This window comes from Gopherus evgoodei, chromosome 18 (assembly GCF_007399415.2).
Source record: "Gopherus evgoodei ecotype Sinaloan lineage chromosome 18, rGopEvg1_v1.p, whole genome shotgun sequence".
In the NCBI taxonomy this organism is placed as follows: Eukaryota; Metazoa; Chordata; order Testudines; family Testudinidae; genus Gopherus; species Gopherus evgoodei.
In genome coordinates this window covers 11,083,670-11,370,284 of record NC_044339.1, presented here as the reverse complement: position 1 = coordinate 11,370,284, position 286,615 = coordinate 11,083,670, and the positions used below count along the sequence as shown (strand labels likewise).

The 286,615-nt window shown below is 45.7% G+C and overlaps 8 protein-coding genes across 19 annotated transcripts; 3 read left to right on the top strand and 5 right to left on the bottom strand.

Annotated features, from left to right (window-relative positions):
* Positions 1 to 37,678: 37,678 nt before the first annotated feature.
* TARDBP (TAR DNA binding protein) lies at positions 37,679 to 45,595 on the top strand. 3 transcript variants are annotated; one of them, XR_003997076.1, is made up of 7 exons: positions 37,679 to 37,786; positions 38,655 to 38,907; positions 39,384 to 39,547; positions 40,369 to 40,509; positions 41,553 to 41,723; positions 42,189 to 44,361; positions 45,260 to 45,595. XR_003997076.1 is itself a non-coding variant. In XM_030537395.1 (6 exons), exons 2-6 carry the CDS (start codon positions 38,670 to 38,672, stop codon positions 42,717 to 42,719), a joined length of 1,245 nt encoding a protein of 414 aa, XP_030393255.1. In that variant the 5' UTR covers positions 37,679 to 37,767; positions 38,655 to 38,669; the 3' UTR covers positions 42,720 to 45,595. The 3 variants fall into 3 exon arrangements, 2 of the variants coding, with proteins under 2 accessions (XP_030393255.1, XP_030393254.1); XM_030537395.1 differs by having other exon boundaries at positions 37,679 to 37,767; positions 42,189 to 45,595; XM_030537394.1 differs by having other exon boundaries at positions 42,189 to 45,595.
* Positions 45,596 to 46,010: 415 nt separating this feature from the next.
* Positions 46,011 to 65,836, bottom strand: MASP2 (mannan binding lectin serine peptidase 2). Its single transcript, XM_030537393.1, has 10 exons — positions 65,663 to 65,836; positions 63,506 to 63,683; positions 62,416 to 62,547; positions 55,062 to 55,258; positions 54,366 to 54,513; positions 53,270 to 53,388; positions 51,982 to 52,060; positions 50,610 to 50,747; positions 49,779 to 49,853; positions 46,011 to 47,531 (listed from the first exon to the last, which is right to left on the bottom strand). The coding sequence occupies exons 1-10, from the start codon at positions 65,819 to 65,821 to the stop codon at positions 46,762 to 46,764; spliced, it is 1,995 nt and encodes a 664-aa protein (XP_030393253.1). The 5' UTR covers positions 65,822 to 65,836; the 3' UTR covers positions 46,011 to 46,761.
* Positions 65,837 to 89,603: 23,767 nt separating this feature from the next.
* On the bottom strand, positions 89,604 to 93,170 carry LOC115637026 (somatostatin-2-like). Its single transcript, XM_030537839.1, is given in 4 exon segments — positions 89,604 to 89,899; positions 89,902 to 90,003; positions 92,408 to 92,656; positions 93,039 to 93,170. Coding segments are annotated over 4 exon segments (597 nt in total). The 5' UTR covers positions 93,168 to 93,170; the 3' UTR covers positions 89,604 to 89,782.
* A 10,200-nt stretch (positions 93,171 to 103,370) lies between these two features.
* On the bottom strand, positions 103,371 to 111,928 carry SRM (spermidine synthase). Its single transcript, XM_030537654.1, has 8 exons — positions 111,767 to 111,928; positions 111,124 to 111,244; positions 110,649 to 110,741; positions 109,295 to 109,448; positions 107,271 to 107,354; positions 106,479 to 106,624; positions 105,229 to 105,352; positions 103,371 to 104,378 (listed from the first exon to the last, which is right to left on the bottom strand). Exons 1-8 carry the CDS (start codon positions 111,913 to 111,915, stop codon positions 104,368 to 104,370), a joined length of 882 nt encoding a protein of 293 aa, XP_030393514.1. The 5' UTR covers positions 111,916 to 111,928; the 3' UTR covers positions 103,371 to 104,367.
* Positions 111,929 to 117,144: 5,216 nt separating this feature from the next.
* On the bottom strand, positions 117,145 to 139,334 carry EXOSC10 (exosome component 10). 2 transcript variants are annotated; one of them, XM_030537503.1, is made up of 25 exons: positions 139,172 to 139,334; positions 137,250 to 137,386; positions 136,622 to 136,745; positions 134,931 to 135,035; positions 134,400 to 134,562; positions 131,649 to 131,760; positions 131,244 to 131,319; positions 130,969 to 131,079; positions 130,327 to 130,470; positions 129,282 to 129,472; positions 128,182 to 128,338; positions 126,923 to 127,071; positions 126,422 to 126,472; positions 125,456 to 125,567; positions 124,600 to 124,650; positions 123,900 to 123,978; positions 123,573 to 123,694; positions 122,817 to 122,912; positions 122,023 to 122,097; positions 121,469 to 121,556; positions 120,115 to 120,188; positions 119,411 to 119,579; positions 118,846 to 118,907; positions 118,102 to 118,178; positions 117,145 to 117,325 (listed from the first exon to the last, which is right to left on the bottom strand). In XM_030537503.1, the coding sequence occupies exons 1-25, from the start codon at positions 139,322 to 139,324 to the stop codon at positions 117,295 to 117,297; spliced, it is 2,709 nt and encodes a 902-aa protein (XP_030393363.1). In that variant the 5' UTR covers positions 139,325 to 139,334; the 3' UTR covers positions 117,145 to 117,294. The 2 variants fall into 2 exon arrangements, with proteins under 2 accessions (XP_030393363.1, XP_030393364.1); XM_030537504.1 differs by lacking the exon at positions 139,172 to 139,334 and adding an exon at positions 138,672 to 138,967.
* An 879-nt stretch (positions 139,335 to 140,213) lies between these two features.
* MTOR (mechanistic target of rapamycin kinase) lies at positions 140,214 to 245,308 on the bottom strand. 6 transcript variants are annotated; one of them, XM_030537233.1, is made up of 60 exons: positions 245,231 to 245,308; positions 243,615 to 243,777; positions 242,951 to 243,059; positions 242,119 to 242,181; positions 241,420 to 241,652; positions 240,856 to 241,056; positions 239,923 to 240,057; positions 237,968 to 238,243; positions 237,516 to 237,624; positions 236,527 to 236,713; positions 236,206 to 236,334; positions 234,348 to 234,592; positions 233,655 to 233,870; positions 232,755 to 232,960; positions 231,986 to 232,108; positions 231,501 to 231,590; positions 231,315 to 231,407; positions 230,611 to 230,745; positions 230,144 to 230,273; positions 226,224 to 226,474; positions 225,372 to 225,413; positions 224,282 to 224,368; positions 223,525 to 223,692; positions 223,150 to 223,262; positions 222,571 to 222,733; positions 222,150 to 222,242; positions 221,207 to 221,353; positions 219,814 to 219,956; positions 216,890 to 217,052; positions 216,642 to 216,787; positions 184,515 to 184,590; positions 180,260 to 180,399; positions 175,862 to 175,962; positions 173,695 to 173,810; positions 171,631 to 171,708; positions 170,938 to 171,045; positions 167,672 to 167,797; positions 166,606 to 166,737; positions 161,572 to 161,687; positions 159,720 to 159,837; positions 158,879 to 159,085; positions 158,236 to 158,336; positions 157,904 to 158,000; positions 157,074 to 157,172; positions 156,215 to 156,337; positions 155,355 to 155,537; positions 154,096 to 154,242; positions 153,665 to 153,839; positions 152,431 to 152,566; positions 151,481 to 151,628; positions 150,593 to 150,715; positions 150,147 to 150,229; positions 148,503 to 148,575; positions 147,395 to 147,469; positions 146,720 to 146,855; positions 146,196 to 146,261; positions 144,623 to 144,703; positions 144,264 to 144,344; positions 142,518 to 142,623; positions 140,214 to 141,942 (listed from the first exon to the last, which is right to left on the bottom strand). In XM_030537233.1, exons 2-60 carry the CDS (start codon positions 243,732 to 243,734, stop codon positions 141,927 to 141,929), a joined length of 7,683 nt encoding a protein of 2,560 aa, XP_030393093.1. In that variant the 5' UTR covers positions 243,735 to 243,777; positions 245,231 to 245,308; the 3' UTR covers positions 140,214 to 141,926. The 6 variants fall into 6 exon arrangements, with proteins under 6 accessions (XP_030393093.1, XP_030393095.1, XP_030393094.1 ...); XM_030537234.1 differs by having other exon boundaries at positions 140,215 to 141,942; positions 154,108 to 154,242; XM_030537235.1 differs by lacking the exon at positions 225,372 to 225,413.
* On the top strand, positions 202,867 to 215,089 carry ANGPTL7 (angiopoietin like 7). 2 transcript variants are annotated; one of them, XM_030537239.1, is made up of 5 exons: positions 202,867 to 203,625; positions 206,160 to 206,263; positions 206,632 to 206,826; positions 207,786 to 207,984; positions 209,143 to 215,089. In XM_030537239.1, the coding sequence occupies exons 1-5, from the start codon at positions 203,247 to 203,249 to the stop codon at positions 209,310 to 209,312; spliced, it is 1,047 nt and encodes a 348-aa protein (XP_030393099.1). In that variant the 5' UTR covers positions 202,867 to 203,246; the 3' UTR covers positions 209,313 to 215,089. The 2 variants fall into 2 exon arrangements, with proteins under 2 accessions (XP_030393099.1, XP_030393100.1); XM_030537240.1 differs by having other exon boundaries at positions 202,869 to 203,625; positions 206,163 to 206,263; positions 209,143 to 215,087.
* Positions 245,309 to 245,672: 364 nt separating the features above from the next.
* UBIAD1 (UbiA prenyltransferase domain containing 1) lies at positions 245,673 to 251,995 on the top strand. Of its 3 annotated transcripts, none has more exons than XM_030537638.1 (3): positions 245,673 to 245,800; positions 247,022 to 247,587; positions 248,390 to 251,995. In XM_030537638.1, the coding sequence occupies exons 2-3, from the start codon at positions 247,056 to 247,058 to the stop codon at positions 248,875 to 248,877; spliced, it is 1,020 nt and encodes a 339-aa protein (XP_030393498.1). In that variant the 5' UTR covers positions 245,673 to 245,800; positions 247,022 to 247,055; the 3' UTR covers positions 248,878 to 251,995. The 3 variants fall into 3 exon arrangements, with proteins under 3 accessions (XP_030393498.1, XP_030393497.1, XP_030393499.1); XM_030537637.1 differs by lacking the exon at positions 245,673 to 245,800 and adding an exon at positions 246,469 to 246,569; XM_030537639.1 differs by lacking the exon at positions 245,673 to 245,800 and adding an exon at positions 246,580 to 246,665.
* The last annotated feature ends 34,620 nt before the right edge of the window (positions 251,996 to 286,615 follow it).

The window sequence follows — 286,615 nt, the reverse complement described above, 5'->3', positions numbered from 1 at the left end:
GCTTGCCCCTGCCCATAGTGTACCTGGCTCTGGATAGGCCTCACAGCCCCTCGCTTTCATTTGTACCACATTCAGCCCAGATTTAAAGAACTAAAAAACCAGAAAGAGAGAGATGAACCAAATACCCTGTGAAAATCCTATCCTCAAGCCATGGCCCAAAAGATAAACCTCCCCTCCCCACACACCAACTAGTATCTATGACATCTTTCCACTCCAGAAATCTCTGCCTTGATTGCTGGATACACAAGGGCCTGCGAGCCCAGTCACTGAGAGGCAGATCGGGGAAATGGCCCCTTGGGGACTCGGCAAAGAACAATTCCTGAAAAGCCTCCATGTGAAGCAAGAGGCATCTTCTCATCATGGTACAAAGCAAGCAGGGGCCTAATGCTCACTGCTACTGCACGAGGGTTCTTGGCACCATCTAGTGCCAAGAAAGGAGACTGCGGCATCCCTGTCAGCATGGAGAGAGCTGTGAGAGAAATTAGACAAATCCTCTGCTCAGGTGGAACCAGCAGCTCCTCTAGAACAGCAGGGAAGCCCTGCAATAGGAGGGTGGCTTTCCCCATTGCACTCACAGTATAGATACTCTCCTGTAACAGTCTCACTGGTGGGGGGCATCCCACTGGGGAAGGAAAATGGCACCTGAGCAAAGGGTACGGGCTCCTGCCATGCTCTCACTGGTGGTGGTGTCAGCTCCTGGGAGGCTGTGCATGCTACTTCCTTTGCTGCAGAGTTCTCCCACAATTCTCAGTTCCATCTAGCGCAAGGAGGGGTCTCCGCTGACGGCTTCCATGGTTTATACCGACAGTGCAAGACTGTCATGCTCCTCGGCTGCAAGAGAGGCCGCCTGGCCCATAGGAGAAGGAAGGTTCTTTCAGGCATAATGGCAGCATGAAGGAAAAACAAGAAGGTAACATCACCAGTGAGAGAGGGAGACCAAGGCAGCTGGGTTGGGGGAGTGGGATGAAATGAGTGTTGAGACATAGGCAGAGGCTAAGCAGTGACAGAAAGACAGTGAATGGGTCAAGTGGGGTGACATGGTAAGAACAGCAGGAAAGGAAGAGTACCTTAACCATATTGTTTTGGGAAGGCAAATAGGGAGTGAGGGTATGGACAGTCATTGCAGGGCAAGAGAACCAAAGCAGGAACCAGCAGGGGGAAAGAGAGGAAGGATGGGCATTAGGGACATTAAAGGAGGAAGAGGCAGGATTTGACCAAAGCCTCAGAGAACAAAGGACTGAGAGGGACTGAAGAAGACTCCATGTTTGGGAGGCTAGGCGACAGGGAGGCTGGTGGAGGTGACAGTAGGGAACGGGAACAGGGCAGTATCACACTGTGATATTAGGAAGATTGGAGAATTGCACACTCTCCTATATTTCTGGCAACAGGCACTAGCAAAGACCAGTTGACTGCCTTATCCACCATTTGCCCATCTATCCATTCACCATCCAGATCTCATCTTCAGTGTGCTTATCACCATGGAGTTCGGATCCTACCTGCGGTCACTGACTACAGTCTGAGAAAGTGACACAGCTGTCCATGCAAGTGGCATGGAAATAAAATGGTTGATTGGACAAGGAGTAGGGTAAACTGAGTCTGTCCAGCAATCTGCACGTGCATCCCCAGCTCAGGTGCTGCACTAAGGGGACAGGGAATAACGGAGGGAATAGCAAGGATGTGTATTTGGCATGCTTGTGTCCACCCACCTGCATGAGGAGGTAATCATCACCTCAAGAGCAAGGGGAAAGTCATACAGCAGGGCGCATTATTCACCCACTCCCTTCCTTTCCTGTACAGCATGGATTAGTGAGCAGCTGCCCAAACTATCTGATGCAAACAGCGTGTAAATAACACTTCTGGATTTTCAGTTTTTCCTTGAGCGCAGGTGCAATATCCTTCCCTCAGGCCAGGATGTGGGATGGGCAATTGCAACAAGTTACACAGAATCATGACATTGCTGAACCCTGATATAAACAGCTCCCAGGCATTCATCATCTGGGACAGGCTCTTGGCCTTCAGTCTTTGACTGGAGGTTTGGAACACATCAACCTTCTGAGCCAGAGTCATCCCCAGCTGGACTCTATTGAAATCAATGGAGAACCCATAAGGGATCAATTTAGCTCTTTGGAGAGTAACATTCAAAATCAACCAAGTCCTTCACCTTTGCCAGGTAAGTAAGCCAAGGATCTGTTTACTGTGAGGAGCCGGGGAGGCTTGTGTAGGAGACCATAACAGGCGCTAGCCATGCTGTGGACATTGAAGATGCCATGGCAATTCTCCGAAGAGCAGGCATGTGCCTCAGTGTCCTTAGCCAGCATTTACTCTCCTTGCTGTGGTGAGGACCTAGCTATAGATCATCTGGCTGGCACTTGATCTGCAAGGAGGCTACCTCCCTCTGGGATGTGCCATGAAGAAGATGATAATTGCTGATGTGAAGTGTGCTGTGAGCCAGTGAGGTGCCATTTGCCAGGGCCAGGGTTGCTATAGAAGAGATTAGGGGCCTTGTTCTCCCCTGCCTCGCAACCTGCACCATCATTTACACTTGTGCAAAACAAGGGGGGAAGTTTGAACTCTCCACTCACTTACAGTGGAAAGAGTGTTTGATACACCCTTTGCATAGTGCAAGGTGGCAGTGGGGAACCAGGGACTGGGATTGCTGTGTGGATGATCACTGCTCATGGCTGTCACTGACAGGGGATCCATCTATAAGGGTGTGACCTTGACAGTGCTGAGAAAGCAGAGTGCTTGGTGCAGGCAGTGCTCATCCTCACAGGATCAGGCTCTTATCCTGGTCCTATATCTTTCCTATGAAGGCATGAGTGCACAGAGCTCTCCTCAATCTTAACTTGTCCAAAACAGTCTTGCTGAACCTAGTTACCAACAGCCTTTCAAGAGCTTTAAGCAGCTAATTAGGGCATCATTTTTTTCTCTTTTCTCCCCACAAGATAATAATTGCATTATAAAAATGAATATGTAACGAAGCAGAAACCACAGGCGCAGTGCTGGTAGAGAGGGAGATGGAGTGTGCGCCAGTCCTCACTCCCCAGTCGCAGGGGGAAGCCCTCACATCAGAGGGACTAGGGAGCCAGTGCGGTTTCCACAGCTGTGGGGAGGAAAACCTCAAAAAACCACTATGTCATTTAGAGTCACAAGAGTCAGCGGATGGCTTAGTGCTTAAACAATCGATGCGCAGGAAGAGAGAGGATCCATGTGTGTGTGCGCATGTCTGTCTGTGTGTGCGCGTCTGTCTGTGTGTGTACGTGTGTGTGTCCATCTCTCTCTCAGTCTCCTCATATATGAGGAGCAAATGTCAACAGCAATCAGGGTAATTTAGAGAAAAAAGCCAGACTTGGCTTGGCTGCTAGTTGTACATGTGAAGGGAAGTACAAGCACGTGTCAGCTGGGCCCAGGGATATCTGGAAGAGGGCTAGAGTAGGGCCTGGAAGGAGCGTTTGTGGGACGCTGAGAAGCGTCCGAGGGCAGCGTGGCGAGGCCAGCAGCTGAAGGAGAGATGGTATTGAAGAAGCTACAGATTGATGCAGTTCCAGCCTCCTGAACAAGGAGTTAGTGCAGGGTGTGGATTGGGAGCAAGGGCTATTGCTGTTCCTCCCCCCACCCCCGGCTATGGGTATCACTGGAGAGACAGGGGAGAGATGTGGCATGTTCTGGACAGAAACAAGCATCTCTTTTTAAGAGCAAACAGCTGCAGGGATAGTAATTAACGTGCTAGGATTTCGCGGGGGGGGGCCTTTTCCCTCCCACTGCCCATTCGTTACTGCCCCCTGTGGTGCAAAAGCAGCCTCTGCTCTCCTGGCCTGCCCTCCATCTCCAAAGCACAGTTATGAACCCTCCAGCACACACAGTTAATTAGGGAAAATATCCTTTCTAGCAATTTAAATGATTTTGGCATTTTCAGGAGGGCACATGTAATATTCAAATTACTTCCACTCCACACTGCCTTGTCTTGCCTGGCTCATCTTCCCAGGTGAATTTGTAGTCTCTGAAATGCTCTAATTTCCCACACAAGCCATGTCAAATATAATTTTGGTGCAAAGTTGGTAATTATACGTAACATCAGTCTGATGTTAAAAACACTGAAAAATTTAGCAAGAAGAGACGAATGGAGAGGCACAAGTCTGAGACCAGCCAACGAAAGGCGTGCGGCCCCCTTAGTATTTGCGCTCTTTAATTAATAATAGCATGTTTTCAGGAACTGAAAGGATGTGTTTCCCGAACTGACTAGAATTCACTTATGTCCCAATTACGTTGTCTTGGTGAGAACGCAGGTCAGGTCTGCCAAAGAGCCATGGCTGCACCAGAAACAACATCTGGGTCTCCATCTGCAGTCCAGCAGGATCATGAGAGTGTAACCAAGAGCAGAATCTCATTCTTGGGTGTTAATCTGGAGTCTAGACCCCCACCCCTGACACACACACACACACACACTCACTCTTCCCTTCCCTGCACAGCCCCTTTGGAGAAAGCCAAACGGATTTGCATCAATGAGTCATGCAGTAAAATTATGTATTAGAATAGATGGAGTTTTACCTCTGGCCCAAACGTATTGAACAAACATTTTAACGGACTTGGTACTTGGCCCAAAGAGATGAATTAACATGGAGAATGAATTATCCGACACCCCCTCCACCACCAGCAGTTCTTCCCCAAGGATGCTGGGCCTGCTTGTTTCACATATTATTCCAGCCTTCCTTGCTTTCTGACATCGCTGTCCCACAGAGCAGCCTGTCCAGGATGGCGTAGAACTCTCGGAGTTAACCAGGGCCATTCTGAAATGAGTGCCCTTACTTAGACTGTTATGGACTGAACGGTTAAGCCCCTGTAAACCATTGCCCCAGGGATTTTGGAGGAGACAAGCAGAACTCAGGCACATGAAGAGGTTTCTGCCTTTTGCCTCACACAAGTGAGAACTCAGACCAGGCTTTGTAAAGTTTCTCCAGCATATGGGGAGGAGGGGTGTGGTCAGCCATGCTATTGTCACCTCATTCTCCTGGCCACCACCTCCTAAGCAGTCCATGGGTCAGCCAGAAGGTGCTGCTCATGAGCAATATAAGGGCCTTCTTCCCCCAGGCACAGACCTCTATAGTGCTTCCAGCACCAGCCAACAGCAGAGCCAAAATTTGCAAACTATTGCACAACCATTAGAGCAGCCTCGCAGTTAAAGTGCAGGACTGGGGGTGAGAACGCCTGGGTTCGATTCAGATTTCAGCCACTGACACTAGTGACCCTGGACCCATTCCTTAAGCTCTCTGTACCAGAGATTCTTTATCTGGAAAATTGAGACAATGAAACTTACTCAGAGGATTCAATGACTGTTAGTACGGCACTTTGGATGAAAGGCGTTATTGAAATGCAGAGCGGTCCCACCACTTGTATCACTGGTCCCAGCCCTATTGCTAATAACCAATGCACCTAGTAAACTATGAGACGTGACCCACAGCTATGCCTAAGACTATCAGAACCCCAGGGAACATACATGTCACGGCCAGCAGAATCCTCTTATAGTAAGTGATTGTTTTCACAGATCACCACCGCTCTGAATGGAGACTTACTAGAACCCCAATAGCAATGCACCAGAGCAAATCAGGATCTGCCCTCTAGCTTCACTACCTCCAAGTTCACTGCCAGTGAGACCCACTGTAATCTGATCACAGGACTCTGACTATCACAACCAGGACCATCACTGGCCTTAACCTGACACCTGCCACATGTGTAAATCTACCGCATCGAGGTAAGAATCTGGCCCCAAAGAATTAGGGAGCAAGACCCACCCATTAAGAGAGTTCACATTTTAGAGGTATAAATTTTCAAAGATAGGTGCATCCTCAAAATATGCCTGCACCCTTCATGGCATATGTAAACCCCTCATTTACCTCACATTTTGCCTGCGCAAAGCAGATAACCTAGGTATATCAGGTCTACTATGCTTTAGCACAGTGGTCCCCAACGCGGTGCCCAGAGGCACCATAGCGCCCACTGGGACATCTATCTGCACTCTCGTACTGGCCGGCAGACAAGCATCCACCAAAATGCCACCAAAAAGCGGTGACATCAAGAAGCATCGCCACTGAAAAGCATCATCATCAAGAGGTGTCGCCACCGAAACGCCACTGATTTTCGGCAGCATTTCGGCGGTGACACCTCTTGATGTTGCCGCTTCTAGGCAGCATTTCAGCATTTCGGTGGCTCGTCATCCGGTGCCCGCCAGACAAAAAAGGTTGGGGACCACTGCTTTAGCATATCCTGTCCTCCAGTGTCTTCCCCAGAATCCAGCTCAGTAGAAAGAGAAAGCAAGCTCTTTAGAGAGTGATCCTTCTCCAACCTCAAAAATCCTTCCCTTCCACCTCCTGAAAACTAGCTCACTCTTCTCAAGCCCTTACACTCTCTTTGGTTTGTGCTGCTCATTTAACAGTGCCTGGCTGTGTGTAAACAGAAAATCCATCACACGGTGACCGCACAGGCCAAAGAAACCCTAAGAACTTTCACCACAGCTTTGTGGCAAGAGATGAAAAAGAAGGGACTCTTTTCATCCCTGTCTCATTCAGAGCTGGACAATCTCTGGCTCCAAAAGGCAGGTCCACAGTCCTGTTAAAGAGCAGTTTAGGCTTCAGTTAGGGCAAATGGGAATACAGAAGATCCAGCTATTGCTTTTTGCTCCCCCAACCAGTACACAACGGAGAGCATAACAATATCATCCACTACTGGAACTTGCAATACCCCACCTATAAGTGTAGCAGCAGAAGTAGAGGGAAGGGCTGAGAAAAATTTTCTGCCACTCCCACTGGGCTAACTGACAAACTGACTTACCCTACAAGTGTCATCATGGGCTCTTTTAGATCCACTCACATCTCTGCTGACTTCCAGGAGCCTGTTTTTATGGTGTGCCTAAGCACTGCAAAGCACCCACATGGAGCCCTTGCTTGCATTAAACAGAGAAGAGATTCCAAGGCCTCACAGCTGAGAAGCCTTTGAACACAGCACAAATCTGTGCCCTGACTGAATTAGACACAGGTTCAGACTGTAACATTAGTTGCAACAATGTAGCTTTCAGTGGCTGAACTGCAATATAACCCTGTGCAAAGCACATCCAAACCAACTTCTACTGTCCTAAGCATACCTTAGAACCTGCATTTGCGCACACACTAAACAGGTAATTGTGCGAGCAAATGGACACACATGCACAGTTACTCAGGTGTGCAAGCAAAAGCCTATTTGTAGGCACAAATGCAGGTTTCATTCATTTCACAGGTAAAATGTTGTTGCCTGCATTTGAAAATTTGACCCATGACAGTTCTCTTGCCCCTACAATTTAAAAAAAAGGACGTGTGGGTACAGTCATGCCTCACTCAGTACACATAACCAGGCAGGGAAGCCCCAAGTAACACAATTCTCACAAGCTGCACATGTGGCAATTTACACTGGATATTTTCCCATCAGGATTTCAAAGCACATTAAAGACATTAACTAAATAAGCACATGCTGGATGACCCACTGCTCTCGCCCTGTAAATTTATTCCACAGGCTTCAGGTCCCAAACACTTTTGCTACCTCTTTTCCAAATCTTATCTGGGGAAACCAACCAACTAATCAGAAAAATACTCTTGTGTATGGGGGTCGCTGGAAGGGTTTTTGTGCAATAATATGGGACCATATTTTCACCAGTGCCCAGCACTCAGTATACTGAACTCTTATGAAGATCTGGTGGCTGGGGCTAAGGATCCATTTTACCTACATCAGTGGCACACAGAGGGAAAAGGTTTGTCTCACGCCACCGCTTGTCCACCTTGCATTAAAATGCCACCAGTGTGGCCAACTGACTAGCACAGAGCGTTCACAGCCAGGAGACCTGGATTCTAGTCAAGGCTGTTACTGCTTTGCTATATGACTTTTAACCATTTAGCTCCCTTGTCCAATCTGTAAACAGGCAATAGTACTGCCCACCTATCTAGTTATCTGCAGGGCTCAGGAAGGATTTTTTTCCTCTGATGCACAACTGGTTAGGTGTATTCTGCGGTAGTGTTTTTGCCTTCCTCTGAAGCATCAGAGATTATCCACAGCTGGAGAAGGGACACTAGATGGGGTGGCCCAGAGCTCTGAGGTGGTATAGACTAGAATCCTCTTCTTCAGTGCCTTCCTGCTGTATTGCCCACATGCTCAGGGTCATATATTGGTCGCCAGATTGGCAGTCAGGAAGGAACAGGCAGATTGTCAGGGACCTTGGGGTTTTTCACTTTCCTCTGCAGTGTAGGCCATGATTTGCCCACTGAGATCTCGCATCTAATCAATTCCCTGCCATTGCAAGGCCCTCGAGCACTGGCACCTCAGTCTCTCCCTATGGCATACACTTTTGTTTCCTAGGGAATGAAATGCTTTAGTCTGTCTGGTCTCAATATAGGGATATTCGGGAGAAAATTAATGGTCTGTGATACATGATGTCAGATTAGATGACCCAATGGTCCCATGTGATCCTAAACTCTATGAAGTTATTAAACTCTCTCTCAGGCATGCTGTTAGGATTAATTAGTTAATTTTGCAATGGAGTTTGAATATTGAGGGTCCAATTCACTATTGCCATGCTCCTTGTGCAAAATGTGTAAAGTGAGTGTGAAACATTACCACTGCACCGATGTCAATATTTGCATGACTAGTAGGACAATGATGAATCTGGCCCACAAAGCACTATACCTGGTAATAGAGATTAGAGCAGGGGTCTGGGCATCAGGATAGTTCCCAGTTTTGCCATTAATTTTCTGAGCAAATCACTTACACTGCTCTATGCCTCAGTTTCCCCAACGACAATGCTTATTTCCTGGGGATACATGACCAAATCTAGTGCTGGTGTAGCTCCTTTCTATCTCAGGTAGAGCCTGATGGTTATAAAGCACTCCAAGGCCCTTGAATGAAGCAGCTCTATAAGCAGGAAGGATTATTTGGTGAGGCTTTTCCCCTTTCAGTCTGACTAGATAACCTCAGGAAGGGAGAAGAGCCAGAGACAAAGCCATCCGTGACTCTAAAGCCTGCCAGTTCTAAGTGGCTCTGCTTGCCATTTCATATCAAGCCAAGCTTTGTCTCAGACAGAAGACCAGGATGTGGCAAGGTGGCGGGATGAGTAAATAGTTCCTTTGCTGCCATGGCAATGGTGCAAACAGACTGAAGCAAACTCAGAGGGAAATGGCCGTAAATCACTACATTGTCAATTCTGTTAAGTTTCCATGAAGGAGTTTGGTATGGTGGTCGGAAAGTGCCTTGTTGACAAGCCCACTTGCATTTTCTCCAGGAAAGGAGTGTGGTTTCACCCCATTTAATGGGCTATCTGATGCAGGCTTTGCAGGAGAATAGCCAGAAGTTCCAACCCAACATCCTTTTAGCCTTGCACCTTGCTCTGCCTCGCGCTGAGAGGCTGTTCCCAGGTCCATCACTGCCTGTGCAGCCCCAGCTCCCTTTAGCAACTAGCAGGCTGCCAGTGCAGCTTAAACTCTGCCAGGGTAACAGGGGCAATAAGGGCAGGGGGGGTCTCAGAAGTCAGACTACTCCCACCTGTCATTCCATTAATGTCAGAATAGGGCCAGATTCTGGTATCACTGACAATCCTGAGAAGCTCTGCTGACTTGAGGGAACTTATCTGGAAATCTGCTGGTGCGAGGCCAGAATGCAGCGCCAATGTACAGGCTTTTGTGTGTTTTCAGAGAGCTGCTTTCCCTTCCCAACCCGTCTCTCAGCGGGGTTGTGGTCTGGGTGACTCTGCATAAGAGACATAGTGGGATTCCCTGTTAATTCTCTCTCTCACTCAGCAGGATAGTTATTCCAGTTGCAAATCCATGAGATGTTTCCTCTGACTGTCGCCACCACAAACCCCACCTGGGATCTGAACACATCGCTGGGTTCTTTCTGTCTCTTTCATCACCACCAGGAAATAATGATTCTGCACTCACAGCACCGAACAATGATGCACGGGGCAGAATAGAATCCAGCTCATTCGTCTACGCCAGTATCGGCTCTGCAGAGCAATGTCAATAAAGAACCCAGGAGCCCCCTCAGGCTGAAGCTTTGGCAGCATCGACTGGTCCAGTCCAAACCCCGACCTGCCTTGCAAGGTAGCCATTTGGCAACCACCTCCCATGCATTGATATGGGACCGCCTGGGAGGGCCAGCTAACAGAGCTGTTCAGCAAACCTTGGAGAGCCCTGTCAACACCACATTTCAACTGGGTTAATTAAAAACATGTTGGAGGCTAACCGCTCCTCGCCTCCCCCGGGAGGGTTCAGATACGGGTTGTAAAATGTTAGCGTGCTGACAGGGTCTTAGGCAGTGGGCTCCAGTTGTATCATTAGGTCCATATTCATCACATTCCATTCTTGTCCCTTATGGCATCTTACTTTATTTTCAATCCAGACTTAGCCTTCTTCCCCATCCGCACGTTACCACTATTAACCACTGGGCCCGATCCTCCCCTGCTTTGCACCTCGAGTGTCATTTACACCCAGCCTAGGAAAATGTAAAATGCTACTTGATCAGAATGGTGCTGTTTTCATGCTCGCCGGTGCATAGATTGTACAGTAAATGGCGCAAGGCAGGGAAGAATCAGATCTCCTTCCTGCTGCTTCCCTTGGGCTGTTCCTGAATTACCAACCTGCTTAGCTGATTGTGCAGGTACAGGAGGATGAGAATGTTTTCCCAGGCTAGACAGTACCCTGCTGACTGGTTTATTGCTAGCCTGCCACCATCTGAGTTACGAGTCTGATCCAAAGTCTATCTAAATCAATGGAAAGACAATCAGCATCAGTGGGCTTAAGGATCAGGCCCTGTGAGAATACTGAAAAAGCACCAGCTCCAGCCATGAAAGTCCTCATAGTCATTAGCTGATGAGATTCTCTTCTAGTGGGCAGAGGGACCCCACAAGCTGCTTCTCATTTGGAATAATCCATTAGCAAACCGTCCTACCTGAGACAGCACCAAGGATATCAAGAGTTGGGTGAGTCTATGCCTCTCCATCATGCATTACAGCATCACCCTGGGCCTGGCTCAGGTCCAAGGGCACATACAGGGCAGAGTGTGCTGAATGCTTAAATGGGCTCTGAAAGAGTTTAACTGGTTCTGGTTCTGAAATTGTTGATTAGATTAGAAAGGGGGCAAAGGGGTAGAGAAAGAGAGGAGGGATTGGCCTCTGGCAACTTCATTTCAGCATGGTCAACCCTATGTGGGCAAAATTCATGAATCAGGCCCCAAATAATCATGAGATTGGCTTAAAAAACATGACAGTTAAATATGAATAAATGCGGAGTTCCTATACTGACCTTCTGATTCTTAGCCCTTTAGCGGTCACCTTTTTAAGTTTTTCTCTGCAACCAGCAGGTCTAGAAACTGACTTTTTTAAATGAAAGCCAAGATTGTCACCTAATCACTTGACTCCAGGAGTTGAGGCTGTAAGAAAAATACTAAATATTGCATGAGTAGTCAACACCACATTTTAATTTCACTAGCCCTCACCCTTTCCCCAGAGTCTGAAACTGAATTACTACTAGGTAAAGGGGGGTAGGCTCAAACCAAAACCCCAGATCCAAAGAACCCAAGGTTTGGGTGCAGGGATTTGGTCCACAATAGGAGCCATTTTATTATATTTTTAGATTTTGTGTTAATCCAAAGGGAAGGTGGGAAAGAAATTGAGTTGGATGATATTCTGTGGGGCAGGCCAGGTGGAAGAAGAGGGCACTGTGGGTCAGCAGTGACTACAGAGGCAAGTCCACACAAGGGATAACTGCAACTAGCTAGTGGAGCCACTCTTTTAGCTCAAAACAGAGAGGAATGTGCTGGGGTGGGTGTAGGTCTCATTATGATGACCCAGGACACACACCCAAAACCTTGGGAGGCAGCTTGTTATTTCCATTGGAAAACCCTACTGTTGCCTCACTACAGCCTAACTATGACATCCAGCCATTCTGTTACCACTGGGATGACACAATCCAGCAGTGTCTGACAGACTGCTGCGACCACCGTCCTCCCAACACCAGTCGATATGTCAGAGTGAAAGCATCCCTGAGTTTCTCCTCGCCCTGGGGTCACATCTGGTTCAAGTTGGGCCTCCCATTTGGTTCCAATCTGTTGATTTCCTGCTACTGTCCATACTTCCCTTGGGTGTAATGGTCTAATCTCTACCTTGTTGCATACTGTATGGGAGAAGGGGAGATCAGGGCTACTTGGGAGTCAATTTCTCTTCCTTTATGGCAGCAGCCTGTGCTTATGCCATGCACCTTTATTCCTGCCAGGAGCAGCAGCCCTAGACATCCCAGTTCCCTACCCCGCTTCACCGGAGTTCCTCTGGCCTCTTAACTGAATCCTTCCCTGGCTGGGACAGGTTTTCCTCATTACTGAGAAGTCGGCACATGGATCCAATGCTGCTTCCCCCTTCCCCTCCCCTTATGAACCCAGTGCAGGCCCCAGGAGGCTCCTGCGGGTGGGTGACCTCACCAGTGAACCGCTCCCACAGCTACTGTAATGCTACTAATGAGGTCAAGGAGCAGTGAGGCCCCAGACAGGTACAGGGCAGCAGGAGAGAGTTCTCAGTCAAAAGTCTGGCAAGCACCAAGATGCAATTCAATGCTGAATTACAATACCCAACACCTTTAATCTACAGACCTTACTGCATTTCAGAAAGGAGGTCAGTACCACTATCCCCATTTTACAGGTGGGGAAACTGAGGCACAGAGTGGTGAAGTGACTTGTCCAAGGTCACCCAGCAGACAAGTGGCATTGCCAGGAATAGAACCCAGTCCAGTGAGTCCCTGCACTGATAGCCCTAAAAGCCAGCTTCCATTCTGTACAGGACAGCATGAGCAGTGCAAGCTCCTTCACTCCAGCCCAGCCTCACACTCTGACCCCTTCTAGACCCGAAAGGAGTCCATTCCCCACAGTCCATTCAACCCTTGGTCTCTCAATAGTGCCACACTTGGGGCAAGCCTGAGACCCAGCAACCTCACACTGGCCACTCAGAAGCCACCATTTGCAATAGATCATTCTGGTAGGGGTATTGTTGCCATGTTGTCCTTCCCCTTCTTTATAGGGTTGTGAATGTCTTTGGAATTAAACACAGAGCTCCAGGGGTGAAGCTGGGTCAGGCCTGGGGCAGAGCTGACAGCTGTTACTCAGAGCTGCAGTCCACTCACAGACATCTCACCTCAGCTCCACTTGAGAGTTCCAAAAGACTTTGGATATTAATATTGACGAATATTTGCAGCCACCAATGTTGAGAATTCTGGGCAGATTCAGCACCAGGTCTCATGCCTGGGCTCTCTTTGCCAGGACTCCTGGATGGAGATTTCTTTACAAACTGCTGTGGAAATGTTAACCATCAATATATCCAGCAAAAGGCAAGGTAGGAAATATCCACCCAAGCATAACACTTCTCCCCCAAATCCCAAAGACCTAGAACTGTGCTGCCAGGAGAGTCTCTAGTGGAAGAAATATAGAGCAACTTGTCTTGGAGGTCATACCCAGACCCCACCCATGGGAGAGGCTACTTCATTTCATACAGCTTGGTGCTTTATAGCCAGGTGCTAGCATCCAGACTTCACACAGCACTATGTAATGACTAAACTCAGCTCTGTCCCTTCCTGGAAATAGGTCTTTTCAGTTCCAGATAAATCTCCTTTCTCATCATGTCTGTAGGGAGAAGTGGTGTCACATAGCAGTTGCTTAGGTCATTCCCCTGTTTGCATTCCCTATAAAGGGAAACTATCCCAAGTTCTGCTTCCTATAAATGTAAGACTGTGGCTAGTTACATTATTCTTTGGCATTTCCAGCACTAGTCCCTATGGATTTCCCCTGAGAGACACTTTTGGCTATTTTATAGCTAGAGAAAAAAGTCCGGATTCAAGCCCACTTTTAACACTTTGCTCTTAAACTGTATCTTTGAGGCATTCAGAACACTTTTGCAGCAATCAGCAACACCTCAGTGCGTAAACAGAGGCACAAGAGAGGGTGGTTGCGTTGATTTGCCCACAGTTAGTCCATAGCAGAACTGGGAGTAGAACTCAAGAGTCCAAATTCCCAAGTCCCCTGCTCTGACTGCTAGTCCACACTCTCAAACTGCACTAGCTACATCTGGATTTCATCATGGTCTGAATATGATTTAAAAAAAGAACCGTTTGGGGAAGAAAAACCCTCTGATCCAGAGGCTTTTTAGAAGTGTGGGGAATGAGTGGTGGTTTTATTATTATTATTAGACAGGATCTAAAGGCAACAGAACAAGAAGTGGACCTTCCCCTACGGGGCACAAGTATGTTTGTTATGAAATGATTTGGATCCACAGAGGAATTCCATATGTGGCTTCCCCCCACTGGCTAGAGGTTCTCACTTTGGCATCAAACCTGGGCTCCCATGCCTATGGGCTCGGCAGCATGGAAGGGGAGGGTGGATGCTGGAGGAGTAATAGGATTGTCAGCCGCTGAGGCTGATGTTTGGCAAGCCAACAATGTTTGTTTGCACCTCTTTGAAGATGAGAGATGAAAGTGGCGCCCACATGGGCTGCCTTTGATTAGCTTCTTATTTTTAACATTGCAGCTGCGATTATTTTTCTTTTTCTTGAAGCATTTCTTCTACAGTACCAGAAACTCTAAGGTTCCCTTCTCCGGGGAGGTTCGACTTCAAGGAAACATAACAAAGAGAAGTGTGAATATAAAGGAGACTGGACAACTCTGAGCCAAGAGGGACTTATGTCATTTTATTTTTAATTTTACTTCCATTTTTTCCCCAGCCCCAATGGACCTTGGAAAGAAAATATTTGTTTACTTCTGTTTTAATAGGGAAAATAAATGAGTCCTGGGATTGCACAGAGCTGTCATGGAGAGGCAAATGTCTAATGGTTAGAGCAGGGGTCTGGGAATCCAGAGTTTTATCCCCAGATCTGCCATCCTGGGACTTGGGGAAAAGTCAGTTTGACCATATGTAATTGGGGATTGTAAAGTGCTGCCTCCTGGAGGCAAGGGAAAGCATAAGCAGCATCAGTGAGGTGCTTCATAAGCTTTGACAGATGGTGTAATAGCCCTGTAAAGTATTGTCATCAATAGATATTCAGCAGACTATGTGCTATCTAGGTACTTATATGTCCTTCATCACTGCAGCAACTGAGGGTCTCACAGCTACAAATGGATTTTATTCTTACTACTTCCCTATCTTACAGGGAGATTCTCAGGAAACTAAGGTACAGGATAGATTAAGTGATTTGGTCAAGGTCACATGGGGAGTCAATGGCAGAGTCAGTTACTGCTCCTGTATCTCTTCAGTTCCAGTCTGGTACCCTATCCACTGGACCATCCCTCTTTCCCCACTGATTGGGCTTGCAGACAAGAGATGCCCCAGGGAGCCGTCCTGCCTTTTCCATGTGTTAGTCAGTCAATTTAATGCAAACACTCAGGTTGTGCCACTCCTCCTGCAACTGACTGAGCAGGTCTGAAAAAGGGAAGTGCTTTTTGGTGTCCACTAGAATCCAAAATCTGGTTATACCCTGGGCCAAAGTCTCTGTTTTCTCTTCTGTTTACTCTTCTGACAGAGTAATTTTCAGCCAGGAGTCTGATCAGATAATAGGCCAAAATTATCCTTGATATGACTCCACTGACTTTAGTGGTGTGACACCAGGAATTAACTTAGCCACCTGCTCCCCATATTGGGACTGATTTTCAGATGTGATAACCAGCTGTGAGTCCAGCTGATGTCAATGGATGCTTCAGGTGCTCAGCATCTTTGAGAGAGTCCCATAATCTTTTGAGAAGCCCCCACTCCCATCTCAGCACACACCCAACTTCTACCACTGCACATTAAAAGACAACAAGGACAAGGACCCTTTGCTGGGGTGGCAGTTGATGAGTTGTGGCACCACAGAGAAAGGATGAGAGGAAAACTCTATACAGACAAGTAATGCTCAGGATCACAGTGCCCATCTATTAAAATAAATACCACTTTTCTGGTACTCCTGTCTTATGAACAATTTGCCAAGACATTCACCAGTCAAAGAGAAAGGTCTTGGGGAGAGGGTATAATCACACCGTGATGTTTCAAATCCACTTCATCCTGAGAAGAGGATCTTCCAGATAAAATTCCCACCAGATAAAATGCCCACCAAAAGGGCAACCCCAGCCCAATTTGATCTAATCCAGCCTTATCTCAGACAACCCAGAGACAACTTTCCCAGTCTCTCTCTATCTCATGCAGCCCATTTCACAACCTCTCACTCTTATCTCCCCTCATTAGCTCCAGTGCAAAGAGACAATCAGCTGAACCAGCCCCACTAACCATCCATCCCAAACAATCCAAAGTCATTTCTGACCTACTGCCCACATCCCATCCAAACCAGCCCTCTCTAAAAAGATAAGCCATCAGATCCTCTCCAGTGTAATACACAGAGACAATCTGCCCTACTACATTCCATCCCATGCATTCAATGCAGAGAAACAACCCACTCCCACCCAACCCCACAAACCCGCAATAAAAACACCACAAACCCACAATACATCATCTGATCAATATGTCCAGCCAGAGCAAAGAGGAAACCTACACCCAATGTCAGTCAGGGAAGAGGGGCAATCCAGTGCAGTCTTATTCATGTCACTTCTAGGAGATCACCAGAGAGCCCAGACTCAAATGCCAAAAAACTTATACTGGCAAAAATAAAACACAATAAAAATATAACGCTAATAAAGGAAAAACTAATGGTGTTAATTCAAGGGCTGTTATTTTTACACAGGTTTCCATGACCAATCCTACAGTTTAATGACCTAGGTAAGGGAGCATAAATGTGGACAGGTAATTAGGAAAAGGGAAAGCAAATCATTCTAGGCACACACTCCTTTCTGCCGCAGGTGATTCAGAAATCAAGGCACACAGACTCCATAGTGAGATACAGCACTAGCCACTTTGTGGAGCACATCTACATAGCATGACCATTCTATACTCATTGCACTGACCAACCTTCCCAATTCCTGTCCCATCATGCACTGGGCTTAGGATAAAACTTGGGATGGAGTTCTGGAAACAGTCCCTTATTTCGTTGCTCCAAATTCCAGGTGAGGAACATGGAGGGGATTCTTCAAAGGATACCTCTAAAAGGCACTCCTACAAGGATGTTCTCCACTTGAACACGGGTTAATCTCCTGAGTCAGATGGCAGCAGGGCTGGTGAGGAGAATGTGCTGTAGAAAGAGCTTGTGTTGTTGGATGGAGATGAAGGTAATTCACACCGATGAGGTGAACTTTAAAAACAATAACTTGGGATATTTACTAAAGTTATAAACCCGCCTCAGCCCTTTCCTCAATGCTCTTGGCATGCACAGCAAAGATCCTTGATGAAGTAGGTGTCATCTATCCCAATTGCTGGAGAGATGAAAGTTAAAAATCAAATCTCACCTACTTCTGGGGGATGCTCTGAAGCTGAATTCATTTAGATTTGCAAAAGGCCTCAAGAAAAAGTGGTGCAGAAGGGCAAAGTATTATTATTAATATAGAAGATATTTTTAAAGGGACAAGGTTGATCAAAGAGAAAAGCAGCATATGAGAGGCAGTATAGTCTAGTGGCTAGAGCACTGGCCTGGGACTCAAGAGACCTCACTTCTATTCCTGATTCTGCCACTAGCTGGCTGGGTGACCCTGGGTAACTCACTTCCCCAGTGTTTCCCATCACATCCTTTGTGTCGCTTGTCTAGACAAACTTAAAACTCTTCAGGGGAGGAACTATCTCTTGCTGTCCATATGTACAGCACCTAGCACAATGGGGCCATGATCTCAATTGAGGCCTCTAGCTGCTACTGTAACACAAACAATAATAGCCCTGGCTTGGGACTGCAAGTATAAGTTCAAGGAGATGGGAGAGAAAACCACACGAGGAGAGAGTCCATATGCTTATCCCTCCACTGGGAATTCTAGCCCCCACCCTCAGTCCAGTTATTCCAACTGCAGCAACACATCCAACTCCCACAGCAGAGCTGGCTGCCACATTGTGGCCCGTTCCCCTGCACGTCACATCTGGCTGATGTAAAACACATGTTTTGACTGAAGCTTTTTCTTTAAAACGCCAACATTAAAGGAAGGTTTGCTTTGTAAAACTGAAACTGTAAAACTTCTCTGAAACCCAATCTGGGGGATTAAAAGAACCACATGAAAAGGGCTAAATATGACCTGGATATTTACTTCCTGTTCAAAAGTTTGCTGAACATGTGCCTCCCAGCCTTTTAGTAAGAAGTAAGACCTTCAGGAACTTCTCTTCTTTTGTTTCAAGAAAGAAAGGAAGGAAGGAAGGAAGAAAGGAAGTTTGGAAGCTGCTAACTCTGTTTTAGCTCCTGGCTAATTTTAAGGGTTTTGCTTTCTGTTCAGTAGCATCTCACACTTCTTGGAGGCCCAATGAAGTTGCACCACTGGGAATAACCATTTGGCTACTAATGGATAAATTGTCCCTATGTGCACAGTACCAAACAAAAGGACCAATTATGCTATTGTTAGAGGCAGTGGCAAAACTCCCACTGATTTCAGTGGAAACAGGATAAGGACCAGAAATGTTATGGAGGGGCAGGAGCAGGTCGAAAGATTCTATGATGATGCACATGAGGATAGATAGACAGACAGACAGATAGATAATCTTTTTCTTCAGGCAGTCAGAAAGTAGCTCTTTTTCAACACACCACTCCAAAGGATCTTTTTATTAGTAATATCATCAACTCCACACATTCAAAAGTTCATAGATTCATAGCTTTTAAGGCCAGAACGGAATGTTGTGATCTTCTAGTCTGACCCCCTGTATAACACAGGCCATACAACTTCCTTAAAATAATTCCTAGAGCAGATCATTTAGAAAAACATCCCATCTTGATTTTAAAATTGTCAGGGATTTGTAGATATTTAATAGACTATAATCAAATAACCCCTTAGACTTTTCTCTGTTAAGCTAAATAGATCGAGCTCTTTGAGTCTATTAGTATAGGGCACGTTTTCTAATCTATTAATCATTCTTGTGGCTCTTCTCTGAACCCTCTCCAATTTATCAACATCTTTCTTGATGTAAGTCTGGCCTACATTCTTTGTTCCTAGATGTATTAAAACACATATTGTTTGCATGCACCCAATTTACCAAGAGATTCAGATCACTCTGAATCAATGACCTGACCTTCACTATTTATCACGCTAACAATTTTTGTGTCATCTGCAAACTTTATCAGTGATGATTTTATGCTTTCTTCCAAGTCATTTATAAAAATGTTAAATCATTAGTCAAGCCCCTCAAAAAATCATGAAATTAGCTTAAAAATGACATTTTTAAAAGATAATAATTATGGATTCTTTTTACTTGCCTTCAAGATTTTGACCCTTTATGGGTCATTTTTTCCAAATTTTCTCAGCAACCATGAAACTGCTAGAAACATGGGAGGTTTTTAATGAAAGCTGAGAGTCTACCATACTACACCATGACTCCAGGAGCTGGGGCTTTAAGAAAAACAACAATTATTGAAAGATTTGGCAACACTATGGAGTCATTTTTTACCCAGAACAATGTTATTCTGTGCTAAGCGTCCAATATAACTAGTCTGCAGTATAACTGGAATTGTAGGGTTCATTCTTCTGTTACACAAGTGTTGCTTCATCATGATCAGGTTCTCTATGAGCCAATTCTATTGTAACTTGCTTTTAAAGGGAGGCTGGTTGAAAGGCCTTTTTTTCATTGATTTTCACTTAGACAATAATGCCAGAGCATGGCACTGAAAATTACCTGACTGCCCCAGGGTCTACTTGGAGACCACACACTATGGGAACACTCTGTTTCAGCTGCAGATAGCACCAAATCCTACAACTGGAACAATGTGCGCTGCCCCACCCCCATCCTCATGTCCATCCAGTGCAGGGGTTCACCCATGTGGATCCAGGTGCAAGATCCAGCTCACAGTTTGGATCTGGATCCGTGGTTTTGGTTCAGCTCTCTCACCAGTTCAAATATATTTGCTCTTTTTCATTATGATTAATTTCTAATATATTGCCATCTCTATGTGCCCCTCTCCATTTGGGGAGGCTAGTAATAATGCTGGTTGTACACACTCATACATTTCCACACACACATACTTTAATACGTGTTCCCAGAGACCCTCGCATCCTATGTATGGCCTGATTTTGAGGAGTCAAAGTGCATCACCCCATTTGTACATCCTCATTCAGAAGTTATCATTCTCTCATTCTCACTGAAGCACTTCATAACCCCTGGCATCTGGGAGCGCCACTCTGGTAAACTTTTCATTACATCAGTCAAGATCTAGACCAGGCAGGTCACAAGGAAATAAAAAAGCTCTTTCATGAATGAGATGGTTTTTGATTTGCTACAGCTTCGAACATACACACTGAGAAGGAGAAAAGAGCCAGTTGCTGAGCCAGAAACAGGTCAATTTCTTAGCCAAAAAGAAGCCCATTGTCTAGCCCCTTACAAGCCATGGTGTAAGCCAATCAATACTAAAGAGCAGGATGAGACCTATGTGGGTGGCAGATCATCCCACATCTGCTAGTGCAGGGCTCTCTCTCAGTTTCATGGTTGCTGAGAACATTTGGAAAAAATGACCCACAAATCTTGTAGACATACGCATAGAAGCCAGTGTCCAAAGCCAAGAGAGGCAGGTTTCTGAATAATTTCCACCCCAGAAAGAGGCCATTTATGAGCCAAAAGCATCCATTTTCCAAGTCACTCCTGAGCCACAAAGGCTAGTGTCTGAGTCAGTTCCAGAGGGGATATTTGGCACTTCTCCAAGCTTGGGAGTGTTGCTATCACAGCAATTGTTTGGTGATGCCACCCCAATAAAGCTTCATTATGGTGTTCCTCTTTCTATAAACTTCAGTGCTCTCCAGTGTCCCCAGCAATCACTTATCTAATATTAGGATATTAAAAAATATGGAAAAATTTTAAAGAGACTTATTAAAATGCAATTAGTGGCGCTTACAACTTAAGCAGCAAGATTATTTTTAAAAACGACTTGATTGTGTGGAATGCCATACACCTTACAGAGATAATAAAGCTGCCAATCAAGTCCATTTTCAAATTAGGAAATTTTCATTCTTTTTTTACTGCCCCCTAAGTGAATATTAAAACTGATTATTAACCTCAGAGTGCGGCAGCGGCCCCTAAAACCTGCATGCTCAAATAAAAAAAAGAGTTTCGTAATTGTTAGGCTGGGCTTTGTTCCCCATTTGGGCTGAGAGAGCTGTGATCTTTTAAAAGGCCAGTGTCCCCACTTTGAATGAGGTGGTTTAAAAAGCCTGCATTCCCTGGTTGGAAAGGGGCAGCACTCCAGATTTCGCCACTGCAACTTGGGAGGTAGAAGTGAACTGACTGTAATGAACCATCCCCTATATTACACAGCAAAATGAGTTTCACTGCCAACAAACAGCAGATAACACTGCCCCATCATGTCCAAAGTGTGAATCCCACCAGGTCTTTAAAGCCCCTCACAAGTAACCCTGGCTTTGTCTGAGCAAACAGGGACATGCAAAGCAAATTAATGCTAATGTAAGAACACATACCTTTGTCACATTCAGGTAGCAGGTGTGCAGGGCTTCAGTGTACGTTAGTATTTGATTTTCCTATATGTCACGTGTCTTCTCTTTTTTTTTTTTTTTAATTTCTACTGGCAGTCAATTGAGTATGATACTTCCTGGCATTTGATTTGGCTGGCATTTTTATTCCACCCCATAAAATGGATCTTTCTCTGAGAAATAAAGCCACATCATCAGCCTGATATGTTACTTCTTTCACAGCTCTTTATCCACTGTCAAAGTGGATTTATTGATGCTTCCTGGATTTCTCTCCATGAGTCTGCAGCTGGAAATGACGAACGCTCCAGAAAGTAGTAGGCTGGGTCTCGGCTTGGGAGCTTTGTTTTGGGGGACAAATGCAAAGATTTGGGGGCAAGAATTTAGTTCTATGGGCTCAGTCTTCCAAGGTGCTCAGTACTCTGATCCCAACCAGCAAAGCATGCAAACTCATGCTTAACTTGAACCTCCAGGGGACCACTCACATGCTTAAAGTCATGTATGTGCTTCAGTGCTTTGCTAAATCAGGGCCAGATTGCTCAGTACCTTGTAGGATTGGGCCCTTAGAAAATATCTACTCAGGGATAACGTCAAGGTACCTGGAATTTATTTAGGATTCACATGGAAACAATCTATGGCACCATTTTCAAGGAAAATAATCTGCCAGGGCTGGAATAGGGAGGTTAGGAGGCTGACAAATTGGGTTAGCAAAGCAGCACCACAAATCCAGATTTCAAATATGGAGTGAGTCACAGGTGAAGGGTTTAGTGGCCAGGGCCTTACCTTAGTCCTTGGTGGATATTTGACCACGACACTAAATGACCACGTGATCCGGCATAATTCAATACAATTGATAATCCATAATAAAGACACAAAGTCATCACCAGCAGGGGTCTGCAGCAAGTCAAGGTAATGGGGCTTCGGCAGAACTGTAGGGTTGGGTAGGGTAGAGTAGAGTAGGGGTGGAAGATCAGGGGTGCTGTTGAGGAGGACTGAGGAGTATTGACAGAGCTTTGGGAGAGCTGGAAAACCAGGGGGTGCTTTGGGTCAAGACTGAGGTTCATCAGAAGAGCAGTATGGAGGCCTAGGACAGGAATAGCAAGGAGTACCATAGGTGCATTGGTAGAGCTGTGTATGAGAACCATGCTTCAGCCAATTCTAAGATTTTCTCCATGTCGTAAAAATGACAATTTACAGCTAAGCAGAATTTATAGAGACATGAATCACAGGAACAGTATAATGTTGCACGTAATGCATGGAATTAAAGGGCATATAATATCAATATAATCTTTGGGTTCCTGAGATACTGCATATACTGTAACACCAGTACAGTAAATAACTCAGTTATTAACACACTCTCAATAAAAATAACATTCAAAATCAAAGGGACAATTCCTGTCTTGGTGTAAAATTGATCCCAAAAGCTTGAGTGATTGGTGGGATGGATTCCTGGGGCAATTGCAAGCTTAGGGGTTGAACATGAAAATTATGCAGATCATATCCTTGAACCTGCCCTGTGCCCCCAATCATGAACAACTTCAGGAGCAGCCTCTTTGTGGCTCCTGGGAGAGCCAAGGGATGAGGAGGACAAGTTCTACCTGATGCTTCCCCTGCTGGGTCCTGGTTCTCCAAAAGGCAACCCCCAGCAAGCCATTATCCCAGAAAGTTACAGGCCAAGATTACCCACGTAATAAAGCAGCAGCTATAAGAAGCTGGCACATAGGGAGAAATCTGAGATCCAGCTATTCAAAAGCATCAGACTAAAAAAAAATAAATGAGAAACTAACCTTAGATGGTGTGAAACAACTGGTAGGTAGGGATGGGTCCTGGATCCAAACACACTTGAACTGTGAGGGAGCGCAGATCCAGATTGGATGGAGCGTTTGCCTCATCTCAGACTCATCTCTACTCCTGAGAAACAGAGGTGGGAAATCTGGAGTGAAAAGCTTTGTTTCCTTAATGATGGAAAAGAGGGGAAATAATTAGTGCTACTGAAACCTTTATTAGAAAGGGAGGGAGGATCCAAGAAGCTGGTCTTTTCCTTCCCCTTGCAACATTCCCAAAGCTGAGTTTGCATCTTGCATGGACTTTCTGGCTTTCTCATTAAGACCCAGCTAGCTACACCTCAGCAGTTGCCTCCAGGTGTCAGCCTTGCACTTCACATGCAATTTCCTTCCCTCAGCCAACATTGGAGTGAGGCACCTGGCTCAATGCTCAGAGCAGTGTGGATCCTCCTCAAGGAGAGATCAGAGCCCTTAAAATATTACATGGATTCTGTAATCTGATTTCAAGAAAGAAACTGAAATAACACACACACCCTTTGCCACGGCAGAAATGTCTCAATGCCATTGTGTAAAGGGAAAACCTAAATAGGCCCATTAGCTTTCTTCAGGCTACATCTGCCAAGAGAACTACAGACAGAGCTGCAAGGCCAGAAACAATTTAGAAGCCAGGACTTTCACTTGTTTTCTTTATTTAGGATGTAATTGATGTGCCTGTCCTTCTTTCTTTGGCCTTATTTCCCAACAGCTAAAAGCCTCCACTTTCTTCCTCTGCACTTCCATACATAACTCTGGACTGCATTAGTAGTCTTCTCAGTTGGATTTCTCAACCAGTGCAGCTTCACTGGAAGCTGGAATGGAGATGAGGCACGTGCAGGCTCAAGCATTTTTATCACTGCATTGAGGTCACATGTATCACCTGCTCTGAGGTCAGGATCCAGGGCTTTGCCAGAGCTGGATTGGCATGTGTTAGAGTGCAGGTCAGGATGTTGAGGATGAGGCGGCAATTGCCCATTAGCAATACCCTGAGTCATCCATTCGTCCTGTCTTCTGCCTTGATACAGTGTAAACTTCATCATTGTGATGAGGGCTTATCCTGTTTCTCATGAGATCACTCATGGCCAAGATTTTTATAGCTGTTGGGAGGAAGCTTATACAACACCTAACCCAATGGGGCCCTGGTCTGTGACTGGGGCTCCCAAGCACTATGGTAATACAAATAAATAATAATTCAGGCTAAGGACTGGGTGTGAGGAGGCATGGGTCTCTGCTAGAGACTTCCAGTGTGACATTGGGCAAATCACTTTGCTGCTCTGTGACTCAGTTTCCCCATTGGTTGGCTATAATGCTAACTGAATAGCGCCGAAGTGAGTAAATGCAATATAAACACAAGGGTGCTGAGAAGAGTCAGGAGGAGACAGGTGGAGCTCTTACTCTTTTTGTGACTTTGCCTGAATAAGGAGTCCATCGGGTTCTATGCTGCTGGCTGCTTGCTCCCCTCAATCTAAATACTCATCGGTGTCTTGAAGCTGGACCCCACTGTGCAATGTATATTAAGTGCCCTCTCTCTGGAGCTGATCCATTGTCTCACTTTTCCATGACTGCTTCTAGTTCTAAAGTGACCTATATTCCATACCAAATGGTGGCACCTTGCTTTCATTATAGAACATTATTCAAATGAGAAATTAAGACTTACGAAACAGAGAGTACAGAAGAGGTTATTCACGCTAGAAGAATAGTGTTTAAAGTCTCCAGCACTAATAATTTGTGTGTGCGCTCCTCATCTGGGATCTTTGTCACATATTGTGTCCCATATTTGGGCCTTGGCAGATTGAGAGGTCTGAGGATAACTTCCTGCTACTCTTCCCAGTTCATTGATTTAGTCCTTTAGTTACAGAGTTCTCTGGTAAAGGTTCATACCCTGTTATCAGTCCGTGGTGGGGGTTGCAGTACACAAGAAGGTCTCTGACTCCCAGTTCCAATGGACTGTGAAAGGCAGCAAGTTCCACCAGGAACTCCATGTCACCCTCCAACCAAGAATTAAACTCTGGTAACGGACAGGATGAGTCCCTGATGAACACAACCATGGTGACAGTTCTTCCCATACCCTGCTATGGATGACCCTGTAGTTCTGGGGAGGTGGCTTGTGAGCAATTCCAGCTGACCCTGCAAAACAAAATGGGATGAATGTGATCCATGTGCTCTCCTTGCACAAGACGCCAGCATTTGACAGTTGCTTGGCTCTCTCTGAAACAAGCGGGTGGAGATCTCAGAGCCTACATCCCGCTATGCTTTGCCTCCTGATTGCCAGCTCCTATGAGCAAGGCTAATGTATGAAGAGAGACACAGAGAGAGAAACTTACCAGTTTAAATCTTCCAAATATGCTGCAGGCTGCTAGGACTATAGGCCACAGGGAGTGGGACATATTACATAATGTCCAGCCCTGCTAAATATTAATGCCACACCCACCCACTGGCTGGCATTTTTCCAGTGCATGTGCCACTACCTGGGGGGAAAACATTTCCCTAGCCCATTGCACAGAGAGCAGATAAACATTTCTGCCTAAATGCTCCAGAGCTGGCAGTTACTCCAGCAGGAGACTATAACAGCATTGTTTCAGTGCGGCTCTCTGCTCACACATTTGCAAATAAAGAAAACAAGACAGACATTTGCACTTGGGGATTTGCAGTGTCAATAGATACACCAGGAAATGTCTCTCACTCTGCTTTCATGGATCTCTCCTGTTCTCCAAGGCTTATGCACAGCACATAAACAAAGATGGAGGTTGTGAGGTCCAACTGTAGGCAGCAGCTGTGGAGGTCAGGAGTTCCTGGGGCTCAGGACGTCTCCTCTGAATCAGAAGGGATCCTGCATTTTGTGCTGATTTTCCAATTGCCACAGTAGTGTTTTCTTCCCTGACTGAGCTCCCTGCCCAATAGCCCTGCGGATTGTGGCAGGGTTCTGGACAGATGGATGGCTGTGGAAGCACATCAGATCTATGAGTGGTTGAACCCACTCGTACAAAGAAATGCAGCCAGATCAACCCTGCCCTCAGATAATTCCACTGGCTCCCTTGTTTGTTTCTCTGTAACACCAGACAGATAAAGCAGGTGAGGTAATATTTTTTATCGGAACAACTTCTGTTGGTGAAAGAGACACATTTTCAAGCTTACACAGAGCTCTTCTTAAGGTCTGGGAAAGATACTCAGAGTATCACAGCTAAATACAAGATGGAACAGATTGTTTAGCATAAGTAGTTAACAAAATATCAAGGGAATATTCAAGGTGAAGTGGCCAGTTAATCCTCTTCCCAAGAGCTAATCCACCTCCCCAACAGGCGGCAGCTAGGTCGATGGAAGAATTTCTCCATCAATCTAGCGCAGTCTACATTGGGGGTTGGGGCTGGTCTACACTATAAATGCTGCATTGGTGCAGTTGCACTGATGCAGTTGTGCCACTCTAGCATTTTGATGAAGACGCTCTAAGCCGACGGGAGACAGCTCTCCTGCTGGCTTAGTTACTCCACCTCCACAAGAGGCAGTAGAAATGTCACCGTGAGACCATCTCCCACCAACATAACACTGTCTCTACAGGGGGTTACAGTCAGTATAACTATGTTGTTCAGGGGTATGGATTTTTCACACCCCTGACAGATGTAGCTATGCCTATATAAGTTTCCAGTATAGACCAGCCCTGAGATACCTAAAAATCAGGCTTGATCTATACCAGGAAAACAACACTCATGAGCGACACAGTTAAACTGATTTAACCCCCAGGGTAGACAGCACTAGAATTCTCCCATCGACCAAGCTACTGCCTCTTGGGGAGGTGAATCCCTCCCATCGGCAGGTAGTGTCTTCATTGAAGTGCTACATTGCTACAGCTTTAAGTGTAGACAAGCCCTCAGTGGCCACTGAAATTTTTCCCTAACAAAATACTGTAAGCTATCCCAAATGAGGGTATTGAGAGGGGTATAAATATTGGGGCAATAAGACAAATTTTACTGTCAGATACTTTGCATGTGTAGAGTTTGACCAATGTCCTGTACCATTTATTCCCAGGAAGCAAAGTGTTGCTTCACTGCTCTATCATTAATTTACAGAATATGTACCCAGAGCCAAACTGCGCTGAATGAACCAGGTTATCCTACTTACTTCAGTGGTATTACCCAGTGCTGATGAGAAATTGGGCTTCCCACAATTTAAAATAAAAGTTCAGGCAATAAAGAACCCTTAATTGTATCTATTGTAGAGTTTCATATTAGCCCCCATCCTGGTGGTATCTGAAGGCCTTCCTGGTTAATTATATTAGCCTCGGGCTGGATTAGCACCTTGCTATCCAGGCTAAAGAAGGGGCATCACAGAGCAAAACTGATTGTGCTGCATTGTGACTGTGACCCAAAGCTCTGCCCCCTTCCTGCTTGCAAGTTCCTTGGCCAACAGCCTGGGAAGGGGAGTAGCAGCAGGGTTTGGTCATGTGGGTGATCTGTGCAGCAGGGGAGCTCAGCAGTGAGCCCATGGTGAGTCCCTAGTGGGCTTCATGGAACCTTGGGATCTTCTCCTTTCTCTGGATATGGAAAGCTCTGTTAAGGAGAAGGTAAGAAAATGGATAACAAAAAAGCATTGACTTTAATTTTTAAAACATGTATTTTTCAACTTTAGCCAACAGCCAAGAAGCTCTGATGATCTCATCTCCCCAAGGAATAGCACCTCCCTCTCAAAGACATGGCTCCTGGGGCTCTAATCTCTGCATGTAATAGCTCTAACAGCTTTAATCTATAAACACAAATGAATAACTGAACTGCCTCCAGGCTGCTGTTTGTCCCCTTAACTAGTGACACTCAGCGTGTGCTGTACTCAAGGTGTGGGGCAAAGAAGGTTGTGCTGACATATACAAGAGCAGGCATGGGCTCGGCAATTTCACTTGTGATGCAGACTGCTTCCGGATGCAGTCCCAATGGCCCTGCGGCAATGAATGCCTTATTATTACTCTTACAATTATTTCTAATGGGCAGCAGCATAGTGACCCTGATGCTTCTATAATGCCCCCTACAGGCTGTTTTGCAGAGTCCAAAATATGGCTACCCTCCAACGAGCTAAAATGAGGTGGCAAGTTGACTCAGTGACTATTTAGTGTGAAAGGATGACTAATGCAGGTTTAAAAGAAGGTAAGTGGGGATGTGCGTCGAGGAGCGAAGTTTATGAAATATTTACAGACAAAAGGCCTGGTTCTGATCCTAACTACAACAGTATCATTCCATTGAATCCTCCTTCTTTATACTGGCCTAACTGAGATCAGAAACAGGCTGAAATGCTCCGTGTTTTTGAAGTACCCATAGCTAAATTCTTTAGCACAAGGTTATATTTAGATGCCCATAGATGTTCCTTTGCACCTGTGGGCGCTCTTTATGAGGGTCAGCGGCTAATCATTGTACTGAGTTTGCTTGTACCCCTGGGCACACTTAGCCTAGGGCAACAAATAGTTATTATATTGGATTATATTCTGTGCCTGTGGGCACACTTAACTGAACACACACGATGGCTACTATCACTGCATTGCCTTTGTCTACACCCATGGGCATGCTGAACTGCTGGTGTGGAGAAGTCAGTGAATTAAATATCTGCATGCTCACTGGTGTGCAGTTAGCAAATGCTACTGCTAATTGTCTTACTTGAAACTTAATATTAAGCTCAAAGTACAGCAAGGAAAGTGCTGCAAAAATCACAGCTTTCACTGAGAATTAACAGATTGATTTGAAATTGCTTAATTCTGAGCCTGTATGCTGCCAGAACTGAGGAACCAGCTTTGGGAAAAAGTCTTTATTGCAAATAATTGTCCTTTTTCTGACTATTTTACAGCTACAAGACTCTGAATCAAGACAGTTCACTCACCACTCTCTCCAAGCTGCTTACCTGTGTGAAATCTAGTCCACGGTTGGTGCTTACTCTGCTCATTAGTGAAGTTACCACCAGATGCTTTGTTAGCAAGAGGTCACTTTGGCCAAATGCCACAGAAACCTCTTGAAACAGTCTGACTGCTAACCTATACATTTCACTTGACATGGTGCAGTCTGGCAATGCTGACAGCCTGCAATCACAGCTCAGTACTTACAGCATGTACAAACAACACTGTTTGACTCAATGCCAGCTTGGCGCCGTCAAAATGGGATTTAGGATGCACATTGAGCATGGATAGAAAATGTGGGAATCTCAGGATAATGGCAACCTGGAAAGCGAATTCAGTTCTTTAACCTAACTATACAAAACATGGTCCTTTCACAACAGTGTCAGGATATGCCAGTTAACTGATATGGCCAATCCTAATGTTAAATCAACATAGATGGCTCGGTTTTCAGAGGTGCTGAGCACCTATTGCTCCTACTGATTTAAATGGGAGCCATGAGTGCTCAGAACCTCTGAAAAATCAGGCCAAGAGACTGAATCCACTATTCCAAGGAAGCGTTCCCTCTAGAACGGAGATCTAGTGTTGGTTTAGCCCCAGTTTGACTGGCATTAGAAACTGAATCACCCTCTCCCCTCAAGTGAGGCTAGCTTGGGTGGAATAGTGTAGGGAACCCTTGATTTTAGCAAGGCTTTTGACATAGTCCAACATGACATTCTCATAAGCAAACTAGGGAAATGTATGGTCTAGATTATTATAAGGCAGGTGCACAACAGGTTGAAAGAGCAGTTATAAATTGTTCACTGTCAAACTAGGAAGGTATATCTAGTGGGGTCCTGCAGATGTCAGTCCTGGGTCAGGTACTATTCAGTATTTTCACTAATGACTTGGATAACTGGGTGGAGAGTATGCTTATCAACTTTGCAGATGACATCAACCTGGGAGGGGTTGCAAGCACTTTGAAGGCCAGGATTATAATTCAAAATGACCTTGATAAATTGGAGAACTGGTCTGAATTCAACTAGATAAAATTCAATAAAGACAAGTGCAAAGCACTTCACTTAGGAAGGAAAATACACAAACTACAAAATGGGGAATAACTGGCCAGGTGGTAGTACCACTTAAAAGTGTTTGGGATCACAAACTGAATACAAGTCAACAGTGTGATGCAGCTGTGAAAAGGCTAATATCATTCTGGGGTATATTAACAGCAGTGTTGTAGGGAAATCATGAAAAGTAATTGTCCCCCTTTACTCAGCACTGGTGAGGCCTCAGCTGGAGTACTTTGTCCAATTCTGGCTGCCATGCTTCAGGGAAGATGTGGAAAAACTGGAGAGAGTCCAAAGGAGAGCAACAAAAATGATAAAAGGTTTACAAAACGTCATAGGAATAGTTAAACAAAACTGGGCATGTTCAGTCTTGAGAAAAGTAGACTGAAGGGGGACCTGATAATAGTCTTCAATATGTTAAGGGTTGTTATAAAGAGGACGGTGATCAATTGTTCTCTGTGTTCATGGAAGGTAGGACAAGAAGTAATTGGCTTAATCTGCAGCAAGGAAGACTTAAGTTAGATATTTGGAAAAACTTTATGATTCTAAGGGTAGATGAGCTCTGGAATAGGCTTCCAAGGGATGTTGTGGAATCCTCATCATTGAAGGTTAAGAACAGGTTGAAAAAACACCTGTCAGGGATGGTCTAGGTTTAGTTGCTTCTACCAGAACGCAGGGGGCTTCACATGATGACTTCTCAAGGTACCTTCCAGCCCTACATTGCCACAATAAATATAACTATCAAAATGGAACAGCCCATTCTCCCCCAGAATAGGGTGGTACAGCCATCTGTTTTAAGTAATACTGGAGGAATTGCATGGGGAAGATGCACTGAGAGTTCTCTCTCCACTTGTCTTGTAAATAAGACCACAGCCAGAACTATTTGGAGTTCTTACACCCCTCCCACTGCTTGCATTATATGGTTTCCTCTTCATATATATTTGAAGAAAAATCAATTGAGTTACAGATGTCTGTCATACATGACTTTTAACTAATGTAATGTTTTATATGACTGATAAACTCAATAATTGGTGTATCATTTTATTCTGATATTTTTAAATAATAATTTACAGAAATGTTGAAGGGCAATTATCCAGGCATATAAAAAGTGATTGCTTAAAAATGTGGAAAAAGCTATTAATTTATTGTTTTATAGTATCACTGAAAAGTATGAAATGAGAGAGTTTAATGTATCTAGAGGGCTACCCCATGGAAAACAGAACATTGATGTCATTAATGCAGCCATACCAGGTGGGAATAGCAGCATTCTTAACAGCCATTGCTTCTCCCTCTCCATGTGGCTCCTGGAGACTCAAAGTTGTATCATCGGGGAGAGGGAGGACAACACACCACTCAACACTGTCATGCAGTCAGCAGTCCTTTCCACGACTGCAGGAATTAGAATGATCCTGAATGGTTAGGGTAGGCAGCACAGGCTGTGCTAGTGAAGGAGAACTACAGGCTCCCTGTGTGATGGATTTATAGCTACTCTGTCATAATTAAAGCTGTGTGTCTGTCACGGAGGTCATGGATTCTGTGACTTTCCATGACCTCCATGACTTCTGCAGCAGGCAGCCCCATCGCACCGGCTGCTGCTGGGGCAGTCTTGGGGCTCCTGCATCCCCCACAGCAGAGAGCTGCCTGGTCACACCTCTGCCTAGCAGCTGAGCGAGGGGGATATCACCACTTCCATAGCCAGCCTCACCCTGTCCCGTGCCCTCAGTCCCCTGCCCCCTTCCACACCCAAACTCTACTGCTGCTGGGGGGGAGGCACGGAACCAGGTAGGGAGCCTGCCAGCCCCGCCACCTACCCGCCCCCCTCCCCAGCACCAGTGGGGGTGCCAGGCCGTGCACCACCACCCAGTACTTGGGCCCCCCTGCCCCAACACCTGTGTGGCCCCCAGGCAGGCCCCCCAAGTTTTAGTCACGGGTATTTTTAGTAAAAATCATGGACAGGTCATGGACCACAACTTCTTGTTTACTGCCTGTGACTTTTACTAAAAATACCAGTGACTAAAACATAGCCTTAGTCATAATTTATTAATATTCTACGTTGGTCTGGGTAGTGGGGTATTTTCTGTAGGATTCTGTTGGTTTAACTCAACAGGAGGCTGTCTGGAAAAACATGCTAGAAGGAAAAGAATAGCTCAAGGTAGCCACCTCCCAGCAAACAATGATGAGCTGTTACAGGACAATGCCAGAACAATTCGCTTTGATGATTTTGCCTCTTCTCCAGCCTACCTACCCAATGGTTCTGACCAGGACAGGATAAGACCCATGAACACAGGAGAATAAAAACTCTCTCAGAATTAAAAGGGACCCTCTCTAAAAGAGAGGGTGTAGTTGTTCAAGAAGAACCAGATTGAGGCCCAGGACCACGTAGGTCTGAGGAAGATAGGCCTGTCTAGGATTTCCAGCAGGAAGTGGTAAAACTGTGTAGACTGTTTTAAAAACCTATTTTTTTTCCCCTAGAAGCTTTGTTCTTCTTGCTAAAATGCATTACATTGGTTTGGGAAGACTGCCTGGTTGCTGGATACCACCAGTCACAGACTCCAGAAGGGAAGAATCACAGGTGCCCCAACTCAGTCGGATCTGTAGGGTAAGCACAGTGGGTACACGGGATACTCTAGCCCAGGGTCCAGTCTAAGAGTGGATGAATTGCAAGAGTCCTCCCCAGCATAGGTAAAGGCCTGACATGTGAGGGAGTCCACTTGAGAGAGACCAGAGGAGGGACAGACGTGCAGCCTGTCCTGTAATCTGACCATACACATCCAGTAGCCTAAATATCAAATCCCTTCTATGTTCAGTCCTAGTGAGTCCTGTCTCTTCTCTACAAGGGTCACTACAAACACCCTTTGCCACAAAGAGAAATTCATGAAGCAGAACCTCACAAACAACCCTTTGTAGAAAAGACCACAACATCTGAAGGAGTTGTACACCACCAGCAGATACAGTTCTAGCCTCTTCCTATCACTTTGCCCAAAACATAGCAGTATGAAAAAGGGGAATGAGGAAGACAGGTGAATGGGGATTCAATGCTCAAATGAGATTCCTTCTTACTCAGGAATAGAATAGTTTATCTCTCAACCTTGGCAAAGCTCCAGGGAACCACATGCTGCTTGTTCCATGAATATTGCATATTAACCTGTCCAGATTTCAATTAATTTGATTTAGTCAATTCTTTTTTAAATTAAGAGGGAAGGCCACAATAAAATCACAGATAGAGAACAGACCAGAGGAACCCTCCTCACAAGATACAGGAGGCCACATGAGTGACAAAGTGCCTGAGGTTCAAAACCAGCGCTGCTAACATTATAATACAACCTTACAGAAGGTGCTGTCCTGTTATAAGCCTATATACAGCAGTACTAGGTGAATCTCAAAGCCTAAGAGCCGTAGATCTTGCTCAGGGTAAAACAATGGGAGTTCTTGCTTGGGATCTGACAGCATAATGAGGCTATTAGAGGTACTAGGCTTTGGATAAGACATCAAACTAAGCTGATACTGAAGATCCCCAGCATTTTATCTAACGAAAGGGGACACATGCCCTACCTACATTTCCTCTCTCATAAAACAGTATCTAATGTGTATATCTGTCTGCAAGTCATTGCTGAGAAAACAGTTGCCTGGTTTGCCTATACAGTCACCACAATACCAGTAACTACTGCATTCACCTTGAGAATGAAAGATGCTATAAAGAAAACAATTTTTATTCTATGAATGCAGCTTTGTGCAGTGCATTTATCAACCCCAGACTCAAACCTGTCAACCACTATGTAAGAATTATGATGGTTTAAGCAGATTGTCAATCTAACATGTGGGATCTTTCTTTCTTTGGGCTTCAATGAGATGACATATGGAAACATGCATTTAGACAGGGTCCATGTGAGTAGTTTTGGCTCTCTAGAAAGACTCAGACCAAACTCTGAGCTCCTGTCTCATTGCATAAAGTACACCCTGTCATTAAGCTGACATAACATTTGTCACATACACTAACGCTTTGTCTAAAAGTTTTGCACAGTTATCTCACATTTCATTCATCCAAAAAGCCAAACTCCACAAACTTTTTGAGCACTCAGCAAAGGAGCCTGTTATGTTCTGAAAGCTGCATAACTTGTTCACTTTGTTCTTCATTGCATTCCCAGCAAAAGGCCTCATTAGCCTTGTCTCCTTTGATGCATTTAACTCGCCTTTCCCTCCCCCTCACATGCTTTGAGGTCCTGCCAACTTTGTCTGAGACAATGCGCAGGGAAGAAACATGTATTCAATTAAATTACAAAATGAAGGAGCAGTTTGCATGAGCAGGGTGAATGCAGCAAGGCTGTCTAAGCACAAGAGTAGGTTGGGGGTGTGGTGGTAACAGCCTAAGCAGAAGAGCAATGATTTAGAGAGACATATTGTAACCAAATGAATGGCTGGGGAAGACCACCTTTTGGTGGTAATAAGAATAAAACCCTGCAGATCTCTAGCACCTTTCTTGGTCAAAGAACTTTACAGATATTAATGAATTAAGGCTAAAAAATACCTCCGTGTTATGTATTATTCTCCCCATTTTACAGGCAGGCACAGCAATAGGAAGTTAAATAATTTGACTACGGTCATAAAGCAAGTCTGTAGCAGAGATAGGAATAGACCTCAGGAGTCCCAGCAACAAGTCCCCTGCTCTAGCCAACATCCCACAAGGGTTAAAGGGACAATAATGATTTCCCACACTGATTAACAAACTCCAGGCTATAGGTTGTCCCCTTAGGAGCATCACAGGAGTTTAGCAAAAAAACAAAAACAAAAACAAACAAACAAACAAAAAAAACCACGAGGAGTCCTTGTGGCACCTTAGAGACTAACAAATTTATTTGGGCATAAGCTTTCGTGGGCTAGAATCCACTTCATCAGATGTATGAAGTAAAAAATACAGGAGCAGGTATAAGTACATGAAAGGGATGGGGGTGCTTTAGCAAGTGTTAGATCAGTCTAATGAGATAAATCAATGAATAGCAGGATACCAAGAGAGGAAAAATAACTTTTGAAGTGGTGAGAGAGTGGGTAAGCCCTGAATGGAAAGCTCTGCATGACTGAAGATCCCAATTAGCTGGACATCAGACTGTCCCCTTATACCTTCAGAGAATTGGGTTTTACTTGTAATAAACTTTAACACTATAATACTATAGTACCAAGAGAAGTGTTTTCATTGTTTTAAATACAATCAGCATAGGGGAAATGTAACAGAATTGGGCAAATACAGCAGAAAATGTGTTAAGGTATCCTTAATTCAGCCATCACATCCCCATGAAATAACCATACAGTTACGACTGATGTATTCCAGTGTTTGGGGCCCACATCCTCAATAGTATTTAGGCACCTAAATCCTATTGAAATCAGTGGGAGTCAGGGTCCTAAATACCACTGAGCATCTGGGCCTATGATCCAAGATTAAAGTACACTGATTTTTTGTCATTACAGGGAAGAATCATGTTTGTTTGAGTGTCTTACCTCAAATTTAATATGAAAAAAGTGTCTTTAGAAGTCAGTTTAAATTTAACCTGGGACTACAAATATTAATATGGATTGCATCACTATAGGTAGGGCCCTTCATTTTCAGTTTATTTTATTTTATGTTTCCTGGGAATTTATCAGTGTTTATTACCACAACAACAAAAACGGGTGAAAATCTGTGCAAAAATTATTAATTTTTATGGGTAAAATAGGGATTTTGGTGGATGGAAAGACAGGGGGGAAGTATTCAGTAGATTAATGCTTTGAATTCCATTCATCAATGTGGTTTGCTGCAGAACCAAAACAAATCAAAACACGTCACCTTTGAGTTTAAGAAAACAATATATCTCTAATCAAATAAAACTTTTTATTTGAGTAAACAGTTTACTGTTGTAGACTTAGAACTATTAGCCTATAAATATTTATATTTAATAATTGGGTCACACCACTTGTAGCACATATGCTCAACTTCATCCTTTTCTCCTGTTTGTTTTTTCTTTAAACTTTTGAATACTTCCTAGTGTTCTGAAATATATTGATACAGATTTTCATTTTCTTCCCATTTTAGCGTGTCAAATCTTTAAACCTGTTATCTGCTAACAGCTTGGATGTGTACATGAGATTCATCAGTACGTTCAGATGCGCACACTTCAGAGCTTGCATGTGTGCCTGTGTGTATCTTCTAGACTAACACATAGCCTTATTTCAACAGGCAGCTTTACATATACACACAGACTAATGTATTATCATAATACATATATCTCATGCAATGTATTGTATTTTCCTAATAAAACAAGTTATTTGTATATGTTTGAATGATAAAAAAGTACGGTGAAAATCAGAAAAAAAGGAATATTATTTTTTGTAAAAACTAGGAATTTTTTGGTAAAAATTGGTTTAAACTGAAAATGAAGGGGGTTAACTATAGAGAAGAGTTAAAGTGGCTGGGGTGCTTTAAATGTGCTTTTCCATATCAACTCTGAATTTCATGTGCTGTAATGCTTGTTTTGTTACACCATCTCTAATGTTTTTACCCTTAAAATTAAGATTGAGAATTCAGATAAATGTAAGAGGGTTTGCTGGGGGAAAGGAGGGGGGGGGGGGTTTGGTCTGAGAATGTGTGCACACATATGTATGCAAATACTTACCCCATTTTTTAAAAATTAAACATTTTTATGTGCACAAGGAACAAAAAACAGCTGGCCTTCACACTTCACTCCACTGCAACATAAAAGAACATGAGAGTTTCAGCCTTTGATCAGTGCTTGAAACAAGTTTCACACATGTACAGCCAAAAACCCCTTACATTTTCAGTGGCAGCGTTGTCCATGGCACGGTGCCATCCAGAGCTCGGTGGTCTTTTCCGTGCATGCATGAGGCACTGAACTGAGCAGCAGGCGGGCAATGCAAAACACCAGCTGCTGGCCAGCTCCCTTAGCCTTAAACGTGCTTTTGTCTTTAAGGGCAAAAAAGCTAGGGAATTAAATGCAATAACGCCGCGTTAACAGTACAGAGGAAGGCTCCAGACCTACTGCTGGTGGGGTCAGTGCTGAAGCTACCATAAGCGTCGCCTGCCTTCAAGAAGAGTAACGCCAAGGCCAGGGCTAAGGCCCTCCCGCCAATTTCCCATCTCTCCCCCCGGCCCAGCCTTACGCATGCGCGTTTCCGGCGGGACGGATCATACCATTGCTCTGCCGGGGGGGAGGAAGAAATCCCAGCTTTGCTACTGTCCTCGCCCGGAGGCACCGCTCCGCACATCTCGAGCGACGGACACGAAGGCCTGTGTGATCTCTGATCGACGCTGTTCCAAACAGGCTAAGTTCCCGACGTTGGCTCTTTCCAGTCTATTTCCAGCTACCCCCCCCAGGGAGGAATGGTTCGCCCAGAGGCCGGGCTCTGCCTCTGAGGGCCGGGGGCCGCCATTTTGTCAGCAGCGGCTGGAGGAAAGGAAGGTGGAGGCGCCAGGAGCCCCCTCGCCCCGTGTAAGGCCCCCCTGGCCCGGTGAGCAGAGCGCGGCGGGAGAGCTAGAGGCTCAGGCATCTCGGATCCCAACCGCGGCTGGGCCCTGCCTGAGCGGGCCGGGGGGCGCGAGAAGCTAGGCCCAGCCTGGGGCTCGAGAGAGGCGGGGCGGGCACGCGCGGAGGGGCTCGGTGGTGAGGCCTAGCGCGCGGGGGGTTATAAGCTAGGCCTCATTTAGGCACAGCCTGTCAGTTAGGCATGTGGTGTGGTGCTCACGCCCGTCTCCCGGAAATGGTTTGGTCCTGACTCCCTTCTTCCGTTTCCCTTTATGGTCTGACCTCTGCTCCCCTGTTCCCAGACTCCCTCCCCCCGGGGTGAGCTGGACATTCAGCTCCCGCCTTGGAAATGGTTTGGGCCTGGCCCTCACCTGGTCTGAGCTCTGCTCCCCCTTTCCCTCCCCCCCACACTCCAGTATAGTCTGGTCCTTGGCTTCCCCCCTTTTTTCTCCTCCCAGTAATACCAGTTGGTTGGGTTCTTTCCTTACGCCCCGCCCCACACAGGCTTGGCCCTTGCCCCATTCCCTCAGCTGGGGTGATTGGTGAGATCATTGCAGATTGTAAACAAATCCTCTTTCTTTCCTAGTTTTAAATAACTTTGTTCATAACCCCTGCTCTCCAGGCACTACCCATAAATGTCACTTTATATGTCTGTTGTTAGAACATAACACAACAGTTAAAGGCTAGAGAAGATAAAATGCAACATCTCTTGGTAGGTTCTTAGTGCCTAGGAATAAAAGTCTTGTCCGTGTTTTACAGAGAAACAAACTGATTTATTATGAGATTAAAAATGAATAAAATAAGAGGGAGTAAAAAATTGCTGATGCCCCCCCCCCTTTGTTTAAATCCATTAGTAAAATCCAGCAAAGATGTCTGAATACATCCGTGTTACTGAGGATGAGAATGATGAGCCCATTGAGATCCCTTCAGAGGATGATGGCACTGTGCTGCTATCCACAGTTACTGCCCAGTTCCCTGGAGCATGTGGCCTGCGATACAGGAACCCAGTGTCTCAGTGTATGAGAGGAGTCCGGCTAGTGGAAGGAATTCTGCATGCTCCAGATGCTGGCTGGGGAAATCTCGTCTATGTTGTTAATTATCCCAAAGGTTTGTCTTTGTTCCATGAATATTTGGTACAACCATACTTTCTTAGTTATAAGGAATTTTACATCAAGATCTATAGATTCCTTAGTTTTTATGTTTTCCTTTTAACTTACTAATAAACCATAGCAGCAACTGCAAATAAGTCTTTTTCAGTTAAAGTGTGTGCCTGGCCCACAGAGTGAATTTCAGAGAGTTCCCTATTATATAGCACCATAATTGTACAAGGTACTTTACAAATAAGACTTTGTCTTACAGTTTGTAAGGCATTTAACAGTCTAATATAGATACCTTCCAAAGGTCCAATCCTACAATGAGCAATTCGTATGTATCTGGAAGAGTCTCAGTTCTTAGCTTCCACAATACATCCTGCAAAAAAGAATCTAATCCTTGTGCTATGCTGCTTCTGACCAATGGAAGTAGCTATCCTTTCCTTTGATGTATTATGGAGATGAGTTTCTGATGTACATCTTTACATTTAGATAACAAGAGGAAAATGGATGAAACAGATGCCTCATCAGCTGTGAAAGTAAAACGAGCAGTACAAAAGACATCTGATTTAATAGTTTTGGGTCTTCCCTGGAAAACCACTGAACAAGATCTAAAGGAATATTTCAGTACATTTGGAGAAGTTCTCATGGTGCAGGTAAATTTTTGTTGTACTTGATTTACTTGAGTCATGGGCTATGAATTCAGATGAAAGTTTTTCTGCATGAGCCAGTACAAGGCGAAAAGGGCAGTATAAATTTAAGAGCACACATTTAACTGTTGTAACATTACAATTTGCTTTATACTATTTGCTTTGCAGTAAGCTATTTTTTCTTGGAGATGTCTTGGTATATGTTCAGGTCATTGACCCATGTCAAGACTGATTTCTCAAAAGGGGATGATTCTGATGTTACACAAGTTGTAAGCAAGACATTATGTGGCCCACTGTGTGGTGTTTGGTTTTTGTGTTTGCATATTAGTTTATTGGTCTGGGGTAGTTGTAGCATTTGTGAAGACTTTCTTTTTACAGTTCTTGTTTGATTTTGAAACTTAACTTTAACAATAAGTTTGAGTTTAGGTTTAAGGATTTGTTTTATATTGATATTGGATTAGCACTTTGCCAGGATGCATCAAACCCATGCTCTTTTGAACGTTGTTTGCTATAATGGTAATTCACAGCCTGATTTTTATAAGTATGAAACTGTCAAATGCTTTTGTGTATTGTCGTTGATTGTACCAGTGGCCATTTCATGAGGGATATAGAAGCCTGATTAAATTAGGATCAAAACTTTTCACATTGTACTCTTTTCATTATGCTTTGGTAATCCTAGCATTCCTTTTGATCTAGGAAAAGACTACTGATTAGCAGCTAGTTGCAGCTAGTCTAAGAATACCAGTGTATATTACTGCTTCAGTATTTCAGCTATCTAGATTATCTTTTTCACTCCTTTCCCCATCTCCCCGCCCACCCCGCTTTAGGTCAAGAAGGATATTAAGACTGGTCACTCAAAGGGATTTGGTTTTGTTCGATTTACGGAGTATGAAACCCAGGTGAAAGTGATGTCTCAACGACACATGATAGATGGAAGATGGTGTGACTGTAAACTTCCTAATTCTAAGGTATTGTTCCTTAAATTATTTTAGTGTTTGTAGAAACAAAACATGCACTCCTTTAAATAATCCTGTTGAGTGAAGAGGGGATTAGATATATGGGCAAACAAAGGGAGACGGGGACTTTAACGGGATCCTTGAGGCAGGTGAGAAGACAAAAAGAAGGAGTGGAGCCTGGAGGTTAGGTGAAGGAACAGTGGGATGGGGGTTTGAGAAAACTACTAAGCACAGGGGAGAAGATGTCCAGTCTGAAAACTACAGAAACCAGCTGCTGACATCATAAATGTCTAGCAGCCCCTACTTCAGATACTGCCCACATTTTGCAGAAGGGAGGAAAGTGAGGCACAGAGGATAGGTAGGTAACTTGCCCAAGGCCAGACTGGGTCAGTGGCAGAGCTGGGATCAGAATCCAACACTTTTGACTATATATATTTCCTCACTATATGTGTATTCAACTGAAGGATTTAAAGCACAAGGAATGCTCTGCTGCCTACCTAACCAGTCCTCGTTTGCCATCACTTTTCAATTCTCATCTCCTTCCTGCTCTCCATTTTTCACATATATCCCCCTGGCACCACACCTAGGAGACCCCCCTTGAGCAAGACGTTCTAAACAAATCTCTAATTATCAGAAGAGCTTTAGATTATGGGTGGTAGATATGGCTGTGGTCAGTATATACTGGTGTTTCCACCATTGTCAGCACTACTGGAACTGCACCACTACAAGAGCAAAGATAGGAGATTTCCCTACAACTTCTAGTGCAAAGGTCCTAGGGGGTAAGATTGCTTCCATCTACTCAGGAATTCCAAGTTCATCCTTACAGTCTTCCTCTCAGGCGGTACAGTTTTTAATTACATTATCTCGAGTAGAGTGGAGAGCAACTGGAGAGTTGCTTTTCTTTAGATCTTCCTATAGCTGTGATACACCCCCATAACCTGGTTAATAGTTTGTTGTGAAGTTCTCTATCACAGAAGAAACTAAGTTGTATTTGGTATTCAGAAGGATGATTGCAGTGTTTTGGTCAATATTTCTTTTTCTGCGATTCTACTCAGCAAAGTCCTGATGAACCTTTGCGTAGCAGAAAGGTGTTCGTTGGGCGCTGCACCGAGGATATGACTGCAGATGAGCTCCGGCAGTTCTTTTCTCAGTATGGAGAAGTGGTAGATGTCTTCATCCCCAAACCCTTCAGAGCTTTTGCTTTTGTTACATTTGCAGATGATCAGGTATTTCTTTAAAATATTTTAGCCCCTGACATTTAGGAAATGGTTTCCTACATCTTTTCAATATCTCTCTTTACCATTCTGACTATAATGTTGACAAACACTGTCATTTAGCATGTAATTATTGGAATTGATTGTACAGTGCTTGTTTTTGTCATTGCAATTTGAGAATTTCACTTGTACTTTGAATTTCTATTGAATTACATCAATACGCTTACAGTTCATGTCTACAGATTCACACTTTTCAACTGGTACTGTGCATATGGATCTTCACAGTAGACTAAGTAACTGAAGTTTATTCAGTAAAGTTAAAGGATTTTGTTTTTAGTTTGTGTCAAATCTTCACACACTCTTCCTTTACAGTTTACACTTGTATTCAGAATCATGTGGTTTGTCTTGTTATGTTGTAACAAGTACTTTAAAAAATGGTCTAATTCTATATTTATTTACATCCCTTATTTCTTATAGGTTGCCCAGTCTCTTTGTGGAGAGGACTTGATCATTAAAGGAATCAGCGTACATATATCCAATGCTGAACCTAAGCACAATAGCAATAGACAGTTAGAAAGAGGTGGAAGATTTAGTGGTAATCCAGGAGGCTTTGGGAATCAGGGTGGATTTGGTAATAGCAGGGGGGGAGGAGGTGGTTTGGGGAACAACCAGGGCAGTAATATGGGTGGAGGGATGAATTTTGGAGCATTTAGTATCAACCCTGCTATGATGGCAGCAGCCCAGGCAGCATTGCAGAGCAGCTGGGGAATGATGGGCATGTTAGCTAGTCAACAGAACCAGTCTGGGCCATCGGGAAACAACCAACCTCAAGGCAACATGCAAAGGGAGCAGAACCAGGGTTTTAGTTCAGGAAGTAATTCTTACGGAGGATCTAACTCTGGAGCAGCAATAGGTTGGGGGTCAGCATCAAATGCAGGATCAAGCAGTGGGTTTAATGGAGGCTTTGGTTCAAGTATGGATTCCAAATCATCAGGCTGGGGAATGTAGACAGTGGGCTCTGATATACTGACTCTATGGTGGGAAATCAAATTTTTCTAAGCTCATGGTAAGTATATTGTAAATTGCATATATACTAAAATTTTCCTGATCAATTTGTTCAATGTGTAGTATATTCAACAGTATTTTTGACATTTTTCTTTTGTAAAAAGAAAGGTTAAAGGAATTATATAAGTTTTGTTACATAATTTGTTGGAATACTGAATGATTGAAAGTGAACTGCTGTTTGCCTGATGGGTAAACTAACACTACAGTTGAGAGAAAGGGTTTCTCCTGTAATATTTTGTTCCTTGTTTCCTGGTCAGCTGAATTCTTTGCATGTTCAAAAAGGAAACCATTGGTCAAACTACATTCTTTCTTTTCCTCTTGTTTGTTTTAATTTGATCCCCACCATAAGAATCTCTCCAAATGCCCCAGTTGGAGAACACAGCGTTGGTGTTTTTTGTTTGTTTGTTTTCCTTTTAACACTGTCTCCCCTCATATACTAAGTACAATATGAAGGCTTCATTTAATCTCTGCAGTTCATCTCATTTCAAATGTGTATGGAAGAAGCACTTAGTTGAAAGCAGTGCTGTAAATATTCTGCTTTAGGAATACTTCTGTCTACATGCTTTCTCATCCAAGAATACTTCATCACACTGCACATGCTACGTCTTAGACGGTGGGTGTTCCATTTTTATCCGCTACTCTTTATTTCATGGAATCGTATCAACGCTATGAACGCAAGGCTGTGAGATGGAACCAGAAGGCTGTTTGAACTTTTGAAACCTTGTGTGGGATTGATGGTGGTGCCGAGGCATGAGAGGGCTGGTATGTGCGAGAAAAAGGAGAGAGCGCATGCAGAGACCTGGTGGTGCATTATGGGATTTTATTTTACTTGGCGAGATGTCTCTCAATCCTGTGGCTTTGGTGAGAGAGTGTGCAGAGAGCAATGATAGCAAATAAAGTACGAGTGTTTCATGCATTCAAAGGACATCCATATCTGGAAGACTAAATGGGTTTTATACCTAGTTAACCAATTAGTTGAATGTGTTAAGTGAAATGAATATCTGTATTTTTTTTCCCCTTATGTCAACTGCTGTGAATGTTGTATGGTGTGTGTTCTTTTCTGTTAATGATATGTAAGTGTGGTAATGTGAATCGAAGATGATGGGGTTTGTGACGAGAACATTGAGTTTGTGGTGTGCTTTGCGGTAGTTGTAGCAGAGTTCACTAGCGAGCTCAGTGTGCCTCTTAAGGGTGGAAGTTCCACTGTCTATAAGATATCCATAAGAATGCTGTTTGCTGCAGTTCTGTGTTTGGATGCTTTTTATAAGACTTGTCAATGTAGGAAATTCTTAAATAAAACTGATTTAAGTAATATGTGTCTTTGTTTTGCAGCCCCGAATGCAAAGAATTCATAGCAGTTAATTTATTTTGTCCTTTGAGATGAACTTCTGTAAAGTTGTTTTTGCAGTAATTCAGTTTGTTTCAGATAAGCATGCTTTAAAAGTTGACAAGTCAAATGGATCCATCACTCTTCATGCATTGATACCTGACACCCAACTTGTAATCCACTGTCTATTTTTGCATTGTTCTGAGATACATATCTAAAATCCAGTTCTCACAAAGTTGAGTGCTCTCACCTAAAATGGTAAGCCATTCCCTCCAGCTTGCATCCTCACCAAGGAAGCTCCTACTTGTTTTTAGGAATGAGGGTGGATTTTTTTTTTTTGGAGTTGGGGCGGTGGGGAAGTAGCTAACACATATACCTGTTAGTAGACTTGCTGCTCTTAAATGTATTTTCCAAAGCAGCTCCTTTGAGGATGAGAATGTAAAGCAAAATAAATATTGTAGGCTACTTTAAATCAGCCTGCTGGCTGGGAACAAAAGGGAAAATATTCCCACTCTAATTTGAGCACAGGAGAAACTGTAAACTTATGGCTAAAATAAAATATTAGCTCATGATGAAGAATGTCCACCTTAAGAAAGTATTGATGAATTTGAGGCTTCTTATCTCCAAAAGAGAAATGTATCCAGTAGTAACACATCCAGCAAGGTTACTTCCATAAATATTAGATCTTCAGAAATTGATATAGTGGGTGCTTGAAATCCACCACCACACTGATCCTTTTATTACTATATTTCATATTTTGCAGCTTCTGAATATGAAAATTTAAGGCAATTTACTTTAGTTTCTGCTTTGACTTGGATATTTAGGTTCTTAAAGTGGATCTTAATTAGGATGTATCCTATTTATTTGATTCTCAATATGGTTTATCATGAAAAGGAGACTTATCTAATTTTTAGATACTTGCAATGGTATTACTTTAACTCCAGTCCAAGGGGATAGCTGGCAACTAAGTCTCAATCTACATACTTAAAAAAACCAAAAAAAGGGGGGGGGGAGGGGTTTGTGATCTCTCCAGAGATAAATTGTAATTACAAATCTTCACTATTCAGATCCCGTTGCAAAAAGTTGCTTAATTTTTCTGCACCTAAATCAGATACAGTTTCCAAACTCTGTACCATCTGTGAATTTTGCATTTTAGCACTTGCACTATTACCAGCTACTGCTGCTGAGTAACACTTAAAAATGGTATTCTGGGACTTCCAAAGGCTTAATCGGTGGCATCCCTGCAAGGAACCTGATGGTAAGTTTGTCATTAGCATGGCTTTAATTTGTTTAAACTTGTTTAAGTTGAGGATCAGGTATTAACAAGTTGGCAGCACTGGGTAATCTTGACTATGAATTTTAGTCTCCCCTGACCCTCAAAGAAATTCCTGAAAGTTTTATAGCAGATTTCAGACTTTATTGGTCATTTTCTCTATATGCTTTTTATATTCTAGTGTTTTAAGTGAGTTAATAAAAGGTATTTTTGTCACCACCTGCGAGCGTTGTCTTGTTCTTCAACAGTTTTCATTTCAAATATGTATTACAATATCATGATTAAATAGACAAAGGATGTTTATAGAAACAAATAGTTTAATACAATTAAACTATTCTCTTCAGGCTCATTTAGCCATAAAATAAAATAAAAATTGCATTTTAGTATAACAGCTTCTGAGCAAACTTTTTAGGGTAATCTACTAAATCTTTCTTAATCTGACTAGTGGGAAATGTACTGCTAAAACTGATGGGATGTTGACAGTTTCCTGGGTAGTATTGCTTTAAATATGAGTGAATATGGAGACTGGACCACTACATGACTTTATTGAAATGTAATTATGACTGAAATGTGAAAACACCTTCAGAATCTTGGTTGTACTATCTCTCTGCTCTGTCTGTTTGTTTTTGTAGAGCCAGGTTGTTGTTATAAGATCCCTGCAATTGTGACTAAGGGCATTTACTCTATTCTTAGTAATATCTAAACTGGCTCTTAAGAATAGAGCAGAAACGTTCTGTCCATACTTTGCCATCATCTTGCAGAGCTGGCCGGCTGAAGCTGTTGGGATTTTATCAGAGGCAGCAAGTGTCTCAAAGAACTAGTAAAAAATTTTTATTTCAACATTTGTATTCTAATTTGAGGGGAATTATTTATGGCTATGCTAATATAACAAGTGCTAAACTGTCTTTCCCACTGTCTCAAGTATGTTCTTCTATTAACTAGATTGGTTATACTATAGTTTTATTACATGTGTATTTTTTAAAAGGATTGTGATCCACAAAATTGGACACAATTTAATACTAACTTTCAGATGGAAAGTATTTAACACTTAAGATTGAGTTTTCTGTAATACTTTTTTAGTTAATGTAAATAAACTAAACAAGGTCCTGCTAAATGCACAGTTTCCCTTGATCATTTGAGCCTTCCACCTAGCAACAGGTATGGAAAGCAACTTTAAAATAAGATTTGAGTGTAAAACTAATTGATTAGGTTAGTTGGGCAGATAACACCTGAAAGTACTAATTGACAAAATGAAGTCTATTAAATCAACTTTAAAAATATTACAAAACTGGAATCTAATCTGTTAAATGCCTTTATGTACCCAAAGGGAAAATGTTAGTTTTACTCCCTTTTCATTGTTAGTTACTGCACATAAAGTAGACTATTTAAGAATTTTTCATAATGGTGTTTTCAATCCATGAAATGTAGTTAATCACTTTCGTATATACCCCATATTGGCCAGCAACCCCACAGTCTACGCCCCAGGACACAATACCACCAACAAACCATTTCTTAGTCAGATTATCTAAGAAAGTTAATGGTCCCCCACTGTCACCCTGGCAAGAATCTTTTCCCCCTTCCTCCTCCCCAGCACACAACATGTTTTCTGTTACTAGGAGAGATTTTCCAGCTGGCAGCTTTGCAAATGCCTCTTTACACTTTCTGTTGTCAATAACTACCAGTTCAACATACAATAGATGAGGGGAAAGCCTCCTTTTCTCAGTTCTTCCCCAGCCAGCTACAGTTCCCATATCATCTGTTTTCACATGGAATCTTTCTTCTTTTCTTGGCAAGCAAATAGGGGTAATATTTGCATTAAGTGGGACTTTATGTTTCAGTTTAATCAGTGCAATGTCATTGTTATAACTGGCGCCATCGATGTAACCTTCATGTACAAAAATTTCTTCTGCCCAGGCTTGTTGGTAGTGAACTGAATTTTTGTTCAGAAATCCCATTTTGATTGTCAGTGTTGATGGGTCTATTTGACTAATGACGACGTGAGCAGCAGTTAAAACCCAGTTGTCATACAAGAGGGCACCACCACCTCCTTTTCCATCTTCAGCAATTAGCATAACTTGCCAGGGGAACTGTCCAAGCTTTGCTGTTTTCCCTCCAATTATACGTTCCAGAGTTGTCCTGGTTTGTATTCCACAAACTGATAGAGAAGCACATGAAGTGATAAATATTTAGTAAAGATTTGGAATATGGCAAGTGGTTACTAAGTCTCACTCAGCTGAAGTCACCATGTGTAGACTTTGCATCTAACTAGCTAATCAATTTTGGAACACAGAAATCCGTCATCTGTGACCAGCCTGAAAACCTAGACAAGAACACAGTTGTAAACTTAAGTTTGCAAATGGGCTGACATCAAATAATATTGATTTAGAGGGTGATTTTCAATGGTCCTTGTGGTCCTAGCACACTTCTGAAACTCCTACCTTTAATTTCTTGCACTGTGAGCAGAATACACGTAGGGACCATCACTTAAGAAATGAAAAGTAGGATTCTTCAAGAAGAAAGAAAGAGGCTACATATGAAGTATGGGCATAAGGAGAAGATTAGGAGGTTCTTTGTGCTGTGTGGTCCCTATCTGTATTCCACTGTGGTTATGCATGTGCTTGGAGTCAGAGAATTTGAAAGTAGTGTCTGGTCTGTGCATGTGCTCTGGCTCATCTTGTGCCTCTGACGGAGGCAAAAAAGAACAGAATGGAAGCAACGGGGAAGGAGTGCAAGTAGTGGACAGGGGGACTGCACATCTCTAAGAACTCCAGTTATAGGTAAGTAATTTCCTCCTCTTCAAGTGATGGTCCCCATTGTATTCCACTGTGGGTGATTGACAAGCAGTACCTGATGAGGGCAGTAGGGTTGAATGGAAAACCTCCATCCCAAAGGATGCATCAGCAGCTGAGTCCTGTAGCAGAGTGTAATGCTTTGCAAATGTGGATGGAGCTCCATGTGGCTGCTTTACAGATATCTAGGAGCTCACTAAAGATTTCAACCTAGACCATGCAGCAATGAAAAGGAACTGAAGAGGCAATAGGTCCACCCCACCTTGTATCGCCTTGGTTGGAAGTGGGAGGTGAGCAGGGTGCGTGCACAGAGCAGTGGATGCTACTTTCAAAAATTCTCCAACTTTGGGTGCATGGTACATGTGTAATACACACTGGAATACAATAGGGACCATCACTCGAAGAACAGAAGGGAACAAAAACATTTAGTGTAAAACTACAGAGGTGAATGAAAATCAATTTTATTGTAAAGGACGCTTAATATAATACCACGTGAAATTACAGAGTAGCACAAAACAACTTCATGGGTTTTCATGCTCTCTAAATACCAGCTAATTAGGAAATATTACAGAGTCAGTAATTTAATCGCCTAAACATTAAAAATCATGACATTTTGCAGTAAAACTACCTGACAATGGGCTCATTTTCACTCAAGTATTTCTGTTCTAGCCTGATACTCATGCAAACTGGACCAATGTTGAATATACAAACTAAGAAATTCTAATTTTATTGTGAAACTTTTGCCTACTTCTGGTACCAGGCTCAAAAAGGCATCTTCTCTACTGTAAATTGGGTCAGACAGAATCAGATATGAGCTTAAGAGGTCCCGACATAGGCAGCGAGTTAAATGGGCCCATTCTCCACCAATAATTAAGTGGGCCTAGCTCCACCAATGTTTGGGCTTACCATGTTTCAGGGGGACATGGGGTCCAGGATGGCCTGGAGGGTTAGCAGGGGTGTGGGCTGGCACTGGCAGCAGTGAGACTTGGCCCCAGCCCACCCCTGCTCCGCCCCCATTCCATCCTCTTCCCAGCTTCCACCCCCTCCCCTGAGAGATGCTGGGAGCCAGTGAGACAAAGCTGAGCAAGGCAGGCTGGGTTGCTTGCTGCTGCTAGGGCCAGACCCCCTGCTAACCCCCCCGGCTGCCCTAGACCCCACGTGCCCCTGAAGGGCCCCCCCAAAGTACATGGCTCAGGATGGTTGCCCCGGTCCGTCCTATGGCTATTGCGAAAATTTAGACCCATAATGTGTCTCATCATCTTTTTCTGTAATTATATCACGTTCCTCATCCTGTTCAGTCTCAGATTACACCACTTCTAAAGGTATGTCTACGCTGGATGCTTTTTTCGGCAGTATGTAGAGTACCTGCATGGGTAGCTCCACCAGCACCATTATAAATAGCAATACAGATGATGAAGCATGGCTTAGGTGATAGAATACAGGCATACCCTATATGCTGCTGGATCCTTTTATATAACGTAATGAATAATGACCGTGTACTAGTGTAATTTTTGGCAACAGCAAATAGTTCTAAGACAAATTATACTAAACAAATACCATGTTCTTGCTAACCTACATCAATTATAAACTACTGGTATAAATTTATACATTACCTGGCTCACAGATTGGCAGTACTTTTTCTCCCTTAGAGTTCTTCCAGTATCCATCAGCACTACACTGATATCTACCTGAATGTCATAGAAAAGGCAAAAATACAAGAATGCACATGTTAAGTGGCCATCATGTTTTTAAAGCTCTGCATCTATGGAACATGGCTGTATCTGATCATATAAGTACAGAGTTTTTCAGTTCTCAGAGTTCAGGTCCTAATACCCTCTAAGCTTAGCGTTTGTGAATTCCTATGTGAAGGTAGCTCTGTGCATCATCCCTCTCACCAACTGGGCTGTGAGATGTGGGAGGTCAGGGCATTATGCAGCATAAGTATCCTACCTAAGCCTGAAGCCACCACTGTCACTTGTAAAGTGGCACCAGCAGATGTGACTTGAATGTAAATTTCACCCCCTGAAGGATAAGGGAATGTATGAAGTGTTAGGTACATTAATTAAATCCTCTGAAACAGATCTTTTGTCACACTCCAGAGCCAGTCCTCACATAAGGATCGTTTCTTAAAGATACACAATGTTTTTGAGATGAATATTAAACTGATCTTGAATATAATATTTTAGGGCCACGTTCTACTGAGCTAAATGTATTGCCTGTACATGCTACTGCACCATCCTGCATCCACCAGCTGCAGAAGAAGAATTCTGTCTTGAACCTCTCAGTCAAAGTGACTGGCTGAATTTTTTGTGCGCCATGCCTGATTTCTAAATGTTATTGCCTAATGCAGGGCCTGGACCTGGGAGATGCTGAGCACTGATGTCAGGAGTTGCTTGTTTTCAGCATCTGAAGAGCAGGCTCTAAGGAATAATGTCTCCCCTTACCATTATTACTTGCTTTCATAGTGTAGAAGGTGCTCTCGCATTCATACTGAATCTCAGCTTTGTAGGTAGTCACCTCTGGTCCTGTAATGTAAGTAACTGTGCCGTTGTCTATGTCTTCAGGTTGACCACAGTTGACAACTGAAAACAGTTCCGAAAGACAGAATTGTGAAAGGTTCTTCTAATTACCAATGTAAAAATGGTCTGCAACAGTCAAGCCAGGAGGGCAGGAGTTGATCGGCTCCTACCCCTGTCAAGAGTGTGGCATGGGAGGAAGTGTACTGTCTTCATGTCCTACTATATGGTGGCCCTCTGAGACAGGAGATAATCTCTAACTCCTTAGGATGCACTTTGAAAACAACTTAAAGGGAACCTTTTAAAACTAAAGAAAACATTAAAAAAAAAAGTGGCCCTTTTCAGTGTTTGTACATCGACTCTTGAGTGCTGATCTGCAGGGAGGGAACGGTGCAAGACTTGTTTTACCCAAGATTTTTTCTGGGGGTGAGGGAGGAGGTTGAGTGGTGAGTATGAGGGAAAGTCTTGATCAAGTGGAATTATTGGACTATCTTCTGAAGAGTAAATTATAATGAAACCAGACACACACATTTTTATAAAATTAAAGTTAAAGGTAGCATTTTTGGGTGCTGGAAGCAGTTATACCCAGGGCTTACAAGGAAACAGACATGCATTCTAATCTAGACCAGATCTACTATCTAAAGTATGTCATAGTGCATGTTGTTCATATAGGTAATTGTTATGACACACAGCCCAGAAGGAAGTAGGAATAAATCTAGAAGTTCTACTACCAGAGAATTCAATGCTTCTTATAAGGGAAGAGACTATGCCTAATAGTTCTGTTCCCACGTGCTAGTGACTTGCTTTGTGAGCTATACCAAGTCCCTTTTACCTCACTGTGTCTCCATTTGCCCACGTACAAAATGGGCATGTCACTACCTACAGTACCACCTACGTGTTGTGAGGATTTGAACTTACTTAACATAAAGTAGTTGTAATCTGTGGGGGGAGGTATTGAACAATCAGAATAGTTTCCCTCTATGCTAATAGCCCTCATAAGTTTCTGGATACCTTTAGTGTAGTTTCCAAGTAAACTAACTTGGTGTTGCTACCATCATTGCTTTATAAAACATGCTTTTAAGGAATGGTGGAAAAAAATCAAGACAGCTTCTAATTTTTAAATATGAAATACAATTGAAATAATAAGAGGGGCGACTTTTACGCAACTTAAAAAAAAAAACCAAGCCTATATTGCCTCCTACATCTTGGCACTTATGAAGGTAATTTTATATTCTGGGTTTGACAGGAGAATTAAGACACTGGTATACTGTAAAGTTGAAGACAATTAGTGTTGACTTACTGATACACTTTGCCATCGGTTTGTTCCAGGAACCACTCTTCTGACATTCTGCTTTAAAAGACTTCAAAACCAGTTCATTCTGCAAGAGGAAAATAGGAAATGTATTTATTTCTCTAAAATGACTAACTTGGCTTCATTAATAATCATGATGTTGCTTATTGGGAGAACGTGTCAATTAAATATAATGTATAGAGTTTTAGCTCTGATATGAAATGAAAAGTATGCATAAAACAGATGTATATAGGTTTGTGATGCCATTCTCAGATGTCCTACTTTGTTCTTAAACACTACATGTATCATTTTAGTGAGGGGAAAAGGTATTTTCTATACTGCACTCGGATACAAACATAACCTTTCTTACCACGATTTGGTGGAATAAGTGAGGGTAACTTAACACTTCTGGATATTTGTTTTGGAGTGGCAGTTCTACCCACTTATGCCTGCCATGTGCTCCTAATGGTTAACAATGGAGATGGCTAAAGTCATATACAAATATTTCAAGTAAGAGCATGCTGTATCGTCTGGATTTTATCTATTTCAGTACATGAGCACACCCTTTATTGCATCTCATTTTGATTATTAATTTAAACTAACACAGCTCAGATGCATCTAGTTACCCTGGGTCTGTACATGAACAACAATGTCCTCAAATTGTCAAAAGCAGGACAGATTCTAGAATCTTAATGAATGTACAGAAACTGGAGAGAAGACTATTAATGTGGGACTAGTACACTTTTTATATTGATCATGACAATGAGCTTGTGTGAAACAAAAATAATAAAGGCCAAATTGTGATAAGTTTGCTCTTAGTGGGTGCTGTATTTGGAATATCTTCAGAAATTACCTAATAAACACTGAAGTTGAAATGCTATAGGAATGAATATAAAATGTCTTCCAGTGCAGCAATAGAGAGCAAACATCTGCAGAGATGTAGTAACAATTTAAAGAACTTTTTAAAAAAATCATTCCACTCCATTAAGACAACACGGCAAATGTTTTTAAAGTTATTCTCTAGCTCCCAACTCAATTACAGACAAATCTAAGTGATGTCCAGAAAGCTTCTAAATCCCGACACTAAAACTTGTTTGGGAAAGGACAATTTCGGAAGGACCACACCTGCACAATAACTAATGCAAACTGTGTGTGTATAGTTGATGAATCCACAATTACACTAGGAGCAGCACAGAAGTTAGCCACTGTACAAAGTCATTTAACTGCAGAGAAACACATTTAATTCCACAAATTAACCTCCCTAGGGAAACCAGAGAAGGAGCTGTAGTTTACCTACTTCCAACAGCACATATCCAGTATCACAGGATAGAGTATAGTAGTCTTTCAGGATGTATTTTGCTTGCACTGGATTGATGCGACCATGGGGTGGTGCTTTAGGACTGGGGCATGGCAAAGCTGTAGAGGGATGGAAAACAAAAAACATTATCCTTCCTCCTAAAGCAGATTCTAATCTTTGTTTCTAAATCTGATGTTAGGAAACCAAATACCATATTTTCCCCTCACAGCATAACTAAGACCAAAGGGAAACATTTCATAGAGAAATGTGTAAACTTGCTATGTTGTACTCATGACCAATGGCTGGGTCACACAGGACTGACTAGTCTTCCTGAAGCTGTGGAGTGAAGGGCATCTCTATAGCCTGGACATCAATTCATAGTTTACCAAGCTGGGTGCTTGTTTCTTAAAGCCAGAGCCAGGCCAGACTATTCTGACGCTAGACCCAAGGAAAATCTCACCATGCACCGTTGTTCTGGCTCTCCACAAGGGGTTTTACATTGTTAATAAACTAAGTATGAAAGCAATTTAGAATGGTTTGCTTGCTGTGCATGCCTCACTGAAATGAAATCCTGGAAGTGCTCTGCAGCTGAAAATTAAGTAGGGGGAAGTGTCAGAGATGCACTGTGGTAGTGTAACAGCAGTAGCAAACAGCACTGCATCAGTCAGCACTGTGCTGTACACCTTGGTCTTTTGGGACTTCTCACTGATAGAAATTCTCCTGTTCCAGAAGTGCAAGCCCTTACTACTTGAGCTAAAGGAGAATCACTGGTGAGCAGCATCGAGCCTATGAGACGCAGTTGATTCTATCCAGTATAGAGAAGTGGCACACTTACACAATAACCAGTTCATTACATGATCAAGCTTCTGATGCAACAGGAAGTGCAGGTTAGTTTGAAATGAATAGCATAGCAATATTGTCAGTGAAATGGATCTCCCAGAAACCTTACTACTGATCCTAGCCAAAAAGGTGATAGACTGAGAATGTAGCCAGAATTAACATGAGCATAAAGAAGTTTGTCTCTGGAATCAGCATCAGCAGCCCTGTCTCCTACAGAAGAGCTAGATTTACAAATGGCAAGAACTGAGCTACCCACCTGTTGTAGTGTATGAGATCTTCCAACCAGTATGGTCTCCGGAGATATCGGTGGTGAAAGTAATATCCACAATGTTGCTGCCTGTCTCAATTTTTGGAGGTACATTCTGCCCACAGAACGGGCCATATTCCTTTTTGGGTGTTTTAATCTGAAACAGTGAGAAGAGTCAGACAACTATGCTTTGCCCATTCCTGGGTATTCAGATCATCTAAGGAGCATACAACTTGACTTCAATATGACACCCAGGTAGGAACTGTGCAGACCTCTAGCTGTGGCTCTCTTAGGGGATGATAAATTTTGTTAAATGTTCAATAGAAACAAAGCTATTGTTATCTCATTGATGACGTCATCAATAATTGCATATCGAGCATCTTTCATCAAAGCATCTCAAAAGTGCTTTAGAAATATTATGCCTCACAACATCCTCATGAGGTAGATATTATGTCCATTTCACAGGGTGGCAAGCTGGCACAACAAGAGGTTAAGTCACTTGCCTGAAATCACACAGTGAGTTTAGGGCAGAGCTTAGGATAGAAGCTGGGAATCTTGCTTCCCAATCGTTTTATGAAAGTGTGGTGTTCTTGGTGACATTCACAAACAAGAAAACCTTAAAAGGGAAGGGATAAAGGGCACAATTTGAGGAAGGTGAAGCAAGCGACGAAGGCTGTGATGAAAAAACAATGAGACTCAACAGACCTTAAGGGCATCATAGGGACACACTGTTTCCACGTGACTTTCCACGTTAAAGGTTTCCACAAATTCCAGGACGATCATGAAGCCATCTTCCACCCGGATAGTGTAGCTGCAGGTGGAGAGTTTGGGATAAGGCTTGGGATAATTGGGGCTGGTGATCACTCCAGATCTCTTAGTAAAAGCATTGTTTTGACACTGAGCTAGAAGAAGAAAAACAAAAACAGTAACAGTGATAATTTCCCCTAGAGCTGCATCTCCTCACACAGTAGGAATTTTAGGGCTTCTGTTACACTAGGCTCTCTTCTGGAGAAGAATTTTCAAATCATTGCTTAGGACACAAGGGAAACAAATTGTGTCTGTGTGTGTGGGGGGGGGGGTTGCTTACAGATGTCCCTAGTCTGGATTTGTCCCTCTTGCAAAAGTCACTAGATCAGTCAGTGACTTTGGGGCATAGTTAGAGGCCCAGCACCATACAGCAGTTCTGTCTCAGGAATGGTACCTTGACACGGGCAGGGATTGAGTGGGAAGAAGAGGCGGAGCCAGAAACTTAATTGCCAAGGTGTTGCAGGTCAGAATTAAGAGGCCATAGTAGGGCTGTGTCAGTCCAGCAGTGGCTGGCTGGGAAATATTAGAATGTGACTGAGCTGGGAGGCAGACAAGAGTGAAATAGAGAATCTGTACATCAGGTCTGCGATGCTCCAGCAATGCTGTAAACTGCTAAATGCATGGCTTTCCTACTGTAGCCAGACTGTGCATGGTTCTAGCCAAAGCTATCAGTTTCTCACTTCCAGAAGCCTCACAATACATCTCATCCTTCGTCCTTTGCCAGACATTGAAGATATTTTATTCTCTGGGCAAAACCAGCTGTGCCCCTTGAAGCCACAATGCTTCCTGCTGAAGAGAGACAGGGAGGAACAACCACAAGGCTCTCTGCTTGTTGATTGCTGTGAAGTGGTGCTTGGATCAGCTGGGCACCAAGGGTTTATGATGTGCTGCCAAGAGTCAGATGAGCAGCTTCCTTTAATTAATAGGGAATGATGGACCAGTTGCTAAATCTGGCATATTGTTCAGTCTATAGCAGCACTGGTAAAGCTAAATTAATTATAAAAGGGAAAACTGTTTAGCTTTAAAAAAAACACACCCATAGGCCCACAATGCCAATCCCGGTCATCAAAAATGCCATCACAGGCCCCCGCTTCATTACACACACTCAATGTTCTAAAACAGAACTTTCCTATGCATTGCCCATCACATTTGTGTTGTCTAATTAGAGGGCAAGCATCTCAGGGACTGTCTATTGTATGGTGCAGAGCATGTTCGTGCCACTTAAAAAATTCTCAGGTTTCCTATGGTAAAATTGTGGGCTCCTCTTATTTTAGAGAATGAAACCTGTTCTCACCTGACCCTGAGTTATACAACAATCCAGTCTGCTGATGCTCAAATTTACACTGTAAACTTCTTGAGGCAGAGATCATATGTTTGTTATGTGTTTGAACAGTGCCCAGCATACCTGCACTTCCACAATACAAACAGTAACGTGCTCTGGGCTCTGCTTACATTTCTTTTAGAGAGGTAGTATCCTTCCAGAACAAGCTGAAGTTTCAGAACCATCACTCTGACCAGCTCTTCTGGAGCAGCTCTGAGCAACTACATAAACCTATTTATCGCCGTGGTACCTGAGCATCAGAGTGCATTGTATTTCAACCTTGTCACCCAAACATCAGAACAACAACATACAGATTGTTAGGCTTTTTGCTTTAATACCAGGCTCCTCTGTCATGGAATCTGAATACACTCTCAATCTTAACGTCCTGGACGAAGTGCCCGTCCCGCCTGCAGAGTGCAGTTGCTTTTGCCCTGAAGGAGTGACTAAGTTCTTTGGTGCACTAAAGTGCCAGGAGTTTGGCAGCTGATTTTGACTCTGCTCTTGCAGCCCGCTGCTCACTTAATTTGTTTCCTGTAGCTGGTATAAAGGAATCAGTTGAGCTAGGTTAGATGTTGACACCCATTTCTTCCTCCCACTCCACACACACCAGAAGAATAACTGGCAATTGCTTTTTTCTTTAAGTCACTGCCACATTTTTTCCCACTAAATGGATGGCCCTGTAATTCTACGGTCTGTGCCTCAATGTACTGAAGCCTTTGGTGAGTATTAGAAAACTAGGGCCCCACGAGGCTATTAATCTTCTGTGATATGCCTTCCTGAGCCATTGGTGGTGTTGCTTACAGTACTGATTGGGAGACTTTGGGTTCCTTCCTTTGCCCTTAAGAGCTTGGTGGAAAGTAGCATGACCACATCCTCACTTTCATCCATTGCAGGGCCAGAACAAGAAGGAAGTCCTATTCAATACAAAACATTAACTCCTTCCTGGTCACAAACAAGGTAGTGGAAAATTGCTTGCTCTCCAAAAACTACATTTCCCTTGTATCACGAGAGGCTGGGCTAATCCTATCACCCTTATGAGTGGTCATAAAACAGGCAGAAGCCAACGGTACCCTTCTAGTCTGGAGAGAGAGACAGTGCATGTTCAGTACCAAAAAGCCAATACTTTACCTACACAAGCCTTCACCCATGCCTTGCTTCTACTGCATGAATTAGGAATACCCGTGGAAGCGAGAGTGTGGGACAGGGCTATCTCTGTTACAATGACCTCTGTGCTAGGCTACTTGATCTTGGCTTCCATTTATTATACATGGGAAGTTATATACTATAGTTACTGTAATCATCATATTTAAAATACTGGGATTAGTTAGAGAAGAGATTAAAGGGCAACAGGATAGAGAAATCTAAGACAATGAATATTACAGAAGTGGTCAGTTGGGCTCCCATATTTTGTGCATATATTACCTATCACCACAGTATCCAAAGACTACTTACTTTCTCTGATAATACAAGAACAAAGGGAGACCTACATGAAATTAAGGGCCAAGAAATTTAAAATCAGATATAAGGAAATATTGTTTTTAAATGTTGCATATAATTAGGGAGTAGGTAATGGGGTAGATCACTTGATAATTACCTGTTCTGTTCATTCCCTCTGGGGCACCTGACATTGGCAACAAGGGGTTGGACTAGATGATCTACTGAGATTATTAGGGGTGGAAGGGACCTACGATTCTAAGACAGGATCCTGGGCTAGTATGACCATTCTTATGTTCCCTGTGGAACTTGCTGATACATGATGTTAATAAAACTAAGAGTTTATTGGGATAAAAGCAGACTAGACAATTACAACTACACTAACTAGGACCAAAATGTTTAAGGGGGATCTACACAGGACATAAGGCAGCAGCCACCATTTAGGGTTAGGAAGGAACAGCTCACAGAACCGTTCATTCTGAACCGTTCAGAACCATTGATTATGAGAGATTTATATCATTCTCTGAAGCATTTGGAACAGACCATTGTCAGAGACCAGGCACTGAACTAGATGAACCACAGGTCTGATCCAGTAAGGAAATTCCTATGTTCCAGAATTGCCCCAAAAAAGTGTTTATCTCCTAACATAGCACAAACAAGAGGTTTGTGGAAAAGCTCTTTGGGGCAGGAACAGTCTATTTGTACCGTTCAGACAGCGCCTCGCACAATGGGCTCCTGGTCTGTAACTGGAATCCCTCAGTGCTGGCACAATACTAATAAAAAGAGGAAAGTGCAGACAACTCACTAATTCAGAAAATGGGTCCTCAATCTTAACTTTGTGCTGAAGGACTGAGGAAGAGAAAAGATGGAGGCTAATTCATTCTTCATGCTCACTTAAACCTGGCTCCTTTGAGCCATGAGTGTCCATTGCGACTCATTGTGGTTGGTGGTTTTCCAAGACGACAATTTGGGGACATGTGAACAGACACCAATAAACCCTCTTGATCCATAGCCATGAGCAGCGGCAAAAACCAGCTGACCAGACAGGAACAGGCGCCTCATGCCAGACCAAGGGATTTGCAGCTTGAAGATGAAACACTTTAAGACCCTGTTCTACTTTTCTATTCAATAGCTCCTGGATGTGGCCATGGGGAGCTGCCTTTGAAAGGGCTGTATTTTTACTTCACAGATCTGCAAGTGAGAAACTCATAAACTAGCCAGCACAAAAAGAATCAAATAATGTTCAAACAGCGCTCAGCAGGAATGCAGAGCCTGGGTTTCTCAGACCAACCTTTAGAGCTGCCCAGAGAGCACTCAATTATACTTAGTCCATATTTTTCATTCGAATCACAGTGAGCTGTTCGCCAGAGACTTGAACTCTAAAAAATGAGCCCCTCTAAACTTGTGAGCTCAGAGCCACTGGCTCATTAGGTTTCTAACAAAAAGTCAGTCGTAAATCGTGCCATTGGGCCACCAGAAAAATCTCAAGCTGCTATAAGCATGGAAGCCAACAGAACTATTGCGAGCATGAAGCAGCCTTCAAGACAAGATCAAGTACATCAGGACAGAGCCTTCCTACCCATGAAAGAGCTAGTCAGTCTGAGATTGGCACTGTGATCTCTGTCTAGGTTTGAATATAGCCTTCATCACCAGAGTATCTAAGCACTTCGCACTTGTGGTGCATGGGGGGAGTTACCCTCACAACATCCTTGTGAGGTAGGGAAGTGGTGGTGTTCCCATTTTACAGATGGGGAACTGAGGCACAGGGTAGATTAAATGACTTGCCTAATGTCACACAATAAGTCAGTCACTGAGCCGGGACTGAGCCTAGGTCTTCCAAGCCTGTGTCTGATGCTCTACCTATTAGACCATCCTTCCTCCCACTCTTCCCTTGGAACAGGGATTTGGGGTATGCACGAACGGAGCATAGAAAAGTAGAGATTGGAGTAGAGAGAGACAGCTTCTGAGGCTTGTTTTAAGTGTCCTCCTGCCCTGATTTTTTTACTTCAGTGATGAAGAGGCTCCACAGCCATTAAACTATCCTTGGGCTCATGAACTTACTGATCTTTTTAATTTATCTTCAGGTGGATTTTCCTGGAGCCTCTCAGTTCCACTAGTGAATGTCCCACTTGCAGCCAGAAAACAGGGACTGGAACCTGGCCAGTGAACACCCCATTGAGGTTACCTAGCAAGCTCCTGTGTTACCTTGAGACAGGAAGAGAGGCATGGATCAATGCTATGGGGACAGTGGAGACTGCACCCCAGGAGTTCACCTGGCCACTACTGTGCCACTGATAAAGAAGGAACCACACACTGGATGGAGCCACTTATTTAAATCCACCTCTTCACTCTGCTGTATCCAGGATCCTATCTTTGTCAGTGGCAGACAGAGGACACCTGGCAGCATAGGAGACCTCAGCTGAGCTGCCTTGGGGCTACATTTGGAGCTCTGGATCTGTCAGGCAAGAGATGGCGCTTCCCTTCCGCACCCAGTGGAAAGACACACTCCCCCAAAGCTGGCTGCTTTGCTTACACTAACCGCTTCATTCTTTTCTACAGCAAAGCACCAGGAGCCCTTTGCACAGGGCTCACCAGACTGCACCATAAAAACAGGGCTGGGTTTCCAGTGGGAGATGTGGCTAAAGTCATGAAGTTTGGGTCCAGATCCAGATTTTTCCCCACAGTGTCAGCATGCTCAAAACTGGGGCTTTGGGCTTGTCTGAACACAGACACGAGGTTCTCTCTTGGAGTCGAACTTACCGAGTATTCAAACTGGGGGAGGAATTCAGGCCCTGTTCTAATTTAAGCACTTTGATCAGTCAAGCAAGAAAAGCCATGGGCTTAAGACTAGAGGCAGTCCCATCTCTAGGTAGCTTTACTGCCAATAGGACAGCTCTCTCTTATCAGCCTCTGCCTTATCTGCCTTCTCCTTTCCTCAGCAGCACATGGCAATGCAAAGAAATGATGGGGAGGCTGCAGTTGACTTTAGAAACAGAAAAGGCCATTTTATTGTCCGCAGGAGGCAGGTCTGGAAGGAAGGAAACCGAGACATGGACATGCGCAAGTCACTAATAAAGCAAACAAGCAGAGCTGGTGTCCCTGTGACATGCAGCTATGGACAGGTCAGGAAGAAGGATGAGCCAGCTCTTCCCAGTACATCTGTCTTGATCTCTGCCTATGCGAGGAGAAGCTTAATTATCTCACACTGGAAAATAAAGGAGAAAGACAGTAAATGAATAAGAGGGCAGCCAGTCTCAGCCTTCCTGGAGTGGGGCCAAAAACTCAAAGGTGGCAGCTGTCAGCATGTTTCCAAACAGACCTTTGGAGTCTGAAGGCTGGAATGAGCTCAGCGCTTGCCGTTTTAAATCAAGATGGGAGATTTGCTTTAAAAACAACAACAAATCCAGCCCCCCTGCTGTTACAAGCCCTAGTGATGGGAAGAGGAAAAGGGACTGGGGCAGCAGGCAGGAGTTATCAATGCACTAGAGATATGCCTGAGTCGCAGAGTCTGGCTCCCACATCGGGCCCAAACATCCCTCCAATTTGTGCATGTTTGCAATGGGCTGGATTGAAACTCTAGATCCAGAGATCCAGGCTTGAGCTTCAGAGTTTAGATCTAAATCCATAGCGAAGTGGTGGAAAAGCTGGGCCGCCGTGTCATTCCACCCCAGCCTTGACCAAGTACAAAGTAGCCCTGGTTCTCCCCAGGCTCAGGAGCCAGCTCCCGGTCAGCAAACCTGCATGAAGCAGGGAAGAGTCTGGCACCAGGAATCTGCACGTTTTGCTGCAGGCAGAACCAAGCCCAAGGTGTTGATCATTGCACTGATTTCGACAGATATTCACTCCTTATTGTCAGATCATAAAACCTTCCTTCAGCAGCACGTGCAGAGCAGCAGAGACAGCCAGCAGCCATTCTCTGTCGGAACTGGGAATCCACTATCACTCATCGGCAGATTGTTCCTCCTCGAAGCAGCCCCAGGCTCAGGTCCCGAAGTGCCAGAAGACTCAAAAGTATTATCCATCGCAGCACACTCAGAAGGCAGGAGTGCTGGCTGGAGGGGCTGGGCTGACAGCCCTGCAGACTGAAGGTCTCTGATACAAGCAGCCACGGGGCAGGCTTCCTTTCTCCAGCCAACATGCCAAAAACCTGACCTGGAGGGATGATTTCTGGCAGCGTTCTACCTTCTATGTCTAGCCAAGCACTGGCCTCTCTTCTGAGACTGCTGACACTAGGGCTGGTGAATGCCAGGGGCAGGAATCCGGGATGCCTGACTTGCAGGAGCTAGACTGAGGCTCCCCTGCACTCTGCCATCAGCTGAGGAATGGGTGCACTGACTCACACCCTGCAGGGTGACTTCAGCTGGCCTGCAGGGGCCATAAGCCAGCTCTGAACATGGCCACGACGTGGGTTGCTCACTGACCTGTTGTCTCGAGGGGGAGAGGGACTCCTGTTCTGACAGAGAGGGGGCAGCCCACCCTGCACACGGGCAGACTCACCTGCGCAGGTCCTCTTGTTTTCATGGAGGATGTAGCCAACCCTGCAGCTGCAGTAGAAGCCGCCCAAGTAATTATGACAGTGATGGTCACAAAGCGGTTCGTCGTCAATCAGCAGCTCACACTCATCAACATCTAGCAGGTTGAAACACAGCAGCATTAACTTGACTGCAATGTGTTGGGGGAGCTCTGAGCAGGACTGAAATGGGAACTGGGGGGAGGTGGGAACAGATCAGGGACATGTTTTTGGAAAGGGACTCAATACCCTTTAAACATGTGTGTGTGTCTGTTTGGGCCAGGCTGGGTATTTGTTGGTATTCTTTGTAAAACATAAAGGCGGGGCTTTCAGAGGAGTCTAAGCCAGGCAGGGACAGGTTACCCCAGGAAGCGAATGCGCCTGGTGCTTCTGAATCACTCTGGGGCTTTACAAACACACTTCTCCTCCCACTCCTTCCCCTCAGCTTGCAGGAAGATCCCCTGCTCTAGGCACCATATGCAATTCAAAGCCAAACACCCACCACAATCTGACAGCTTGTGAAGGAACATACAGGGGATTCTCCCTTCCTCAGACACTAGCTCCGCCTGACCTGCTCTGACAGTGCCGTCTTGCACAGTGATTACTGATGCCAGCTTTGTATTCTGATCTCACACGGATTCCTGCCGTACTCCCTTGTCCTAGGTAGAATCTACCTCCTAACACTTTGCTCTCCTCCAGCTCTCTCAAATCCTTTACAGGCGTTAATTAACCATCACAGCAGCCCTGGGTGGTAAATGGGAGTCTCCCCATTTTGTCCATGGGGGAAGAGCAGGTTCAGAGACAGGAAGTGACTTGCCCAAGGTCACACAATGAAACAGTGGCAGAGTTGGGGATAGAACCCAGATGTCCTGAGTTGTAGACACCTACTCGAGTCCTACCTGTAACGAATACAGTTGCTCCTAATCCATTCGCTAGTAGCAGCGGGCCGAATCTCCATCCACCTGGGAAGCCCAACCGTCTCCTTCGGCCAGCCCCTGGTGCTAGCAGCCAGAGTCCCTAGCGTAGCTGGGCTGGTTTCTCTACCCATTCCTCCTCACTGCGGGGCCCATCTCTCACCTTCAGCTGCATAGAAGGCCTCGAAGCCAGTGAACAGGTTCTCGTTGGAGTAGTCAGATCGGAACGTCACAGTAAGGGTGTTGTCAATGGAGTGGTACGTTCTGTTGCCCGGAGCCTCCTCGGTGTCTGTGCTCTCGCGTCCACACAGTGTGGCCACTAGCTTCCCGCCGGAGCTGATCTGTGCAGGGGATGGAGGAGTCAGTCAAGTTTACGCTCAGCTACAGCCTCTATTTTCACACCCGCCCCCCACCCAGTGCATGGAGCCCAATCAGGGGGACCAGGAGCAGGTCCTTGTGCAGGGCCACACCCAGCTCCCTCCCTAACCATGGTATGCCCCATTGTCAGCTCTATATAATTATCTCCACCCCTGCCTGCTTCTAGCTTGTCTTGATTCCCCCACCACCCCCTTTAAGCTGTGGCATCTCCCCCTCTGCAGCCTCGGAAGCATGACCAAGCAAGGATAGAGGGACTGGTGATTGCTGGAGAGGCAAGAAAAGGAAGGAAGAACTATGACAGGCACTAGCAAGAGCAGCTTTAACTTGTAGCCAGGGCTCCACAGGACCCTGAATGAATCAGCACATCCACCACGTGCCCTGGCCACGTGCTCTCCACTCTGCTGGCAGAGCTGAGGCCGAAGGTCCCCTGCTCCTGGCGGACTTTCCCCCACCAGGAACTTTGTTCCCCAGTGGCACAATGAGGGGGTTTAGAGGTACAGCATTTGTGATGAAGACCATCCGTCTGGATTTGGTTATACAATCGCGGATATCACATTTCCCCACACCCTGACTTGCCCCCCCCCATTTGCCTCCCCTCCCTTAAATCCTCGGCTGTAAAGTTCATTGCCTGAACCCTCCCTTCCCCCCAACACACACACACACACACACACACACACACAAGTCCAGGTTCTGTTTGCTGTGGGTTTTGTTCCTGTTTGCTTTCCTCTTTGATCCTCTGTGGGAGCAATCCGCTGGGCTATGCCCAGTCACAGGCGAAAGTAGGGATGAGGGTTAAACACAGGTTAAACACACACAGCTTTGAATTTACCGTAAAGCCCTGCTGAGCTGGGTCTCTCCATTCCCACATTCTCTCTGATGCAATGTTTCTTGGTGGGAAACACCCACTGGATTCCCCAAGTGTCCCACTCCCCGGGCCCCATGTCCCTGAACGTTTTGGACGCTGCTACTAAGCCAATTTTGATAAACAGGATTTGTGCTGCCCCTGGGGGTGGGGGAGATGAGAGCTCATGCACACAAGTTCGAGCAGTGGGTAAGAGGCTGAGCAGTCTGACCGACAGGGTGCAGCCTCCGAGAAAGACGTGGTGAAAAGCACTATGGCTTTAGAGCACTGGGTTCCCAAACTAAGAACCCGCGAACCCCTTTCATTAAAATGTCACGTCTGGTGAACTCCTAAAAATGAATATTTCCAGGGATTTTCTCCCTTGCCTCAGCATAAATTATAAAAGCAGTGATCTTGGAAATATAAAATTTGTTTTTATGACATGCTTATAACACACTATTTATTAACTATGATTTATCACAGTATTTTTAATACATTATGAAAATGGCAGCAGTCTTTCAGGATCTCACTTTTGTAGCTTGTATCACTTTTGATTATGCCTCTTATAAGACAAGGCTCCTATCAGAGGCGCCAGTGGAAAAAATGGGTTCCAGGGGCAAAGCCCCTGTGCATGAAAGAAAATTTCAACATGTCCCATCTGCCCAGGGCACAGAAATTCAGCATTTCCATCAACTCCAGTTTTCTTCCAGTGATGCTTCCTGATCCTGTGGGCCTATGTGACTGCATTACTTGCAAATCAGTTGAGCCCAAATATTACAAGGAGATCTGACCATAAGAAAAACTGATTCCTTGAAACTTGCAAACTCAGATGGAGCTGGTTGTGCTATATCTCGGTATCCACATTTCAATCTGAATGTGGAAGAGGATATGCAGCTCTAGGAGACACAGACAATATAAAGCAAACTACCTAGAAAAATGCATGCGTCTCTACAGAAGTGCACATGCACTCCCACAAACATACACATCTCATAGGTCTCGTATACATCCAGCCTTCAACGTGCCCAGACACAAAGTTCTATATTAATACAGATGCCTCACACATGACCACGGATCCCCTCTTTGCCCCGAGGCTCCACGTACCTTCACGTAATCATATTCACACAGGTAGGACAGCTCCATGTTAAAGTGGGTGAAGTAGATCCGGATGGTGTATCCCTTGGGGACACTGATATTCCAGGTTCTCTCCTTGCTGTTGGGGTACACGTTTGGGAAGTCTGGGGATGTGATCCTCCCATACATTTTCTGCAGCTGGATGTTGCTACCCACTCCATGGCAAAGGGCCGCCACGAGGAGGTACAGCCTGCCCCAAATGGAACACAGACAGTAACAAGGGGGGTGAATGTTAGCTCAGAGATCACACTCGCTACACACCAAGGGCACTAGTCAACATCTCTGCACCTGATGCTCCTCTCCTGTGTAAATGCCTTGGGTGTCAAAGGAGTGCTGCTGACATAAGACCCAGGAGAGGAGAACTGGGCTGCATCTCCTTGCATAAAAACAGGACAAAGAGCTAGAGAACCCAGGCTGCCTGAGAAGACCCTCCTTGACTGCACTCACCTCATCCTTCCACAGTCCCTCCGGAGCCTGTAGCAGCTTGTCCTGGTGCGTTTGCCTCTGAGGGTGTTTGCTTTGCTGTGTTTGTCTGGCTCTTGAACTCTGATGTTTATCTCCCTTTCCCCTCTCAAAAGTTGAGTTCTGGGAACAGCAGTTATAACAGAGTGGGCTTGAGCTCAATGCACAGGACCCGAGTCAACCCCGGCTCAAAGTGCAAAGCAGAGCTGAAAGCTCAGCTGGATTCCAAACTTTCCAGCCCACACCTCTCTGGAGGGATGAGCAATGGGCCTGGTATTTGTGCAGAGAAGCCAGGGAAGGGGAGACGATGGGTGGGGGCAGGTACAGGGTGATTCAAGATTGTGTGTGCTAGGGCATGGTCAGGGTGTTTGGGAACATCATCCCCCTGCTACCAGCTGTTCGGTTGCTATTACCCAATAAGCCTGAGTCCATGGAGCCAAGGAGGAACTGGATGGGAACCCAGGTCCCTTTGCTGATCTGTTTTACCAGCAGCTTTGACAAAGGACGATCACAGAACACTTTAGGGCACCAGTCGTACAGAATGCTGTAGCCAGACAGGAGGCGCTTAGGTACTACGGTGATGAGGGCTCTATGAGGACTGGGGTACACAGACCTATGGCTGGGGCACAGAGCCTTTAAGCGCCCAGCTGCTGGTTCTAATCCAGCCCAAATCCAGCCTTTGCCATTTTGCATCCATGCTGGAGCACTGGGCTGATAGGGTTAAAAATCCAGCTGTGGAATGACACCCAGCTGTCCCATGGAGGGTGCCATGCCAAGCGGCAAAGGGAGAGGGAGAGTCAGAGGAAAGATGGAGAGTTGGCCATGAAGAGAGATGCATGGAGGTAGGAGCAGCACAGGAGAAGCTCTCCCCACCACCAGCACACAGATGCAGGAAGCCAGGCAGAGGGAAGTGGTGTGGTAGGGAAGGTGCATAGCAGGAGAATAAAGGGAGTTTCTCCTTGTCCCAATGGGACCCTGCAGTCACCAGCAGCTTGGGGTCCTCTCTTTTCAGTCGACAGATGGTGCAGGCAGGGCCAATCCCTGCTCACTCATAGCACCAGCCAAGGCACAGATTTCCACACACTTTACAAGCACTATGCATTCAGCTGCACAAAAGCCTGCGGTGCTGGGGGGAAATCCCAGTCCATATATAACAGTCTCCACTGAACCAAACGGATGATGTCAGCTATGGTGCATGTCAGCGTGGCTCTGTCAATGTCTCGCCAGCTGAGGATCTGGCTCATAGGTCAGATCCTGGTTTCCCTTGAAGTCAATGGCAAGATTCACATTGAAGTCCCCAGGACAAGGATTTGGGCCATTAACTCCCAACACAGGGCCAGATTCTGGAGCTATTCGGGCTGTACTGGAGATCAGAAGTGGGGCCCTCCTTAGATTTTTTAAGTGAAAGATTTTCTAGAAACATCCCTACCCCAGCTCCCCTGTGTACAGGCCACAGCAGACAAGCATCAAAGAGCAGTGAGTGAGCTCCATATAGATTGCATAGGTACTGTCTCTCTCCCACACCCATCACCCAGAAGGGAAGGCGACAAGGGAAGCTGACTTGCAGGGAGAAGCACAGGTTCCTCTGTGGTCTGTGAAGAGGAGCTGTGCCAGGACATCCTATTATCCTCTCCCGGCACAGCTCCTGTTCACAGACCACAGAGGAACCTGTGCTTCTCCCAGGGGTCTGCTTCTCCAGCCAGCAAAGCTGCCAGTCACCTGCAGTCTACCTGTGCATTTTCCACCACATAAAACCAAAGCCAGGGAGTGACCCCTACCAAACTGCAACCAGAATATGCCATTTCACAGAGGGGTAGGGGCAGTCAACACCAGTCCATGCAACAGCAGTAGTAAATGAGATTAATGAGCTAGACCACACAGGAGCTAGAGAGGACTAGATGTTTTCAGGGCCCACTGATTGCTAAACAGCCCCCACTGAGCTCTCACAGATCATAGACTTTACACAGGCCACAGACAGAAAACTTTGGGAAATCAATAAGTGCCAAGCTGAATGCTGGCTGTTTGCTCAGCAATGTCACCGCTTGTGATCTCAGCTATGTTTGTGTCTAGGAACACACATGGGTCTTGAGTGTGTGCGTGTATATACAGTCGTCAGGTGACTGTTCATGTGGGGAGAGCGAGTGTGTACCTGTACGTACAGCGATCAGGCAATTGTTTGTACATGTCTGGATTAAGCAATCAGATCCCAGGGTGCAAATCTGTTTTGGTTAATTTCCATGTCCCACTGCCAGTATTTCTCCTGTCCTGCAATGTGCCCTCTCTGTGATTGGACATGAATTATTCTATCGTCATCCAACACCAAACTGTCTCCCTGCAACTGCAGGCTGCTCTTTTCCTTTGCATTACCAGAGCACCTCAGAGCCCCAGTCACGGACCAAGACCCCATTGTGGGAGTCACTGCACAAACACAGAACACAACAGCCCCTGCTCTTGCACGTTTTAGCAGCATTGGGTCCCAAGCTGCAAGGGTCAGTCCCAGAATGAAAGTATCAGCTCTAAGGTTGTTGTGAAACGTCTCCAGTGTATTGAGAGTTTGACCAAGCCCTTCCATCCCCGTCAGCCCCAGGTCCTCCTGTTTGATGCTTGGATTCTAACCTGTCACAGGGCCCACAGCTAGCCCTCAGAATGGCTATGCATCAGAACATGGAAGCTGATCTGGCAAGAGACCAGGGAAGGTGCTGAATTCTTGGTGCAAATGCAAGGCTCCCACCTCCATGGCCTTTGAAGAAGCCAGGCTGCTAGCTGGAGCTGGGGAAAAGCTTTTAGAATTAAGTGCCTGGAATGAAATCCTCACCCACTGTTTTGCCTGTTTCCTTGCAAAAAGCCCTTCTCATTTCAGCACGTCTTGCTGCATCAGCCAGTCATTTGCAGCCCTAGCTTAACAGCATCATGCTGAGTAACAACAGGCCCTACAAAATGACTCCTAACATCCATCCTCCTCCTCCTCCACCCAGCCCCAAGCAAGCCTGAAGGCTGGGTGCACCCACCCCGTCCCTGTAAGATGCAGCTATTTGCCAGTTGCCTAATTACTGACCTAGTTAAGGAAGGTTTGGGTTATTCTATCTGACAGGAACCCATTGTGAATTCTGCCCAGCTGTCTCTCCACTCCCAGCCCCGTCCACGCTTGAGGGACCAAGGTAGCCCAGAGAGAAGTCGCTTTCAAGAGGAAAGTATGTGTGAAAGCCAAGGTCCAGGGAAGGGGCTCTGCCTTCGAATCCGTGTCTCCACAGCGGCAGACATGGTCTGACGTGAGAATGCCTGAGAGACCCCATGTGGGGAGTGCAACAAACATCTGCCCCAGATCCCCCCTTAGTTCGCTTTCCTGTTCTCCCTACCTCCCACTGCAGCATGGCCTGTCAAGGAAAGGTCTCAGATTCCCTCTGAGGCAGCAGCTCGGATGCAGGCAGCTGAGCCAGGCCCATCAGTAAGTCAGTGCAAGCAGAGTGGTTCAGTTGGGGCCCAGCAAACGTGGCTTGCCAGTCAGGACATCTACCAGCCAAAGGCCCCATCAGGAGTATCCCAGGAAGGTCAAGAAGCAGGGCATGGGAGGAAGGTGGTGCTGGAGAGCAGAGACAAGGCTGTGCTGAAGGGAACTGAGTGGGGGATGCACGGGAAACACACTCAGAGGGCTGTAGGTTTGACTTGCTGAGGTCTGCATGTTCCCTAAGTTCTGCCCCCTGCTGATTTGGGGGGCACCCGCTTTCCCCAAATATAAACCTCTTCTCCCATTTCCACAGGCCCCAAGCTTCTCCTTGCTCCAAGGTGAGGTGAGCAAACAGGGTAAATCGATGTTATGCTTCAAGACGGTTTCTCTCTTCTATTAGTATTTGCCTCCCCTTCGCCTTCACCCACCAGGTCACTATTTTCCATGGCTAGCCTTCCAACTAATGCAGGATGCTACAGTGTGTCTCTGCAGCAACACTTCCTACCATGAGAGCATGTCACACCAGTTGTCTGCTCCCTACACCAGCTTCCACAGATAGAAAAGCAAGCTAAGTTCAAGGTCTCAGCTTGATTTTCTAGGCACTCTGTGGCCTGGGCCCAGGTGTGAAGACCGTGGTAAACCACTCTGCCCCAGTGGAACTCTCTGCAACAAGTGTAAAGCTCTTCTGTGGAGGAGACAGAACTTTCCTTCTGGGCTGGTTCGAGACCATGGAATGAACTACCCCCAAGAACCAAGGACTATCACTTTCACTCCAAGTGCCAGGCACATTTCTTTGACTTGCCTTCTCTAACAAACCTACACAGACACACACGTGCACACTCTAAAACAGAACACTCCACTGCTCACGCTTCTCCTGCAGAGGAGAGAACAAACATGACAGATGGCAGTCATGTTGCTGAAAGCACCGCTGGAAGGCACTCAGATGTACTGCTCGCATTGCTGTAAGAACCCATACAGAATAGAATCTCTTTTCTGCTGTCTGTCTTCCCTCTCCTGTTTCTGTTCACCTGTCTCTCAAAGAAGGAAATCACTCACACGGCCTCACGCCCTGGGTACACGCCCTACACTGTGTCTGCCATATTGGCTTGGAGTCTGCCACTGCAGTGGAAAAGCTGTTTCTCTCTGCAGAGAGAGTTTAGTTCGAGTTCAGATAAAGTAGGAGCCAGGCCTATGTTGTAATACTGTCCTCTGCCTTCGTCTCTCAGATCAGAGGAGATATGCATGTTACAGGCACAAACAGCCTGTTTCCTAGATAATTATGGCTCAAAGCAACAGACGGGAACTAAGGAAAAGTTCATGTTACTCATACTCCCAGGACAAAATCCTAGAACAGTGAAAGGAAAACGTGGTTAATGATACGGGGGAGTGACCAGGGCAGGACACAGCTCCATTACTAGTCTCCAGTTCTTTTGCTAATAGAAAAGGGGCTGCAACAGTGATTCCTCACCACACCAGCCTCATTTGGATCAGCACGTTGGTGCTGTTACAAGGTCACCACAGTCTTGTTTAACACGCAACCTGAACAAGCCAAGTCATTCTGCTCCTGGAACGGCCCCCAGGAACCAGGAGCATCTCCTTCTGCAACAGTGGTTCAGGTCTGTACACCTTCCATGGTGACCAGGTGAGCCGGAAGATGGCCTGCCTGCAGCATGCTTAAGCCTCCAGTGAAAGACCCCCCATCTCCTGTGAAGCAGCATCTCTCCCCATGGACGCTGGTGTCTCGGGGATAACAGATGAACAGCTTTGCAACAGGGCTCAAATCCCTCCCCCATCCAAGGTTTCATTTCTCTGCCCCTGCTCCAGTCCTCTTTAGATAAGGCTCTGTTCCTGTCCATATGAGCCATACTTCCTACCCATCTTCAACCCCATCCAAAGCTCTGCAGAGTGCAGCTATAACACCTTCTAGCTTACAGGTTCGAGTTGCCCTTGGGTGGAAACACATGAATTACTGATCTCTGTTGCATCTTGTCCGTTGAAAACATAGCAAAGGGACCTAGAACCTGCCGAGATTGTGGGTCAATCTAGGAATATGGCTGCAGATCTCCAGCTCCTTCCACTTCCATCCGTTCTTCCCGATCTTTTAAACTTCATCACTTCTCTCCCTCCACAGAAAAGTAAACACTCTGCAAAGTACCTTGTTCCCCTTCCAAATGAATTGCTGGCTAGCTACAGATCAGAGGAGATGCAGAATTAACTGGATACTCTCCTCTATTCAGTGAGTAGCAACTCTTGCTGAAAAGCTACCATATTCCAAAAACCTATTGACCTCCAGCCTGCACCGGACTTCCTTATAACTGTGTGCAGCCAAATGCATTGCTCCCACACCTTGGCCCAACACCCAAAGGCCTTCCTCACCACTCCTCTTCCTCCAGAACTGGCCATGATCCTTCCTGTGTTGTGCAAAAGAGAAGTTGTTAGCCCACTGATCCAGCCTAAAGTGCTTCCAAAACTATGACTCAAATACTGTAATAATGGGAGCTACAGAAAAGTCCATCGGGTGGCAACACAGACACTTCCCTATGGCTGAATACCCTTACTGAATATCTGTAGTTCAGTTCCTGTTGCAGGCAAAGTGGATTAAAGATGGTACCATAACCACTGGCAGCATGAACCAAAATCTGCAGCATTCTAGAAAGAATTTATCTACCAGGCAGCCAGCCAGCCGTGGAAAGAATAATGGAGAGAAAATGCATCTCCAACCCACACCCAATGTGCAATATATTACACTTCCTGGCAAATCCAAACATACAGTCTTAGCAGTAGAGAGATTCAACAAATAAAAAACAAGAGCCCCATAATGGGGCTCAGTAGAATGTGACTTAATCAGAAGCATTTTGAGTGAGGAGTGGACTTCTGTATTCAGGTATTCTTCACCACTTGCCCTAAACTGTTTAACCGCACACAGTAACGTTACATAGCTGCTGCATTCCTTCTGAGAGATGGCTGCATTTCAGGGATGGGAGAAGTAATCCTGCCAAATAGGGCCACATTTTCAGATGTTGCTTACGTGCTCACTAGATTCACATGCACAAAAGCAGATCTGCATGTGGGATTGGCACATGCAGTTGGTGCATCCACACACATTTTGCTAGTGCCGTTGTGGCCTCATTTGAAATCTGGCTGACAATTTGTCGAGGCTACATCTGGAAGTGCTAGGATCCTTATTGACAAAACACTACTGCAGATTGTTGACTTATCCTGGAGTCTTTATGTCCCTCGGCACAGGCAGAGAGTCTGGTGGATGTAATATAGGCACTCAAGCCATATAATTCTGAATGAGGCATGGAGTCTGTTAGAATCTATCCCAAAGTGCTCCTGGTGAAACTATCTTCTAAGGACAGGTGCTGGCAGTGTCAGACGGTCATGCCAGCCTAGCCTGCTACAGTAAAGCCAAACCTTTCTGGAAGAGAGAACAATTTGGCCTATTCGAGAGAGTGATTGGAGAAATGAACTTGGCTCCCGACTCAGAATTCAGATCTAGGCTTTTGATAGGGGCTCTGTCTCCAGCAATGCAAAACAGAATGCATAGTATCAAACTGCTCCCAAGCCCTGGTCTGAAATCCCAGGGTACTGGAAGGGCTTCATGCAAAACTGATTCACCCAACTCTTGGGGGACTGCTGCCTACAGGCAGGACACTGGAACATTTGGTAGGTCAAAATACAAAGTGTGGTACCAATATACCATGTTAGCCAATACACATATGTTAGGTATAGTATACACTGCTAGGTATTATGCATACGGTGTGTATATATGTATTGGGGAGTTACGTCAGCTGAAAGTATTATGATCTTCCCCCAATTCAGTTCACCCGCATCAAGTATTCCACAACACTCTGCAAAGATGAAGCCAGCCTTGGCATTAGAAAATAGGAAACCTGTCAAAGACAAGTCATGTTAATATTGTGCCCTGGGTACAAGCTTAGGAGGTGCCTTCATGCCTGTTAGTACCTGGAATGCTGTGTCCAAAACAAAAGGTAAGAGGGGGTACACCGTGGTACCAAAAGAACAAGTTGAAATGGATGGGTGGAATCTTAGATGACATACAGAGGGTCTTAGCTTGTGTACAATGTCATCATAAATAGAGGTAGTTTTGGGGAGTGCGCCTTCTGCATTAGGTGACCTGAACACACTGCGAGAACCCACCTCCCGGAAGGATTGGTGCTGAATTAACACTCTCTCTCTCCCCGTACCATACTGTTTTGTCTGCAACAATACATTGGCTGAGCTTCGTTATTTGCTCTCAAACATTTTTAACACAGAACTGCAAATGGAGTCAAAATCCACTGGCTATGCAAAAAGCAAAACAGAGGGCATAAGAATTCCGCTTCTTCCCTTCCTTGAGGAAGGCTATGGAGAAGAAACAATTCAAACATCCCCTGAAGAACTGGTTCTAGCTCCAGGTTGTGGGCTTCTTAGCTCATAGTGTAGGTGCATCACCATGGGATTGGAAGGAAGAGGAATATTTAACGCTATTCAGGTCCTTATATTGCATGAGTTCATTTGGAGTAGCATGGACGAGAGACCCCCAGAAGCTAGTAAACGATAAGATCTCATTGAAACATTTAAATGATGCAGTAAGATCTCCAAGGCAAGGGCCAGCAAGAAGAATCTGGGGGCAGGGGGAAAGGGAAGGGGAAGGTAGGAGGCTGTTTCATTGACTCTACATTAGCGAGGATGAGAGGGAGCCAGAGTGATAGAAGGGATGGAAAAATCACTCTTGCTGAAGTCAGATTAATCTCTCTCACTTGCCTGTTAGCCTCTGCTTAGCAGCATTGTAATGACCTGAAATTGCAACTGATAAATCGGTGCTGAGGGTTTGTCTCATCGTGGCTGCCACACGAGGATGGGCCATTATTCTTTCAATTTAGGTCTCTGATGCCTGTTAACATATATTAGGCTTTTCCATATGGTGCTTTTTAGCCTGGTGCCCAGGGCAGCTGCCCCGGTCTCTTCCCCCACCCACGCTCTCAGGCCCTGCCTAATGAGAATGGATGACAGCCCCGGCTCAGTAATGGGACACAGATGGTACAAATGGCTTTTCACTTTTCTACTTTGAAACATATTTTCCATCTTAGAAATTCTCATACAAAAATAAACTCTCCTAATCTTTGGCACTGTAATTTTGTGTTTTCTAAATTGGCAAGGGACTCGTCGGAGAGGGCAAAATCTTTGAGAGGGCTGCAGACTTTTTATTAGAACAGATCAGGCACTGAACTGAGTCAGGAGACCTGGGGGTCTAGTCCCAGTTCTGCTGCTGGGTGGCTTTGGGCAAGTCACTCCCACTCTCTGTGCTTCCATTTTCTTTCCCACTCTTCGTCAGTCTTGCCTACTGTAAACTCTTCAGGGCCGGGGCTGTCATTTACTAGGGCTTTGTACAGCCTCTAGTCCAATTATTAGTGTTATTTATAGCTCCATAGCACCTAGGAGCCCTCATCACAGCCCAGAATCCCATTGTGATAGATACTGTACAAACACAATGACTCCCCCTCCACCGTGGCCTCTAGACACTACCACAATACAAATAATAATGAATTAAACAACTGGATCACTGGAATTAAAGTCTGGTGCAGGTAGGACAAAAGGGGAGCCCTGAAAGAAGACAACCTCGCAGCTCCATGTAGTAGTGAGTGACCAAGGGGTCTAAACAGCAGGTTTGGCATAGCTAGGCTCTGCGGCATGACACGTTCAAACCCCAGCAGGGTTAACACAGACTCTTTATCCTATGAATTATTTGTATTCCAAGAGGAGCTATAACTGCACTAGGCACTGTCCAAACACATAGGAAGAGGAAGATCCATCTGCTTCCCTGTCATTTTCCATGTGCATTCAGTCGTACACTTGCCCAGGCTGCTTTACCAGTGTACTTGTATCGCGGCTCATCCTCTCCTCTCCCTTATTAAAAACTATGATGCATAGACAGCCAGTTTCTGCACAAGCGGGCAAGTTCAAATGAGAGGAGAAGAGGCATCTCATATGCTTACCATGCAGACCAGATAAATCGGAGCCTTATACACATCCAGCATCTTTGGGTAGAAGATGGTTCCTGGCACACTTCCTGAGCAACTCTAGAATTTACAGCAGCACAGGAGGGAGTTAGTCTTAAAAGGGAGATGTATTGAACCATCCTCTGGCAGAGAAACCTAAGGGCATGGCTGGGGTTTTTCTCATTGCTACCTTGTGCTCCCCTTGTCCGTCTGTCTGTATCCACGTGTCTTATCATTAGAGTGTAAACTAGGGGTGGGCAAATTACAGCCCACAGGCCGTGTCCAGCCCGTCACAACTTTTAATCCAGCCCTCGAGCTCCCACCAGGGAGCAGGAGCGGGGGCTTGCCCTGCTCCGGCGCTCCAGCTGGGGAGCGGGGTCGGGGGCTTTCTGCGCGGCTCCTGGAAGCAGCAGCATGTCCCGCCTCCGGCTCCTATGCATAAGGGCAGCCAGAGGGCTCTACACACTGCCCCTGCTCCAAGTGCCACCCCCGCAGCACCATTGGCCAATGGGAGCTGCAGGGGCGCCGCCCGCGGACAGAGCAGTGCACAGAGCCAACTGGCTGCACAGGAGCTGGAGGGGGCATGCTGCTGTTCCAGGGGTGGCACCTGCAGACGGGGCAGCGCGCAGAGCTGCCTGGTCGCCCAGGAGCTGGAGGGGGGACATGCTGCTGCTTCTGGGAGCTGCTTGAGGCAAGCACCGGCCAGAGCCTGCACCCCAACCCCCCGCCCCAGCCCTGATCCCCTTCCAGCCCTCCAAATCCCTCAGTCCCAGCCCGAAGCACCCTCCTACACCCCAAACCCCTCATCCCCAGCCCCACCCCAGAGCCTGTATCTCCAGCTGGAGCCCTCAACGCCCGCCCTGTGCCCCAGCCTCCTGCCCCAACCCTGATCCCCCTCCCACCCTCCGAACCCCACAGTGTCAGCCTGGACCACCCTCCTGTACCCCAAATCCCTCATCCACAGCCTCACCCCAGAGCCTGCACCCCTAGCTGGAGCCTTCAACCCCACCCTGTGCCCCAGCCCCGATCCCCCTCCCACCCTACGAACCTCACAGTCTCAGCCTGGAGCATCCTCCTGCACCCCAAATCCCTCATCTCCAGTCCCACCCCAGAGCCCGCTCCCCTAGCCGGAGCCCTCACCCTCCCACACACCCCAATCCACAATTTTGTGAGCATTCATGGGCTGCCGTACAATTTCTATACCCAGATATGGCCCTCAGCCAAAACATTTGCACAACCCTGATGTAAACTCTTCGGGGAAGGGACTTTCTGTTCTGAGTTTGTTCAGTGCCTGGCACTATAGGGTTCTGGTCCATGCCTGCAGCTCTTGGGTGTTACCACAATCTTACTGCTACATTTGAAAGAAGGATGTACCAGACATGTCTTGGAAGATGCTCCCGTCTCTTCAAAGTGCTGGCGGCTCTTTGTATTTATGGAATCCAGCTTTGCATTAAACCTTAAAATACGGAAACCATCATTTCGCTGTTCACCAACGGGGCCCACCAGAGGCCTAAAAAAGAGTATGGAGTTAAGAGTCTCATTAGGAGCCAGAATCAGGGTTGCCTTGCTTCTGTCTGTGACATCTCATTTACTAGGAAGTCTCCCCTCCTGAAGGTGCACAGTGGTAATTGTATATGCCTCTGACTGATGGAGGCAAGAGACTCAGGAAAACAATTCCTCTCGAATCCTTCAGCTTTCATCACTGTTCTCCTTAAAAACGCCAGCTCTGATTTACAGCCCGTGAGGGCCTGCAGTCAGATCTCACCAGCTGCCAAAGCAGGACTGGCAGAAGCATGAAACTTATTAACCCACCCTTCAATCTTTCCAGATCCTGGAGGCTGAAAGAGATCCTGGAGCTGGGCTGCTCCATACATGAGCAGACAATTGCGATGTAGGCACTTGCTGGTTGTGCGGGTGTTTAAATCTGAGCTGCCCTGTCTCTGTCTGAAGACTGCAAACGGGCAGTAACTTACAGGCAGTCTTGCCTTGTGCTCAGAGCAGGGGACAAGGCACCAAGACTTCTCAGGCCCTATTCCTGAACATAACCACTCCATGGCTGTGTGATCTTGGATAAGCCACTTCACCTCTCTCATGCAGTTTGGCCAGCTGTAAAATGGGGATAATCAAATTTGCTTGCCACACAGGGGCACCGCAAGTCTGAATTAATCAAAGTCTATAGCACTCCCCCAAGATCACTGCATGAAAGCCGCTATTCATGCTGCAGAAGTGAAAACAGATTGTTATAATTCCTATCCTATAAAACAAGAGAGACACACATCTGATAATCCCCAGGCCCTCTCCAAGCAGTCACACGCCACAACACACACACGCAGAGTAACCTCACAGTGTACTATACCCTGTGGATGTCTACACTGCAATCGGAGATGTGACTGCAGCCCATGTAGACATGCCCTAGTCGGTGTGTAACAATCAAAGATCAAACCTAGTTCAAGTAACAATTGCAATGAAGTTGCGATAGCAGGAGGCGTGGGCTGCTTGAGTATGTACCCAGGGTCCCAAGCAGACAGAGCTGGCTTGATCTACAGCAAAACTAGCTTGTGTATGCCTACAGGTGCTGCAATCACACCTCAATTGCAGTGTGAACATATCCCCAGTGACAGTGATAAATGACCTGTGTAAGGGGATGTGTGTGTATGCCTGGGAATGAAGAGCTCTGGGATGCTGCTCCACTCTCACCTTCCCTTGCTGTACCTACGCATTGCCGTGCACATCTATGGGTCACGTCCCATTCAGATTCCTTGACAATAGAGTGACACTCCCCTCTCCTCTCCAGAAAGGAGATGGCACTGCTGGCCTTTCTCCTACAGCCCCGCACACCCTCACTCTACAGCAAACTACGCCGCTCACCAGCACTGAACAGATTTGTTATCCTTTCCGGAAGAGCAATCAGGAGGCACTTTCCAGCCTGCTGGCTCCCAGCAGTGGGCGAATTCTTCATTTCACAGACCGAGCCAAATATGACCTGGAAGCAGCGATTTCAAACCAAGAGATAGACACTCACTCCCTGCAGTGTTGGGCCACTAATGTGTGTGCCCATGCCCTTTCAGCAGCTGCAGCTTCCCGCATGCACACCTGCATTGAAGCTTCTGGCTGGCTAGCTTTCACCCCGGAGCTGATTTACCTCCACAAATAGATTAGCAGCAGCAGAACAGGGAAGAGGGAAAGTTTTCTTAGCACCGCACGCTCGCTCGTGGGTGTTTCTTTGCCCTGGTGGTTTTCTCAGGGACGCCCTGTGCAGAAACTTGTTCTGCAAAGGGGTGGGTGTGTGCGCAACTTACACTACAAAGGAAACAACATGCTAGCCCCTCTTCCTCCCCTTTCCATTCCATCACCCAACAGCTGCCTTTAACCTCTGCCAGATCCATCAGCAAGTGCAGACTGAGGTATTCAAAGCCACCTAGGGAATTTGGACCTTCAGCTCCCATTAAAATTTAAAATCTCAGCCACAGCTAAACCTACCACCCCTGCTATCCTCATGTAACCTATGGGCCCCACCCTGCCAAAACAGTAGAGACCAGTGCCCAGAAAAACAAGTTCTAAACCTCTCCTTCAGGCAACCAAGAAGCTCCCAGACCACATCTAGATATCATGTGCCAGGAACAGTCAGTTTCATAGCCACTCATCCTTAGCCTCTCTCTTGGTCAGGCCTGCCTATTAGTACCAGTTGAGAGGACCTTTGTAATTCAGACGTCCATTTACTGAGCTGGATTGAGACCAACAAATTTATTCCATACAATGGCCATCTTTTATGCCACCACCACCCTGAGCAGGGTTGGAACTAGTCGTCTCCAAGTGAAGAGTATCCTGTTTCAATACCAAGCCCCTGGGCCAGCTAGTCCATCTGCCTCTCCCCACCATCATCATGTTCGTAAGCAACCACTGTACCGGGACTAGAAGCAAGAAGGCATTGACCCCTTAGATTCTCTTTCCTGAGCTTGCCACTTTCAGAGCCAAAATCCCTTGTCACAAGAGGAACGAAGAATGATTCATCTCAAGTTTGGGTCCAAGACCTCAACCACCCCACACTGCAGAGCAAAGGGGTAAGTTTGCAATCAAATATTTCATGTGTTTGTGTACAAGGTTGGGGGATTATTTAAGTAAATAAATACAGTGAGAACTGTCTCTATTTCTGTCAGTTCCTAAGTGGCTTCGTCTCCCTGGGTCAAGTCACGTGAGTCTGAAATGTTCTGTTGGCCTCAAACACAGTTTTAAGAAGCAGGAGGAGAACACGTTTGAAGATATTCATCCACATAGGCGTCTGTAAAGCTCCCATTCTTGGACAACCCAGCACCCTTTCAAGGCTGTGAAAGGAGATATGAATGGGAAACCAGACCCAAGGCAGCTCCAGTGCTGTGGGAGCCTGTAGAGGGGAAAGCAGAAATAATATGCAGCTGGCAAACAGGACTTGCCTCTAGCTAAGTTTCAGGTGACACAAGCAACCCTTTAGGAACGCACAGGTCTGCCCGTGAAAGGGTTGCATGATTTAGTGGGCTAAGTCCCCAGAGATCTGGGTTCTATTCCCCATCTCTGCTACTAAGGGTGTGTCTACCTAGGGAAACTGACTGAAACAGCCAATGTAGGAAAGCTCCCCAAGTGGACACTTTATTCTGGAATAATTACTCCACTTTGGAAGCATGCCCTTCCAGAAAAAATCCAGAAAAAAATCATGTGTATTCTAGAATAGCATGTCCACATATGAAGCTAGTCCAGAAAAGATATTCCAGTTAATTTCCCCATGTAGACAAACCCTAACTTGGTGTGTGAACCTGTGCGAGTCATTTCACCTCTCTGTGCTCTTATTATCTATCCCTTTCTTAATGATTCCCAATATTCTGTCAAAAAAGCAAACAGAATGTTCGGCATCATTAAGAAAGGGATAGATAATAAGACAGAAAATACTATATTGCCTCTATATAAATCCATGGCGCACCCACATCTTGAATACTGCATGCAGATATGGCTGCCCCATCTTAAAAAATATATATTGGAAATGGAAAAGGTTCAGAAAAGGGCAACAAAAATTATTAGGAGTATGGAACAGCAGCCATATGAGGAGAAATTAATAAGACTAAGACTTTTCAGCCTGGAAAAGAGATAAGTAAGGGGAGAGACGATTGAAGTCTATAAAATTATGGCTGGTGTGGAGAAAGTAAATAAGGAAGTGTTATTTACTCCTTCTCATAACATAAGAACTAGGGGTCACCAAATGAAATCAATAGGCAGCAGTTTTAAAACAAACAAAAGGAATTTTTTTCACACAATGCACAGTCAACTTGTGGAACTCCTTGCCAGAGGATGCTGTGAAGGCCAAGACTATAGCAGAGTTCAAAAAAGAACTAGATAAATTTATGGAGGATAGGTCCATCAATGGTTATTAGCCAGGAGGGGCAGGGACGGTGTCCCTAGCCTCTGTTTGCCAGAAGCTGGGAATGGGAGACAAGGAATGGATCACTTGATGATTACCTGTTCTATTCATTCCCTCTGGGGCACCTGGCATTGGCCACTGTCGGAAGACAGGATACTGGGCTAAATGGACCTTTTGTCTGACCCGGTATGGACATTCTCATGCGCTCAAGCGTCCCCACGCATGGAATGGAGAATAAGAAGCTATGTCCATCTCTGTAAAGTTCTTTGAGATGCTAGAGCCGTGCAGAGCCCTGTTATTGTTCCTCCTCTCTCAAGTGCCTGCAGCGTATAGCATTTCAAATGGCAGTTTAACTGAAAGCACAGTACGCTCTTTCTGCCCATGCTTCAAAAGCAAACCTACCTGTGCTACAATGTCTCATCAATTCTCCCCCCACCCTGGCCCACTTACAACCCTGAGAGTTTTATCAGGGCTAGGCGAGGCTGTGGAGAAGCTATTGTTTCAGATGTTATTTGAAGATGCCAAAGAGTCTCCTCTGCTGTAGGCTTCTTGCCTGAAGCTGCTGTGTCACCTTTATAGTCAAGACAATATATTTCTTTCATTGAAAGCCCTCTGTCGGGTATAAGGATATATTCACAGCCTGCTGTTGCTGGGGGTCTGGTGAATGAAGTTGTTCAGAGGAGTAAGTGAAGACACAGCTTAGGAGCCCACTTCACAAATGAAAGCCTTCGCAGCTCAGATATGAGGTCAGGGAACTGAGAAACTCAACACTATCTATCTAGCTAAAGTGAGTAATAGAGTGAACAAATGGGTTGTTTGACCGTGTTACATTTCCACTTAAATGAGACTGAGTGAGGCAGAAAATTCACTAAGGTCATGTGCAGAAACAAACACAGCCTCGTGGTTAGAGCAGGATATGTGGGAGAACTTGTGGGATTTATTGCCAGCTCCGCCAATAACGAGCCTTGTGACTTTAGGCAAGTCACTCCATCTCTAAGATCAATGAAATAGGGACAATGGTACAAATGTATCACGGGATGTTGTGAAGCTAAATTCATTAGTGCCCTGAAATCCTCAGATGAAGGGTGCCAGATGCAGGTGTCTCATTAATAAATCCAGTCGGTGAGTGCGATCCAAAGACTTCTTGATGCCAACTGGAAGAGGGCACAGGTAGCCCAGGGGTTATTGCAAAGTCTCTAATAAAAGCCTGTGTCATATTGATTCTCTTGACCATTGTGAGATGTAGGTACAGATGATATTTAAGGAGTTATGTATCTGCACAAAAAAGATCTTCTTAAGGTGTGTATCCAGGGACTGGTCGGCAGCAAAGGTGAAAAGCGGCAAGGAAGAAATGTTTAACTATCTGTTTACATGTAAATGAAGTACCCTGGTTCACAATGGGCATCCACTCACAAGTCTGAGCCAAATGCTAATGAAGGATTGTGAAATCTTCAGAGAGTGGAAATTAACAGGAAGAAGTAAATAGCAGGAATTATCCTGGGCAGGGGTAAGACAATGAACTTTTGAAACAACATTTGGGGTAAAGATGAACCCGTAGGTATTCCTTCGATCTGTGAAGATAAGCTGTCAGCAGGCTTGCTCTTATGAGAAGAGTCTCAACCAAACTGGCTGAAAAGGCTGAGGAAAGACCTGGGGGGAAGCATCCTGTCAGAGACAGGGGAATATTTGATTAGTTATGGTAAGTTTAGTCTCTAAAAAGCATGTTCTAATGTTGTTTTATTTGTAACTATGTGTCTCCAATATTCTCACTCACTATCACTTGACTCTCTGTTCTTTGAAAATAAATGTATTCGTGTTTTCGCTGTATATATACCTAAGTGCCATGCGTTCACTGAAGCTGCGTTCTACAGTATTACTAGTAAGATGCAGCATACTGTGCCTTTGGGAACAGCAGACCCAGTAATTCTGTGAGCCCTCAGTGGATAAAGGGTTGGACACGACAGGGAACACTCCAAGGACTCGGATGTCAGGGGACTGGCTATCACCAACCTGTGCAGAGAGAGTGAGGCCTGAGGTGGGCTCATTAATATACTTGGCACTTCTATGGCACTTTCCATTCATGATTCTCAAGGAGCTGTGTCACCACTGATTAATTTAGATCTACAGCCCACTGTAAAAGCATCAGTTTTCAAGAGTGGCCATTGATTTTGGTGAGCAGCCTGAGAAACTTTTGGGTTTGCTTTTCAGAGGGAATGAGCACCCACAGCTCTCATTGGAATCACTGGGAGCTGCAGGTGCTGAGCACCTTTGGTAATGGGGGTACGGGATGGGGAAAAATACACAGTGGCCACTTCTGAAAAGATGTGCCTAAGTGACTTGCCCAAGGTCAAATGCGCATATCTGTGGTAGATTCAGGAGCAAACACCAGAACTCTGACCTGTAGTTGAGGCATTGGACTAGAAGGCACTCGCTTGGCTCCACTAGACTTTTTTTTCCTGGAATTAATTGATTACAAAGGTGCTAACTATCTTTAGTTAATTGGCAAAGGTTAGTCTGGACATGCCTCAAACCTTGGTGCCCAGGTACGGATTGTATGTAGTTTAGCATAGACTCCCTGCTACCGTTCACCGAAGCCAGCGAACATGTAAAAAGAATGACTTATCCTTCCGATACCAGCACCTTATCTTCACTGCTAAACAATGGTATATTTTTTACCTCAGGGAAATTAATGTCCATGAGCTAGCCCAAGATAAAAACAAACAAACAAACAAACAAAAAAACACAGTGAAGACAAGGCTCTCTTGTTTTACCTCACAGTAAACTAGGCAAAGTCAACCCCAGGCCGGGGTATAGAGCTGCCTAATTCGCCTCACGGTAAAACTTAAAAAAAAAAAAAAAAAAAAATCCACACAGTGAAGACGAGGCACTTTAGTTTTACCGTGAGACGACCGAGCAGCTCTATAACCCTGCCTGGGGTTGACCTTGCCTCGTTTACTCTGAGGTAAAACAAGAGAGCCTTGTCTTCACTGTGGTTTTTACCTCAGGGTAGCTCATGCACTTCAGTTACCCTGAGGTAAAAATACACCTTTAGCAGTGAAGACAAGATCTGTGGCTATAAACGTGGTCACTACCATGTTTTCAAGACATCTTTTTCCCCTAGGGGTAGACATACCCACAGAAGGCTCCCAGTGCCCGTCTAGAAGTCTGGGCTCTTTTCACTTAAAAAACAAATGCCAATCAGCCACATAGACAACATTCACAATAAAAACCCACTTAGAACCACTCACAGACGTCCCTGTTCATTGATAAGCAGCACATATCACCCCCACCATCTCCACCTGGGACCCAAGGCCACTGCCCCTCCCCAATCTCTCCACTTACCCTGAGGAAAATGCAAGAATAAACACAACAGCCATACTGCAAGCACAGATTTCAGTGCTAGTGAGAGGTGCTGGCTTCAAAGACCTGGAAAGAAAGCCTGTAGCCAGCGGTTCTCAACCCGCGGCCTAATCAGCACACAGCTGCAGCCCAGGTAAGGTGACATCCTCAGGGCCATACAGGCAGTATATGGACTGTGTGGACGTGGCCCACATAAAAACACAAAAAGCTGCACATGTGACCCACAATAATTGAGAACCACTTCTAGCCACAGCTGAGGCAGTGGAAGCTTCCTCCTCAGCGCTCAGCCAGAGTGCCTCAACCCAGCCCAGAAAGGCCCATCAGCAGGAGAGAGAGAGGGAGCTTAGCCTCCTGTCCTCAGCTCCATTACAGGATTAGGCTGTGTGACCGATAAACATATTAACCTATAGGCCACTGAACAGTCATGTGTTGTAGGGCTTGAGACAATTGCTATTAGGGGTTAGAATGAGTCAGATTCTCCCAAATCTGCCGGTCGGCTTCTTGCTCCATCCTTTAAAGCACCACTGCCAGAAAGAAGATTCTGTGATTACACCTTTTGGCCCCTACTAAGTTGGGCTGGACTTATACTGGTAAGCAAGGGTAGGAAGGCTCCAGATCCCATTGCTGAATTCCCTAGCATGGATCTGATTTTTTCTTTAGGGAGTAAGGAATAAAACAAGCTCCAAGATTCCAACTGCTTCCAAAAGACAGACAATGAGAGCCAGAAACTTCCATGGCAAACGAGGTGGAAAATGCAGCCTGACAGAGAGCGAAATGGCAGAGATGAGCCTGCCCATCTGGGTGCCAGAGTGGCTGTATCACTCATTACGCTGGGAGAGCGGGGGAGTTGGAAGCATTACCTCAGCTGGAAGAAGAAAACAGGCCGGGGGCTGATTTGACTGAAACGCTGCTGAGAGCAGAAACCTCAGTGCCACTCACATTCAAAAACCAAAGCAAAGATTCTTATTGAAACCAACCCTCTTAATTCAGTGCTTCCTGGCTTCCAACGATGGCCCCTCCGACTTGGGTGCTATCACCTCCCAGGGCTTGGTTCTCTCGGTCCCATCATTCAGACCTATGCAAAAAGGGTGTGAAGTTCTACCACCAGACAGGCAGTGCGGCCTAGTGAAATGGGAATCAGGAGACCTGGGCACTATTTCTGTCTCTGCCACTGACTTGCTATGGGACCTTGGGCAAGTCACTTCCCCTCTTTCGGTCTCTATTCCCTTTCCCACACATTGTGCGTCTCATATATTTATCCTGTTAGTTCTTTGAGGCTGGGACTGTCACTGGGCATTCATGCACCATCTAGCACAGGGCAGCTCTACTCTCAGTTGGGATCGCTAAGCTTTCCCTTAATGCTACTACTGAGAATAACGGCAAATCTGAGCAACAGCATTTTATAGCCATTCTGCACCTGTGTCAGTTATTGTCCAGGTAGAAGGCAGGAGAGAATCAGGTTCCCACCATCTGCTTTAGAGACCAGCATCCATGCTGGACTTAGTTCCGCCACTAGGCCCTAACCACTATTAAGCTGCATACATTGCCTAACCCACCTTCTAATCGCAAGGGGAAGGATCAAAGCTAAACCAGCTCCTCGGCAGGCGATCATGAGCCCAGGCAGCAGGCCTCGCTGGTCTCAGCCTGGCGAACTAGCACAGTGGCCCAGAACAGGAGCAGGAGGCTATCTGGTTAGCCAGCACATGGGCCGCTCACAGAGCGCAAAGAGGCTCTGGAGAGAGCTAGAGCAGGGCCAGAGGTGTAGGATCCTGACCCAAACTTCCCTGAGTTTTGTTTCAGCTTCTTACAGAGATGGAGCCAAATGTGATATTTGGCTTCTGACCTGTGTGAGTGTCTGGATCTGAAGGCTGAAGGTCAAACTGAATGCAGCTCCCATTGTAGCATGGGGCTGGCTCTCTGTACAGGAGTAGAGAACTCTTTGTGGCCTGTTACAACAATCTACCGTGTACATTGGCCAGACTGGACACGGTCTCTACATAAAAGAATAAATGGACACAAATCAGACGTCAAGAATTATAACATTTAAAAACCAGTCGGAGAACACTTCAGTCTCCCTGGTCACTCGATTACAGACCTATAAAAGTTGCAATATTACAACAACAAAAATTCAAAAACAGACTCCAGCAAGAGACTGCTGAATTGGAATTAATTTGCAAAATGGACACCATTAAATTAGGTTTGAATAAAGACTGGGAGGGGATGGGCCATTATACAAAGTAAAACTATTTCCCCATGTTTAGTCCCCCGCAAACTGTTCCTCACACCTTCTTGTCAACTGCTGCAAATGGACCATTTTCATTACCACTACAAAAAGTATTTTCTCTCCTGCTGGTAATAGCTCACATTAACTGATCACTCTCCTTCGAGTGTGTATGGCAACACCCATTGTTTCATGGGTGGGTGGATGTGTCTTCCTACTCTATTTTCCACTGCATGCATCTGATGAAGTGGGCTGTAGCCCACAAAAACTTATGCTCAAATAAATTTGTTAGTCTTCAAGGTGCCACAAGTACTCCTGTTCTTTTTACAACAATCTGTAACCCACTCACCCCCACTTTTTTTCCCTATGGCTGCAGAGGTGAATGGGTCGCTCTACCTTGAATGGTTTCTTACAACAGGGGTAGTCAATGGGCAGCCTGAGGGACAAATCCAGACCACCATAAGCTTTTGAACAGACCCCAACATCTTCTTATTTATTTATCATCATCATCATCATTTTTTCTTTAATTATTTTCTCTGGAGTCTGGACCTGGACTGTATCTTGACCAAGAAATTTGGACCTTAACAAAAATAACTGATTACCCCGCCTTACAATATGCGTTAACTACATATGCCAAACAATTAGTTCCACTTTGCATTTTGCTGCAATGATGGGAGTACCCTTCCCAGAGCAGAAGAAGAGCTCTGAGTGGCTTGTCTCTCACCAACAGAAGTTGGTCCAGTAAAGGTCTTACCTCACCCAATACCCTGGGACCTACACCGCTACAACCACACTGCACATAGCTCCCTCCTTGGATATTCCTCCTGCGAGGTTACAGTCATTTCTCCCCACACACACCCAAATGCACTCTGGGTTCATCAGGAGAGTATGAGGGGTAGGCAATTCTGCCCAGGTGTCAGAGCACAGAGTGGGGAGAAAGAAATGGGAAAAATCGCTCTGCTAAGCTAGTCGCTTTGCTCCTGGATCAAGGCAACTGGAGACAGCAGGGCTAACTGCAGGTCCTGCCCTTACCCCTGGAGGCATCATCTTTACCAAGCACACAAGGCACGGAGGGGCAGGATACCCTTCTGAACTGATACACTGGCTGCTACCCCCAGCTCACGACTGGGGTGCGTGAATCTCTAACATCAACAGATCATTCCCCCAGTTCCCAATTATAAACGGGAACTCTCGACACTGTGGCATAACACCCATCGTGCCCCAGGGGCATGGCAAAAGGCAGGGGAAAGAAGCATAGAGTCTAGGCCTCCCCCCAGCTACTCCCCCCACCCCACCAGTCCTGGCTTGGGGAGGAATGGCTAGACCCTCTGGCCTCCTCCAGGACAAAGCCTCAGCGACCCCACCTGATGCTGTAGTGGGGCTATTGTGATGCCCTTAGGAGAGATGACAGTACTTGTGTTTCCTGCAGCCACCTGGGCTGCAGAGGGAATTTTCCATTTTCTGGGCCAACCCTCAAGGTCTGGTCCCACAGAGGTCAGGGAGAGAGTTAGCCAGCTGGGCTCTCCCTCCCATCCCAGCTTCCCTTCCTCAACAGGGCCAGATCTACTGAGTCTCACTAATGGGGCAATTAGTCATGCCCTTCTGGCTTCCCCATTATAACGTAATTAGCCTCCTACCTTGGTATTTCCACTCTCCTTTCCCTTGCTCCAGATGCTCCAAGGCAGCCAGGCTGGGGGCAGTGCCAACTCTGGGACTAGCAGGGTAAATGCCCATCTGGGCAGGGCCTGGATGAGTCTGGTCACAGCTGTGTCCCATTAGTGCCTCCTTAGGGCAGCAGCACCATGTGCTTCCTCGCACTCCCTTCCAGCAACCGGGCACTCCGACATGCAGCAAACCACCCCCAGCTGCCCAGCCCACTTGTGCCTCTGCACTGCACATGGCCAGCACTGAGCAGAGTAACCCTGCCCCTGCGTCCACTGGGCTCAATGTAAAACTTGGCACGGAGTCTCTCAGGAGAAGCCTGTCTCTGGTTGCTCCCAAATCGTGGTTAGGAGCACGGAGGGGATTTCCCTAGCCCATTTCCCCTCAGCACACTGTCTTGCCTGAACTGGCTTTCGCCCAGCCAGGCCTGCAGCAGGCTGAGCTCTGGGCTTCCTTATGTGTGAAACACCTGTTATCTTTTATGCCTGTTGATAAATTGTATAGTCAGTTGTTCGAGCACACTTTGGTTTGTTACGAACCATACTCAAGAGACCAACCCATCAAAGTCAGTACAGTTTATTACTATGATGCAGGAAAAAGGTTTTATATGATACTAGTCTCTGAAGAGCAAGTCCTGTTCAGCCATGTGACATGCACCTTACACGAAAGGCATGCTCCCTGAAGTATATCCCTTTTCCTATCAGTAAAAGGTACTATATATGGCATCTAAAACTGGACTCAAGTAATCAGGTTTTTACCTTGTTAGTTGCTGGTACCCTGATATACCCCTTTATCTTCTGTGATGAACCCAGTTCATGATGCAACCTTCCTCTTTGTTCTCAGCACTCCAGGTACTAAAGGCCTGGAGCCATCCCCTGGTCTTCTACCAGGGTAAATAAGTTTGTGAGGAGGGTAAATCCCTTTCTGTTGCCTGTTAGAAACATGTATATCTCCTGATATTGACAGTTTTCCTATCTACTTAAGCCAAAGTTTACTTCTTCTAATGCAAGGTGTTATGGGATACTTAGCACAACTCAACAGGATTATAATAAAAGTATAGGCCAGTATATAATTGCTATATTAATGCTTAATAATAAGTATACTTAAGTGCTTGGAATATGTATTGTGGGTAGTATTATCAGCATAACACATGTGTATGCTAGCCTATGTATATTAGTCAGCATGTCCTTTTCCCCCAAACACCTTCCAGGCCAGCCCCTGACCTTTGCCCAGCACCACTGAGTGTGTCAGAAGGCCAGATGTGTGTGTGTGTGTGTGTGTGTGTGTGTGTGTGTGTGTGTGTGTGTGTGTGTGCGCGCATTTAGCTGCAGCAGGCACAAACAAGCAGACACATGTTCCCAAGGTGCCTCTCAGCCATGCTTTATTGTGAAATGGAGTAATAAACCAACAGAGCTCAAATCATTTGAGGAAACAGAAACCACTGACATGTGGATGCTATATACAATGCAGGATACAGTTCTTGTGTTCTAAAGTGGACAGGGAAAATCTGAGGGGGCCTGGATCCAGGGCTGGTAGTGGGGCCGGGGGGTTAACAGGAAGTGAACGTTTTCCAGAAGAAGTTTTTACAGGGGGCTTTGCGGTCTCGCTGTGATAGCTGGGCTAACTGCCCCAAAGCCAGCCGCTCCTCCTCCAATTTGCTCTCCAGGGCTCTTCAAAGTCAGTGGAAGCTGCCTCGCGCCCCGTGTCCATCCCATCCAGGAGACCCACCAGCATCTTCAGGATCATTTCCTTCCGGGCCTTGGTCTGCTCCTGCAAGTGGGAAGCACAAGAGAGGTGATGCCATCTCCTTAGGTCACTCTTCAGGTACTGGCCTAATGCTCTCCATTCCTCATCACAGAGCCCAGCTCTAACCCTTAGGACACCGGGCAATCCTCTGCAGTGCTAATCACCTCAGAATGGCCAGTTTCATAGTGCTGGATGGGAGTCACTGTCCCCATTGCCTGGCAGTCTCAGCACCCACTTGGGAAGGGCTATGGAGCAGCAATGTGTTGAGAAATATTATTAACATGGGGAAACTTTATGCTGAGACTCCTCTGGCCAACCATTGCCAGGAGGTCAGAGTTAAGGGTGAAGGAAGGAGGCAGCTGTGGGGGCAAGCAGGGGAGAAGCGTAGCCCCAATGGCTGGAACGCTACTTGGACCAAGGAGATATGAAACAACCCACATCGCCTGCTTTCAACTAGCCTCAGGCCAGATTCTGATCTCAGTCACACCAGCCCTGGTCCAGAGAAACTCGGCTCAGTTTCTTCGTTACCCCCAGAAGAATCTCCCCCCCTTCGGATCAGCCTTTGCTCCCCGCCGATGCTGGGCTAGGCTGTCCCCGGCCACAAACCCCTGGCCTAGGCTCTTCCCAGGGAGTCGCCACATAATCCCTCTGATTCTTGAAGGAAACCTTTGTGGGTATTGGTTGGGCTCTAATTATTTGCCCTTTAGACAGACGGGGAAACTGAGGCACACAGCTGCCTGCGGCCGTGGCAAGTGCAGAAGCCTCACAGGGTGTGTGTGGGGGGCTGATTTCCCAATCCCTGCCTCCTCTGGCAACACCTGGATCGCCGCTCCCTCCAGCCCTGAGCTGGGAAGCAGCGCTCCAGCCGCCTGCTGGGTGTCCCTGCTACCTGGGCACGGGCTGCCTGCCCTGTTCGCCTACCCGTGAGCCGGGCGGGCGAGACAAAGCCCGGGCTCCAGTCCCTGGGAACCAGCGGAACCAGGCGACCACTGGCCCCAGCGAGCCACCGGTGCCAGGGGGAAGGGGCCACAGAGAGCCGCCTTGCTCCCTCCACCCCCGTGCGCTCGCCCCTCGCTCCCACCGCTGGGTCGCGGCCGACCTCCGGGATGTCCCGCTGGAGAGCTCCGAGGCGCTAGAGCTGGTTACTGTTTGCGCCCTGAGTCTTACGGCTGCTGGCTTCTCTGCGCCGCTTCCACCGGGACATGGGGATACCCGGCCGGTGCTTTCCTGTGCATTTGGGGGTGTATTTCATAACTGCTTATGTCTCAACCCCGGGAGTGCTTAGCCTGAGAAAGGGACCCCGCGTCTCTCTCCTCCAGCCACCAATCCACCCTCCTACCGCTATCTGCTCTCCACGGGACTTTGGAAAGTGTATCTCCCCTCCCAGCAGCGGCATGGGACCTGCCACTGAGAATCGTTCCTTGCACTCTGTGTCTGTCTCTTGTTCCGTCTCCTCGTTCGCTACTCGTGGGACGCGCGCCCCCCTCCAAAGCGCCCCAGAGCCCCTCTCCAGAGCATGAACATCGGACCACTGATGGGGAACCACCTCTGAGGCTGAAAAAGCAACCCCGGGAACTAGAGACGGGCGCAAGCGGAGTTGGTGCCTTTACGGGGTACCCCGGGTCCCTTCCGTTCCCTTTCTTGCTGCCCCCGGTTCCCAGGCTGGGAGGTGAGTCTGCGAGCCGCGCTGCGGGGATGGACGCACACTGGAGTGAGAGCTGCGCAGCTAAAGGCGCAGGAGCCGCTCCGGAGGGCGCACAGGTGCTGGCTGGCGGAGCGCAGGGCGCGGGGCAGAGCTGTGGACACAGGCTGGGAGCACAGGGCAGAGGTTGTGTCGCGGTGAAGTGCCCCCTCCCATTGGCTGTACCTCCTGGGGTTTATCTAGCGGAGGGAACACACCGACAGAGGACTAGCGGTACCATTACACTGCTCCAGCTATGCTGGCGTATCTCCCATGTGGACACTCTATTCTGGATCAGAGTGACTTTATTCTGGTGTGATTATTCCGCGTCTTATTTCTCGGTACCTTCCTTCTCTCCTATAGCACCGGGTCCTTCCAGCACATTTCCGCCCTCTCGGGTCCTTCCTGGAGCTGGGACAGGACCCCCCCTCTAGCCTTCTGTTCTCCTACACGCCCCTTCTTTTCCTGCCCGGCTCCTTCTCGCCAGACTCCCCCAGCCATCTGCGTTTCTCCTCCCCGCCTTCCCCTCTCTCCCCTTCTTCACCGTGCCAGTTTGCGCCTAGCGCGGACTCTGCTTTCGCGGCCCCCTCTGCAGTCTGCCTTGACCCCCTCCCACCTAACCAGGTGCCCAGCCGTCTCCAGCCCCCCGCGCCGCAGCTCCGGCGGATCCAGCAGCAGGAGCGCCCACCCGGGTGCCCCGGCGGTCCCCTCTGCCCTGCCTCCCGCCCCGAGGTGCGCGATCCTCACCCTGCTGTTCGCCACGGCGGCTCTCTCCTCGCCGGGCAAGGCGCTGGCTCTCACGCCCCACACCAACAGCAGCACGGACACCATGGCTGGCCAACAGCTGCATGATGGATCGGCGGGGACTGCAGCGAGGGATCGGGCACGGCTGGGCGGGGGGAGCTGCCTCTGGCTCTGTTCTGCCACAGACAATGGCTGCAGCCCCCTTTTATAGCCCTCTCCCGAGCCCCGCAGGTGACGCAAACAATCCAGTCCCTATCAAAGGCAAATTAGACTTTGGAGGGGTGTCAACACTTGGCTGCTGGAGCGGGGCCCTTCAGCGCCCGGGGCTTTCCAGGTGCCCCTGCTGCAAAGGCCTCTTCGGGGGGAGGGGGAGCAGGGGGCTGGGACCAAAGTAACCCACCATCCCACACCCGCAGGTGCTAGGCACTGGCTGCAGCTGCCACATCTAGATGAGCTGCTTCTGTCGTCCTAGACACTGCCTGCCAGAGCAGGCCAATGGCCCCTCCAGTCCTGGAGCCTTTGACCAATGCAGGATGCTGCAGAGGAAGGGGTCAAGCCCTCCCCCATAGTTACAGATGGCCTGGACCCGAATTCGAGTTCTTGAGATGTTAGGGTCCGGATCGCTGCCACTCACCGGGGAATGCCGAGCTGCTCCCCACTCCCATTCTAGCGCCTTTGGGTTCCAGGAGTCTGGAGACATCCTCCAGTTCCAGACTGTAGCTTGGCAGAACGGATCCCAGCCCCACTGGTGCTTGGGTTTCATGGCGCTAAAGAGAAAAGCAGAGGCATAGCTGGGTTGGGCAGACATGGAGCAGCTGTGCCCAGCAAGGCTTGCTCATGGCATGATGACACCTGCGTTAGGTTCTGTGCCCCCCTTTCTCCCCATCTCTGCCCTGCACAGCCCCTTTTCAAGCAGCTCTTCAGAAGGTTCCTCCTGCCCAGACTGATGTCCCTGTAGTAACAGGCTGTGGCCCAGGAGAAGGTTCTGTAAGGACACTGCAGCTACCCCCCATTCTCCTGTCACTATGGTGTCATCTGGGCCCTGCCTCTGGATCTGAGGACTCAAAGTTCACATCTCTTCTCAATCCTTGAAACCCACTGCCCCTCTCCCTGAGAACACTCCTAAGGGGAGGCCCAGCGCTGTAGCTCAGGTCTTTTCCTCCTTCCAGCACCCCCTGTAGAGCAGGTAAGTTCTCACTTTCCAGATGTGGAGGCACAGAGAAGTGATGTGGACAAGGGGACACAATGACTAAATGGCAGAGATGAGGATAGAACCCAGAACTCTGTCCCCACCCCACCCTCTCTAACCACTAACAGCCCAAGCACCTCCACTGTTGTTTGAATGAACAGACCCAGACGAAAGGGCAGTGAAGCCTTCCCCTAGTACCTGATGCCCAAATATCAACACACAAGTGCTAGAAGAAACCTTTGATTCCCTCGCTGAAAGGCACAAAGGAAAGGAACTATTCTGCGTTAAACAGATTCTCCTGGGATTCCTAGGTCTGATTCTAGTCAGGAAATACAGCACACTAACAGGTGTGCTGGAGCAATTCATATGGGGGGGGGGTGCTGCTGAGAGCCACTGAACCAAACTGTAAACCCTGTATATAATGGAAACCACTTAAAGCCAGGGGGGTGCTGCAGCACCCCTAGTTCCAGCATCTATGTGCCCTGACTGCCTTTCCCACCATGCCCTGGATAGCTGGGGAGTTAAGGTCACTGCCAGCTCGTGCACCCTGATCCAGGATGAAACGTCCCCTTCTCCCTTCAGGAACAATTGCACCGATTTATCCGAACCCACCCTGCTGCCCTCCCTAATGCAGTCCATCAAACTCCTCCAGCCCAGTGAGCTGCTGGGGCGCAGGGTGCACTGATCTGCTGGCCCAGTTACAGAGCATGGCATGGGGACTTGGCCAGCTGACCCAGGGCTGAACTGCTTGGCGGTGGAGCAAAACCAGGGGATTGCAAATGGGGCCTCAAGAGGAACACAGGGCCTCATCCCATTCCAGTCTGAGATAACAGACAGGCAGGAGGTGAATCCAAGACAGTCACTTACAAGACAGGACTAACCCAAAGGGCACATTAGCCCAAATGCTAGATAGCCAGCAGTGGAGGCAGACAGCCAGCACAGCTGGGTCTCCACGCTGGGGGCTGTCTAGGCGAACCAGACTGCTTGTTTGCATGGATTCAGCTCTGTGCAGTGCTATGTCTTACATATGGGCTGTTCCCTGAGACACCACAACAGAGTGAATGGAGTCAAAATCTGGCAGCAAAGGGAGAGGTGAGGGGGATAAGCGATGATGTCAGAAAGGAGCTGGAGAGGCAGGAGGATGCCCAGGGAGGCAGGAGCTGTGGAGATGGCTTTTCCACCACCAAGGGCCAGATGATGACCAGCATGGAGGGCTGCCTGAAATGTTGAGCAGGACTTTCTCAGGCTGCAGCAAGACCAGCAACAGAGGCTTAAGGTACAGGAATGCCAGGAAGGAATATTACCCTCCTCAGGGAGCAGGCCCCAGGAGACAGCGTCTGCCCAGACACGACAGCAGAGTCCCTGTCCCCACTCCCAACTGCCAGGCAGGCTCCAGCCGGAACATTCCACGATGCTTCTCCCAAGAGCTGAGCTTGGTGTCCCTGCTGCTGTGTGCACTGAGGGGATGTGGCCAACGGACGCCCGCAGGTGGGATGGGTTCAAGACCACGTGGCCCTGGCTCTGAATGGTTCATACAGGCAGCTGCTGTGGGCCACGCAAGAAGTGATGGAATTAGCTGCTGGTACTAAAGCTGATGCCTTTTCTCTTAGGCTCCCCAAGAGCTGGTGAGCCTGGCTGGGCAGCAGGATCCAAGCTGGCTGCCTCAGAGGTGGTGATGGGCCACACTACAGCTTCCTTTGCCTGCAGAGATGCCCCTCCCACATTATCCAGCAGCTTCCTTCCTTTCTCCACCGGGACTCCCCAGCCAACTCCTCCTCTGCCCTCTGCAAGAAATAACCCTGTAGGGTTCAGTCTCATTAACTCTGAGGTGGGGATTTGCCCACGAGCCCAGGCTAGTTGCCAGCTCAGACCTGTGAGCTGTGATCTTGCTGTCCCCTTCATAAAGACCAGCTGACCTCTGAGGCACTCCCTCCTCCTAGCCCCCTAAGCACCTGTACAGGGAAAGTCAAGAACTTTTCTGACTGTGAGGGATTAACATAGCCCCTCCATTTTGCCCTGTCACTTCACCTTCCACAGCCCTGACCTCATTGGCTTCTCAAATCCCTAACTTGGCTTCCCCACTGGAGTCACATCGAGGTAAAGCTTCTCCACAGCTTCTGAGTTCTGCATGGCTCCAGTCCCTAGCAACCCCCACCCCTTCACTGGGGTCTCTCTTCTCTGCTTTCACCATCTCCTCCTTCTATTCCCTAGCTGTGGTACTGCTTATCCTCCCAGTGAGGCTGTATCTCCTTGTGCTCCTCTTGCTGTCTCCTCAGGACTCAACTCCTCTGGAAGCCTGTCGGTGGTAGCACCTCCATAACACTGCTATCTGTCTTGCTGGTGCCTCCAACTGACCGTCTCAAGGCAGGGGCTGTTCCTTGGCTGGCATGTAGCTCGCAGCCCCTGGTGCTCACCTCCACTTCTCATTTAGGGTTAAAGTACATAATCAATTAAGACTGTGACCACTGTTGGACGTGGGGCTAGTATGGATGGCCCCACTCTGGACTGGGACTCAGGAGATTGGCTTTGGGTTCCTGCCTGTGGCAGAGGCTCTGTGTGTGACCTTGGGAAAGTCACTTCATGGCTCTGTACCTCAGCTTCCCATTCTGTAAAGGGGGATAATGAGCCTTCCTTTGTCTATTTAGCCTGTACGCTCTCTGAGGCAGGGACTCTCTTCCTATGGTTATGTGCAGCATCTTACACAGCAGACCCCCCCTAAGTGCTGCTATAAAAATAATAGAGCACTGTGGAGGTATATCATCATGTTAAGGGGTTGGGATGTCCCTCCCAGCTGCTTTACTCTATTGAATGGATATGCATGGTCTCCTGCCTATTTCTTGCCTGGCCTTAGACCAGAACACAGTATTTTCTTGCTGCACAAAATGGAATTGGTCTGGATCCCAGAGGCCAGAAACTAAGTTGCATCTGAAGGGTTCAAAGGCCCTATCTTTCCTTGGTAGCCAGATGCCTCCCCAACATCTCCACAGGGATCTGAGTGCCAAAGAGCAACACAATAAACAAAGCAACAGTCAGCTGATGGCAGCAATCCTCCTTGAGAGGGGGAAAAACTGGTAATTGCTCACAGGCCTGAAATTGTAACTCATTTATCAAGGCAGCCTCAGAACAGTCCTGTAACACCAGCAGTCCCATCCCTGAGGCACCTTGGTGCAGCATGGCTACACACCAGATGGATGGTTCAGTCACAGCTTTCATTAGCACTAATATAACAAGCCAAGGAAGAGAGAGTATCTGAGTGTGGCTTGGAGACTGAAGTCTCTGCTCATCTCTGAGCCAAGTTTCAAAGCAGGTGCACGGAGAGGAAGGAATATCACCAGAACGTGGATGCCACGAATTACTGAGTCTTCTGTAGTTCTCCAGGGAGGTTGAGCTGGGAGACAGGTCCTACCTCCTCTGGCCACTGCTCCATAAACCCAGCTGGGATTGAGAGAGGCTGAATAGGGTGTGTGTGTGGGGCTGCTTGCAGAGGAACATTCTAAAACATCACAACATTTCATTTCAATGGTGTCATAACCTCAGCGATATCCGTACAGTGCGTTGTGGGGGAGTGGGCACCTGCCCACTGTTGCAGCTGCATCAGTTTGCCATTTCAGAGTAATGATGTGTCCAGTTCTAAGTCTTTTGTTCAATTATGAGGTAAAAGTCCAAGTAAAAACAAAACATTTCAAAAACTTTTCCATAGAAAATGTCACCATGAAACAATTTCTATTTCAACTACACAGCATCTGCCTGTGGAAACTCACTGAATTTTAATTAGGAAGCAGTTTGTACTGGGAAACAGTGTGAAGAGGCCTGGGGCTTGGCAATCTGAACTGACTCTCACTGGAGCTGAGACCGCCAGACTCATCTCAGAGATGGCCAGAGACGCTGGGGAATGACCTCTTGTACCATGAGATTTGTGAGCGTCTCTTTCATACAGCAGATCACGGTACCCACAGCCCCTTAGTTAAGTTTAATCCCAGAGATCAGACTAGTTGTATCAGCACAAGAGCCCATGAGCCCAAGGACCCTTCCCTAATGAGTTCACAGTTTGCTCCCAGGGAGAGTCCATCTCACGCCTCTGGCTGCTCTCTTGGAGTTGAAGGGAGTTAAGAACAGGGACACGTGCAGCGGTGCTGTACCCCCATGTCTACAGACAGAGTTATAGCCTTGTTCAGCAAATCTCACATAAAGGAGTCCCCCAGAAGATAAATCTGCGGCTTCTGTGTACAAATCACACAGAGCCTTTCAGTACCATGGAGAGGGCAGCCCCGCTCTTGTCCAGGAAGTCTGCTGCTGGAGGGAAGCGAGTGCTTATCATTTGCAATAGCAAGAGGCTATTAAAATTCTATTAGGCGTGCAGTTGGCAGCCTTGAAAGATGGGCCACCTACTTCCATAGCATTTGTGATCATTCATTCCTCCCCCCACTTTATCTGCTTCACACATCACTGTCCTATAACTGAGGTCCCGGTTTCTAATTCCCCACCTTTTGCATATTTTAAAAGCATTTAACTCCCTCCTATGCAGACAGTCAGAAAAGAGCTTCACCCAAAGTGCCCGACGTTTAACTCTGGGAAATTTCTCATTTTACTTTTTAATGACATTTTGCCTGAGTTTCTTTGTCTGGGCCCTGGCTGATTCCTCAGACTTTCCCCTCCTTTCCCTCATCCTTGCAAAGGAAACTGCTTTCCCCAGCACCTTGGGGGCAGTTGTTATCACTTGTAGATTGTTTGCCTGTGGAGGCGCCTGTTCTCTGACAAAATTGTCCTCAGCTTGGCAGTCTCGCGCTCTGGCTGGGCTCCATCAATAATCTAGCCAGGCCGTGAGAACATTAGCACTGGCTGAATGAGGTATTCCTGCCAATTAAGTGGCTGAAAGGACATGGGCAAGATATTTTTCATAATGAGTTTTTTTTCCTCCCCCTAAAAACTTATGAAACTTTTGGGGACCTGACGAAGTTTAACTGGCAAAGTACAGGGGTAGGAGTCAGCCCCAAGCTAGCAGACTTGACAACAGGCCTCTAGGGCACTGAGGCTGGTGCCTACCAATACCCTCTCACTGTGTTCCTCTGTCCATCTCCACCTGTTGTTTCCTGTCATATTCTTACACTGTGAGCTGTTTGGGGCAGGGCCTGGTTTTTTGTTGTGTTCATACAGCATACCTAGCACAATGGGGGTCCAGTTTTAAGACTGTGATGGGCCCGGGTGGTACTGCAATACAAATGGAGAACACCAATAGACTCCATTCTTGACTCTGCCAACTTCCCTAACCTTGTGCAAATCACTGAGTTTGGCTGGCCAAGGTTATCCCAAGTGACTACTGATTTTCAGGGCCCCGCTGGAGGCACGTGAAGCCGGCCCAGTTTTCAGATGACAGCAGACGCTCAGCACTTTAAAGCTTCTTAAGTTTAGCAGCCGAAATCACTTGTCACTTTTGGAAACCTTGATCTCTTGTACCTGTGTTTCCCAAGCTGTAGATCAGGGAAAACAGCTGCAGCCCCAGGTGTGGAAGGGAAAATCATAGATCAAATTAATGTGCAGCAGCCTAGTTGAAACTCTATACACCATGTAAGTCCCATTGTATGGGCTTGAGTAGTGCACAGAACCTGTAAGCCCTCGACGCAGGGGTGACTTTCACCCTAACAGTCAAAGTGCTTGGAGCTGCTCAGATGGCACTAGCTGCTCTTGTGCAAACTATCCTTCCATTCCCTGGCTGCATTGTTCATGAATACCGGATTCAGGCAGTGAGCTGTCTCTCTCATTGCAGAGCACTGAAGCTTTTAAACTGCCTATAAAGAACAACTGTCTGGCCATTACTGCGGAGTTGTGTAGGGCTCTACCAGCAGATCATGGGTAGCTTTGATTGTAGATACCACCGTGGCAGGGTAGGGCTAACGGACTTGTAAATTAGGCCACTCTAGTGAGATTAAATCTTTGCAGAGCTAAGGAAAAAGGCAATCAAGGCGAGCTGTATGGAGGAGCCTGGAGCCTTTCATCTCTAGGGCACGCTGCATAGGGGGCAGTAATCTTACACATCAAACGGTAGCTGCTCCTCCTGACTGAGGTGGCAGGCTCAGTCCTCTTCTCCATATATAGGAAAAGCCTCATTGGCATTCTCAGCAGGATTGAATAGGTTATAGGGATTGAACCATCTTCTGCCATGGGGGAAGCTTGCATTGCCCCTTGCCCAGTCTGTACCTGATCTGTGGACAAAGGGATTTGCAGAGATGTCAATCCAGCACCAACTTAGACTGTAAGCTCCTGGGGGAAGGGCCTGGCTTTGGGTTCTGTTTGCACAGCACCCAGGGTCCCTGAGTAGGGCTCCTGGATCCTACAGCAATACAAATAATCAACAGGTGGGAAGAGCTTTCCAAAGGTGGGTCAGCATGAAGGGCTGTGCCCTGGAGCCCTTTAAACAGGGCAGAGGGGTAAAGCTTCAAAAGGTGAATAGAGAAGCTTTTAAAATAAGAGAAAATTCAACAAGAACCACAAGAGCATGCAGGAGGCGAAATTACAGCACTGGAAATCACCTCCCCCAGTACTTCGCATATCACCTGCGTGCAAAGGCCTGGGATTCTGCTGACACCAGGGAATGCAGCTCCCTGCTGGGCTTTAGGAGGATGTTATCAACAGAGGGAGGAGGAACAGACCCCACAGCCCTAGGCTTAGCAGGTACAAAACATCTTTATAGCTCTCCCTTCCCCCAAACCTTATCCATTCCCTTTTAGTGATCGTCTCCCCAGCCTCCCCCTGGAGGCGTTGACACAGGATTACTTCTTCCCTCACTCGCCCATCATGCTGCTTTTGTACTCATGACTGCTGCCCTCCTAGAGAGACTGGGCCCAAAGTGCTTTGGTAGCCTTACTGAGACACCACGAGGGAAGAGAACAACCCACCTGCACCAGGGATGCAAAGATGGCTTTGGGCCAAAATCAATCCAGAATGCCAGGGGCCTGATTTCCCACTAGCAACTCCATTTCCACCAAGAGAACTACAGGCAGCAAAGTGCACAGAACTCTGGTCAGCTGCCCCAGGGAAGGAAGGGATGAGTTGGGATCAGCTCCTGTGCAGTAAACGAGCTTGTCTACATCGCTCACAGGCATGGTGGTGCCAATGTCCCTCGCACGGGAGACCTCTGCGACATCGCGGTCATCACGCACACCTTCCGCCTCCTGACGTGCCCGGATGCCATGGTAAAGAACGTGGCAATGACCGCCCTGCGCGCCGCCACCGCGAAGCGAATAGGCAGAGCTCCTTCCGATCAAGATGTAGCCACCTTCCTGAGCGGATCCCTGGACGGCGAATTCGCCTGGGGCAGGGGCGACATGGCCTCGCTGTGGACCCGCGCCCGCAACGCCACGCGCCGACTGGGAAAGCGACTGGGCTGCCGCTGGGTGTGGAGCGAGGAACGGCGGGAGCTGGGAGTCCTGGTACCGCGGATCGAGACAGAGGGCAACACCATCGTCAGCCCCGGAGCTAGAGGCTTGCTGGAGAAGTCCCTGAAGGCTGCTGTCCACGCGCTCTATGTGGACACCCTGAAGAAAAAACCGGACCAGGGCAAGGCCTTCGAGGTCACCAGCAAGTGGGACTCCAGCAACCACTTCCTCCCTGCGGGCAGCTGCACCCGATTCGCCGACTGGCGCTTCATACACTGCGCCCGACTGAACTGCGTCCCGCTCAATGGAGCCATCCGCAATGGGAACCCGGACAAGCGCTGCAGGAAGTGTGGGTACGCCATGGAGACCCTCCCCCACGTCCTGTGTAGCTGCAGGCCCCATGCCAGAGCCCGGCAGCTGCGCCACAACACCGTCCAGGACCGCCTAGTGAAGGCCATCACCCCGCACCTGGGAGAGATCGCTGTCAACTGCACCATCCCTGACACTGACAGCCCACTGCGCCCGGACATCGTCGTCACGGACGAGGATCGGAAAAAGATCATCCTCGATGTGACAATCCCGTTCGAGAACAGGACCTAGGCTTTCCGTAAAGCCCGAGCCCGCAAACTTGAGAAATACGCTCCCTTGGCGGACGCCCTGCGGACGAAAGGCTACGAGGTCTACACCGACGCTCTGATCGTTGGGGCCCTGGGTGCCTGGGACCCCTGTAATGAACGCGTACTTCGCACCTGTGGGGTGGGCCGTCGCTACGCGCGGCTCATGAGACGCCTAATGGTCTCAGACACTATTCGATGGTCTAGAGACATTTACACAGAGCACATCACTGGCCACCGCCAATACCGAGTGGGAGCCGGTGTGACTCTGTGAACCCAGGAGGGGGAGGAAACTTGTGGACCTCCCCTGCTGGACTTTATCCCCTGAGCCCTGAACCCACCAAACCGAACTCCACCATGTGAAGGTCATCCTATCCCCATTACCCAGCCCGCTTATCTTTACCCATGACTGTCTGTAACCTGTATGTATGAGCGATGTACCCCCACTGCTTCCTAACTGTATCTTGATCTCACCCACCGTACACCCCGCATTGGGGACATGGCAGACTGTATATGTTATGTGCCGTTCAATACCAAACTACTAGCATCCCCCTATACTCTGCATGCTACCCTCGATGATCAATAACTGACTTTTCAAACTCTCTGTATCGTTTACTTTGAAACATTTTTCTAATAAACTTTTATATCTGGGGGGTGGGGAGGGAGGAAAGGGCATCAAACCAGAGTGTAAGGCACTAGGGCGACCCCTAGGGGATAAGAAAAGGTTCTGTTCTGGGGACCGCCCTAAGACAACAGCTGGGGTGGGAAGAACATGTATATAGGGCAACAGGACAAACTCTTGGAGGGGTAGATGAAACAAGGCCCGGACCCTAAGCAAAGGGAAGGACACAAAGTTGTCACACCCACTTAAACAGCTAGTTCAAGCCCAGACACCAGGGTGAAATCTGGCCAGCCTGCCCGACAGGCTCCACTTCTGCACTGGAGCATTGCTTTGCAATGCCTCAGGCCAGCGAAGGAGCTGTGCTGATGGGAATCTGAGGAGTGGGGCTGCCACGCTGAGGCAATAGCTAGAGATAAAGCAGAAGGGGAGACTCCAGCAGAAGAGGCAGACATGACAGACAGTCGCTGGCTACATGAGCTGCAGGCACTGTTGGCAGGGCGTGACACAGCCTAGTCCCAACAGGAGCAAAACATTGCTCTCCTCTACCGTGACAGAGCCCGCAGGGAACGTTCTTCCTTGGCAGCGCAAGCCCTTTGATTTGGGTTCTCGAGATGTCCCCTAGTGGGCATTCAAGGTTTGTACAACTAGAGCCCACTGCAGGATTGAAGAGCAGTCAGCCTTAGGGACCAGTAGCGGTTTTGCAGAGGACAATAAGAAGAAACAATGTCTAGCTGGGAGGAGTCAGCGATTTAAGCCAGGGAGATGGGGCTTCCTTAGTTTGACAAGTAAGCAGAGGGGAGCAGCCAGGAGCCTCTTGTTTGGACTAGAGAGTAGCTGAGGCCAAGGGGTGCTGACTTGTGCAGCGCACATGGGATAGCAGGGGGGGCCAGAGCTCTTCGTGGGTGGAGGCTGCAATGCAGAGGCATGCACCAGGTCACAGTTTACATATATGCCTTTATATGTCCTGCAGGGCGGGGGGGGAGGAGGAGTAGGAGCCAGGCTGACTGGATGGTGCCCCGAGACCCTTCAGTAAGAGGCAGTAGGATGAACACCCCTCCCTATCAAGGAAATGCACCGACTCCAGCGTCACCTTAACCACCAGAACAGATTGTTTGCTTGGGAGTGACAGCTGCAGGGGGCTGCACTGAGAGAGGACACCAACAGCCCAGAGGCAGCATGGAGTTCTTTTAATGAGTAATGGAGAGATGGAGTCTGAGACTCAGAACCCAGTACACACTGAGAACAAATTATACATCCATTGATCTTGGGAGCAAGAATACAAATCATGATACGCCTCCCACAGGCCAGCCAATACTGGGCCTGAGTGTTCTACTTACGGCTAAAAGGCGGAGGCCTTCAGGAGACACTAGCTCCCCTGACATCCATCCTCGCTGCTATCCACCAGGCAACAGGTGGATATAAAGCACCGACCTCTGCATTGGGGAACATGCCTTGGAACCGATCCGAAAGCAAGGATTAAAAAAACAGGAGTTACCCTGTTAGTGCCCCAGCACTTTGTTTCCAACCAATTTAAAAACAAAACAACACACCAAACTACTAGACTTTGCTGCCAGGCGATGAGCTGGCCCTGTAACACCGCTGCTCGCTCCAGTGAGACTAGAGACCTATTGTGAATGGCAACAGAGGATATGAATTGTGACCTCTCCAAGGAAACAGTGGAGCTGGGGTTCAGGCTTGTTACCAGTTACAACAGCTCAGCAGCAGGGAGCTCTCTGGGGAGGAGAACAGGCTACCTCCCTGCACACTATTCCCTTCCCTGTGTTTAAGACCGAGTTAATGAACCTTCTGGACACGTCCCAAGTTCCAGAAGATTGATACGCAGACATATGTCAGTTATAAATACACCAAGGGAGCTGGGGCCAGGAGAAGGGAGGGAGAAAAGGAAGAAAGGAGAAAGATATCTTACATTCCCAATACTGGAAAGAACAGTTTTGACCCCAAGCAACAAGGGGCTTGGAGAGTCTCATCTGGCTTATGCTCTGCCATCTTTAAAGCGGTATCAGACGGAATGTTGGCTGGCAAAGGGTCAAATCCCCAGCCAGGAGGAAGAGTTGGCAGCCTGCTGAGAGAGTCCCCATGCTGCAGCGCTGAAGATCTCAGGGTCCAACTCATGGGGGAAAAGCAGCTTCTCAGGCTCTCACATATCACTCAAGGCCTGGAGACACCCAAGAGAGAGGAATTCTGTTAATTGTCTAGAGAAACGACAAACCTGCTTACACAGGGGCTGGGAAGTGTATTTCTGGGCATGCACTGACAATGCCACTAGCTTGGGCAATTCCTCTAGCACGCTGAGCAGGTCTCCTTTCTGCTGCTGCACCCTTCACAGCCGGGGCTGAGGCCTGACTGGAACAGGGATGGTTTGAAGGGGGTGATGTAAAACATGGACAAATCCTTCAGCAATGCACAATGAACTCCACGCCCACTGTAGACCGCCACCCTGCCATTCTCTAGTCCTCAGGATCCACAGCCCACGCCTGCATACCCAGGCCCTTTGTGGGACTTCTCTAATGAGAACTGGTCTATTCCAGTGACTCTCAGGGCCCACGGGTGGATCTAAAGCCTGTTCGGGGTTTGATTCAGGTTAGTTCTCCGTAGTAGTGCTCCTCCTATACACGTGTTATACTGACAAGCCGTGTGTTCTATAAGCTCCTGCGTCGCCAGGGCTATTGGCCTGCACTGGCTTCACCACGCCTCACCCAGAGCAGCCAGCACAATCTCCATGCTGGTTAGCTCTGCAGACCTTACAATCCCACACCAACTCCCGCTCCCTGGAATTAATCAGGACAGTCCTTGGCTCAAGGTCAAGGGTCCCATAAGCTGGATCTGAGCATTCCCTGCCCAAGAAGGAGCTTTGTACTTCTAATGAAGGCATGGCATCAACAGCAGTTACAGAACAGTGAGGCCCCCAAGTGGAAACCCTCGGTCCCAAGATCAGTGGTTCCACTCACAGAAGGTTGGGTTCTCACCAGCCTTTGTGGGGAAAGAGGGGCTGCAGCCTCACTTACCTTCCGTTGCAAACTCAGGCAGGATGAAAGCTGCCCGATGGATGTCAGAGTTGTAGTATTTCAGGTTCATCTTTTCCACTTGCTGTTGCGAGAGCTGCTGCACAGGCTCCCGAAAATTTGTGCTCTGCGAGAAACATACATGCACTCAGTGTTTGCATAATTGTCTAGAGGGGTCCTGCGTCCTGGCTGCTGGGAGCAGACAGTGAGAACACACACACCAACGGGCCTTTTTTATGGCATTTTCCCACCCTGGGATCACAAGCCCTGCACAACAGCTTCTTAGGGTCTGGAGTCTGCAAACCCCGGATCACATGACTAGCCCTTATTCCCAGGCTGAAGTCAGTGAGATTAACTTGCACAACCAGGGACTGTTTGCGTGAGCCCTGTGCCAACCAAAGCTTTCATGCCGTGACTGAGTGCCTGAAGATCAAACCCCTCAACTCAGGGCAGAATCCGCATCTGTATTCAGTGCAGCAGGGACTACACTGCCAGAGCCCTGGCAGAGAAATGCAGCTGGCATTCTGACCCAGCGGGAGAGCCCAGCCGTGCGCTGCGACAGGCCTGAAAGGGGGGAGTCAGGGGACAGGAGGCCATATGCAGAGTCTTTCACTTCAGAGCACTGCTCCAAAGTCAGTCCCAGTTATTAACAGCCAGTGACTGTTTTGGGGCCCTGCATGCAATGAGTTTGGTGGGTCTCAACCCGGTTCCCAGTGGATAGCCACCCACATCTCAGAAACAGAACCGCAAGAGGCTGTTGAAACTGACTGTCTCCCTCATTCCTTGCGGTGGCCCCCAGGGTCAGGGCTGGGGCTCTTTGATGGGGAGCCTGCACTGCTGCTGAGCCTCCTCAGTGGAACCACACCCTGCCTCTCACACATGTGCACAGCAGGCATCAGGACATATGGTTACAGTAGCCAGCCAGTTCTGTCCCAATGACACATGGGCTAGGCAAGCGGACCGTGGCTTCTAGACCCTGACTAGGCATGGCTGAGCACAGCACGGACCCAGAGGGGGCCCTGATTCCTGGGAAGATGGGTTTAGGTGCCACATGTAGATCCTTCTGAGTTTGCCTCTGTGCTGTGCCCCTGGATGACTGCATAAGAGCGGGCTTCCTGGCCTTTCAGAAACTAAGAAGTGGCTGATGCTGCTAACTGAGCCAAGCCTGTTCCATGTCTTCCTCCTCCTCCTCCATCCCCAGCGCCCCTACAGGCTGCAGGGAGAGGGCAGCTGCTGGGACACCCAACACTCACTGGGTTCTTACTGCACAGCATGAAGCCGATCTGCCCGCTGGGATACGTAGGGATGGTGCAGTAAGCGTATTCCACCACAGGGAACAGAGACTTGCAAAACTGACGCATCTCCTTAATGAGATCCAGGTGCAGCCACTGGCATTCACCTGTGCAGGTAACAGGGATAGAAAGGTTAGAATAGACAATGCCACATTTAGCACTCTAAAGTTAAGCAGAGAGGTTTCTGAGCAGAGAGGTTTCAGGTTAAGGCTGGTTTTAAATCCGAAGACTAAGGCCTGGTCTACACCTAAGTCTTACCGGCACAGCTACATCGGGATGGGCTGGGATTTTTAACACTGAGATAGCTTTGCTGGTAAAAGCCCTAGTGTAGACGCAGTGTGAAGATTACTGGAAACGCACAGGAAGACTAAGGCCAGACTCAGACAGCTCTGGGAAGTGAGATTTTTGAACAGTAGATATTATATCACGGATCCCAAGTTTGGCTTTTTGCTGCCTCGGATATTTGTGCCTGGTGATTACAACATTACAGGAAATCCACAGCAGCAGGCACACGGGGAGAAGATCCTCAGACCCACGTTACCTGTTTGTTATAACCCTCTGTTACAATAGGACCCTGGTATTCCCAGCCTCACCTACCTGAACTTCCCTATTTACATAGTTACCTTCAACTCTAGCCTGGGACTTGGGACACCTGGGCTCAATTCCCTGCTTCATCAGACTTCCTGTGATCTTGGGCAAGTCACTTCGCCTCTCTGTGCCTCAGTTGCCCAACTGTACCCTGTCTGGTCTCACCTTGGCAGCAGAGAATCCCATCCTCTCGCAGAGCCGTCTTCATCAGCTGGTAGTAGGATTCTTTGAACAAGCTCTCCGCGGGACCTAGGGGGAGGATGTCACAGAGATGGCTCAGAATCCATGAAAATCCCTTTGTGCATCTAGGGCATGGCTTCACCAGGCTCTGGAAGAGACCAGAGCTTTGCTCCACCTGGGGGTCTAGATACTCAGATCTGATACTAGGTGAATTCAATTGTTTTAGAAAAGAAGGTTCTGAATCACTTTTTAATGAATTGTAAACGACGACTAGAGGTGATCTGGGACTGTGCAGTCTGCGGTGTTTGGATCTGGGGTTCCAGTTTGCCCCACCTCCAGCACAGCAGAGCCACCCTAATTCTCTCTTTGGTACTCAGCAAACAATACAAATCTCCTGATCTCACCCCACTGCTCGGCAGATTAAAGGGAAGAAGATAACATCAGCAAGGGCACTGGGGTTAGGCTAGTTTGTCTATCAAGATCAGACAGTAGTAGCTGAAGGAACCTTCTGCTATGGGAATCAGGAGAGCAGAACATCCCCTGAGGCATGTATTCTCCACCTCTCTACCCCCGCTCAAAAGCATGGTAGTGTTGCAAACGGGAGCAGAAAACAATTAAATGGTAAAACCTGAGGCAGCATTATATACTCGGTCGAAGAGAGGAAAGGTGGTTGAGGACCTAGGGTGCCAGCTTCGGACCCAGGTTCAATTCTGCCATGAACTCCCCATGTGCCTTCAGCAAGTCACCCTGGGGCCAGTTTATTAGAATGATTTAGGTGCTTAATTCCCACTGATTTCCAGGGCAGCTAGATGCCCAAATACTTTTAAAAATCTGGCCCTTCGTGACTGCGTCTTGGTTACGCATCTGTAAAACGGGGACAGGATCATTTCCCTGCCTCCCACGGTTGTTGGGCAGCTAATACATTAAAGACCATGCGGCTCTCAGCTACTATGGTAATGGGCCAGTGAGTATATAAAGAAGGTAGCCAGCTCCCTTCACGCCTCGCCACCCCCTCGAGATGCTGACAGCAGCTCACTACAGGTAGGAAGACTGAGAACTCTTACATCACTATAGCTGTCTCCGAGGAGCATGACAAATCCACACTCCTGAGAGATGTGGCTATTCCAACGTAACCCCGGTGCACTCTCTTTTAGGTTCTTTCTGATGGAAGAACTCTTCCATCGAGTTGGCTACCACCTCTTGGGAAGGTGGATTACCTATGCTGACAGGAGAACCCCTCCTGGTGGCGTAGATAGTGTCTACACGACAGACCGATGTTGATGCGAGGCAGGGAAGCACTCTCACTAGGGAAGCATCTACATTAAAATTTTGCTCCCTCCGATGTAACTTCCCCGCTCTGCCGAGTTGACTCCACCTCCATAAGAGTCAACATCAACGGAGTTAGGCCGACACAAGGAGCGAAGGTGGACACGCAAAGGTGATTTAATGACTGCAGTGGCTAGATGCTGACGTAACTTAGGTTAATACAATTTTGTCGTGTAGACATGTCCTTAAATGGCCACAGACATGCAGCTGCATCTGTAGCAGTTTACATGTAGACACAGGCTGAGTAGGCAGGGAGGGCTGGCAATTAGAAGTTCTTTTCAGACTCCAGGATCAACTAGTTATTAGAAGCGGTAATTAGAGCACCTCCGAGGACTGGGGCACAGAGCCTCGAAAAAGGAAGCAAGAGGGCTGGCTGGCGGCCTTGCTCCTAGTTGGCAAAGAAACAATTTTCAGATGCAGTTTCACCCCCCATTGCTCAAGGGGCCAAAGAGACAAGGAAGAAGTAGTTCCAGCAGCTCCATGATTTGCATCTGGAGCCCCACCCAGATCACTCCCCATCAAAGGAACTGAAGTGAAAGGGAGGGAGAAGATTCTCTCTTTATTCTTCAAAAGAGCCCTGGCCAGCTGTGCACTGCCTCAGTGAGGTGTTTAGAATGGAGAGGATGGGAGGGGAGAGCGTGGATGGGACCAACACCACTCTCCCCTCTCCTTTGGGTTCTCACCCATGGGGTCGGAGGAGTCTGTGATAATCACATCAAAGGCTTCTTGGTTCTGTTTCATGAACTCAAAGCCGTCCCCAACGTGCAGGGTCAGCTTGGGGCTGGAATAGCCCACCGCCATCCCCGGGAGGTACTTCTTCGATACCAGGATCACATCCTGTAACAGACAGCACAAGCAGGTCAGTACACAGAGCGCCATGCAGCCAAGCTGATCAATGTCTGAGTCATTTCCTTCTACACCCTCAGCTCAGACCCACCTCACCAGCCATTCCAGAGCAGTCTATTTCCAGCATCTTAAGCTAAAACACAAGGCTCATCCCTTTGCTATGGCCTGAGTTCAGCAACACTCTTGCACAATAAATGCCAAACCCAAAGAGCTCTCAATTTCCAAAGGTGCCTGGAAGAACTGGGGAGACCATCTGCAGAGGCAGATCCCAACCAACATGGTGATTTTCTTTTAAACCCTGAAAATCGCCAATGTGGTTTTCAATGAAAGATATCCCCATCCCTGCCCTCAGCCTTCCTTTCCCTTTGCAAACTTCCTTGTCCAGGTGAGGAGAACACCTTGTCCCTAGTAGAGGGGCACTTTCTTCCGGGTGAGAAATCACAGTGTATTCCCTAAACACTAGAATCCTTACGGCTTGCAGAGATGTGAGAAGACACTAGTGTCAGCTGTTCTGAGGCACTCTTTGTGCTCAATGGCTGTCACAGCCCTATTCACGTCAAGGCACACTCAACCAGCAGCATTGCTTGATTTAGTAGAGAGATTAGGAATGGACTCTGGGCTTAGTTCTCATTCCTCACACAGCTCCTATTTCCCAGCACAATGGCAAGCGTTTCTGAAACTAACACCAGTATGAACTGACCAGTGGAGGAAGGACAGACCCACCTACCAGCAGAAGGCCCTGTAGGAAGAGATCCAGTTCCTGCATTCAGCAGTAGAACACCAACTCAGCAATGACCTAACAGAGGGACAAGGTCCCTTCGTTGGAGGATGCATGCTGTCCCCATTAGGGGAAGAAAAGAGGCCCTTCCCAAAGCCAGAACAATGTCTCTTCTCTGGAGCTCAGCCTTCAGATCGTGCACCTGGACTGGATTAGCCCCAGTTGTGCATGTGGAAGAGGCTATGGGAAAGAATCAGGCTGCTGCTATGAGGGCTGCGGAGATAAGGCGGTCACTGCCATGCCAACATGGCAAGGAATGAAAGCACTGTCTGTAGGGTCAGTAGCAGCGGACGAAGTAGCTGATATTTTGAAGCAGCTCTCCCATTTACTTTGAGCTGCTCTTCCACTCACCCTGCAACCTCACAGCCCACTGAAACCAAGGACACAGCAGCCTCACCTCCTGCAGTACGTACCTCATCAATTTCACACTGCACCACAGAATCCACGGATCGGTGCTTGACCACTTCTCTTAACACTCCCCCATCGCCACCACCAATAATTAGCACCTGAGACAGGAGAGAGGCCGACAACAGAAGAGAGTCAGCTTGGTCCGGCCAAGCTGGAAGGGTCATAGCAAAGTCTGGATCAAGAAAGTTAGCCCTGCAAATCCAGTCAGGGGACTTCCACAGCTTTGTCACGGACACAGTCCCCTCCTGTAAGGCAGGGATATTAGTATCTCCCAAGCTCTAAGGCCTGCTTGCGAGGTGCTCTGCAAGCCCGAGGTGAAAGCGCTACCCAAGTGTAGCGTGCTGGATTTGCATGGATAGACCACATACTTGGTGTCTGGGTTCAATATGTCAAAATGCAAATTAGATCAATAGTCATGTAAGCACAACTCCGAAAACCGTAGGCACAAGCGACCCGGCCATCAGCCAAGAGGCCACGTACCTTGCGGGGATTTGGGTGGCTGCAGAGAGGTAGGTTGGCAATCATCTCCTGGTAGGAGAACTCATCTCTCTCGGTGCACTGGATCACCCCATCCAGCACCAGCACGTTGCCGTAGGTCTTACTGCGAAGACAAAAGAAATAAGGGTCCTCAGGGCACTGCCCTCCAGGAAGAGGCTTGCGGCACCAGGTCTCGCTCTGCTGGGCAGGCCCCACTCTGGTGCCTGGGAAAGGTATCAAGAATCACCCCCTCCCGGGGCGCATAGGCCTCAGGGCTGTGAGCCACCTGCCAGCACCCAGGACTGGACCTCAGCCAGGCATCCCGGGAGCAGTGCGGGGAAGCCGGCCACGGTCCACCCTGCTCAGGCACCGAGGGGGGGGGGGGCAAGCTGCCCGGTGAGCCCCGGGACCGCTGATCCCTCCGGCGGAGAGGAAGCGGAGCCGGGTCCCCGAGGGGCAGCGGCTGTTGCACTGCGGTGACAGCCGGTAGGGCCCTGCCCCGCCACCTCACCGCCCCACCCCCGGATCCGGATCCCGTCCCGGGAGCGCCAGCCCCAGCCCCAGCCCCAGCCCGGCCCGCTCCGCTCCCTGGCCCCTGCCCAGCCCAGCCCAGCCCAGCCCAGCCCGCTCGGCTCCCGCCCGGCACCTCCGGAAGACCAGGATCTCCTGGTAGCGGGAGCGCTGCTGGTGCAGCAGCTCCTCCACCTGCAGGGACAGCGCCTGGCCGGGCCACAGGCTGCAGGTCTCCCGGAACCAGCCCTCGCGGATGGCCCCGGCCGCCGCCCCGGGCTCCATCCCGCCCGGGCCCCACAGGCCGCGCCAGCCACAGCCGCGCGGGCACCTGCCGCCAGCACACCGCCGCCTCCTCCATCACCCTAACCTGATAGCGCGGGGGGGGCGGGCACGGCTGGCCCTACAGTAGCCAATCGGAACCAAGCGCCCGCCCCGTCCGTGACATTGGAGGTTGCTATTGGTTCGCTCTCTCAGCGCTCAGCCTCTATTGGCGGCTCTAGCGACTGTATCTTGCGGTACAGCGCATTCAGCTAGCAGGTTAGTGTGGCCGGCTCCATGGGAGCCACGTGGGGGGTTAAGGATAGGAAAGAGACCCTGACCCTGCACTGCAGGAGATGGGGGAGGGGAGGGGATGGGGAAGGCCAAACCCCCGCGCCGTGTGTGTATCGGGGGAAAGCGACCCCCCCTCAGGGTGTGCGTGTGTGAAGTGATTCCCCCCCCGCTGGGTGTATGGGGAACCGGGACCCCCCCCCCGCTGGGTGTGGTGTGAAATGATTCCCCCCGCTGGGTGTGTGGGGAACGACCCCCCCAGTGTGTGTGTGAAGTGATTCCCCCCCGCTGGGTGTGTGGGGAAGCGACCCCTCCAGTGTGTGTGTGAAGTGATTCTCCCCCCCCCGCTCAGTGTGTGGGGAAGCGACCCTCCCTCAGGGTGTGTGTGCTGTGTGAAGTGATCCCCCTGCTGGGTGTGTGGGGAAGCGACCCCCCCTTCAGGGTTTGTGTGTGTGAAGTGATTCCCCCCCCCGCTGGGTGTGTGGGAAAGTGACCCTCCCTCAGGGTGTGTGTGAAGTGACCCCCCCCGCTGGGTGTGTGGGAAGTGACCCTCCCTCGGGGGTGTGGGTGTGTGAAGTGAATCCCCCCCCCCACGCTGGGTGCATGGGAAGCGACTCCCCTCAGCATGTGTGTGAAGTGATTCCCCTCCCCCGCTGGATGTGTGGGGAAGCGACCCCCCCCCCGTGTGTGTGTGCGTGTGGTGGTCTGAAGTGATTCCCTGCTGCTGGGGTGGGGGAAGCAACCCTCACTCAGGGTGTGTGAAGTGATTTCACCCCCCCAGCATGTGTGTGTGAAGTGATCCCCCCCCCCGCTGGATGCATGGGAAGCGACCCCCCCTCAGGGTGTGTGTGTGTGTGAAGTGATCCCCACCCCCGCTGGGTATGTGGGAAAGCAAACCCCCGCTGGGTGTGTGTGAAGTGATTCCTCCCCTAACCACTGGGTGTGTGAGGAAGCGACCCCCCTCAGTGTGTGTGTGATCTCTCTGCCCCACTGGGTCTGTGGGGGCACAGTGGATGTGGAATTGCCGCCAGCTATGTGTGTGTGGGGAGGTTGACCGCGCTGGATGGACAGATGTGTGATGCTCCCATCTCACTCTAGGGCTGTGGCTAGCGGGTGGGGTAGATGGGGATGTGACCTAGTCTGCTTTATGTGCAACTAGGGGGCAGTTGGGCTTGTGACAGATGGGCCAATGGGGTGTATGCACCTCTGGGGATGGGGGTGCATTACTGCTCCCTGCTGAAAAAGAAACTGAAGTTTTGAACATGTGACCTCCTTTCCCCCAGCTAGTGAAGTAAAGGTAGAAAGCCAGGGTTGATTTCATCTTTTCTCCCTGCAGGTTAGGGGAGCTCCTTGGAGCAGAGTTCATATCTCCCCTTTCTATTTTCTAATTCAAACAAAATAGTAATAAGTGAGGAGGGAAAAAAGACATGAGGCCAGGGAAAGGACATATGGCTAGTAGCTCCCTGGATGATGCCCCTCTTGAATGAGAGGAATTGCAAGTCATTTGTATTCCATTTTTATTGATTTTTAGCACTATATACCAAATGTAAAATATTGACAAATACTGTCAAACTTGTACACAGAGATATTAACATTTAGGTGTACAACAGAAATATCAGTGAGTGAGTCTGGGGTGGTTGCATTAGTGAAGATGAGATTCATACAAAGTAAGAGCTGATAAAATCCTATCCCTGCACAACTTTGCATAGTCTGTACCTGGCGTGGTACAGATATACTATTTTAGGAATGTTGTGGTTTTAAAAAGATTAGGGGGACATTTTCTTTCGCCTAGTATCTGTGAAAGAAGGCACCTGGTTCCACAGGAGTGCATCGATGTAGCAGGCAGGAGGAAAAAATATAACTCCCTTTCCAATAAACTTTTCTAGACCTAAAATGTCATGATTTTAAAAGCTGGAATCTCTTGGCAAGAATAGAAGCTTTTACTAGATTCCACTGGGAATAAGCATTCTCCCTTTCCTAATGGTGTAGAGTTCCCGTTGTAGCCCTGCAGGATACTGGAAAAGAGTGGAACTTAAACCTAAGACAGTTTTAGATCTGGAAAAGTTACTACTTGCTCAGGCCTGACTATTGCTCACCTTTGGCCACTGGCCTTTCAGAGGCATAGGGATGTATTACTTAAGAGTCAAGATGAAATGAAGTATGTTACATCTTCAGAAGAATGGTTAAATAACATCAGTTGCAAAAGTGAGTATAACCCACTCTATATTCCCCCTGATTAGAGCCATACGATGAACATGAAAGCTCCACAGTCCAAGTTGGCTACTTAAATAGGTAGTCTGTAGGAGTTCTGTTCATATCCACTAAACACATCACTGATCTCTCTACCTTCTCTGAGGCATGGGTGGAAATACGACTCGAACTACAATACTGCTAATTAAAATATTTAACTAACTGCAAGGCAAGAATAACTCCAAGATGTTTAACATCCTGCTACATGGTTAGTTTGAGATCTCAGGGTACAGTTAGTTCAACTGTACAATCCACACTCTAGGATTAGAATTGATAGCGAAAGAGTTTTTGATGTATACATGATATCCAGAATGCCTCCCTTACAAATACTTTAAAATAGAGGACTCAGTTTGGCAACTGTTACTTACACTGAGTAGTACTTATTCCTGTGAGCAGTCCTATTAAAAAAAAAAAAAAAAAAAAAGTCTACTCATGTAAGTGCTATTCAATGTGAGAAGGATTGCAGAATCAGATTCTTTAATCAAGAATACTGTACCTGAGGGCAAAACCACTAAGGGACAATGCAAACACCGACTTCCATACAATAATATTTACAGTTACTGGTGTATGTTTATTTTCTAGTTCTTTCTGTAAAGAAATTAGATATGATTGTAAATTGCTTTACTAAAATAATTCAATATGAAAAATGATGGGCATATTACAGATCTGAGGTGCAGAATTATCCAAGGGCCAACCCCAGGTACATTAAAGGATGTCAGTTCTCTTTACAAAAGTACCAAGTAACTTCTAAGCAGCCAAGCATTTACACTTTGATATTAGTCCATTACTGTACTAATATAATTAGTAATTAATATATGGATTAAGATACTAATAACCAACAAGTGATTTTGGGTGTCTATCTACACACATCTGAAAGGGGGCTGAGTTTCAGAAAGTGCTCAGCACCTACCCTCTGAAAATTGGGTCTGTGAAGGTGTGAACCCCAAGAACTGAGGCAACCCAAAAATCACTGGTCACTTCTGAAAAATCTTAGCTGGATTTTTAAAAAAACAAACAATTAGATGCTATGGGAGTGTATTATTGTGCCTGGGGATACATCCAGACACATGGCACATATTTTCAGGAGCAGACCTTAGTATAATTCTTAGGAAAAAAACCCACAAGAAGTTATCAAAAATGATTTTTAAGCAAAAAAGAAAAAAAAAAGTTGCTTGGCTGTTGGTAGAAAAAGATATCCCAGCAACATAAAAGTATAGCATGAGGACTGCATCTGAATTATAGCTATCATCTCACTTAGGTGGATAAGACATGCATAAATTTGCCAGTCATATTCATTAAGGACATTTTAAAAACCTATGACAAACCTCAATTCAAAAAATGGGGAAAAAAAAATCAAGATGAAGATTAAGCCCAACCTTTGAAAATGTTACATTGCACATACTTCTAAAATGAGGAAAAGGTGCCTATAGAAGCCAGAAGATTATTTAATCCCCATAGCCAATAGGTCTTTCAATAGATTCACTGATACATCCATTAAAAAAAGTAGCAGAGGTGGCAAAGCTGAAAGGGAATTGCAGTTGGCAGCAAATGTGGAGTGGGCTGTGGAATGGCACATGTTCACAAAGAAAACTGCTGTTCAATTGCATCCCTTCAAAGACATGCAGGTGTAATATTCAGCCGTGCAAATAGCTTTCATGAGCAGGAACGGGCCCAGCTCTGCCACTCTTCAGATGTAATTTGCCTGACACTATTCATGGAAAAACTCCTAAATGAACAAAACCCACCATGCACGTCACTAATTTTTTTGTGAAATAAAGTTCTCAGATTGGAAGCCTCCAAAAACAGAAAAGACCTTTTTGCATTCGCTCACCTGCTGCTTGTCACCAGGCTTAGATTAACATTTAGAGATTAGGCTCAAACAGGAGGATTAAAAAACAGAGCAGCATTATGCAGTGATGCAGGTTTGAGAAAAAAAAAAGGACAAGGCCAATAGGAAAGGCAGCAGCTCCCAGGGGTCAGAGCAGACAACCAGGAGTCCAGAGTTCTAGTATCTGCTCTGCCACTAACTCAGTGTATGACTCTGCCAACTCACGTCAATTTGGTGCTTCTTCAGCTGTAAAATGGGGATACTGCTTACCTGCCTCACGGGGGCATTAACAAGCCTTCATTTGTAGACACATGGAACAAGCTTTGAGATTCTTAGACATTAAAGTACAGACTAGCAGAGGAGTGAGCAATGTCAAGGAGATCCCATCAGTCGTCTCCAGTTGTGTTTTAACCTTCAACCTATTTGCATGGCTTTCAGTCCCTGTGTTCATTTCTGTAACAGTCAAGCAAAGCAGTAACTGTTGGTTTTCATTCAATTCAGAAGTACCTGCGCTCTTCCCTTCTAAGTACTGAAATTATTACTGCTTGGGGACAAATGCATTTTTTACATTACTGTGGCTTGCAGTAAAACAGGCAGTTTGGCGTCATAGGGACAGCCTGGCTCTAGTTCCTTTGCTGTTATATTTGTATAGGATTTGTTCCCCTATATCTAGTTCAAGTCACAAATATTTGCACATTTGCTGAATCTCTTGATTATTTCTGTGCTGGCTTTGGCAATACGAACCAGGTTAATCCCACATCCAACTGACATGTCGAATTCTGCTCTTCCGGACAGCGGAAGGTGGCAACAGGTTCAAGCCCGACAAATACATTTTCCAACCACTTCTGAAAATGTAAATATAATAAAGGCCAAAGACAAAACAATTAAAATTGGTTTTCCCCTTTGGAAAAAGCATTTTAATTATTTTAAAAAGATTTCTGTACAAAAACTGCAGCAGTGATTGATATTTGCCTCTCCACAGCTCGACAGAGACGTTTGTTCATTGGCAGTTCCCACAGGATCTCTTACAAACACTATCTTTTTGGCCAGCTGTGCTTGGAGCCCCTGCAAAAACAGTTACAGAAAGAATTTAAAATAGCTTTGTTTCAAAGTTCACTTGAGCTTTAAAGCCTATGAAACGTTAGCAAGGCTGTACTGAGACGATGGTGAAACTAGCTCTCTGGCTATCCCCACCTCAGTGAGAGTCAAAGTAATGTTGCTCTTCTGCAGCTGCAGGGGATTTATGGGCCACAATGCTGCCCCTCTGGTTACCTCCCCATAAGAGTTATGCCTGGGAACTGCAAACTAAATATCTTGGGTATTAGCCTCTGTGGAATTTTCATGTGAGCCAACACCATTGCTTTCCTTTCTAACTCCCTGGTTAGACGTGCTCCCTCCGTACAGCCGGATGTTTGCTCCAGGGCTGCATCTCCCATAAGACTAGCACCACTGTGACCTCAGGATTTCATATCATAGAATCATAGATTATTAGGGTTGGAAGGGACCTCAGGAGGTCATCTAGTCCAACCCCCTGCTCAAAGCAGGACCAATCCCCAAATGGCCCCCTCAAGGATTGAACTCGCAACCCTGGGTTTAGCAGCCCAATGCTCAAAACTACTGAGCTATCCCTCCTCTGCCAGGGTTATCTTTTTTCACATTAATCTTGGACTAGATTTCTGAGGCTGATGTCAATGAACACCAGTAGGCGTTGTGCAGCTCTCATGCTAAGCATGTCCAGATATTGCTGTGTGAACTAGTATAACAGTGGCTTTGCCTATGACTCCAGGGCACTTGAGTGGGGAACACTCCATCACTTTGCAGAGAACCATTCAACAACATACCGATCACTTTTCCCTGCCAGGTAGGACATGCTTTTACTTCCAGCTGGGAGTTGACGTTTGTTGGCTCCAGAGAATTTCTATATGAAAGGAAAAATGACCCACCAGTAAATTAACTAACAAAATATATTTCACATGATACTTCTATTCGCATCCAACCCTGTCTTGTCCATCATACCTTCAAGGAACACTTCCTGCTCATTTAAGTTGTGAGTTTTGGAATACAACATATTCTCTCATTCACCGGAAATGAGCTTTCCTGACTAGGAGCTTCTGCTTGACATTTCTGTCTACAGATTCCATGGAGATGAAATTTCTATGATTAGAGAGGTTAGTACAGAGGGATCCTGAACAGGACCCTATCCCCTTTTTTTCTCCCTGATTCATCCGCACCCCTGTGCTTCATTTTATTCTACATCTCATCTCTCTCTGTGGAATGAGTTTGGACTGATGTTGAAGTGACTACACAGGAAACTGCATTTCCCACAGTATCACATGTAAACTGATCACTTGTTAAACTCTACACATAGTTGTAATGATCTGAAAGAAAAGCTTGTGGATACCATCTGCACATCAGTCAGAGTGGCAGGAAGAGGGTGAACATGGAAAGAGGGCTTGTAACAAGCCTTATGGATTAGTGATTGAAAGCTTGCATCTCAGCATCAAGTGGCTATTAGGGGAGGTTTGGCTCTACAGACACACCGTATCACCTTTATTTCTGTTCCTCATTTCAGAGTGTTCCCTTACCTTGCCTGTGTGGGCCTGCTTGGCTGGATCAAACTGGGATGACTGCTTGGATTTGCTGTTTCCTGAGACAGACACAGAGTGGAGAATAATTGCTATTAGAAAGGTTCTTTTAAATGAACAGTAAATTCACACCAATAGCAAGGCTTTTTGGCTGTAATGAAATATACAGGGCTGTCTTTCCCTCACTATGAAACAGAGTATACTGCTAAGGAGAGAATAAGCTTTTAAATGGATCCTCATTACACCTGATTCAAGTCTCTCCTATTTTCTACTGCTGCAGGGTTTAATGAAATACATTACTCTATTGTGCAGAAAAAAGAGCCAGTGCCTTTGGTAATTCCAAGAACATTTAAACTGGTTTTGTAATTACACGGACGGATGGTCAGCAATCCACTTCAACCAGGCTGATTTCTTTAAACCATTCCCAATTCTTCCATTAATACATGGCAAAGACATTACAGTTTAGATGTCACAGAGTTCTACACACCCACACAGCCTTTCAAGGCTCAGCCAGGCAATGGTCTCCACAACCTGCAGCCTCGGAGGTGGGGAATCCAGCTCTTACCAGCGAACACTTTGAAGTTAGACTTGCTGTAATCAAAGGGGGTGAACTGCTTTGGCATTTCCTTCTCCTCTGGCTGCTGGGAGGCTTTTGGCCGTTTCTTCTCTTGTTTTGGGGTATCTGTTCCTGGTTCACTGGTGACTCTCTCCCTCTTCTTGCTGGCCTGTTCCTGCTGTAAAAGCAACACACCCAAGGAAGGAAATGCGATAACCTCTCTGCCCGGTCACACTGGGCTCAGATGGCAGTTGCCATGGATACCATAATGGGGGTTGGGGGAAACATCATTTCTGTACTGGGATCCAAAGTTTAAGATGCCTTGCTCCCAGAGCAGAGGCTTCTCAGATTAGAAATACTGCTGACAATCATAATAGTAGAGGCCTGGATCGGTTGTCGCTCTATGTACACATTTGGGGGGGGGGGGGAACCAAGGAAGACAAAGAAGAGGCCATGGCAAGTATTCTCTAGGATAGAGGAGAGTTGAAACTGGAGTAGGGTGAGGCCCAGCACAGATTCACTGAGGTCTGAAATGAGGCCTGTTGCTGTGTACAGGGTCAGAAGCCCAGGAAAGGTTCAATCCATAGATTCAGAGGGCCTGAGAGATGTTAAGTGCCCTGGATCGAGGGCCCAGAGTTTATATTTGTGAAGGCTAAAGGAGTAGCTTTAGAGATACTTGTTTTGTCCTTCATACTCAAAACACTTGTACGTACCGCTGCTTGCTGACGGACTGAGACAATATTCTCTGCTGCTGCTTTGCACTCCTTCTGCATCTGTTCACGGGCAGCTGTGAAAAGAACAGAGATTCAGCCAAGAGACATGCAGGAAAGCAGGACTGCATTAGCAAAGATCGCTCTCAAGGAAGAACGAGGAACTTGCTTTGCAATGGCAATCCTCTTACCCCAGATACCACACAGAGATAATCTTCATGATGTGAATCTCATTCATCAGAAAACTTGTGATCTAAAAGGGGTTATGTTCCCCAGACTATGGCAGGACAGGAGCATACAATATCTAGATTATGGGGAAGCCAGCTGGCCGATTCCTCAGTAGTCTGTTGGGCGGTGGGGAATGGTTTATCTCAAAATCTCACTCCTACTTAGCTCTCAGTTCCCCTAACTCACTCTGACCACCTCTTCCTGAAACACTCCTACCTGCTGAATAATTGAGGGCATCAATTACCAAACTAAGGCACCCCGGTGGGCTGGCTCCCTAGAAAAGATTTTGGGTGTCCCCAAGACAACTGACTAATCGCTGTTCTGCCAAAATCTTAAGCACCTTCTCTACCTGAGGAACAACAAAAATGTAAACCATTAAGGGTTTTTGGTAATAACCGTGCAGATTAACGTGCCAACCTTCAAACACTGGATACCTGCATTCTATGTGGAACGGGTTATAGAGGAAGTGAATTTAGAGGAGTCAGCCTGGAATACATATAATTAAGCACTATTTGCAGTCTCTTGTCAGTGAATGGCTAATACGCAAACAAAAGGGATACTACATGTTAGCACAGAAACACTGCAAGAGCTGCGTGTGTGGAAGTTTGCAAAGCACTAGTTTACACTGGGCCTTGTTCTACGGACTGTATCAATCTCCCAGTTTCAAACAGCAGTATGTTTTAGCCCCTTAACAAATATACAAGGATTAGAAAGAGGAAAGAGGTGGCCTGCCAGGCTGAAAGGAGACTTTCTAGTTAAAAACTATGGGTTACGATGATGGTAATTTTAATGCAAGCACTCTGGACTACCAAACAATCAGATCTGCATTTGATTTCCAGTCCTGACCTTCTGCGCCCCGTAAAGGTAAGAAGTACTATGGATGTATTGCTGGGAAGGAAGGAGAGGAGGACCTGATGTCATTCACTGCTAACCACCCAAATCACCTAAAATTGGTTGTGACTGGTTCTGAAAGGACTCTTGCTCAGAGTGTCTTGGTTGAAAAGACTGTAGTTAAGATGCAGGGCCTGGACAGTAGTGTGACAAGGAAAGGGACATTCAGGGGTTTGGAAGATCCACCTTCCCTCCCCCAGCCCTCTCCTCCATCTCAGTCCAAAAAAGCGAGTGTTACCTCTCTGCTGCACTGCTTTCTTTTTGGCTTCTTCCTTTGCCTCTTTCTGCAGTTGTGCCTGACTCATCAACTTCCACCGATTGCTGATCTACATCAAAAGAAAATTATCCAGGATCACTCACTCTGAAATCAGACAGAACGGGGGAGGAGTTTACAGACCTGCACCAGCATTCATTTTGGAGTACAGAACACCAAATTTGACTACACTGTTGCATGAACCATGGTTAAAATATGACTTTTTTTATTTTGTAAAGAGTCCTAAGCCACATGAATTAGCACCAAAGGATCCATGTCAAGTATGGTGCCTAGTTGTAATTCAATGTTTTGCAATGTGGGAGATATGAGCTGAAGTTTCCCTTGTTCTTTGCTGTAGAAGTCTGAAAAACGTCTCCCCTTTTCTGAGGTGAAAGAGAAGCAAAAAGGAAAAAAATAAACCCAAGTAATCTCATGTCCCTCAGAAACTTCCAAAGGAGACTTGGAACTCATTGGTTGTCACCTGGTTCTTTCACAGGGAGCTGAGCAGTTTTCAGGAAATGCGGCAAGTAGACACTCACTTCATAAATTTTTGATGATGGGTCAAACTTTGCTGATTGTGAGATGTGAGCAGGATTCTGTTCTGAAGGCAGATACTAGGAAAAGGAAAAAAACATTTTTTAAACACAGCATGCAGGTTGCAGACAGCATACATGTCAGGGGAAGTCACTGATGGCTGAGATGCACACTTACTATGTGCTAACTGAAAAAAAAGGTCAAATTTAACATCAATTCTACAGGAAGTTAATGGTTCAAAAGAATGTCAGTTCACCCCTGTCCAAAATTACAAAGCTTGAGGCCAACAGAAATATTTCTTTTGAAAGTAAATCCAATGGAAACACTTTTTGATAACATTATCCTCCACTTTGCAAGTCCAAACGTACTGGCAAAATACATTTTAGAACACGGCAAACCAGAAATGAAATAGATTCATATCAAGAGAGGACTGACTAGTTTATTTTCACCATCAAGCTGAGAGATGTAAAATATGGTCAAAGATGAAAAACTAGATCAAAAAAATGGTTTTAATTAAAAAAGTATCTAACGAAAGTTTAAGTTTTTTAAAAATTGATTTTTTTAACCTGTTGAAGTGTCTCCTTAATATCCATTTCTCTACAAGTTTCAAAACCAAATCCCATTGTTTTCCTTGCAAAATACATCTAGCATATAACTTTGTGATTCCAGTAAATGAGCAGTGGCTGATTTCATGCTAGGCTCTACTAACCCTGCCTTGTGAAAATTCCTTCTCTTATGGGACCCACTACATTGCTCAGTTTACCAGCTGTCACTACAAAGTATATACAGTGCCCTTTACCATTCTAAACGGATTTTCAAAGGACTCCATTATGCGCTGAGCCTTCTGCTGTGCGATTGTTAAGTTCTTCTCATTCCCTTCATCCACATCAGGCTCCTTAAGGAATGCAGAAAATCAATTAGCATATAAAATACATAAGTTACTTACAGATTGTATATAGACAATGAGTCCAGCATTGTTTGAAACACAGGATATGTGACCTGAGGCTTTTAAGGTTAGTAGAGTTAGTAAAAGCCAGATATTTAGGAGATCCCCTAGTGCCAAAAACTGAACAGCATCAACTAGGTTTTGCTTGGGAGGAGGGGGCGGGGGGATAGGAGAGGGGCAGGAAATGGAGGGAAATGAGATGGGGAACTGAGGCAGTACTGAATTGTACTTCGATACTTGACAAGCCTAGAAAGTTCTGTTCTGTAACAGTGCCCATTTCACACCTGCTGCTTGTTTTAGTAGTAGGTGAATTTTTAGTTGTATTTTTTGGGCTCCTCAGGTTATCACCGTATTATTTCCTAATCCACCTAAAGCCCCAGTGTGGGCAGTGACCCTGGGACTGTAAGAGGAGCTAATCCACTTGCCAGCTTCCTACTTGCTGAACTTGGTTATGCTGCACACCTGACAGGGAGCACAGCAGTATCTCCATGAATACCCTATTCCTCGGCAGCTACCTTCTGTGCAGCATTACTAGAACTCTTCACCAGTTTATCAAACCTTCCTTTTCTAAAATTTAAATGGAGACCCCTTCATATTACTGGAGCTTACACTGAATATACTGATGATGGCTGTAGCAATAAGACATGTGGAATTGGGTAATATCCTTGTGCCGTCCATCTCCCCCTCGCTGTCTGAAAAGAGGCTCCCACATTCCAGAGCTGGTGCAGGTTCTGCAGAGAAAGGAAAACAAAGTTTCTGGTTTTGAATACTCCATTCCTATTGGGTTTCTGTTCTGCTATGATCTCCCTGGCTCTGCAAATGAGCTTCCACTGAAGGTGAAATGCTTATTTTAAGGTGTCAAAGAAAAAAAAATCTACTTGAATTTTTTCTATATTAGCAGAAGTCAGAGGCTGTCTCCCATCCTTCCCAAATTACCTAAGGCTGAGGGGTTCTGAATATCATCCAGAGGAACATGAGAATTGTCATGAGGTCCAAACAAATGATTCTCCAGCCTCTGCAAACAAATTCAAATTACACATGTGATCAATACAGAACCTTGCTCTGAGATGCTTTAGGGGAATTTACAGAGTGGAAAATGACAGGCTAATCACAATTGAAATGTATGGGTGATGTTCTGAGGCTAAGTATTTCTAATATAGCTCATCTGCAATTGCACAGAGAATCTGACACTAAAAGGATGGCTGTGCAAATGGCTATTGGCTAGCAAGAATGCTTTGTTTCATAGACACAAGGCAGATAACTGGGACAGCTGCAGTAACTCATCTGAAATTTTCCTTCTTAAAATCAGTCATATAGATTATAACAAACATACACAAAACTTTGTCCAGCAACTGTAGTGTTTACTGATGGAAGACTTATTTACTATAGTCTTGTTTGGAGATTTAAACTATTGACTCATGACTGGTAGTTTTACAAGCATTATAGCACACAAGGATAAAACTGGGTTAACAGAGGGACATGTTCGTCAAATGGAAAAAACTAGTCAGTGGATTTAGTGTAACTAGCTAGAATAAAATTACAGTCTTCATGCTTCATGATATTGAGCTCTGCGATAGCAGTTTCTATGAGTTTATGGTTTAAGACATTAGCCTGTCTAGCATGACACAGACAGTACCTCTGGGTTGGGCACAGACCCTTTCTTCTTTACCACCGTTGCAGTTTCAGACTAAGGGGAGAGAAAAAATAAGAAAATTACTAATGGTTAACTTTGAAGCATCTAGCCCAGCAGGCACAAGCTTCCCCCTACCAATATTTTCAACACAGCTAGCAGAAGAACAGTTCTACATTTCCCTTCCCAGGGTGTGTGTCTGTGTGAGGATAGCTAAAATGACAAAGCTGTTCACATAGCAAGGCTGTGTTTGTGCTCAGGAATGGCTTAAATTCCCTGTAGGAGGATGCACTCCACTGTAGTAACAGATCTGTGCTGACCTTTATTAAGCTTCATTCCAAGCGTCTAGGTTACGTGTCTGTTTCTGCTTTGCCAGTCGTGTGGGCTTTGTCATTGGTGATATCTTATGTGCATCCAACAAGCTCTTATTCCCTTTGTAGGTAAATGTGATGTGTGCATAAAGGCAGATTAGGGGTTATGCCCCAGAAACCTCACAGATGATTGCTTTGCTCAAGAGTATTTCTACCCTGTTACTCCCCTGGTTCCCTTAAGGGCCTGAACTGCATGGAAGTCTGCAGTGAGATTTCATTGGGGGAGTAGGAAGAAATGCCTACAAGAAGTGCTTCTGTGTGCACTATAGCATACAGTACTGTACTCAGGCTTCAAAGTGAGGTTACTGTCTCAGACGCAAATGGCAATCCCCAGCAGCAGCCTTGCACTATAGCCTTGCATGTAGACTATTTCTAGATTTCAATACCCATGAGATCATTAGGAACCTCTGGAGGACAAGGTGCAAGAGATATTCCACAATAAAGTCCACATCTTTTGAGTTTTGTTATGTGTTGATAGAAGATCTTTGTACCTTTAGCAGAGGCATCTCTCGGGCCTGTTGGATGAGGAGATACATTTCATTGATCTGTTGGCGGACTAGTGGTGGGATCGGATTGCAGCAAGCAATGATGCCCTGGGGTTCTCTAAAGACATAATGAATTAAACCAAGTTTACTATATTCTCAGCTGATAAATCAAACCTTCACATGCAAAGGAGAGTAAACCAGAGGTAATCAGATGCCTCGCTTCACCGAGTAAGGCAAATCAGATTTGTAGTTGTACTAGATAAACAGTGATGACTAATGTGTCAATACCATGTTTGGGCACATAAGGAAAACCCATTAGCTCAGCTCCCCCCCGCCCCACGTTCTTTCTGCATCCAGCTTTAATTTCTCTCCTTGTTCAATATCTATTTTTCTTACAGAGGGAGTGTGGCGTGTTTTGAAATCATAGATGCAGTTTTATCTCCTTTCAAGTGTGGATGGTAAATTGTGAATACCAAACCCTCCAAAAAACAAACAAAAAAAAATCTTGTTTACAGGAGGTCATGGGGGACATGAGAGGGGTCTGGCACCTACACATTTTCCTTTCCAAACTGAATCAACACCTAGGTGTATACTCCTATAGAGTACTGGTGGAGAGCTCAAAAGAGAAGGGAGATGCAATGACTGGCAGCAGTGTGACCATGTTTTGCATTAGCAGACTCTGTATTCCTGACATAAAGACATGTATTTCATAGCCATCTGGCTTATGCTAGAAGAGCTTAGCATCTTCATTTTTTTGTGTACGGAATTTCTCTGCTTTGAAGAACTAAAGGCAGAAGCAATGCTAATTACTGGGAACAACAAGCTAACCAGAGAAGTAAAAACAAAACAAGGGAAGAGGAAAATCCGGCTGACTGATGGACCTGGGATCAACTGGGACCTGGGACAAGCAAAGGACATTCAGAGTTGTACAAAAACAGAGGAAAAAAACCCCAAAAAGGCACCAATACATACTTGGGTAGTTCCTCTGCTATCTTCATTAGCATATGGTTTGGTAGCACATACCTGCAACATAAAGAGCAGTAGCACTGATATCACGGTAACTGTGTTAATGTTAGACTTGTTTACAGAGAAATGTAATGGGGAAAAAAAACAAAACACCTCATGTATCATTCTGCACTGGGTCCAAGTTCTTAAGCATTGGGGTCAGTTACGGAGAAATAAATCATGATTGATCTAGAAAACTATAGAGGCAACTCCCCAATGCCCCCCAATGATATTTCTGATCTGGGGGCTAGGGGGTCAGAGGAACAGATGGGAGGAAGTGGTGCAACTAAAGTACGGCGCCTTTCACTGGATAGTGTCTTAGATACACAGGAAGCACACAAATCAACCATTCTTAGCAGATCCAGGATTTCTTTCGATGAGCTGCACCACCCTGCAGAGATCCATTCAACGAGCTGTACTGCTCTGCAGAGATCCATTTAAAACTGTCTCTAATGAACGATTTCCTACCCTGTACTCTCATCCTCTTGGCGTGCCATCTTGTCCCTCCAGGCAAAGAGCAATTTAAAAGCTGTTAGCTGCTGTGTGTTGAGATGCTTTTTCTGCCTCCTGTAGAGCTCAAGGTAGGAGTCCTCTGAGAAGATGGGTTTGATGTATTTCTGAACAGGAAGAATGAGAGAGATTGGTGGTACATGACTCTGATATTGAGCAACTCTCTTCGGGCTAGAGAGAAACCACCCTGGGAAGTGCCAGACAATCAAGCACACTAGAGAGGACTGGATGGTTTGCAACAATGACTCAGGAATTCAGGACTGAGGAGCCACTTGAGGTTTTTACCTTAAGCATTTACGCCTCGCAACTATTTGTGTTTTAGTTCCAGCCACGCTCATTTTTTCATTTTAATTTGGATACATGAGGCAAGAAAGTTTTCAAATCCAAAAGCATCCATAGACATAACAGATCTTTAAGTCTTGGTCAATTAGAGAACTACCCACCTCTTGTTCTCACTAGTTTTCACTTGGCAGTGTATATTTATCATATAGTTACTGTGTGCTCCAATATCTGAGGCTTTTATTAGGGATGTCCAGAGAAGTGTGAGAAAATATTGACTCACTTGAAAAGTTTCAGCCTCTTGACACCTGCAGGCTGATGTGGATCAGCAGCAGCGGTTTTGAAGACAACAAAAAGGTCTAGAACATCTAGAATAGGGGTTCTCAACCTTTTTTCTTTCTGACCCCCCCCCCAATGCTATAAAAAACTCCATGGCCCACTTGTGCCACAATAACTGGTTTTCTGCATATAAAAGCCAGGGCTGGCATTAGGGGGTAGCAAGCAGGGCAATTGCTTGGGGCCCCATATCACACGGGCCCCCACGAAGCTACTTTGCTCAGGCTTTGGCTTCAGCCTGGGTGTTGGGCCTCAGGGCCCCAGGCTTCAGCCTCATGCTTCATCTTTCTGCCCTGGACTCTAGCGAGTTTAACACTGGCCCTACTTAGTGGACCCCTGAAACCTGCTCGCAGCCCCCTACGGGACCCCGGACCGCTGGGAGAACCTCTGATTTAGAGGTCCCTTAGCTAGTGGAACAGCGGAGCCCACACGAGGTGGGAATGGAGAGAGAGTAAGGCTGTAAGACTATTTCCAGATATACATACTGAAAATTAGGGATTCTGCCAGAAGGTAGGGAATGGGCCAGGCCCAACCTTGGGTGCTTCCCATCCTAGACAGTCTGTATTCTGACCCAGATAATTGGTCCCTAGGTGAAGATTTACCTTCAGGCAGATGTCCTTGCTGCGCTGCCACACCACCTGCAGCTGAGTGGGCTGTCCATTTCCTCTCTCCCACAGTGCCTCTCTCACTTTATCATAAATGTAGAGCAGGTAGTGAGTGTCATCTCGGGCGTACTGGATCATTTCCTCTGGCAAAGGGCTGGAAGCAGAGAACTATCAGTGGTGCACAAATGTGTTTTAGTAGCCCATCCATCATCCTTGCAGTGCCCTCTGCCACAGCACGTAAAGATAAGCTACATCTGGGTCCACCCCCCAAGAACGAATCCAGGAATTCTATGGATTCCTCTCCCCAGAGTCTCATTTGTGGGCACCATTACAATGATTTTCTCCATCTGACCTCTTGCCTATATCTGGGAGACCAGGATCCCCAGGGGAGCCATTCAATCAGATGGCAGGGGTATCCTGTATAGTAATGTGGCTAGCACTGTGCACCTGCACAGCCTACGTACCACACCTGTGCTCTTCGTGAGCCAGGGGAGAGCGCGCTGCAGAGATCATTCTCAAGCTAGAACCCATCATTCAGTCCCTATACTGCTTTGCACTGCATTTTTGTCTGGAAGTTAGAATTTTTTAGTGGTGCATCTGTCACAACAGAATTGCAATTTTAGAATGCCAGGCTGAGCAATGCAGAGAAGGTGGCAGCAATTACTTCTTCAAGGAGGTGCCAGCTTTTGTCATAACATTACACTGTAGTTATGCACTGCTCTTATTGCGTTGTCAGCTTCCAGAAGTCTTTTGTTTCACTGATTTTAAAAAATACACATACTACAGCATTTGGCGAGAACTTAGTGCTCATCAAAGTAAGGGGCTGAAATAGACAGCCAAGCAGAGTGTTCCGTAGGCAGATGCTGTACCTACTAATCTCAACCCCATTCCACAAATCTGCTAAGGCATTTCAGCTCTGTTTTGAAGCCTGTCCCTTTTATTCCAGTTCTTCACCACCACAGTCCTAACCAACGATCCCAGTGAGCTATGTGGTTTGGGGGTCGGCTGAAAAGTGAAACAGTCATCCATTAACATGCAAACAGATCCCGAATTTGACTCTTCACTCTAATGGCAACACATCAGGATAAAACTCTTACCGAATCCTCCAGTCAGCCAGCTGATACCGCTTGTCAGTTTCCACGTGGCAATAGAGTTTTAGCAAGTGGTCCAGGGAGTGCCTGCCAAGGTGGAGGAGACGGGCAGCCTGGTGAGTATCAAACATGTTCACTAAGTACAGACCAAAATCTTTCTGTAGCCACTCCACATCTGAGTCGGCACCATGAAGGACCTGTAAGGCAACACAATCAAATGCTTCAGAAACAAGGACGTGAGAGGGTGGAATAGCACTTGGGATGAGAGGATAACCAATTCCACTTAGGGGCCAGAAGCACCAGAGTTAGAAAGTTAGGTTTCTAAACCAAGACCTCTTTGCCAGCATTTCTTCTTCCACTGCTAGTGGCATAACAGCAAGTACTTGGTTTCACCCAGACCATGTTTCCACACTCAGCCCTCTCAACAGACAACTGGTAAACCACTGAAAATTTATTTCTCCTCAGTTCCTCCCACACCAACCCCCAAATAGATAGGAAAACCTAAGAGCTATGGAGCTGAGAAGATGCCTGCTAACTGTTCAGTCACATTTCTTATGGCGCTCCCCATCCATTCCTCCCATGTTTATACGTTTTTATGCAGTGGGCAAGCTCTTTGGGGCAGGGACCGTGTCTTCATACTTGTCAGTAAAGCACCTACAATCAAGAACAAAAATGGTACCTGGTTTGTGTTCAGTACAGTCTGATGGATACAGACCTGCCTAAGACCTCCTGATAGGTCGTCAGATCCATTTTTGGGCCATTACCAACCAAGCAGTGCTCACTCTCACAACAGTGACTCAGATGTTACTAGCATCTTAAGGCCTGAGGTAATACAGGCTGATTCAGTGCTCACTGAAGTCAAGGGGAATCTTTCCAATGATTTAAATGGGTATTGGATCAGGCCCATACCATGGCTCTCCCACTTGTGCCAACCTTTCCCAGGAAGGAGGAAGTGGCTAGGGCAGGAGGATAAAGCATGGTTTCAGACCGAATTAATCCAAAAATAAGTTATCCAAGCATAATTCTGAATAGGTTGGAAGCGTCTACTGACCTTTACAATAGCAGGGTCTGTGAAGGCCTCATTCAAAATATACATGTCACTACGTAGCTCCAGGGTGTCAATAATAAAATCTTCCATCCGGGTGGAAATCTGCATCAGACATGTCAAGCCCAGGAAACTCCTATAGGAATGGTGCTACCAGACAAAGGACAGAAGTTAACTCAGAGCCCCTGCAGGAGTGGTACTATGAAACACAGAATGACCAAAAGCAGAGGAAAAGATGACAATAAATGAATGAAGAATTCGTCTAGGCAAAAGTTAATGACATGAACAGATTTCAGGTCTTTGCAATCATTGCTACTGTTTTAATAATACATCATCCGAATTAATTTTGAAGTTGGTCCTTTCCATGGATCTCAATATAACCCAGGGGGATCATAGGAAAAATTCAACAACAGACTAAATTCAGTATAAAGCTTATTACAATAGAATAAAGTTTGAGAAGTTAAAATGGCAGCCAAAATCCCATGCAGGCTTCCCACATCAGACCTGGGACATATCACCTAACTCAACATAAAAAGGATATGATACCCAAAGCAAAAGATGATGAAAATTAGAAGGATAATAGTATAATGTAACCTGCTAAGTGCTAACTCAACATATGTAATTTAAAACAAAGAGCAACACACTTACCTCCAAATCCACAGCAAATTCTTTGCAGCTTACAAGCTTTTCGTTCAGTTCTACCAACTCATCCAAGGTGGAGATGAAATGGCAGGTTGTGTCTTCAACAGGCCTGTACATCTGACATATAGCCAAAAGTTTCTGAATTAAAGACCACTCTCCCAGGCTGTAACTGCTCCCCCCGAATCATAACTAGGCTACAACCAGGGCCTACTGCAAACTGATTATCTACTTCTTCCAACATTGTTTCTAGATTCAAATGCTAATTTAACCTGGGCACTAACCTGAAGTTGTGGTTTCTCAAGAGCTTCATCCGGTGGAACAAAGTGCTCCAGTTCATACTGGTAAGGATGAGCAAACCTGCACAAGAAACAAGAAGGGAATCTGCGTCATTCCAATCAACTTCACCAAGCCAAAGGAAGTGGTTACCAAGAGATACTCTTTGTGAGCCACCGCTGTTTGCCTAGAATTGACCAGAAATCTTAGCACAGGGCAGATTTGTTATGCATAGGTATACAAAAAATTATGAACATATATGGGGGCAGCTACAAGTGAAGAACCGTGCACAGACACAGAGAAGAGCCACATGAGGCGCTGCATATGACAGGTACATGCATAAAAGGATTGCATACAAAATGCATATAAATCTAGTGTATTTCCAGCATCCTGTTGCCTATTTAATTTCTTACATGTCTTGTTCAGTCTGCTGAGTTCTCTGTTGATGGAGGAAATCGGCCAGAGCAGCTGGTACGTCCAAGTCTTCAGGACGCTCCTTTCGCTCCCGCCTGCTTTTTGCGAGTGCTGAATGACCAAGAAGAAAAAATTAGACAACGCTGTACAAATAACGTGTATTCCTAACTCAAGATTCTCTCCCCAGTGCCTAACCTGAAACTCATTAAAATAATTAAGTATTATAAAACCCTGAACACTCCTAAATACAAGATTTCTATCTGTGCCTTGTTTCACATCTCAGTAATAGGTATGACAAGAACATATGTCACTCTGCAAAGACTAAATAAGATGAGCAATACTAATATAACAAGAAATTTCTTTAAATTTAATCACATGGTGCAAGCATCCCAAAGATTAATAATTCTGGCAGCCAAACACTGCTCTGCAACGGAAAGGCAACTAGCAGCTCTACCTCCATTATATATGCTATTAGAAAGTGATGAAAAATAATAAAACGAAAGTCAAATCAACTGTTAGTAGCTAGAACTGCAATTGCATTTTAATGGAGAAATGTTGATTCAACAACAACCAAATGACAGACCACAAAGACTTGGAATGTTATGGGGTGGGAGGTAGGGGGAAGTACTACTGAAGCTTTTAGTTGCTTTGTGTCAACTATTTGGCTAAGGAAGCGAAAGCAAAAATTCACATCTAATCTTTTTTCCACTATACTAATAAAAAAATCCATTATTTCTTCTAAGGTCAAGTGCATTTACGCAGGACCTGGTACTTCCTGGCATCAATAAGAGCCTGATCCCTGACTTTAGCAGGAGCAGGATTAGCTCCAAAATACATTCTGTGTTACAGATTGTTACATGTGCATCCACAGCAAGACATTTTATACAGACTTGACTGTAATAAGAATGTCACCATCATAATGGGATGCTTACTACTTCCAAAGGGTTTTTGTCTCCTTCTGAGGTACACATTCTTTAGATTCAATGACTTCTTGTGGCTTGGTTTCTGTTTGATGTTCATTATAAAAATAATAATTAGGGCAGTTGATTAATCGCAGTTAACTCACGCGATTAACGCAAAAAAATTAATTGCAATTAAAAAAAATAATCACGATAAAGCGCAGTTTTAATCTCACTGTTAAGCAATAGAATACCAATTGAAATTTACTAAATATTTTGGATGTTTTTCTACATTTTCATATATTGTATTCTGTGTTTTAATTTAAATTGAAGTGTATATTCTTCATTACAAATATTTTCACTGTAAAAATGATAATATTATTTCTCAATTCACCTCATACAAGTACTGTAGTACAATCTCTTTGTTGTGAAAGTACAACTTACAAATGTAGATTTTTTTTGTACACAACTGCACTCAAAAATGAAACAATGTAACACTTCAGAGTTTACAAGTCCACTTAGTCCTACTTCTTGTTCAGTCAATGGCTAAGACAAACAAGTTTGTTTACATTTACAGGAGATAATGCTGCCCTCTTATTTACGTCACCAGAAAGTGAGAACAGGCATTTGTGTGGCACTTTTGTAGCCAGTATTGCAAGGTATTTACATGACAGATATGATAAACATTTGTATGCCCCTTCATGCTTCGGCCACCATTCCAGAAGACATGCTTCCACACTAATGACGCTCGATAAAAAAATAATGCGTTAATTAAATTAGTGACAGGAGAGAATTGTATGTCCCCTGCTCTGTTTTACCCTCATTCTGCCATGTATTTCATGTTACAGAAGTCTTGGATGATGACCCAGCACATGTTGTTCATTTTAAGAACACTTTCACTGCAGATTTCACAAAACACAAAGAAAGGACCAACGTGAGATTTCTAAAGATAGGTACAGTACTCGACCCAAGGTTTAAGAATTTGAAGTGCCTTTCAGAATCTGAGAGGGACGAGGTGTGGAGCATGCTTTCAGAAATCTTAAAAGAGCAACACTCTGATGCGGAAACTACAGAACCTGAACCACCAAAAAAAGAAAATCAATCTTCTGCTGGTGACAATTGATTCAGAGGATGAAAATGAAGAAGTGTCGAGCCGCACTGCTTTGGATTGTTATCGAGCAGAATCTGTCATCAGCATAGATGCATGTCCCCTGGAATGGTGGCAGCAGCATGAAGGGACATATGAATCTTTAGTGCATCAGGCACGTAAATATCTCGCGATGCCAGCTACAAAAGTGCCACGAAAATGCCTGTTCTCACTTTCAGGTGACAGTGTAAACATGAAGCGGGGAGCATTATCTCCTGCAAATGTAAACATACCTGTGTGTCTGAGCGACTGGCTGAACAAGAAGTAGGACTGAATGGACTTGCAGGCTCTAAAATTTTACATTGTTTTATTTTTTACTGCAGTTTTCTTGTACATAATTCTACATCTATAAGTTCAACTTTCATGATAAAGAGATTGCACTATAGTATTGTATTAGGTGAACTGAGAAATCCCATTTCTTTTGTTTTTTTACAGTGCAAATACTTGTAATAAAAAATAAATGTAAAGCGAGCAATGTACACTTTGTATTCTGTGTTGTAACTGAAATCAATATATTTGAAAGTGTAGAAAACATCCAAAAATATTAAAATAAATAGCATTCTATTGTTTAGCAGCACGATTAATCGTGATTTTTTTAATTGCGCGATTAATTTTTAAAATCACTTGACAGCCCTAATAATAATACCACCTATTATTATATGCTACCCAAGGCAAATGAAGCCGTCTCACCCTGGCCTTCTTACCTTCAGGCAGCGGTTTCAGAGCGTTGGGTTTGACAAAAAGCTTAGGTACAAAAGGAGTGTTGGAATTGTCAATCTTCTCTCGAAATTTGAGCTGTGGTCGAGTGATATTCTTGGCATGTAACAACCGGAAGGTTTCAGACTTTGTTCTGTGGGATTCTCCACTCTGTTTAAAAAACATATATGAACAGACTCTCTCAAAATCCATTAAGACTCACCCTATATGCATTTGAATATTAAACTCCAGACACAATAATGAAAAACTCCCTGAAATTAGAGCACTGTATCCAAGGTCAATACAACAACATGTAAATTAGGTGCCCAGGGGCCCTGAATTCAGATTAGAGAGAGATCTGTGTGCATAAAATCTAGATCAGAAACCCAGGGATCCTGAATCTGGAGTGAAGGGAGGGGAAGCACAACAAGAAATCTAAAGGAACTTTGGGTTATTGAACCCCCAACCACCATCAGTACAACTCAAGCCTAAGCAAAAAGTTCAAATTAATTCAAATCAGCTGACTGTAGAAGTCTCACCTTACGGTTCCAGCTGGAAACAATTGTCTTTGGGAGTTGCATTCCTGCAGGGAGGATAGGCTGCTGGTTCTTGTTCACTCCTGCTGCTTCATCCAGTAAAATGCCCTGAAATTTGGGAAAAGAAGCTTAAGCAAAACTGTATGAAACATTCTGTATTTGGCAGTCCAGCCTGACTGAAAGAGAAATGTGCAGCTGCCTCCATGCTCATCAACTCTGAATTTTGTAAAGGGCAAGAGTGTCCAAAGGCTAGGTATGGAATTCTAATGTTAGGGATTAGGAGATGCAACTGCCAAGGAATCAAAGGGGAGTTCCTTCAGAGATATTCATGTGCTGATCATCCTAGTCCCACACTCTCCTCTCATTCTTTTCCTCCACTCTGCCCAGTTTTGAGATGGGCCAAGACAGAGTTAGTCTTGCATCTAATTTGCTTGATAAAGCACGATAAGTAAACAACTCTTAGCCATGCTGAGAAATGAACCATTGTATAGAAGTGGCATTGTCTTCTAGTGCTGAAGCACTGGCCTAGGAATCAGAACTTTTTTTTTTGGGGGGGGGGGGGGGGCAGGGGGGAAGGACATTATGGCACTATCTAGAGACCCCAACTGAGATCAGGGACATATGCTAGGCACACTACAGGCAAATAGTAAGAGACAGTCCCTGACCCAAAGGGATGACAGTGTAAATAGACAAAGGTTTGGAAGGAAAATGGAGGCCCAGAGAGGTAATGTGACTTGCTCGAGGTGACACTACAGGTCAACGGCAGAGCCAGGAATAGAACATGGAGCTCCAGATTCTCAGCCCCAGATCACATGGCCCTTCTTAGGCTTCTTTCATACTCACTTTGCACAAGTGTAAATGACTGCATGAGGTTCCAGATAGCAGAGAATAAAACTGTGGGAGGCTACAGCACCAAAGCCCAATGTGCCATTACTGGGGCCTGGGAAGCACTGATTTAAATGACTGGTTTAAGAGACTTTATTTTTGAATGTAAGTGGTACTGAGGTCTCTGCTCTCAGCTGCATGTCAGTTTAATCAGCTGCCAGCCTGTTCTGTTCTTTATGGCTGGGGTAATTATTCCAGCTCCCTTGCTCTCCTGGGGTAGTATATGATACATCCACTCTGGCACCCACACAGGCAGCCTTCTCTTCCTCGTTTGCAATGGAAAGGTTTGATTGACTGTCTCTGGTTTTCAGGAACAGTTGGAGCCCTGGTTTCTATTCCTTCTGCTGTGTGACCTAGGGCAAATCATGTCACCTTTCTGTGTCTCTGCTTTCCCTTCCGCCCTTTGTCTGTTCTATTTAGATTGCAAGCTCTTCAGCCAAGGGACAGCTGGTGTGTATGCACAGCACCTAATACAATGGGTCCCAATCTCAGTTGGAGCCCTTAGGTGCTGTTGTCATAAAAGTAATCACTCTCATCCTTACAGGCTCAGTTCTAACCTACTGCTGTGATTTGAAATACAGAAAAGTGACAGACAGCTCAAAAAAATAGCCTCTCATTGGGCTGTAAAAAACAAAAACAAAAAACAAGAGATACCTAAGAAATAGTGATTATCAGAGAATAAATGTTTAAAATGAAAGATCTAAGAGCTAGGAACAAAGTAATTGCTAAATATTGCCATTTCAATTTCTGTGGAAAGAGTGATCTGCTGAATGGTTACAAGACAAAAAACACAGGGAAAGTTTACCCACCACTCTTTCAAGAATTACATCATTGGAGTCAACCAGCAAATCAAATTTATCTTCCAGCTCTGTTGCTTTGCTGCGATCCTTGATGTGACTGCGACAGCCATGATACTGCATCACCTTGCTCATACTAATAAGAGAATAGTTCAGTTACTCTTTAAATGACATTAAAAGCAGGTTACTAAATAATGGAGCAATTTATTAAGATCCTTCCTGAGCTCTGGCTACTCTGAGGTTTGCAAAATCAAATACAGATCCTTTAGATACTGTTGTAAGAGCTTTGAACATGAGAAGCTCTGAGAAAGTGCTAAGTACTGCTATTCAAGTCCACTAGGTCTACAGAACTTAGAAGTCACTTTTCCATCAGCCCCCATCTGCTCAGTTCTTCACCTAAATTGTTACAGCTACTTTACAGTGGTAAACTGAATGACTAATTTTTTATCATTACCGTTTAAATTTCATGCATCAGAAAAGCAGTTGACACATTTTTAAATACAGCTGAAATATACGTAATAAAAAATGCTCATATATTGTTTTATTTTGAAATTTGCAAAGAAGAGAATTCTCTGCCCATCACTCTGTTCCCTATAGCTAGGTTTTCACCACTGACACAAGAAAGCCAAAATGTCCTTACCAGTGAAGCAGCCTGTCACCTTGTGTTTCACAGTATGCCCGGAATCCAGGAAAACTGCGATAGAAGTCATATTCATCTCCAGGCTGAGGAAGCCCATTAGATGCCTTAGTAGCAGCCACCACAGTGCCAAGTGCATGCTGTCAAAAAGCAAACATCATTAAAATATAATTCCACAATGTATCTTCATTTTAATATGACCCTGCCAGATGAACACACAGTAATCCCATTCCTCGCATTATATTACTATTCCTAAACCAAGACACAACTAGGCCTTTTTAAACAAGAGAGTTTACAACCATTTCTTTCTGAGTTAATGAAACTAATACTAAAAAGAAAAGAAAAACCTTAAACTGAACATGTTTTGGTTTAATGGAAATATTATGGGTATACTAGCTCCAACTTCAGAACTAGGAAATGCTCTCTCTCTAGGGCCATGTCTACACTATAAAATTAAGTCGACCTAATTTACATCGGCATGCAATTACTGCAGTGGTTGTATCGCCTACACTTTGCTCTTTGCATCACTGGTGCGTGTCCTCACCAGCAGTGCTTGTATCGATTTTATTGTAGGGCATTGTGGGAAGCTTCCTGAAAGCCAGTAATCATCTGTGCAAGCAATGATGTGTCTACACTGACACTGCATCGACCTACCTACGTTGATTTTGATTCTATGCCGCTCATGAAGGTGGAGTTATTAAGATGACATAGTGGGGCAATTAAGTTGGCAGGAGCAAAATTTTAAGAGTAGACACTTACATCATTAGGTCGATGCAAGGCAGTTTACATCAATCTAACTCAGTGGTGTAGACCAGGCCTACGAAAAAGGTCCCTGGGTGAGGGAATGGGTAGGAACTAAGTTTGTAATGATGGAGATGGCAATGCTGTGGTTCGTAAATCAGTTTGTAGAATCCTTTGTCATGCTTGGATTAACAGTCCCATATAATATCCACCTATATCCAAAAATCAAGACCTAGCTGCTAAATGCATATTGAAAACCCTTCTTGCTGTAGGGAGAGCATTACAAAGGAGGCTGCCTCTCTTGCACCTACCCTGGTGAAAATTTAAGAATACAGAGAATCCCACCACTCCAGTGTTGCCAAATCTGGGGGTTTCCTATGAATTTTTTTCTGGTTAAGACACAGATAACTAAATGTAGGGCCGCTTTTGGCACCAGGGCCCACGGATGAGCTAGTACCGGCTATTTAGGTTCAATTTATCTCACCACCATGATTCTAGTTCTCCAGACTCCACTGCAGGGAATGCCCTAACTAATCTGAGGGTCATGCTGACAATTTGCCAGCAATAGGAAGACTGCATGAAATTAGGAAAAAGGGAGACTGCCTCCAGCGCCCACGGAGACAACAGGCCCGAGTCCCGTGGCCGACATCTCTCCATTTAACAGAGCTGCAAAAACGGACTCACTTCACGGCAGTAGGATGCAGCTTGTGCCCCTACTCTGCCCGGGCTGTCACTGGAGAGCGCTGGCTACCCGGGCTGTGCGGGGAGGGGGGCAGAGAGGTTGTATGGGGGGGGCAGCACCCCCCCCCGCTCGGGCTGCCCAGCTCACTCAAACTCCACCCAGCCCGTGCCGGCCAGTCCTGTGCTGACAGGGCGGGTGGTGCAGGCCCCGGCCGCAGCAGCAGGAGATGGGCCCAGGGTCACTGCTCCAAGGCCCCGCTTCCCCACCTTACAGCGAGGGCCCTGGGCAAAAGCGGGCGCGAGGCCCATACTACAACGCCCGGCATGCAACACTTCGCCTCGATCTCGGCCGCGGAGAATGCTGGGAAATACAATGTAGAGCGCATCCCCATAGGTCTCAGCTCGTGCCGCGAGCAGGAACTACAGTCCCCAGCATGCCACGCTGCGGGGCTGCGTCGCAGAGCACGCCGGGAGTAGTAGTCTGTGGCGGCTCCCTTACGTACCTTGACGAAGGAGTCGGCATCCCTGAACCCCGGGAGCACGGTGTCTGAAGAGCCTCCCGGCGGCTCCTCCGCGGAGCCACCGCTCCCCGTGTCCATTATCCGGCCCGTCTTAACTGCTGCGCTACAGCTCCCCCGTCCGCCGGCAGCCGCCATCTTCCACTGAACCACGTGACGCGACAATAGCTTAGTCTCGCGCGATAACAGCACCGGGAGGGAGGGGAAGGCGCACGCGCTGTGAGTTGACGGGGAGAGCGAGGGCTGCCCTCTTATTACCTCAGAGAGGCCGGGCGGGCGGAGCGATCTCCTCCTCCGCCTTAGGGGCCCGGCGCCGCGGCCGCGGGCCGCTCAGCCCAGCACTGACCCTCCCCATCCCGGCCCAAAGCCTCCTGCTGGTGCCCCTGGGAGTGGGGCCATCTCCCTGCCAAGGTCCAGGGCCCAATGCTGCCCCCCCCCCCGCCGTAGGGTCCGGGATGCTGCCCCCGCTGGACGAGGGCCGGGAGCCTGAGGGGCCCCCCTGAAACTCCGCACTCGGGTCAGGGCCTTGACTGCAGCCGAGGGGAGGTTAGTCCCTGCTGCCCAGTCAGATGCCGGGAGTGTTTGATTCAGCCACTTTTGTAAATGGACATTTCCCAGGAGAGTCCCGTCTAATCTTGACTAGACAACAGCCTGAGATAACAGGGCACGTGTGCTGGCTAGCTTTGATTTTTGGAGTTTTTCCTACACCAGTTCAGAGCCTTGTGGCATAAATTTCAATCTGCCAGCAGAGGGAGACTACCCCTCAAGTTCGTACGGATGACATTCCTCTTCCAGTATAGAGTCTGGGGGAGTTGATTAGTTCTGCTTTGAACTAATCAAAATCAAACAGCTAAAACCTTTCTTCCCGTCCCAGCCACTTTCAATTTCCTGTATGTTTCTATGGCCTATGTTATAATGGGCCCTTCTAACCTTAACATCTTTGAATCTATATCAATACAAATAATTTGCCAGGAAAAAACATCTTCTAAACCATCATCCCTCCAAATACACAGCACAGCAATCAGATTAAAATTATATTTCTTCAGTCTCACAGAATCAGTTTCTTGTGCTAAGAGAAGAAAAATGCCCAAAAATCTGGAATAAAGAAAGTTCATGTTCTTACCCAGTTGCGGCCCACTTAAGGATATAGTTGCAATTGCTGGAAACTAAAAAAAGATTTATAAACAGGCAAACTCCTTTAATACAGGTAGTCAATTTTAACTGTTTTTCTCCATCTGCTGTCATGAAGGAGCTACTGTATTTCCCAACCATCTGGACTGGTACAGAAGACAGTCAAACCCATAACAAAAAAAAAAAAGTGTCTTAGAGATATCCAATCCACTACCAACAGTGTTTGTGCCTTCTGTGGGTTTCTGCCAGGGGTTCTTAAACTTCATTGCATTGTGACCCCCTTCGGACAATGAAAGTTACTACACAACCCCAAAGCCTGAGTCCCGCTGCTCGGGTGAGTAGGCCAAAGATGAAGCCCAAGGGCTTCAGCCCCAGATAGGATGCCTGTAACCAGATCCCTACCACCCAGGGTTGAAGTCCTTAGGCTTTGGCCCCGGGCAGTGAGTCTCAGGGTTTGGTCCCAGCAAGTCTTAACGCCAGCCCTGGCAACCCCATTAAAAAGGGTTTGGGACCCACTCTGGGGTCCCGACCCATAGTTCCGCTGTGCTAGTGTAACGCTGCTGTGCCTCAATTCTGCTCTCCATAAGGAGCGCTTTGGAATAAATATGAATCCAGTCAAAATCTTTTTACATTTTTGTGTAATTTATTGGCACAAAAATATTCAAATACAACATGGCATCTAAACATGGCTACACTTTGTATTTTGTGCATTTTGTTTTATTAATAAATCATAGCTTTATTTACCTTCACCCTCCTGTTGAATATCCATTACTCTCCATTTCCAGGTATGCTCAGTTCTCCTCCCTTCTGCTTTTTGTGCTGAGTATTCAGTTTTCCCTAATTATTTCCCAATACTGCTCTTAAGTCCGCCAGTGTGGGAAGCTCCCAAGTGGTATTCTGAGTTTACCTTGCATCCTCCTTGCCACACATCAACCCTCTTTGAGCCAACCTGCTTTGACTGACTTAGAGTCTTCGATCCTGGATCTACCCCTATATCCAGATCTAGTCTGAAATGTGCTGGTTATATCACCACTGGGGTCAGATACAAACCTTTCAACTACAATCCCTCCCTCTGATTTTGGGTGAGTGTACAGAGTTTTGGGATAGGTGAGATAATGGGGTAATACAGACAGAAAAACTCTGCTTCCTTCCTCTTGCTCTCTACCCTCCAACTTTGTCCCCACACTTAAATGAGGATTCTTGCATGAGTGCACGGAGTTCACTGCAGCCACACCAACAGGACTGACGAGGGCAATGATTCATCTGCAAATATTGTAGTATAGTTACATTGTAAGTTAAGTCAAAACCCGTATTTTGTTATTTGTAATAGGTCACCAGTTCCCCAAAGACCAAGTGAACCATATATTTGTGGCTTGGTCAGTCTTCATTGTTCTGGAAACCCAAATCAAGTCTTATGTTTCAGACAACTCGTGTTTTTCAACAGCAGCTATGAATTGGCTTAAACCAATTTTTAATATACAATAACTCTTAATTTACATTTCAAAATATTTGACAGGCTGTATTTCAGTTCAAGATTTCAGTTTGTAGAAGAATATATCTGGAGCGCAAAAGCCTCCAATAAAGGCTGCGGATACTGTGGAATCTTCTGTTACCAAAAAGGACACCTAAAGATGGCAAAAACAATACTTTAATAGTGCAATCTTACCCATTGCTTCATAAAAACAGACTATGTTAAGAAGGACCGAGGTCTCCTAATGTCCAGAAGCCTTTCCATAATTACAAGGACACTGAGGATGCGAAAGACCCATGCCTGAGCCTACTTCTTGATCACTGATCAACACTCCTAATGTCTGAAACCCCCCAAATCCTCTGGTTCTGCGAATACAGCTACAGTTAAGAAACCTTAGAAAGATGAAGGCATCATAAAAGTGTACTTGATGACATTAGCGTATGTAATTTCCCTACTATAACTAGCAGTTGGTGATATACATACAATTGGAACATCTTATTTCAAATGGGTAAAACCTCTGAGTTGATTTAAATAATCCCCTTTTCTATTTATAACAGATTGCATGCTTATAGGGCAGTGCCTAAGGTAACCTAACAAAATGGTCACAAAAGTTTACAAGCTTAGACACAATGTCTACTCAGTCATCCTCAGCATGATTACTGAGATAAGAGTAATGATATTTTACTTGATTGTTCTCCATTTGGAAGGCTAGTTTAAAGACAAACTCACCATCCAATGTAGCACTGGCAGAGATTCTCATGGGAAGTAGCTTGCTTAATAAGCAATTCTACTTGTGTGGGTACATCCAGAGTTTCATCATGAGAGAAGTCTCGACCTTTACAATTAAAGTGAAAGAAACATTAAGGAAGGCTGTAAGCCAAATTACATAGCTTGGTTTGGTCGGCAAGTTGTGGAGCAATGTAAAGATGACTTTCTCTCCTCTTATAATATATATTTGGCACAGAACTGTTCAAAGACAAAACCTCAAATGCCTCATTGAGTCTATTTTGAATCCTTTGGAACACAAGTGTTTTCCATGACCCATCAGCATTTTCTCTATCCCCGCCCTCTTCTTCAAACAACAGACAAAAGTAATGTACTTATTAAAAATTCCTGGTAGAAGGAATCCACTGCTGTCATAAACAGATAGTTAAGGGTTAATGTCTCTTTCACCTGTAAAGGGTTAACAAACAGGGGACCAATCAGGAGACAAGATACTTTCAAATCTTGGTGGAGGGAAGTCTTTGTTTGTGTTTTTTGGGTTTTGCTTTGTTCTCTCTGGGCTCTGAGAGTGACCACATGTACCTACAGGCTCTCTAATCTTCTATTTCAATTTTGTAAGTACAAAAGTAGAAAGGCGGTATAGTCTTTTTATTTGTTTTCCTTTATTTGCAAATGTGTATTTTGCTGGAAGTATTTTAAATTGTATTTTGCTGGAGGGGGAGGCTTCTTTCTAGTTTCTATAAGCTGACAGACCCTGTAACTTTTTACCATCTAAATTGCAGAGATAGAAAAAAAGGTAAAAGTTTTTCTTTTTATTAAAAGCTTTGCTTTAAGACCTGTCTGATTTTTTTCTCCTAGTTAAGGCTCAAAGGAACTGAGTCTGTGTACACCAGGGAATTGGTGGGGAGAAGGGAAAGAGCAGGGGGAAGAAGGGAAAAGTGAATTTCCTCTTTGTTTTAGATTCACGGAGTTTGAATCTGGATTGCCTCTGGGTGAAGGGAAAAGAGGAGGGAGGAAGGTATCATTCCTCTCTGTTGGTGATTCAAGGAGTTTGAATCACGGTGATCTCCTAGTTTACCAGGGCGGAAAGGAGCTGGGAGGAAGAAAGGAGAGGGAAGGGAAATGGTTTATTCCCCTTTGTTGTGAGACTCAAGGAATTTGGGTCTTGGGGTCCCCAGGGAAGGGTTTGGGGGAGACCAGAGTTTATCAGGCACTCTACTCTAAGTCCTGATTGGTGGCAGCACTACAGGATCTAAGCTGGTAATTATGCTTAGGGGAATTCATGCTAGTACCCATATTTTGGATGCTAAGGTTCAGAATTGGGAATTATATTATGACAACTGCCTAGCTACATTGAGTACCTAATTCTAGTGGTTCTTATATACATAATTAAAAGTCTAAAATGTCACATCTACATTTTTCCAGTTGCAAAGCCAGTAAAAGGAAAGCCGGTTGCTGGAGATTTGATTTAGAATCATCACCTAAAAGATGAACTGGTCAGATCTGATACACATTAACTAAAATTACCTCTACATTTTCCAAACAAGATTGTCATTTGTATTCTGGAAAACAAAGCCCAAATATATTAAATGGCTCTGCCCAATTAAGAAACAGAATAATCTGAAATAAAATTGATGAAGAACTAGCACAAAACTGAAATATGATAGCGCCAGGCAAGCACTTAAATCTGAACATAATTCTAATGTCTGTATTACTTTTATGATATTTTATTTTAGAAAAGTATACACTTACCAGTGAGTTTATCTCGAACCCTGTTAATAATTTGAATAGCCTTCTTATTGAGAGCCTCTGGCTTCACTAACCCATCCCCTACTAGAAGACAGAAGTGAAAACAATGTTTAGACTTTATTTGGACACCAATGATCAAAACAATTTGTGTTGCAGTTACTTTTTTGCCATGAGTAGTTGACACACACACCGCTGTAAGCTGCTGGGTTTAATCAGAAAAGAGCAGACAGTTACAAGTTCTTACCTATGGTCACAGAGAACCCCTTTTTGCCCCACCGTGGCTAGCGTCATCTGTACAGCCTGCTGATTTATGAGCTAGTTGCCCATAATGTAAAATGTATTATGTTTGCACAGGAACTTACTGAAGGAATGGATGGATTCAGGCACTGTGGTCCCAGTTTTCTTATGGGCTGTCTCACCCAGCTCCACATTATCCAACATTTCTAATGAGAGACGAGAGAATCTCAGTACAGTCATCAAATATAAAAAAGATTGGCATTTGGTGGCTTTTCAGGAGATTCTCCTGCACAGCACTTTGAACAGTGTAAAAACTTTGATTTTAAAGGAAATTATGGCAGTATAGATATGAAGCCCAAAGGCAGATAAAGTAACACTTTTTAAGGTTCAGTTTGTAGCTCAAAAACACCTTACACTCAAGCTCAAGTATGTTGTGTAAAACTTCTGGTTTACATGCAGTTTTTACCACCATGAAGTTATGGGATGGGCAACTGAACATTTAATTTTTTTTTTTATGCCTGGTCACTGCTACATTTGCAGAAAACAGCACTCCAGCTGGTCTACACGGTACAAAAGAAAGAAATTCTCTGACAGCATCTAAGATTACAGAAAATAAATTCTTCAATTCCCAACGTTCAAGTGAATTTATTTAAAGCACGTGTGTGTGTGTGTGTGTGTGTGTGTGTGTGTGTGTGTGTGTGTGTGTGTGTGTGTGTGTGTGTGTGTGTGTGTTTGAATGAGAACTAGGAGCATCATGAGATTAAATAGAACATCTTGAGCAAAATGCCTTTTTAGGACTATGCTAAAATATTTATGTTGTCATTAAAACTGACACATAGGGAAATGGAGCATTAAACTGGCCAATGTATTTCAGTATTGCATGAGGCTCAGAATATCATATTCTATATAGCATTTACCAGTAACCCTCCCTCCCCCGCAGTCTTACTGGTGACTTGGATTGACTGACTTGTTTTTGAGAAGCTTGCTGAATTGTGGCTAAGTGTGCTGAATGCCCCCATTGCTCTGATTAAAGGGATTCTAACTCAGGATTGAAACATTCTTTGTATGTTATGTGCTGAAAGCCGCAGTTAACCTTAAAGGATCCTTCAGTACATTTTGCTAGTTAAAAGATGTTTTAAAAAGACACACAATTAACTTAAAATAGTCAAGTAACTGAAGTTATTGAAACCCTACTATTAAACATTATAGTAAATGCTTTCCTTTGACATTTCTCATACAAGTCCATTAGCAACCAGCTGCTAGGATTTTGTGTAACATATTTATCACTATGTTGCTATGTGAAACTTTACCGAGCTTACAGCAGCATTACTATGCAAAACCGAGCAAGTACAGTACATATCACAGGTCATAATTACTCTGTGGGTTGCACCAACTTTTAGGAACGCCACAAAAATCCTGATGCCACATTACAATGTGAATATAACTGCAAAGCAGTGGCCGCTATTCAAGCTGAAGTAGCTCAGCAGTTGATTATATATATGTGTAATTATGAGATTAACAGGCACCAGTCAAAACCAGATACTTGGTGCCTTGAAACCTAGTTTCAATACGTGCTTTTTCCATTGTGCTTTTGAAGAAAAAAAAAAAAAAAGACTAGAAAAATATTTTTCAAAATTATGCTCCAATTAAAAAGGACCCAAATGAATTAAATGAAATACAATAAAACATTATACACACCTACTGACTGACTAGCTGAATAGGAGTCTGTCCTTGTTCGTGATCGTTTATTGCCTTTTGTATTTGCTGCAAAGAAAATAAAATGCTTAAGTGTTTTTATCTTTGAACTACAGACTTTGGAAATACCAGCTTCTCAAACTGAATCAGACTTCCTCTGAATGGCACAAGGTTAAGTGTCCTGTTGCTTCAGGCAAACTAACAACTGCAGATAATGTGTGTGGGGGGCGGCTTTTCAAAATAAAGATGTTGACAAATCATTCAAAAGCACTCCAGTAATTTTGTTTTTAATTTAGTTTCACCTCTCCCTTTAAGGGCAAATGGGATTTCATCTCTTTGTTTCTTTATTTTAGGACTCTTGAACACAGTCTTGTTAACCTTAATGTCTGTGCATAGACTGCAGATTTAAACCACCAAGGCCTGAGTTTGAAGACATTTGATTTTGTGCTACTGAATGTCTTACATTTATACAGTTTACTCTGATTTACTTCTCTCCCCTGCTCTGACTGTTTCCCCAAATAACTTACTGTCCATCAGCCTCCAGTTCAGTAAGGGGTCATAGACAAAGGCCTCTAGCACAGCCATGACACTGTCTTTATGTTCTCGCAGGACTTCCATCACGGTGTGACAGGTGATTCTGTAGTTACCATCTAGGCCAGTCACCTTCAGAACAGAAAGCACTGACTCAACGATGGTGCTCCTTTTACCTTCTGACACCAGCCCTAATCATTCCCATGGCAGGACATGCCTGTGACTTGACCAGAATCCCCTTACACCATGTTCCATTTATTAAAAGAAGCTATAGGTTCATTACAAGTTTAAGAGGCCCCATTATTCTGATTTACTGCCCACTGGTGACATGGAAATGAGGTCCAGGTGACACTCATCTTGAAGCCCTGTGCTACTGGCCTGTGTTTGGTTCATGGCCAATATTTGGGATGAGGAAATATGGAGAGGCCTGGGAAATTGCAGGACTGTGTTTCCTTTTAATCAATGAAGAGTTGTTTTCATATTGTAAAGGTCACATGGGAAATTTATTTAAAGGAAAATGCAGCTGAAATATTAGCGTCTCGGCTCCTTATGGAATTGGGGAGAGTCAACTACAGTACAACACATATGAATATCTGGGGAAGTGCTGATACCTTCTTAGGAACAGTCCCCTTTCTGTCCTATTAGAATGGTGGCTGCTAATTCCCACCTACCTCCATAGCATTTGTCAACATCCTTGTAAGTCTAAATGGAATTTTCTCAGGGAACTTCTCTCTTGTCATTGCAACCTGAATACACAATAGAAGAGAATCAGTTAACTAATACACTAACTTTGCAGATATTCCTTGAAAAAGCAGTTTGTTAATAAGTAACGGCCTGGCTTGCCTGCTAGAACTCTGAATGTTGTGGTTATAAAAAGGAAAGAAATGTGTGCAGAGGAACCAAAACGATAAAAGGTTTAGAAAGCCTGACCTATGAGAAAAGGTTAAAAAAACTGGCTAAGTTTAGTTTTGAGAAAAGGCAACTGAGAGGGACCTGATAACAGTCTTCAAATATGTGAAGGGTTGTTATAAAGATGACTGTGATCGATTGTTCTCCGTATCATCTGAAGGTAGGACAAGACATTAATGTGCTTAATCTGCCAGCAGGGAGATTTAGGTTAGCTATTAGGAAAAACTTTCTAGCCATAAGGATAGTTAGTGCTAGAATAGGCTTCCAAGGGAGGTTGTGGAATCTCAATCTTTGGAGGTTTCTAAGAACAGGTTGGACAAATACCTGGCAGGTATGGTCTAGGTTTATTTGATCCTGTCTCTGTGCAGGGAGCTGGACTTGATGACTTCTCAAGATCTCTTCCAGCCCTACTTTTCTATGATTCCCTAGTTATTGGAATTTTTTTTGAGCGAAGCTGTAAACATGACTAGATAAAGAACGTAAGAATCAAACTAAGAGTCTGTGCCCGTGCTGTTGGTACAGAGTAATGTACTCCATATTTCAATCACAAATTGGTGTAAGAATTTATGTGAAAACCACTACTGATACTTAGCACTCAATGTTTGTAAAACAATTATATAACTAATCTCAACATTGCGGTGAGGTAGGTGTGCATTCTCTCCATTTTACTGACAGGTAAAGTGAGGCACAGAGTAGTTAAGTGACGTGCCACAAGACCACACTGCAAGTCAGTGTCAAAGCTAAAATAAGAACTCAGGAGTTCCTGGATCCTAGTTCTGCCTTTGCTATATTAGATAACAGGGTCTTTCTAAATATAAAAATAAACACTTTTAAAAACAACAACAACATATTTTTTGTACAAAAGCTCACCTCAAAACAGTCTCCAAAGTCAATATGCAGGATCTTTCCACTCAGCCTGTCTAGCATCAGGTTGGAAGGGTGTCTTTGTGGAAGGAACAGGAGAGAAGCCAGAGTGACAGATCATTAGAGAGTTATAGAAAAATGTATCAAAAAGTTAATCATGGCTTTGGGTCTAGGATGACATTGATCTTTGCAAGTCAGAAGGCAGCCAATGATTGGAGACCTCTGATCGGGAAGCTATCTCATGATAAATAGCTTTCCTGAAGCACTTCCCTCATGGTGTGATTAGATTCTGTAATTACAACTCAGGAGTTATCAAAAATCCTCTTGTTTTTGAAGATAAATGTCCTATTAGACCAGACGCATCATTATATTTCTGGATATGCACATTTTGTGTTATATTCCTTTTATATTTAGGGTTGATATTCCACTAATTCTATAATGACTTTACATTTTTACAGCATAGGGAAATTTAACGAGCATATTGCAAGTAAAGAGAGGAAATCAGGCTGTTATCACAGGCAGTCAGACTAGAAAGACGCTACGTGATACAGTACTGTCTTTCATGCTGTTGTATTTCAGTTTTTATTTTAGCCCCCAAGTTTCACAGGCTTATAACTTAATTATCAAAAGTTCTAATCTCAAAAGCAAATGATTTTATTACAAAAAAGTTGCAGAAAGGTTTAGTTGTTATGTTACAGATCTCTAGTATAAAAATACCTGTTTCAGATGGATTTTCAAAGGAGTTATTAGGGCCTATGGGGACCGTAATCCACATACTAAATCCAAAGTTTAGATCGTCTTTGACTGGTTCATTGTAGTCTTCCATTGACATACATATTTAACTGATATACCAATATGCATTTGAACAACAGACTAGTATGAGGAAAATAATGTATGTTTTAAATATTATCTACATATTTAATCATATACTTCCTAGGTAATCTTTATGGACAAGAAAATCAGAATTAAGTGATACAAAGGAAACTGTATTAAAGACCTCACTAAAAACCCATTAATATCAAGCTCCTGTTTTTTACCCAGATAAGATGCCCCGAGTGAAAGAGACTGATGATGTTGTGTGAAAGTTGTGATAGCAGCAGTGAGCTGCACTTCCTGTAGAAGTTGTGATACAAGATATACTTAGGTTACCTCGTTAAAAAGGAAATATTGAGTGCTGTCAGTATGAATGCTCGCTATCTACCAAGCACCGCACAAACAGTCATTTATCCTCCCAGAGTAACAACACTGGGAGGCTACCTCTTTCTGCCAGATGGGGTACCAGGTTAAGTGATTTATTCAAGGCCACTCAGTGAGTGAGTGGTAGGTCTGGAATTCGAACTCTCAGCTCCTTAGTTCTGCGCTTTTTCCTCTCAGCCACACTGCCTCTTGTAAGAGAAGACACTCATGTCATGCAATCAAGAGACATACAAACCCTAGGGCCTGATCCTGGAGCACTGACGTTAACTGGAGTAGTGGCAGGCTCTGAAAGATGATATCATTTAGAGTTTGGAATAGCCAAGATGAAAGTAGTTGTCACAACAGAATATCCAGGGAACGAGCTGATGGGAGCATGACAACTATTTCAGAATGGAATCTATAAATCCTTGTTAGCTGCACTTATTTCAAAGAAACTATTCCAATTTCACTTACCTGTCCCCAAGGCCCAAAATGTACCCAACCATTGACATCACAGCTAGTGAGCGGGTGTAATTAGTTCTTCTGTCAAACCACACCTGAAAAATAAGAGATGAAAGGAAACAGTTCTGTTTAAACTGGGTGTGCCTCAAACAAATTCAGAAAATGCATACAGGGCACAGGCACTGAAGCAGGTTATATATGCTAATTCAGTTTACATTTCACCATTTTAATTTCTCTAACAGTAAATTAAATCTTAAGTCTTTCATCCATGAATTCTTTATCATCGTATACAAAATACATCATATGCAGCTCTTGGGGATCAAGGGAATAATCTTCATTCAGTTGTGTACCTATAAACACAGACATGCATTTACATGCTTCGAACACTCCATTCACAGAGAGGGCACCATATTGAGCTGTCTGCAAGAGTCATTAGAAGAGACTGAAGGTGAATGTACCTCGGAGCTGGGACTTTTTAGCCACAGCAGTTTGGCAAGATCATCACCGGCAGTATTATTGACAGCATGTTCAAACACCTCCACTTTCTGCATCAAAGTCAGGTGGTCGTAGTCTGGAGCCATCTGAAATAGAGAAATGTCGTTCAGCAGCCACCAAATTTTTCATAACAATTCTGAAACAGCTGCAAGATGAGGAATGTGTCAATCTCTACTAGTTTACAGAGTAAAACTATGAGAAAATGATTAAATTAATCGCTCTGCAGCACAAACCAATTTATTTTCAGCAAACTCAGCCAAAAGAACGGGTCTGAAATGCAATACCCCATGGTGTGGCCACCAACATTCCAACAGCTACTTTTATTGTTTAAAAAAGAGCCGAGAGAGAATTTTAGTTCTGGAGTAAGATTTAGTCTTCTGGGTTATGATACCCACTCTGTTTACTGACAGAAACAGCAGTACAAGCTTCCCTATACTTCCCCCACCAATGTGCAATTTTTGTAGCTCATTAAATTTTTGGGCTCTGCTTATACTAGTAAATATCAGCTGCTGTGGCACTCTTCGTGATATGGACACATCTGCTAGGAGCCAGACTGATCTCTACCAACCTCATTTTAGCTGTAAGATGGTAAGAACTTGTGGTCACTATCAACATGGCAAGTGAGAGGTGAATAGCTCCACCACCTATCACTAATTTATGAGTGCTTTGGGATATTCTCGCATTTTTATTTTATATTAGTGCACAGTTATTAAAGTAATTTTAATACAAAAAGGGATGAAAAGACAGGTAAATAAATGGGAAGAAGAGAGCCTGTCCCATTGCTTTCATTACTCAGAGGGATATTAGAGATCTAACAGAACAGTTAATTGTATGCCAGTCTCGCCCTTTACCCGCAGCATGATGCGATGTTCGATATTGAGAAGGATCTTTTTCTTCTCCCTGTAGTCTCGGATGAGCGCGTGCAGAGTGTCACAGTGGGGAACCCAGCCAATCAGGCCAGAGTTTGTAGACAATGGAATAACGGCGTATCTCTGGATGCTAGGGAGAGAGAGAGGAAAAAAACATCACAGCTCAAATTGCTGGACATTAGGAATTGGTGTATTTTCATGATGTTCAAAATCTACCGGTTTAGACCAACCCACCACCTAAATCTGGGGAATGTGATGTATCCAATTAATTACTTTATCACCCAGTCTTTTTTCAAATTAACTGGAGAACCCTTCTTGATAGAGTACTACTGTTTACTCTTAAGAATTATTTTAAGTGTTTATGTTAAGCTCATTGACTGCTCACTTTCTGAAGCTTTGGGGTAAGTGACCCATAACATTCTACTAACTGCAGATGGCATTCTGCTTGATGCTCACAAGGGTGCAGAAATACAGTCAGTGGCTACTTAAAATGAGCACCAGTGAGAGTATGCAGTGGCTATTTTAAAATTTTCTTGTCAAGAATTCACCATTTCACAAGATTATATGTACTTCCCAAAGTAGGATTATAAACTACATTACAATTCAGCAAAACAGTCACTGGACTCTAGTAAGCCAGCAAGGTTATTAATGCTCTAAGGCTCCAGAACCAACAACAGAAATGCCTTGAATTGCAATCATCTTGAAGATGATGAAACGCCAATGAAAGGGGTTTATTTAAAACAAAAACAAACATAACCCCCACCCCCTCCTTCTTTTGACATTCATTATCTCCAGCTATTAGTTCCATAAATGTTGCATTTTGTGTCCTGTGTTATTGGATTTTCTATTTCTTCATCAGCTAGCAGAAAGTATAGTGGCATTAAGTGCATCAGCATTAATGCATTAGAAGATCCTATATTTGCTCCAAATACCTGAGGTTTTTACGCAGAGATGTCGGGTCATTGGCCAGCAGAGTGTTGACTAGTCCAAAGAGCTGCATCACTCTTTCATCCTGGCGAAGGTCCTCATGGCCCTTCAGAAGGAATACAAACTCATGCCCGTTGCTTCCTGTAAAAAAAGATACGGAGCGTGGTGAGGTGGAGTGCAATATCTTACATGAACAATCAGATGAAGTCTGAATCACATTAAATAGGACAGAATGACAGCAAGATTCAGAATATTAGGTAGATATATTTTATAAATAACTTCCTTCTGAGGGTAGAAATTCACTTGTTAAGGAATAATGCAACAAAACAAGTCCTGATTTCTTGAATAAATGGTTGGTATTCATTAAAGAAAGATCACAAAGACTCCACTCTTCAGAAGGAGATGCAATACTAAGATAAATAAGACAACAGGACACTGAGATGACAAAATGCACAAAAGCTCTACTGCTTTCTTGCAGTTGTGAATTGTGTTGTCACTTTTGGCATCTCTCTCCACACTCACGCACTCTCAAGCTCCCCAGCACTGTGTTCGGCCCTTCATATACACTGTAAATCTAATCCTACTCCAGACCTCCACCCGCTTTCTTGGTCTGTGTATCCCTCTTCCTTTAGTTCCTTCTGCTCTTCCAAACTGTGTAGCCAAAGGAACTAAACTGGTAGCCTAAACATCAGCCTTATAACATTTCTCTCTGCAGCCATGGATTTGACTCCTGTCAAAGTCGATATAGCCTTTCACTCTGCTGGGTTAGAGGAGTTGAATACAATGCATTTTACTAAATGTTTTTTTCAGACAGAACATAGAAATCCAACAGCCTGTTTGCTCTGAACATAAAATCAAAGATATTATGCTGATTATATAATTTCCCTTCCTTTCCACTATTGTGTAGCATGCCATGGGCCAGTTGGCTGACAGCCTCCATCCCAAAGATGGCTACAGGTCAGTGTTACTTTAGCTATGTAGCTGAAGGACTCTGGGATGCAAGACACTCTATACAAGTATTTCTCTTATCCTCCAGTTCCATGCTTGTTTCTTGATGAGGAGCTAGGGAGAGACTACATATTGATATTTCCAGGAATAGGAAAGTAGGGTAATCTGAGCAGCTGGCCTGTCCTGAAAATCATTTACAGAAAATGAAAAAGCCACTTTCTAAAGGGACTAGAGTGAAGACTTTCCTGAAAAAGTATACAGTCTGAGCTAAACTCAACTTGCACTTCTCACCCATTAATGTCAATTTCCTGGGCCTCTGCTTGGACGTGATGACCTGAAGTGATGGTGCAATGGATTGAATGCGGATGATCGGCTGGTTGGGATCATACGTTCCTGGCACTGCTAATTCCAAATCCCGGCACATGAGGAGTTTTGGTGACACATACTGTAGTTCTAAGGACGTGAGCTGCCAGCAAGAAACAAACAAAACCAAACCAGAGTTTTATATACTTCTGTGTGTCTATTTAATAGCACTGAAATAAAATAAATTGATGTTATGGAGGGCATAGAACAGTTCAGTCAACCTTCAGTACTTCAGTTACTTGCAAAAAGCACTGCATAAGGTGCAAGCCAGCAGCAGGTATTTCTGGAATACCCTTGTTGAGTATTTTGGATAAACACATGGGTTTTGACAGCTTACACTGTAAGACCCGGAACTGTACCTCTCCCCCCACCTGAGGCAGCTGCTTAGAGATCCGCCTGAACACATGGTAATAGAGATCCCAGGCCTGGGTGAGGTCCTTGACATTTCCCGATTTCATGTACTTCCTGCACCATTCCTGAGCCTCCATTAAGTCTCTGCCATATGCCTGGGGAGGAAAAAGAAAAATTAACTCTTACTACAGTGGAACAAATGAGGTGTAAATAGTTCTCACTTACAAAGAGCTTCACGTATGTTATTTCAAAATTCTGTACAAACACTAACTGTTCCCAAGGTTACAAGGTAAATCAGCGGCAGGACCAAGATTAGATCGCAGGTATTTCTGGCTGTGTTGACACTATTAGACAAAGCTGCCCCCACACAGATTTCACCCCCAAAAGAAACCAAAGAAGGCAGAAATACCCTTTAATGGTGTAGTTGTGGGGCTAAAGCAACAGTCACAAGGTCATATAAACTTCTATGCTGACTAGGGAGGAGTCATCTCCATCACCTGGACTGGTGACAGCATTGATGCTGACCATGAAGCAATGTGACCATGAGGCAGAGGAAGTTACTTCAAAGGAGGAAGCATTTACTCTCATGGACTGCTTTGGTGGGTATTTTTTACAAAGGCCACATAATGTCTGTCAGACACTAGACTCCAAGTGCCATTTGTTTGATCAGATTATGCCCAGGTAGAATTAGAGTCCCCAAAGATCAAGAATGCAGAAATAAGTGTCATGGCTAAGTGATGCTTGAAGCTTGTATAAACTATCTCAAAAGCCTCACCCTTAGCTCAATTGGTGGAATAACCCCCCACCTCTGTTTTAGAGTCTAGAACTGGGTTTGAAGCATGTTCACTCCCTGAAGCACTCTTCATTCTCAACATGCTCCTCAATCTGATTGAAAGGATGCAAACAGTGAGACTGTCAAAACTCCCCTCAGGGGCCTCGAATTGGGACTCTTTGGAGGTAGGCTTTACTCTACAGGAGGGAAGTCACTCTGTCGAGCTTCCACAATGGAAAACCAGAGTTCTAAGAAGATTGAGAGAGAGAGAGCTACACACACACACACACACACACACACACACACACACACACACACACACACACACACACACACACACACACGCGCCACCCACAGCAGCCCTCCATCCAATAATAAAAAAATCCATTGCCTTTTTTTACTACCTTGATAAAAGGTGCTGGGAATGTTTTTGAGGCAGGGTGTTCTGTTTTTTGGGGCGACAGGAAGCTCAGACTGCACTCTACTAGCAGATACCTGATTGAAAGACGTTTCCTTGAGGGTCTGGGGCCCACGTTCCATCATAGCATGAAGAGGCTCCAGCACCTCAAACATTCCCTTCACATTCCTCTCTCCAAAGTACAGACGGGATGCCTCTTCCAGCCCTTCATGCCACATCTCATGCCAGAGGATGGCTACACGGATCAGCTCTTCACTCACCTGGATTAGGAGAGGGAAGATAATAAATTCCTATGGGGGAAAAAAATCGCATGGACGCAGAGAGGCTTAAAAGTATGAGACTACTTTCACCTTGATTTCACCTACTCCCTGCTGGTGGCTACAGGATGCCACGCAAACTTTTCCCAATTGTCTACTTGATAAACTTTCTCCTGTGAGTACCCTCCTGGACTACTATAAACCGATTTGCTCACCTGCCAGTATGTTTGCAATCACATGAAGTTTTCCTGGTAATATATTCCTGTCTTTCAGTTATTCATCAAGAATTTAGCAATCAAGATAAACTGACCCTTCCCCAGAAACAAGTCAGACTTGGGATGTTCTGTTTCCCTTTCTCATTAAATTAACATTTCTCTTTATGGGGCCAATGATTCCCTTTCCCCATTCACCTCACCTCCCAGGTTCATCTGTGACAAACATCATAATCCCAATATTTAAAGTTTATGATCCCATCACACTAGAAAGTCTCCTGGAGACTGTGTACTCTAACACTATCATTCCTTCCCCATGAATTAATCATACTCAGAATCAACTAACCGGCATTTTTCTTTGGTTTAATGAGAGAGAAAATTGCTACAAGAACAGACCAAAAAACTTTAATATGGCTGGTGCATCGGTCCCTGGAATGATTCTTTATCGCCCATACACACAGCACTCACCATCATTGCCTGCTGTACCAGAGTGTTACTGTGCTCACACATGTTTTTCAGGATCTTATTGGCAGCATTGTGGCGTGCAGTTGTGGTGGATTTAGAGGCTACAGTCAAGGGGTAGATCAAAGCCTATGACAGACATCACACAGTAATAAACAGGGGCTGCACAGATCAAGAGACTAACAAGACTAAAACAAAATAAAATAAGTCCAAGCATGTAGAAACCAAGCGACAAACCTGCTTCAATACTAGTCTACTCAGAATTTTGCGGCCGAAAAAGTAACTCCCTTATTGAAATGGATAACTGAAGGATTAACACATTTGTTTTTCCACCAGAAAGTCCCACTATCTGAAATGCTTGGATTTTCACTGATCGGGTAGCAGGATAATTCCAGTGGTGATGAACTAGTGCCAAACTGATAAGAGGAACAGAAAATTCTTCTCCCCAGCATGCTGGGACAGATTCTCTACACCAAGGTAGGAAATGCAGCTAGAGTTTTAGCAGCTACTGTCCAATAACAATTACTTAATGGAGTTAAATTTAAGGAATCAATTTTCACCATCAGGTGTCCCAACAGACAGAGAGGACTTTAAATTCTGTCTGGTCTCAATGCTGCATGTTTCATCTGTCCCTCATTTCTATCTTTCCTGTGAGGGGGCTGAGGGAAAAAATCTTTCAGGGAAATGAGTAAAGCTATTCAGGAGAAGTAGCAGTAATAAAGCTTGTCTGATATAAACTATAACCAGTCCTGTGCCAGCATCTGACCTTCACTCCCTAGTCACCTTCATTATAGACATCTAATAGAATAAGAAAGCTTTGTTTGACCAAGAATCTACTGAGAATCTTCCTCAGGCCATAGCTTACCTGCGGGTGATATCTTCCAATATCTGTGAGGAGCTGGTGAATAAGGCGCCCCACTAAAGGCCGCGGGGTATCGATTCTTGCAATGAGCTGAGGGATCACCTGATAGCAAAGGTGAGAAAATAAAGATCCCAGTCACACTCGCATGTATAGTTCACAAGCTGCTCAATCCATCCACTCTCATCAGAGACCTCAAAGGCTCTGTTTATCCACCGCAAAGTAGCCAGAGATCCCAGCATGCCTTCTACAAACTAGACAGAGAATACAGAGATCCAAATGGTGATGTCAGAGGTACAGAACAACTATGTGACTATCATGTGCAACCAGTCCCTTGTGGTAGATGTTAATTCCTGCACACAGTGGTGGATGATACTCCCCATACAAACTGTTGCAGGCTTCTCCCACATCTTGAACAACGGTAAATGTAAAGCAAATAAAAAGTGGAGTCTCTTGTATGAAGTATAGTCTATACAGCCATCCTGAAACGGACTGAGAGTCTGGATTACAGAAGAGTAGCACAGCAGGGTTTCACATCCCATCGCCATTACTGCATGTTATCTCTAACTTTAAAATCTCTCCTCCTTTCTCCTTCTCTGGCACTAATCAGATCAGACAGGCATCCAGGCATGCTGCTTCAGTATTTGTCCAAGGTGCTTATTAAAAGATTTACAATTCCTACTGTGAGCAAGCACCCTGCTCTCATCAGGTCACGTACAGAGGTTCCATTTGCAGGGTGCCATTTGGAATATTACAGTAATTGAAATTCCAAAGGGCTAGGTAAGAACAAAGTTAGGTAAGAAGTGGAATCTACCCCAGCCCCTCCAACTCCATACCTGCAGCCAGGTGTCTATTTGGATTGCCTTGACCCCTTCAACCAGAGCTTCATTGACATCAGGCCAGTGACCATAGTCAAACCATAGAGTAAGAACTCTGAAGAAAGAAAAACAGGACATTCCGTTGTCTTGTTTTCAGAACCAACAGCAGTCCCTTCTTCCCCACAACCAAGAACATGTGGTTATAAACAAGCTTGGACTGAATGTTCAGTCTTTGATTTGTTTAGCTGTACGTGAAGAGAGCAGGAACACGTTACAGGGAGTCCCAAAGTAAGTGAGTTCTGTATATCACTAGCAGCTTGATTTTGTTTGGTGTGTGCTTTAGTAGGTACCTGAGAGTGTCTTGTAGATTGTTGCCTCGAGACAGAGAGATAGAGCGGAAGAAACCCTGGACAGCAGGGACTGTATACAGCAAGAGGGTCCTGGACAAATCCTGTGGGAATGAAAAGAGTGCCTTAGTTCTACAAAAGCATCTGAGGTGAAGGATGTAGTATCAGTGGGAAGGCTGTAGGAAATGGAGTGCAAGCTGAACATGTGTCTCTCAGCCTGCAGGCTGCCCTCATGAATTCTGAGCAGAGGGGAGGGAACAAATATATGCAGGCATGCATATGATTCACACCAACCCTGTCTCTAGCCCTCACTCCCACTGGACATATTCATGTACTCCAGCACCCAGTACTCTATACTTAAGCCCACACCTACTTCCCACCCTTGCAGCGAATACATAGGTACCCCCTGTTCTTTCCTCACTGCCTCCCCTGCAGTGCAACAGCTGCTAAGGTTCTTATTATACTTGAATTTATGGGCAAAAATCATAAAACACTAAGATCTACTAAAACTTTTTGCTTCAAATTATACCTCCTATAATATGTGTCATTAGACACTTCTCAGAAAGGAAAGTTGTATGATATGCCTTTGAATCACTTCACCCACCAAGCGGCGTCACTCATCCCCAGCAGGCAGGGAGGGCCGTACCTCAGTGACTTTCTTTTGCACAGGAGATGGAATGGGACTGTTCTCTGTGCTCTCTGCCTCGCTGTCGCTGTTGCTGCCCTCTGTGTTGGCGCTGGTGATGCTGGCTCCACTGGCATGACGCAGTTTCTTCTTCTCATCTCTGGCCTGGTTCTGATGTTTGTAGTGAAGCACAGCCTCAAAGTTCATCACTGCCCAGGCGTGCCAGGCCTGCCGATGGGGGAGCAGAATATCAACAGGAATCCGAGGAACGATGAAGCTTCTACACCGCCCCCACTTTCTAGTGATTAAAGGATCCCTGCTGCAGCAGAATTAAATTAGACTCCTCTCTCCACATCTAGTTCATCGAAGGACGAGAGGAAATGAAATACAAGGAGAGGACAATGAGGGAGAGACAGAAGGGTATGTGGTGAGGAGCAGGCTCCCCAAGGGGATATCTGGTCTCAAATGTGTAGGAACACTTTTAGTTCTCAAAGGAGCTTCAGGCTTCAAAGTGGAAATCCTATAGAATTACAAGACATAGTGGAGCAAGTTTAAACACTTCCTCAGAGATTAATTTCCCCCCTTCCCCCCAGCAGCCATAATTAACCCACAAGAGAGAAGATCTCAAATGTGACAGCACGGGTTGAACTGCAGTCCTGTTCCACTGGTCAGCATACATCAGCGGTTGCATTTTGACCTGAGCTGCAGGGTCACTTCCGCTGAGGTCAGTGATATACCAGTGTCTAACCTAGTTTAAGAGGGCAGAAGGTTATATGGGCCACACAAGGCTGTGTTGTATTTTGGGATACAGGACTCCTTGTATTGCCTCCACGGGTTAGTACTGAGTTCTCTCCTCGTCTACCTTGTACCAGTTGCCATCGTGCTCGGTTGAGGCACTGTAGTACTGCAGGACTTTGGGGATAGTGCTCTCATTGATGCCTTGCAGATTAAGCTGCCACTCGCCCAGTTTCAGGAAACACCTGAAAAAGCCAGGGAAATTAACAACCCAAAAACAGAACAAGCACTTCAAAATCAGACTGTCGGTTTTAAATGCAGAATTCTTGTCCAAGCTCTGAAAAGAATGATCTGGAAACCCATTCAATAAGCCACCTTTAAACACAGATGGAGAAGAGCTACTCTGTCGTTAAAGTAGCTCACGAGGGTCAAGACTCCAAAAGTTCTGTTTGTAAACTTTGCTGCTAACTTGCTTTGATTCTGGGCAAGTCACAAACTCTCTGCGCCTCAGTATACCCAATTATAAGATGAGGATAATAAGTGTCCCACAGGGGCATCGGGAGACTTAATTAATGTTCATAAAATGTTCTGAAATCCTCATATGAAAATCACAATACAGGGGACACTGTCACTGTATGAGGTACCTGACATAACGTACTGAGTGGCCACAGATAAAAGCATCACATAACCCACTCACCGCCAGCAGACCCTGAGGGAATGCACTATGAAAACCAGTCGCTAGGGTGCATGGAGACTAGTCTTGGCCAGAGCTAAGAATCATTGTTCACTCCTGCCCCGAAGACAGGAAATAAAATATGTTCATTGCAACAGGAGGGATGCTCTGAGAGGTTTAATGCTTAGTTCCCTCAGGAAGCTTTAAGTGCCACAATAATGCAGCCCAGTCCTTTCTACCTGTTTCAATTTTCAATGAGTGTTACAAAGGAAAAATTAAGTGCTGAACTCATCAGCACTTGCCTTTCAAGCTGGATCACTACAGGTGGCCTGGGAAGAGAATGGCTGTTATAAAACTCTCATTCTGGAAATAATATACAGTTAAGAAAAAATAAAGGTCCTTTTTAAAGTTCCATTCAGCAGTAAAACATCATCATCTTTTGATCATTCAGTTTCTTACTCGAACAGGAAATGATAAAATCTTCAGGCCCCAAGAACTCAGAAGGGAACCTGACATTTTTACTAAAGGTATTTTTAACGTAACACTATTTTTTAAGAGGCTACCTCAAGCTGGGCACCCGGTTGCCAGAAACACAGCTGCATCAGGTGCCTGAGCTGCCAGAAGCCTGGATGCACCAGGCTGAGCTACCCACGTGGAAGTGTTTCTTTACTGCTGACTAGAACCCTCCAAAAACAAAGAATTAGTCATGCTGGGATCTCTGGCTTCTTCAATCAATCAGCCACACAGCAGGAAAAATACAACCAGCTGCCTGAGACAAACACAAGCTTGCTTAAATGATGTCTCAGTGTCATTAACCAATGTCATTCAGCATTCTGAATTTGCAGAAGGTTTAGCTGCTGAAATTACACACTGGACAGGCATGTAGGGCCGGCTCCAGGGTTTTTGCCGCCCCAAGCAGCAAAAAGAAAAAAAAAGAAAATAGTCACGATCACTAATCTATAGCTCTACCGCTGTTGCATCAGTCTTCGGCGGCAATTCGGCAGCTGGTCCTTCGCTCCGAGAGGGAGTGAGGGACCCGCCACCGAATTGCCGCTGAAGACCCAGATGTGCCACCCCTCACCGTTGGCTGCCCCAAGCAGCTGCTTGCTGGGCTGGTGCCTGAAGCTGGCCCTGCAGGCATGTGACATAACACAACCAGACTCTATCAGCAAAAGGAAGACAACTCTGGCCCTCCCCATTCTAAGTGGAATTACTGTTCATGTATTTTCTGTAAGGATTCTGCAACCTCAGAATCTGCGTTGGTGGCAATAACCAGGCACTGAACTTCAAAGGACACCGTACTAACCGTGCCATGAGTTTGTGAAGTTCCTGCTTGTGCTGCTGGTCTTCAGTTGCGATGGCATGCTGTGCTTGTTCCTGCATTGTCTGCACAAAGTGCTGCATATGCTGGAAGGCATCGATCTGCAATCAGATGTCGACAGTGTGAATGTACAGGTTAAGTACAGCTTCACAAGGGAGAAGGCGATCTATTGGAAATACAGGTATTCCTGGAAGCCAGAGCAGATCTTCATTTTCCCCTCAAGGCCCTCTAACCATTTACACCCATATGGAGTAACTCTGCTTTATATGATGGATGTATAAATGGATTTATTCTATGTTCTTTCATGGCACCTATCAGTCTTTACCATGCATGAATCTTGAATCACCACCTCACAAATCTGGCAACTGAACTGCTACTCAGGACTTATCTTCAGTGGACTTACCTTCATCTCATACGTTCAGCCAAAAGCCTGGCTGTAGAGACATGCCCTAGCACTATGCTCTTCATGTCAACAAAACCTGGCTCTGGCGACTTGACAAAGTCAACTCTACAAATGAGAACCTTCGACTAAGAAGGGTCTACTGCTGGGCCTGGAAAACGTGATCCTAGGAATCGAACAAAAATCTCTCAGCTGATTTGCCATAGGACATAGAGGCAGGTCTCAGATTATCCAGGACTTCAATGAATGTAACCAGCACCCTGAACTTCACTTGGAAGCAAAGAGGTGGCAAATGTAGAGCACGCATTCTTACATAATCTGGTGGCCCACCAAATTTAGGAGGGACTTTGTCATCTGTAAATATGTCAAAATGGCAAGCAGATTGATGGTACCAGAGATTACGGGAAGCCCATCTATAACACACTCTGCAGGAGAACACTGGTTTGAGGAACAACTGCCTAAGGAAACTTGCAGCTTCTCGGGCTTCCCTCTTCTCCCCTCAGACTCTAGGCCTGGCCCATAGCGCCAGTCCTGAAGTATTTTAGATCTTTTACTAGTTGAAAGGTCCAGATTTGTCTGCAGTTATTTTGGAAGCCTCATGGAACAGCACATGGCTCTTTTTCTGATGGGTTAGAGAGAGTTAATTGTGGAAGCAGCTCCTGATAGCAAGATTTGGGAAAAAATACTTTCAACTCAATGAAAAAAAATTAAAAGCAAGAAAAATTGAAGTTAAATGTCAAAAGAGGTGTCTGCGCTCCACTGGAAGCGATTAAAGCTAAAGCCCTTGAAATTTAAAAGGTCACTTCAGGTCAGGAACTGCACAATGTGCTATTAAGAGGCCAATTTGTTTCTCTTCTGTCAATGGGAATGAGCATTTTTCTCATTAACGGAGCTATTTAAGAGGGTGAGACAGGAGATACCTGAATTGCAACGACTCATCAGCTCAGTGCAAATGTCAACCTTACTTTTCAGCATGCTGAATTCAATCAACCATCAGGGGAAAAAAGAGTTTTAACCGAGAGGCAGAACATGGAAAATTGTCATGCTGGTAATCCGAACACAGGGATAGCACAGGAATCTTTATGTGGCTAATAAGATACCCATCCCCATTAAGTATGTGCCAGTAAACTGGTAGTACTCTTCCGCTGAATGTAACTAAGGTTTATCTAGAATGGGTGAAGATATACTTTTAAAAACCTGATGCTCCCACCTCCCATTCCTACCCATGCCTGGCAATCTGCTTCCTCATGTCACTATACAGAATAAAACTCTTCTGCTTCAATTGACATGAATTCTAAGGCAATGTACTCCAGAGTATCAAAGTGGGCAGTTTATTTAAACAAGTGGATTTATAAATCAATGTGCAGTTTTGCAGTGGGAGGAATCGCTTTGGCCTGCAGTGGTTGGCAAAAGTCTTTGTTTGGAGAGGCTCTGTGGGGTTTATTCTCTCCCTACACCACATCTATGAGAAAGTCTAATATTAGTCAATAGGTTCAGAGTGGAAGCTCACCATCTAGACCTCATTTTGTCTTTCAGTGGATTTGGGAGTTGTCAAGTTAGAAGTAGATAATTAACAACAGAGCAAGTTTCAGGCAAGTTATGACTTATTCCAAACCTGAGCGTACCAGGAGAAAACTCAGTCTTCCACAACTACAGATCTGCACTAAAAGTCATACAGGGTCCCACATCGAGGTTACATGCCTGGCCACATAACATTCTACAACCAGCCATATGTCTGTGATTTTATTTCACAGATACATAAATAAAAAAACCCAACCACCATTCGATCACGTAGTCCATCCTCCAGCAATATAAGAATGTTCCCACATTTTTAATGTTTTGTCCAGATAGGCGCAGGCATCCAAATTTTCTAGATTGCAGTCCCTGTCACATTGTAACCTGGCTTCTGCTATGACAGTGCTGCAGCTCTAGCCTGCATTTCAAAAATCAAGCACTTACATTTAAAAGGTGTGCAAAGAACCTATTTAATAGTCATGGGTCCGTGTCTCCAAGCAGAACAGAGCTCACAAGCAATGCTGAACCTTACATGCAGTTCGAATACTATCCTTGGGATGAGGTATTGCTTAAACAGCACTGTAAATATGCACAGAGCTTCATAAACTAGAAACAGAGAGGCATAGCCCCTGCACCAAAGAGGCTATATAATGCAATAAAGAGAGAGAACAGCTCAGGTATTGGAGGGGATGTGTCTGATCCTGTCCTCCCTCTCCTTCAATCTTCACAGTCTTCTGTTGTGTCATACTGAAGAGCCTTGCTCTCATGACCCTGCATAATCTTGTCTCAGCTTCCTCCTGTGCTCTCATGCCCCTTTTTCCTCTTTCATATGCTATACAACCCTTTCTCCAGGTGCTTCTTACTCTGTGCACACCTTCTTCATGATGCTCTCTACAACTGTCCCTCACATCTTGCCTACCAAGCATCCTCTTTCTCCATCACAGATTAAGTAGAAGACTTGAAAGCATTAATCAGAGGTCCCCCTTCCCTTACATAGGCAGTCAGTGGAGAAGAGATATACCTGGAGGTATGACAGAGAATGATACCATGGAGATACCTCATGGCATTTATTGAATAGAGTAGGAGACTACTCTGGTGCAAAAGTGAGTTGCACTTTGTTCTACACATAGGCAGCTCCTTCTGCTTTTTACATTTAATGGAAGAGGGGTAGGCTAAGTGCTTGCAAATGGCACGGTCCCAGAGCTGGCAAGCCCAAAGACAGAAAAAACTGAGAAAGATGTGGTAGAACCCAGGGTTGTGAGTTCAATCCTTGAGGGGGTCAGTTGGGGATTGGTCCTGCTTTGAGCAGGGGGTTGGACTAGATGATCTCCTGAGGTCCCTTCCAACCCTAATCTATGATTCTATGAAAAATGCTACATTTCAACATTTGAGAATAAACAGAGGTTTTAATATATATTAAAAAAAGCTAAGTCACCCAGTTTAGAGCTTACTCGATTTGAGTATGTAAACTCTCTCTGTGTTGCAATGTTAGAACCTTCATCCCAGGCTCCTCACAACCAAGTTGTTCTCTCTACAAAGCCCTAGGTACTTTCCAGATGCCTCTTGGTTGGATGTTTTCATCCGTTGAATGTTTTCATCCATGCCCATCACAAAAATCTATTTTGCCTTTTCTTTATTGAGGTTGCAACTAGTTTTCTTCTTTTTTTTTTACTGGCCATCACCGTGAGGTACATGTGTGACTGTCAGACTATAATTCCGGGGCACCTTGTGGTGATGTGTCATAAACAGATAGCTAAGGGTTAATGTCTCTTTCACCTGAAGCACCTGACCAGAGGACCAATCAGGAAACCGAATTTTTTTCAACTCTGGGTGGAGGGAAGTTTGTGTCTGAGTTTTTTTTTTCCTGTCTGCCTGCTTTCTCTGAGCTTTGGAGAAGTAGTTTCTGCTTTCTAGTCTTCTGTTTCTAAGTGTAAGGACAAAGAGAACAGATAGTAAGTTATATGGTTTCTTTTGTTTGGTATTTGCATGAATATAAGTGCTGGAGTGCTTTGATTTGTATTCTTTTTGAATAAGGCTGTTTATTCAATATTTCTTCTAAGCAATTGACCCTGTATTTTGTCACCTTAATACAGAGAGACCATTTGTATGTATTTTCTTTCTTTTTATATAAAGCTTTCTTTCTGAGACCTGTTGGGAGTTTTCTTTTCTGGGAAATTTCAGGGAAATTGAGTCTGTACTCACCAGGGAATTGGTGGGAGGAAGAAATCAGGGGGAGATCTGTGTGTGTTGGATTTGCTAGCCTGATTTTGCATTCCCTCTGGGTGAAGAGGAAAGTGCTTTTGTTTCCAGGACTGGAAACGGAGAGGGAGAGTCACTCTGTTTGGATTCACAGAGCTTGTGTCTGTGTATCTCTCCAGGAGCACCTGGAGGGGGGAAGGGAAAAAGGATTATTTCCCTTTGTTGTGAGACTCAAGGGATTTGGGTCTTGGGGTCCCCAGGGAAGGTTTTTCAGGGGGACCAGAGTGCCCCAAAACACTCTAATTTTTTGGGTGGTGGCAGCAAGTACCAGGTCCAAGCTGGTAACTAAGCTTGGAGGTTTTCATGCTAACCCCCATATTTTGGACGCTAAGGTCCAAATCTGGGACTAAAGTTATGACATGATGATAAGCCCCTTCGCTCTGTCAGCCTACAGCCCTGATCAGGGGATAGCCAGGTGGGCACAAATGGGCATGATTTGGGAGATGGCAGTTTTGGTAACCTTGTGATGGGGTGGCTGGGAGCACACCATACATCAGCAAGTAGGTAAAAACCCTGGCAAGGGCATCACACCTACCTCTGATGCTTCTTTGCACCTCTCAGGAAACTGCTGCTGATTTATTTTGAGCACTTGAAATCAAAAGAAAGCAAATTGGGTTTAGATCCTCTGTGCTCCTTTAGGATTTTTAATAAGTCTTGAAAACGATTTTCCCAAATTAAAATAAAATTATTTATTTGCCTTTTTTTGGGTAAGATCATTATCATCATCAGCTGCAGCCTGGTTTGGTTCCTTGGGGACTAGAGAGCTAGTAGCTATGAGACCGCAAGAAACTGAAAACGGAGCAACTGAGAGTGGAAAGGATTCTGAGGTTTTAAACAACATGTACCTTGCGGGCACTCTTCCACATGTGTTTCATATAGGCATAGGTCACTTGGGGATGAACAGTTGGCAATGGGTGATCCAGCTGTCGAGATGGATCTACTCCCAGGAGTAGTACAAGTGTCTTGTGGGCCAAAGCCTTGAAAGAATGGCAAAGAAAAAAACAGGTTATAACACGCTTACTCTCACCTCTACAGTCCCTTCTTCCTAACAGTCTTGTAAAGCGACATTGCTTCTCTGTACTAAGGCGGACATAGGCATTTCATGTCATGCAGAAAGGGCAGCTGTGCACTGGAACACGTGCACTTCCACTGTATGCCCATGTGAGTTTCATATATAATGTCTGATTTAACAATTCTGCATGGTCACTGTGGAGAAGTAGCCCCAGGTCACACAGTCTCTCCGCGTACCTTGTGTTAGTATTTCATCATTTACACTGACATTCTCAGCATAGAACCCAGTTCACAATAGCTGCCAAACTAGAGGTTATGGATTGAGGCAGAGAACAGTGGCTCTGGTGCAATTTAGAACAAGCTTCTGCGCTCAAAGGCCAGCTGGGACATGGAACAAGTTGTCAGAAAGCAGTAAGCAACTGTATCAATACACAGGGGAGAGGGATGTGATGTGGTAAAACTTAAGAGTGAACTGTTACCGCTGTTATCTGTATTGAGGGTTATGGAGAGATACATACTCCAGCAGCCTGATTACTATTTTCTGTATTTACAAGGACAGCCGCCCCCTCCCCACAACAGACCATATGTTTTCTCCTGGCCCTAGATGTTATGTTTTCACATCAGTAGCCAATAAAGAGTGGGAATTCTTTGTGGTTTATGTATCTTGTTGGTAATAAATATTATTGAGGTTATTACCCAAACTAGGAGCATAACAATGATACTAACATAACTATCTAGATACAAAGGAAAGTTCAAAGTAAGAGCCAAGTATTAATAATACTAACACTATTACACTGAAGTTTTCAGACCCAGCATGGGAACAGGACTCGGCTGTAAGTCTCTCTTAGGATGACTATTTGTCCCCTGGTGACAGTGGTTTCCCACAATCCTCCGACTCACCAGTCTTCCACTCTTGCCACATAGGCTGGCGTATTTGAGCCAAGTTCTCATGTCCTCGTGGGGGTTGACAACAAGAGACCGGACCATAAGTATTCTCTGCCAGTCCTCTACAATCCGCTGGCAGCCCTGGGAAGAGAAGTGTAGACAGAATCTATTAATGTTTCTTTTCCACTGGGACCATTCCTCCGTTCCCTCCACAACCAAAGAGCCTCTCCCCAAGATTAGAATGACTGCTGTTCCCATACTTCACAGCAGAGAGAGACAGGGCACTAACTGGCTGCATTCTTAACATTACTATGTGTGAATGAGGGTAAGTCCCTGAGCCTCATACTCAATAGTCAGAACTTTATTAGATGTCAGCTGGTTACTCCAAGTCTAATGACATTCTCTAATGGAAAAAAGGGAGAGACCTTTTACAGCAGAAGCAGATCCAAAAGCAGAGCAGTTACTTCTGCACTGTCAAAACAACAACACAAGGGTTTCACAACGTTTCCGAACCCAGCTTCGAACTTTATTTTTGGTTTGAACAGTGACTAGTTCCAATATCAGAAGGTACAAAAACAAAAAAGTTCTGAAAGTGGCCAAGAGATGTTTTTGTTATTGGCCTTTTCCTTCCCCTCCTTGTTGCTGGTTTTTACAGACACTGAAGTGATTTAGTTGACACTCTGCCCGAAATTGAACTGCCAGCTGCTAAGCTGCTAGAGCAGGCATGTCTGGTTACTGTCTACCTGTGCTGAGTGCCACAACAGCTTCAAGTCCAACAGAGCAGATGGGACAGGATCTGGCCCTGAAGCTGGAGGGTGCGTCCAGAGAGTTGGGTCTTGTCCATGCTACCAAATTAGGTGAAGTACAGCCACCGCAGTAATTACTGCAGTGTTTCATGTCCACAGTATGCCCCCCCGTCAGCTCACAGTTGGAGCCTTCTTGCCCTGGGGCTGCCAGGCTCTAGCTTTGAGCCCCAGGATGGTGAGAAGGGGACCTCCAGTTGTGAGCCCCGAGCAAGGCTGACAGCCACCAGGTGATGTAAATAACGCAGTGTGTCGCACTAACTACATCGACCTACACACTACGCCTCTTCGGCGGGGGAGTTATAAGGTTGGCATAGCGGGTGACTTACATTGGTGGGAGCAATTTTGCAGTGTAGACACAGAGTTCGGTAGACATAAGCTGCCTTACACCGACCTAATTCTATAGTGTAGACCAAGACTCAGATGCAAAAATGTGGGCGGTGGTGCACATATCTGAATGCTACTGGCCACCCACTGAGGCTTGGGCTGACTGGGCTGATCAAGTTCTTCAAGGGTGGGATAAATAAGTCTTTAAGAGGCCTCTTAACTTTAGGTGTATGCAGGACTGTCTTAGACCTAATCCATCCCAGAGATCTATGGTAGACTGTGCCCACTGGAGACTAGCACAGCTTTGTGACAGCAAGGGATTCTATCTGGAAGCAGCAACATAAATCTGCTTCTTTGCAGGCAAGTCAAATGCTCAATCAGCACGTGATCTTGAAGGGAAAATCTCATACGAAGGGAAAAAAGAAGGTTGTCTAATCTCTGATTAAATAGCTAAGTACCCCCTGACTTTTCAAAACTGGGTGCACGCAAATTGGACAGAAAAGCCTGTTCCATGCAGCCCTCCCTAATGCTCAAATCAACCTTCCACCAAATCATCTAACAGGCATTTTATAATTATTATTAAGACACTATAAAATGTACAAGAACTGTATGTACTGTTTTCAGGACCATAAACAGCTGTACTCATAAGCATTACTCTCTCCATCTCACTCAGCCTCTCCTCTCCAGAGGAATGTTCTCAGCTTTTCCAGACAAGAATGCAGTTTGGAAGCAAAAAGCATTGTCACAGCTCCCTAAATAGCTGAAATATTCACAGTAGCAACAGGTAAACACCCTTCAGTGTGGGGGACCATACAGCAGTGAGAGAATTCTCTCTCCAGATGGAACACTGAAGTCCAATGCAGTTTATACACTCCATTCTGACTATAATTTCCCGCCCTGCAAGGAACGCCTCTCTGGACAGTGCTAGAAGGCACTGCATATGTTACTTCATGTACAGGCCATCCCTCTCACAGAAAAGCTCCCTCCAGAAAGGATACCCGCTCAAAATATTTAGGTGGTCTAAAGCCCTGAGACGTGTCTTGGGCTTATGCTCTCTAGGCAAAAGATGCATTAGCTTTCCAGTGGAATTGGTGAAAGCTCCATTGCATGGGGCACTTAAAAAAGTGGATAGGACAAATCAATGGAGAATAGTAGGGGAACAATCTTGCACCGCCCAGGTGGGGTGGATAAGGTGACAGCAAGGGATTCTATCTGGAAGCAGCAACATAAATCTGCTTCTTTGCAGGCAAGTCAAATGCTCAATCAGCACGTGATCTTGAAGGGAAAATCTCATACGAAGGGAAAAAAGAAGGTTGTCTCATCTCTGATTAAATAGCTAAGTACCCCCTGACTTTTCAAAACTGGGTGCATGCAAATTAGACAGAAAAGCCTGTTCCATGCAGCCCTCCCTAATGCTCAAATCAACCTTCCACCAAATCATCTAACAGGCGTTTTATAATTATTATTAAGACACTATAAGGTGACCTAAAATGCTAGGAAATTTCTATTAGAGAGACAAGGTGAGTGAGGTAATAACCCAGCAATGGATATTACCTCATTCACCTTGTCTATCTAATATACTGCGACCAACATGGCTGCAACACCACTACATACAGGACATTTCTATGACTCTTTGCACACTGATGCAGCGTCCTGTTTTTCAGTATTACTCATTCCAATCATTCCATCATGAATATTCATTTATATTTAACATGCAGACATGCAAATGAAAGAAGAGGAGCTGAGAAGTGTAGTTCCCTCGCACCCACAAGCTAGACAGAACATTTGGACAAGTGGCCCTGCAGGTTTCACTAAAACCTCTACTGCACTCAGATCTCTTTAGAACCTGCTTTGGAGTAGGCAAATTTGAAAGATCCTGTGTTAGGCTTTAAAATGAGCACGTACGCCATTGGGGTGGACCACAGGCATTAAATACATGTTGAGAACTTGCGTAAGACACTTCTGTAAAGAAGAGAGAAAGCAGGTTGTTGTGCACGCTCCAATGGGGGAGGAGGGACGGAGACAGGGCCTGACTGTCAGAAGCACTGAGCACTCACAACTCTAACAGACATCAATGGGAGCTGTGAGTGCGCACTGCAGGCACGTCCATGCCACTGGCAGAAGGTATACAGAGGTTTATAGCAGATTTACCTGCAGTCGCTCCCACCATATCTGGCGGATGATCTCGCGTCGTTCTGGAACAAGTTTATATTGGATAACTTCTTCCAGCTCTGATAGCATCTGGCAGGATACCATAGCCTGAATGAAACAATCACATTCCATCCCAATCAATGCACAGTGAGTCCATGACTAAAGATCAGCGCTTGGCCTCAAAACCGTGGGTTTATCTACTGACCAAAAGGGAAAAAACAGGCAGTTGCCTTTCAGGTATCTTGATAATCCACTGTCTTCTAGGTTTCCTCAAACTGCTGCAACAAAACCCCCAATTCTGATTTGTGAAGGGAACCGCAGGGAATTTCATCTCCATCTTCACTTGAGCCTTAGCCTCCCACACAATGCTTCTAAACTCTGATCTTAAGGATGACTTTCCACTGGGGTATGAAGAAGTGAAAGCTGAGCTTTTCCCCACGGAGACCGGACTAACCACAAAACTTGACCGGAGCAGAGGTAAGGGTTGGCAGTGGGGTACTGAGTCAGACACATTTTGCTCACTCTGCTTTGCAACGGATTCAGACCCTTTTCTAAAAAGCCACAATCCCCACATACAAAAGCCACTTAGTTTGTGGGTCCATGTGGCCTGCACAGGCCTTTATGTTTGACATACAAATATAGTTAGGTATAAATAACCTAAACTAACATGGAGGCTGCAGGTCAGATACTCACCCCATAGGCCCGACTGTAACTCTCTCCTGCCATGGCTGTCAGCTCAGCGTCTAGCAGGTCTCTGGCCTTGTCAATGCACTGAAACACAAGTTGAGATTTCAGTGTTGTGCCTTGTCCAAAGACAGTGACAGTTCACACTAACACTCAACTGTCCACTCTCAATTCTCCCACAAGGGAGGTTGGAGCCACCCCGAACTCCGCCAGGCACCAGAAAAGGAGAGTCACCTATAGGGAGAATTAGCTCTAAAATGGAAACTAACAGAAAACTGGAGAATGCAATGGTGAGCATGGGGAAAAAATTGGGACTTGCATTTATAGTCTAAACGTGGGTCCTATCCATGGAAGTCTGGATTTGCTAAAGTCCCTCATACATAGATTGTGTCACCAATGTTTGCCGTGCTTTGAGCCCAGCGTCCTTGCAAAGCCCAACTGTAACACTGAGTAAGGGACGGAGGAGTTGGCATTTTGGTAATAACTGTGAAACAACCAGTTACAGAAAAGCCTCAGGAGCTTTGGCTCTTTGATAACACGCAGTTACTAAGGCCACGTCTACATTTACAAGCTTACAGTGGCACAGCTGTACCACCGTAACAACACTTGTGTAGCCACATTCTGCTGACAGGAGAGAGCTCTCCCAGTGACACCATAAAGCCAGCTCAACAAGCGGCAGTAGCTATGTTGGGAGAACATCTCCTGCCGACAGCAATGTGCATACAAGTGCTTATGGCAGCAAAACTTGTCTCACTCAGGGAGGTGGTTTTTTCGCACTCCTGAGCAACAAAAGTTTTGTTGACATAAGTGCAAGTGTAGATATGACCTTAGATGGATTTCACAGTTTTACATGCCCCCGTAACTTCTTACAACTATTATAGACCCTGCAAACCCCATGTCTCGCAGTACAAATAAGACACTCTGAATGCATGAAACAAGGTCCTGCTCTGGTGCCATTCATTATATAATCTCTCATCTGTAACTTTCCCCTTTCAAAATGTTAAAGGTTAATTACAAACCCTAGTCCATTAACACTCAGCTCATTTTCTTGTGCCTATCACTCAAGATATGCACGTGTTCTACCAGGGCAGACTGGATCACTCCTTTATCTAATTCTGCAAGTCAGCACAGAATTCTGAGAAATCCTACAAAAGTAATCGACATGTTTCACACCTGCAAAGGGATGACGTTCCCCGTGAATTATGTCAGACAAAGATGCACTCAGACCAACAGGGCTCTATTCAGCAGACTCTTTCCTTCCCTTTATGCCTAGTCTCTAAGGATACAGCTATGCTACAATCAGAGTTGCGGCTGCAGGATGTGTAGACATAGCCAAGCTAGCTTTGATCTAACTAGCTCAAACAATAATAGCAGAGAAGTCACAGCAGCACGGTGGCAGAATGGGTTGTTTAACCCCACCCAGGTCGTGCTGCCAGTTTCACTGGTATTGTTATTGGACCTAGCTAGGTCAAAACTAGATTATGTATGTCTCCACTTGCTGCAGTCCCACCTCATATTGCAGTGTAGATGTACCCTCGGGATTACACAGACTCCTCACTGCTGCAAGGAAGATTGGGTACAGGAGATGCACCAGAAGGTAAAGATGGGCCATGCACCTAAACCAAAAAGTATGCATCAGTTGCAGCATCTGGCATTCATTAACATTACTCTGAAAAGACTTGGCAAACCCAAGAATGCACAGACTGACAAGGAGATACTGTTATTCATGTCTCTAGCCATCAGTGCCCTTCACTGAATGCTGTCTTTTGCAGAATAATTTCCCAGACAGGATGTGTCCCATGACTTCCCTCCACCCGCCAAGAGGACACAATAGAACAGAAACCTGAGTACAACTAAGACAACTCTTGGGCTAACGTGTCTCTACACAGCGAGTGCGGTATTCATGGAAACACACAACAAACTGAGCCGTGAGGGATAAGAGTTTCAATTTGAGAGACGTTATTAGCAGTTTCATGAGTTATGACTAACCGCTTTCAAACCGGCTCCATTGCTGCATGGAAGGACACACAATCCTTTATTTATAGAAGCAAAGTCACGAAGGAAGATACTCACTTGTTGAGCCAATGAGAAGAGGTCTTGATGCAGTGCCAGCACAGCCCTGTAGAAGGCACCGTCATGGGTGTCCCTTGGGATCATGCAAGTATATTCCTCCATGCTATCCCACTGGCCTGCAGAGACACGGACACACTGGCTGATGCCATAGCCCTCTCTGACACAGTGCTAGAACTAGACTCCAGTGTTAAGCATGGACTACAGTGGTTAGATTCACAGTGCTATTGGATCCCGGCCAAATGACTTATTTAGAGTCCAAAAGCACCATGTGAGGTTTCATATACTGCTCTTTAAAAGAAGCTGCCTTGGGATGGCTGAAAGAATTACAGAAAAACCTGTTATCTGAAATCCCACATTATCCAAAACTCACTTATATTTCCTCTACCCCCACGTAGCATTTGCATTGAAAACTTGATGTTCCCCTTTTATATAGATGAAGAGGATTCTACTCCAATGAGTGGCACAGAGCAGGCCAGGTGGGCACTCTTCTCTACCCTAGCCCATAACACCAGAAAAAAATAGTTCAGGAAATTAAAAAGGTAACAAATCTAAAAGATTAAAAGGATTTTTTTACTGCACCATGCAATTAATCTGAGGAATCTGCTACTCCAGGATACTGTGGATCAGCCTAGCAAACTTTTTAATGTATTCATGTATATGAATAAGAGTACCATCTACATTATACCAACAAGGAAAAATTACAAGAGCTATCAGCTACGCTTCAAGGAATGAATTGATCAGAAGCTATTTCTCCCACTGTGTAGCATTACACAAACAGAGATATCACAGGGATTCTAAGACTTCCTCCGAAGCATCTGGCATTGGTTACAACTGGAGACAGGCCACTGGATTAGATGGGCCACCAGGCTCTTCCACGAAGGCAGTATTTATGTTGAGAGCTAGAGGTATGACTGCTTTAGGGGCTTCGCATTAATGAAATAGAGGACCCATTTGTGGCACAATGCTCCATGTATTTTTCTATACGGGCATCAAGTAGTGCAGTTGCTTCAAATGGATAATTTTTCACTTCTCTCTCAGTGAAAACACCAACATCAAAGCAAGCACTACAGTAATCTGTCTTCAGAAGGGACAACCGACTTCATTAACAGGTTCAGCAAACTAACGTGGGTGGTTTTATAAGGCAAGGTCTCATTTTGGTAGGCAAAGTTCTCGTATTCTTTGTGATAAAACAGTTGCAACATTAACACTGGGCTCTTGCAGAGGAAATATTTTCGGGAACCTCAGGCTGCATTTTGGGGTTTCACAAAAGACGAAGATTACTCTCATTGGATGGAGCTAGGCAGACAGCAGGCATGTGCTATGCAAGCTATCCCCACCTCTTTCCACTGACGCATCTCAAACAGGACCTATTTACGGAACTGTTCCACTCAGGGGCTTCTCGTGCGATAACATCCTGTCAAAATAGTTAAGGAATGGATGGCTTTGCAGTTTGTGAACAACAGAAAAACTAGTGAAATCACATCATGCTCATTTCATGTACAAACTACATTAGATTTGGCACTTACAAACCTAAGAACATAAGAATGGCCATACTGGGTCAGACTCAGTAGCCTGTCTTCTGACAGGTGCTCCAGAGGGAATGAACAGAACAGGCAATCATCAAGTGATCCATCGCCTGTTGCTCATTCCCAGTTTCTTGCAAACAGAGGCTAGGGACATGATCCCTGCCCATCCTGGCTAAGCACCATTGATGGACCTATCCTCCATGAATTTATCTAGTTCTTTTTTGAACCGTGTTAGAGTCAGCAGAGGTCAAAGGGTACTATATTAATTCATCTGTTTATTATTATTCCGCCCTCAAAAGGTACCTCTTCATTACCTAAGAGTGCATTGGCAGCTTTTGCATAGAAGGTTTCGTTGTGGGCCTGAACATTAAATGACCTTCATTATTCATATGCATCTGATGAAGTGGGTTCTAGCCCACGAAAGCTTATGCCCAAATAAATGTGTTAGTCTCTAAGGTGCCATAAGGACTCCTCGTTTTTATTATTTCATGTAACCCTATTAATAAGCTTGCCCCCGCTCTATATGTTTTCTCTTATTTTGTGATTCAGACTTCATAAAAGATGTAAATTACACCCCTGAACTCATTCCTGAATTGCTATCTTACACCATCTCTCAAGCACAGCTGGAAGGTGTACATTACCTAAGCCCCAAGCAGCAGCAGCAGCCATCCTAGCCATCTTGGCTTGAGTTTCATCGTTTACCAGCGTCCACTTTTCACAGCACTGCTGATGAAGCTGCCCCCTGGGAGGAATAATTCATAGTTTCAGGTTAGTGAAAACCTCCTCAATGGGGTTTGCTTTGTGAGACAGCCACCCTCCAAGGTGTCCCTTGTACTGAGGTTTCAGAGAAGTTCTAAAAATGCCCCTTGTTTTAAGCAGGCGGGTCATGTTTTCTGGATTTAATGTAATACCCTGTTCTGGGATCACGCTGACAGTTCAGTTTTTAAAATGTTTTAAAAGCTTCTAGGGAATAAGAACAATCTTACACCTAGAGTTCTAACTGGCCTACCCCATCAATCCTCTTTTACATAGAGAAGAAGTGGGTTTACCGCTTCCCTTTTGGCAAGTCCACAGACTTAATGTGGTTTGATCAATGAGGAGTTATTTAGCCTCAGAACAGCTCAAGAACATCTAATCTAAACCAGTGAAAAATTATTTTAAAAAAATGGAGCTGCCAGTTTCATCCTAGAACAGGGTATTACATTAAATCCAGAATTCATAACCCACCTGCTTAAAATAATGTACATTTAGCACTTCTTTGGAAACCTCAGTAAAAAGGACACCTATGATGAATGGGTTCTGCCCAGTTCCTGCCTCCCAGCTTTGTTAAACACACTTTGGATAAACACACTATGGGGTTCGCATGCTTCAAAAAGTGCAGCTACCCAATCACAGTTACAGCAAATAAGGATGAGGACTTGTCTCGATGGGTTCTTAAAGGGGACTCTCTAATCTTCACCTCTAGTAGATGGGAACCTCCAAGATGCTTTCATCGACCTTGGATGTGTTGTTGATCACACCAATTATTCTGGGTGTTGCAAGTTCAGTATTTCTCAGCCTGGAAAGTCTGTAGTAGTAAAGCAGCTGTTAACTATGAGGGAGACCAACTTGCCTTCTCATTGCTAGTCCCTAGTCCTAGTGAGGAAGATGAATCAGTCAACACAAAAAATGGATGAGTTGCCACAGGCAAGACAGTCATACTGACAGCTTAATGGTCCAGGAAAAAACAGCAGCAGCAGTGAATCAGTATCCAATATGAGCTAATACAAAAGCGTGGCTCTTGCAGACATAATTATACCAGGAGACAAGCGGCTAGGCCTGCCTTGGCTGCACTTTCAAACGTTCACTGCACAGCATGCTGAGAACGACAGCATGGTGCAGCATCAATTCCAGAGGAACCGTGAGTTACTGTCAAGCAGAAACAAGCAGCACAAATAGTTCAGCACTACACCAGAAGACAGACAGCAGCTCAAGTTGACTAAGGCACTAAATTCTCAACCTTGGGATTGTGACATTATAGTCAGTGGGAAGGAGGTGGCCGCACGACTGTGGCACTGCTGGGTTATATGAAATATTTACTTTGTTTGATAGCGACATAAGTGCGTTTTATGTAGAGAGAGCGCTAACTTCATTCATGGATACGGGAGCATTCTTTTCAGGTAATTAGGAGCATAATTCTTAAGGTGACCAGATGTCCCGATTTTATAGGGACGGTCCTGATTTTTGGGTCTTTTTCTTATATAGGCTCCTATTACCCCCCACCCCATCCCAATTTTTCACATTTGCTGTCTGGTCACCCTAGTAATTCTGCAGTGGCATACGCTGCCAACCTTGTGAAACCAACTCCTGGATATTTTGCCACAGGAAAAAAGTCTGTTTACTTTTTTCTTTGCCATAAGACCATTAACTTCTGGATTCTGACTGCATTCAGATTCAGACCTTAGTGTTGTACTGATGCAGGGTTTTGCTTTTAAAGATGTAAATGTATAAGCTACAGCTATATTTACATTTCAAGTCAGATACAGAAAGAGTCAATTCAATTTCAACTTTCCATCTGAGTTCTGGAGTTGGTGTCTATCCTGCATAGGTTCATTTATCACAAATATCTGACATCAAGAAAGGCAGAAAAATGCTCCCTACTGTGTTAATTATTTTATTTCAACAAAAAAAAACAACAACCCCAAACATCCCCAGGTTGTTGCTAAGTCCTTAGACCACCTCTTGTCCTGCAGATCAGCTTTGTGTGTATCCCTCAGATAGATGGCTACGGTCACATGTCTAGGTAGGAAAGAAGATGGCTATGGAGAGACATGATATATAGTATCCATTTGGAAGATTAGCCCTCCAAACTCCTTGGTCTCTTCCCTGCTCCATCTGCTGGAGTCTCTCTAAAGGAAGCCCTATCAGGAGAAGAAGGATAAAAGCTCCCTCTTTGATGCAGAAATAGTGCCCTGCTGCTTCCTTCCCAGCAGACCTTGTGAAGTTAAAAGAAACTTAGCTGCAAGCTGCACTGTTTAGGAGAAATCTTACGAAACAGAACCAGAAGTGTACAGCCAGGAAAGAAGAAGATGGGCATTAGGAGCTGTTCTAAATTGTGAACAGGAACACACTGTTCTTTGGTAAGGAAATACAACAAAGCAGTGAGCTGTTAAACTCAGACAGCCAAAGGCAATCACATGACGTGCCTCAACTTCTCTAGACTTTTATCTGATACTAAAAAACTACCAACTGTGGAGGTGTTGCAATATCTCTCTGCATCTTGCTTCAATGTAGCCAGTTACACAGGAAAGAATCATTTTTGATTCCGGAGACCTAGATCATGGAATGACCTGGCTCTTCCTCTTACATCCTCTCCAGGAACACTGTTTCCTCCCATCTCTCTCCAGCACTAAAGTCTTCAAATATTGGATCTGACTTCCTTCCCGCACCCCCTTGCCAAAACAGCAACAGTAAGGGGAGCATTACTGAAGCAGCCATGTGAAATGTAACCATAGCACAGAATGGCTGGGATTCCAGTAACACGGCCTGCATATCAAATAGGCTGCAGGGCATTTCCTGTGCTGTCAGGACATCCAGTACACATATCAAACATTATCTGGACAGAGGGTTGGTCTCTTGTACATTAGGAAAGGGTTGAATGCAAGTCAGAACGCTGGGATTACCTCCCTTCCTGCAGAATATGCCAACAGACACAGGGGTTTATAGCTCCTATAGAAAAACAAAATATTTCATAATAAATCTCTCCCAAATGTAGGGAAGCAGATGATTAATCAGAAAGGATGATTTCTACAGGAGGGAGAAATCCCATCAACCCTTGGTGGGAACTGCCTACTCCTTGCAAGGACAAATAAGAGACTGTCCACCGGGAAGCTCCATTCTTCCTGCTGCAAAAACTCAGGAAGCAGGAGGAGGTAGAAAAATGCTGTTTGGATTTTGGACTTTTCGGGCAGCCCAGCCCAGTTTCCAGGCAGCTCAGTTTATGCAGCAGTACCATGCCCTCAATGGAGAGGAATCTTCTTCCTGTGTGCCGTCACATAGGGTGCCTGTCAGGACCCATCAGCACACAGGCCCAGTGACATGAGAAGCTCAACAGAGAGGCAAGATGTGCACATATTTGCTGTGCCTGGAGGCAGAACTGCACACTACAGTGAACAGGACCTGTCTTCTCTTATTAGCCTCTTGATTCAAGGTGAGCATGGGGAACACCACAATCTGCAAGTTCTAAATCATTAATGGGTCTCTCCCTGGTGGAAACAAACTCCGATGTCATGATCTATGTGCCAAAGACATGGACGTCATGTGGTTTCCATCAGCGAATGCCAAAAGAGACAAAAACTAATAAAATGCTAACAACAGTCAAGATAAGAAACTCAGACATCTGCAGCAGACTTGGTGAAAGGGGTTTAAAATGAAGGATTTATCTGGCATATTCTCATTCAGATTGCTACCGGGAAGTAGGCAACATTGTTGACACTTGCACAAAAAAGTCCACGCATTCCAGACAGGCATGTGAATAACGCTGAATAGGTCAAGTAAAGCTAAATGAGTCATCATGGGAGGATCTCATTTTTTGGTGGTAGTTTTGAACCATGCTGCCTACTTATGTGTTCCCAGAACTTCTCTCTATTAATATTATCTCTCACTACTAAAAGCGGAACAGAACTGATCAGCTGCACGTCCCCTTTCAGGTGGAACTTTGCTTATCAGATGGCTCCACCCTAAAAGGCTCAGACAGGGATGTCCAACACTTGCAACAAGGTGCTGCCTTGATGTGTAGGGTGAGCAGCAACTTGATATCTTCTAAATGTTAGGAAAGTACAAATAAATGGTAATTCAAGGAATTCACCTGATGGGTAGCACGAATGGCATAATTCACCAGGCAGATAGTAAGCAGATTTCAGAAATAACTTGCCACATTTCTGGAGCAAAATGAAACAGAGAAATAGCAAAACAGGAGGAGGCTGGGTCTGATATCAACTGAAACAGGAAAAACTGTTTGAGCTCAATAGACTTTTCTGGATTCTCAATTCTCCTCTTACCATTCTCCGAGTGCTTCCAGGCAACGCATACGTCCCAGCATCAGCTCGGGATCATCCTTGTTTGTGTCCATCTTCTTGTCATAGGCCACAAGGGCATCCTCCCACTCATGGAGCTTCTCATACCAGGTAGCTTGGATTTCCTGTAGGGTGGCGATAGATAAGAAGAAGAAACAGTGCTCTCTCTCTCACCCGCCCCCCTCCGATGACAGCTACTGTAGCTTTTTCTGGAACAGGGCTCTTTTGGGTAATGTTGATCGCCAATTTGGCTCCTGAACCACTGAGGTCTGAGTATCACTGATTTAGATGCATGATTATACAGGAGAGTTTCCATCTCCCAGTTAGTTGGACTGAACCTCTTTTACATACATAATTGAAATTACGTGCCATTATGTTTATTGCGGTTGGTAAATTGAGATCCAATTTCTTACTTGCTGGGAAAAGGCAAGAAGTGCAGATACTGAATATATACTCAGCAGCAGCAGTCCCAGATAGCTGAGAATTTTGCATACACAGGAGCCCACTATGATGTCTGCACATCCACTATCTCACTGTGGCTAGCCCAGATTTGCTAACAGTACCAGGAGGAACTGGATACAGGATATTTATCAGCAAACCTAGCCGCAGGGATCTAAATAGGCATGTCTGTGGGTGGTTAAAGTGCTTACAGAGAATTCCTAACAAGACCACCAAAGACATTCAGTCTCTGGTTTGCAGGTTCCAACTTAAAATGTTTCCTCTGCCCTTAAAGATTCAAGATTGCTAATTCTCAGAGAAGTCGAATTAGTTGTTTCTCCAGTTCTGCTCGTTACACCCAGCCTTTTGTCCATGTTGAATATCAGCACAAACTCTGCTCTGACAGATGGAAGCTCACTTTGTGCTAGTGAGAAAGCTGTAATCCTGTATACCTGACAAACATGCAAGACAGGAGCTAAATGCATTAGGTATGTCACAGGGATGAATTCCAGATTTTCATCCCATTGATTTCTACTGAATACTAATATGAATAGTTTGGGGAGTGGGCAGAGGGGATCTATACCTCAAAGATACCCATCTGTCATTATTCCGCATGGATGAATTTAAGCAAGAAGAGCAGCACTGTACAAGAATGAGACAGCTAACCACAAAATCTACAACTGTGCAGAATGAGTTGGTGCTGGGGAAGATTCTTGAGTGATGGTCTGGTCCTAACCCCTACCTTAAGGGGAAAGATTGTGGTATGCAGCACAGGCTGTAGAAATAAACCAACTGGTGATCATTATCTACTGCACAAACCTTTCTTCAACCTCTTGTTTCTTTATGGATTTTAATTTTCAGGAAATAGAAGTCTGCTTTGAATTCCTTGTGATTATTTCCACACCGGATTCCCTGCCAATGTTCTTTTCTGCTCAGCCCTTGGCAGCTCTTGTTCTGGCATACGCCAAAAATTGATTTTATTTTATTTTATTTTTTTTTACATCCATGTGGGCTGTTGGTAGGATAAACTAGACACTGCACTTCAGTGCCCTCCACGTGAGACACTAATGACTGTGCCTTGCCCTAGTTCACTGTGGGTCTGCAGCTCGCAACCGACTGCTTCAAAACCCATTAAAGAGCAAGAGGGAACCTTTTCTCTAGATTTATATGTTTAAAGTGAGCTCATCTGAAATGTCCTCTTCACTCTCTCCCACCCCTAATCTTGAGCACTCAGGCCCACTCAATTCTTTCTAGAGATTTCGGCTACAATGACATAATAGAATGAGGCAACCTGAGGGGGAGGTATAGCTCAGTGGTTTGAGCATTGGCCTGCTAAACCCAGGGTTGTGAGTTCAATCCTTGAGGGGGCCATTTAGGAAAGTGGGGATTGGTCCTGCTTTGAGCAGAGGGTTGGACTAGATGATCTCCTGAGGTCCCTTCCAACCCTAATAATCTGTGATTCTGTGACTCTGCACCCTCCACAAAGCAGATACTTCAGGAAGCAACAACAGCTGTTGGGACATTCTAAAATCAGTTCTCTTCCTATACAGGGCCCCTTTTCCAATCTAGGGCCAAACTTTACATAGCGTTCGACCTGAATCAATCCCATCACTGCTGTGCTTACACCTGACCTGTATCCACATTCCCAATGGTCCCCACTAGAAGGTCCTGTTTAAAAAGGGAACATTGTCCATTGCATTTCTGCTGCACCTCCCCTTTGTCAAGAAAGTTGCCTTTCAGACTCCTTCCTCTGTACCAGATCAGAATGGGTGGAGGGGAGATTCCTGAATGCAAGTGAAGAGGAGTGTGTGTGTGTGTGTGTGTGTGTGTGTGTGTGTGTATCAGTCAAACTGACTGATTGAGCTGCCATTTTGAAGGGCCATTACCAAGATGTACCAGCTATCGGGTAAGCTCTAGTGCTCACTTGCGTGATGGGAGGGTTAGAGATACAACCCTTATTAAAATCTATCTAGGTACATATGGGGCCCTGCCACTGCAGTAGCTGAGTGCCTACCAAAAATGTAACAATAGGAACAACAATAATATATCTATCTATCTCCATTCCGTCAAAGGAACAGACATCCAAATAAAATGGCTTGTTACTCAGAGTTCCTGAGTATCCACAATTCCCACAGATGTCAATGGTACCTCTTGGTAATGGCCCTTCAAAATGGCAGCTCAATCAGTCAGTCACTTTGACTCACACACACACACACACTCTCTCTCTCTCTCTCCACTTCACTTGCATTCAGGAATCTCCCCTCCACCCATTCTGATCTGGTACAGAGGAAGGAGTCTGAAAGATGAGTTCTTCTAAAAGTCAAGTCATTTATGTAGGTGCCTACGTGTGGATTTAAGTGCCTAATTTTAGGCACACAAGCTTGACCATTTTGGCTTTAGCCCCCACCCTGTAGGTTAGCAGTCTTGAATTTAGCCATTAGATCAAGCTCACCTACAGAGACTTGGGGGATTAGTTCAGAAGGGGGTTTCCTCTGCTGCCTTTGCCTAGGTAAGTACTTTCATTGGTACCTGGCCAGGCAGCTGAGTCCACAGCACCCGCACCCACAAGCATCACCTGAATCACCTATACTTCCACAGCCGTGAAAAAACTTTGAATGCTGTAAATGCGGCTAGGAGAGTGAATCCCTTCTCTGTGGGACGTGCATACTCCCACTGTTCTTTTTATGAGGAGCATTTAAAAAAAAAAAAAAGTGCGCCAGAATAGGCCAGTATTTCTTTCCAAGAGCTTCACAGTGAGATTGTACTGCACTAATTCAGTACACTAGACAGCAGCTAACTCTCCCTTCCTCTCCCTCTGTGCTGAACAATCATGTCTGCAGTCAACCTGGCAAATAGCCTCTGTTTTCTACTCCATCGCTTCTGGCATTTCATTAAAACATGTCAGGACAAGCAGAGAGAGCGAGAACCTCAGGCTGCTCTTCAGAGGTTCATTATGCTTTAAAGCACAACTCATGAGAGCTGAAGGACTGTTCTCCTGCCCACACCCCCTCCTCAGCAACGAAAGAGTGAGCAGCACTGTTCAGAGTAGTCACGACAGGCAAGACTCTATGTTGGTTATAAAACATGTGGAAAAGTGAATGTGATGCTTTTATCATAGCACCCTTCAAACAGTGATTTACTTGTAGGGAAGCAGCCAAGGAAATTCTCCCTGTAAACATTCCATAGTTCCCAACGACAAGTAGGTTACCAGCCTAACCTTCCAGGTTGTTGTAACTTTCTGGAGCTTGCCTTATCCTTTGATAAATATATTACAATCACATTATTTACCTTGGTCTGGAGCTTTGAGACTTACACATGGCTTCCATTGCTCTAAGAATTTCACAGATTCATACAGTTTAAGGCCAGAGGGATCATTAGATCATCTAGTCTGACTTCCTGTATAATACAGGCCATTCAATTTCACCCAGTTACCCTTGCATTGAGCCCAATCAATCATTTTCACAAACATACTGCTGCATCCTAACAGTTCCAAAGTGCTTGGCATGTTATAAGCAGGTTTTAACAAAACGGTATCACTTTGCCTGCCACTGAAATATAGCCACCTTTGGAGTGGAACACAACAGCTGATTAACAAGGTGTGGCAGCACTAAATGAGTATTTAGGACAGGAAGGGAATTGAAATTGCACATTGAAGCAGTCACATTTACAGGGACATGAGCTAAAGATATTTTACAGTGAAGAGAAGAAATATGACAGAACGGGTGTATACCCACAGGGGAAACACTGAAAACATCGGGACGCCTTGGAACAGGACGAGCCAAGCATCTAGACAGAGACTCACCAGCTCCCCAAAGTGCTTCATGGCATACTCAAGCACCCCAGCAGCTGCCTCGGGCTGCTGCAGCTTATTGTTAATGCTAGAAAGGAAAAGGAGAGAAAAAAACCCTTTAGCATAGTCACTGATGTTTGAGGACCAGCATAAAATGTTCCCCAACTCTGAGAACAAACAGTATCAGTTACAACTATTGATGAAACACCACCCCTGCTTTTTTTTTTTATTCAAAAGCTTCTTGAGTTGCTGAAAATAACACATATTGGACTGTGCAAGAGACATATTAACACCACATACACAAGCCAGACAACAGCTCAAACAATATACACAGTCTCAAGGTCCCTTATGGAAGTGGTGATTGCATAACACTGCTGATTCTAAAGAGCAGCCTACATAGAGGGGAGGAGGACAGTTGGCAACTGTTGATGAGCTAACATTTTCGCCTGTATTCTTGAAGTACATCCTCTCAAGACTCAGAAATGCATATAGCTCTACAGAATTCAAACTCTGCTCACACAATGGGGCTGCGCTGATTGAGAATGGCTGCAAGAATTCCATCATTCCCTCCTTTCTCTGCAAAAGTTCCATTCTCTCGTTTCTCCATGCAACTCGTAGGCTGAGACCCCATCTCCCACTCCAGCAGCAGGCCAGGAGAAGAGGAGACTAACTGCTCCCCTTCCTCAAGTAAGAATGGAAGCTGAATCAACTCATGACCCCAGTGCTTCCACATCACCTAGGAGCTTAAGACTGGTCCTGGATTGCAGAGCTCTGAATTACATTGATTACATGCAAGGTATTGGCAGTTCTCAGCAGGCCAGATGGCATCTATGAACCCCAATGAATAAGACTGTGACTTGCTGGTTTAAGTCTCCATGGCTACCTTCACTAGAGCCATTTGTGGAACTGTCACATAAGTAACGATGAGCCACCGTTTTGGCTTGTAAAGGTCAAGAGATTGTAGCGAGCAGTGTTTAAAAAATTTATTTTGACATTTTTAATTAATTTCTCTGTAATGGATATGAGGCCTGACTAAAATAGGGAAAACCAGCTAAAAACAAATGGACAGGAAATACCTAAAGATTCACATGGCACTACCTGAAAACATGCTGGTGACCTCTGGGATGGCTGGTATGCACAACAGCTTACTGTAGGGGGTTGATCAGAGGACATCTCAGTGAAGGCTTTTTTAGCTATAACTATGCATTTGTGGTTGTAACTAACCTTCTGGAATCAGTGTAGGAAAAGACCCAGATCACAGAAATCCCACATTGTTGCATACCTTCTTGCATTTTCAAATTACAGTTAGAGAATCCCAGAAGCATACGCGTCCCCAGCAGTGTTGGTAATATCAGAGTGTAACTGACTATAACTACATGGCGATTGTGCCATAAAATGCACTGCAATAAAATTGGAATTAGCAGATTATAGCAACCACGGGAGGGAGGAAGGGGAGCGGAGGGGAAAAACAGATTTTCCAGTATCTGTTGCTGCCTATATTCAGAACCGGGAAGTGTATTTAAAATGACTTGTCCTCCCCCATTGTCCAAGGTAACTGCCCACATTTTAAATTCTAGTGCTGTCTTTTTAGCTACCGATTGCCCAGTTTTCCATGGTAGAGGAAGTTGATGGAAGCCAGAAACAAAAGGAAAGCCTGCAGAGACCTAACGCCAGTACTAGTGTTCACAGCTGCCGCTTCCATGTAGGACGCTGGATGAAGACACAGCTGCTCAACTGCAGTGTTTTCACTAATGGTGAAACTCAACCAAACCCCTATTCAATGAACAAAAGGAGACAGAAGCGCAAGGAATATACTTGTGTGCATTTTGTATATAAAAAATAAATTTGCAAATCAATGTGGCTTTGGCTTGGTGTTGCAAGGCTAGGATATTGCTGAGTGAATGTGATTACAAATGCACCGGTGGAGGACCGCCTGCTCCATCTGTAAAGAATCACTGCTATGAATGCTGGAAAGGATTTGTTTTTTTGCTTCATTTAGCTCCTAGGCCACCAGTTTTCCCTCTGTTGGCACTAGATTTAGGGATTCAAATAAGATTTAGTGTAGTGATCAGCAAGAGACTTAAGCATTAACTCATGTTTCTGCTTGCGTATTCCATTTCTTCATTTTAATTTCCTCTGATTTACTCTGTCTTAAGCTAAGACTTCCTCTCTGGCCCTTTTCCTCTCATCTTCCTTCACATATGCAAGACCCTGGTGCCATCAAGCACCAGCTGCAGACATTCAGAGCTCCCAAGAGACTGATGACTTTAAAACAGGCAAACAAACAAACAAAAAAAACAGGACCACCAATCCCTTTGAAGAACTGGATTAGAGATATGTACCAAATAATAATTTGCTCCATGGGAACAGAGAAGAAATAATGTTATCATGTATGCACCCTAACTTACGGGTTTGGTGCTAGCCTGTCAAATAGGCTCTTGCCACTGCAAATATGCCCACCCTATTTTCAACTCCATGGCTTCTGTAAGCCCTTGTCTGTCTTCTTTTCATTCACAGACTTTCAAGAGTTCCCACAGGAGTGGTTCTCTTGCAAGCCATGGAAACTGCAAAGTCTCAGCACTCAGCGAGATCAGGCTTGGGGAGAAGAACATAATACCTACTTTGAGCATAATTTACATTCAAGCTTCCTCCAGCCCTGTCACTTAAACACTACAGTAAACAAGCTAGTCAATGCAAAACTGCCTTAGCCCTTCCTTGTGTGTGGCAAGAACAGCACTGGCCCTAAATAAGCCAAGCCAGTGACCACTTGGAGTTTCTTCTCTTTTGGAGCCCTGTTATCCACAGTCTGCAGTTCAGGGGCTGTCCTTCCTCCTCTGGCTGTCGGATTGGAAGGAAAAGCAACTCCACTCACATCTGTTTTGGGGATGGACTGGGGCCCCAGGCTTGCTAGGAACCCTACAAATCATAAATCGTACCCATGGCTCCTCATGACATCGAACTAACTGAAGGGGAAGAAAGGAAACAGCCCAAGTCAGATTCTGGTCATTCAACCGACAGCTAATCCTGGCAGCTAGAATTCATCATGCTTAAACCTTTACCAGCGAACACTCATCTCACCAACATGGTCACAGAACTTCCATAATGGAGGTGGTTGGAAATGACTAGAATTGCCAATTCAGAGTAAAGATGGCTCCAAGTAGTACAGTGTCATACACATTTATGCAGTGCTTTTAAAGTCAGTGTCCAAGCCCGTTAGAAGCATTAATTCTCACCATGTGCCATCAGGTACCGAGGTGGCATACCCATTTTACAGATCAGGAAATAGCGGCACAGACACAACATATTTTTCTCTCTTTTACCAACAGAAGAACTAATTTCAAAGACCAAAGCCATCGCCAGCCTCTCTCAGTGCTTCATGTCTCTCCCACTGATGATTGTTTTTTCCCTTCAATTACAACATCTCTGGAAATACAGATGTATAATGAGAATACCAAGAGAGCCGTCAGCTGAAGTGGCATTGTTCACACTAGCTGAGCTAAGGAGGCATGGGGTGACAAAGAAATGTTTCAGTAGCCTTCTTAGTGGTATAATAAATTTATTCTCAAAATTTCTTTTGTGGGGAATGATGGGCTTGTGACTAAACCACCGGGCTCAGAATCTGGAGGTCTGGTTTCCAGCTCTGCTTTTCCTGGCTTCATCTATAACCCTGGATCCTACATAATCTAGCCTCAGTCTTTTTGCCACTGAAATCAAACCAATGCATCTATTTTGTACATAAATGCTGCCAGAGAAGTCCAGGATCAAAACACAGGTGCCCTGCAGTCAGATCGGATGAGTTCCTTTATTGTATTTTATTATTGAAGTCCAGGTGTTCCCAATGGCTCTTTAGTAGTGAATATCCATGTTTTCCCAGGTCTATGTACAATTTAGAGTTTCATTGTCCATGCATGTAGCCTACTTACATCACAACCCTTAATCTGGCTGCATCATGTACATCATCTTGTTTCCTACACAATGAGAACTCTGTGCACCCTATGGAGCACACGGAACCCATCTATAAGGATACATGGGACTCTCTTCAGCCAGGCCAGACTGTTCATGCCACAGTCTAGCCTTGTAATGCTGACTCAGGAACACTACAAGAGCTGTGAAAAAGACAGGGCCTGGATCGTTTTGCGCTGTTGCATACTCGAGATAGGAAGAACCCTTTTCCTAATCCCTACATTTCCAAAACGCCACTAATGGGCACCAGAGAGGAACAGGTGCCAACTTAATTCATGCTGCTCAACAGAGACCCAGCTCTGTGCCTCAGAGATAACCAATAGTGGTGCTTTATCCCCTGCCCTAGCACAGAAAGAAGCCAGAAAATCAGCAGGCTGGCTCCTGGTTTGTTCGTTTGTTTTAAATCCACTACAAAGCCGTCTCCTGTGGGGCTTCTGGATGCCTAAATGGTCCAAGACCCTCCCTTCCTGCTACAGTGATTTGAAAGGGAAACATGCAACGTAAAGCACTTGAGACAGACATTCTGGTACCAGACTGTCACCCACAACTTGTCCCTTACCCATTTAAGTCAGTGCAAGGCAAGGGATGGGAGATATAATCCTATACTTCAGAGAATTCAGAGAGGCACAAATATCTGGGAAAGGACTCCCGGGTTCTTTTCTTGACAGTCAGTGACTTCCACTGTGGCCCAGGACAAGTCAGCCTGTGTCCGTTAAGCTAACTGTAAAAATGGAGATCATGAGACTTAACCTACCTCATGGGTGTGTCGTGACGCTTACTGAACGAATGGCTGTGAAATGCTCCGGGTGCTTTACAAAAAGACACCAGCAGAAGTGTGAAATATTAGTATAACGTTGTCACAGGCTCCTGATTTAGTTCTCTCACCCTGAACTCTTTCCAGCCTGGTTAAGTTAGACCAAGCTTCCTCAATGCATTTCAGATATCACCAGATGGAGTAAAATGCACACCGGCCTAGTGAAGATGAGCTCAAAATTCACTAAGGTGAATCAGACACTACTGGGCTCTGTATGCACAGCCAACCACACATCCCAAAATTAGTCACCCAGGCAGGACAGGTTAGGAATATACCCGCGTCTCAGTGGTGACAATCAAAGAACATACTGCCTCCACAGGTCCCAAGCAGGAGCTAGGCAGTGCTGCATCATAAAAGTGATAAATGTCTGTCACATTTCATAGCCTGATGATTTAGAGAGCCATTGGCAGACACATCACTCCCAGTACCTAAGACAGTTAATTACTTCCAACTTTATCTTTCTTGTCAACGCTTGCTAACAAATTGGCCATTATCTTTTATTCTTCAGCAATTAGCATAGCTCCTTCCTTGACAGAGCCTGGTACTTTTTTTTTTTTTTTTTTATGTGCATGCTTCCCCTTTGCTGTGCAGAGTAGAATGAAATGTTCTGCATTCCAGACAAGCCTTAACAAGGCACAATTTGTTGTTAGCCTGAGAGGTGGGGGAGGGAGGGAGGGAGACAGGAATGACCTTGATTTAGAAGGGAAGCTGCTGTGTCTATAGCTTGGCAGCTGTCCGTCAGGAATATTTTCTCTGGCATGACAAAAATTCTGGCCCAGGTACTAAACAAGGGCTAAAATGGTGGTCTTTAGAAGTGAATCTGTCAGTCAACCCAGATTACTCCTTTCTATTCATCCTCCAGGGAGGTTCTGGAACGCACTGTGGAAGGTGCTCAGGCCTGCAAGTCTACATTGGAGGTTCATTTGGCAGGAATAAAGAGAGAGGTGACCCCATGTGTCCTTCTCCCACAACTGCCCACATGTAGACCACCTCCCTCTCCCCCATCCACCAGGTGAGACCTTCCTATGGACACAGTACAGGATGAAGTTCTACCTGAAAAGGCTCTAAGAGTGAATACTCTCAGTGCGGAATCCAGATTACTGGCATGGGCAGCCCAGGAGCATTAGCAGTGAAGTAAAAACATAAAGCCTATGATTAAAACTAGAGGTTCATATGGGGAGAGTTTCTATGTGCTCTCTCTTTTTGTTATCCAATGCAGAAGAGAGGGTTTTCTTAAATTTAAGAGGTGACATCTCCTCTTCAGCCTCCAAAAAAGGAAATATTTCATTATTTGTTTGGTTTTTTTAATCAAGCATTTTTTCCTATAAGAATTAGCGTGATGAGAATTCCCTAAATCCAACCTGTGCACTCAGTTGGCAAAAGCTACTAAACAAAATGTTCTCTTTTCTAGAGCAGCCGACAATATTCTTGTTATTTGCAATGACACCTGTTGTCACAGGATCTGGCCATCTTACATTTGTTCAAAAACAAAGACAGACCCAATTCTGATTATTTTGGATGAACACGCAGGAAAATAAGACAGAGGAATGAATGGTTCAGTTTCCAAAAATACCTTCAACTATTAGCCATTTGGGAAGGAAAAAAAGTCAAAAATAAAATTTTTTAATTTTAATTTTTATTTGAACGATTCACAGGAGAACAAAACAGGAACTCAGAGTCTATTAAGTACAAATCAATTCTGGGCATTAAATAGAAGCGTCAAATATTACTTTGTAAAATGTCCTTGAAATAATCCCAAAAGAGGAACCTAGCTCAGCTGTTTATTTATAAGACTGTAGTGCCCAGAAGACCCAATCAGGATTAAGGTTCTGTAGTGCTAGGTGACATACAGATACAGTCCCTACCCCAGAGAGATATTGACAAGCAACCAAAAAGCAGGCGAAAGGGAGGCAGTCAAACAAACAGAGATACAATTTTTATATACACATAAATATGATAGTTATGAAATTACATCCTTTCCAAAAATATCAACGTACCCATCTGACTCTCAGCCTAGCCAGCAAAAGTTTGCTCATATCTTGTAGGAATTACAACAGAAGTGGGTCTTTGGCAGGAACCCACCGGCCAAGCATGCATTGGTAGGGCCCTACCAAATTCATGGTCCATTATGGTCAATTTCACAGCCATAGGATTTGAAAACTGGCAAATTTCACATTTTCAGATGCTTACATCTGAAATTTCACAGTGTTGTAACTCTGGGGGTCCCGACCCAAAAGAAGATGGGAGGAGGGGCGTTGCAAACCTGTTGTAATGAGGTAATGGGATTGCCACCCTCACTTCTGTTCTGCCTTCAGAGCTGGACAGTGTGGGGAAGGGGGTGCGGACTGATCTGCAGCCAGGAGAGATACCCAAGAGCAGCCTTTCAGGGAAAGAGCAAGTCTTGTCCTGCCCCAGCCCTGCCTAGACTAGCAGCTTGCTGGGGCGCTCCCAGCTGCACAGGTAAGATAAGATTCAACTACACAAGCCTCCTCCATCTGCAGAACTTCTGGGGCTGCTGCCCAATACCAGAGTGTTCTGCAGCAGGGGGAGGCACCCGGAGGTGGGTCTGGTCCCCTTGCCCCCAGTGACTGTGCAGGGGATGGACAAGTCCTGTACCTCCCCAGCCCAGCTGGAGCTAGAAACCCCTTTTGCTGAAGTGCTCCTAGGGACAAGGGGACACTGGATTTCATGGGGAAGGGCTTATTTCATGGTCCATGATGTGTTTTTCACAGCCGTTATATTGGTAGTGCACTGGACAGAACAAATGTCGATAGCTTAGTGGGGAGGCTGGGTTGTATTGCTGGTGATGTGGGCTTCACCAAGAGCTGCTGTCTGGCTCTTAGGATACAGTGTCTCTTGGGAATAAAATGGTCTCTGCACTGCTGTCTGGCAGTATCACAAAGGGAGGACAATGCTGGACTGAAGGAATGACCAAAGAAAAACAGGAATAGAACCAAGAGAGGACAGAGTCACATAAGCCAAGGGAGGACAGAATCTTAAAGCAGGTGTCACTGAGTATCAAAATCAGCAGAGGGTTCAAGAAAGTTGAGCATGTAGTAAAGGTCTTGAGACTTATCCAGGAAAAGGTAACTGGTAAAGCTCAGTGAGATAGCAGCTTCGGTGGAGCAAAGGGGGGGTTCCAAGATGAAGATGGTGGATAGGAACCTGAAGAACAGTTGAAAATGGTATGTCTGATGGATTCAGAGGTGCAGGCCTGAAGGAAAAGGGATGGGTAGCTGTCAAGGCAGGTTGGGTTTAAGTCCAAGTTTGCTGAGGACTGGGGAGAGCAGAATATCTTTGTATTTTGAGGGGAACAGCTGCGCCAGGATTGATGGGGCAGGTTTGCAGTAAAAGTGACAGACAAAAGAGGCATCCAGAGGGTTGGAGAAATACGCTAGCTATATAAATGTACTGATGATTTTATCACAATAGTGTCCGGAGGTCCAGTCAGGATCAGGACTCCATTGTGGAAGATGCCATATAGACATATGAACACAGTGGCCACTGTCCCAAAGAGACTACAATAGAAGATGACAAGTGACTTGTGAAGGGTAGGATAGAGGGATACAATTTTTATAGAAATAGAGATGCAAAATTTTAATTGTTAGATAAATAAGAGTGCAGCTTGGCCTCGTTCGCCTCCCGACCCATCACCATCAATTTCTTGCAGATTATATGGAAAAGGCGGGTCTCGGGGAGAGAGTTGAAGGGCTAGCTACTTATGGATAAATGCAGAAAGGATGAACCAAGTTAGCGGGCAGCATGGAAGAAGGCGCAAAGGTATTTCTTTGAGAAGCTGATTGAGCAGACATTCTCCACTGCATGCTTCCACCATTTTTCTTCCGAGGACAGCTCCTGAAACTGCCACACACTTAATGTGTTACTGACTTTCTGTTAAATGTTACTTAAGTATAAATAGAGGTTTCTTTAACCACAAAAACCTCCAGTGAGGCAGGAAAAACTCACATTAATGACTGGGGGAGGGAGGGTAGGTGGATCCATGGCGGCATTTCTGAGCAGTGCAAGTTTGCATACTGTTCTCATGTTTGCATGCAATAGGGGATTATATGCACTGGCAGACAAATGGAGTTGATGATTCCCATTGATCTTTTTCATCCCTACTATGTATGATAAAGAGTAAAACAAATCCCCACAAAGCTCAGTTCATGAATCACTGTGCACCCTTCATTAATCTGACAGGTGTTGTTTGAGTGATACAGGTTATAGTTCATATTATACTGCAGAGCATTCAATATGCTGTTTCTAAAGAGTAATGAACTCTAAGCACGCTGCTATTAAATCTTACGTAGGTGAGTGCAAAATGCTGGGGGTGTGTGTCTGTGTCGGGGCGGGGGGGTTCGGCCCTACCCTGTTTGAGTCCGAGTTTCTTGTTTATTAGCTGGATTTCTGCCTTCTCTCCTCCCTTGGAGTCATCTTTTCACTCACTGATTATTGAAGGCATATTGACAGCTCATTAAATCACCATTACCATAGCTGACTGGAATGTATTTTCAAAGGGAAACGAGTCATTTAAAAACTGACTCACACCTCTTTGGAGACTAATTCTTTTGAGGCTGGGGGGGACAGACTGTGCTTTTCCTGGAAGCCACACAGTAACATGACAAGCAGTAGTGTCAACACCTTCAAAACATATGCTTAAAATTAATACCAATGGAGTATTTTCTCCCCCCTCAGATTTCAAAGACTCACTGCTCTCACCCTTTTTCAGGCAGGTCGAAGGTCTGAGATACTTGCCATTAATGCATTGTTCAGACACAATCTTCTAAAATTCTATTACATTCTTAAGGACTTACAAGACTGTTTTCCAGTTATCGCTGCCTGGGACTGGACAGAGAACGAACAGCGCTAAAGCATTCAGGCACACACAGAATCCCGAGGGACTAATGTTCCAGTCAGGCAGAGCCATCAGTAGTTTTTAGTCAGTGTTGTGACTGGGATTCATAGCAATTTACTGGACTAGAATCGGGAGGATATTTTCCTCTTAGTTTCCAGAGAAAGACGATCTGCAAAATCTTCCAGGATAAAAAGGTGGGGAAACATCCCCAAGGCAGAATTGGCTTTGCTGGCCAACCACAGCATAAAGTGAGTCCTCCATATAGCCCTCCCCTCAACAGGTGGCACTGTCAAACGAAAACATAATACCACTATAGAAATCCATGGCACACCCACACTTTGAATACTGCGTGCAGTTCTGATTGCCCCATCTCAAAAAAAAAAATGATTAGGGGTATGGAATAGCTTCCACAGGACAGATTAAAAAGTATGGGACTATGCAGTTTACAGAACAGATGACTGAGGGAGGGAGGTTATGATAGAAGTCTATAAAATCATGAATGGTGTGGAGAAAAAGTGTAGTTTACCCCCTCTACTTAACACAAGAACTAGGTCACCCAGAGAAATTAATAGGGCAGCAGGTTTAAAACAAACATAAGGAAATATTTCTTCACACAGTGCAGTCAACCTGTGGAACTTGTTGCCATGGAAAGGCCAAAAGTATAACTAGGTTAAAAAAAAAGAATTAGATAACTTCATGGAGGATAGCTATTAGCCTAGACGCCTAGGGATGCAACCTCATGCTCTGGGTGTCCCTAAACCTCTGACTGCCCGAAGCTGGGACTGGACGACAGCAGAAGGATCACTCCACTGCCCTGTTCTGTTCATTCCTTCTGAAGCATCTGGCGCTGACCAGTGTGAGAAGACAGGATAATGGGCTATGGACCATTGGTCTGGCCCAGTATGGTCGTTCTTATGTCTTCATGCTGGGAAAAAAAGGTATGTTTTCAATGCAAGATGTTTTCAGTAGGATTTCAACTTGAAGTAGGTAAGACCGTCTGTCTTTTTCCCCACAAGTGAGCAGGCAGACACACCGTTTTTCATAGAAGTTCATGTTAACTTTGCCTATACTCGCACACTCAGTGGTACATTCAATATGGGCAAAAGATGAGTGCCTTATACTCATTGCTTGTCAAGGTAAAACACTTTGCAAATAGATCTCTGAAATAAAGAGAATCCACCAGGGGCTGGTGCTGGTTCACTCAAATTACAGAGAAAATGCCATCGGCCTGCTGAACTCAAGTGAAACCTACTTTTCTTTCCTCCCTAACTTCTTCTGTATTGCAGGAGTTGTTTTGCTTTCAAAGTGCCAATTAATCAGTTAAGTTAATAACTAACACCTGCAATGCATTTTACCAACTTCTAGTTACCAAATGTAAATTATTTTTATTTTCAGAAGAGTTTGGCCACCATTTTATATCTTCTTGAGATTTTCTCTGAAAAAGGATGTCAAGGTCCAAATTATCTTTTTTGTGTGAGGGTTTCGATTGCTTGATCCAAAGTGAAGAGCAAGACAAAATACTTCCTATTTATATTTTTAATCCTATACAATTGTTTTTTTAAAACAAAGAAGGAGCTAGCTGCATTGTCAGCTGATTACAAGCATCATGGGGGAAGATCAAAGCTGCAGTCAAACATGGGGAGCAGAAGGAAATTTCTACAGCTTTTTTAAGGTAAGTTCTGTATTTTGTTTTAGTGTGAACATCTATGGAATTCTTCTATTTCTTACCTTAAAAGAGCTCTGGAAATCACCCACTGTTCTCTCTCTCTAGTAGCACTGCTGTCTTCCTGTGTGGATACCCATCATTAAAATGGCAGCCCCCAGCAAGAACACAACTTGGCAGCTGTGTCCAGTTTTGGGTCCCGCACTATAAGAAGGATGTGGTAAAAATGGAAAGAATCCAGCAGAGGGCAACAAGAATTATTAGGGAGCCGGTGCATATGACTTGTGAGGAGAGGCTGAGGGAACTGGGATTATTTAGCCTGCAGAAGAGAAGAATGAGGGAGGGGATTTGATAGCTGCTTTCCACTACCTGAAAGAGGGTTCCAAAGAGGATGGATCTAGACAGTTCTCAGTCGTATCAGATGACAGAACAAGGAGTAATGGTCTCAAGTTGCAGTGGGGGAGGTTTAGGTTGGATATTAGGAAAAACTTTTTCACTAAGAGGGTGGTGAAGCACTGGAATGGGTTACCTAGGGAGGTGGTGGAATCTCCTTTCTTAGAGGTTTTTAAGGTCAGGCTTGACAAAGCCCTGGTTGGGATGATTTAGTTGGGGATTGGTTCTGCTTTGGAGGGTGTGGGGGTGGACTAGATGACCTCCTGAGGTCCCTTCCAACCCTGATATTCTATGATTTCATAGCAATGGAAGGGATTTGATATACGTTATTTTAAAATAATGCTCTGATTTCTCTAATTTCCACAGTCTGATTTCATAATTTATGTGGAAATCTAAAGCAGCAGTAAAAACCACAGCTTTTTAAAATGCAGACCAGTCAGGTTGCAGCACTGGAAGAGTGTTTCAGTCACCGCGGTTCAGAACAATTTAGATCCATTTGTGGCACAGGCTATAATCACAGAAAAGAATGAAAACTGAGGCTAATAAGAGTCATCAAAAGGTGATTTCCACCTATGTGGTCTGCATACATAATCCTTAGCAACCAGGTAAGGGCAACGAGTTTGGTAAAGATAGCCTGGCAAAGAAAATCACGGATGAGTCACTGCACATTTTGATAAAATCTAGGTTTTAATCCATGTTTCTGATTTCACCTTGATTGTGATTGTGCAAACTCCTTCCCTTCACCCCAGTCCTGCTTGGCCAGGCATCCTAGAAAGCAATTCCCTTTCTTCACACTCATGCATGGTAGCAAGGATGGTTATTACAAGAGGTGACCAGCTAATGTAACAAGACAAAGGTTATTGGGGTGGGGAGGAAATCAGTAGTCTCAAAAACTGATGCCCAGGACAAACTCATCGTCCTAATGAGCAAGGACTAAATACTCAAGTCTTCAGCAAATTGTTTTAGTGTTGCTTAAAAGATAATGCAACTAATGTTAAGTTATGAATGCATCAAACAGGCACCGAATAAGAAAGAGACTTCTGTACTGTAAAGGCTTTAAAAAAAAAAAAATCAGACAAGGATTGAGGGTGAAAAAAACAAACCTATCAACCGAGCTGCTACCACCAGAAGGAAAAGAACTCATATGCTGGGCTTTCTTCTCTCCTTAGGTTCTCCTGCATATCTAATAATAGAAAAATTCTCTCTCAGATGCCCCTGGTTGCTTTCCAGTGCTCCTTGCTCTCTGAAGGTCACCAACAATATTGTCTGTTATTTAAAATTTGTAAGATATTTGAGAACTGAGAAGGTAAATGAAAACAGACTGGATCCCTCTTTAACAGACATCTTTCAGGCGGCCCCAAAATTAATCTTCCCCCAGTGAGTGGAGAACACACACTTGCCATCTTGCATGAGCCAGAAAAGGTTTCAAAAGCTTGGTAGGAAAGGCAGATTTCTGCATTAATGCAGATGCACAGAGGCTATGCAAGATTAGGGAGTCAAACTGAGGGTATGTCTACATCTAAAATTTTGCAGCGCTGGTTGTTACAGCTGTATTAATACAGCTGTATAGGGCCAGCGCTGCAGAGTGGCCACACTTACAGCAACCAGCGCTGCAAGTGGTGTTAGATGTGGTCATACTGCAGCGCTGTTGGGCGGCTTCAAGGGGGGTTCGGGGAACGCGAGTGCAAACCGGGGAAGGAGACCAGCTTCGCCGCGGTTTGCTCTCGCGTTCCCCGAACCCCCCTGCAAACCGCAGGGAAGGAGACCTGCTTGCACGGGGATTCGGGGAACGCGAGAGCAAACCGCAGGGAAGGAGACCTGCTTGCACGGAGGTTCAGGGAACGCGAGAGCAAACCGGGGAAGGAGACCAGCTTCGCCGCGGTTTGCTCTCGCGTTCCCCGAACCTCCCTGCAAACCGCAGGGAAGGAGACCTGCTTGTTCGGGGAACGCGAGAGCAAACAAGGGAAGGAGACCAGCTTCACCGCGGTTTGCTCTCGCGTTCCCCGAACCACCCTGCAAACCGCAGGGAAGGAGACCTGCTTGCTCGGGGTTCGGGGAACGCGAGAGCAAACCGGGGAAGGAGACCAGCTTCCCCGCGGTTTGCTCTCGCGTTCCCCGAACCACCCTGCAAACCGCAGGGAAGGAGACCTGCTTGCTCGGGGTTCGGGGAACGCGAGAGCAAACCGGGGAAGGAGACCAGCTTGATTACCAGAGGCTTCCTCAGGTATGCTGGGATACCTGCTTATTCCACGGAGGTCAAGAAAAGCGCTGGTAAGTGTCTACACTTGATTACCAGCGCTGGATCACCAGCGCTGGATCCTCTACACCCGAGACAAAACGGGAGTACGGCCAGCGCTGCAAACAGGGAGTTGCAGCGCTGGTGATGCCCTGCAGATGTGTACACCTCCTAAGTTGCAGCGCTGTAACCCCCTCACCAGCGCTGCAACTTTGTGATGTAGACAAGCCCTGAGGTCAAAACCCTCTTCTCTTCTCCTCACCCACTGAAAGACTCCCTTTCCCATTGTTCTGAAAGTGTCACCCATCCAAATCAAGTTTATTTTTCCCTGTGCAGAAGTGTGGGGGTCTCTCCTCTGGGATTAGAAGCTGAGGCTTTTTGGAAGCTTTGGAGAACACATAATCTTCTGGCACAGGGAGTTGCCTTTGCTGGCCAGTTTCTCCAATTCTACAGTTTATTTGTGTTCAGGCATCCCTGGAGTCCTTGATTCAACAAACTTTTGAAAAAAAAGAAAAACTCACCACAAAATATCTCCATCAAGCTACTAAACATTATTCCCATGCTTGGGAACTAATGTTTTGGGAAACCAATGTCAGCAAAGAGTTGTTTTCAATAACCATTGCAGTGATAGACTGTTCAGAGGCCACGCCAATCCCCCTTCATCTTTCCAGTGAAGTCTCACCACATCACTTACAGGCCCTGAAGTTGGCTAGATTCCCAGTGTTGATATAAAAGCCTGCACACAGCTCCCTGCTGATGTAGGGAGAGGCAGTGAAAACCATAATAGAATTCTCAGCCAACCCTGTTGGACATGCTGCAGAAAGTCTCCCTCTTGCTATCTCCTGCCCTTTAATAAGTGAGATTTAATGAAGGTAGTGAAAGAAAATAGCAAGGGAAAACATTTAGGGGAAAAAGGAAAGACCAGAAACAGAGTGTCTTTTGGCATCAGATATGCAAGGTAAGAACACTGCCAAGGTAGTATAAATATCACATGTCGTTCCAGGAGTTATACCAATGATGTTTTAAAAATCAGGTCACTTCATTTCCTCTATCTTCCCTCAGATACTTTAGTAATTAAAGCTAATAAAAGCAGTAAGTCTTTCTACATCTCTCAGTTTTTATTCTTAGGAACTGCATTTCTATTGTGCTTCTTTGTTTTTGCAACCATAATAATGGAATATATTTACTGACTGCAGCAACAAAGACAGTAGAGGTATTTGTCCTTACTCATCCTCAGTAAAATCAGGATGTGGCAATGGGAATAGATTTGTATCTCCCGGAAATAATTCTTCCATCAGATTTGTGCCTCCAGCCTGGAAGCCTGCAGTATTCTATTCTCTCCTCTCGTATATTCGATACATTCTCTATTACTGGTTACATAACCAAATCACTCAGACAGTCAACAATTCTATTTGACGTTAATAAGAAATCATTTACTAATTGTGAGCTGCCGAGTTAAAAACAATGAACATGAGCATTATTAAAATAGCCAACGCTTAAACTACACATACATTTATTACACATCTGGAGGAAATACACACATCCCTAAGGATCTTTTGCTAGGGGTAGATTTCCTGGAATTTGCCAGCAGTGAAGAATCTAATAAGCACCTTGTCAATCACAGTAGGCAACAACGGTGGGTTATGTCCCCAAAAGCATTTACTAGCTGCATGTCATGTGCTCTGCAATGACCGACTACCAAGTAGTCAGTTTGCCTTCTAGTCTTAGCTTCACCCACTTTGAATTCGTGCACCTGCTGGGACAGCTCCCAGAGGAAGGAGTAACTTAAGCCCAACACTGATTTAATCTATCCCGCCAGGTCTAGGAGATAGCTACTTCTAATTAGAAAACACTAATATACTCCTAATTATGTAACACCAGCTAGTGATACAAGCCCTGTTTGCTTAGGGAATGGCACGAAGCCAGATATTACCATATTCAGAATCAATTGTGGGTTACAGGATTGCACAGAACAAGGAAAATAAAGTTGTCCACACTTCCAATATACAAGTTTGCTTGGTTTCCTAGGTTTGCCCTCTTCTCTGTTCTTGTCTACCAAGGCTCGTTCCTTGTTAGCTGTTGGACAGCATAGACACCAAAGTACTTTAGCAAACGGAGTATCATCCCCATTCTAAAGACAGGGAAACTGAGTCAGAGAGAGGTGAAGTAACTTGTCTCAGAGGAAACAGCCCTGGGGCAGGACCAGAAATAAAATCTAAGTCTCCTGTCTTCCAGTTTAATGCCTTCACCACTGGACCAGTTTCTCCTCTGTATTAGAACTCCTGACTGAAGGCAAGAATTTGTCTAAACATTGGGTCCTTTCATTACTTCAATGCTGAAAGCAGGAGGATGTATTTCAGTGTCCCTTGGGGACTGCAAGTGCCCCTCCACTGCCTATACCCTGTCCCCAATTTTTGAGATTCATATAGTATGGTGGTTATAAAGATGTAGTCAGGAGCTAAGAGCATTTGAAAATGAAAATGAGTTTCAGGGAGGTAGAACAGCAGCAAAGGTTGGCCATGTCCCTTTGTCGGAGGGTAGCACATCACTGACAGGCTTCACTTCTATTTTAGGACTGAGCACCGCTGATCAGCTTTCAAAACTGCTTAGAAGAAATAAAGGAGGCTGTTAGAATTTCAAAAGAACGCCAAGGATTTGACCACAGCAGTGACACAAGTGGGAGTATGCTTTTTTGGGGGGGGAGAGAGAAACAAGAACCCAGCTTAGTCCACTATTGGTCTCTGTTTTTGACAAAAACATGTTTCTTGTCACATGCAACCCGACAAGAATTTGCCCCCAGGGAAAGTCAGAAACTCTGGCTAGAAGAGGGCTCAGACAGGATTACATGCAGAACAAAAAGATCAGGCTTCTGGTCTGCGTGTGGGGAACATGCTGGTTTGTGGTATAAAACACAATTTTGCTATGGAAGGTTCTTGAAATGCCAGCAACAGAAAATAAGCAACAGGAGAGGGAGCTGCTGTACTTTCAAACCAAAACACCTGTCACTACTGACTGATGGAGTCTGGTGGCATCTCAGGTCACTGGAAACATGTGGGAGCTTTGCCTGCTAACGCCTCAGATGGCAGGGGTGTGCCCTGAGCACAGCACACAGGAGGGGTCAGCCACCAATACACCCGTGCTACATGCTCAGAGATCTCTGCCCCTGCTCTCGTCTCTCCCCTGGGAAATACAGTGTCTGAAGCAATGTGTCACCATGCTTCATCTTTGCAAATGCTCTGATGCTTTCATCTTCCCACTTTTCTGAACCCTGCCAGGACACCACAGCTGCTCTGCTGAAAGGTTACTAGCTGGCTGGCATGTTCATCCATCCCTACAAACAAAACATCTAGCAGTAAGTTTAACAAGGCTGAGGGAGGAGTAAAAGCTGAGTGCTGGAGCAAGTTACGTTTCCTTAGGTTCAAGATGCATCAGGGACTAGTAAATCAATTAACCTAATTAAAACCTTATCACCATGTATCCTAGTTCCTTTTTAGACCAATGAGTGACTTCCATGTGGAACAAGGTGGCTCAATTGTATCTTTCGCCCTTTCTTCCTACCAGGCACAAACGAGATTAACTGATTTTTTTTTTAAAAAATAGGCATCCATGACATTTACCATCGGAGCAGCCAGACTGAATAAAGCCCTTGCTCCATCTATTTCCTTATCCTGCCTCCAACAGCAGCCAGGACAGAAGCTTCAGAGGAAGGCAGAACAATCCTTGTGGATGACAGTTACAGAATAATCTGCCATAAGGAAAGTTTCTCCTGGTTTATGTCCTGAACTATGAGGGTTTAATACGATTATTTTTAATCCTATATTATATATAAAACTGTGGATGCTCTAATTATCCACATAAATGTCTACTTCTTTTTCAAAAGCCTGTTAGACTTCTGGCCTCAGTATCAGCTCACCGGGTTAATTATATGTTGGGTAATAAAATGCATTTCCTTTTGTCAGTGTTAAAATTTGCTGCTTTTCGATGTTACAGAATGTCCCATGTTCTTGTATTATGAGAAAGGGTAAAAAGAGGCACATGATTTACCTGCTCTATAGTTACCATTCTATACTCCCTCTTAGTCGTCTCCTCTCTAAAGTGAACAGTTCCAAATCCTACAAGACACATACTCCAGGAACAACAGATCCTCTAGAGAGAGGAGGATTAGCTGTTTATGGGATGAAATGGCTAAAATAGTCTCTGCACCAAATCAAAACGGAAAAGCACCCAAGAGATACAGCTCATGTGGAATACTTTAAATAGGACTGTCAAAGCTAGGAGCATTCCCCACAGAAGTCACTTTGTTCAAATTGCTACAAAATCATCCCTGTTAGAGAACCTTCATGTCCTGGGCCTCCAAAGCTGCTATGTTCTCTGACGTGCCAGACTAAGTCACCAAAAGGGCTAAAATCCAAATGGAAACTCCCGACAGGGCACAGGTGAGTGGAGGGAAGTCTCCTCCCCACCCTTTTTTTGGCCTAAGTCTGTGTTGATTTCAGCCCGTGGGCACTTGATATGAACAGATTAGCTGGGAGGGGCCAGAATGCTGTGTACGGCTGCAGGGGGGTGGAGGTACACAGGAGAAAAGATATTTAAGATGCTGAGAGACAGAGACTTCCAGAGTGCACAGACTCCTACAAGAAAGTGCTGCAGAAGTCCCCTTTAGACTCCACCTTCGCTGAGCAAGAGGGGGAGAGAAACAGTTAGGGCACCAGCGTGCTGTAGCACTTTCAGAAGAGTTTCACACGTGCCCCTGCTGTGCTCACAGCATCTGCAGTGGACTCAGTCAGAGAACTCAGGAGTTCTCACTGCTGAGAGTGAAAATGCCAGTGAAAGTCTCTATGCAATTGGCATGGCTCTGTGTTATCACCTTGTCCTTGGCCATCTACCCAGCGTGGCTGCAGAAGCCTCCCAAGAGGAGAATGACCAGCGGGAACACCCAGCTCAAACTGATGGGCTGCTGCGATGAGATGAAAGACCTCAAGCTGCAGATAGCCAACCTGAGCACCATGCTGGGGACGCTGAGCAAGAAGCAGGAAGACGACTGGATGAATGTGGTTACGCAGATGATGGAGCTGGAAGGGAGCACCAAGCAGATGGAGTCCCGGCTCATCGATGCTGAGAGCAAGTACTCTGAAATTAACAGCCAGATAGACATCATGCAGCTGCAGGCAGCCCAGACGGTCACACAAACCTCAGCTGGTAAGGACGGAGCCTCCAAGCTCCCAGATGCGCCTCTTAATGCAGAACCCCAACTAACCACCAACTTTTAACCTATGCTAGCATGTCCCATTAACACAGCTGGTGACTGTGCCTACTGAATACCAGTCTACCCAGCGCACTTCTGCAGACACAACAGTGCAAAAAGCTGCCAGGTTTATTTGGCCAGAAATCCACAGATCCAGTTAGCAGTTTACTATCAGATACGCTCTCTGTTAAGGGTTGGGGGAGCAGAACAGATGCTGCAATTGCAGTGAGATGGACTCATTTAATACCCACCTCCCTGTGCCCTAAAGTACTAGGATCCCAATCTGAATAAAGAGGCAGTCAGTTTGTGGGGGAAAACCTCTAGCAATAATATGCTCGTATCATCCAGAACACTGATAGGGGACCAAGGTTTAGTTAAACAATTGGAGGCACTTCTAACCACCATTGCAGATGCAACACCATCTTTATGCCTGTCTGATCCAGAATGAAATAAAAAAAGGACATCTTTTGAATAATAGTTCTCAGAAATCCAAGCGTGTAGATTATGCAAAATCCCTGATATAACACACACACACATTTCAATAGTTTAAAATTCTCCCTCTTTCCCTGGTATAGTGTTGCAGGAAAGTTTCGCAGCACATTTGCTTTGGATATGCTGAGGAAAGTCTACTCCAAAGGGAACCCATTCCAACAAGGTTAAACTTCCTTCTAAAGACTACTATTGCCTGGGGTGGTTGTATGTGCTAAACACCTTAATTCTGGGTCTGTTTTACAATGGGAAAAAAAAAAATCTCAAACCACTAGTGTTTACTAAGTTCTGCTTAAGGAAAAGGTTTAACGTCATTAGTTTGGAAACACTGCTCACTATTTATAGCTCTTAAATAAACAGAAATGTTTTATTGTAATGAGTCTCATCAGGGGTATAGTAACACCACAATGTGGTTTTGTAAAATAAAGCAGCACACAGAGAAAGCCAGCCAAATAGGGACTTCAGCAGCCAGATGCAGGGAATTCATGCCACCAGGTGAAAGTCATTCACCCTGCAATATGCTGAAAAAACCATCAGGAGGGATAAATCCTCACCCCAGTTGGCTTCTCTCCCCTCCCGTAAAAGCAGCCGTGTGCACCACCTATCGTCAATCAATTTCTATCCAGAGAGGAAGGGGGGCTGGCAAGGCTGAGATTCAGATGAGCTAAATGCCATCCCCACCATCACAAACTGTGATACAGAAACTATCGCGCAATGTGTTTTATTCACAAACTCAGCTAATCTGCCCAACTGCATGATCAGCACAGGCAGCTGATCTTGCCTTTCTGTCACGCAGGGACCTGTGTATAAAGGGACATTTTATTCGTGCTGGTAATTTTAATACAAAACAGAAATGGCTGTGAAGGCTGGAGCTTTGCGCACTACAGTAAGAGGTTAGGAGGCTATAAAGGTAACAGACAATGGATGCCGTTCTGATTCTGCTACCTACACATACAAGGCATTTGTTTCCTAGTATAGCACAGCATCTCTGTCCTTTCCTCCCCAGATCCAGAATAGAGCTCTTCAGAGCTACCCCATTTTAGTCTCCCTCACCCTACCATCATCTGCACCCCGAGACTGTGGCCATCACACAAGGGCTTCAGGCACAAGGAACCCCCCACAGATTCACTTCAGAGCAGGCCAGAGGGGTCGCTATTGAGCACCTGGCACTTCCTCCCTCTCAAAAGTGCTGCTTTCAAAGTACCCCCACCTCCTGATGGGTGGGAGAAGAGAGACAAGACTGCATGCTGTAAAGTGCTAAGGCAGCCCTCCGCCAGAGCCAAGCACAAAGCCACTTCCTTGTACATTTTATAACCAAGCCAGAGATGACTATAAAACGACATTCAGCATTCTTTCCTGTGTGCTAGAATTTTAATGCCATCGTATTGTGCTAAGCAGCCACAGAAAGGGTTAAAATCTTCATTTGTGTAATGGAAAGATATTTTAAAGCGCACAAAAGTATTTCCTCCAGTTGTACTAATGGATTATCTCAGCATCTGCAAATACTGTACCTAGACATGCAGTGGGGCTTTGCAATTTGCTTCAAGGCTCATAACCACCCATCCAGCACCAGCCTGATCATCACTCTCATTTTTAACAAGTGCCATCTCATTTTGTGGGCTTTCCAGTTCCTATGAGGAGTATTTTCTGTTTGGGGCCTGAAGACAAAAGGCTTAGAAATCCCACATCCCACAGAAAGCACCTCATGTTCCAATGCTGCCACCTCTCTCTCTCTCTCTCTCTCACCTGCAAACCTGACCAGCACCAATACTGCTGCCACACAGCTCATCTAGAGCTGAGCAGCCCCAGGCACTGTTCCATGCACACATCACACCCCAGGCAGATTTTTCTCCACTCTTTCGCACTTCACTAGAGATGCAACAAAACGGCCCCTCTGAATGTTTATTTCAAGAACCGTGTTAAAGCCTTGGAGGACACACATCCGCGATAGGTGGTCCTTTCTCCTGCTCAGCATCTTACTTCTTGTGTTTGATTCAAGTAGATGCTGTCTATGACTGCTCATCTCTTTACCAGAAGAATTACAAAATCTCCGGTGTTTACAAGCTGCCTCCAGATGAATTCTTGGGGAGCCCTGACCTAGAGGTAAGAATGCTGTGCATACACAGTGCATGCCTTTGGTTCTAGCAGAGCTTCTTCAATACGGTACAACTGGAAAACACTTAGAGCGAAGTCCAGTTTTTACAGTGCTGGAGGGAGGGAGATGGCATATTAGATTTAAAATCCCTACAGAATCTTATATAGTAGGGATGGAAAGGGTATATTGGAGAGAGAAAAGCTCAGGGCAAATCAGGTTTTCGTGCCTCTTTGCACAAACCAACAAACTCCCTTGATAGATGAGGTTTGGTGCAGAGAGTGTCCTGCCCTGCTTCCTGATCTTGTATGCAATGAAATCGGAAGTGGGACCCTGTAACCCTGCTGACTGGTTAGCACTGCATCCTCTCTTGCTACAGGTGTATTGTGACATGGAGACAGATGGTGGTGGCTGGACCATCATCCAGAGGCGCAAAGTTGGCCTGATCTCTTTCAAAAGAGATTGGAAACAATACAAGGAAGGATTTGGCAATATCCGGGGAGATTTCTGGCTAGGGAATGAAAATATCTATCGGCTCTCCAGACGCCCGACCCTGCTGCGAGTAGAGCTGGAGGTAATTCACAGGTTCTTGCTTCCAGCAGCAAAAGCTTCTAGTGCACAGTGGTTCTTTGGTAGAAAGTGCAATCTCCTAACAGCGATGGAGGGCTAAAAGACTCGCATATTTAGATTCGAGAGACTAATGCGAGAGAGACCTGGCAGCAACATTAGGGGCACGACAGAAGCATATTCCCCAGTGTTTACTATCGGTGTAACAGAACCTTCACGTGGCTACAGATTGGATCTTGGGTGAGCCACAGACTCAAAAGGATTCTCAGGTGAATTTTGCCCATCACTGAGGTGAACAAGATCATAGCCCAGGGATTATGCTGCTGACCATATTTTAGGGATTTAAAGATCCACAGGGATACCCAACTACAGATTGGAGGGACTCAAGCTCACTCCTTTGGGGAGGAGTGCTGCAGAGACAGCATGCGGGGAGGAAGGAGTGCTTTGCATTGCCCAGCAGCAACTTCTCCAGTCTATTAATGGCTGGCGAGTTATTAATCAGTCCAGGTCCTGACTGGAAGAATGGTAGCTGTAAGTGTAGGGCCTTGAGAGATGGGCATGGGGTAATGGACAAAATGGTGGTTTGTGGGGCTTCCAGAGAATCTAAATGCCACTCCCTGAAAAATCAACTTGAGTTAGTCCACATTTAAGATAAGGCAGTTGGATGGAAGGGAAACGTACCAGATTTCTGCGTATAGAACTTAATGTCAACGTAGACCACCTAGTAAACATGATGCCTTGGTAATTCACCAGCCTGCTAAGCTAAGTGAAAATTTGTTCATCCTAGTTTGCCATAATGGAGTTCCTGCAGTCTAGTCTGTAGTCTCTATTTCAAAAGAGAAATTACTATTGAAAACTCAGCTAACGTGCATCCCAGGTAAACACAGCTGCCAAAGTCTGCCCAGTACTTTTATTTTATTTAAAAACAGAATCTGTTTCCTCTTCACCCCTCTCATCCTGTGGCAGGACTGGGAAGGCAACATCCGCTATGCACAATATAACCAGTTCACCCTGAGCAACGAGTTTAATAGCTACCGCCTTTTCCTGGGGAACTACACCGGCAACACAGGGCATGACTCCCTGAGGTACCACAACAACACAGCCTTCAGCACCAAGGACAAGGACAACGACAAGTGCGTGGATGACTGTGCCGCGTTACGTAAAGGTAAGACACACAGATTCCTCCTCTGCAAGTGTTTGAATGAACCACGCTATGCAACATATGGATGGCATCACGGTTACAGAGTGAGACTAATCAATTGTTTTAAGTTGTTAACATGCTGATGGCAGATCAGTGAACTGATGAGTGTTTCTGAAATATGCATATGTCAGTTCTCTGGACAATCTAAGAATTGAAACGGGATCTACTCAGAGCCATAATGTGTGTTATAGACATTAGTGATACCATTGCGCTTTCCACACGAGTGCAATGGGATCACTACACAGGTAAGTGTACTGTGCATCAACTATCTGCTTGGCTATTCCAGATGTGGGTGAGATTATCCCTGTGTTTTTTTTATATTCAGTTATAGATGGAAGGTACTAAATAGATGTAAGATTATATACAAAATATGGGCTGCAGTGACTTGTAGAATTATTTTCATCGGGGGGTTCATGCACGTTGAGCTCTGCTCTATTCATGTTGTACTGAGAGCTTCTGGATGGAATATTCTATTCAGCTTTTTATACTGTGCTCATCACCAAGATAACTGAGTGCTTTTGAACTCACTCTTTTATTTTAAATTTCTTAATACAGCCCCAATATGTAGAGGGATAAGCTTCACCTCTGTAGGCTTTATGGTGAAGCAATTATAGCCTCCAAGGGAAAAGTTTCTGAATTCAGTTGTTCTACTTTACTGTTGCCTTAGTTGCAAGGTAAACCCTCGGACAAATTGCCTTCAGATGCATACTAGAGCCAACCAGCTAAGAACACTAAACAGTGTCCTCTGCTGACCTTTTGTTTTCAAAGAGGGAGAGAGGGAAGAAATGGAGATGAAACTTTCAAAGGTGCATCAAGTGCCTCAGACAAGAACTTTAACAAAGAGACACTGGGCTTATTTGGCTACATCATCTTGGTGATTTGCCCTGTTCACTGCATCTCTGAACTCTTCAAAGAAGGGCTCACCAGACAGTGTGTCTTGAATTTAGCTCCTGTCCCAATGTAATGACAGCTGCCAAGGTCACAGGCTCCCAGAATGAATTCTGCACCCTAGCCCCTCTCCCACTCTTTCCGTGCAGAAGGAAAACTGTTCACCTCATGAACACAGAATGTCAGTGTTAACTAAATGGTAGACAAAGGCTTTCTCTGTTTGTTTCCTGCAAGGTGGATACTGGTACAGCTGCTGCACAGATTCCAACCTGAATGGGGTTTACTACCGCAAAGGGGAACACACCAAAAACATGGATGGAATCACCTGGTACGGCTGGCATGGCTCAACCTACTCTCTGAAAAGAGTCGAGATGAAGATCCGCCCAGAGGATTTCAAACTCTAGGGGGAAGCAACACTCAATTGTAAAGCTACGGTGACACTGCTGCACTGAGGGGAAACAGCCTGGAATCTCATAATCAGCCACTGAAATGGTTTAACTTCATCTAGAAAGTGTGCGAACACAAGGGCTACATACACTGACTATGCATCACACATTAGTTCTGAGGCAGACTCGGGAGAGAGGAAAGGTACCAACATTACTATGGCTCAGCCCAGTTCTCTTCTCTTAAGGCACTCTCCCCCCAACAGGATACATACTATGTTAGAACAGACACATCCTGCAGGAGCAGCATCTTCAGGAAGGATATGTTGTGGTTACACTAGCACTGGGATTTACAGGGTTGCCTTATTGTTTGACCAGTTAGAGTTAAGGAAAAATGCAGCCTTTACCCTCCTTTTTGCCATCTCCGTAGTGTTTAGATTCATTGAGGGTGAACACAAATCTTGCCAAGGAAGAGAGTTTCTACCAAGACCCAAGAAACAGAGGAACAGGGCTTTTATTTCAAATTCTTCAAACATCTTAGAAATATCCACAATGAGATGTTCCTCCAGTGCATGTTAATTGGCCCATTCTCCCCATGTAGGAAAAGCTAGGTTGAAACTTTAGGTAACTGCATGTTGCACCTGCTCTTTCCTGAAGTCTCATCTCCACCTTCCAGCCACTAGTCACAGGAAAACACCCATGCAAGACTATATTCCCAGGGACGTTGCTTTCTGAGAGAGACCTCAAGTCCCATCTGCTCTAAGCTATGTGGAGGTGGGAGATCTATACTAGAAAGCACATGAGGGACTGGGATGCAACTCTCTGAGCTACAATGAACTGATTTGCAACGTTACTAGTGTTCCTCTTGGAACACAGAAGGGCCATTTTGTGCCACCTCATCATACTATCAGCAAGATCAGGAGCGAACAGGGAACAAACACCCAGAAGCCTTTTACCATTGACACTGTATTCCAAAAACACAAGGGGTGGGGTGCGGGGCTTTTAATGTTTAATTGGAAAAAGGCAGGTTAATGGAAGTGCTAGTAAACAAGGGATCAAATAATATAGAGATGATATGTGGCTCTTATACAGCAAAGGATCCTGGATAATATTACGCACTAAGAGAAGCAATCTTGAGTGGTTTTGTTGTCACTGGAACCCAAGTTGTATTTAAAGCTTTATTCCATCGAATCTCTATTTTATGAGGCTTGATCCTGAACTTCCACCTGCTTTTAACTTTCTGTTTTTACTTAAAAGAGAATCCAGATGTGGGAAATATTTAACACTCTGCTTTATGGTTTACAAGCACAGGCTTATTCACCTTGTATCAGACCTCTGGTCCACGAAGAAAACTCTATTGCCACCAGCTGTGACCAGTATTCGATGCTTTAGAGAAAGGCAAAATACAGGCACCTAGTAAATTTCGCCGTGCTGCCCACATGTCAGGGGTGGGGTGGGAGAAAAGGAGCATGCTATTCCTTTCATTACAGTATTGAAAGTTCAAAGCAATGCATCTGGGAGCAGAGCTTTAACGGAAGCCAGAGAATCCTCCAGTGCCAAGAGAAATTAGAAACGTACAAAAATCCTCCCTTGCTGGTGGGATGCCATACCCGGGAATTTCCAGGTTTGTTTTGGAGGGTTATTTTTTGTAAGCTCTGCCTAAAAGTTCCACACTGAAAACCAGCACATTCCATTTCCTTACCTAAGAGAGTCTTGAAAAAGATTGTTAAAAAGGGCAGCCACACTGTTGCTTGAATATGTAGAAAAAGACAGTTATAGTTAATATATCTATTTTTATTCACTTTACAAAAACAAAGCTTGAGCCTAATTTAAAATTTTCTGTCTTATGCGGAACGGGAGATAAAGGTTTCCTGGGAAATGCCTTATATATGTTGACTATTCATACTGTACATTGGAACAGTGTTGTATACAAATATGCAGTCTGTGCAATGGATTTTTTTTTTTTAATACCAAACTTTTCCATTTCTGTAATAAATTCTCTCATTTTTAAGCCTGTTTTCTTCAAGTCTTGTTCCTTACCCTGCTGTTTGATACAAACACTCACACAGACAGAGGGATTAAGGTCAGGAAAGGGGAATACAGCAAGTTCTGAAGCATCCCAGGGGATGCAACAGAGGCGAAGGGATGAAAGCATATTGCAGAGAAGGCAAAACAGCACAGCATGCTGCACAGAAGAAAATATCTGTAAAGTAAACAAAAGGTGAAAGCATAAATCTAAAAGCAAGCATCTTCAGAGAGCTTAAAAATCCATCGTATAAAGACCAAAGCAACTTGTTCGAGAGGCTGTGCCCTTCCTCACACCACAGAGAACTTCGTACAATGATTCAAGAGGGAGAGAGGCTGCATATACCAATTCAAAGGGAAACATTTCTCCTAGTCCAAGCCAATGTGGAATTCTAACATACAGGACTCAAAGCTACAGATTCCTTGCTATTCTTTATCATTCTGATTACAGTAGCATTCACAATGTGCTATATATTGCTCGCCAAAATAGGAAAACTCTTTTTAATCAGTGAATGCAAGCTCCCTCCCTGCCTGCCTGGCTCACTGAAATCCATAACTAATTTATTCACTTGCTTCCTATTCTTTGTGCTGAGGCTGAGTCCTACAACTGGAGTCTTGGTGTTAGAGACTCCGGCACTCGTGTAGAGCAGCATCTGCCTTTGCAACCGTGTTCAGGTCATTGTCTGAAACAAGGAGCTGAGCACTTCTATTCCCTGGGAAGAATCAGAGACAAGGACACACACATGAGCAAGTTTCTTACTGAACTCTGTTAAATCTGCCTTCAAGAAATCACTGGGGTCGGGAGATGAGGGAAATAGATTGTTGAAGGCCTTTAGGTGGGACAGAAGAGTATCAGGCTGCAATATGCTATTAAACAATTATTCATTTAAAGGAACTTATTGTTATGTATCCCTGGGGAAAGATCCTTTCACAGGAACATCCACATCTCAAATTGAAATGACTGTTTGGCTGGTTGGGAGCAGTACACTTGACAAGTTTAGTAATTTGAATCTCTCAACTGCTGAATCAAGCTCATACACAAGCTAGGAAGGAAAAATAAGGCAGCAAATAGACAGCAGGACATGCTGCTAAGTTGTGACTCAAATCCTGGCCATTCTCTGGGAAGTAACTTATAGCAGCACACAAGGCCAGGTGTACACAGCAGGTAGGGAGGCTGAAAGGCTCGTTTCCCACTACTTCGCTATTGGGAACAGAAGGCTGGTGCAAATCGTTTTGCATTATGCCTATTCTACTTTGCCTTCCATTTTGAGGCAAGGCACAAAACCTTCAGTTTGCAACCTGAGCCCCGAGAGTTGCTGAATCACGCTGCACACCCTAATCTGCCACAACAGCATTTTCCACCTAAAGGACAAGAGCCATGATGCTCACCCCAAAGCTGCACCTCCAAGCCTGGTCCAACTCTGGTTATTTCTTCACCAAAAGAGCCTTGACTTCTGAAATGTTCAGGAAGTCTTCACCCTCCCACTCCCAAAGCAGCACTCAAGGCACTGGACAGATAGTTCAAATACAATGAACACCCAGAACAGACATATTAGAAGGCCAAGCAAAGTCACATTAACAACAAACAAGGAGGGGGTCGGAATGCAGGAGCAGACACCGATCACGCTAACATCTCTAAGAGTGGAGAGGGATAAACTGAGTGGACATGCAAGGGGAAATCTTTGCTGCTTCAGGAACGGTTTTGAAAGGCACAAAGAAACTGGGGTTTTTGTGTGACCTCCTCTTGGATGTGCCATGACCACCACCGCAGAGCAAGATGGCCACAACACCTGCAAACCTGGTGCAGCAAGGGCACTGACTAATTTGCCTTTGAAAGAATTTGCACCAGCTTTCCACCTGTCCCTCTTTTCCCTTACAGCTCTATCAGAGACAACTCCATAGTATTCACTACTATAGTATTGCTATTTCTTCCCTACTCATCACAAAGGGCCTGCCATTGGCACCTCACTAAATTTTGCTCAAGAGCCATAAATCCCTAGGCGTTTTATAACCACCTATAGTTATAGTGCCTTTGAGCCTGAATGTTCCCAAAGTACTTCACTAGCTATATTCAAACAGCACTGCAGAAACACAGCCATCTGTGGAAGGTGGCACCAACCAGTGAACAGCACACAGTACAGCAATTTTCTGGGAGGTGAGAACAGAGTTTGGCCTCCAAATTATACCACTTACAAATAGTGCCATGGGACTTTTAATACTCCTGCAGTGCAGACAAGAGGTCTGTTTGCAAGATTTTGTCTAAGGGACTCTCCATCTGCCCTACCCAATTAACTTATCCCCCTCATAAGGCAGATGGACCAAGTTAACCCATCTAGGATCTGAAGCTGTGATTTCAGGGAGTTTGTTTCAAGCAAGGTGTGTCAATCTTTGGTTACAGAGCCAGGACACATGCTACAGCAGGCTTGGTGGTACACAAGGGGGAGAAGTGGTGCTTATTTGGAGAATTCCACACATCTCCCCTCTGTATTTATCTAGGGCCCTGAAACTTCAGTTTCAAACTTTTTAAAAAAAAAGCCATGGTTAACCATGTCAGGAATTTCAGACAGCTTGGAGGGTGTGACCTGAGAGTGAATAACACTTCATTTGACCTCTCTCTGTACCCAGTCCTCCGGAGTCAGCCTTTAGAGTCCTAATGGAGAAAGACCTGTCCGTGCTCTGAGAATGCAAATCACAGACAGTCAGGGCTGCACACTGCCCACTGCAGAGCCTTCCTGCTACAGCAATAAAAGCTGCAGCCTCTCTGGTTTTGTCACTAGCATTTTAGATGTTTCATTTCTGATAGTTTTCAAGCTGATAATTTGTCACCAGCTGGCAATGACTGAACTATAGCTAGTACAAAACTGGACCCAGAATGGCGAGGGACAAAAGGCTTCACCCCACCCCAATTCCAGCACATAAAGCAAGCCAGGTAGTTATAAATTAGACAACCGATCCTAGGCATAATGGCAAAATCTACTAAAAAATACGTCAATCATGAGACACTAACAGGACCTTGGGGAACAAAAGCATTTGACAATATTACCTAGAAGTTATTGCTGTCTGGGCTGATATGAAATGAGAAAAAAATCAGGGAGGTGCTTTCTAGAGCTGTGCATTTTCAAGACAACAGTTCAAAGGCAGCCTGGCCCTGCTAAGCTAACATACTTTAGCCAGAGCTCTCATGAAATTTTACGAGCCTAGACACAAAATCTTTTCTGCCACCCTTGTGATGTGACATTTTATTTGCCCATCCAAAAAACAGAAGTTATTTGTGCTGAACAAGCAGAATTTTGAAACGCTGAGCCAAGTCCAGGCAGTGAATAGAAATGCAGCCCTGCTCAGCTGAGCACACCCTGGGTCTGCAGCCTGAAACTGCCCTTTGCAGCCAAAGGGTCAAAAGCCTCTAATATTTTTGCTCAAATATAAATATAATCTAATTCACCAGTTCAAATCCAGCTCAAGTCAGCTATAAACAAAAGCACCCGGTTTCCAGTCTTCTGCTCACCATGAGAGTATGCACCTCTTTAATAGGCCATCTGTGTTGGCCTAGCATTCAGTTAGCTTTACTGCAGCATTTCCTAAATGTAGGATACAAAATACCACAGGAAGGTCAAGTCATACAGCAAAGTACAGGTGACTGCTAAATGCTCTTTTCATTGGCTGCCTCTAGAACAGCAGAACGAATGCCATAAACAATGGCTTTTTAAAGTAATGCAGCAGCGGCAGATTCCTCCCCCCCCCACTAACGAATGCATGCTCTGAAAAATTCCTCACCAACCAACAGTTTAAACAGTACCTCTAATTATTCAGGCTTAAGAGTGCAGAAGAAAAATTCACCAGAGTATGTTCTGTTACAGCAGCAGCTTTGGATGAGATATGAGCAAAACCAGCAAGTCTGTGGTGAACTTTGGCAAGTTCTGTGGAATTTACATTGTACTTGAGCTCAGGCATTTCAACAGCAGATGATATTTTAAGATGCAAGGAGGGTCAGTTACAAAGACATTTATTAGCTTGTTATACTGAAATGTCTTTTGCTGCTACAACCAGTCCAAGTTATACAGAAAATTTGCTAATCCCAAACACACTACTGCGGTCCATGCAGTTCATAAATGGCCATTTACTTTCCTCCTAATCAGTATTTTCAAAAACATGTGCTAAGGTATCATGTTCCAGTATAAAGAATATTCTATTAACTGTTTGCAAATATACCTACATTATTTAGGCGGAGCCTTTCTTTCAAGTGAATGGGAGGTTTGGGTGAAGCACGTGCATCTAGTCTAGAGAGAAACTTTTGCATCATGGCATTTTGATGCTTCCACCATGATGATGCTGCCGTGGCATGTTCCCACAGCGTGGCCGTTACATCATCACAAAACAACAGGATGTCACACACGGACTCCACAAGCTAGGCTTGCAGGGCATGATCCTGGAAAACAGAAGGTGCAGCAACACTACACCAGCCACACTGCAAAATGCACTGGTTGGTTATTCCAGTAGGACAATCACAAATGAAATTGTGAATGTTGGCATTTAAGTAACAATATTAAGAGCACAAAAGGTACCATTCATTGTGATGGCTGGACAAACTGGTGGGAATTCAGACTTTTCTGTGGCGTATTTCCCTTTGACTGGCTGCAGACTCGCCCAGCAGTGCTCGATTTCATGATCAAAAAACTCTTCAGAATCAGACAGGTTGAAAATCCCTTGTTGTGGGGGAGGTGGAGTGGGGGGACACACACCATAATTTGTGGCTTTTCCTTAAACCCAGTAATTCCTGCCATTTCACTGATAAACACCAGCTTAGCTCAATCTGAAATACTCAGCTGCAACAACAGATACAAAAAAAGGCCAAGTTCATTTCCCAAAAGCTTTCTGCTCAGCTGCTGAGCTTCAGATTCACAGACGGTATTTCCTTTAAGGTGCAGAAACACCTTTCATTTACATTTCAGCCACTCCCTGGGGACTCACACCTAACCAGGGAACATCAGAGGACTCTGTCTGATCTGCTTCTGTAACTGTGACCTGCAAAACTTCAGTAAGTTACAGCTCATTGAGAGAGGGAAATTTCAAATCAGAATTTTTACTGCACAGAAAGAGAAATGAACTCGACAGGTGTGAATGTGCACAGTGTGCAAGCTACAAATGCCCCCCTGAAAGCAAACAATCTGCTAATCTACACATTGGACCCCATGGCCGACACTCTAAGTCATCAAAGGGCTCTTTTTGCTGCCTGAGAGTGGAGTGGGTCTACTGTAAATGACAACAGAGCACAGGAGAAGTTTGGTGGAAATCAGGAACAACCAGAACTGATGAGCCTCACGCTACCTGATGAGCGACTCCAGAATAGCTGGGGTGGGGCCCTTCTGAAACTCCAGCTCTTTGTAGTGCAGGGCCTTAGCATAGGCACGGCATTTAGCAGCTCTTTCCCCCAACAGGACAATGCCATTATCATCTCTTAACGGCAACGGACCCTGGAGAGGAACAGGTCAGAATCAGAAATCGAGTGGGTGTACAGGGAGGACAGCATGTAAGGATAATCACCCCCCATCAAGCAACGAGGGGCTCTCTTTTACCTTGTCACTGTGCTCCATGAATTCTGCCAAGTTCAGCAGGGTCTGAGTCACCTCTGCAATATCCTGAGAAGTGAGGGCCAACTCAATGCTTCGGATCAGCTCATCCTGTTGGTCTTCATTCAGCTCAGACCAGCAGGAAACGAAGGCAGCATTGAAGAGATCTCTGAGGGTAGAGGGAAAACAGGATTAGAGGAAGGGATTAACCATTCACTGTAAAACCAGCTTCTGTTCTTCTGCTGTGGCCTTACTTCCTGTGTTCAGCTCAGGGCCACCCTTGAGTTATGCGAAAGCCAACACGACAACAAAACTGAGGTCCTGGTCACTTGTGGTCACTGAAGATGTCCTGGATTTTTTTAAAATAAGAGATTTTAACCCTCCCAAATTCTAAACACAGATAACTGCACTATGCCTCTTTCGATTCCCTTTGAATTTTGACAGATATGGAATTCTTCACTGCCTTTCCTAAGCCATTGTGTAGTACTGCCATGCCCTAAACATCTACTCTGTTCCATCCCAGATGTAATGACATTCCAGTAGTACCCTCAGTGATTTCCGTACTGCATATAGGTTGAGTGATCTTTCTGTAATGCACTTTAAGAACCATCTGGGTGAGAGATACTGTACAAATATAAGGTCATTTGGTGACAGGATTTCAGTCTAACTAGTACTCAGAACACAAGACTGGGCTGCAGGAGCTCCTGAGTTCTAATATCAGCCCTGACAGTTTCTCTCCATGGCCTTGACAAGTCACCTCTGCCTCAGTCTCCCTTCCCAAGAGGGAGGTAGGATGCTCATATGTGCTCCTGGGATATATTTGGAGACTATTATTATTATTAGTGGACCAGAATATTTTAAGTAATTTTACTTTTGTCTTTAGATGGGGAGTGAAAGTTAGCGTGGAGTTCTTTCTAGTCCAGTGGATTGACCGTCAGGCTGTGGCCCGACAAGAGGTTTTACAAACCCTTTGCACTATCCTCGGACAGAGTTCTACATAAAATTGGTGCTTCAATATGAGGCTTATCACTTGCTGCCTCAGCATTCTGCCTGCTGCTGAAACTATTTAAGGGATTCTGTAGAGAATCAAAGTATTTATTGGATCATTATGAAGCTTAACAGCTAGAAGAATCTTGCTGAGGTACTAGAAATCAGAATCCAGACTCACAAGAGAGCAGATGATTAAAGCCCTGACAAATGCAACCTCAGCCTTCTCTTCTGTAGTTGATTTTAAGTGCGAGGTTATGTGGGGACACACTACAAGAACATATTAAACCTCAACTAAAAGACTAAAATGCATCACTGGGGAGGCTCTTGCTTTCACTGTCTTAGTACCCTTCTCTCAATGAGCTGCTTTATTCATTTTTAATGCAGAGAAAATAGGATATGAAATGAATATAAATAATGCTCTCTTGAAATTACTTGTATTGTCTATATTAAATATTACCTTACATTTACACAGTGCCTTTCAGCACAAAGGTTTCCGACCTGCTTTACGAACCACATGTAGAAAAATCATTGCAGTCATCGCTGGGGGTGAAGGACAGTAGCTGGCCGACAGCTCCTATGCAGCCTGCTGCATAACAGTGCAGGGGAGGGAGATTTTTGGCAAAAGGGATGGATCCTGATCTTTGAAAAAGCACGACAGGATGTCTGATACACAGAATCTCTGCTTTGAAGATCTAACTCAAGAGGCTCATGCACAAGTTGCAGAGAACTTAGTTTACGTACCTGACTAGGACAAAGGACTGAACGAATGCAGCCAGGATTAAAACATATGGTTGCAAGGAGTCTTGTTATTCCAAACACTAGGCTTAGACCACAGGACTGCAAGAGATCTTAGCGGCTTAAGCACTGGTTTTGAAACACTTTATGTTCCTTCTGTGCAAAGCCCTGCAATTCATTCTGGTATGCACAGAAATGAGAAATTCCTGTGTTTATTTCTTCAGCACAAAATGCCCAACAAGATTAAAATTTAAAAATAAAATCTTTTAAAGCAGTATGATGATGGTGGACTGGAACAGCAGGGAGCATGTCTGTCTTTTCTGCTCTGAATACTGTATCTGGGTTCCAGCCTGAACTAGTGGGGCAGGGAGAATGTCCCTTCGTATTTTTACTGGACATGTGTTGACATCACAAAGTTATCACATGGCCTGCGCTCACTACAGAGTAGAACTGGGGTTTAGCAGGAGTTGTTGCAGAGAGGATTAAGTGCATGGGCAGGGCTCTGTGCGCACATGCGCTGGAGGGAAGATGAGGGCACTCTGGGAGTGGGGCTAGAATAGCAGGGAAATACTAAAGGACAGAACTGAGATGCATTTGCAGAGCTGTAAAGGACACTTGCACCATATCTGCCCACACAGCAAGCCCCAAACTTTTGCCAATCTATCAGCCTTTCCATTGTACGCGTGCTACAATTCACTTCTATCAAAAAATCAAAACTAGAAACGAGCGGCTCTCTTGAGACAACAGTAAAGTCAGGTTCCCGCCCACTGAAGTGACAATTATGTGCCACAGGGAAGAGATGAACAAGCAGCTGCTCACAAAAACCAAGTCGTCCTAGACCTACTGGTTACAATGATATTAAATCAGAGCAGTTTATTCCACCCAGAGGAATCTTATCTGAGATGCAAGGTTCTACAAATGATTTTTTACTTTCCTGTTTTTTCAGCTTCACTTTCATTTGCCTTCTATTATTCTAGAAAGAGCAGTAGACAGAATTATCTTGAAAATTCTCCCACTCAACAATGTACCTCGAGGAGCTGCCAATCAGTAATGCCAACCGTTTTATTCCCTGCCCAAGCAACAGGTAACTGTATGTAAAATTCCACACTTTTATGTGAGTTTCCATTTCCTTACCATTTGTTTTTGGCGTGTGCCTGCCGCTGCAAGCACATTAAGGAGCGGCAGAAAATACAGAATGACTGTACCTGGCCATAGGATTATAGGCCTGAGCCAAGGCCCAGCAAGAGCGCAGGGATGGCGACGAGGAATCTTTCAGTAACTCCAAGCTCAATCGCCGCAGCCATTCCAACCAGTCATCTTTGGAGACTCTTCTTGCTGCTCCCCAGGCCTGAAACAGAAAGCAAGACAGCTCAGCTGCTGAGTGCAGTGCCAACACGTGAGCCCAAAGTAGAGGATAAGAGGCTTCAGCAAGAGAGGTTTCTACATCTCATCTGGTACGATCTATTCTTCTATTCCCTGCTGGAGTTCTCCTTCCACAGGGCCATTTGCAACAATCCAGCCTCATTTCTAAGCAACCCACCCAAGGCATGTTCCCATCACGCAGCAGAAATGTTTAACAAGCAAGACCTGCAGCCCTTCTCTCTCCTTTGCAAAACACACCCAATGTCACACGTCAATGTTAAGCACCAGCTTTGAAATACCTAATAGCGTGCGTCTAGAATTAGAACTGCAGGGTCAACTCAGCCCCCCATCCTGCTGAGGAGAGAGAGTGCCACACATACACCCTTTGAATCTAGTCTATGGTCAAACAGTGCTCACATGACCAATCAGAACTGTGCTATTGCCCTCCTAAGAGCAGATGGAGAACATCCAGAGGCCAGCCAAAGTGCTCCAATGCCTCCTGTTGGGAAGAGGGGCCAAGGATAAGCACTGCAATTAGTGGAACGGTAGCCATGAACTTGTCTTAAGTAGAACCCAGTTCCTTCATTGCACTTACCACTTAAAGCAAAGGGCTACATATCAAAGTCATTATTGTCATTCTGGGTCAATACTTTTCCTGCTGTTTCCCTCTGAGCCAAGTCACTATTTGTCTGTGGTTTAAATAGTCTCACACGTACCAATACCTAGATATGCGTCCACGCACAGAACTGTAAAGCACCACAGGGAGTTCATCCGAACATTAACTCTCCAACATGGAACAGAGGGCACTTTACACAGCTGCTTTAACAATGGGCTATTCTGGGGGACAGTGAGGGTAGAAAAAACATTCCAATGGAGCTGAAGCAGTTAAATCCAGAAGTAAGTGATAGACCATTCCAAGGTTCACTCCTCAGAATCAATGAGTCTTGCGAACACGTTCAGACATGGGGAAAGAGCCTTTCAGTGTTACTACGAGGCCCCTTTCAATCCAGCACCTGAACTGCTCACAAGACATCCTCTAAAACCAAGAGAACCTCAAAGTTGCTTAGAATTCTAAAGGAAGCCCCCTGACACCAGACAAGTCTGCTCTTGGGGCTGACAGCTGGCGATGGAAGAGAGCCCTGAAATGTTCAGATGCTCCAGACATAACTCTTCGATCAAGGTACCAATAGCCCCCCGCCTTCTGTAGCAAGCTACTGCAGGAAATCCGTAACTCACCTTCTGCAGGTTGATGGTGCTGACGTGTAATTTCTTCATAGGTCCTGTTTCCACAGGGCCACTGGTCAGCATCTCTCCCTGGTTGCTTCTCAGCATTCGGTGCTGATAAATCAGGGGATCCTCCTCTTCGTCAGCAAGGGTGTAGCCCTGCAATCAATGGCTCAGAGTGAAGGCCAGGTGTGCCACTATTAAGACTTTCTTTAATGTCCCTACGTCTCCCCTCCCACTTTCTGCTCAAGGCTACCTGTCTGGGTGAAAGGAAATGCAAGTAGTTTTCAACTGTTAAGATCAATTTGGGGCATGGGGATGATCTTTCACAACAACATATTACATCTTTGGCATCTCTGAGCTCAGGTCATCCCATTCCCATCAGAACTAGCTGCCAAGAAACCTTGGCTCCCAACACTGGAGGATGGAGAAGCTAAACTCAGTCATACCACTGTGGAATAATACGTCACAAATCAGTGTCCATTTGTCTCAGTGAGAGCTGCAGAAAGACATTACGCTAGTGACCAGGAGAGGACATAACAATGGAATTATGTTGGGAAATATGGGGCAGTTCCTGACTTATGAACTATGGGACCTGCTGCAGTACACTGGGCTTGAGCAGGGGAATCCTTCCTTGGCCCTAGGGTGGAAATGGTGAAGAAGATACATGAGAGAGAAGGAAAGACACAAACTACTATTATAGATTCCTCCTAGACAGTTTAGAGACTTTTCTATGGGGAGCCCAAGTTTTACAAGGCAAATAAGTTTTCCAGTTTCAGTCTCAAAATACCCAACTATATTATTTCTACTACTCAGAACATGGAAACAGTTACTCTGCATGCAACAGCGAGAAGCCTACCTTAGTCGTCTGCTGCAGTAGCTTCAGTACAGAACCGATTCTATACAGAGCACAATTATTCTACACACCTGGCTGCATTCATACAAGCCAACTCACCTTCACAATCCTGCAGATGAGAACATCATACCGCTGGTGGTTTATTCGATGACGCATCAGGACCTTGTTCACCATTGGGATAAAAATCTGATACTGTATGGGAGAAGGAGTCAAAAGCCAGTTTCACCAAGACTAAAATATACCCACCGATTCCATCTTCAGTTCACAGACCAGCTAGAAGCAGAATCTGAAAGAGCTTGATCTGAAAAACACATGCTACCAAAAGCCATTTGGGGGGAGGGCAGGGGAGACATTGTAAGGGCAAACCCACTAAAACACACAATTGTAGACTGGAAAGACTGCAAAACTGGGCATTGTCTCTCTAAAATCCAGGCTGACTACATGTTAAACACTCCCATTTTAAAGCCATGAAGGAAATTCCCTCCTCTCTGGGGGCTGTTGCACTTAAGAAGGAAATTACCTTCTTCCCTAGCTGGAAAACCAGAGAGGACAACGTATCCATGGCAGTTGGCCGTAGCTCAGGGCTCAGATCTAGTGTCCGCACAATGGGGTGAATAATCCGTGAAGCATAATCAGTGAAATCCAGCGATTCTGTCAGGCGGTCCACAGTCTCCAGAGCAGCTCTGAAACCAGAGCAGAAAGAGGGGAGGACTCTCTCATTGATGGGACAGAATAGGAGGAGAAGGTTGATTATAAAGATACAAGCGATTTATGCACATATGTCTCAGCCATTAGCAATAACAGAAATAGACATGGCAGTTTAGTGGGCTTTTGATGACAACAACACTTGCAAGACTGCTTGAATATGGCAGTGACTAAGACAATGGCAGGTGAAAGCTAGGATTTATTAGTGCAGCTGAGAAACACAGAGCACTAGGGCTGAGGCATTCAAGTAACAAGTACTCTGTGCATCTGATTATCAAACACCTAGAGGGACTAATCAGAAATCTATGCCATGTAGGACCACAGCAGCCTCTGAGGGAACACAGATGAATGGAAGCAGAGTGGAGAAGAGAGTACAGAGTTGGCAGATACTTACTTGCGAGCCACCAGTGGGACGTCTGGGGCATCAAACAGCTTTACAATGGGAGGTAGTAACAAATGTAGGTAGTCATCCAAGTTAGCTCCAAACAGCTGGATCGCATTTAACAGCTGGAGGGAAAGATGATCCAATGCCACCCAGCTTAATAAAGTCATGAAACAGCTATGTTTTAAAGTAACCCTATCTCCATTTGGAAGCTGCTCTGGCAGAGTGCATTCACCTGAGCACTGAGTGAACCACTTTATCCTGTGCTATTATGGCAGTAGGGCTATTCCACCCCTCTTGCTTCAGTGTAGCCAGACGTGGGCCCATGGGACTAGGCTCCTGGACAGGCAGTACCCAATATATCACCTCGTAGGCTGAATCACTCACCTTGACAGAGACGTTGCGTCCTGGGCTACTGTCATGCATGAAGACCCGTAACATGTGAGGAATAAGCTGAGGCAGATAGAGCTTGAACTCGCCCCCAAGAGCCACCACAATTTGCTCAATAAGTAGGATAATTGTGCTCTGTATAGAATTGTTCATGACCCAGAAGTCCTGGAGGAGAAAGATTAAAAAAAGGTTCTCTATAGCTGAGCTGCATTCAGTACTGGACCAGGAGACAGCATAAGGCTAACACTAGGGAGAACTTTCTCCTCCATTAGGCAATCCCCTGATTTAAGCAATTTAAGAAAAAACAAAACACCCAAGCCACCTATTTAACACTGCATATTACACCAGCTTTAGGGCAGACGAATCATTGGTTACAATCACAATGCTTCAGCTTCCATCCCACGCTGTTCAGCAGTAGTTAGCAAAGCCCAGGTTCAATTCTAACAAAGAGAGAATGGCACATACCCTCAGCTGGAGTAACAGTTCTGAGACTGGATTAGAAGAAGAAACTATTATTGTAATATTAAGTGATATTTTATTAATCAATATTTTTCTCCCATTATTAATAATTTCCCTGCCTTCCGCAGCTGCAGAGGTTTGTTAATCTCTCCGGATCTCTCTTTCTGGATTGGGCACGTACTGTGACTGTGATATTCCCTCAAGAATGACCCCACCTGCTCAATAAGAGAAAGCGTAATTAACCACCTTCCACTATTTCCAGGATACTGGGGTTCAGACTAAGGGTTGTACTCACTCTCATAAGGGTGACAATTTCATCCATATAGGGTCGAATATGGCTCCTCACAAAAGACACCAACATTCCTAGCTGCTGGAACAGGAACTGAAAGGAAGAGAGAGGTAAGTGCTCAATGCTGCTATCCAAATTCCTGCGCAATTCAGGGCAAAACTGATTTGAAAGACTAATCGCAAGCACCTTTAAAAACTAAACAACATGCACAACTGTAAATGCTGGAAGTCTGGGGCCAAATTCTCTCTCTCAGCCTCAACCCAGAATTGGTATTTTTATCCACTGCTGTGAGTATATAGAACTTTGGATATGCATGCACCAAAAGGGATTCTACACATGCAAATTGATTAGGTATTTAAACAACAGACTCGCAAGCCTGAACCCAGAGTTTGAAATACCACATCACTTTACAAATCCAGCCCTGGAGGCTGCTTGTGAAAATGTAGCCCCGATCTCTTGCAGCTGGCCAAACTCACCCAGATTTTAAGATACTTTGTTTTATATTCTTTCCCTCTCCCCACCAAGGCATATTGATGGACTATTACAGGGACAGACTGCAGTACTTGCCAGGTTAACGGTTCATTAGAAAGATGGCTAATTGTACCCTGGGAGTAGTGTGACCTAGACCATTTGCTGTGTTAGGTTCATGATTCACTTTGATCAAGCAAAACAAAATCATGTGCAACTATCCACTGTAGTGATTTTATGTTTGTGTTTGGTGTGAAATAATATAACAATTTGGGTGAGCATCCCTGGTCCACAAATGCTTGTTTAAAACCAAAAAACAAAAAAACCCCAACACCATTTGTATCATTTTCTATTAAATTTAACAGTTTTCATGCAAAACTTGTGGTGTAGATTGTAATTGGTGTTCATAGCAAATACAGGCCAATGTGTTCCAATTTACAAGTGGAGCTCAGAAGAATAGATTATGGGGTTTCATGAAAATCAGGTAAATGGACAAGGGATAAAAAGCAGCCTCTTTGGCTAGGGCAACATATACATGTTTACTGAAAAATAACTCAGTTCTTGTGGAGTTGCAAGAGGAGGTTTACATACAGTGCAGGGAACTGCCTGGTTTGCGCTTTATACCCACCTCAGCTCTTCTCCCCAGTACACTTTCACCATCTTCTTTTACCTGAAAATTTTTAAAGAGAGTGTGCAAAATTGCAGAGCTTTCAAGCAAGTTAGGTCAGTCATGTCTAGGCACCCAGCAAACCCAGAGTGCCAGGGTTTTTCATTCCAATCTGAGCAGTAATTCAGTCTGGTAGAGGATTGCCAGTGGTGACTGTGGTTCTAAAGCAGGAATGGGGGTAATTCTGTTGCTCCCATCCGACATGTAAAACACAATTCCAGTAACTCATGCGAATTCCCTATTACATACACTCTTGAGGAAGAGGTTCTGCTACAACCAGCCATCTTAGGCCAGATGCAGCTGAGGCCCATTCTTCTGATGCAATTTTACATTTAAGTGAAAACTGTTAGTTAAATGAGAAAGAAGTGAGGTGCTGTGGAATCATTGTCCACTCAGCTGTGAATGCCAGCTGACTGCAGCAAGTCAAATTTCCTGCACAGGAGGATGAAAGCAGACTGCTTTGCTAGACGTTTAAGACTCTACATGTAAAGACACACGGTGCAACAGAGCATAAACTGCAGAGGCCATTGAAAGCTGTGGGACGTGCACAGGATGGCTTAAGGAGGAAGCAGAACTGAGAACTGACCATTTAGGGGGATACTTGGGAGCAACTGTTTCAGTGGAGAGGCAGAAAAATTGGAGCCACTTGACGTTCTGATCAACGCCCAGAGGAGAGAGAAAGCAAAGCTGGTACTTCACTTTTGCAGCATGCTTGGCAGCAGCACCCAGTGCAGGAGCACCCAAAGACAGTTGTATTCGCTTTACAAGGGATTCTTGTTTTGGGGACAGGGAGCAAATTCCTAGCACACTCACCTCTCGGATGGCACCATCGCAAACCCGAATTACATTGAGAAACGTTGGCATGACCTGGGGCAGGAACTGCACACACTTCAGCCCGAGGGATTTGAAAATAAAGGTGATGGCTTGGACTACCATAGTGTGATGGTGGGACAAGGATTGGTCTCGGAAGATTCTCATCAGTGCTACCATGGAGACTGCAGGGTAGAACTCATCCAGAGGGAGGTTTCCCATGTTCACTAACATCTCACTGGTACTGTAATCAGCTGGGGAAAGGGAAGGAAGTGTCACTTACATGTGTACACACAATGCACACCAACACTGCACTTCAGACACAGCTGGCTAAGGGGGGAGGAAGAGAAGAGGAATTTACATTAACAACATGCTCAGAGGAGATGACCAGTCCATGGGAACTTAAACCAAAGCCTTGAGACCCTGAAAGTTGTATTCCTAAATTTAAGGGACAGAAAAGAACGTGGCTGCACGAATCTCTCAATTTTTGCACAAAATAAATACAAATAGGGGAGTAGCATCTATAAGGCATTGTGCCCCAACCTGCCCACAGCAGGTGCCTCTTTGAGTTCAGAAGCTTTCAAAGTAGGAATGGGTGGAAGAGGGGAGGTATGATCTCTAGAGTATTGGCCCCTATAGAGCCTGGACACTTCTATAAGAACATCCAGGCACAGGGTAACGTTGCTAAACAGTCATAGAGGGACCCAGGCAATGGTACTGCAGCAGTGCTACTGAGGAAGACAGAATAGCATAGCAGCACAGTCTTGGCTCACTGCAGAAGAGATCTCCAGGATTCTCCCATGTCACTAGGATTTATGGGGTTGGGTAGAGGCACAGCTTCAAGATTAACAGACCCCTCTCAGCAAAATGTCTTCTGTCACAAGAGGTTGTGGGAAACAGATGAAACGTGGAGGGTTTTCTTGCTCCCCTCCCATGTTCTTCGTACAGGAGAGGGGAGTCTGCCCACAGAAAACTAAAAGCTATCACTAACAATACAGTTTTAACTCTAGCTACTGGTCATCTTTCTCAGCTGCAGTTCTTCGACACAACAGCAAGAGCTAAGCCGAGGGTGTCTCAACAATAACACGATCTGCCCTTTGATTGCACGTGACACCTGCTGCTCATCCCTGGTGGCCATCTGGGAGGAAAATTCATAATCTCACTCTGCTTTTGTAAAAATAAATAAATAAATAAAAAATGGAGGGGATAACCCTGCCATTCTGGCCAATGTTCCTCTCTTAGGGACACACTTACTCATGTCCAAAAGTGTGAGAGTGCCAGAGCCTAGCACATCACCTGAGACGTTTGCCTCCATGGCTAGATGCACTGCAGTGACCGACTGACTTTGTAAAGCACTTTTAGGTAGTTGGAGCATGACAGACACAGTCTCTCACATCCCATTTATATAATATTCTGCAATACAAACCTCTCCTGGGAATAAGCTACATCTGATTGATTGCCTCTTCCTCTCTCTTTCTAAAGATGAAATATCCCCTTCCTTCTTTTCCCATCTAATCAGATATTTTAAATGGGGTAATCAGTATGCTAATTTGTAGCTATCGGGTGACATTTTCTCAAGTGCCTCAGTGCCATTTTCAAATGTGGCATTGACATTCAGAGGGATTTAGGCTCCTAAGTCATTTGGGACTTGTCTACACTTGGAAATTTACCAAGATAACTATTCCAGAACATGAGTGTATCCACAAAGAGTTACTTTGGAATAAGTACTCTGGTAAATTTCCAAGTGTAGACAAACCCTAAGGGCCTTTTGAAAATTTACTCAAACTTCTGTATCACCATATATTGCTCTACTACTCCGAGACCACATTCCTTTTGCACTCTCAACCCTGTCTGTTTGTATTAGTGTTTGGAAACCAATTGAAATGGTACTTTTTATTCCATATCTAGACTTCATGTACACTGATGGAAATTCAGCAGACTCCACTGAATTCTTTGGATTTCACAAAAGAAAACCTTGCCAATGGCCGAGTGGACACGTCAGTATAACTATTTCCACTGTAGGTGTTTACAGTAAGTTACGATTAAACGATAAAGTCACTTATAGTGAATTCCACATCTGGACATGCTCATAATCTGGCTACTTATTTTTGTTCTGTTCTCTTATTTTGCATACAGTGAAATTCATGCACACATACACAATCAGTCTCACAGCTGAACCCAGGGGGCTTTTTACTGCCTTACAGCATGCTATCTTGAAATGCTTAGAAATCTATTTGAATTCAGGGACAGTTTATCACGTTCCATCTGGTATTATATTTTTTTATTTTAACAGTTGAAAGTGCTAATAAAAATTCCTGCCAAAACCAAAATCCTGTGATGCCAGTTTGATGGTTTTATTTAAGCAAACACCTGGCAAACAGCTGCCCGTCTACGTCCCGACACCATCGCCAAGCAATTCAGCATTATTGCTCTCTGGTCAGGAAATGGGTATACAACATGGGTAACTGCAGACAGGGAGTGAGGGACGAGAGAGCAGAACTTTGTGCTGAAGCAACCACATGAACTTCTACTTACATTAGCACCAAAATTCAATGATAAAAGTAAAGGGGCAAAACTATTGATACCCTCAGTTGTATGAGTTTGACATACCCCATGGACTCCTACTTGGGAAGTGTTTTTGTTAGATGGTTTCAGCATTCTACTTCGATAACAAGCTCCGCAGAGCAGAGGCCTGTGTAATTTGTCTGTTGAACACCACACATTCCTAGGACGCTACAGAAATAATGGCCTAAAGCACTGAACGGTGCAATGGACAGTAAAGCCTATGCTCCTGAAACATAGCTCATTCTAGTGCCAGAATATGTAATGGAACAGGTTAGAAGGCACTCAGAGAGAAAAACTCAGTTTATGTTAGTAATTGTTTAAAAAAATTCTGGTTGATCTTCATTCTCAGAATAAAACCACTGTATTCTGCACTCCCATGGAAGAGGGAGAAGGGGCTAGGGCAGGGAAAAATTTCAAAGGAGTCATACAGTTCTCAGGGAGTGGTGCTGTGACCTTGTAGACAAGCAGTACTAAGTAAGCCCTGTCAACTAAATGTAACATTTTTAAGGGGACACCATCAGCTTAAACAATTCCCCGCACATTTGCCTGCAATTTATGGACTATTGCTGCAAGTAACACCCAAGATCATTACAGATAAAAAATTAGAGAAGATATTTCTCTAGTGGTCATTTTATTGCACATTTGACCACATCATGTGTATTCAGATTTCCCCTATGTCGGCAGTCTCCCATTTCCATTAGCCTTTCACACAGCAACAGGGAAGAGAAAGACATTTTATAAAACAGGAAGGTGCAATTGCAAAATTTGGCAGGGAGACCTGTGAGAGGTGGAGAACATGAAATGACTTTCACCTCTAGTTCTAGTTAACAGGAACCCTCTAATGTCAACAACAGTTAAAAAATGGAACTTGGCATGGAACCCTCAAAGTATTTTCTCTTTTGTGCATTCTAGCGCTAATGCTGTGCGTTTTCCATCCATAGATCTCTACGCATGTCACAAACACAGGTCAGTATCATTAGCTCTTTTTTAACAAATGATGAAACAGGTATTGAGATGTGACTCACCTGAAGTCTCAGAGGCAGAGCTGGGGGAAAAACTCAGGTCTCTTGACACCCTGTCCTATGCCCTAGCTACAGATAATTTTGCCTTTCTGTAGCTTAAGTCATTTCACTTCGGAGGGAAAATACTGGTTGTGTGTAAAGCCCATAGAGTTTTTGGGAAACACTCTTGGTTAGGCTCCATCTAGCCCACCTCTCAGTACTGACTGAGGAAACAACCCAGATGCTGCATTACATCGTTTTCATCTTTAGTTCCTGTGCTGGAATGTAAAGACCAAGGCCCCTTTAAAACTAAACAGTGCAGGGTGCACATTCTTTCCCCAATCTCCCTCTGCTTACAAGAATCCTGGCTGGATTTAGACTCCGACAGGCTGACAGCCGAAGCGTCTCGCGACTGGTCAATCATGCCAATATTCACTTTGTGCTTGTAAGGGTCCAAAGCCCCCAACAATCCCAGCACACGGATAGCCTAGCAAGGAGGGGAAAAAAAAAATCAAAACAGAGAAGGCATGTCAAGGCGTATCACCCAGGCTAAGGCCAACACATTAAATGAAGCCTGAACTCAGGGCTCTGGGTAGTTGGTGGAGGGAAGGGGAAGAAGATTGCATGGTGGGGGAGATAGCCCCATCGTATTCCAAATAGAGTGTATTGATTCTCCTTTGGAGTCCTGCCCATTATGCCAAACTATCCTTCAATCAGCCCCGACGACAGATCAGTCGTTCGTTCAGAAGGTTAGCAGGACTGACCTCGCCCTCTCATGCAAGTACGCGGAAGCTGCTGCTGGGGAATGAGCTTTGCGTTCCTACCTCTCTCCGAGTGCCCTGGTTCTGCTCAGTCTTCAAGAAGTTCAGCAGCACATCCAGCAAAGTTGGGTATTTCCTGTACGGCTCCACCACATAACCCGTGCTGGCCACCAGCTGTCCCAGTGTCCACAGAGCCACCTGGAATGAATAGAGCCCCGAAGGATTAGTTATGATCAGGCCAAGCAGCAAGTTACTATTTGTCTTGTCCTACCAGAGCCATTTTTATTCTTTTAAAACATCTCAATGTCTGATTGACTTCCACAGGCCATGACACCGGAAGCCTCCACAAACAGGGTCTCTTTGTTAAGGGAAGGTGAAAAGTCAAGTAACACATGGCAATGTACAAACCTCAGGCTTATACAACACACACACACCACACCACACCACTCTGAGATAGGACCTTTTTCTCCATCTCCTTCAGTTGGTTTTGGAAACGTCTCTGCAGCACTGAGCCTGATCCCAGCGTCTTCCACAAAAACCACTGACCTAAGCTGGGTTCTCTAGCCACGTGGCAGAACATCCTGATCACAAGACTGAGTGGCGCTACAACTTCCATCTTGGCAGACAAGAATGGACTCTGCATTCCATGAGAGACTGACATTCTGAGCTAACGTTTTTTAGTAGCTTTCATAGCGTACAGTGACATTTTACTGTATGCTTCTGGTCACAGAGGACAGCATGGTTTAGGGCAGGTGTCATATACGCACCTGTCTTTTTGCCAGCAAGGAGGAGTCCTGGAGCATGTCCATGATTATGATGAAGAGCTCGTCCACCCACTTCCTCATCTCCAGCCCACTGACCTATAGACAGAGGAAGGAAGGGCTCTCATCTAGAACTGTTACAGACTTAGGCAGCAATGATAATGCCTCCGCATAAAGCTGCAAGACACTTACCTGTGCCAGCTCCCCTATGGTAGCCAAGACATTATTAATCACCCCTGGATTTGGATCTGGGTCAGGATCTTTCAGTTTCACAATCAATGCCTGTTTGATGACATAGGAAAAAGTTAGACTCCTCTGAGAAACTTCTCCCCCCAACCCCCGACTCCTTCATTGAGCAATCTCTTCCCCAATTCCTGCACTGGAAATACCAGTAAGACAGAGCCCCTAACAGATGCTCATAGGTGCCAACGTATGTTTCAAAGATTTACAACATATTTCTATCATATCTTTAGGGATTTTGCGCATCCAACGTCTATCCAGGTCAAGAAGTTGCACACACTCAGGGTTGTCGTAGGTACCACACTCCAGTCTGGTTATTATGCCATTACAGAGCAATGAAAATGATGTAGCTCATGGTCCCAGTTATTGTGTGATCCACCTGTGAGCCAGAAGATCTCCCCCACCTAAAGTCAGCAGGAATTCTAAGAAGGCCCTACCTTAAGGATAGGCTCCATGTATGGACGAATGAGTCGTGGGGCATTGGAAACCAAGTGACCCAACATCCTGGCGCTCTGCTCCTTTATTCTGCCAACACCACTGTGTTCCAGCTCCGTCAGGATCTGCACAAAGGGCAAACCAGATGCATTAAAGCAGAGCAAAAGCTGGAAGGCCAGCGTTCTCCACGTAAGGCAGCAAACGATAGAAGAGAGCAAAATAACGAGACTGAGCCTATCCTCCTCTGCAACTCACCACTCAAGTGTCAAAAGAGAAAGCAATCTCAGAAGCTGTATACGTGGCATCAGCCAAGGGTGCCCAAACAAGGCCATGGCTAATCTGTAAAAAATGGAATGGAGTGCAACCAGATCCATCCCTAATGGAGGGGGAAAGCCTATGGGATTATACTCTCGGGCATGGGATACTCCACCTCAGCCCGAGCAGAAGGCCCCTCCACTCTAGGCAAAAAGTGTTGCACATGTTGGGACCTGAAGTTACTACTCTTCTCTCCACCCTACCATGGAAGTTGGTGACTGAAAACCTCATAGAATTCTGAGGGACCCTGGTGCAAATAAATAAAATGAAACCGTCAACACTCATTAGGAAAGCATTGTCTAAGACGTATCAAGCTGAGTTATAAACAGCCTTCCAGAAAGGGAGTCCTACATTGCCCTGCAGCTATTCTAGCACAGTCTGACTTCCTTAATGCCACCATCCCCACCTCAGTTAGTAAGGACTCCAGCCTCATCCTTACCACCCTTTCTCCGTTACCTGTATTAACATCTTGCGCAGGAAAGGCATGACAAAGGCAGGGTTCATGCTGCTCAGCCGGCCCACGGTGCAGATAGCCAGTTCTCGGATTTCAAACACCTGATCGTTCAGGGCCACAAAGAGAGCCTGCAGATTTTCTGCCTGGGCAAGATGGGCATCAAACCTCTCGTCCAATGAGGCCAACACACAGTAACGGATATCGGGGTCTGCAAGAGCATGGTCACTTGTCTTTGCTCATGTTCAACTGCTGTTCTTACACAATCTTGACACACTAAATAACATACCACCCTTCTTTCACCAGAGAGCTACTATCAATGAACAACCCTGCCAAAACCTTGGAGCAAGTGGATGAGGACCCCAATGAGTGAGAGAGACCTGAAGAATCTACCCAATGGCGTCTTGCTATTGCTCTGTGCTGCCAAACAAGACACCTGGGTTTCACGTCCAGGACAATCTGTTGCTCCTAAAGCTAGTGTGACTGGAAGCACCACAGAGAAAAGGCAAACCAGCCCCAGGTGACCACTCAGCCCCAGGTGACCACTCAGCCATAACAGACTCCACCCAGCAAAAGGGGGAAAAGAGAGCGAGGTTCAACAAAAGGAGCTGGTCCCTCCTGAGCCGTAACAACTGAGACTGTGATGTGAGACAGGCTCATACAACAAGGCAAGAGGCGGGGAGTGAAATTCTGAGGCCTCCACCTAGAATAGAGAATTCCTGGGGTTACATCACTCTGCACTTGCTCTCTGCTAATATGCCCAAATCTGGGGATAGATTCAGAGGTGTGAAATCCATTTTATTTAGAAAGAGTGATTCCCTGGGTTATCAGAAAACAAGCCTGAACAGTACCACAACCCTCGGTCCAAGCACAGACAGTTGTATGGTGGCAAACCCAACAATTACCTGGGTCTGTTATCCCAACCACTAGCAGTTTGCTGAGAACGTCTGCCACCACCTGCACTGCGGTCTGGCTGACCACATGGGCATGACCACTGATCAAGTGGATGGAGGGCGTGAGAAGGCGAGAGCAGGTGCGGGCCGCCTCCATCCGGATCTCCTTGTGCTCACTGTTCAGGAAGTGATCCGCACAGTGCCGGACAAACTGGGTCAGAGAATGGCCTGGATGGGAGTGGGGAAAAGAGAGATTGGTTCTCACACAGGTTTACACTTCAGCGATAGAAGACTTTCCAGTGAGACAAACACGGAGCTGCAGACTGAATGTGAGGGACACCGTTACTGTTTGGTTTAAAGTCTCTCCTCCTGTAACAGAAGCAGCTGTGTAGACGGGGTCAGTCTGAGCATGAGCTATGTCAGCTCTTCTCTTCTGTGCCAGCCAAGGAAAAGGCAAGCCCTTCCTTAGATGCTTTTAAACCTATTTCTGGATTGTAATTCTAATGACAGTATATAAACGTTTGTGTTACTGTGCACCCACAATGGGTGACGCTTTCCAGAAGGCTCCCAAAACTCTGCAGTGAATTCAGCCATGGGAACACACACAGGCAAGGATATTGTTGTGCAGCCTTAATGACAGTGTACACAACCTGCACTGACAATACGGACATGCACAACCACCCTGCTGCTGGCTTCACACCTTACCTTCGAACTCGAAGCTGCCCAGCGTGCGCAGGGCGAGGGTGATGCTGCCCACATCGCTGGCCTCGGGGATGTTGGTGAGGCTGGGAGAGGCCAGCTGATGGGCAAGGCCCTTGGGCATGCCTGGGTGCCGGAGAGGTTTGTGCATTAGAACAAGAGAAAGCATTTTCAGCAGCCCGTCCTGGATGTCCTTCTTCAGCTGGGGGATCTGACGACTCAAGTCATAGAGCACAGCGGTCAGAGCAGGGCTGAAGGCAACAAGTAGGCAGATCCTCATTAGGGCAGGAACAAGAACAGTTACATGTTTTGGCTTCTCATTCATGACTGTAACTTTGCCCATGAAAACATTACCTGAGGTGTTTCTAATGTCACAGCAACACCTGCTATCACAGCACAGCTGCCTTTGTGCAAACTCCAGAGCTAACAAACAAACTGCTTGGATTCTAGCCCACGCTGCTGTGTTAGGCGCTACCAGGAATTATCTGCATGGCGGAACTCTAGAGGAGAGCGGTGCAAGGCACTCTGCATCAGGCTACCTTTGAACACTGCTCTGATGTTTCACAGGGAGCAGAATGCAGCTGCAGGCTTATTTTAGTGGCACCTGCTGTGTTGGATGCCTCATTCCTATAATCTGTAGGCAAAGGCTATCAATCCACATCCAGGAGTATGAAGCACTGTGCAATCTGGGAGCAAGCTGTTTGAAAGACTGCCTTCATCCATATCCACCATCCTGGCAGAGGAGATAAGCTGGGACACGTGAGTTAGAAGTCCCCAGATATGAACTCTGAAGGTGAGGGAAGGCAAGACGTAGGACAGTCCGACCTCGAATTCACTTCCCCTGTTGGTCTGACACAGATGGAGTGCACTGACCTTCAGGGTTTTCCTGTTTGCCCAAGTTTTTGCCTAAAAGGAGTGTCTGAGTGCTGGGAAGCAGGGGACTCTGCTCTTGACTTCACTGGGATTAGTTATTTTATAGAGCAATTCTTTAAACAGTGACACCTGCTCAGAACCCAAGAGACATCTCACACTGAAGACAAATTGCTGCTTGTTGCCTTCTCAGAGAAGTAACCTCCCTCCAGCAGGATGTATACGCACTCACAGTGCTGGAGGAGTCTAGCTGACAGCACCAGGCGTGGAATGGAAAGCTCAGCACAGAAATGCACCCACATACTGAATTTAAAATACTGGTCCTGACTTCCAGACGTGGGAGCCATGATAACTCACCTAAGTGCTGAGCTTGAATAACCAGAGCAGCAGAAAGGCACGAGTATCCTTTTCACACACCTAAGTGTAACCAGGGTTGGATTTGGTCACGGGATACAATTGCCCGTGTTTGAAAATCGTGTGTTTTCTGGTATGTTTCACTTTTAAGAGGAGTTTGTGAATTGGCTGACTCGAATGCACACCCTCACTCTGGCTGCCATCCCAATAGCTGAAGGATTCCTTCTCAAGAAAAGGGAATAGCTTCTGGAGTATTTCTCTTCGAAAGGAATTTGGTTTTTTGGCTCTTTGAATCTAAAGATTAGTTCTCATCCCTTCTCTCAAAAAGAATTAGTTTAGTAACACCATACTGTTATTTTCATCCTGGTATTTGGCTTCTCAGTGGCATGTCTTAGGAATTTCCCTAAAGCAGGACACTCAGTGCACTATTTCCTCCAACTCGGGAAGACAGAAAACAATATAATCTCTGAGTGTTTGTGAAGGGAAAGCATTTGACAGGCTTTTCTCTAAGGCTGATTAAGAAGTCTGCTTGCTGGAGTTTCATAACTCACTTTTATACATACAGTGATCACCCTTGCTCATGGCCAACAATGCCACCCAGTGGCTAATGGAAGAACTTGCTAACATATCTTGTACCTACCTCAGTCCCACAGCCAACATGGGTTCCAGAAGCTCTTTGATGTCCTGCTGGATGCAGGGTCCCATAGCTCGTGCCAGCATGCTGATGCAGGTGAAGACTGTGGCATCCACCTGCATGGACTTCTGCCTCCTGAAAACAGACACCATAAGAGCTGTTTACCTCAGAGTGCAATCCTGCATATCTCTTTACCCCCCTCACTTATCAACGTCTCATGCGAACACCTATCAGTTTAATAAGCTGTCATACCCCACTGTCACACCAAAAAAATGGCATGATCAGCAAGTGTCTGTCCAAGAGCCTCTCTAACCTTCACACACTCACTTGTGGGCGAAATCTTTTGGTGGGAGTGCTGCTTTGATGATTTCAAGGACCTTGGGCAAGTAGGCCTGGAACTCAGACCTCACGGCCACAGAAAGCAATCCCAAGGCTTGGAAGGCTGCTGTTCGCTCCTTCTCCTTCTTCACACAGCTCAGGATGTGGTTCATTGTGTCTGGAAGGTACTGATCAGCTGATCACAAGAGCAGAACAAGACAATCAATGAGTTCATTTGGCCTGACAGAGTGGACGCAAAGTTTTTATGAGATTATGAGAAACCAACTTCCTATTGGTCTGTGTGGCTAAAAGCCCAGTGGTCCCTTTCATATGGCCTCCACTACAGAAACAGTGTAAGGGAGAACCTGGCAATAGTAGTTAAAAGACGTTTCCTGTAAGCAAGATGCCAAGCAGTTTATTGCTTGTTACTGCAGTGACCGACTGGGATTTGGTGGTGAGGAGAGACAATAGTAAAGCTTTAAGGTAAATCCAGTTAGAGCCATATTGACAGTGCTCCTCTGAACTCCAACTACTTTGGCTGTTCTCAGCACTTTGAGTGATTCAACTTTTGAAAGGCCAGCTGGGGTTTTCTTTCATCCACAAAAGGGAAATCCGGATCAGACATTGCTGATAACTGGGATATAAAAGTGCAGGGAGTAAGAGGGTACAGCTCAGCACTGAACATGGTATGCTCAGGGAGCATGAAAATGAGGTCCTGTTTTTATTAAGGCACTGAACACGGACTCCAGGCAAGGGCTTTCACTCTGCCAGCTTTACAAAGCAGCGAGCTCCCATCAGATGTCAAGGAGACCATCCAGAGGACAGTAATTCCCACTACTTAAAGCAGAAATCAAAGTGCCAGTTAGTACAATGCCAAGCACCAGGATTTCTGCTGCTGCATTACCTGTACATAGGTCAATGGGACCACATGAGCTAGAACCTCCCCAACTCACCTTCAGCTGCAGCCCCAGCCAAAACCCAGCTGCAAGACCCCTCACCTGTGAATGCAGAAGGCCGGAAAGCAGCTAGCCGTGGCAGTAAGTTGAGGATTGTCATCTGGATCAGAGAGTTCTTGCTGGTTCTGCACTTCAAAACCCAGAGGCACACCTGGAACCAGAGGGGTTGGGCTTTAAAGGGTGCTCTGCCATCCTTGCCTTGTGGGGATCGCAAGGTTTTCCACTGTCATTCTGCTGCATCACCCCTCAGGAAGGGTTATAATTATACCTGTGCCACAGAGGGCTAAACTGAGGTACAGAGAAGTTAGGTAGCTCACTCCAGGATACACAGGAAACAAGCATCAGAGTCAGAGACACAGTTAATGGATTGCAACCGTGATCCAACTATTGGGCCATATTGCCTCCCAGCAAAGGACATGGAAGGAAGTCACACTAAGAGTCTGGTCTCTGCGCAGGGGATTTTGGGAGTCGCAAGAGAAAAGCCCACAGCTCACCTGATCAAACTTCTCCTCCATCAGATCCCGACAACATCGACTCTCGACCAACGCTGACTTTGCTGGGATAGGCGAGGCTCCAAACCCCATGATTCCTTGATGTGGGCTGTACCCCAGGAGCCCCACCAAGGCGTTCGACTGCGGGGGCTGTACAGACTGGAAGCTGGTGAAAGGGGTGATGTGGCGAGGCTTTGTACCAAAGCCCAGCAGGTCTTTGCAGTATTTGTCATGCACCATCTGCTGCTGCGTGATCTCCTCCATCTCCTCTCTAAGGCGCTGGGCACAGAAAAAAAACACTTTCAAAGGCAGTTAAACAGAAGAGGACACATACAACTAACAGACTCACGGACCACAGGCACCCACACCAAGAGGGCTGTATGGCACGGACTGAACTGCAAACCAGACTTGACATCCAGGTGCCTTACATGCAATAGATTTTCCTGCCAAGTGACCAGCAGTGAGACAGCACAGGCAAAGAATTCTCCCTTTTTGGCCTCAGAGTGGGAAAGAATCAGGATCAACCAGTGAAATTCACTGAACAAGATAGACTAGGTATAGCAGTGGCCCTAACTCTCGCGGGAAATGCTGTTCCAACCCTGCACCCACTGCCCCCTCAACCAAAGGGAAGTGGGGGGGATGGCCTAGATGATGTCTCAAGGTCCCTTCCAGCTCTACATTTCTATAATTCTGTGAATTCACAGTCTAGCACAGTGGTTCCCAAACTAGGGGCGCCGCTTGTTCAGGGAAAGCCCCTGGCAGGCTGGGCCGGTTTGTTTACCTGCTGCGTCCGCAGGTTCGGCCGATGGCGGCTCCCACTGGCCGCGGTTCGCCGTTCTTGGCCAATGGGAGCTGCAGAAAGCAGCACAGGCCGAGGTACGTGCTGGCCACCGCTTCCCGCAGCCCCCACTGGCCAAGAATGGCGAACTGCGGCCAGTGGGAGCCATGATCAGCCAAACCTGCGGATGCGGCAGGTAAACAAACCGGCCTGGCCCGTCAGGGGTTTTCCCTGAACAAGTGGCGCCCCTAGTTTGGGAACCACTGGTCTAGCAGGACTCTCAGAGCATGCTGAGTTTCACATGATTAAACAGTTCTGGGCACTAAGCTGACCGTAGCGTCCAACACATTCAACAACTTCCTATGAACCCACCAGCCCCTACGAACACACCTTCAGTTCAAATTTAATTGGTGCCAAGTTGCTCCTTAAATTAAACACGTATCCATATAAGGTTAGAACCTATCAAGCGACCATCCTATATCACACACATTGAACAGACAGTGACGTATCTGTCCTACTACATACGGTCACGGGGGACAGCATAATGCAAGAAAGGTTTGAAGCTACAACTGGGAAAAGATTGTGGAGGAGTAATTGAAACTAAAGAGGGAGAGAGATCTGCTCAATCACATTGTCCGTCCCAAGGGACGGAGGCAGAATTGTTCCCTGAAGGACATTCACTAGTGCTTTTTCTAATCTAATTTTAAAAGTCCTAAGCAATTGGGTTTTCATCCTTTCCCTTCCCTTGGGAGGCTGCCCAGCACCTCATTTAATCACTGCGAGAAAGTGTTCTCACCTCCTCTGGCTATATCCTCCTATAACACCCTGCACAATTCCTCTCCTTCCTTTGTGTTTATATCCCACAAATATCTGTACTTGCTGCCCCATACATCCAGTTGTCACTTAAAGCTATTTAATGTCACTTTCCATCATGAATGAACCCTCCTGTCCCTACACATTTGGTACTGTTCTACTAATTCCCTTCACTTTGCCACTGTGTCTGCGACAATTAAATGCCCTAGACCCCAGTTGCTTGTGAACTTCTCCAGCTCAATCAACCTATTTCCAACCCAAATGGATTAATCACATGTGCCCCATTTTATTAAACTGAACGAGGAGACACCTCCATTCGGCCAATCATAGCACCAAACACTGGTTGCCATCCTGATAAGTCACTCACCTCTCCCTCCATGCTGCTGATTCTCACTAATTCATTGAGGATCAGTAAGGCACCGTGGATTCGGTCATCACGATTCATACCCTTCTCCTTGGCCAAAGTCTCATCAAAACCTTTCTCTGCCTCTTCGTATGTGTGCTGAATAAAGATAATAGCAACCTTAACAGAGACCAAGTCCCCTCAATGTAGAACAAGGGAATATAGCAAGTCAGTAGTTACTGGGAGCCCGTAAGTTCCAGAAACAGCTACAAACCTCAGCTGATCAACACTAGAACAGAGCACTGAATAGTTCTGACCCAGTCTACTCTGGCAGCCAAACTGTTTTCAACAGAAAGAGTGAAGAAAGAGACCTGTGTCCCCCATCTTCTCTCAAGAACACACCATTATCATAGCATACATAGGGATTATGTGAAATGTGTGTTGAGGCCTTTCATTTCTTGGCACCCTGGTCATGTTGCCAGTATGACATGTGCTCAGGTCTCACAGTGTCAAATTAGTTTGATTGCATTGTTCAAGCCTAACATGTGGATTCAGAACTCATTGTCAAAAAAGTACAATCCCTGGCTGCAGCACTGTAACCTTGCCATTGCTGACTGGCTCTTTGATCACTGATGCTGAAGAGACCTTGAGGTAGCTGAACCCATAAAATCTGCACATGTCCCTTACTACTGAGCACTCTGTTCTACTGTTGGCAACAAGTTACAGAATGTACAGTAGAGCCCTGGTGGAATGGAGTGTCTCACATGCTTTTGTAGAGGGCAGTGTAAACAGTTTGGTTCAGCCTATTCTAGAGGCCAAACCATTTTCAAGCCTGATTGAGAGAGGCCAACACCTATTGACATATGAGGATCAGTCTCTTGGCTTTTGATGCTGACACTGAGGCTTTTCTGAACTCTAGAGGAAAGCTGTTACAAGATTAAGGGATTATTTCCTTACTCTGTACCACTGTGGCTTCTGCATCTCTTTTGGTTCCCGCTGGGTGGTGAGGATAAGGCAGGCTCGTAAGGCAGACACGGCTCCCTCGCGGATGGCCTGTTTGGGATCCCACACAGCAACAAAGATGTTATCGAAGAACGGCTGCACTTGCTGGAAGAAGAAGGTGGGCACGCTGATCGCCAGCTCACGCAGGACCAGAACCTGGAGAGAGGAAGAGAGACAGTGGTGTTAGGGACAGATTGGAATTCAGAGACCGACCCCTTCCCTGTGTCTGTCCAGACTGTAAACTTTTTGGGGGCAAGGACCTTCTATCTGCTCTACATCTACACAATGCGTAGTAAAACAGGTCCTCATTCTTCGCTGGTCCCAAGAGACTATGATAATGAACATGATTAATGGCAGCCCAGCTAGCCAGCATCACAACTTCTCAGATATGCAATGGTAGCCATTCCAATCCCTGACAGCTCTCATTCGCTGCATCCACCCATCTATATACATAGCTCCCATCAGCACTACTCATGAGCAGCCAGCCCTTTCCCAGGAAGGCTGAAGAGGAGTACATACAGCTGCGTGTCTTCGACCTTCATTCCTATCAGCTCCCAGCCACTCCAGAGCCCGTTTCACCTCGAACTCCACATATTCCGCTGTGAAGGTATCACCTGCCAGAGCAAGGCGCCCGATGGCCTTGGACGCCATCTCCATGACGACAGGGTCATTGGACGGGAGGAGGTTCCGAAGGTAATTGGCAAACCTGCCGATGCGGGTGGCATTGCCTCCCTCAACGCCGATAAGGCTTGCTGGGGAGAAGGAGAACAGGAGTGAAAGCTCTGCCACTGAGTCAGCTTGCCAGACAGTAGGGTAGTCCCTGGAGAAGAGTTAGTATTCCCTATCCATTCTTTAGAGACTCCCATTATCTCTTCCTAAACCAGAAATCCACCAGAGAAATCAAGCAACAGGAAAGGATCACCAGCCTTTTAAAGTCAGAATTTGTTTAGTAAACAGGGAAGCTTATCAAGTCCTTTCCACAGGTCACAGATTTTCCACCCTGGGATTGTGGACTCATTCCCAATTGACAGGCATCCACATGCAACCACTACAACTGGCCCCCTTCTTGACAGTCTCAGTAGAGGCGCCAAGGACTGAATGGACTAAGGAGACTGAATGCTCCCTCACCCCTAGAGATGGTCCCTCCAGGTCAAAGTTGAGGCACACTGACAGGGGGCAGTGTGGCTGAAGTTTGCACTGCCGGTGCCTGGGTTGTACCTGCTCTGTAGATAAAGAGGCCATCAGTGTCCAGGGTTGTCAATCCAGCACCTTTCAAGAGCACTAAATTCACAGAAACAATTTTAAAATGATACTGTCAGCTTTGAAATCTGATGTGGTGAACAAAGATTTCTTTTCCTAAGTTACTTCCACCACCTCAAGATACCTTGGGTTGGTTTGGTTATGGTTCATGAAATCAACCCACAAGCAATTTCTATGTAGTTAACAAAAGGCAAATGCTAAGAATACAGAGAGTGTTTTCATACAAGTTACCTGCATCCTTGTGTGTCACAGGATTTGGGCAGCTTTGCCATGTAAGAATGAAAGCACAACAGGGCAACTGAGGGAGACACTAAACAAAATGAAGGCAAAAGCCATTTAGATCCCTCCACAGGGATGGGGGCTGCTGCCCTTAAGCAGGTGACTTTAAACAAAAAAGAATGAATGTTCTCAGGCAACAGGGAGTCCGGAGTCTTCGCCTCTTGTGACCACCAATAAAACTGGACATTATGAGAAGTATTTTCAGAAGAACTCAGGGCCAGATTTTCAAGTGCTCAGCACCTACATTGGGGTCAGGTTTTCAAGTGCTCAGTTTCCAAGGAGGCACCAAAAGGGCCAGATTTTCAGAAGTGCTCAGCATTCAGCAGCTCCCATTGTGACATTTATGGTCAGATTTTCAAAAGAGCTCTACATTCTATACGCACCCAGTGCACCGAACTCTCTTAAGTATACTGGGCATCTCTTGTGGTGTGGAGTTCTCTTGACAATCTGTCCTGATAGAATAACAATTTGAAGGGAAAGTTCACCAGAGGCTCTGAAGTCCTTCACTCACCTATAGCCAGAATGCCTCCTTTCCTCTCATTTGCATCAGAGCTAGAGACCAGTTCAAATATGTGGTGATTCAGCTGATCGTAGAAGCGGGTAGATTCCTCCTGGCTCATCTGCACAGGAAAGGAATTCAGATCAATTTACAAACTTTCCTCCATTACACATGTCCCAGATAAAGGGTATGTCTACACTACCCACGATCAATCCCTGAACGCGCTCCCCTTCGACTCTGGAACTCCACCAGGCCGAGAGGCAGAAGCGGAGTCAACGGGGGAGCAGCAGCTGTCGATCCCGCGCCCCGAGGACACGAAGTAAGTCAATCTAAGATATCTCAACTTCAGCTATACTATTCTCGTAGCTGAAGTTGCGTATCTTAGATCAATCCCCCCATTGTAGACCAGGCCAAAGAAGGGCAACACCACTTTTCAGGGCTCCCAAACTCAAAAGCAGTAAATTAACTGTGGGATTCAAACATCTAGAAGAAGCACTTATATCTCCTGCCTGTGCCCCTGCCCTGTTAACCCAGCCTGTTTTGGAGCCTTACTTACCTCAGTATCCCAAATCTCTACCACCCCAAGCATCCAAGCGACACACCTCACTCCCTAGCCAAATAGTACAAACATGTCTCCTCAGCTAAATGCTGCCGTTCCCATATCTACAGCACTCACCTCACGTAGCTCCATGGTGACATAATGCTGCAAGTCCTTGGCAGCTTTTGCCCTGATTTCTTCATTACGACTCTTCAGGCCGCTGGCAAATTGCTGAAGGATGGACACGGTGCTCGACATGACGGCGGCAAGTTGGGACTTGGGGTATCAAGTCCAGTGGATCCTTTAGACAGAAAACCTGTTTATTGCTTTTGGCTAATATAGAAACTAATCACAGCTCCCTCCACCACACTGCTCCTATTTACTGCTCCCAAACACACATCTCATGAGAAACAGAGGGCTTTCAGATGGCATGGTAGCTACAGAGCCCTGACAGATATATGACAGGGGTACAGGCTCCTTGGATTCCGCGCTAGGTCCTTCAGCACACCCTAAACAAACCGGACCCAGCTCAGCCTCAGCACAAATTGTTCTTGGGTACAGGTGACATGCCCATATCAATTACATGCCCAAATACCAAGACAGGGTTGTGTTTCAGAGTCGTTCTCAATCACGCAAAGTTACAAGGAGGATAAGGACCGCTTGGTGCGTACGTTGATATCATTACTTTAGTTTGCTCCTCTACAACCCCTTTCATCCAAGAACCTCAAAGTTCTTTACAAGCCTCAAGACTCCCAGGGTAAGCGTTATAATCTCCAATGTACATTCATGGGCTGAGAGTCTATTCATGCCAGCAACAGTCATTGTAATGGGATGTTTAACGTTGTGCATGTGTAGAAACCATCTTGATGGGTGCATTTTTTTTAAAAGTTGAAAAAGAAACGTTTTAGAAAGGAGGAAACTGACAAACAGGTCTTCAAGTACTTTGCTGCAAGCAAACAGCAGGTGAGTTGGGGAACTAGGATCCGAACCCTAATAGTCCTGGGTTCCTATTCCTCACTAGCCACGGGACAACTCTGCCTCACTAAAATCCCTGGGTACTGCAGATGCCACTGAGGAATCAGGAGATAGTGTGGGATCTTTCCTGCTATCAGCATTGCCCGAGAAGCCATGATCAGCTCCCAGCATGGGAAGAGTCGCCTAAATAGGCCTCCTCTTCCCTGGTGAGGGAAATGCCTTAGCAGCTCTCCAACGAGCGGTGTTTTCCGGGGCAAAGGGGTGAATGCAGTGTGTCTAGCTGGGGCAAGCAAGGCCTACGAGCCTGCGCACACAGCCAAGGGCAGACTCCTCGCTTGCATTAGGGGCGGGCACGGATGCCCCGCGTTGGGAAAGCCGGCGCAGACCCAAGGCCACGGTCCAGACCGGCGCAGGGCGGGGAGGTCCCGGGGGTAGAGCGGCGGCCGCCGGCCTGGCTGACAGCTCCGGGCACGGCTCCGCCTGGGGCACGGGGGGGGAGTCGGGCACCTCCCGTGCTGCGGGCGCGGCCGGCCGGGGAAGGGAGGGAGGGACCCGCGGGCGGCCCCCTGCCAGCGCGGCTCCGCTCACCCGGCAGGCCCCCAGGGCAGCGCCCCATCCCGGCTGCCGGGGGGCCTGGGCCCGCCCGGCCGGCGAAGGGATGGGGAGGGGGAGAGGGAGGGAGGCAGCCCCCCCCCATAGGTCCCGTATGGGAGAGCCAGGCCGGGGTGTCCCGACAGCGGGGGATCACTTCCCAGCCCCGGATCGGGCCCCGCACTCACCGCCTCCGGCCGGGCCGGCCCAGCCGCGCCGGTCCCCTTGCGACCGGTTCCCCAGCTTGGGCCCCGGGGTTTCCTCCCCCGCTGCTGCAGCCGGGCCGGCGAAGAACCGGCAACCAATCAGCGCTGAGTGGAATGTGACCAGCGGGTGGAGCAGCCAATAGTTTTACTGGTGAGGAGGGGTTACTAGGGGATCGTGTTTCCACCCCCAAATAACTGCCGGAGGCGGGTGCAGTCGCCAATGGCCAATCAAAGGACATATGGTGATATACTGACACTTAAGTGAACCAATGAGAAGTTGGGTGCAGCCTGATTGGTTAAAATTCAGAGCTTGGCCCTCCTTTGGAAAGCAACATTGCTTCCGCCCTCTTCGAAGCCACAGGCATTGTGCGCATGCGGGAAGGGGACGAGTCGATTTTTTTTTTTAAATCATTGATACGGTAGGACGCTTCCGCCGTGTGAACACTTGGTCCTTCTATTTCCTCCCGCTTCTCTACTGCTCTGGGTGCAGCCTGCCCTGAAGAGCACGGGGGCAGAAGAAAGGCTCTGTTACCGTAATGTTACGTATAGCAGGTACTCGCTTCTGTGACACCTAATTTGCCTAACAGTGGAGAACAGCTAATAGCTATAATAATCAATACGAATTGTTTAACATCCGTGATTTACCGCTAATCTTAATGGTTAAGGGTTCATACAACAGACTTGTTATTGATACTAATGATTAGATGTTAATGTTCAGTAATAGTTAAATATTAACTGATAATTGAATAACAGTGACTCGGAATTAACTTCTAGGCTTTCCCTGTGCCACTTATTACCAGATTATTCCAGTCGCTCCCACATATTAATCCCTGTGGGTTGTTATCCCCATTTTGCAGGTTGGGGAAAACGGAGGCTCAGAGAGGTTCAGGCTCTGATCTTGCAAGCCGGAGTCTACGGGGCTGCGTGTGCATGCAGCACCCCGAGCACCAGTGTGCAGGGGCAGGGGAGTCTGTTCTCTGTGGTTAAAGAAGGGGGATGGGGCTCGGGAAGACTCCCGGGGTCAATGCACAGCTCTGCCACGGACTGGCTGAGTGACCCCGAGTATGAAGTTTAACCTCCCGCTGCGGGAAGATCCCGGCCCCGCTCCCGTATTCCTAGTATTGCGGGGCTCTTCCCCATCCCTCCGGCCCAGGGCTCCCCTCAGGGCAAGCGGAACTTGGGCGATCGGAGCCCTTGTTTCCGGAGGGGGCGGCCCGGGCTGGGGCCCACGCGGGCAAGATGGCGGCAGCGCGAGCTGGTTGCCATGGTCCTGAGTGCCCGGCTCGCGCGTGAACGGAGCTGGACCCCGGCTCCGCGGCAGGTGAGGGGCCTTCGGAGCCGCCCCAGGAGACGGGAGAGCAGAGTCAGCCCCGCCCCCTGCCCGCGGGATTCCGAGGTCGGGGGCGCTGAGGCCAAGGTGACCAGACAGCAAGTGTGAAAAATCGGGGTAGGGGGTAATAGGAGCCTATATAAGAAAAAAACCCCAAAATCGGGACGGTCCCTCTAAAATCGGGACATCTGGTCACCCTAGCTGAGGCGCCCCATGGGGAGGAGGAAGCGGGGAAGGACCCCGCTTCTCCCTTGTGGTGCCCCGCATGGGAAGGGGCCGCCCCTGGCTCTCCGTCCTGTGGGTCCTTCGCTGGGCGGTGGCAGCTGCAGAGGTTCACGTTGCGGGGCTGGCGGCTCTCCCCTGGGCTGAGTATGTCACCGGTGAGACACTGGCGAGGCCTGGGGGTTTCCCTTTCCTGATGCAAACTGCCTCTCCTTTCCCAGGTCTCTCTCCAGCACCTTCTGCTGAGGCAGCTGCATGAAGAGCATGGAGGCTGAGGATCAGACCGAGAAGATTAGCATCAGCGCTGAGAGCCCCAGAGGAGGTGACGTGGGGGAGCTGGGCATCGGGCTGCTCAGCTCTGCGAAGAGCCGCCCAGGCACCTGGAGGCAGAAGTGTGCAGCCTACGTTCTGGCCCTGCGGCCCTGGAGCTTCAGCGCCTCTTTGACCCCAGTAGCCCTGGGCAGTGCCCTAGCCTATCGGTCCCATGGATCCCTAGACCCAGGGCTGCTAGTGGGCAGTGCAGTGGCTGTCCTGGCTGTGCATGGAGCAGGTAACTTGGTTAATACCTACTATGACTTCTCCAAGGGCATTGACCACAAGAAGAGTGATGACCGAACATTGGTGGACCAGATCTTGGAGCCTCAGGATGTGGTCTGGTTTGGGGTCTTCCTCTATACCCTGGGCTGTATCTGTGCTGCCTGCCTCTACTGTCTCTCCACTCTCAAGTTGGAGCACCTAGCCCTGATCTACTTTGGGGGACTTTCCAGCTCCTTCCTTTATACTGGAGGTAAGGACTGTATTCAGTACTCTGAGTCTGTGGCAGGAATTGTGTGTGAAATGTATATCTGGTGTATGTCAACTGGTTTGGTTCATTATCTGTGTTCTCTTCTCCAGGGATGGAGCTCAGTTTGTATTATCTGAACAGTTTTTCATTTGTTATTAGCCAGATCTAGTTTCAAATGAAAAGTAAACTTAAGACGTGCTTTAAGAAATGCACCCAAGATTAATGAGTAACACTAATGTAGAGTAGGAACATGAATTTTTTGGTGGAGCTTATCAAGATAAAAATGTCTTTTGCCTCTTCAGTTCTGCAGCTGGGTGGTTGAAGAGACACCCAGTGTTTTGCTATAGATAAGATTAAGCAGTTTCTAGGATTCGGAGGATATCATTTGAAAGATGTAGCAGCTGTTAGTCTAACCTGATGGTTGCGTCTGTTCAGGACCAGATTCGAATATCTTTACTCACGTTGTGTAGCACCTTTCTGTATGTGTAATCCCGTTGACTTCAGTGTGACTGCTTGTGGAACAAGTATTCCAGGTGGTAACTGGAATCTGCCTCATAATCTTTGCTCAGTGGGTGAGACTGGAGAATTGCAGATGTTGTATTTTCTTTGTCATCTTTGGAAAGGGAGAATAATACTCAGTTCTGGGGCAATAAAAGAGCATCTGTAGCCCTGTCCTAGTTGCATTTGTGTTGGCTGTTTTACCACATTTTGTAGGAGCTGCTGTGCTGTTTGAGTAACATCTATTATCCTCCATAAAGTGAATTTCACCTGGTAACACTTGTTTTCCGCTTATTTCTTGCCACAGGAGTTGGATTTAAATATGTTGCACTTGGCGACTTGGTGATCCTCATCACATTTGGGCCCCTGGCTGTCATGTTTGCCCATGCAGTGCAGGTTGGTTATCTGTCTGTCTCACCGCTGCTCTATGCTGTCCCACTAGCCCTCAGCACTGAGGCCATCCTGCACAGCAACAACACACGGGACATGGAATCTGACCAGCAGGCAGGCATTGTCACCCTGGCTATCCTCATTGGCCCCACGTTTTCCTACATGCTCTACAACACGCTGCTCTTCCTGCCATACCTGATTTTCTGCATCTTGGCCACACGTTACACCATCAGCATGGCGCTGCCACTACTTACCATTCCTATGGCCTTTTCACTGGAGAGGCAGTTCCGGAGCCAGAGCTTCAGCAAAATTCCCCAGCGGACAGCCAAGCTCAACCTCCTGCTGGGGCTCTTCTATGTTTTTGGTATTATACTGGCACCAGCAGGCACGCTGCCCAAACTGTAATGGCGAGAGCTGCTGTAGCCCCATGACTTCAGTGTTAATGCCAGAGCTCGGGGTGCAAGTGGGAGGTTTGTTGTTGATGGGGCCAGAGCAAGAAGGCTGGCTCGAACTGGTGACTCCATGTGAATTTTATGGGCTTTGATCTTGTTGAGATAAGCAGTTTCTCTTGTACAAGAGACTTCCGATGGTGTCTTAGGAACTTCTTCTCTGGGAAGAGGGTTGAATTGACTGTGCAATAAGCACCAAGAGAAAGCCAGAGACAATTCACCATGTGAGCAGACAGACATTTCAAGGACTTGATGCTACTGCCACTGATTTCAAAGGGACTTTCACTATTAACTTCAGTAAGAGCAGAGTTGAGCCTTAAATGTGAACTGTCCCTTCCCCGATCTGTGAATCATCCCCGTACAACATGAAGGGGATTCTGCAGCTCCACCCCTATGCTGTAACACAGGAAGTCGCCACTGAATGTTTTATTTTTGTCAGCATCACGGTAAAGCAGATGGTGCTACTTCACTCCTCTTGATAAACTTCATCCTCACCACCTGGTCTGTTTTGGCTCTCACTCATATTTTCCCATGGTCACTGAACCCTGTTCTTCATTGGGAAATATTTTTGTTCCCTGTGCGAAATTTTTGTTCGACTGTTTGATGTAAGGGCTCTTTGCAGGACTCCCTTGAAATGTCCCGATTGACTTGATCTAGATCTTGTTTTAGAACTCCAACTGCCAGGAGCACAGTGTTCCTGAGCCCCAGGGGAAGGTATTAACCAGGACACAAGGAGCCTTTTAGTTGCGATCAGTAAAGTCCAGCAGGGTGTGCAGTGTGGCATATCCACCTTGGGCATGTTATGACAATGAGAGGTTACTCACCCGAAAGGAGTGATTGCTGTTCAGTGCTGCATGTAATGGAGGAGTTATGACAACTATAAAATGGAACTGGCACCGAGGTGTTATATAGGTGGCATCAAAGTGTTCAAATGGTTTCTGGTGACTTAGCTGCCAGTTGTGATTGCTTCACAGCTGGACACCGTTACTCGGGAGCAATCTTAGCAGGCAGGTGACAGCTTTCACCAGCCTCAGATTCAGTTATTAAAATAGGGCGATGCCTGGATCAGACTTTCACTCCAGGCTGCCCAGGGAAAACAGCCAGGCAAGACTGGTTTAAGCAGCCAGTCTGCTGCTTTGTACAGTAGAGAACCTGGCTTTGGTTAGAAATCCAGTCAGAAGGGGTTGATCGCAGCTGGAGGGAGAGAGGCATCTAGCAATACTTGGCAGTGATTTTCTGGGAAAATGTACACTTCCTATTTTCAGTGCTGGCTTAAAGCTCCAGTGGGCTGGTGATGAGCATTTGTCAAAGAACCAACTCTGCCTTCTGCCAAGCACATTCTGTCTCACAGACTGAGGAGTGGAAGTGATGGCGAAATCAACCCTGGTGGTAGAGAGAGCTATTTCCTAATAGAACCCATTCTGCAAGATGGAGTGGGTTGATCCGGTTAATCCCAGGGTTGTATTGTTTGTAGGTCTCTCAGCAGATACATCCTGTGCCCGGTTCTTCCTTGTTATATGATGATATGTCTAGCTCTTGCATAGTTATAGTTTAATGGGGATTGATGTGGCAATTTTTTATGCATGTTCCCTAAGCCATGTTGCTTCTGCAGGCAGAATGTGAATAAGAAATTTGAGAGCTGTAGCTCTTATGGTGAATAGTCTAGGAAATGGCCCACAGTGGAACAGCAACACGTAACACTATGGTTGATCTCTTCCTTACAAAAAGGGAAAAGACTCCTGGTTAGAAAGTCTGTCTGCTAGTGGGAAAGACCAGTGCTATTGCCGGAGAGCTGGAATGAGAGGTGACCCATTTCATGCGTTTGTGGCGCCATTTTCTTGGGCATTCAAAGTGATTTTCAGATGCAGAGATTAGAAGGAAACGTGTGCAGACTGCTTCCATTCATAAGCAGCAGCATACATAGCAGACTTTGGAAGTCTTAGCGGTGTGGGGTGAACTGTGAATGGTAAGGGAGCTGGAAATGCCTGGATTTGAATCCTAACCATCTCATTTGTTTCCCCCCAGTGGCCTTGGGCAAGCCACTTAATTTCTCTGTGCCTTGGTTTTTCCATCTGTAAAATGGAGCTTACTGTTGCCTACCTCACTGGGTGTTATGGGGTTAATGTCATTTGATAAAGAACTTTGAAAGTAAGAAGTGCTATATCTATGCTGGGTATTTTCTTAGGCATTCTGCTTCTCAAGCCTTACTTATATGGGAAGATCTTTTTGGTATAACATAAGGTGGTGAATTTAAACCAGTAAAGTTGTACCAGTATTACACCATGCATATGCTCTTATTCTGGTATGAGAAGCCCCTTTTTGGTTTAATTTATGTTGCTTGGGACAGGATTTAAGCTAAACAAAAGCCAGGCTTGTATGTCCACATGGGGATTATATTAGCATCACTGGTAAAACTTTCCATATAGACAAACCCTAAGGCAACTGGTCTTATGTTACAGCATCTGAACTGAGGATATTGGATGTCCAGCACCTCTTCTGATCATAGGCCTTTTCAGCCTCTTGTAATAAGCTGTATTGCTGCATGCTGAGTCTCTGCTGGTACCCGAGCAGATCTGTAGCACATCTGTCCATCATATGTATTAAATGGCCTCCTGACCTCTCCTCTCGCCCAGGCAGAGGTTCAGTGAGGTGTGTAAATGTTTCATTTTTAACAGGCCATGGTTAATTATTTTAAACGGCTCTGTGTTACATTTCTGGGTTCGGATCTTCTGGGAGAACGTTTCCTATGGACACTCCTCTGTAAAGCTTTGAAGTAGAAGCACTGGAAAGCACACACCCTAGGTACGCATGAGGTAGGTGCCTTTGACCATAAGAGCCCCCTTGTGAACCAGGCAGCCCTGTCCTTGTATGTCAAGGGATAATCAGTTCAACTGAAAGGGCAAACATATGTTTGAGGGCAGATGTTAATAGGTTTTGGTGATCTGATCTATCAACAGAGTCCACTTTGGTATACAGCTTTCTATGCAGGGCACTGTTGAGCCTGAGCATTTGTAATACTGAGACAGACTTCAATTGAACTTTGTCTTTTTAATAAAGATAAACTTGCTTATCAACACCTGCGTGTTCTCCTGCTCTTCCTGTATCAAAGTCCCCACTCCTGACTTCCTTGCAATTTTTTAGGTGGTCGCATTTGCCCCTCAGGCCTTTGGCAGCATGCTGCCCCCACCAGTCTCCCATCTGGGCCACAAACCAGGGTAAAGGATTATTGGGAAGCTTTCTGGAGTAGGTGTGGTCACTAATGCCTGCCCAGGACACAGGACACGTCAGTGTCATTCTGCCACTAAAATCATGTTTCTCCTGCCTGGTTTCCTTGCTCTTTCTTTCATACAAGCTGTTGGGATGCTTTGGGGCAGAGACCTTTAAGCTGTGTTAATGGCTGGTGTGTAAGGTTTGCGTGTTTGAATGCAGGGCTTTGGCCAGAACAGGAGGTCTGTGGGAATTTGTTCATTTATATTTTTCCTTTTGTTGATTCTGGTTTAAAGTGCCCCCGAGTTCCATCCTGCGTTACATGTATCTGCAGCAGAGCCCAGGAGCTATAAACCCTTGTGGCAGGGAAAACTGCCTCGAGGGACATATGTTTTTATGTGCAGCATAATGCTGCTGTCGTTAGATGCTTTGGCGTGATTCACGGTCTAACTTCACAGCCCACAAATAACTGTTTTAGCAGATTATAAAAGGAGTGGGGCTAATCCCTTATTTATGTCTCAAGAGGCAGCGTGGTGTAGAAGAAGGAGTTTGGGATTAAGAGTAAGAACTCTAGTGCTGATTTGCTGTGTAATTCTAGGCACAACTCTTTGCCATTGCTTCCCTTAGATATGAAAAGGGACTAATCTGCCTGATGTCCTTCTAAGGGCTGTTTGGAGGCTTGCTCTGTGAACAGGACTATGAAGATGCAAAGCACTATTAGTGCTAAGCTTTACTGTTGCCTGTGTCATTGGGAGGGATTATGAAGTGCTTTGTGGATGCTGGGCCAAATGAAAAGGTGATGTAAACAGTGGGGATCAGGGTGTAACTTACTTGCCTGGGGCAGAAAGCAGATTTGTAGCTGGGGTGGAGACTGCTTTTTCTCCTGTTGGCTACTGTTTCTACTTCACCCCGATCTCGAGCCCTCTTAGCCTGGTGACAGTGCCATGGTATCACACTCACTTTCGCTAGCTCAGTTAAAGTTCCACCCATGTACACTAATTTATCTCTGACACCATTTAATCTGCCTCAGGATTCACCCTTTTCCGGGTCTTTAATGATCACATGTGGGCAAGCTTAATTTTTACAAGACGGTTGCGGCATCGTACCCTTCTCAGCCTATGCTGGGGCCTGCAGCTCAGCTGTCTTGGAGGAAATAGTACTTCCTGTGGGCAGGTCTACACTTAAAATGCTGCATTGGTGCAGCCGTGCCACAGTAACACGGAAGTGAAGATGTTCCTACACCGATGGGAGATCTTCTGTTGGTGGAGTTAATCCACCTCCCCAAAAGGCAGTAGCTATGTCAACAGGAGAAGCACTGTCTATATGATGGGGTTAGGTTGGTATAACTTGCTCATGGGTGGTGGTTAACTGATACAGGTCTGTAATGTAGGCCTGACCTATGGAATCATTAAGCAGGTAGAGGAAGGCTCTTCCTAAATTCTTTGTTTTTAATAAAGTGCTGACTGAGTTCCTGCCCCCGCCTCCCTGCAAGTTTATTCAATCCTCTAATGGCCTTGAAATGATACTGCTCTGCTCTGTAATAAAGAACTGTCAGAGACATTCCTCCATGAGTGGTGCCTTGTCATCCTTCTCATTAGAAGCTCTTCTCTCCTAAGGCAGATGTGACAATGTGCCTGAGGTTGAACTCGATGAAGTCTCAGCCTGTGACATTTTACACGTTTCTAAGCTTAGGGGCTGGATTTTTGTCCACTTTGCGCCTAAGTTAGCAAAAAATATGTGCGTGCCTTATCTGTTAGGCTTGGCAGATTTTTATTTTTTTTATCATTTTGACTGAGGAGATCCATGTTTATTTTAAGCATTTTTTTCTATTTTTAGCATTTACATTTGTACAGTTGTGCAAAATTATGGCTTTTAAGCACTTTTTAATTTCTACTGATTGAAATGTTCACAGTTGCAGGAAATTATGGGGAGGTCAGATAGTGAGGGAGCTGGACAATAATTATTTAATGATAGCAGACAATGAAATTCAAAAAGTTAAAGATTGATAACCAGTAAAACACAAATTGTCAACATCCCATGTAAAATATACAGCCCACATACCCCTCAAGTTCTCCAACAGCATTTTTCTTTCTTTGCCTATCTGTAAATTTAGACGATTTATGGACATACGTATTGTCGGTTTGTATGTATGGTGAAATCAACTTTTACCAACATTTACTGATGATAATCTAATTCTTCCAAGTTTACTTATTTGTCCACCCACCTGCATGTGAATATGGGCCCGATCCTGCTGTCTTGAAAGTTAGAGTTTTGTCACTGACTAAGGCCTTGTCTACATTACAGACTTGCATTGGTTTAGTTAAACTGGAGGCTTACTACAATTCGGCTTAAACCCATTCCTAATCGATTTAAGATTAACTGAAAAAATTCTGGTTTAAACGGAAGACTGTGTACACAGCCTCTTGCACAGGGTTTAAAATCACACCTTTGTTAAACTAGTAAACTGCATCATACAGACAAGCCCTTTCATTGGGGTAAGGATTGGGACCTTTCTGCTGCTGCTCTCTCACAAGTGACTTCGCTGTTTTCCAGAGAAGGGTTGGTGAATGGCCAAGTTTAATGGAACTTCTGCTGTAATACCATTTACACAATACCTTCGTACTGTATTACATCCCTGTATGTGCAATACAATAATTCTTGTCGGAGGAGGTTTAAATGACATATAAAACAGAACCTTACTAGGCCCAAGACTAGTGGAAAGCAGGCAGAGAGCATATTTGGTTCCTTTCTCCTTGAACTGTCTAGGTGACTATTTGGCCACATCGCCACAGTAGCTGGATTCTGCACCAGTCATTGCTGTTATAACTAGGTCAGCTACAGAATGCAAGAGGTGAGTTTGGATGTTATACAAAGTGAAAGGAATGGAGATAGGAAGCATTTTTAAAAAACAATGTTAGTGGCTTTAATCTTATTCATTTCATGGGCATCTGAAGAAACAGCCCCCATAAAGGCATGATTTAAATATTGGGAGGGGCCAGAAAAATCACATGTGCCACTGGAGGGACTGTAACCATGCAATGGCTGTAAGGAGATGAGTGAAGAGAACAGGAATTAAGGAATAGGGTTTGCACTACTTTTTCTACTAGGGATTCATTTACACTAAAGTCTTTCAAACTTGAGTTCACTGGCCAGTGAACTCAAGTGAGCTACCACGTTTGTATGTGCTTGTGGAGTCCAGACTAGCATGTACAAACACATTGGCTAACTCGAGTTAACTGGCTATCAGTTAACCTGCGCTAAAACCCTCTAGCATAGATAAACTCTTGACTTACAATTTGCTGTGCCCGTAAGGGTCAAATGAAGTGTGGATGGACTCTACTTGTGAAGTGTTAAGTAAAAGTCAGCTGTAATGTAGACCCACTTCTACTCGAGGAGGGCTTTGCTGATCTAGCTGTATGGGTGTGATATACTGGCCAAAAGCTCCTAGTGCAGATGCAGTTGTGCTTTTAGTAGTATAAATTATTCCAGCAAGCAAAAGGACATCCTTGCTGGTCTAATCTCATCTACACTCACTGTGCCTTTTGCCGATACAGCAGATCATGCCTCAAATGTTTGCAGGATAGATCTGCCTGTAGAAGGGCTCGGCTGAGGCTCGGCCCACCGCCTCGCAATAGTTTGCTCTGGGCCCAAGCCCTGGGTCAGGGCTGGCCAGTAAACAAACAGTCAGGAGCTCGGGCCCTTAGGCAGGGTCTGAGCCAATAGTTCAGTACAAGCCCAGGCCCTAGGTCAGGGCGGGGCAGCAAACGCACAGTCAGGAGCTCAGGCTTCTGAGCATCTGGTGCGAGGGGGAGACTGCCACCCGTGAGTGGGGTAGCAGGGGGGATGCAGGCTCATCCGCTCCATTGCGTCCCAGCCCAGGGCCCTAGCAGCAACAGACTTGCTGCTGCATCAGTAGGGATCCTGACCACAATACACTGACATTGGTTCTGGCCCTGCTGCGGCCAGGCCAGGGTCGGCTGCCTCCGGGCTACTTCTGGACTCCCCCTCGTAAGGTACCTGGGTTTGGCTGGTGTCCTCGGCGGTTTCCAGCACCATTGGTTCCTCTGGGTAACTAGCGAAGGGTAGGCTCGGCTGCTCCTTGGGGTAGCTGGCGAGGGGTAGGCTTGGCTGCTCCTCGGGGTAGCTGGCGAGGGGTAGGTTTGGCTGGCCCGGCCAGTCTCGGGTTGCCAGCGTTCCCCAAACCGGAGCTAGGCCACAGGCATCTGGCCTTTCCGGCGGCTGGCTTTCAACTGAGTTTTGCAGCGGGGCTTTTCTACTTCCTGTCCTATGCCGTGACCTCTGGGGGGCGGGCGCAGGACCCACTGGCTCTGCCCATGTTAGTGCTAGGGGAGGCTCGTCGCTCCGTGTAGCTGTGGGGTATCCCACCGCCTCGCGACACTGCCCAAACTCTAAATAAATCTTGGGAAGCTGTTAGCTGCTGGTGGTTTGAAGAGATGCATCTCAGTGTATTTGAACAGGTGTCAGATGTTTTCCCCTTTATTTTGAACAGATCACAGAATCTCAATTAATTTGAAGGGTCTGATGCCTGCACCCAAACTCCATGCTAACTGCTCAAGCTGCCAGTTCTGCCAGTGCTGATTCCTGTTGGCACCTCTGCACTGAGATCTGGGGGATGCTTTTGCACATTGTATGAGCTACACGAGCTAGGCTTATTCAAGTGAGTTCAGGGAGGAATTTAAGCCTTAACTCCAAGACTCTTGCATCTGAAGTTGATGCTTTGTGTCCTTGCAGCAGTGTTTCGGTTAACGTGTCTCCAGGACAGGAGAGTATTGAGCTACTGAAGCATGGTAAATGCCTGCCACCCTTTCTGTAATGCGTATCTTAAGTCAAGCCCCACATCTTAGACATTTGAGATTAGTTTGTGTTCTCCTCCAAAATGTAACAGCCAGGTGTGGCCGAGCTGAACTCAGAACTGTCCCAGTGACGAGGAAACCTGAACAAAAGTCTCTCATGAGAGTGCAGAGCCTGGTTTGCTGAGCATCCTAACTGGTGAAGGAGAACTCAGCAGACTCTCCCAGCACAGGTAGCAGTTTGGGCCTTTTGCTTATGTGCCTGTCATTGTCCTGTGCTGACTCAGCAACTCCTGGTCCACTCCAGCTTCTGCCTGCTGGAGCAGAGGGTGAGACACATGATCCAGCTTTTTCCTCTCCTCTCCAGTATCTTGGGACCCTGCAGCTTCCTAGATTGTAAATTACAGCCAAAAATTTGCAATTATTCAACAAAAAACCTACAAAAACAGACTCCAATGAGAAACTGCAGAACTGGATTTAATTTGCAAACTGGACACCATTAAATTAGACTTGAATAAAGACTGGGAGTGGAGGAGTCATTACACAAACTAAAAACCTATTCCCCCATGTTAATTTTCCCCCTATTGTTACTCACACTTCCTTGTCAACTGTTTGAAATGGGCCATCCTGATTATCACTACGAACGTTTTTTTTTTCTCCTGCTGATAATAGCTCATCTTAATCAATTAGTCTCATTAGAGTTGGTATGGCAACACCCATTTTTTCATGGGGTGTGTGTGCGTGTTTGTGTATCTTCCTACTGTATTTTCCACTGCATCCCATCTGATGAAGTGGGCTGTAGCCCACGAAAGCTTATGCTCAAATAAATTTGTTAGTCTCTAAGATGCCATAAGGACTCTTCATGCTTTTTTCTAGATTGTGCCATTGTGTTCAGGTTTTCAGCCTGGATAGGGGCTGCATTTCTGCAAATTGCCTGAAGCTGGCAGTGTTGTACTGTAATCACTAGAGTAGGGTAGAATAACTCTATTCTATGGCTGTGATACTCAGACCTCAATGGTTCAGGAGCCAAATTAGCGATCAGCATTACCTAAAAGAGTCTCAGCAGTGTGAATCCATCGTTTCACTTACTATAGTACTATATGTTCATACTGAAGCAACATGGCAGGGGAAATATTTAGTGTGTGTGTATGTATATACTGTAATATAAAAACTTTCCCAGCAAAATGACTGACCAAGTATTATTTTATCAACTACAATTGGATCATAACAAAGTAAAAGCATCCTGATTGGCTAATAACTTAGAATGGTTAATAATTTAAATCACCCAGTGTTTTAATATCATGTGCTGCAAAGAGCCACTTGCAGCTTGTGAACCGCACTGTATCACTGTTGTATGGTAACGGGGGCCATATAAGTACCAAAGACATCTAAATGATACAGTATTATCCTGCCAGCTGTGATCTCCATGCACAAAATGAACCGGACAGAGTTCTCTCTGAATTATCCTTTACAGTTCATTCTACAGAGGGCAGAGACGGGGATATCTGGAGAAGCTGCTCTTCTCCCCAGTGAACTGGTTCCGTTCAGCACCAGAATGGCTGCTCTTTCCGATCTGGATTGACCATGCCAGTTCACCGCTGCCTAGAGTGGCGTCACTTGAGAAGGCGTCCTGGACTCCTAGCCCAGCTGAACCTGCTTTTGTCACCTTCATTGCGAGAATTTCTCTGTAGGTTGGAGAGAGGTGAGAATGCTCAGCGGATCGTACGTACATTGCATTTTGGAAACTTCTTTCTTGGATAATGGTGGTAAAGTTGCCTGTAACTGAAAAGCCTTAATGACATTGGTGTATTGAGGGAAAACCGCTGGCTCAGGAGTGCCAAGAGCAGAACCCACCCCCTCCTCCATCTGCTCAAGCTCAAGGGGAAGGGAAACGGATACAGACTAGTGGGGTGTCCCCAGTTAACCAGAACATAGGCCTCCTAGTCTAAAATCTGGAAGACCAGGCTGAGCTGCTCCTGTACCGTTACAATCAGGGGAGCCGGAATGGAGTGTAGCCTGGTGTTACATATAGGGGATGAGATGACCCAGACCAAAATAGGAAGACTGGGAAGGTTCAGAATCCTCCTATATCTTTCTCCCAGGCAGACCCAGAATCTCAGCTCCAAACACCCTGCACAGTGTTGCTGTATGTGAGATCTGGATCCAGATGAGAACTGTGGGGCTTGGGAAACAAACTCTGGATGCAGGGAAGCTGCTCGTGTAGAAGCCACCAACTGTTTGTAAGGCTTGCTGGGCCCCGTTGCTTTCACCCGGAGGGGGAGAGAACATGACAGAGCAGCTAATCCACAGCTAATGCTCCCAAGATGGCCTTGTGCGTGGCAGGAGGATCATTTTCAAATTGGGAATGTGGATCTGCAGGTGCAAAGGGACTACCACGGTCATGCAGCTTGGGTGCTTCTGGACAGTAGCAGGTCTCTTTGTGGAATCCTCCAATGCATCATTCACACAGTGTTGTCACCTTATTTAAAGCGCTTCGCAAAACCCTGCAAGTTAGGGCCAAGACTTCATGATGTTTACTACATATGCCCATGTGAGGACTTTGTGGAGAGCCCCACTGGGGTCTTTGTGTGGATCAGGATTGGGGCCTCAGGTGAGGACACACACACGGACTGTGCCATTGGGAAGACTCATGAAAGGCAAGGCCTTATGTGCTCCACGCAAATGCAGGACAAATTCTACAACAAGATTCCTGCATCTGGCGGCAACCCTAGCATGGCAGCGCTGGATATCTTGTTGCAGAGTTGGCTGAATTAACTGATTTTTAATGAAATTAAATGAGAGTGAATAATACAATCAGCACGGTGTATCCCCCTCGTTGTGTAACAGGATATACTGTTTAGTTTAACTTTAATGGCCCCATAGCATTTAATTTTCAGTATGCTGCAGACCTTGGTGTTGGAAATGCAGGGCTGAATCGCAGAGGTGGTCCAGGAGGGAGCTGGAGGCTTTGGCCTTTGAGGAGGGGACAGCTGGGGTTGTGGGCACCTGGAAAGGGGTGGAAGGAAGTTTGGGCTTGTGGGACAGAGATATTAGTTGGGTGTTCAGTGATCAACAACGTCATAGTTACCAGTTCTGACACATCAGTCTTCAGACGTCACTTGCTGCTGAGATAATATTTTAATAAGAATTCCTCGGTCTTATACAGCACTTTTCATCAATAGACCTCAGAGTGCTTTGCAAAGCTGGTCTGTCTGCATCGTCGTCAGACGAATGAGGCGGTTCACTCCTCTCAGAGCCATTGCTTCAGGCTCTCTGCAGACTAAGCTCAGTGCCTCCGTTTGCTTTCCCTTCAAATTGGGAAGGTTCTCTTTGCAGCTGGAAAATAAAAGCTTGAATTCTGGAGCACAGTTCTGCAACCAACGGATGCAGGGCCCTGGTGGCTGGAGACATATGCACACGCTTTAGCATGGCTGTGCTGTCTTTTTGTCTTCAAAGAAATTCAGCCTCTAAGAGTGAGAGGTCAGAAAACAGCTGCTGATTTGAGCCTTGTCTGAATGACGGAAGCCGTGAGTCTCCTCTGGGGTAAACAAGTGATGCAGCTAAATGACTGCAGATTAATTTCCAATGTAAGGATTAAGTAGTGACAGACGTGCCCTGGCAGGCGATGGTGGAAATGTACCTTTGAAGAGAGCCATTCAGCCCCACCTTGCATTCTTAAAGCTTTTGGCACGGTTGGCTTAATAAGCTTTTTCAGGTCAGACTGAGGAATAAGCTTACAAAGGAGTGTGAGCAAGCGATGCGTCATGGGTGATACACAAATATCCGCCTGTGCGAAAAAAATGTGCAGTATCTGCACAGGTTTTGTGTAGGTGCCGTAAAATGAGTTTGTGTTTATACAGCTGCCTTAACCCTCAGATCTCAAAGCACCCTTCCAATATCAGTTAACTCTGACAGTGCTCCTTGGAGCTTAGTCTGTGTTGTCCCCATTTCATGGTTGCGTAAACTGAGCCGCTGTCCCTTCATCACAGTTACACAGGAGCATGTGTGCAGTAGGGGATCAAAACACAAGAAGCCTGCTTGCCAGTCTGTTGTTTTAATCACTAGCCTTCCTGGTAGTTTGCCTTCAGATCACTTTTAATTCACTCACCTTTGGCCGCTTTGTTCTTGGAGTTTTGCTTCAGCTGCAATTACGTATTTAAGGGATGAAATGCTACTCTGACTTTGAGATTTTTCATTTTAAGGTGGAGCTAAATATCTACCCAGGTTAAAATCTATAGCTCCCAGATCTGCTAAAAAATTCATAAGGCTTAATAAAACTGTGGTACAGCTGGCTTATTGCGGCTGTATGTCTGAAGGAAACACAGAGATCAGCTCTGCCTAGAGTAACGGCTGTGCTTTACTGTCTGAAATAAGCCTTTTGCTCCTGTATGTAACTGAGTAAGATCCAAAGTGAACCTGTTTGTTGGGTTTTCTTTCAAATCTTCTTCCAGTGCAATCTCTAAAAACTGGTGCTGCTCCTCCTTTGTCTATACTTGCCTCTCCTGCCTTCTAAATCATATGACTGTCCATGTCGTAATCCAGATATTTCAGCAACTAACTGGGTGCTCTCTGATGGAGAAGTGTTTAGGGTGTGATCCAAAACCCCACTGAAGTCAGTTGAAAAGGTCCCATTGTCTTCAAAAGACATTGGATCAGGTCTTGAGAGGAGGGTAGAGAGGGCTTCTGAGCCTTTGGATATATAGAGCTTCTGAATTTTTGAACCTGGAATCCTCTGAGGAAGCATGGCTGGCCTCCAGCACTGAAGGATTGTTAAATAGCAAACACAAAGCCAGTTACAAACCAAGTTCCTCTGTTCCCTTGGAAACAGCCCTGCATGTGGAAATCTGTCCTGGATTCCAGGCTGTCGTTAGCCCCTGGGGCAAAAGATCAGCAGAGGTTTCCAAAGGGAAGTTTGCAGCCTTTGCTCGGACCCAAACATTTTCACTTTAAAAAAAAAAACAAACCCAAAGCCATCCTGACACCATCTGCTCTGTCCAGATTTGCTGTCACCCCTGCTGAGGCCAAAGTGGTTTGAAAAATGAAAAATCCATGACACCATTGTGTTGCTTCCCCCCATGTTGCTCGTTAATCAGACGGACCTGCCGATAACAAATAAAGATGAATGCCCTGGTGGAGCAACGTGTCAGGCAGACAGTTTATCAAGTAGGAAAGTAAATGCTGAAGCCCGCACGAAACGCAACGGCTTTTCTTAACCTGAGAACTGAAGAAAAGCCAGGTACCCTGCATGGGTTTGAAAGTGACAAGAGCCTAGCGACTGACCAGAGCAGTGCCAGGTTTGAAGTGACAAGGAGGATCAGTGTCATGAAGTCTGCATTTCCACTGAGGACTCTACCATCGCCAGGGTAGCACTGGTGCAGGTCTGCTAGCACAGCAATGCTGAGAGGCGCCAATATAGACGAGGCCTCTCTCCTATTAAAGTGGAACTTGGCTTGCAGTGAAGTTGATGTGTGTCAGGGTAAAGTGTTCTCACTGAGGGTCCTGCTGCGTTTGGGTTTGCTACATGCTAGTTTCCCAACAAGGCAGAACTACCTGAGTCTGTAAGACAACCCTCCCAAATGCAGCTGTATACTGCGCCGCTCTTTCTCCCTCCCTGTGTCAATACGTTTCTATTTCTTCTCTCCACCATCCCTTGAAACGCTTTCCCAGACTCGCTTCCTTAGATGCTTAATGGAACTGACCTTGTTAGGCAGCTTAGGCTGAGAAGCGATTGGTTCTTTTCATCACAAAAAGGGTCTAAAATCAGATAGTATGGAGGGAATATTGTCATGAGACTGGAAAAAAAAATCAATGAAAACAGTTTGTTTGACTTAAATCTTTCCCTGCAGTGTTTGCAGCCTGATATTGCGCCATTGTGCTGGTGCCTGAGAACAAGGGAAGGAAACTGACTAGTCCCTTTCATGTGAACTTACAAATCAGTTATTCAGTCTTGACACAGGAATCCATATTTCTCCTGACACAGGCCCTGGCTGAAGGCAAATGAACAAGCAGTGCCTTTGTTTTGGTGGCACAAAATGGAGAAGAGAGAGAATGCTTCATACAGGTTAGAGCTAATAGCACCGATTGCATGCTTTGTACAGCAAAATGGTGATTCAGCGCTTAAATAGCAAAGCATGTGAATTAACCAGGGCACATGGCTAAGGAAAATGTTTTTGGCAGGGCTGGCAAAAGGGGGAAGGTTGCAAATTCTCTAGGTACAGAGGCTTAAACAGTTACAGTTCAAAGTGAACCGCACAAGAGGAGTGAGAGGGTTAGTTAGTGTGCAAGTGAATATCCAGTAGCCACAACCCTACATAGTAGAGATGGGGAAGTTTGTAGTGGACCATAGCTGATATTATAGGCAGCAGTGGCAGCTCAGGACTGGGACCTGCTTCTTGGCTGGGCTTGGGGAGAGGGATGAATTCTCTTTCTCCAGTGTCACCCCAAATGATTGATCCTGCACAAAGCCATTTGCTCAGGCTTTTGCGGGAAGGTGGAATTTCACTCTATTTCAGTCTTTTTGCCTCTCTCATAAGATCTGCTAAAGCTACTTGCTTTGGACAGAAGAGCTCAGTTCTTCTTTAGGCACCAAAAGAGGCTAGCTGTGCAAAAGCACTCATCATGTTGGATCCAGAGCTCTTGGGGAAACCTCTTGCTGTGAAGCACTGGGAAACCTGGCCCTTTGTGCATTTGCCAGGAAAAGCCAAATAGCCCAGCCAATTTTGCAGTTCTGTTGCTGGTAAATCTGCAAAGGCATCTCCCAAGAAAAAGGGAGAAATCTTCCTGCCAGCAACTTGATTTGTGCCATGGGTAATGGCCTGTTTCTGAAATAAACCATATGTGTTTATTTAGATTTGTACAAGCTATGTGTGTCCCCAAACTTGTTAACATATTTGTAAAACAGACAAACTTGCTGCCTATTTTGTCGAACAAGCAAACGGCCAATTAACTGCCTGCTGGGTGGTCTCTGTTTCCAATAAGGCCACGAGGCACCGTCGCACTCTATGCTAATAGGTGGTTTTTCAAGTTCAGGCGGATCAGGAAGAGGGGCTAATAAACCATGTCCCTGAGCGCAGTTAGCTCTTGTCTCTATGGCTGATGTAGTGACTTCCAGTGGATAATAAATTACCCTCACTGTGGCACTTTGGCCATTATATCCCACAGTGAAGTCATATTTCAACTCATGGGCAGGAGATTTCTAAGTCTGTATAAACCTCAGCTCCATTCAGGATAAATAAGGCTGGGAGTGACCCTGCTACAGATTCACTGGCTGTTTTATGTTATGGAGCTCAATAAAGCCCTAAAAAAGTCACACTTTTCTCCAGTTGACCTTTCTCCTCCCTTAAATTAGTTTTTAACTAAGCAGTTAATGACGCACAATGAAAACTAAGGCAAGGCGGAGTTGATTTCTTCCCCATGTGATCTGCCCTTGGCTCTCCAAAGGATTAATCACCCCCCAGTGCTAGAATCTCCTACCCAGGCTGTTTTCTTTGCCGTGGTCCTTCGAAACTTTGCAGGTCAGGATTACAGGAATAGGGGGAGCTATTCTGGCAGGAGCAGTGGGAGGAGATGTAACAGGGCAGCTGGCCCATTTAATGAAGCAGGGCTCAGCTCTCTTGTTCCAGTCTAGGGGTGGCCAGTTGGGCTAATTAAGAGGGTGTGGCCAGACCTGGGGGCTATCACCGGCCTGGTGAGAAGATGCTGCCGGGGAGTCAGAGCAGACTGGTTTAATCAGGAAGACTGAGAGGTAAGAGCTGTCGCACAGGAAAGATGGTTCCTGGGGGAGGGCTGAAGGCAGCAGCAAAGAGTTTGCCGAAGCTGATGCCTGCAGGTTCTGAGCTGGAGCCAAGGGCCAGAGAGGGCAAAAGGAAGGAGAGCAGTGGAGGGGCTTGCCCACTTGCGTCTAACTGGCTCCCAGAGGAGGCAGCAGAGCGTCTTTGGAAGCTCCCACGGGGAAGAGCAAGGTTGCACCCCAAAAGGAAGGTCTAGAGTGGCTGTCCTAGCAAAAGGGCAGAAGAAGACTGAAAGAGTCCAGGTTTGGTGGAAGGCCAGGATGGTGAGCATGGAGCTGGGTTTTTAAAGATTCCTTGCATGGGGTTGATGTGGACTATGTTGGAATCACTGCAGGAATGCGGATATCAAAGCAAACCATTACTGTGGAATGCTGTGTGTGAGAGAGAGAGAGAGAGAGAGAGGCTGGGGAGAGGGGAATCTGCTGCTGTCTGAACTTACAAGACAGCATGCTGACATGCTCTCAGCCCCCCCAAAACCCACCCACATACACACAACACACTCCCTGTCACATTCCATCCCCCCTCGCCAATTTGAACAGCACGTTGCAGCCACTTGCATGCTGGGATAGTTACCACAATGCACTGCTTTCTGTGGCCGCTGCAAGTGCCGCACATCTGGCCATGCCAATGCGCTTGCAGCTGCCATTGTGGACAGACTGCAGTGCTTGCTCTACGAAGGTGGGTTTAACTCAAAGCGCTCTACATTTGCAAGTGCAGCCATGCCCTAAGAGTAGCCTCTATGAAAGTGCTGTCTCCAGTATGCCTGAACCTTCTCCCCTAGTGGTCAGCAGTTTATTTTGGTGGAAGGCAGCTGTTATAAGAGGCCATGGTTGCAAAGGGGAGAGATTCTGTCTGAGAGGCAGGGCCAGTCCCATGGAGGGGTTTGATTACCTGGTGATGAGCACATTTGGAAATAGACCAAATATACTCATAGAAGCTGGAAAATAACATCGTTTTTTCCAATTTACTCCCTTTTAATTGAATATGTCCCTCCTTCCCTCTTTTTCTAAAGGAGCACAAAAGCTACTGTTTGTTTATGTGCTAGCAACTGGGGTGATGTCAGCAGGAATGCACATGGCTGGGCAGAACAAAGAGCCAGCAGGGGGAGCTCACTCATTTTTGGTGTGTCCCACCACAATGGTGTGGTGGCCTTTAGTTCCAGTTTGCATCTCCAAAACAGTGGATTTCAAGGTAAAAGTGGAATCTACAGGCCAGGTTTTGATGATTTTTAAGAAAGGCCACATTTTGTGCCTGGGCTACTTGATGATGTTCGTCATAGGTTAGGGGTTTGTTACAGACAGGACCGGCACTAGGGGTTTTAGTGCCCTAGGCGCACGGCAATTTTGCCGCCCCACGCGCTGGTCCGCGCTCCAGTGGAGCTGCTGCAGTCGTGCCTGCGGGCGGTCCACTAGAGCCGCGTGAGCAGCCGACCGTCCGCAGGCACGACTGTGGCAGCTCCACCGGAGCTGCCTGCCGCCCCCTCCGGCAAAATGCCACCCACCAATAATCCTGGTGCCCTAGGCGATTGCATAGGCCGCCTAAATGGAAGCGCCGGCCCTGGTTACAGGAGTGAGTGGGTGAGATTCTGTGGCCTGCATTGTGCAGGAGCTCAGACTAGATGATCATAATGGTCCCTTCTGACCTTAAAAGTCTATGAATCTGAATAGTTTTGGCTTGAGCATTAATATGGGGAATCATGTAGGAATGGGACTGAAGTTGCTTGGAAGGGGTCATTGAGTTTTCCCTAGGGTCCACAAAATGAGCGCATTGCAAATGAAGACTTACCCCCAGGACAACCCCCTGTGGAGGGCATCAGTTCAGTTCACTCTGGTAAGGATTCCCCGAAGGGCACTGACCAAAAGCAGTCTAAGGTCCTCTTCATCCTTAATGTGGAAGAGCAGCCTGTGGAGACTACAATGCTCATCTTGAGTGGAGTGGAGGCTCACTCGGGTCAAGAAATAGCATCTGAGTGCTGGGACCCATAGCCTCTACAAGCTGTACTTGTGTATTAAACATCCAGGCAGCTGCACTGCAAGTAACAGATCTGTCCTGGGGCCTGCATCCCTTCAGGGCCCAGCTGGAAGGGGAGTCATATAGCAAGATGAATGGTGATGTGTAGAGGAAAAGGCAGTGCCTAGCAGGACTGCAAGGAGGTTGTAACGCCTTTCCAGAGTCCTTTCCTGGCTGTAGCATTACAGGTGGCAGCTGAATCAGGGATGGAAATGAAACGGTTTCATTATCAGGTCCTTACACTTCAATCTGCTGTAAACTGTACCAATCACTGCCAAGTGAATGACAATAGAGAGAGTGCCCTGGCTCCATGCCTAGCTCATGAATATAATTTCACTCAGTGCTCTCAAAATACCCAGGAGGGGAGCAGCATGCGTGTGTGGCTGCTGGGTGTGGGGAGCCCAAGATGGGCATAGCGGGCGGGCCTGCTAGATGGAAACAAGGTGAATTGGAATATAGGCCCAGACCTGGAATTGCTGCAGGTCAGGTTTAAGATGGATCAGCAGAGACCCATGGGGCATCCAGGACTAGAGCAGCAGGAGGTTTTGCAGGGCTGGAGGTGCAAGAGGAGTTTCATGGCAGCAATCAGCTGTACCCCACCAGTGCCTGCTGTCTGACCTCATCCCTGCATTGCCTGAGGCTAGGGCCTAGCTCTCTCTGCCCAATGCGGGCTGCATGGCTGGAGGTGCAGGTTCATTGATAGGCAAATGTCAGTGGTGATGCTGAGTTCCAGACTGGCCTGTAAAAATTCCCTCCAGCCCAAAGCCTGCCATAAAACTAGTCATACCTGGGTGAATGTATTTACCAGACTGCAAGAGGAGAAAGAGCTCAGCTGTTGAGAAGGGGGAGAGAGTGTTGGTTTTTGACAGATTTTTTTGTTATGCTCATAACCTTAAAATACGTTTTTCCCCTTGCAGGCTGTTAATCTGTTTGTTTTCCTGCACCGTCAGCAAGGCATGCCTGTCTGGAATGCAGTGACTTAGGCTTGGGAGAAAACAACAAGAAATCGGGGCTGCTGGGTGATGATATAATACAAATCGGTAATAATCTACTGGTGATGCCATTTACCTCATCCTCTCTGATTTAGTTGGGGATTGAGCAGGGGGTTGGACTAGAGGACCTACTGAGGTCCCTTCAAACCCTGATATTCTATGATTCCCCCAGGCTCTCGTTCTTTCCATTGTCTTCCTGGCTTTAAAAAAAAAGAAAAGAAAAGAAAAGAAACAGGATGACCATTGAGGACAAGTGATATGACCACCTGTCCTGGGGTCTCCAGTCTGGTGCCTGGTCTACACTAGAAAATTAGGTCTGTTTAACTACATTGGTGAGGGGCGTGAAAAATCCTCACTGCTGAATGGGATTATTAAGGTGACCTAAGTCCCTGTGCAGACAGCGATAGGTCAGTGGAAGAATTCTGACCTAGCTACCACCTCTCGGGGAGGTGGATTACCTGTACTGACAGGGGAACCTCTTCTGTTAGTGTAAGTAGTGTCTACACTGAAATGCTACAGTGGTGCAGCTGTGCCACTGTAGTGTTTTGAATGTGGACCAGCCCCAAGTCTGCATCTTGGACCCTTTCTGATGTTGTTTCTGGTTGAGAACTCGCTGTTAAGCATGTAAAAGCAGCAGAGTTCTGTGGCATCTTATAGACTAACAGATGTATTGGAGCATGAGCTTTCGTGGGTGAACACCCGCTTCATCAGATGCATGTGTGAGGACTCTTGTGCTTTGTTTTTCCTATGTACTTGGTCTTGTGGTGAAGTCTCCACGTTGTAGATCGCAGGCCACTCCAAGAGTGGAGTTAACATGCTGTCAAGGAAGTTACACGAGGCAGCAAAATTGTCTGCTCTGTGTAGTAAATCTTCTCCATTTTAACAAGCCCTGTAGGTCTGGCAGATTCATCCCTCTGCCTATGCTAACAGGATGTGTAGGGATTGGGTTTTTTTCCCCCTCCTGCTCTTTGCACAACCTCATCATCCTCAGATATCTGAAAAGTAACAGGTCAAGAGTTTGCCTTTTAACTTTGGCTGGTGATGATTGATATTCTTTACTCCCTTCCCAGCTGACATGCTGGTTCATTCCACCTGCATCAGCGTCCTCCATCAGCAGTGCATGCAGAGTCCCTCTGAAATGGGCAGTACCTTGAAGGCACCTCTTTCAGAGCCGGGTCGTCTTTTCGTACTCATTGATAGAGCCACAGTCTGTGCTCTGTGCATGGAAAGTTCACTGGTGTCAGTGGGATCCAGAGAGAGGGCAGCATTGGACCTAAAAATATTTCACTGATCAATGTTTATCTCATGACTGCACTGAAGTTACACCCTCTTACAGCAATGCTGAATTTGGGCCCAAATCTTTGCTGTCTAAGAGGGGGTTTAAGCTCTCTGTGTTTTCAGCACCTGGGGAGGGATGTTGGGTTAGGCTTGTTTCCTGTGCTTTGTTCCTGCAAGGCATGAAAGATGTTGTACAAGAGCAGGTTGGGTTCCGCTGTATTTACCAGCTCCTTTGTGCTGCCGTCAGACACTTTCACACTCCTTGAGAGAGACTTTTGTGATTTAATATGGATTTTGTGTAAAATGTGTAAACCACCATGCTTTTTGCTAATGCTGCAGGCTTTCAGTGCAGTAACCTTGAGAAACAGCAAGCACAGCATGAATGTAACCAAGAGAACCTGTCTTCTGAGCACTGGAATCTCCAAGATTCAGTCCTCTCCACTTAGATAGGAGCAGGGGGCTGTGAGAAGGTGCTGGCTATCAGGCGCCCTCCAGATGCTGTCACCTCTTATCCTTTGGGTTTGGAGATGGCATGGTCTGCTGTTCTGAAACTGTTGGGAGAAAAGCACATATTCCAGTGCCCCTTCCAAGGACGCAAGAGAAGTGCTGAGAGCTGATCCGCCACAGCCATATCTGTGACATCCTTAGTCTCCCATCCTGGGAAGATTTTCAGATGGAATTGTTATTTGTCTCTTGCAGACTGTGGTTGAATTGTGTGATCTCAAACTAATTGGGCACCTTCCTAATGTCCCAGCTGACTAAACTCCGATCATAACCTTAAAGGGATTATGAATCCAATTAGCTGGAGAAATAGCCACCAGATTGAAGTGTCCCTTCTAACCTCTCATTGCTTGGTATTCCACACCCACACTGTCTCCCTGCACTGGAACTGCCAAAAGTCACCTAATAAAAGCAGATTAGAATTCCTCTTAAATAGCTTCCACAAAGATTAGTATTATCTAGTGATAATTCCAACTGCAAACCTGCCTTGAATAATGCCTATATCCTGATGAGTAGAAGAGAGCTGACAGCACCAAGAGGAAAATGTATTCTGTCCTTTTGGACAGGAGCAAAATGGGGACATTCAGATGAGAAATCAGTGCATTTCAAAAGCCTAGGTGGAAACTTTTTTTAAACATGCTATATATGATTGACCTGTGGAACTCACATCTGCAGGATACTATAGGAGATAACTCAGCAAGATTGGATAGTAGTAATCATCCTCAGTGCGGTGCCAGTAGCCATTATCAAAATAAGTGCTCACATTTCACAGTTTAAAATGATCACCGAATCAGGAAGAAATTTCCCTCTCTAGTTTTGTGAAGCATTCAGCATTGGCTGTTGTTAGAGAACAGATCATTAGTCTATTACAGCACGGTTAAATGTGTGTGTGAGAGAGAGAGTTTTGGCCATAAGTCCTCTTTTACTACATGGGCCAAAAGAGCAGATGTCCTCAAAATGATAGCCGCAGAGAATGTATTGTTCAAAATAACCTGCTTGTCTCCATTCCCAGAAAGAATGTGGCTCCCTAGATTTCAGAGAGTGCTGCAGATAAATAACTGGATTTGCAGAAAATACAATACAGGGTATGAGACAATTAGCAGAGCAGCTGGCAGTAGGAGAATGCAGGTGATGTGAAGGGTGAGGCTTAGAGGGCGATCAGGAAAGGATATCAGCTATACCTACTAGGGATGGTCGGACATCGGGACAGATGACATGTCATCTGTGTCAATATTTGTGGAGCCCCCTCACCCTCTAGACTCATGGAGAGAGCTGTGTGTGAGCCAGACCTCTCTTCTTGCCCCAGGACAGGATGGTCTCTCCAGCACAGGAAAGCTCAAAGATCCATGAACCTAGACACAAAATTCCGAGGAGCGGCAGGTTCCTCCAGCTCAGAAAGCAATAGGACAGATGGGCACAGCTGCCTCTCCTCTACCTGTGATTCCCACCGTGAGGGTAAGACACGGAAATTGTCTACCTCCTAAGCAAGCTCTTTCCCTTGCTGTGAGCATCATTGCTCATTGCCCCTCACTGGCCACTTCCAAACCTTGCACCAGGAATCCACTCCAAAGAGTTAACCAGCACCTTGCTTTATATTTCCTCCTACTGCACTTTAGCCTGGGACTTCTCCCAGATTCTCATTCTCTCCGCAGCCTCTCCACACCATTGGAACAGATTGTGAGCTCCAACATCCCAATGGTGAGCAGTTATTCAGGGGAGGAGATCCATTTATCTATCTTGGGTGCTTATAGAATCATAGAAAAATAGAGTTGGAAGGGACCTCTAGAGGTCAAGTCCAGCCCCCTGTGCTGAGGCAAGACCAAATGAATCTAGATAATCCCTGAGAGGTTTGTCCAACCTATTCTTAAAAACCTCCAATGATGGGGATTCCACGAACTCCCTTGGAAGCCTATTCCAGAGCTTACCTACCCTTAAAGACTTTTTCCTAATATCTAACCTAAATATCCCTTGCAGCTGATTAAGCCCATTACTTCTTGTCCTACCTTCAGCAGGCATGGAGAACCAACTGATCACTGTCCTCTTTATAACAGCCCTTAACATATGTGGAGGCTGTCAGGGGCAGCTTCAGGCCCCTGCATGCCAAGTGTGTGCTTGGGGTGGCATGCTGTGGGGGGCACTCGGCTGGTCGCCGGGAGGGTGGCAGGCAGGGTGCCTTTGGCAGCATGCCTGCGGAGGGTCTGCTGGTCCCGTGGCTTTGGTGGAGCCTGGCACGCCTGTGGGAGGTCCACCGGAGCCATGGGACCAGTGACCAGCAGAGTATCCCCCGCGGCATGCCGCTGTGTTTGGGGCGGCGAAATGTCTAGAGCCGCCCCTGGAGACTGTTATCAGGTCACGCCCCCCCCCCCAGCTTCTTTTCTCAAAACTAAACATACTTGTTTTTTTTAACCTTTCCACATAGGTCAAGTTTTCTAAACTGTGTATCATTTTTATTGCTCTCCTCTGGGCTCTGCAATTTATCTACTTCTTTCCTGAAGTGTGGTGTGAAGAATTGGGCACAGAACTCCAGTTGAGGCCTCGCCAGTGGTAACTAGAGTGGGACAATTATCTCCCATGTGTTAGATACAACACCCCAGAATGATATTTGCCTTTTTTTCAGTTGCATCATACTATTGACTTTTATTCAATGTATAATCCCCTATAGCCCCCAGATCCTTTTCAGCAGTACTACCACCTAGCTCGTTATTCCCCCTTTTGTAGTTTTGCATTTGATTTACCTTCCTAAGTGAAGTACTTTACACTTTATTGAATTTCATGTTGTATGTCCCCCCATCACCTTAGTATCTTAACATTTCACAGTCTTCAATGTATTTATCTACGCATCCCCATGCAGTAGGGCAGCACTATCATCCCCATTGCACAGAGGGGGAACTAAGGCACAGAGAGGCTAAGTGATTTGTCCAAGGTTACATACGAAGTCAGTGACAGAGTTGGGTTCTGAACCTGGGTCTCTCAAGCCTTAAGCTAGTGCTCAAACCACTGGGCCATCCTTCCTCTCCAGCAATGGAACTCTTGACGGAGTATGGCCTAGTCAATGAGAGTAAGGGACTCAGAATCCGGGCCTGATCCTGCTGGCTGCCCCAGGCATGGCGCTCAGCACCTTCCACTACTCAGGTGAAGCCCTCTGTGAGTGCTGCAGTGTGATTAACCCTTTGGAGAGGAATGCAGACATATGCGCCTGGGTGCCCATGTGGCTGGGCAGTCTGGAAAATGCAAGAGCCTTGGACGTGATTTAACGTGGCTGTTTTTCGTCTCCACCTCATTTGTCCTGCGTTGCTGCGCTGGCCCCTGGGAGAGCATTTCACACTGAGGGAATTAGGTATGTACTCTCTGTGCTCCTGCCTGTGTTTTGAACACCAAAGCTGCTACAGCCATTGTTCTTGATTAGTTTAATATACGCTGAAGTCTCCAAATAAATGCTAGGGATCAGGTGGAACAGATGAAATGTGACTAAGTTCTTGGATGATTGATAATGAGCAGGGACTGGAAAATCAATTGTGTTAATTCCTGGCTTGTCACTGGGACGGAGAATTAATGAGAAAATCTGTCTAACTTAATGGTATTTACGTATTATACAGAGTGTGATAAAATTGTCTTGGGGTGCCGCTTGGCATCACAATCACAGGATTATTGCAGATCCAGAGGCAAAGATGCAGATCTAGAGGCACAAAAACTTCCTTAACAAGCAGCAAGCAAGCAGTGACACTGACCAACAACAAGCCACAAGGGTTGGAGAAAAAACAGGCAGGCACCATCCTCCGCTCGCCACATGCCATGATCTGCTGTTGATCGCAGGGCCGGGAACTGGTGCCCGATATTTCATACTGTGTGTGCTGCAGTACCTGTCACCAACGCTACACCTTCCTGTGCTGCCTTCCCTCTGCCCATCTCCAAGCATTTTACAGACAGCGGTGAGTTGTGTCTCTCAGCACAGTGGAGACTGGCTGCTTGCTTAATGGATCTGAGAGACTCAAGCCGCAGTACTCCTCAGTAAGCTAGGGAGTTCTTAGAAATGATGATTGTTGATGATGTGAAGAATTAGATGAGAAAGCAGAAGCACACAGAGATCAAAGTCTGATTTTTCAGGGGTGATGGGCTACCCACTGCTCCCACTGACTTCAGCTGAAGTCATGGGTGCTTAGTAACTCTGACAGGTCAGACTGTTAGAGACTTGTCCCAGGTCTGTCTTTGGCTGAGCCAGGCATTGATTGCATGACCCTGGATTTGTTCTCACACTGACTTTTCATCAGTGTAACTCCATCGCCTCCCCTGGAGTTGATCCTGATTTACCTCAATATGAACAGGCTTCACAGCTCCTAATTCCTAGTCTCCGTGGAGCTACCCACAAGACTATCCTTCCTCCCCTGCCTAGGCCAAATGGGTTGTGGCCTTAATTTGGGCCAGATCATCAACAGTATTATAGCCAGGCCACCAGTGGGCTGGTGTGGAGTTGGATTCCTTACCCTGGCTGGCCAAGAGAAATAAAGAAGCCAGCCCTGTGCTGCTTGACCACCTCCTGCAGAATTCTGTGAGTCTCTTAACCCCTCTGTAGTAGGATCGAAGCTGCAGCCTGCCTTGGCTAAAAGGCTACTGCTGATCATGACGGATGGGAGATAGATTCCAACGCCCAAACCTTCTCCCATCCATGAAGTGTTCGTATAGCTGAGGTAGCGTCACGATAATTGATGAAGTGTTACAGTTCAAGTCATTTATAAACCCTCTGTGCTCAGAACACCTGCATCTCTGGTGTGCTTATGGCCATGTCCCATTCTCCTTGCTGTTGTGCATCATGTCCCTCTATCATTCCCTCCACCCCCACCTTTCAGTCTGTGGTTTAATGGGCTGAGCAGTTAAAGGCCCAGCAGCTGCAGGGAGGGGAGGGGAGGGGGGGAGTGAGGGATATTGCGGAAAATTACATTTGGTGGGTTTTCTCCCCAAAGATTTGGTGCAAATTCTCCTCTCTCGGCCTTGGCTTTTTAAAGAGCTTTTGCCCAAGGGCAGAGCTTGGCTGGAAAATTGTGAGAGGGAATGATTTAAAGGTGCTGGATGGGAGTTGTTCAGGCCAGTGATAGGGTTTAGAGTGACAGGATGTAATTAGAGGGATGGGCCAGAACCCAAATGCCCCCACTTTCCTCCTGCCCCAAACTGAGCATTGCTGTATTCTGGGGGAAATCTGGATTTATCTGGATTTTATAGCTGAATGGGCGAAATCCACAAATCTGAATTTGGATCTGGGTTTTGCAGCTCAGGAAAACCTTTATATGGGATGTAAAGTGCTTTGAGATCTGTTAATGGAAAAAGCATTTTTCAAAAAAGCCACATGCAGTTTTGCCCTGGAGAGAGGAAGGCAAGAAGGACCACACATCATGTGCTTATTATATCAGAGTTCAATCCTGCATCCATTTAAATCAATGGCCACACTCCCATTGACTTCCAGGGTGTGAGATCAGGCCCCTCCAGTGTATCTAGATGGCACTCAAGACAGGTGCACTGTAACAGCCTAAGCAGCACAGAAGTGTGAAGCATTAATCTTAGCTGCTTTTTGCTGAGTGGGAGTTGAGGTTCATGGAGGTTCAGTGACTTGGCAGGCACATGCTAGCTGTGAAATCAAGAGGCCTGACTTCAGGGTGGATTTGATTTAAATCACTAATCAGGAAGACTTGATTTAGTCATGGATTTCTACATAAAAGTGCATTCTTGTTGGTTGTTCTAGCCAGGGCTGGCTTTAGGGCAATTCCACTGATTCCCGGGCCCTGCAGCGTCTGGAAGAGGGGGCCCACACCCTCCACTGAAGTGCCGCTGGAAACAGCTGTGTCAATCGTTGCTGCTATCTTCGGCGGCATTTCGGCGGCAGCTCTTTCAAATTGGGCCCCACGTGTCCTAAAGCCGGCCCTGGTTATAACCTTAATACATATTCTTCACAATTCAGAGATAGGTGTCGGTTTCATTTTTAGAAGGTACACACTATACATTTTTAAAGTGATTTATTCTGAAAACTTTTCATATTAGTTTTACAGCTATATCAGAAAATGAATGGTGGTTTGGTTATTTCATTTACCAAAGGTAATTGAAGCAGATATTTGTGAAGTCACTGGGAGGTGAACTATCTCCAGTTCGACAAGTTCATTATTAATATTTGGAGAATCTTCTTGCCGTACTGTATTAGGAGGGGAACATCACCCGACAGACATTTAAATTGTTTTATTTAACTAAAACAACAACATTATGTATTCTGGATTTTTTTTCTTCAACAGCAAACATAATATTTTAATAAAACAAACGTGAATTTAGTTAAACATTCAAGTTTTTTAAAATCAGGTTTGTTTTTGTTAAAATTGTTTTTAACTAAAATAGTTTAAAAAAAAATTAAATTGACTCTGTCAGCCAGGTCAACATGAGAAACTTAGTTAATTTCTCTGCTCTCAGAGCCCTGGAACCTCACAAAATCAGGCCCCTAATCCGTGAACTATTGGAACTCATTTACAAAACTTTTCTTAACCATTACATGAATATCTTGTCTCATACTATAGAATTAGAATTTATAATCCCTATTCCATGATGAGATATCTTTGAGCTATAATGTATCTTAATTAAAACTATCTTTCGATAGGTTTTTTTCCTCAAAGAGCATTTTATTAAAAAAAATCCAATTGAAATTAAAAAAAATCCAATTTTTTTTAATTTAAAAAAGAAATCATTGATTTTTATCCACCCTGCCAGATTTCTACTCTCAGGTCTGAGTTTTTAGTGTTTCCTGTCACTGTGCAGAATGCAGCACGCTGGGCTGTGACAGTGCACGGACCAGCTAGCTCTTAGTAACCCCACACCTCTGGCCAGCTGCACAGTGAATGAGGCAGGGCTCTACAGGAGCCTGGCTAGCGATGCTCATTTATTTAATCTGAAATTGTCTCTGTCGCTTATTTAAAAGTAACAAACAATCCAATGTCTTCATTTACCTACATTAGAAAAAATGAACGCTACCTCCTTCCCCGTGGCCCACCTCTTTCCCTCTCCCCACCTCAGCCCTACCAAATCCTGGGAAATTCCCAACCTTTGAGACTAATCAAGGTTGCTAAGTAAGAATATCACCTATCATATCATCCACCAGAGGGGCAGCGTGATGCATGCTACAGCACTGCACTGGCACACAGGAGACCTGGGGTCTATTCCTGACTCTGCCACTGTCCTGTGTGATCTTGGGCAAGTAACTGCCCTGCCCTGTGCCTCCATTTCCCCTCCTGGCCTTTCTCTGTTGGGTCTGTTTTGATAGTAAGCTCTTTGGGGGAAGGGTCTGCCTTTCATTAGGTGTTTGTACAGCACCTAACACAATGAGACCCTAGCATTGATTGGGCCCTCTAGATGCTACTGGAATACAAATAACCCAAGTGTTTGAAAGGAAATGAACAGTTAAGAGCATCATAAATCTGTCATTGTGCGAGGGGTGGGGGTGATGGTGATGGTGGGGTCTTCTGAACTCCCTCAGGAGATCATATCCTGAGGCTGATAGCCCTCTTCATCCCCACAAAGCCATTGTGGCAGCCCTCCGGGAGCAGAGGCCTGGAGACAGCTGCCTCCGGTGCTATTTCTTCGGTCAGCCTGAGGATGTTGCTAGTGAGTAACATAAGGCGCCCCTTTCTCCTCAATCCTGCACCAGAGCAAGGGACCCAGAACTGTCAGTGCCTCCAAGCTACCGTGCCAAACCTCACCAGCCGGTCCCCTGTTCTTCCAGACTTTGACAGCACTTGAGTTTCCTGCTGCATCCAGCCCAGCTGTGCTTTTCAATGGGTTACATCAGATGTTGGTTGCTTCAGAGACACAGCATGGAGGGCTGAGTGGGAGGTGGAAATAAAGTGCCCTAGGAAAAAGACGATTAATTCAGGAACAAAATATGGGACAAAGCCACGAGTATCATGGCTGCTCTGGCAGCACAGGGTTTAGCAAGGCAAGGGAGATGCATAATGAGATGCGCAGGCAGAGGAATGGCTGAGGGGAACCAAAAACCCAGTGGTTGGAGGGTGGCTCTGTTCTGATAAGAACCTGATCATTCTATGCTTAGTTATACACCATGGGTCTGAGACACTAGGTTGTGCTAGGGAATAGGCTTTCCAGAGCCTTAAAATGCAGAGGTTGCCATGGAAAGTGAAAATAATCAGCAGGATAAAACAGAGTGAGATGAATTTTTCCGAAGCACAGAAAAGGTTTGGGCTTTGCCAATATTCAAGTTTTTCATTATTTTATTCCATCCATTTCACCCCTGCCCACTAGTGGCATTCTGGTGTTGGGGCCTTGCACAGAACAATACTGGCTTGTGTACAGAAGAGGGAGCGCTGTGGTCTGAGTAGGAACAGGAGCTGAGAACTCCTGAGGATTCTGCTGGTGCTTCCTTTTGTGGGTACCTCTCGTTCTGGGTCTGGTGTCCGAGCTGTGAAACTGAGATAATGCTCTGAAAACAATTGGTGGTTACTGAGGATTTTAGGGCTGCTGCTGTGTCACACACAAAGGATATTCAGAATTCCTGACTGTAGGGACGGAACTCAGTTTTCCCTGCTCCATAAGCCTAGCCTAGCCCCACTACTACTTGGGCTACCAAAGAATCTCTGTTAGCTTTCGCTGGAACGGGGTCTATGAGACACTGTTGTTCAGTTATGATTCTCTCCAGCAGAGGGCAGTGGTTTGCATAAACACTCAACTCATTATAATATCATTTCCACTTTAAAGATGGGGAAATTGAGGTATGGAGTGGTGGTTGCCCAGTGAATCAGTGGCAGAACAGCTGTAGAACCCAGGAGGTAAGGCTCTCTCCTGATAGTTTTATTCTTGGGGGTGGGGTTTACCAGCAGGGAAGAGGCAGGATATCTCTAAGGGATTCCCCTTTCACTCAGATTTCCAAAGAAGCCTCTGAGTTGGAAGAGAGGGAGAAATTTGCTATGAACTTACTCCCTTTCCCTTAGGATCCCCGCACAGGAGGAGTGACTACCCACAGCTGCAGGGGCTCTGTTCTGTACAGCCGGATTGATTGGATTTTCATAAGAAAAGAGCATCCAACCCCCCTAGAATATAATCAAGTTAATCCCTGACAAAGCGGTTGCTGCTATTGCCAGTTGTAATTAAGAACAAAATGCTCCCTGAGTTAAAAGAGAGAGAAATCCCAGGTGTCCCTAATTCTCTGGATTTCTGATAAGTATGTATAAAGTTGGCTCCTTAATCCCCAGGAAGTGGTACAACTAGAATCCCCTCTGTTTCATGGACTCCTACTGCTCCGCTCACTCTCACACAGCCATTGAATGGGAAGATCGACAAGCAGACAGTGCTCTGCACACACCCCCTGACATGCTGGCACACCTCCCCACCCCACCCAGAGAGAGAGAGAGAGTGTGAAAAGGCCTCAAGACGCAGAGCCCAGATCTGGATCAAAACTTTCCCATAGTTTGAAGGATGTGGTGTTTTGGGCCCATCTGTAATACATGTGCACACAAACATATGTGTGTATGCGTGCGCGCACACAAAAACACAATTGGTGCCATTGCCTGAAAACAGGCAGGTGTAACTGACACACAAAAGGGCGTGCTGAGACCCAGCACTGGGCCGTACCCATGTTTAGAACTGTGTGTATTACTGATTTTCGGTTTGCTTCAGTTCAGTTTTCTTGGGTTTTTTAAAATCATTTTGGCCTGAATGAACCTCATCATTTGACTCGAACTGAAATGGTTTGGTTTGGTTTCCAGCTTTTTAAAATCGTTCTAAAATTTTAAAAAATAAGATTGAAGAAAATTTCAAAATGAAAAGTTGTTTCCATTTAAAAAAAAAAGATATATTTTATTTAGAAAATGTTGAAATGAAATATTTTGATATCTCTGGAATTTATTTTTAGTTTTTTTTTCCTTTGGCATTTTGGCAAAATGGACATGAATTTCTGAAATGTTTCAGTTGACCAAACTCTGTATATTTTGCGGAAAAAAATTTTGGCTGAAAAATTTTGCCCAGCTTTCCTCAGGGCAAGGCAGACGAATTTCTCCCTAAACCCCATAAAAATCACTGTGCAAAGCATGTCTGCTCTGGCTGGGATATGACCCTGCTAGTGAGCTGAAAATACATTGAAGCTATCCATAACTTCCTTGCATTCCAGTAGAGCCAGCTTCTTTCTCCCCAGATTCAGTCACTCTAAGCAGGTGCCACACTAGTGCAAATGCCTGTGCTCTTCTGAGCCTTCCTCACATGGCCAGTGAAGCCATCAAAGTGATTCCCACCTGCTGTGATTTATGAATGAAAGGGAGACCCTGTCTCACCACAGGCAGCTCCAGTGCAAAACTATCATGTAGGAGCAAGAGGAACCTGTGTACGTGGGTGTTGCCCCCGCGGTCTCTCTCTCTCTGGTCTGAGATGTCAGGAAGCAGAGCTAAAGAGATGTGATGGGTTTAGATTAAAAGGAAAGAAATGTCTTTTGGGGGCCAGAGGAGCAGCTCCCTGCTACAGGGAAGGAGATGTGATGCTGGATCCTCCCTAACCACAGAGGAACGTTTCATACCCCTTTTGTTTAAAGGGCAGTTAGTGCTGCAAAAGGTTATGGCCTTGTGGGTACCAGAGACTTTTCCAGTGATCCATGGGACAGGCAGCTGTCCCTGCCATGCCCCGCCAAGGACCCTCAAGTTTGCCCTGGAGGGACAGAGAGCTCAGTTTCCTGGGTCTGTTCACTCGTCGTCCTGCTTGCTGAGATTTCCAGGGAAGGTTGGCATAGTGCACTGGACTGTGGGGTTAGAGCCCAAACTCATCCAGGTGGGAATGACTGATGGTCACACACCAGCCCACATCTGAACCAGTGACCTACAATTCTCCAGCTCATTCTCAGTCCTGAGTGCCATTGGGTCCCTGAAACCAACCCCCTGCCCCTTAGACAGGGAGTGGAATCTTTTCCCAAGGTGACTCAGAGGCTGTGGATATGCAGGAACAGGGAACGTTCCTGTAGTGTGACAGCAAGAGTTTTCACACACACATGCAAGGCTCGGTGGGCTGCAGTGTTGCAACATGATGAGGTTGCACAGTGGAAGAACTCATGGGATTGCTGCAGAGCTGTTTGCCTCTAGACTGGCAGCTTGAATCCAAGTACCTCTGTGGATCTGGGCCTTAGCCCCTCTGTGCCTCAGTTCTCCATCTGTACAATGGGGATAATAGCATTGTTCTGCCTCGCAGAGGTGCTGGGAGATTAAATACACTCAAGGTTGTGAGGTGCTCTGATACTGCAGGGATGGTTGCCATAGAACTGCCTGTCCCTATTTCTTTGCCTCCCTGAGTGATTCCCCTGCGAGGAGCCTGTTTCTTAGGAAATGCTTGCTAGCAGTTGCTGGTTCTGCCAGTTCCCATGAAGAAGAACCAAGAATTCCTCTCCCTTGCTTGGGAAGATTCCGAATCCGCACTTGTCTACAGGCGAGATTTACCTCCTTCTGTTGTGGTCTTATCGCCTGAAACGCTGCAGTGCATGATAAAACTATGAGCAAAAAAGATTAAAGAATGAAAGGATTAAAATCGAAAGGGCTCATGCATCCTGTGCTCTGGAGAGTCTGTTCAGACTGAGGCCTCTCAGAGAGGCTGCCTGTGTATCTCTATATTAGCACTGACTAGGAGAATGTCTTTATTACCCAGGCTGAGCAGTTGTATTCCTGGATGGGAGGGACACCTGCCTGAACCCCCCATCTCATGCAGTTCCTTGTCACAGGAAAACCAGAGCAAAACATCAAGCCGGCGGGGCAAGATGTCAGGACGTGTCTGGGGTGCAGTGAAGTGGCCATTCCCCATGAGGGGAGCCCAGCAAACAGGTGGGTCCTTTGGAACCTCATAGAAACGGGGCTCTTGATGCGGGGCTAAGCATAGCAATGTGTTTTGCGTGGGATGGCTGTATGGATAAGGTACTAGGTTGGGACTTGGCTTCAGTTTCTGACTCTGCTGCAGACACAGTGTGTGTGACCTTGGGCAAGTGACTTCATCTCTGTGTGCCTCAGTTCCCCATCCATCAAATGGGGATCATAATGTTCCCTTTGTCTGTCTGCTCTGGTCAGATTGTAAGCTCTTTGGGGCATGGACTGTCTTGATGTGTCTGTACAGCACCTAGCACAATGGGACCTCAGTACTATTGTAACACAAATAAAACGAGTACAATAATAATATCTTTCAAGGACTCCTGGATGCATCAGCTCATGCAGCATGGAACTGAGCTTATTGGGCTCAGGATGGACCCTGGGTTCTAGGATCCTGCAAGGTGGGAGGGTCCCAGACCTTGGTCTGCAGCCCAAGCCTGAATATCTACACTGCAGTTAAACAGCCCCTTAGCCCAAGTCCCACAAGTCTGAGGCAGCTGGCCTGGGCCATCCGTGGGTTTTTAATTGCAGTGTAGACGTACTCTTAGGCCTCGTCCAGACTAGGGGAGGAAAATCGATCTTAGATACGCAACTTCAGCTACGTGAATAACGTAGCTGAAGTCGAATATCTAAGATCGAATTACTCACCCGTCCAGATGGCGCGGGATCGATGTCCGCGGCTCTCCGTGTCAATTCCGGAACTCCGTTCGGGTTGATGGAGTTCCGGAATCGATGTAAGCGCGCTCGGGGATCGATACATCGCGTCCAGACTAGACGCGATATATCGATCCCCGAGCAATCGATTTTTAACCCGCCGATACGGCGGGGTAGTCTGGACGTGGGCTTAGTAAGCGTCCCAGTTGCTTCTAGGTGGAACCAGGTGTGTGGCTTTAATCTCTAAAGACCGATGTGATTTAGGAGCTTTCCCCTAAGGGTTTGATCTTGGTCCCACTGAAGTTAATGGTCGCATTCCCATTGCCTTAGGGGGTATCGGATTGAGCCCTGAATGCTTGCCTCTAACTCTGCGCACCTGTGTGTTGGCTGAGATCAGCTGCTTTTGACATTCCTGTTGTTTGTGATGGAGATTTCCCCTAGAGTGGGACCAACATTCCTTGTCAGTTCCCCCAGCTTCTTGGCCTTCAGCCCATGGTGCAAAGCATAGCTCTTCAGCTTGGTATTTGGTTGACTGTGGCCTGAGGGTCTGGAGGATATTCCCATCTTGTGGGATATTATGTAGCATTCTCTCAGAGGCCATGGGAATGGGTACGTGATGAACTACAGTAGGGCTGGGAGTCCAAGGCCCTGGGTTCCAGATGCTGGATGAACCCAAGACAAAAAGACAGTCCCCGTCCTCAAGAGCTGACCATAGATAACTACATTCAAAATACAAGAATGAGTGAGTAGGACTGGGAACCTCCTCCTAGAGGAAGCAAAGTCTTTGGGATAGATCAGAGGACCCAGATTAAGAATGTGGGTGATAGTCATGGTTCTGCCACTAACTTCCTTGGTGACCTTAGACAAGTTGCTTAGTTTCTTGGTGCTTAACTTTCTTTAGCTGTGAAACACAAAGAATGATCATTAAAGCGGAGTATTTCATAATTAGTAAAGAGGAAGGATGATCAGTGGTCAGTGTATTAGCCTCGGATTTAGGACACCTGGGTTCAAGTCTCACTTGTACCACAAGCTTCCTGTGTGACCTTGGTCAATCATAAAGGCCATGTCCACACTAGGAGTGCTTCGGCGGTGGCGCTAGACCAGTATCCCCTACTGGCAAAGTGCTCCTCATGTGGATGCAGTTTATACTGACAAAACTTTTGGCCGAATAGCTTATTGCAGCTGGCAAATGTGCAGCGTGACTGGTTTAGCTGTGTCTATACTAGGGGCTTCTGCTGACTTGGCTGTGTTGGTCAGAGATCACACTTCTTCATGCCCCTCACAGACATAGCAATGCTGGCTGAAGTCTGTAATGGTAGGCATGGCCTTAGCCTCGCTGGGCCTCATTTCCCCATCTGCAAAATGGGATTAAAAGAACTGCCCTGTCTCACTGGGGTGTTGTGAGGACAAATGCAATTAAGATTGAGGTGTACCTTACATAGATAACAAATAATGTATTTGATGGAGATGGCTTCTTCTTTTTTTTTCTCTTGCAGAATATCTATGAGCAGATCTTGATTTCCTCCAATTTGTCATTTGGTGAACTCTTTTGCAGATGTTTTAAACTCTGTGGATTGATCACGAGTGGTTTTGGTTACTGATTATATATGACAGCCTTTTTGTTGTTACTCTGCATAATGAGTAGCATTTGTACTAAGCTCAGCCTTTCGCCTCCGTGTGAGGGTCAGCAGAAGAGAACGTGAAGGATGCAGGGTAGCTGTTCTCAGACAGTGCTCTATGGCCCACTGGCCATCTGTACAGACTTTCTTGGTGGCATGTAGGGAACCACGCACTGTCCGTGGAAAAGCCTTCTGTTATGGAGTGGTCCACAGAGCTGGAATGTTGGGATGATCTCTGCTGGCAGAGAGTCAGATTTGGATGGGGCCCCAAAAGTCTTTGGAGACTTTCCTTCATCAGCGTTTGACACCGTTAGAAATTTCAGAGACAGACACTGGCAATATTTCACCCTCTCCCTTGTGGTGATAATGTTAGCCTTAAATTTGCGTTCAGTGAAATCTGCCTTTGCTCAGTTCTAAGGGTTGTGCATTTCTGGAGACGTATTATCTGGTTCCATCCATTAGATTCCCTCCATCTTACACTGCTCCTATCTTAACGAGGGATTAATGCGTTCTCTGCCTGGTTTCCAAAGTCATAATGGGAGAGTGGAAAATGATGTATTTCATGGGGTAGCAAAACTCGGCGTTAATCTAGGGAGGCTGTTACTAAAATGATGCCGCAGAGAGAATCACTCTATGCTTCAGAAGTCCATAATGGCTGAAGGGCTGATGAGATGTAACAATGAGAAGAAGAGAAGGGTTTATCAATAATACTCTGAGTAGCTCAGTAACTCATAAACCTTTTGCTAACTTTACAAACATGAGGGATGAAATCCTAAGAGAGATTTGTTTGTTTGTTTGTTTTTGTCCTGAGAATGTCCCTAAAAATCATTTCCTCTCAAAATTGGAGAAATATAGTGTAGGTTCTCTCTCTGCAGCATGGGAAATTATTGAACATTTTGTTTTGGAGTGTCCAGATCCCCTTCAACAGAAGAGATGGGAAGGCAAAGCATATTAGATGGAAGAATTTACTGTAAAATCATTACCCGAGCGCAGGAGTGGGATAAAGAAGGTAAACAAAATTCCACTCTAGTTTATCTGGAACCGGCGTAATTTTAGCTTACAATAAATATCCTTATTTGCACTCCTCACTTCCTGCAGATGGCCCAATAAAATGCCATAGGGAAACTAAATATGCCAGTCTCCTTGTGGAGGGTAGGCTAGGGGAAGGAATAGGGCTAATGGGAAAAGCAGCAGCACATTTCTCTTTTTATAGCTGCATTTCCTTCCTCCTGTCTTTCTGATGGTAAAGGACCTGATCCAAATCCCACTGAAATGAATGGAAAGGCTCCCATGGATTACAACTGCCTTTGGATTGGGCTCAAAGTGAGAGGAGACGATTTAGAGCAGGTTGTGAATCAGCTGCGAGAAAAAGGGAGCAGCGTGCTGAGGGTTTAGATGAGCGAGGCCATTGGGGAAAGGAGGGAGTTTGTGGATTTCCAGGCTTACGAGTAGGTTTTGTCTCCCCCCCCCCCCCAAATAGCTGCATTTCTTCCCCTTCCAGGACTCGTCCTCCTTGATCTCTCTGAGCTTTGCCCGTGATTCCAAGAGTGCATCGGCCTCAGTACCAGCTTATTAGCAGAGTGCAGGGGCAAAAGGTAACCAATCGGAGCACAGTCCAGTGAGGCAATGAATGCTTCACGCAAAGGCAGCAGGAGAGAAATGTGCCAGGCGCTTCACGGGCCTCATTTCCAGAGGTGCAGAGAACCTGCACTCTCATTGACTTGGACTGGGAGAAAAACGCTAGTATAGACCATCATGGAGTAGACAGCTTCCAGCTGAGGGTGCCTGTGCCTTTAAACAAATAAAAAGTCTGTCACCGTTCAGATGTACAGTAGACATTGCACTGACCCTGGAGGAGAATGGAAAGGTACCTGGAGCAGTATGGGAAAGCTTCCTGATCTCCCTAGAATTTACCTTTTGATCCAAGATGCTCTGCTTCAAACCTCAGTGTGATATGAAGCTACGGAAGCAGTCAGAGACTGGAGATAAAAAGCTGCTTAATTCCTATCAGGCATCTGTTTCTACTGGCAAATGGAAGGTGTGCTGACAGCATGGGAAACCAAATCGCTTGGTGTGTCTACAGAACAAAGGCAGTAGCAATGAAAACTTGCCTGCCACTGTGTTTCATCCTAACATGGAAGGACTTTTCTCTAGAGCCAGGAGCTCACTCCCCCAACAGCCCTTGTACAGACACTGCCAACAAAAGGTTAGCAGGTGCCAAATACACTAGGAACAGGTCTGAGAGCCGTGTAATGTCTCTCATGGCAGAGAAGAGCCAGGACCTGTCTGTTATCAATATAAGGGGGTTTCTTTATTTTGTGGCTGGACACAGACTGACCCTGTGGTTTTTCTCTGGCTTTCTAGCTCCTCGACTGACTTTCAGCCTATGTTGCCTTCCTGATGTGGACCTGAGTCACCATGGCACAGACTGCTGAGAGCACGACAACCCTCAGATCTTTTAACATAGGCCACTGAACAGCTATCAAATGCTAATACATGTTAGTTACTAATGACCTGAGAGGAATTGCAGCCAGTGACCTCTGCAGACTGGCTCTTTATCCCATTACCAACCCCCAGGCCCTCTGTGCCCATCTCAGTATCTTGCAAAGTAGCTCTGAGCATGCTCAGTAGCGAGCGAGGTCAGATAGACCGCTAGGGGGAACCGAGCTCACAGCATTAGGATATATTTCTCTGGGCAGACATGAATGTTGTGTTGTCTGGACCTAGCTGTTCGCCTCAGAGGGTGGGCGTGGGAACAGGCTGGCTGGTAACATGCAGGGGCAGGAATTTAATTCAGGGAGCATGGGATAAATTATACCCATGGGGGCAGGTGTTAAAGACGGGTGAAATGAGAGATGCAGGAGATGTAACAGGGACTCTGGGAGGTATGAACAGTGCTTAAAATGGTCTGAAAAAAGTGTGTGGGGGGATGGTGGGGGTCTATCATAGTCTGGGAGAAGCAGTT

Excerpts from the sequence above, each read along its gene's own strand:
- UBIAD1 (XM_030537638.1), top strand. The coding sequence starts at position 247,056 with ATGAAGAGCATGGAGGCTGAGGATCAGACCGAGAAGATTAGCATCAGC. Across the intron at positions 247,588-248,389 it reads CTCCTTCCTTTATACTGGAG|GAGTTGGATTTAAATATGTT; the intron begins GTAAGGACTGTA and ends TTCTTGCCACAG.
- MTOR (XM_030537233.1), bottom strand. The coding sequence starts at position 243,734 with ATGTCGAGCACCGTGTCCATCCTTCAGCAATTTGCCAGCGGCCTGAAG. Across the intron at positions 161,688-166,605 it reads TGTGGAAGAGTGCCCGCAAG|ATCGATGCCTTCCAGCATAT; the intron begins GTACATGTTGTT and ends ATCTGATTGCAG. Across the intron at positions 147,470-148,502 it reads ACTTTGGAGACTGTTTTGAG|GTTGCAATGACAAGAGAGAA; the intron begins GTGAGCTTTTGT and ends TTGTGTATTCAG.
- ANGPTL7 (XM_030537239.1), top strand. The coding sequence starts at position 203,247 with ATGCCAGTGAAAGTCTCTATGCAATTGGCATGGCTCTGTGTTATCACC. Across the intron at positions 206,827-207,785 it reads TGCTGCGAGTAGAGCTGGAG|GACTGGGAAGGCAACATCCG; the intron begins GTAATTCACAGG and ends ATCCTGTGGCAG. Across the intron at positions 207,985-209,142 it reads CTGTGCCGCGTTACGTAAAG|GTGGATACTGGTACAGCTGC; the intron begins GTAAGACACACA and ends GTTTCCTGCAAG.
- EXOSC10 (XM_030537503.1), bottom strand. The coding sequence starts at position 139,324 with ATGGCGGCTGCCGGCGGACGGGGGAGCTGTAGCGCAGCAGTTAAGACG. Across the intron at positions 135,036-136,621 it reads ATGTAATTCTTGAAAGAGTG|GGCATTTTACTGGATGAAGC; the intron begins GTGGGTAAACTT and ends CCCAAATTTCAG. Across the intron at positions 125,568-126,421 it reads ATAGCAGAGGAACTACCCAA|AGAACCCCAGGGCATCATTG; the intron begins GTATGTATTGGT and ends TTATGTCTTTAG.
- SRM (XM_030537654.1), bottom strand. The coding sequence starts at position 111,915 with ATGGAGCCCGGGGCGGCGGCCGGGGCCATCCGCGAGGGCTGGTTCCGG. Across the intron at positions 110,742-111,123 it reads GCCACCCAAATCCCCGCAAG|GTGCTAATTATTGGTGGTGG; the intron begins GTACGTGGCCTC and ends CTCCTGTCTCAG. Across the intron at positions 106,625-107,270 it reads TGGGATTCTCTGCTGCCAAG|GTGAATGCCAGTGGCTGCAC; the intron begins GTGAGACCAGAC and ends TTACCTGCACAG.
- TARDBP (XM_030537395.1), top strand. The coding sequence starts at position 38,670 with ATGTCTGAATACATCCGTGTTACTGAGGATGAGAATGATGAGCCCATT. Across the intron at positions 40,510-41,552 it reads GTAAACTTCCTAATTCTAAG|CAAAGTCCTGATGAACCTTT; the intron begins GTATTGTTCCTT and ends GATTCTACTCAG. Across the intron at positions 41,724-42,188 it reads TTACATTTGCAGATGATCAG|GTTGCCCAGTCTCTTTGTGG; the intron begins GTATTTCTTTAA and ends TATTTCTTATAG.
- MASP2 (XM_030537393.1), bottom strand. The coding sequence starts at position 65,821 with ATGTATGGGAGGATCACATCCCCAGACTTCCCAAACGTGTACCCCAAC. Across the intron at positions 53,389-54,365 it reads GATCTCATACACTACAACAG|CTTTGCCATGCCCCAGTCCT; the intron begins GTGGGTAGCTCA and ends ATCCCTCTACAG. Across the intron at positions 49,854-50,609 it reads TATGAAAGCAAGTAATAATG|GTAGATATCAGTGTAGTGCT; the intron begins GTAAGGGGAGAC and ends TATGACATTCAG.